Below are 267,742 nucleotides of genomic sequence, written 5' to 3' on the forward strand. Positions count from 1 at the left end.
TTCCAGATTCATTTCTATACTTTGTCAGTTTTAAATCTCTTGCCTGTATTTCAGTCTAAATACTCAAAGGACTCTTGGCCAACATCTGAAAAGTATTAATTCTGTATTAAAATACAACTATTCATTCTACAGGATGTAGGGATAGGGAAAATTAACAAATTTGCCAAAATGTAACTTTATCTTTAAAGTTTCTTAAAGAAATCTTTAAGAAGTTGTTTTGCTAAAAAGTGTTCATTTTGCATACAGTATGTATCGAGACCTTTAGGACACCCTGTATTGCTTTTTTTGTTTGTTTGTTTTTTTGCTGGATTCCTTTTAGGTTGATGCTTGAAGCCTGTGTACGAAGTCAGTATTGTCTTGTTCTATACATATGCATGTAATCTGGAAACTCTCCAGTGTCTGTGAGGGTGAGGTGTGTGTGGTGACATATTTGTGGAGGAGTGATATAACGCAGATGCCTGTATCCTACAACAAATTCTGCACATTTTCAGTATATTATGACCAGCAGTTAAGTTTAAATTGTCATTATGTTGGTAATATCATAATATAATGTATTTTATCATATTATTATCATAATATTATATTATAAAATTATACATTTAGTATTAAAATATTTATTTACGTTTTTCTTATCTTGAATTGTGTATACACTTTTTTTGGCTGACTCTTCATGTTTTTATATAAGTTTTGTGGGGGTGCATGAAAAAAAATTAAGGAGATATTACAGTACAGGCAAAACTGAAAAAAAAAAAACACAGAAATTTTGAGAAAGTCATTGGTTTAATAGTGGGCGGTTCCAAGGGAATTTTTCACTGTTTATTCCCAACATTCAAATGACTTGTATTCATTTGCCAAATACATTGATATAAAAATTAACATTATTGATATTGGGTATTAAAAGATATTTGGCTCCCTTAAATACAATGAAATTTTTTATTTGCTCTTTTGGGGGAAAAATACCAATATATAAAACCAGCACACCATGCTTATTATCCAGCACACCATGTGAAGAAATAAAAACGTTCGGGAGGGAATGTGAGTGATTGTTTTTTTTTTGTTTGTTTTTTTTTTATTGTAAAATGAGCTGTTATTCATTTTGTCACTTTAGTTTTGAAAACTTTTCTGTCTTTTTTTAAATGAATAAACAAATTCACCTGTGCATGTAGGTGTTTCCTCCCAGAGGCCAAGGGGTCCGTATACCTTCTATTCATTGGAATTCCAGTTGTGAAACAGAAAAACATCTTATTTAGTTTGTAAAACAAAATAGAATGTTGAATTGTGCACTAATCTAATATCCATGGTTATAAATGAAGATTATTGTTAAGTGTTTTATTTAAGAAAAAAGAACATTATTATTTGGTGATATATGTTCTTAAATGTGATGTTAAAGAAAGCTGCAGCGGAGTCTGGCAGAAGTACAGAGTGAAACAATGGTCTCTCTTGAACAGCAAATAGCAAAAATACACTAAATGATAGCGATAAAATCAAGAATATTCAGAAATGTCTACTGCATTACCACATTTTAAGATATAAAGTTGGTTCACTGAAACTAGCATCTGCAGATTCCTTCTGAAACACAGCATCATCAGGGAAGTGTCAGAGTTTATGCTAGTGAACACTGCGTGGGAAGCATTTTAAAGATACTACATCACCCTTAGTGTAAAGCACAATGATGTGTAAGGTGTTACGCAAGGGAACAATCTTCTGCGCAAATACACCACAGGCATCACATCTAATTTGTGGTGGATCTGGGTAAAAATGATCATCAACAACATCATCATCTATACTGCTTCCTCCTGTATACAAGTCATCCCCCCAACACAAAAAAAGTGGCAGAAAATAATTATTTTCTGTAAAGAATTCAGTTTGAATGCGATTGGTTTTAGTGCCATAAGTGAGTCTGTGCAGAACAGTGCACTTCTGACAGAGTCTTTTTGCTGCCAATAGGTCAAATTCTGTAGTATACTGGTTAACTCTGTCGCCTTGCACCTCCACGGTCCAGGTTCGTTTTTTACACCTTGGGGTCTGTGTGCTTGGAGTTTGCATGTTCTCCCTGTGCCTGGTGGGTTTCCTCTGGGTTCTCTGGTTTCCTCTCACAGTCCAAAGACATGCAGATTAGGCTTATTTGCATTCCCAAATTGCCTGTAGTGTGTGAAAGTTGAACGGAGGTCCCACCACGACCATGAAATAGGAATAAATCCAGTGGTGATTACCATTGGCCTTCTCAGTCCCTAGTTGGACTACAGAGGTTCCTGGATGGATGGATAGGTTTACTTTTAGTGTTGGTGTACAGTAATTTGATTAACTGTAAAAGGGTTTACTGATTTATTCTGTCCTTACTGTGTGTGTGTGTATAAATGTAGTCACCGGGCATTGATTTAAAACTGGTAGAACAAAAGGACTGGTGTCATTGCTCAGCGTTTTATGATTTGAGTGTGTCACCCTCTTTTAAGTGTTTTCAGACTTTAGTTGCTATTTCTTTTTGGCTTTATTTTTGTTAAATAAATAATTGTACAGATTTTTAAAAAAAGTTTCATGTTGTTTGTCTGAGACCTGCTAAGATCAGATGATTTTTATTATGTTTTTACACAAAAACAGAATTAAATAAAGTGTACGAACATCCATGTACAAGAATGTAAATATTTGATTTTTGACAGCTCTTTTTAATTTTCTTGTTATAAGGTTTTCTGATATTATGTGGACTTTCCCATATTAGACTGGAGATGCAAAAGTTCTGCTAATTTTTTAGTTAATTTATAACATGACAATAATTGGCCAATTCAGCCCAAACCTGAAAAGACATTCTGCATGTAGACAAACTGAAGCAACAAGTCTTCTGCCATCAATAGAAGCAAAATTGAGAATATCGATGAAATAGTTTGCGAGTTGTGGAGATTTGTTTGGAAATAATTGGCACACGTTCAACCGAATTAGACAATGGAAGAAAAATGCAAAAACAATCACAGAAGCTTTCTTCCCTAATCTTTGACAGACCAGCTTCAGTAAGTCTGTGCCCATGTGCTAACTAAATTCTCAATAGTTTTAGTCACGTGTAAGTATTTTGTTAGTTTTAATCTATTTTTAGTCAACAAAAACTAAAAACATTTTTGTCTAATTATAGTCATGCATATTAACAGTCATACAATAACACTTAACTGTTATTGTATTAATAAAATTAATCACACTGTTAGGTCACATTTTTAAATTCAATTAAAATGTTCCAATTCCAAATGACAATTCCACTAAAAAGTCTATTAAACAATTACACTCCAGTAAGCACAAACAGTGTGGTTTTACAAAGACTGTATAGTACTTTGTTTTTCTAGTGCAATTGCAAAAAGTTCACAAGAACAACAAGAGGCTACAGTTCAGATTTCAGATAACAGACTAATTATAAATTAATTAGTGCAACTCCATGTCCTTTTTAAAAACAGCTGAGAATCGCAGATAAATGCTGGATGTACGATGCTCACATTTTAATTGTCCCAGCTTGAGTTAAAGTGGCTTCACACAGCCAACATGCAGTGTCGCACTGTAAGCTTAAATATTCATTTAGCAATCGCAGTCTGCAAAAGCAGTAGTATATCTGATGCGGGGTTTGTATGTTACGTGGCTGCAATCAATAATATTACTACACAAGGTAATAGTTAAATAATACTACACATTTCAGAGTAATCTGTATTAACGCAAGATATGTTCACAATTCGCCTGTTATATGAATCTTAATATAACTTGCTTTCTTATACAGTACTATAAAAGTCTTACGCAGCTTTTTTTTTTTTTAAACAAACTTTGTTATACATGTTTTATGACTTTTTTTAGTCCGTACAAAAACTTTCTGATTTCCAAACATAGTATACCAGGAAAATAACCTTACAGGAAATATCTGTAGGCCAGAAAAGAAAGTACCAGGTTACGTAAAAGAACACTTTTTAACTTTTCACACACACAAAAAGGAAGCTTCAGGGATTTGCATGCATAAACAAAGAAGCAGATGCAAGTAGTATTTTATTAAAAAACACACAAATTGTACCAGAGAATAGACAGTGTTGTCAAGCTAATTATTGATTTTATATAATTACATAATGATTACTGCTTTTTATGGTATTTTTTTAACTCAGGTACGCTACTCAACTTTGTAGTAAATGTGTGCATATCTTATGCAAAAGGAGTGCGATCCAGTACTAGCAAGGTGTATCTAATGAAGTGGCCAGTGAGGAACTACAATTATGATGTAAACTAGTCATTTACTAAAAGTATAATTCAAAGAAAATTTTCACAGACTAAAACTGGGCTACAGTGTACTGTATTACTAGTACCAATAATTATATAATTTAATTTTAGTATTTTATAGTAATTACAGTACAAAATAAAATTTTGGTACCAAAAAGTATTAACATTAGCAAGCATATTACCTTTACAAGGTTATTATAATTACTCCATAAAGATTATTAAATGAATTTTACTTATTTGCATGTTTGGTGTCTCAATGTAGTTTACTTGGGACAAGGAAAGTTTGAAAATGTAAGAAATTAATGTACTTTTTAGTTGAGTAGTAATCAACCTCCCTGTTTATTAATTTAAATAAAAAAAAAAATAAACAAAAAGAACATACTGCCCATGTGCAGAACATTGAATAAACACTAAATACAAGATCATACCAGAAAACCTAAACAGTAGCAAAGATGCAAATTAGAGAAAGCAGAGAAATGAGAAATGTAGTACATTGCTGGAACAGCAAGTCTTCCATGAGAAGCAGGATGTGAATAATGCTCTTTTACATGAACATGTCATCATAGCCTGGTGGTGGCAGATGATCAGGATCTGGCCTGGAATAATGAAATCGAAATTACATTAAAAATAGAATTAAGTTAAGAAACGAAAACTGACTACAATAAATAAATAAATAAACAAATAAATAAAATCGATCATAGCAAAAGAAAAGTTGCTGTAAAACCATTCACAGACACCCCCTTTTATTCATAATTAAATAAACAAAAAACATATCTAATCAGTACACAAATGTTGAAAAAGCAGCTATTTGTTATGGTGGCCTGGAAAAAAGCTTTTAGGTAAAAAAAACATTTCTGGGTCGATTATCAGACCCATATTTGATTACAAACCATTGCCTGTTGAAAGAAGGGCTGGGTGATAATCAATGCTGTATTTGTTTCTTATATTGATTAAAACTGATATTTATCACATTATACAATGCATATTAAAAATTTTAATATTGAGGAAACAAATTTTTTTTTTTCAAAACATAAAACTGTTATATACAGTGGAACCGTGCATTTCAAGTAACTTGGTCTGCGAGTGTTTTGGAAGACAAGCAAAATGTTTTAATGAATTTGAACTTAATAAACAAGCAAGGTCTTGACATACAAGTAGTCTGCTGAGCATCACGTGATCACAACTGAACCAATGGTTCTTCTCCCTCGCGTGCTGTGGGATTGTGGGTAATAGTCTCCCATGCTCAGTCTCAGTGCGCATGTCATTCGTACAGTCAACTTCCTTGTGCGCATGTACTGTTTATTATAGTGTTAATTTAATCAACGAAAATAATGACTAAAAATATTTGCATTTTTTCCTGTCACTAAGACGAGACATCACGGATATCAATGAACAGTGACAGTGACGAAAAAAGATGAGACTGAAATGTGGTTTAAAAAATAAAGACTAATAAAACATCTGTCTTTATTTTCATCAACATTATGTCATGAGCAGCAGTATTTCCCAGGTGTGCGCATTTCACATGTACAGTAGATTGAGCAGTTAGTAGTGTATATGTGTGACTGTTTCATATGCTGTATGTGTATGCCAGTGTTTATGTAAGTGTTAGTGCTAGTTAATTAATAATAATAATCGTATTGCTACAAGGTTATGGGTTCTCTGACTTAAACTAGACTAAAATGTCCAGACTTTTAGTCGACTAAAACTTGATTAAACAAAAATAGGATAAGATTGACTAAATATGATAAAAACTAACAGGGACATTTTTTCCCAGGACTAAGACTAAAATTTAAAATAGCTGACAAAATTAACACAAGTTTATTATTATATTGTGACCACAAGTGGGTCCATGCGCATAAAGTAAAACCAAGTGTTATAAGAAAAGTTCCTTGTTTAAGATGCACATGCGCATGCACACGCACACACACACGCGGAAACAGTGCTCTGTCGGGATTTTTTCCAAAGGTAAAGTGCAGGGTCATTTGTTTTATTTTTAATTTATATTTTGTATTAAGTGTTTTTATATGAATATTTCTGGGTTGTGGAACAAATCACCAGTTTCCATTATTTCTTTTGGTGGAAATTTGCTTTGATACATGGGTGTTTTGATATAAAAGCACACTTCCGGAACGTATCATGCGCACAATCAAAGGTTTAACTGTATTCTAGATTCATTACATGTAAAGTAAAATGTTTCAAACCTTTTTAGTTTATAAAGTAAAAGTAAAACAAATTAACCTGAATGTTGCCTACGAAAAGAATCCTGACAAAGCAGTGTTTCCTAACGGACATTGTGTGACACTGTTGTCCTACAGAGTAGCCCCCACCTCCCTCTTGTCTTATAGTACTTCAGCTTCACGCACGCGTGCACATACAAACACACACACACGCACAAACACACTAACAGAGACACTGCTTTGTCAGGATTCTTTTCGAAGGTAACATTCAGGTTAATTTGTTTTACTTTTACTTTAGGAAAAGTAGCGAGGAACCTTAATGACACTAACTCGAAATTAAAAAATCTTTAATATTTTGAGATACTGGATTTCTAATTTTCACTGTTACATTTACATTTAGGCATTTGGCAGACGCTCTTATCCAGAGTGACTTTAGAGAAGTTAGATCTGGAGTTAGTCTTAGTCAAATTTTTTACACTTGATTTATTTAGAATATACAAAATCTTTAGTTTTTTAATTGAATTATGAAAAAGAAAATTCTTGACAATGTTAAAAATTTTGATGAAATTTGACAATGCTGCCAAATTAAAGAGTATCCAGATAATGAATAATGGCTCAGGAATGACTAACGGAAGTAAATATGTAAGATTTTCAGGGGTAGAAGCTGTAATCTGCACTTAGTTGCTTTATAATGTCCCAACCACTTCTATATAATTGATGTGGTGGTTTCTTCAGCTTTTGAATTTGAGTGGCATAAAGAGAACCATGACCTCAACTCCTGTGAATGCCTTTGAGATAAAATGGAATGCTGACTGTGCCCCCGTGGTGACCTTACTAAAAGGTGGATAAAGAGAGTGTGAAGAGGGAATACATTTTGAATAGGATGTTCAACAAGCATATATATATATATATATATATATATATATATATATATATATATATATATATACTCTGAACAAAAATATAAACGCAACACTTTTGTTTTTGCTCCCATTTTTTATGAGATGATCTCAAAGATCTGAAACATTTTCTACATACACAAAATAACCATATCTTTCAAATATTGTTCACAAATCTGTCAAAATCTGTGATAGTGAGCACTTCTCCTTTGCCGAGATAATCCATCCCACCTCACAGGTGTGCCATATCAAGATGCTGATTAGACAGCATTATTATTGCACAGGTGTGCCTTAGACTGGCCACCTGTAAAAGGCCACTTTGAAAGGTTCAGTTGAATCACACAGCACAATGCCACAGATGTCGCAAGTTTTGAGGGAGCGTGCAATTGGCATGCTGACAGCAGGAATGTCCACCAGAGCTGTTGCTCGTGAATTGAATGTTCATTTCTCTACCATATGCCGTCTCCAAAGGTTTTAGAGGATTTGACAGTACATCCAACCAGCCTCACAACCGCAACAACGTGTAACCACACCAGCCCAGGACCTCCACATTCAGCATGTTCACCTCCATGATCGTCTGAGACCAGCCACTCGGACAGCTGCTGAAACAATCGGAGTGCATAACCAAAGGATTTCTGCACAAACTGTCAGAAACAGTCTCAGGGAAGCTTATCTGCATGCTCGTCGTCCTCATTGGGGTCTCGACTTGACTCCAGTTCTTCATCGTAACGGATTTTGACAGATTTTTTGTGAACAATATTTGAGATATATGGTTATTTTGTTTATGTAGAAAATGTTTCAGATCTTTGAGTTCATCTCATTAAAAATGGGAGCAAAAACAAAAGTGTTGCGTTTATATTTTTGTTCAGTATATATATATATATATATATGATTTAAGGTAAAACTGTACATTTGAAAAATATATTAAACAGAAAATTGTCCAAAATTTTAACACTCCAAAAGGTTTTTCCAAGACCCCACACATATATACACAAGTTTACATGTTGACACACACACAAACACACTAGATTTACCCAGGTCTGTTTCTGCCAACTGGTCCAAAAGGGTCAAAGCGTGCACCAGGGGGCACAGCCCCCGGAGGGAGGACTCCAGGTATGCCACTTGAAGGGTCAAATCCAGAACGAGGGAAGCCTGATCGTAAAGGATCCATAATCATGCCCCCTGATGTCCCACTGTAAACAGGATTTAAGTACAGTTATTTTTTAATTTATTCAGCTTGTTTTGACTTGACCTGAGCAAGCCACAGGACTCAAAGAAGCATTCAAAAGAAAAAGGGTTAGAGAAAAGAGTTGTGAAAAAAAGAGAGAAAAAAGGCAAACTACTCACCCAAAGGGATCAAGGTCAGCCCTCCCTGCAGCAAATGGATTGAGTGGGTCCATCCTGAAAAATGCACAGGACATGCACCTTTTCATTGGATGTTTATAATAAAGAGGATTATACACATACAGTTTTTTTTAAACACCAAAATATTTGTCCATATGCTGTTATCATATGTACTGTATATGATAGCAATGCAATCATGCCAATCATGTCAAGAGCTTAAGTTAATGATCACGTCAAATGTCAAAATTAAGAATAAAAATATTTTGGAGTTAAGGCATGATATTGGTGCCAGACGGGCTGACAAAGGCCCCTGAAAGCTTTCTGAATCATCCGCATAGTTTCAGTCGAGGAATGTTCAAGCTTAACAAAATTTGAAGCAGATTTGTTGCTCTACTGGCTCAATGAGATTCAGGAAAATACACAGAAACAGCTGATGGCTATTCCAACAAAGGGAATATTTTGTACAGTGGAAAAGACAGTTGGAGAAGTGTGTGAGGCCACAAGGTGCCTACTTTGAAGGGGACTGGGGCATCATTGTTCTATGTACAATGTTTCTTTAATAAATGTCTTGGATGTTTTGTGTGTGTGTGTGTGTGTGTGTGTGTATAAAATATCAGTCGGTCTGAAACGTATTCAGCCATGTAATATAAAAAATAGAGACAAAATGGAAATTTCAAAACTATGAAATCGTATGCATAAAAATAAGTAATTAAGTAAAAATTAAAAACATTTTATTGTTATTTTAAGACATGAGGAGTTAGCTGTTCTGAAACAGTTCTTGCAGGAACAGTATGTGCATTTGCAAAAACCATCAAGCACTGTCTGGAGAAGTCGGACCAGATGTGCTTTTCACCTCCATTGAGGAAACAAGGCTAAGTGACTCAACTACTGTAACACAGGAACCGGGGTGCAGAAAAATGGCAGCAAGTGCTCTGGAGCACTTGAGTCAAAATATTTGGCAGGAGCAGGCGGCAGGCTTTTTGCCGAATGGCTGGATTGCGGTACAATAATGAGTGTCTGCAGGCAACAGTGAAGCATGGCGGAGGGTCCTTGTCCTTGTTTGGAGCTGTATTTCTGCATTTAAACTTGAAGATTTGGTCAGGACTAATAATGTTATCAATGCTGAGAAATACAGGGAGAAACTTATCCATCATTCAGTACCACCAGTGAGGTGTCTGATTGGCCTCAAAGAACATATTAAAGAACAAAGAACCCTAGAACAAATCGTTTGGCCCCCACAGAGGGGCCAACCTATCTGCAAAGTTCTCTCAAAAATTTCAAAAAACTGTGTGTCTAGAGAAAATTAATGCTGTTTTGCAGCCAAAGGGTGGGAACACATTTTTTTCTCTACACAGGTCTACAAAGGTAAAACAGATGTTGACTGTTTTGTTAATTTATTAAAAGATAAAGACCGAAATATCCAATATACATAAGTATTCAGACCCTTTGTTATGACACTTGCAATTGAGCACTGGCACATCCTACTCCTCTCAATGGCTTTTAAGCATTTTAAATGCTTCTGCAACTTGACTGGAGTCCATCTTTGCCTAATTTAGTTCATTGGAGATACACTTATTAAGAAAGGCACACACCTGTCCATATAAGGTCTCACAGTAGGTGTAGGTCAGAGTGAAACAAAGTCATGAGAATAAGAGAATTATCTGCAGACTCATGAAACAGGATTATATAAAGACACAGATCTGGGGAAGGATACAAGAAACTTTCTAGAGCATTAAACGCACCCAAGAGCATGAGCTCTTCATCAAGCCTCCATCATTCTCAAATGGAAAAGATAAGGAACAACCAACAGTCTTTTACAGATCTATCCGCCCAGCCAAACTAAGTAATCGGGGATGAAGGGCCTTGGTCAGAGAGGTAACCAAGAAACTAAGGGTGACTATAATTGAGATCCCAAGTTCCTTTGTGGAAATGGGAGAGGCTTCCATCACTGCAGCATCCCACCAATGAGGTATATATGGTACAGTGGCCAGACAGAAGCCATTCCTCACTAAAAAGCACATAACTGCTCGCTGTAAGTTTTCCAAAAAGCAGCTGAAGCACTCGGACAATGACAAACTAAATCCGCTGGTCTGAGATTTAACTATTTAAAATCAGGAAATCACATAAATATCACATAACCAGAATACACTGATTCAGATACCACAGATAGTTTGTTGTTATTTATAATATATTGCTCTAACTGAAATTTAGATCACAATTCTCAAATTACAGTATAACAACTGTTTATTTCTTCAGCTGTTAAATACACATACACGCTTATCACTCACCAGTTTGGTTGGACTCTAGAAGGAGGATCTCTGGGAGGTATGCGCAAGGGATCACAGGCTGGCTGGGGCTGTGTGTCTGTAAATCTCTCCTCCTTTCTTTTCCTTACATGTCCTTCTTCTTTCAATGCAGGCAGCAGTGATGACTTCAGCCTTTTAGCCAAATCTTCTGTGTTCTTGTACACACTAAGCAAGTGGCAAGTTTTAGAGAATACTCATATAACATGCTTAATATTTTCTTATGACTGTTGTAAATTGCTGATTGTGTCTGCATTGCTTTATAAGCTTTATAACATTTATCTTCTGCTTTGGTAAAAATGACTAATCTGCATGTATAATAAAAGCAGAAAAATACAAAAAATATTCATACATGAAACTTGGACATTACTCAATTTCTGAAATAAAATTTTAAGAAACCATTCATGCCTTGGTGTCTACAGCTGCCATCAATGGTGATGATAAGAAAAGTTGTGGGTTTCAGGGTAAATCTTATAATTGTATTAAAAATAAAGAGGTGATGTGTGTCAAACTAGAAAGTCTTTGATTAATGGTGAATAGAACATGGTGGTTAATATATCTTGTGTTACCAACCTTTCAAAGGACTGTAGGTTTGATTCATTTACATAATCACTGACATTTACAGTCAGGTCTGTGACTTTGCCTGTAGCTGAATCCTGTTATAAAAAATACAGAAAATAACATTAAGATAACAATTCTTGATTATACTAGTGCAATATCAAGAATTACAGGCTTTATACAATAAGCCACATTTACCATTAAGTTGAAAATCAAGCTGGAATCAACTGTGATGGCTTTCAAAAGGAGGCTGGACTTGTCATCATTTGATCTGTATCTCAATGTGTACAGTTCCTTGTTTGTGTTCCAGGATGCGGGAAGCAACTCTGATTTCTTCTCTCCATTTTGAGGCTAAAGGATTGAGAGAGACCCATAAAGTCCTATTTTGTATTAAATAAGCTTAAACAAGCAGATTAATCTTCCTGACTCCTAAAATTTCTTACATTTATCAGGCTGTTAATTAATCCAGTAGTAGTCTAAGAGTGACCGATTGTCACTATATATAACCCATATATTGAAATTAGGATTCTGTAACGTTTATGCAAATAACCCGGAGAATAAGTTTCAATTAAAAGAGATTTTAATTTCAAGATGTTTTGGTTGCTTTAATAAAACCAAAATAAAAAAATATATTAATAACAGTACATAATATAGACATTACTTAAATCAAAACATGCTTGATAATGAACATTTGCCAGGTATTTTAAATATAAAATATAGTTGTAAGCTACAAAGAGAAGGCCTAAGAAAAAGCGCACCACACAACCTGTGTGCTTTTTGAGCATGCTAAAACCTCCAAAAAAACCTAGATGCTGGACAAATTATGATGTCACTCAATATAATTCCACTCAGGATGTTATTAGCCAATTTCTTTTTTCTTTTTTTTAAGCATCACACTATGATGTCATTTAATGTCATGTTTCTCATATTGAGCTTGTTAAGGTTACCATTATGACATCATATATTATTATATAACTATAAAATGACATATAACTAACGTTGCCACTTTTTGCAACAGGTTTAAGGTCTCACCACAACTTAATCATTTGATATACAAACTGGACAGGGTGCCAATTTCTTTGCAGGGCACACACACATACACACTCATTCATACACTGCGGGTAATTTGGGAATGCCAATTAGCCTAATGGGCTGTGGGAGGAAACTGGAGTATCCAGGCTCTTAGGCATCCTAATGGCAGCAGATTCAAAGCTGTGTGCTGATTTTCCCGAGTTTTTGAGCAAGCAACTTCTATATGTTGTTGGTCTTTCGGCTGCTCACAGCAAGCGGTCGCCACACCTGGATATCCAGTCAAAGCAACTTCTATATAAAGAAGTCAAAAGCCATGCAAAGCCAGAACCCATAATAGTCTTAATTATACCCAATAAATAACTTGGTCTAATGATTCCTTCCCTTGCATTACATTTATATCCGAAGGAATATGTCAAACGTTTGAACAGTTACATCAGCTGAATAACTAAACTCTGCTGTTGGTATCTGGAACAGCTGAAATGAAACCGAAAGCACACTTTCGTGCTCAAATACAAGTTTCATTAAATACCTGATATACCAGTGATATACTAATTCCTCCACAGCAGTAATTCAGTTGCATTATGTTTATATTTTAGGGAAATCATTACATAAATTGAGTAAAACTTTTGAACAGTTTGAACAGTTGACCTGTAAGGCAGGGATATTAGCTGTATATCTAATGTTTGCTGTAAATAAAACTATCGATTTATAAAGAAATAAGATACAAATAAACGATGTACCCAACTAAGCAATTTCATTTAAACACAATGTGTATCATCGCAGTTGTTAACATATAAAACATTGCTACTAGCTCTGAATCTAAGCAATGTTTACATTGTTGCGACACTTTAATGCTATTAAATTATATTTATATAATGTAACAATTTATTCCCTCACCACATCTCCGGTTCCTAAACATTTATATCCTCTCTTCACAATTTCCCAGTGGATAAAACACACAACTGCATCTTGAGAAGATGTTATAGAGCTCGCGACATAAGAGTACAACACCTCGAGCCCTGCCATGACTGTGTATTTATTTTTGCTACTGGTCCGTTAGAAAAGTGTGTCCGGAATGGAAAGTAACTACAAACCACTCGTTCCGCCCTGTTCGCACTTCGTTAAAGTCAATTTCTTAAGTTAAATTATTTTTGGATTTAATAAACATTACCATTTTATGGCCTTTAAGTTTGTATGTACGGTTTGTATACTTTTAAACCATATGTAAATGATCAGATATAAAGTTTAGATATTATATACTTCATTTATGTTAACATTAATCCTTGATGTTCCCCAATTATGCGGATTTAAATAATGACGTCACCCGCTACGTCATGGCTTGCGGAGGAACAAGTATTGTGATGGTCTGTATTATCAATTTAATGTTTTTTTTACAAACATTTTAAGCTAAACAAATTATCTATAGTTCCATTTTTTTCTATTTTTAAAGGAAACTGAATATATTAAATTGTTATTAATAAATATTTTTTATTGTTATTAATGGGTCTTTGCTGGGCAACTACAAAAACATATGATTCATAATATGTAATTAATAATTAACTATGATTCATAATTAATACCTTAAGCCATATACCAATTATATCTTAGAACATCTTAGAACCTCTATAGTCCAACTATGTCTGTGGTGACTATTCGTTCCCATTTTCACTACCATGATATGACCTCTGGTCAACATTCACACACGCATTCACACACTACGGGCATTTTGGGAACGCCAATTAGCCTAATCTGCATGTCTTTGGACTGTGGGAGGAAACTGGAGTACCCAGAGGAAACCCACCAAGCACAGGGAGAACACACACACAGACCCCAGGTGGGAATTGAACCCAGACCCTGTAGGTGCAAGACAAGGATTTCCTAGACCTCAGTACTAATAATGATAATTTATCCACAATTAATTATGTATTTGAATTACTTTTTATCCATTACCCAAAATTCTGTGACCAGAAGTGAAGGGCAAAAATACAGTATGTCTTGATTCCCAAAACATTTATTTCCTCCTGCTAACATGGACCTACTGCAATTCTAAGCTTTTACAATGATTTTGATTATTATGTACATACTGTATAATTATAAAATATATATATACTTTTTTAAACCTGTTTAATATCATCACAAAATAACACAATTATATCCAGGGATGTTCACAGACATTGGGGATATTCAGGGGCCATCGCTCTAAACTGATAAAGGGAAAGGCCACAATTTTAGTTATCACCCATCAGCAGTGGGTCAAAAGTTTTAAATAAATAAAACTGCATACTGTTATTTAAAGCTTTTATAGTCATTTTAACTATATACAGTTCAGTACACAGTGAAACAAAACAGTGTTCCTCTAGGACAAAGGTGCTACATACAGCATAAGTTAACAAAACTAATTAGCTTATCCGGTTCCATTCCCACCATAGGTCTGTGTGTCTGTGTGCAACATCAGTTTAGATGTTCTCCCCTGTTTTAGTGTGCTCCAGTTTCCTCCCACAATCCAAAAACACATGGAAGTTAGGCTAACTGGCGTTCCTGAATTGCCTACTGTATAGTGTGTGAATGTGTGTGCCATGTCACCCTGTCCATTGTGTACCCTGCCATGTGCCCTAAGTCTCCTGGGATTGGCTCCAGGCTCACCACAACCCTGTATACAGGATAAAGCAGTATAGACAATGAGTGAGTGACACTGGGCTTCCAGTTTGGTTATTTTACTTGCCCTCACTTCAGATTGCTGCGCATATGTTTGTTGTAATGACCTGTGTTTTTCATAGTGGCACTTTTTATTACTGCTTTATATTAATGCCACAATTCCGAAACTTATAAGGCAAACTTGCTATAGGAGGAATAAACATAAATTGATCTGTCAATTCATCTTTGGAGTTTCAGTTTTCATAGTTCATACAGAAGTTAATTTTTTTGGAGTAAGCCATGCTGTGTCAAGCTTCAATTTCTGTTTGTTGAGAATTTTGTTGTTTTTGTGTCTTCTGCATACTCTGTCTAAACACTGTAAACTATCGCATTGATTGGTTCTGTTGATTGACGCATATAACCACATCCACCTCAAGGGAAAAAGCGCTAAATTTTAATTTATGCTGTGACATAATCTGGCAAATACCTGCTCGTAGCTTCTACTCTAAATTCTACTCAACATTTTGATTGCATTTAGATTACATTTATTAAATTCCAGCAAATATATAAGTACTCAAAACATTTCATTAAGTTCTGTCCAGACAGTTTTGGGTTCTGCTGTGAAAAAATCTAGCTGGACAGACAGGCAGAAAGACTAGTTTTGGGTTCTCCCAAGTATAAAGTGTATTAATACAGCAAGTTATGACCAAAGTACAGACAAAAACCATCTTTTATTCATATAGAATAAAAATTAAACAATATCACAATTGAATTGTCCATTAAATTGGCTTAAAACGTTTACCACCAGTTCTCCGGTACATTCTGACTGTTCTTCAAAATTACTAGCCCAAGGATTTATCCTTCATTGCCACACAATACGAGCTATCATTAGGAACCTTAGCCATGTTCAGTGTACAGTAGCTAAATTTAACAAACTAGCTTTACAAACTTACATGCCTAACATAAAGTAATAGGGCCTTGGGATGTTGTTCAAACACAGTTGGAATAGATGAAAACAGAATTCTGTTTTGCGAAAATAAAATAGTGACTCCTGAGATGAGTTGAGCTTGAGTCAGCAATCACCAGCCTGTTTCGTGTCAGAGTATTATGCTGAACTGGTATGATTGGATGCTGTCTTTCTCTCTCTCAATGATCACTCAGGTTTGTCAACAATAGAGTGACTGCTTTACTCCCCAGGAACATCATGTCAGTCTTTCTGTCTGGTTCTCCCTGTCAGTTATGGTGTCATAGTTGGTCCTGCCAGAGTCGCTGCTTGCACTCTGCACTAAATATACATCATGTGACTGTGACCATACCTACCTCTTTCTCTCTCTCTCTCTTTCTTTTTTTCTCTTTGTTAAGCTGAACATAGTGCTTATTAGCTGCCAGTGATCTTTAAGACCTCTCTGACCCATCTTGGTGCACAACTTCTGGTTGGAGTTCTTGTCAACCCCCATGCCACCATTGCCCTTGGCTTACTCAAGGACCACTGTTAAAAGTGCTATATAAATATAAGTCAATTAAATTGAACTTAATTGTATATTGTCTTCTTTTATGTTAATCCATGCAAACACCCATGGGTTATATTTTTATGTAAATCAAGCCCCAACTTATTATAACTGGTTACACACTTCTTAATAAAAATGTATTGAAATGTGATTTGAATGTTGCCAGAGAACAGATGTTTTTTAAAGACAGAACAAATGTTTTCTGAAAGAGAATTCCAGAGAACTAAAAAAACCCTGCAAGGATCCAACTGACATCAGTAACTATCAGCCAGTATCACTTCTGTCTTTTATCTCAAATTCTTGAATCCGCTGTTTACAACCAAGTGTCTCTTTATCTCTCTCAGAACAACTTCAATGATCCCGATCAATCTGTATTTAAAGCAGCGCATTCCACAGAGGCTGCACTTCTCTCCATCACTGAGAAGCTCCATGCTGCTAGATCACCTAAACTGTCACATGTCCTCATCCTCCTCGACCTCTCAGCAGCGTTTGACATGATAAACCACAAGATTAGCTTGTCTATCCTTACAAGCCTTGGAATCTTTTTGCCTCCTACTTAAAAGATCAGTCATATAAGGTGACAAAGAGGATCATTCCAGGTTATCCATCCCCTGTCAGCATCTTTTGATCTCCCTGGACAACACTTAGATCACTCCTTCAATCACTGCCTGGGACCTCGGGGTAACTCTTGACAATCAACTGTCATTTTCCCCTTACATTGCTAACTGTACTTGCTCTCGTTGATTTTTTTTTTTTTATAACATCAGAAAATTACATCCATTTCCCTCCACGCCTTCCATTCGGGTGCTTGTCCAATCCCTTGTTATTTCAAGACTGGACTACTGCATCTAATTCCTGGCAGGTCTGCCTTTGTGCAGCATTTATCCCCTGCAGCTGATCCAGAATGCAGCTACACAGCTTGTTTTCAAGCTGTTTAATCTTCCTTAATTCTCCCACACCACCCCACTTCTTCGCTTAATTCACTGGCTTCCTGTAGCTGCCTGCATCAAATTCAAAACACATATGCTTGACTCAAAACTCAAAACAGCCCAGCACCCACTTACCTCAAATCACTTTTCACACCCCGCACTGCACCACGTTCCCTCTGATCTTTCAGTCCTAGGTGGAGGGATGAACTTCCTTCAGATGTCTCTATAGTCAAGTCATTGGAAAGTGACAACTGAACACCTACCTGTTTTGAAGGTATTTTGGGTTAACTCTCCTCCCACATCTTTTTTATTTAACATTTTTAAATGTATAAATGGTCTCCAATCAGGGTCATTTAGGATTTTTATTTCAGACCATTTTGCTCAATGATCTAGCAATCTTCTTCTTTAGTTTTTTATAGTGTTGAACAGTTCTTTACCTAATTCCAGTAATTTCAGCAATCTCCTCAGTTATGTTTTCTTTGGTTGATGCAGGACAATAATTTGAAATTCCCTACAGGGTAGATCTTCAAGGATACAAGATACATCAAAGTGGTTGCTGCCAACTGAAACTGAACTAATTATTAAATTAAAAGCTCAGAGGTATTTGCAGTTTAATTCATTCCACATGATGATTTATTTTTTCTTTTTTTCTTTTGGCCAGGCAGTGTATGAATATAGCAATTTCATGACTTGCTTACCAACACAGATTAATGCCTAAACCTAAATGCTGTTATTACACTAGGTTAGAAAATGCTTATTAATGATGACTTGCTATATAAATATTCATGTAACAAGGCAAGGCAAAGCAAGTTTATTTGTGTAGCACATTTCATACACAATGATAATTTAAAGTGCTTTACATAAAAGAGAAAAAACTTATCATAAAAAGATATGGAAAATAGTAGCAATAAAACTTTGAAACTTTTATTTAAAAAATGATTTAAAATTTGATTTAAAATAAAAATAAAAACAGTTTGTAGTGGCGCTTTTAAAAAAAACTTAAAATTTCATTTTGAATTAAAATAGAACAGTTGAAAATATAGGAAACATAAAATACAATGCAGTCGGTTCAGACGTAGCACAGTGCTCATTCAATAAATGCACAGCTAAACAGATGAGTTTTAAGTCTAGATTTAAATGTGACCAATGTTTTAGCACATCTGATCTCTTCTGGAAGCTGGTTCCAACTGCGGGCAGCATAATGGCTAAAAGCTGACTCCCCTTGTTTTGTGTAAACACTTGGTATTTCTAACTGACTCGATCCTAACGATCTGAGCGGTCTGTTAGGTTTATATTCAATGAGCTGTATCTGTTATGTATTTGGGTCCTAGGCCATTAAGTTATTTATAAGCAAGTAAAAGTACTTTAAAATCTATCCCAAATGTTACAGGAAGCCAGTGTAAGAACCTGAGGTCATGGTGTGATGTGCCAAATTTTCTGGGTCTAGTCAGACTTCTGGCAGAGGCGTTCTGGATGAGCTGCAGCTGTCTAATGGTCTTCTTGGGAAGGCCGGTGAGGAGACCATTACAATAATCCACCCTTCTGGTGATAAAGGCATGGACAAGTTTCTCCAAGTCTTAATTGGAAACAAAACATTTAATTCTTGCAATGTATTTTGAAGATGATAGTATGCTGATTTAGTTACTGCTTTGTCTTCAGAATCACCCCAAGATTCTTGACTTGATTTTTAGTTGCTTGACCCCTAGAGTGAAGGTATGCATTCACCTTCAGAGCTTCATCTTTGTTTCCAAATGCAATGACCTCAGTTTTTCCTTGTTTAACTGAAATTTTTGTTTGGCACATTCAACTGTTAATTTCATCAATGCATTGGCAGAGGGAGTCAACTGGGCTGTAGTCATTTGGAGATAAGGCTAGATAAATTGTACTAACTAGGGAACGGTACTAATGCATTTGCTATTATTGGGATATGAAACAGAATAAACCTGCTGCAGTGACAGCAGAATGTGGCCCTCTCCTGGTGGCAATGTGTCTGAACTGTCAAATTTATTACCTGCAACTTTCTATTTTGCCAGCATTTGCAATATTAATGTCTGTTAAAAACAATATGAGAAGGTTGTGGCTGGGACCTCAGCTTGGAGAGAAGTTAAACAGTATAAATAAAAATATCTTAAACATATTAATAATGAATTGCGGTTTCATATCAGAAGATTATAAATAACCAAATCCCTGAGGAATAACTTAAAACACGTTGTATTAGTTTTAAACCTCTTCGCCGGAACTTTGGTTTGTTAAAAGTGGTAACACTGCAGACATCAGACATTAGATAGCCATAGGTATTCGGCTGTTTTTACAAGTTGGAATTGCTTTGACGAATTGATAATTGTTCAACTAATAACACAATGCAATGTGGCACATACAAATTCAATACAGCATTTAAAAAAAGCATTTCCTTTTACCCACTAAGTAAAATACATCACACACAGAATAGTTCTCTTGTGCCTTTTCTTGAGCAGTCTGAATGGCTATGACAAGTCTGTAACATCTTAAATAAACATTAAGAGACAGTAGCCTATCTGATGGATCTGTGAATTTATTATGTTAGAAATGTTAATCTATCAAAATATAAATAAAAGAAAGAACGACGAGTTCAATGCGTAAACAAACCTGCTTGACCATGCATAATATTAGGATTTATTAACATTTTATTTTAAATTAATAAATTATTCTATTAAATTAGTAAATTTATTAAATTATTCTATTACCATAGGCGATGCTGTCTACATTAGTGTCTATACACGGTATAGACAGCATTCGAATGAAGTTTATCATGAATAATTGTTAAATAAAACATAAAATAAAATAAGCCCACAAAAAATTATTTTTATTCATCCCACAGTCTTGTAAGTACATTAACTGATCGTCTTTTCCCGTAATATTTGTATATTATTATTAGATCATTACTTGTAATATTTTTCAAAAGCATGCACATTATGATACCAGCAGACAAGCTAATCCAGAACATGTCACTAAAATGCAGTATTTAAACCTCAAAATGAAATACAAAATGAGTAAATATTCAAATACAAAATACTGAGAAAAAAGGTCCACTTTTTAAAAAAAAAAGAACCCCCCCTTGCACTAGGCTGGCTACGGGCCTGGACCCTGAATACAGAATAAAGTGGTATAGACAATGAGCGAGCGAGCGAGCGAGCTAATATCCATTAGTACAAATCAAGACTATTTTTATAATTTTTTTATTTCTTTCTTAAATGTGACAAAACAGAAAGGTACAGTACACAGGAGTCTGGCAGGAGAACAGAGTAAAACAATGTTCTCTCATGAACTGCCTTATCATATTGAAAAATACAGAGGGGATTCTGTAAATTTAGTGTCTGCAGATTGTGTGTAAAACAACATTATCAGAAAAGGACATGTGTCCGACTCTCATTTGGAGATAGCTATCGCCAAGGCAATAAGTTAGTTTAATTATACTTTTTGCATTGTTTAGGTTATGACATTTAATCCCATTTAGGTTTCATAGCAAAATTAGGTTCTGTTGTTCAATCAAATAGGGTCTACTGTACATATAGCAAAAAATCAATGCATGTTACCTTCCATCTGACAGAGTTTATGCTAGTAAACACTGGATGAGAAGTATTTTAAGAATACTACATCACCCTTAGTCTTAAGCACAATGTAAATTAGTTATGCATGGGACACGAATACACCACAGGCATCACATCTAATTTTTAGTGGATGAAAATGATCTTTTCCTTGTAAATGAATTATTGGTTTATTTAAGGAGGCATCCACATAGCAGTCTTTACAGTTTGTGATTAATGAGCAGGAGAAGTAATTAATCTTTGAAAAAGAGCCACTGATTCATCTAGATATAGAGGGAATTGTGTGATCTCGGAAAAACTAAAGTAACACTAAATGGTGCGTACATTTCACAAAGCGCCATGTGGTTTTTGATGAAATTTTGACATTCCTGCAATTACAATACACTGCCAATTTATTGCCATATTATGAAATGGTCAATTGGATATATGAAGGTAGACTAAATGTTTATAGAGCAGCAGTACTTTAATGTGAGATGTGGAACCAAGCCAGAGTGGACCATGGCAGAGAGTTTTATTTGACCCTCCACATACAGTACTTGCGATGCCTCATGACCACATGCATAACTTGGAAAGGGAACCATATCTTCAATCTCAAACAACAGGAGTGAGATTATCAATTAATATAGTCATTCACACCTACTTATTAAAATGTTTTTCTTTAATTTTAATATTTTCTATATTGTAGAACATTACTGGAGACCTGAAAACTATTACTGACACATATAGAGTTATGTGGTTTAGAAAGGTGTTTAAGAACGCTTCATATTATACAGTATATTATAGCTACTCTGAGGACAGCTTTACCCAAACTCGGCAGCCAACAAGTTCTCATCTTATTCGGTAACTAATACAATACTGTTACAATTATTTCAGGTGGCTACATCCTGAAGCTGGTTGAGAGAATGCAAAGCTGTTATCAAAGCAAAATGTGGCTACTTTGATTTAAAGTTTTGCTTTGTTTGCACGTTTGGTTGGTACTGTATGTGTTTTTAAAAAATAAAGGATCTCTCACTCTGTTATGCAACAATCGAGTATATTTTTAGATCAAAAACGTATTCCACAATGTCTTAACCTTTCAGCTAACCCTGCCATTAAAAAAATTCGTGCCTATGTAAAACCCCTGGATATACAGTATATACACACATAAGCAGCTAGAAAATCTATACACACATCAGGAAAAAAAAACTTGTATAAATATTTAAATAAAAAATTTATTGTTATTCGTTATATATTGATATATATGATAATAATTTTAATATCATATAGATCTAATATACTATACTATACATCGTACTGTTTTTCTTTTCCTGAAGTGTACAGTATATACATTTTTTGGCTGAGTCTGTGTACATGAGGGTGTTAGTATTATTTACATTAGTTACATTTCAATAAAATGCATGTGATTAATCTGGAAATGTTAACACATTACTATTCTTTAACACAAATTAATCATATGACCAAGTTTGATCCTATGGCTTCCCATGATAATGACCCTTTAGCACGGATAATAAGATCACTGAGGAAACATCACCAGGTGTGCTAAATGGCAAGTTTCATTATACCGCATATCACTAAGGATTTAGATAGTGCCTTTGAAACCATTCTAAGGAAAAGTAAGAGTACAGTCAGAGGTCACGTCAACTAACAGACTAGTCTATGAAAATCAAGTGCAAGATCATTTTATCGTTTTGGCTGATCTAAAAAATGAATTGATGTTTTGCTACCAGCAGCATTTAAGGTGAAATCTTTTCTTGTTTGTTACTCGGTGCTTGAATTGACATTATAATATCAATCCACATTTGTGTGAATATTCTTTCTCTACACTTGGAGAATAAACCTAGCAGATTGTCATTTCAGCAGTTGTTACAACACTCCTCCTATCGCTAGAGGGAAAGACAAAAATATCCTAACTCCAGTGATTCAGTTCCCCAATACACATGCTAGAACAGATCAGCTGCCTGACAACTTTTGTGTGTACTGGATTGAACTGGACCCTATATAATAGGACCTTACTGATGCAAAGGTCAACGTGGAAGAGTGTAATAAAGTTTCTGAAGCTCTAGATAGCATCATCATGCTACTCAATCCTGAGTGGATAAAGGTTTGTTTAGAGTGTTCAGTTTGAAGTGGAATTATGTAGGACATGGACATGTGGGACCCAACGAGTCAATCCACATCCTATACATGACAGCCAGGATGGACTGCATTAATGTCATCATTTCTCCACTCCGGGACTGTATTAAGAACATACAGTATATACAACGTTGTTTCTCTGATTCCGTGAGCTACTGCAAGCACTTCCGCACAAATCCATGGGACCATTGTGTTGGCAACTACACCAAAACTGCAAAAACTCGCAGTGAATCGCGATAAACAATACTTGTTATTTTTTTATTGTACTTGTACAATACTACTTATTAACATCAATTAACATCAACTGTTAGGCTAAACTGCCTGCCACCTAACACACAGTATGAATGCAGATCAATTCCTGCTTTCTGTTTTACCCAGATGAGGATGGGTTCCCTGTTGAGTCTGGTTCCTCTCAAGGTTTCTTTCTATTGTCATCTCAGGGAGTTTTTCCTTGCCACTGTCGCCCTCCACTTGCTCATCAGGGACAATCTGATCATTTTTATTTATGCACATTCAAATTCCATGCAAACTTAAATAATTCTTTTGATTGTGTAAAGCTGCTTTGGGACAATGGCAATTGTTAAAAGCGCTATACAAATAAAATTGAATTGAATTGTGGCCACCGCACCAAACCATGCCTATCTCAAGTGAGATTAGGATGTAAAACTGCACGCAGCCCCTCAATCACTACAGCAACTTCAACAGCTTGTTCATGCTTCATCAGCAGCTCCAAAAGGCCAACCGTCATCCCTCTGACTCAATCCTCCACAGCTGAGCTCTGGTTAAAGAAAACAGAGCCTTGTAAAGACAAAGATGAATAAATTTTACGGAATATATAGTTATAATAAAAATAAAAGATATTAATAAGGCTATATACCAACAGAGTCTGTAAAAGAATTCCAATGATGGGAAAGAGCTATGTATTGTTTCAGATTTGAAAGGGTTTGATATTTTTAAGGGTTTTACTTTGTCATTCTAAGGAGTAACTACATGTTAGGAGTGATGTTTTAAATCACCTGGGTATTTATTCTATTCAGTTTTCATAGATGAGTTGCACACTATAACACTCTAACACTCTATAACACTTAACTTACCGAGTAATAAAACGCCACTAATCCTACTTCTTGGTTTTTCTTGAAATTCTGGGTGTGCTGGGGTGGAGCAGGGTAATGTTGGGCAAAAATCAAGGCAAAAAACAGGGGAAAAAGAAAGATGCAGTAATGAAAGTTTAGCTCGCTAACTCCTGTAACATAATGCCTATTATAAAATCCTATGGTTGCATCTCAGGGAAGGTAAATTGCTGTCACTGAATTGACGTGTCTTCAAAGTTTTCCCTCTGGGATTAATAAAGTTATTTGAATCTTGAATCTTGAATCTTGAAAGTTTTCAAATACACAATGTTACCTGTTGTCTTCCACTGTAAGACCAGACTGTTGGGCCAACAATAATCTGGTCACTCAAAAGTAGAAGTTTAATGTTGTCAAAATGTTGTGGTGATGTTAATTCGTTGGATGCTTCGACAACATTGCTATTAGGTAGTAGTATTTAAAAGTTAGAATTACTTTAATGAAATTGTGTTGGAACAACATTGACTGCATGCTTACAGAATAACATTGAACAAATGCCCCAACTCAATGCTGTTAAAACCACGTCAAAACACCATAACCACAACCGTTACTATCATTACTATCTCGTTGCATGGATTTCCTGTGTGGTCTGTCTGGGGATGGTTGCACTTTACCATGAAGGCGGTCCTAGCCTCGGCTGATGCAGACAGCTGTTCTCTGAGGACTTTGAGCAGTCGCTGGATAGTACAGTCCACCTTAGCCTCCAATAACAAACTGGACTCCATTTTTTACTTAAAGAAATCAACTGTAATATTGAACTTCCAGCCTCCTAACATGCAGTATGACTTCAGATCAACCCTGCGATCTGTTATCACCCAAATGAGGAAGGGTTCCCTGTTGAGTCTGGTTCCTCTCAAGGTTTCTTCCTATTGCCATCTCAGGGAGTTTTTCCTCGCCACTCTTGGTGTCGGCTTGCTCTTCGTGGACAAACTGACCAATTTAATTCATACACATTCACATTGCATACAACTTTCCATCATTTCTTTTGATTGGATAAAGCTGCTTTGCAACAATGATAATTGTTAAAAGCACGATATACAGTAAATAAATTTAATTTAATTAAATTAGACAAAAAAGCATAAAACAAAACACTAAACATGGGAAATCTCTCCTGTGAAATTGGACGTGATACAGTGTGGATGCTGTGTAAACACTATACCTGTTTGTGTCTATTACAGTACACTGATTTAAGAACTAAAAGAAAATTGCTCCAAATAAAGGTTATAGTTTAGCTGTTTTCTGGTTGTATTTGCAACACTGTTTAGTTTTGGTCATTCTTTTTAGCTTCATTTTATCAAAGTAATTCTTTCTTTTAAAAGCCACGTTGTCAAAATGTCCAAATGCCAACATATTATGTAAAAAATATTTTAGTTATATCGCTGTGAATTTTGTGTGATTTTGCAAACTCCACCACCCACAGTAATGTCACAGTGGATAAATCAGCCTGCAGTTAAATTAAGTATCAATATATGTCATGTTCAATATATGTCATGTTCCTCTTGTTCAACTGTATTCATTTTTGTGTAAAAACATAATAAAAACATATTTATAAAACAAGAATTAAGCCAAAAGTAGTAGTAACCTTCCTAGGCTAGTCTGTTACTGCTTCCACAGGATTTAGGAGGGTAACTTGCAGCCAGGTGCTGCTAATCATCAGCTCTTAGTTAATGGGTTATCAGGAGGCGTGCAGGTTCTAGAAAAGTGGAAGCTTTGGCAGTTTGCTAGTCTAGGGCATTCAAGTCAGACCACAAACCTTTGGAATCAATTAAACTGTACAAAAGCCATTGGCAGCCGCACCACATGATGTGTGGTTGCAAAGGTATGACCTCACCATTACACGTAAGCCCGGAAAACAAATTTCAGTTGCAGACACTCTTTCCAGAACGGCAGAGATGAAAACCACAACAGCTCAAGTTGAACAGCTCATTGTTGGCCTGAGTCAAGAAAAAATGTCCATCTGCTGTCATCGAGATGAGATCTTATAGGTAAATGGCAACTTGCTAAATCATTGTTCCACACTTGCTAAGAGCTGAACTGCTTACATGCATGCATACAGGGATAGACATTTAGGTATGGAAAAGTGCAAGCAGCAAGAAAGGGATGTGTTGTGGTGGCATGGAATGGCAAATAGGTTACTGCATCATCTGCCTTGAATGGTGCAGTTCTATCCCAAAAAGCCAATGATCTTACAACCTTCATGTGGAACAATATTGACTACTGTATATAGTCACAGTTTACTACTACAGTAGATATTTCGAGGAAGAGAAAGTCAACAACCTCATATCCATACCATTCATTCAGACGCTGAAAGCCACGTTTGCCCTACGTTTGGAGTACCCCAGTGACAATGGACCTTGCTATAGTTCACTGAAAAGCTTTTACATGTTTATTGGACTTTGAGCACATCAGGCAACCCCCCTCCCCCAGACCCCTCCCTCCCCAAGATAAAAGATGAAGAAATTATTAATAATAAGAAAAGACGAATAAGATGAAATGGCTCAACAGTATAGCGTAGAGTACAGCAATGTATTAGTTGAACTGTAGGTAAGTTGGCCCTAAATGATCTTGCATCTTCTCCATGATGGAAGGAGGTTGTACAGTTTGTGATTCAAACATTCCAATATTTTAAGAAACTGGATTTTCTTTTTCATGAGGTGTAAACCATAATCATCAAAAGACTGCTGACTTGTCAGTTGTCCACAAGATGAACACTGACACCGACTACAACAAGACTACAGAAGGTCATCCCTGAAAAGGCTGGCTGTTTGTAGAGTACTGTATTGAAGCAGAAAAGTGTGGTAGGTGCTAAAGGAACAGAAATGACCAAAGCCTCAAGAAGATTGCCAAACTAAGCCGATTCAAGAACTTGGGAGACCTTCACAAAGAGTGAACTGATGCTGGAGGATCAAGAGACACCAAGCACAGAGGTCTTCAGGAATTGGGCTACAACTTCTGCATTCCTTGTTTCAAACCTCTTCTGGGCCAGAGACACATCTTACCTGGGCTAAGGAGAAAAAGACTAGGACTATTGCTCAGAAGTCCCTTTTCAGATGCTTTTGACAAGTTGCATTAACGTTATCTTAATGAAGGTCCCAGAGTCTGGAAAAGAGTCCAGTGTAAAGTTTCCACGGACTGGGATGATCTGGGTTGCCATAAGAATCTATGGGGCTTTGTCAAGAGGAATATGAGAAACTCTTGACCGAACAATACAGATGAGCTGAATGCTTTTTTTTAATTCAACCTAGTTTTCCATAATGCCTCAGCAGTGCCACAGGCACATGCTATGCTGCATTGATGCAGTAATTTGTGATAAAAATACCACAACCATATACTGTGCACGGTCTCCGCATCTAAAAAGTTAGTATTCCTTTTTTTAATTCTATTATTTTGTGTATAAACATAATAAAAATAATCTGATTTGACAGTTGAAAAATCAACTGTGAATTTCATCACAGTCCCATTATTTATTTAACAAAAATTAAGCCAAAAAAAAATGATCCCTAATGATTCAATAGCTTGTAGATCGACCTTTAGCAGCAATAATTTGAAGGAAAACGAAAAAGCAATGTTACAACATTTATTTATTACATTTATTACACATTAATAATGAGAGAATTTGACTGGTGCAGAAAGCCTTCTTCAGCAGATTCTAAAGATTCTCAATGGGGTCTGGACTCGGTGGTGGTCCATCTGTGAAAATGATGTCTCATGCTCACTGAACCACTCTTTCATATTTTGAGCTCGATGAATCTTGGCATCGTCATCTTGAAATATGCCATGCCATCAGGGAAAAAAAAATCCACTGATGAAAAAACATAGTCATTCAGTATATTCAGGTAGTCAGCTGACCTCATTTTTAGGAACATAGCATTGCTGAACCTAGACGTGACCAACTAAAGCAATCGAGAGGCTTGGACGGTAGGCACTAGACATGATGAGTGAATCAATTCTGATTCTCTTCTTACCCTGACATCATCACTCTGGAAAAGGGTAAATCTGGACTTATCAGACTACATTAACTTTTTCCAATGCTACACAATACATTTTTTATTCTCTCTTGTAAATATGCGGGTCCTATAAGGGGCAGATTGAAGCCTTTTTTTCCCACTTCGCCTCACTGATAAGTTGTTTTCTTAAAGCTACACAAGGCTGTTTAGTCCAAATTCCTTGAGTTCTCTTCGTATTTTATGTGTTAACTCTTAATCATAGCTGTGAGTTCTAATGATTTTTTTTTTTGTTTTTTACAGTTTGATTTCACTAAGGATTTAAGTGATCTCCCATCTCTATCATTAAGGATGTTTTTTTTTTTACCCAAATTTCATCCTTGATGATGATGATGGTTTACCACTATCCTTTTAGGTTTTATTGCATTGGGTTTAGTTCCAAAACCAATTTTAGTAGTTTCCGCAATCTCCTTAGTTGTTTTCTTTGCTTGATGCAGGACAATAATTCGGCATTTCTGAAACGGGGACCATCTTTGCCATGACTACAGGATATGTATTCTGACATGGTTGTTTATGAAATGAGAAGCTGATCACTGCATCAGTTAAAATCTGCATTCAATAAAATCAGTCTAAGTTGATCTGTTTCTGCTATTGGGTCTTTTTTCTTTCTATGCTCGCCCTGAGCGGCACACCTTCTGATTCTACGGTCTTTCCTAATCGTTATTTCCCTCTACATTGTAAAACAATGCTGAATGCATAGAATATGCAATAATCTAATTTGAACAGTTGATATTGAGCCGTGTCTGCTACTTATGTTCTGTGAAGCCTTTATAAAGGCTCTAATCTCAAGGTGCTGTTAATTGGTGATTTTTGAGGCTGTTAACTTTAAACGAACTTCTCCACAGCAGCAGAGGTAGGTTTTGGTCTTTCTTTCCTGAGAAGGTCTTCATGAGAGCCACTTTCATCATGATGCTTGATGGGTTTTGCAAATACACTTGACATAACTGTTCTTAGAACTATTCCAGAAAGGCTGACCTTGAAAAAAAATCCTTATGATTTTTCTAGAATGTAGAAAATTCTCTCTCTATATATGATTAATCTAGCATATAAACAGGTTATGGACCTCATGGTTTTTTTATTGAACACATTGGATATACTAGTATGAAGTATATTAATTTGCCCTGGAAGATGGGAGAAAACACACCCTCCTAAAGAAGACTGTAGAAATACTGCGACTCTGATATGTTTGAGGTAAATCCGCCACTGCTCACATCCGGGCTACGAACCATGAGCAAAGACGTGGAATGTTAGATTTTTTTTTTCCCCTTAGCCGCCGTAATGATGAAGTAAAAACCACCATGATTGGTGGATTGCGAGGGACAAGAAACATAAAACCGGAGGATTAGCTTTAGCATACAGATGCGAAAAAAACTGCGAATCCAGACAGTGCGAACAGCAGCTGACGGCACAAACGCGGGTTACTTGCTTAAGCCAGATGTAAGTTATTTTAAAATAAAATACAACGCTCAGCATCCACACGACCACTGTAGCTAACAGTGCACAATGGTCTCTTGCAATATTTTGCTCTCATACAAACACAGAGCGGCGCGCCTTGCTTGACAGCTCGACAGCCAATAGAAAGCAGCGCGCGCCAGGCTGCGCTAAGTCTCAGCCAATGGGTAACGTTATAGTACGGGCCCAAACAAGTTAGGCTGTTGGTTCAGGCGACCATCGCTAAACTTCACCAAATAATAGCTGTTTGTGTTTTGGGTGATGCAGTAGCCATTTTAGGTAAGTAGGTCTTTTAAATTCCCACCCTCCCTGAATTTGTGCCATATAGAATTTGTGTTGCAGCAATAGAGGGTTACTCGGGCCGGGCACTAACTCCTGCATCCCTCATGAATGAAGTGCTGAGGTCTTTAATAACGAGAAAGAAATTCTACCGAGTTGTTTTCCACCTCGCCCCCCCACCCCTGTAGTATTTGATGCATTTTTCTAAACTGTCATGGCGTTTTTTTGCGTCCTTGGAAATAAATTCGGGGGCGGAAAGCGGTATGGTGGTCGGAACCGGCGGCTGAAGCTCAGGTAGGCGAGGTCCTGCTCAAAGACGGGGGCTAGTGGAGTTCCAGTGCCGCTTCACACGTGGAACGCCGGTGATATATACGTGGATGTTTAACGGTGCTGTCGCAGTGAGATTCGATTTAGCAGCACAGGCTAACATCGCTAATGTATGTGACACGCGGTGTTTTTTATGCTCACTCTTATTTTTAAATAAACACTAATGCATCTGAATGCCGGTGTTAAAAGTACCATGGAGCTGGCAATTTCAAAACTTGGAGGAATTGCATGTCTAGAAAGTATATATATATAATTACACTGTAGTTACTTACAATGAAATGCCTTTGTAAATGTAGTCGCATCCAGATTGGTCCAGGTAGGCTGTTCAGCTTTGCACCGGTCAGGATCAGGTAGGTTCTCAGGATATACACTGTTAATAAGATTATAAGCACATGTCGTGTTTGCAGTGAAGGTAAACTGGTCTGTCTGGTTAAAGGTTAGAAGTTACAACCAAAACGACTTAAAGTGCTCTCCAGTCTTCTCTTGTGAGTTGATTGGTCTCGCATGTACAGGTTTTTAAATACCAAGTGGTTTGTTCCAATCCTATAACTGTAATAATGTTGGCATTATTCATGACGATCACCTGCATCAAATCGTGCCACTCTGAATAGTTACATGTGGTGCAACCTTAATTCGTATTTTTGTTGTAAAGCTGATCCGGGATAACTACCAAAGTTTACGAACTCCAGCTTGCACTATAAGTATGGATTATACACAGGGGTAAAAAGTACTTTTGCATTCTTGCTGATGTTACTATAACAGCTTTTATACAGTAGCTTCACATCATGTCTTCTGAGCTCCATGTATTTTAGAAAAAAAAAAAAAAGCTTCAATATTTTGATACATGTTTGGAGTTGAAAGAGATTACAAAGTCTTGACATTGTGTACAGCAAAAGATTTGTTTTAACGATTACTGTGCAACATTTAACAGGGTTACATATGGGGGAAAAAAACCTTCCAAAATCCTCATAATTTTGTTTTGCTTAAATTGAACAACGCAGAACAATAATTCAAATGCACTCTTTCACAGGCTCTGTGTTTAGGAAGTAATCTACAGTTATGTACAGTTTAAAGAGTATCCTTCGTTTGTCAGCTTTGTTTGTCTGAGCTGGTGTCTCTTTTTGGAATAAAACAATATCAAGAACCATCGCAAGTTATTCTGCTACACATTTTACTTAGGAGGTTTTGCAGCAAATGTCTGTCTGCTGAAACCCCGCAGTACTGGATAACAGTCAGGTGCAGCGTGTTGGCGGAAGCTCGTGCTCACATTAACTAGCATTAATGAAAGAGCAAAATGTGACACAGACAACCTGGTGTAGAGGCGATTTAGAATGACTTAGCAGCAGTTAATAAGAAGACTGAGTTGTTTAAGATGACACAACGTTAGCAGATTAAAAAGAAATATATCAAAGTGCAGCTGTGACTTAAATGAAGGTATTGGCAGGTAGCTGCTCTTCCCTCTTTCCAGTACCGCATACTGCCGCTAAAACTTTTAGTGTCATGCAGTACCAGACCGTACCAGCCTGCTTTTACTCTTTATTACACATCATCCCTGTCTTAAACACTAGAATTTACTTTTAGTTGATCTCCAATGCCTGAAAATAACTCTGGAAACAAGGTTCCTTTATAGCCGTTATTTTTGAGGGATAATGTGGTGCCAAACGTATTACCGACAAAGCACTGTCAGCATTGTTTATTACTACAACATGCTTTACAAATATAAAATTATTGTTTATTTATATGAAAAATTATGCATTTATAGTTCTGCTAGTACAAATTTTATGTGGATGGAATGAAAGTCTGGTGTAAAGTTGTGTAAAGGAAAAAGGTGGGTAGCAATAATTCCTGCAATGTATCTACATTAGGCTAAAGTTGACTCCTGGTTAAAAATGGATTTACGTGTGTGGATTTACGTGTTTTTTTTTTCTTTTTCTGTCAGACATAGGATGCTAATAAAAGTGTACAATATTTATTTTTGGGGTATCAAAAAAGTTGCATAAATTGGAGACAGATTAATATCTTAATTTTTTTTCATTAACTTTACATTATTTACTGTAGCTGATGCCCCTCACAAACACTGTGCTTAGTTGTCTCCATTTAAATATTGTGATGCTTATTACATTGAGTTATTAAATTATATTAAGCTAAATTATTTATTACAGATTGCAGAAGAAAATGCACAAAAAAGCTTTTTTTTTTTTTTTTTTTTAATAATTGCTCATTTAAGCACTTTGTAAAGATAGCATGTGATTTGGCTGTTAACAGTCAGGGGAAGTTGATTTCCCTTTCCACTTGGGTGCCAGTACAAAGGTAAGTCATGTTTTCCTTGTTACTTGAGGGATGATTGCTCAAATTGAGTCATACCACAGGGTCAAGGGGAACATGGCACCCAGCAGGGTTTGAGAAGAGCCTTCAGGTAGGCTGGGACTGGCGTGGCTTTGGCTTTGTAGGCAAACATTAATTAGTACGTGTACATGCAAAGTTGAGCTATGGTTATAGTTACAGTATGCTTATGGTTTTATATGGTTATAGCTCGAGCCATTTAATTGTCTTAATATACAAGCATGGCTCGTTCGACAATAGGTGGTTTCAGCTCGTTAGTACTGATATGTACTGTAATAGGTCCCGGTTGACCTATTACATCAAAGACCAAAACAATTAACAAAAAGTTAGGAAACTGTTATAATATTGAGCATTAAAAACATGAACAACATTCCAGTGCTGTACTTTTAAAATCAACTTTATTCATACTGTATAGCACAAAGAACTGTCAGGTTAATGAAAACAGATTATTTCATTCTAATTTGGTGTTGCTTTACACACCGCCTTGCCAGTGTTAGTACTAATGCATCTCACAATTAGTACTGCTTTGTTGTTATCGCTCTATAAAGGGTGTGTTAACATCGGCTGTGAAGCTCTTGCAGTGCAAAACGTTTTCTACCCAATAGAAAGTGTGGTACTACTGTACATGTACTCAGGTAATATGTATTTGTGTAATGATGTAGAGTGTGGCCTAACATAATTAAAAAAGCAAAATGAGAAGGAAAAAAAAGAGATTTAACCGACACTAAACGGTCAAAATGTGTTTCAGAGGGATGCAATATTCATGACCACTGGACTATCAAAAATAAAGTTTTTTTTGTCTTTGTTTTGTTTTTGGAAATAGTCGATAGGGTTACAAAAAAAGTATAGAGAGGGAAGGCGCAAATGATCTGCAAAAGACTAAAGTATAGAAGAAGAATTAAATGTAAAACTACCAGAAATCGTTTGTCCTCCTTGCCACTAATATTTAAGAATTGCAACCTGTCTGGAATGTCTAAAGGTATAAGTTGTTTAGTGCTCAGAGGCATGGCCAAGGTAAGGAAGGCTGAAACATGACCAACATTAAACAACACTCACTCAAGTTTTTATGGACAGATGAAATGAAAGTAACTCTTGATGGACCAATTGGATGAGCCCGTGGCCAGATCACAAACAAACACATGGCACCACTTCAAGTCAAGTGGGGCCAGGGGTAGCTCAGTGGTTAAGGCATTGGACTACGGTTCGGAAGATCCCAGGTTTAAACCCCACAACCACCAAGTTGCCACTGTTGGGCCCTTGAGCAAGGCCCTTAACCCTCAACTGCTCAGATGTGTAATGAGATAAAAAAATGTAAGTCGCTCTGGATAAGAGCGTCTGCCAAATGCCTAAATGTAAATGTAAGTCAGACGGCAGCAAGGTGGGAGAGGGTTTGAGCTAGACATTTTTGGGTTGAGGATGGGCTTGGGTTTGTAAAATAAACTTTCTTCAAACAGGGGTTACAGGAAGAATTCTACATCATTTAAGAAGACCATGATTTATATGCAGGATAATGCTCTGTCACATGCATCGAAGTACTCCATTGCTTGGCCGGCCATCAAAAGGGTTCAAAGATGACAACAGAATAATGACCTTGACCCCTCCTCGTCTGACTTAAACCCTGTTGAGAACTGGTGGGTCCTTTATAAACATGAGATTTACAGTGCAGGAAAATAACACTCCTCTTTGAACATCATTTGGGAAACTGACAGACTTCATGGATCAGGGGCTCTCAACCTTAAATATTCAAATCTTTAGATCTGATTCAAAGTCAAAGGAACGACTGGGGATTTTAGATAAAGCAATTGCTTTGTATTTAATTAGCTGATGACTTACAAGCATTATACTGTAAATTCACATTTAAGGAAATCTTAGAGAACAATACATTTAAACCTATTGGGAAAAAATGCCACTGTTTAACTGCAATCAGATGTTTAAACCAAATCAACTCTTAAGCAGCTTATTTAAAATATGTTACAAATTAGTGAAAAAGAAATGGCACAAATTGTTGCTTGTGAACCTAAACAGCTCCAACTGGCAACATTAAAAAAAAATTACAAATAAAAATTTTTAGATTAAAAAAATATTTAAAGAGAAAAATCTTAAAAAGTGTGTTTTTAATGCCTAAATAAACTTTTTAAACAAACTGACTTTGAAGGACAACACAACAAGACACTGTAATATCAAGATGATTTTTAAATAAAAGTTCAATGATCACATGCTTTTTTTTACTTTGCAAAGCACTTATGAGCTTGTGCACTTAAAACAGTAAAATGGTTTCTGTCGTCCTGGTCCAGGAGGACAGAAAGAGTAAAGCTGATTGGCTGGTTCTTCTCGTAAGACTTGTTGTGCATTTGTGTCATTCTGAAAAGTTGGGGTTTTCAGCTTGCTGTGGCGTAGGTGTGCATGGAAAATGCATGAACTTTCTGATGGTGTCGCCCTCTATTGTCAGGACCCTAGCTGTCCGTCTCTATTGAAAATAAGAAAAATTTACTACACAAAAGATACGTGAACAACCCTAAAGACAGTTAAAATAAACAGCAGTTTAGTTTGAGAAATGGTACAGTCTGACTCCAATTAGCTGCCTAAATCTTAGCACAAAAAAACTGTGGTTGTTACGTGACGTAATGTACACTGACAGAATTTGAACGCCTATTAGCTGTTTGCTCACTCGCTAATTTTGAACGGGTAGCTGTTAGCCGAGACTTGGTGTTTAACATCACTCTGGCTGTTAACATTGTCATGACAATATGGAAACTTTTTAATTTTTGCTTTAATCTTAGGAAAGGATCACCGTAACAATCTCTGAATAGACTACAACACTAACAATTTATTGACGAGTATAACATGTTTTATTACAAGGTAGAAAACATACGCTTAATTATATTGTATGGCTGCATTGCTAGATTAAGGTGTGGGCTGGGTCTGGATTGACTTGTAGTGCTGTTCAGATCCAGACCAGAGTCTTTGAAAAGCCCTGCCACACATGGAAGTCTCATGGCAGTTATTGAAAAGAAGGGTATATGGGTCACTTAATATTTTCAACATGACAAAAGTGTTTATTTGTTAATTTTGAGTGAATAAACAAGTGAGTTGGGGAAAAATTTAGTTTTTTCATAAGTTGCATAATTTATGCAACACCCACTTGTGTATTCCCCTGAGAAAGGCAAAATTCACTTTTTTTTTTGTTAAACATTTAGGAGGTTTAAGGTTTATTAACATTTTTGCCTGAGAGATTTGTATTTGTTCAACAATGAAATTAACATTCAGGAATACGACCTCTAGTAATATTGTGTATAGCCATTTACTCTAAAAATACTGATGGTGTCTAAATAGTTTGTTCTGGGGCGTGTGTGCGCAGCGGCGTTAGCGGACATGATCGTTACCATTAAGCACAACGCAACTTGGATTGTGTGCATGCAGATGTATTCATGAGCATGGAGCAGTGAAATGTGCACACAGAGTTCTTCAGATCCGTGAACGCTGAGACATTCACACTTCCTTTGCATTTACTTACAGAGTTTGAGATTTAAGTTTACTTTGGTGATGGAGATAACTTTCTCGCAGTTATGATTCATCACTTTCATCCACTTTTCTGCCCTATTAAACCAGATCTTATTTGCATAAATTTTTTTCCCCAAAAGTTTGTTCTGTACAGTTTTGCAAGTAGATCGCAAGTTAGCCATCTATAGTCCACCTTCACCTGCAAAGATATTTTAATACGATATTTAAAATAAATATATTTACGACATAAATAATTTTCTTGAGAGAAAGCCAGCGAGAGAGAGAGACATTATGCACATAATAATTAGCCCTATGCTAAATGTACTGTTTTTAGTGGTTAAAGCTTTACATTTAATACCTCTGTCTCTCTCAATCAGTCCATTTGATTATTGTGCAGCGCAGTGTCTGAGTTGGTAAAGAACACTTCACTTTAAGTACAGTAAAATGTACTCCTGCCTATAATAGCAATGAGAATAATGTCAGTTTTGTTTAATGCATTTTTTATTGCCCAGGGTGGGTTTAATGTTTGTTAAGGTGTTAAGGTATGTTAAAATGAGTTTAAGTGTCATTCGCAACAAACTTTGCAAATAGTGCGCTCCTACCTCACAGGATGTTGTACTGCCTGGCAATGTATGGGTATTTTAGAGTAACGCTTTTTGCAGTTTCTCTATAATAATACATCGTAACACCTTAAATGCAAGCATATATAAATATAAAACATAATTAGAGGAAGCATCTATTTTGAAATCAGAGAATTGCCACACAAAATAATCACAAAACATTATTGAGTGGGATTTTTTTAGATCTCTGTTCATCATCATGGACGCGGCTTGATGCTAGTTGAAGCTCATTTCCTTAACATGTCTGTGTGTAGTGGCTCTTGAAGCACTGACCCCTGCCTCACTCTACTTCTTGTGAAGCGCTACCAAGTTCTTTAATTGGCTTTGATGAATTTGCTTCAATACAGTTCCATCTATGGCTTACAGATGGTCTCTCACTGTGGTGTCAATCTTCTGAACATCTGTCAAGTCAGCAGTTTTCCCCATGTGTGTGAACTAGACTGAGATATACAGTACATGGAATTTAATTGTATGAATCAGGAATTTACTCAAACTCAATGAAATATTCTAATAATTTGATGTACTGGATTTTTATGATCTGTAAGCGTAATATAATCAAAACAAAGTCTAATTCTCTTTGCATGTAATAAATCTAGAACATATGAGAATTGTTACTTTTTTAAACACTTTTTCAGTGTTTACTTTTTTTACAATATTTTATTTATTTTGAGATGTATTTTTAATTGAAAAAAAGTGCTTTTACATATATTTCACACATAGCTTTAAATTACAGATTGGCTGAAATTAACAGCCACTAAGCACCGCATGTGGGCAGTTTTTCCGCTTGCATGTTATTTAGTCTTTTAAGTCTTTGTTTTGGTGATGTAGCAGCTTCTTTTTCCTTCTTTCTCCTCTGCTGTCCGCATGTCGGAGCTTTGCAGAAGTAGACACATTAGAAACTTTAACATGATGCAAACATGTCATGCCACTGTTTTCTCTTCGGAGATGTCACCTGGCTGCGACTTGTCTGCTGCTTGATAGCATTAGCTTCACCCTTTCTACATGGCTAGCCAGTGTATGCGACAAGGATGTACACAAGGAGTCAGCCAGCCTTCCAAACGAAAGCACACTGTTGCTAAACAGGAGGACAAAGCAGAAATGGAAAACAGAAAGATTTTGTAGAAAATATCATTTTGAAAACGACAGTGGCTGGCTACAGTATGATGCTGAGGCTGTGGTGATGAGATGTTCCGTGTGTCGCCAGTATACCAAAGACAACTAATTCATCATCGGAAATAAAACTGTTAGGCTGGAGAGCATTCGTGACTGTGAGCGCAGCAAGTGTCACATTGTCTGTACGTCTGTGTCCTGGTCTCAGTCTGAGCAACAAGATGTTGGCAGCAGATCCCTAGCTGCTTTGCGACAGTGATCATTGTTAAAAGCGTTATACAAATAAAATTTTATTAAATTTAAGTCCTGTACGTTGCAAGGTGGGGACTTTATGGATTGCATTTGTTTTTCCAGCACATCCTAATGCTCATTAAGAATTGCATGTATTATTGATCATTGTGTTAATTTGGAGACTAAGTCTTTGTCCTTTTTCTAAAATAATTCCTGTACAAATTTTTGCCGTGTAGCAGGGCATATTAGCTTTTATGTGAGCTTAAGCCAAATAAGTCTACCTTTGCACCCCATATGCACCAGTGAGTATTAGACACCCATGATACTGTTGCCAGTTTATAGACTGTCCTTCCTTGGACAAATTTTAGATAGGAAAAAAAGATAGGAGCTAACCACTTCATACTGGGAACACTACACCTGATTGACTGTTTTGGAGATGCTCTGACCATCTACTGTAGCTATCACGATTCTGTCAGTGTTTAATGTAATGGCTGATTAGTGTAATTTCTCAAAAAAAATTGCACAAAACATAGTTATTAAATACCTGAGGTCTGTCAGAAACGCCACACTAAAGCGTTTTCTAGTTAACTTGCTGTGTTACATTATTCAGTTTAATACCCATCTCTTGCTTTCTGTATCACATATAGTTCTGTATGTAAGCCTGCCCTGTTGTCAATACTGGACATTTATACTTATTTTATGTCTTTGCCCCAATTTAACTTCAGTCTGCAGTAAAACGCGGTCAAATGTACCAGCTCTAAACACCTGGTCAGGCAATCATGCTCTTCCTGAAGTATTGCACACTATCTTTTGATGTATTTTAACAGCTCTCCTTTCCACTGCACACTAGAAGTACAGCATCTTTTTTTTTTTAAGATTGGTAGCCTCACAACTTTTCACTGTCCACTTCATCCCAGCATCTCCTATTTATCCAGGCATGCTTGCCCTCATCCAAAGCCTCATTCATTCAATCCCTGTTCACTCTAAGTTTGTTGCCGTGCTTGTCTCTAAAAGCTCAAAAAAACTATTCGGGTTTCTCAAAGCTCACAGGCCCATTCCCCTTAGCTCTTCTTCTCTCCTTTTCTAAAGGATCATAGACACACTCTCTTAAGGACTGCAGATGTTTCTTTTCCTCTGAAGCATCTCTGATGCTGTGTGTTCTGAGGACAGACATCTATTTTTCACTATGCAGTGAATCATAGACACTTACATTCAGTCTTCCTCATGGATGCCCCTCTCCTTCTAATGAATTTTGGTCTCAATTGACTTCTTTCCAGCCCTTCCTATTTCACCCCCTAAAAAAATCTTTCCATATTCATAACAACCCACTGCCAGTCACCCCATCTCTCTTCGCTCAAAGCATGCTGCAGTTCCTGTCAGGAGTGCTTGCAGGTAGGGCTGGACAATAATTCAGTATCAATATATATCGCGATAAAATTTTTTTTAATAACGGTAATATGATTTTTAAACAAATTTCCGATATTTCGATATACATTTGAATATATGAGCCAACGGTTTTTCTCTCTCTTGCGCTGCGAAATTTTTGGTAATCGTCTCCTCTGCTGGGTCTTAGTGCTCGTCTCTTAGTGGTATAATCAAGATCCAAGCATGCGTGTACTGTTTACTATAACACTGTGACCACGTGTGTGTGTAAAACAGGTTTAATTTTGTGTTTGATAGCGTGTTTGTACAGCGTGCGTATAAAGCAAAAGCCTCTAAAGTGTCATAGAGGGTAAAGATCCATTTTCCTCTCCTCTTGTGTTTCGCGACAGAGCGGAGTTTGTGTGTAAGGCAGAGAGAGTGTGTGTCTACAGTATGTGTGTGCGAAGCCGAAAGGAGTTGGGGGTGGGTGGGGGCTGTGTGTGTGTGTGTGTGTGCGCGCTTCGCACACACATAGACACACACTTGCCTTTACCCGAAAGGAGTTGGGGGTGGGTGGGGGCTATAAAGGTGAGTGTGTATTTGTGTGTGTGTGCGTGCGCGCTTCTGCTAATTCTACTAATGAGTCTGAGAGTTTTAATTATTTGATAGTTTGTTTCACATTTTTTGTTTGTAAAGGCTAAATACAAATAAAAAGTGAACTTATTTTTTTGTACTGTTTTTATAAAAAGAAAAAAAAAAAGAAGAAAAAAATATATATATATATATACATATATATATAATTTTTAAAGGAGGAGCATGGAGGTATTATAGACTTTGCAAATTCAGTTTGCAGACATCCATTATGTGTGTCCTCGGCAGTTTTTTCCATGAGGCTTTTTAGTATAGTCCATATCGATATCGGAATTATCTCGTATCTACCACAATTAGGAAATATATCGTGATATAAATTTTTGCCATATCGTCCAGCCCTACTTGCAGGTATTCCTATGTGTTAATGTTCACAGCTCTTCTTATTTCACAGTGCTTGTAGCCCCTCTTGTAAGCCTCTTTTCACCTTGTAACACTTCAGTGGCGCATTAGTTTTGTTTGCTATGTGCATGTGAGTGTAGGGAAAATGGTTCTGGTTATACAGAAAGCAGTGGAATTACAAAATATATACCAATGATATAGGTGCTTCAGTGTAAATGTGGTAATCAGTTTAATTAGATCAACCTTCTTAATAAATTAAAACCTTAGATTAGTTGAGAAAAAGAATAATAAGTGACTGAAGTGACAAGAATAAGGATAAGGAATCCCAGTAACTATGAACTTAATTGTAAAATAAGGACAAAAACGAGTTGCACACAGTCTCCAAAATTAACTTTTTAAATCACCAGCCAAGTTGGCGGGTCGATGACAAAAAGTCCACTGGCCAGTATTTACCAGCCAAAATAATAAATGCAAATTCAGTTCAGACCGTAGCCAGCCTCTTGAAACACATCTTCAAGTCACCGTTTCTCTTAAAACTTTGTTTGCATGTCCTTCTGGTGATTCGTCCTCCTTTTCTGTGGTGGCAGTGTGCTTTTATTTTATAAGGTTGGTGTAGGCAGCTATTTTTAATCTAAAATATCCTGAGCCTGCAGGAAAAGTAGAAAATTACATCACATGTTAATTTGTATATTGATTGCATCATCACACAGTATTTGCATTGAGGCAGGCAGAAGGTGACATGGGTTTCAGCAACCAGGATGAATCTTTTATAGGCATTAACTATGAAAATGAAGATGTGTATTATAGGATGTACTTTATTATTATATACCTGACAGGGCAGTTACATTATATGCAAGAGACATAAGATACACGCTGTTGCATGTTCTATCTGTTTGCGAATTCCTGTCTCTTAAGAACTTACATGCATTCAGACATTGACCGAATAGATGTTTTACACAACAAGACTCTACTTAAAATTTTTTTGACTATATTGATTATAGCTATTGGGTAATGTGCATCACCCTTGCAAACAACATGTCTTTAAGAAAAAGAGTGGCTAAAGTCAGAGAAGAGGCTCATCAGGGACTGGAGACCTTAGAGTCTTCAGGTAGGCTATAAACAATGAGTAAATATAGGCTAATTTTAGTGGAATAAATAACATCTTGGCAGGAACAGATAGTGTTTTTTTTTTCATTCCAAGTTTTACTGTGTTGAGTAACTGTAGTGTAGTTTAGCACTGTCGCCTTGCACCTTCAGGGTCCGGGTTGATTCCCGGCCAGGCTCGATTCCCGTCTCTTTGTGCATGGAGTTTGCATGTTCTCCCCGTGCTTGGTGGGTTTCCTTCAGGTACTCCGGTATCCTCCCACAGTCCAAAGACATGCAGGTTAGGCTAATTGGCATTCCCAAATTGCCCGTAGTGTGTGAGTGTGTGTATGTGTGTGTGCCCTGCGATAGATTTGCACCCTGTCCAGAGTGTACCCTGCCTCGTGCCCTAAGCCTTCTGCGCTAGGCTCCAGGTCCCTGAATACAGGATAAAGTGGTATAGAAGTTGAGTGAATGATTAATTTAAAGCTGCAAATTATTAAAAGTAGCATTATTTTAAAGAAAGGGAATCAGGTTTTACTGCGAATGTAATTCCTTCACTCATATTTGATATGTTTCTTGTCCTTGCATGTGTTCTCACTCTGTACTTACTAACATGGTCAGTCACTGACCTTTATTTATACTGAAGAAAAATAGGATTTTAAATCTGAAGCATTATTTCAATTTACGTTACTGCACTCTGGAACTGATTAATATTTATTCTTTTATTTATTTTATCATCATGTTTATATTCGTCATCCACCATGTGCAAGTGTGGGGGTCGGGCATGTGCAAAACACCTCTCCTTTCTCTCTGTCTTTTTCTCTCTCAAGATTCAAAGGTTGCTTTATTGTCATGGCACATATGGACACTTGTATTCTGAAAGCTTGATTAAAGGCAGAAAATAATTACAGAAATACATAATCTGGAAGTTACGTCATGTCAACCGGACAGATTTTATTGGTGGTTTGAAATGTTTTGCTACTCATTCAAGTAGCTTCTTTTGTGAAAGGTGGATTAGGAATAAGTTTTTGTCTTTGCTGGCTCATAAATAATGGGACAAAAGCCTAACAAGCAGGTGCATGACCAGGTGTGGTCTTTTCCCTCATTACTCCATGACTAATCAAGCAGATTAGACGCCTGGAGGTGGTTCTGAGTGTTCCTTTTACATTTGATAGATAGTTCACTTGAACTCTCAACATGAGGTTCAAAAAGGTGTCTATGCAAGTGAAGGAGGGCATCCTTAAGCAGAAAAAAAATCCCAAAATAAAACCATCAGAGGGACAATAAACACATTGGGAGTGACCAACACAACGGTTTAAGTGTTCTGAAAAAGAGTTAACTGGTAAACTCAGCAACAAGCATGGAAGACCCCAAAAGACAAAAAAGTAGATGGCAGCAGAATTCAGTCCATTGTAAAAGAAGAACAACATTTCAAAATCTAGCCAAGGGAAAAACACTCTTGAGTCTACAGTCAAGAGACTGCTTTATAAAGTAAATACAGACGCTTCACGATGAGGTGCAAACCACTGGTAAAGCTCAAGAACAGAAATACCAGATTTCACTTTACTAAAAGACTTTTCTAATATTTTGGACTAATGAAACCAATATTATTTGTCCCAAAATAATGGGAATAGAAAAGTATGCCGAAAGAAACGAATAGCTTATGATCTAGAGCATACCACATCATCGGTCAAATATGGTGGAGTCATTGTTATGGCATAAGTGTGTGTACATAAGTGTGTGTATGTATGGCTGCTAGTGGAACCAGGTTTCTGGTGTTTATTTATGACCTGACTGCTGATAAATGTAGTAGGTTGAATTATGAATTCCAGATTCAACCAAATGCTGTATAAGATCTTTGACTCAGGGCGCACCACAGGCACGAAGTGAGGTCTTTCAGGAAAAGGGTTATTTTATTAGGAATATAAGGAAAGGTAGGAAATTTAAAGAGGGAGAAAAGGAGAAAAACAGTGAAAACAGTTCTCCATTGGCTGTTCCCTGGCAAGCAGCCAAACGTACAGGCCACACGTCTTTAAATCCATGGGGCACACGATATTGCCCTTTTCTCGTGCCACTCACTCTGCTGACTACTGAGCCCTGAACTGAATTCCATACCTCCTTTGTAAAGAGCCTAGATAGTGTGGGGAACTTAGGTGATAATCCCCTGCCAGTCTAGCCAGATTTAGCGGCCCCACCCCTTTACACCTCTGCCGAAGGGGAGGCCGCTTGCCAAGTGAGTGGCAGTAAGTGAAGAATGAAAAATGATTTTTGAGTGATTTGGGCGCACTGCCGTAACCAGTGAATCTGTGACATTACCCCTCCCTCAGCTCCGAGCTCACAGCTGCCACAAATGACTGCCTCTCCGTGATTAAACGTCAGCGGACCCAAATCATGGTCTCCCCATATCTTTGACTCGGGTCGTGGCATTGACACACAGACACGAGGCGAGTTCTTACGGGAAAAGCGTAGTTTTATTAGGAAAATAAGAAAAGGTGTGGATTTAAGGAGGAAGAAAAGGAAGAAGTTGAGGAAAAGAGTAAGGTTGTGCACATGCAGGAAAAGCAGTGTCCAGCTGGCTAATGGCGAATTAGACTCAGGTGGGATTCAAATGTGATAAAGCCAGTGTGACTGTTGTGCCCTGGTGCTGCGGCAGCGATCCCAACAGGGCAGGGGGCCTTAACGTTGAGGCAGCAGTGTTTTTCCTGAGTCTTGCTTGGTGCAGGGACGGCTTGTGGTTGTCCCTCGACAAATGGCCAAATGGTGGTGTACATTTTTAAAGTCTACGGTGAACATGATATGGCCCTTTTCACATGTCCATATCTTCCATTTGAAGAGCAGGCAGCAGCTCGGGTCCTTAGCTGATGATCTGAACTTTATTTAAGCTGAGGAAAAATAGGAGTTTAAATCTGAAGCATTATTCCAATTCAAGTTTATTGCAATCTGGAACTGATTAATATTTATACTTTTATTTTTTCATCACTGTTTTTATGTCATCCACCATGACCAAGTGTGGGGGTCAGGCATATTCAAAACACCATTGGGCCCCTATGGGTCCCTAGTTATAGTCTAGCAGAGCTACAGTACTTGGATGAGTAGTGAAATAATTCAAGCCAACAAGAAGTAGTCCAGTTAAGATGACTCAACTTCCAGACAACTTCCCTGGCATACGGAAATGAATAGAAAGAAGCAAATATACAAACATGAAAGAATAGTCTTTACAGAAACACTAGTTATGTAAATTACCATACAAGAAAAAGAGAAAATAGAAGATAAAAATTGAGATGGGGTGGTCACTGACTGCTTCTCTTCCCCTGGCAGTTTTGTGTACAGTACTATACAGCTAGTGTGAAGCTCTAGGTGGGGCTCCCCACTAGGTGGGGCAGTTTGTCAAGGCATGAGAGGCAATTAAAAAATTTTTGTGAAGAATTCTGTTTGTATGTGATTTATATTTAGTGCCATTAGTGAGTTTGTGCAGCTCTGTTTTATTTAGAGTGCACTGCTGACAGAGGGCAGCCAGGACTGTCTGTGTCGGTCTCTGAGTCTGTAAGTTCTCCAGGTGTTTCTCAGTTTTGTATCAGTCATCATGCTCAGATAATCTGCCACACTGGGCCAGATAACATTGCATCTTACTCTGAACTCTATTCAGTTTGGGTTTCCGTATAGAATAGTTAATTTTAGTGTTGGTATAATTTGATTAACTCTAATAGGGTTTGCTGATTTATTCTGTCTTTACTATGTCTGTGTGTGGAAGTTATGGGGCAGTGATCCAGGACCAGTTGGATAAAAGTACTGGTGTCGTTTGCTCAGCTCCTGGTAATGAGTTTTACAGTATGATACGAGTGTGTTCTCACCTTTTTTTTTTTTTTCACCCTCTTGTTTCCAGAATTCAGTTGCCGTTTTGTATTCTTTAAGTAATGGATAGCTGCTTAATTCTGCCCTGCATGATGGTTTGTGTTTCTTTTTTTAATCTTTTTTGAAATCTCAAAGTTTAGCTTTATATATTTTTTATTTTAAGTTGCCTGTCAGGATGCAGGTCTGGCAGTACTGCAGCATCAGGTTCATGCTCTGCTGCAGACCCTGTGCAGTGTAGGCAGGACCAGCTTGTCTGCCTATAGCAGGAGTTTAATTTCTGAGTTGTGACAAGCGAGACCAGGTGCTGCATATTGTCAATTTAAAAAAAATAAAAATATTTTGAACAGTGTTTTTTTCAGTGAGAGTGTATAGGGTGGAAATATGGTCAGATCTGTGATGATTTGGTAAAAATCCAACTTGACTCAAGCCATGGCTTCACAAACCTAGTCTGTAGCTGTGTTTACAAGATCTCTAATATTCCACTAATGATGAGAATAAAAGCCTTATTAGAGTTTAAATGCATCCTGTCACCACCTCAGTTGGAACAGATTGGCCCGATCTGGCCAGACCAAAATGATTTATTAATTGGAATAGATGGTTTGATGTACAATCTTTGAAAATCTGTTAAACAGGAACAGTTGTTTTGACAGTTCTCTCTCGCTGGAATAAATATGTTCCTTCTTTGCATGATTGCTTAATGAAGGGGTAATATTAAGGACACAATGAGTTTCCAGGAGGGGACGTGAGAATAACTTTCTCACCAGTCTTTACTTCTGACCTTACTTTAACCACTGACTCCTGGTCCATGGTGGAGGCCAGGCCACTGATTGGCTAACATTTAACACTTAATGAAGCATCTAACAAATTACAGACAAGACAGAATTATTGTAACCAGTTATAACATGAAAGTCATAAAAGGCAAATCTGTTTTGTTTCCAGGAAAATAAGTGTCTTTAACCACTTTGCACATAACAACCAAAGTTATATTCTGATTAAATGCTTTGAGCATTTAAATACTGTACACATCTTATCCCATGGAGAGTCATGTAAATAGTTAAGCTTGAATTTTTAATCTGAAAGATTTTAATTGGATTGAAGAAGTATCGTCAATGGAACCGTAGCTATGAGAGATGAAATGGCCGATCATCTGGCCGGTGACCAGAATCGGACAGTTTTTAACCTAATTGGCCAAGACTGCAGTGTAATGCAGCAGAATAGGTCAAAGGGCAGTAATTATGGCCTTTTTTGGAGTGTCTTCAGGACGTGTGCTGGTCCACTAACCCCTCAGTGAGGTCCAGAAGATTGATTGTCCCGGGTAGTCAAAGCAGACTGCGGTGTGGCATGCAGTCCTTCAAATGGCAGGCATGGAACCAGTCTGACTGTGAGCCATTAGTCTAAGTGTACGTCCAATACATAACTTTAGCTACATTAGCTATTAAATACCTAAATGAACTTAAATGCCCCAACCACTTTTTATTTTTAGCTAAAGCAACTTAAATTTAAATGTATACTCAATATTCAAAACAACAAATAGCAGGTGTTTTTATAGAAACAACGATTAATTACAAGATCAGCAGAACTTTGTGTGTCCAGAAGATGAATTAGCTATGATGCTGCTCTGATTAGCTACCTTGCTGAACTTAGTCTCCTCAGTACCAGGTGGTGCTGGGTGTGACTGCCACATCCTACAGTTCATGTGTAACTTATGAATGTTGTGTATTGGACTGTATGTTAATACTGTAGATGTGCATCTCATACAGTAGATATGTGTCACCCGTGTGTGAAGCATACGCCATGTATATGGATCACTGTCCTTCATCTCTCATCAGTATCATACTTTTCATTTACTGTCACTTCTCCTAAACCCAGGGATTAAAAATCTCTGTCACTACAATAAAATTCCGTCAGTTTTATTGACACTACGATGGAGTTCTGTCAGTTCTTTTCCAAAGAAATGTATAAGTTCACTGATGATCTGAAATGGAAAAAAACATGGTTACTAATTAAACAATAGAATTTTTTTTTACCTTTTACAACCTTCCGAATCTCCCAACTAAGAATAATCCAAAAGAAAAGTTCATTGGAGCAGATTAGAGTTGTGAAGGTTTATAGTTAGTTGAGCCTGAACACATACACACATGCATGTACACACACTAATTCTGTAATCTCTATAGAACTTGGCCTGTGAGGACCATCTTTTTTATAAAATATAATAAACTGAAACATAATCACATAATAACCGAAACAACACGATGCAAAGCATATTTCCAGATTGTTTTATTATTAAAATAAAATAAAATGCAGCTACAGTTTGCAAGCTCGAAAGTTTTATACCTTAGCTTTGGTTAACAGCTTCACAACTGAATTGAACATGAATGATTAAATACAGTAGAGTCCATTTCTTATAGCATTAGATTTTCTTACTTAAAAAAAATGCAGCATTTTAAACAATACAAAATTATTTAAAATACACAAGTTTAACATTTAACTTAAAATTCAGTTAAATAAAAAGCTCTGTTTCTACTTAGCACTTATCGGTCATTCTCCATGATTGTTGTTTCTAAACAAACTTGGCACACAGAATGAAAATATGTGAATTGTAACACCTGTACCACCTGTAGGTTTATAAGGCAACAGTGACGTTTTTCCCTTCTTAGATGCCTTAGATGATCTCAAAACTTAAACTCACCTAACAGTGGGCCCTCATAGTGTTGGGTACCAAAACCTATGTGGCTATATAACTGGTATGTACTAAAAACCGAATCAGAACGCAGATTTCGATGGCTCACTTCATTGCCACCGCACGTGAAATATGATTTTCTGACTGAGAAAATGCATGTGAAAGTGAAAGCTCTAATAAGACCAATCAAACTAATGTTTGTAGTAATGCTAGTGTGCATATTGTTGTCACATTTCAAATTAAAACTTGGGAAATGAGAATTTCAGAAATGTGAGCATCGTCGTGAATGCAGCGTGTGTATGCAGTAATTACTCTTGCTCTAACGGCAGAAGGTAGTATTAGCTCGCTAAGCTAATCGCACTTAAATTAAAAGGTCTGAAAAGGATTCCGACCCGTGTAAAGAGAAAAACACATCAAACTTAATGGGTTTGAAACATTCAAGGACACACGAGATGAAGTTAAAAGCAGAACTTGCATTTAATATCAGCTGGCTGTGTGGTCATTCCCGGCCTCAGTCAGACCAACCCTAGCAAAGTCAAAAGAGGTAAGGTGTTGTGCCAGGTACAGTGGGGCAAAAAAGTATTTAGTCAGCCACCAATTGTGCAAGTTTTCCCACTTAAAAAGATGAGAGGCCTGTAATTTTCACCATACAGTAGGTATACCTCACCTATGAGAGAAAAAATAAGAAAGAAAAATCCAGAAAATCACATTGTAGGATTTTTTAAAAGAATTTATTTGCAAATTACGATGGAAAATAAGTATTTAGTCAATTACAAAATTTCATCTCAATACTTTGCTATGTACCCTTTGTTGGCAATGACAGAAGTCCAATTTTTTTTTTGTGTAAGTCTTTACAAGGTTTTCACACACTGTTGCTGGTATTTTGGCTCATTCCTCCATGCAGATCTCCTCTAGAGCAGTGATGTTTTGGGGCTGTCGCTGGGCAACATGGACTTTTAACTCCCTCCACAGATTTTCTATGGCGTTGAGATCTGGAGACTGGCTAAGCCACTCCTTCGTTGCCTGGGTGGTGTGTTTGGGATCATTGTCATACTGAAAGACCCAGCCACGTTTTATCTTCAATGCCCTTGCTCATCGAAGGAGGTTTTCACTTAAAATCTCACGATACATGGCCCCATTTATTCTTTCCTTTACACGGATCAGTCGTCCTGGTCCCTTTGCAGAAAAACAGCTCCAAAGCATGATGTTTCCACCCCCATGCTTCACAGTACAGTAGGTATGATTTTCTTTGGATGCAATTTAGCATACTTTCTCCTTCAAACACGAAGTTCTATTTTGGTTTCATCTGACCATATGACATTCTCCCAATCTTCTTCTGGATCATTCAAATGCTCTCTAGTGAACTTCAGACGGGCCTGGACATGTACTGGCTTAAGCAGGGTGACACGTCTGGCACTGCAGGATTTGAGTCCCTGGCGACACAGTGTGTTACTGATGGTAGCCTTTGTTACTTTGGTCCCAGCTCTCTGTAGGTCGTTCACTAGTTCCCCCTGTGTGGTTCTGGGAGTTTTGCTCACAGTTCTTGTGATCTGTTTGACCCCACGGGGTGAGATCTTGCGTGAAGCCCCAGATCGAGAGAGATTATTAGCAGTCTTGTATGTCTTACATTTTCTAATAATTGCTCCCACAGTTGATTACTTTACACCAAGCTGCTTACCTATTGCAGATTCAGTCTTCCCAGCCTGGTGCAGGTCTACAGTTTTGTTTCTGGTGTCCTTTGACAGCTCTATGGTCTTGGCCATAGTGGACTTTGGAGTGTGACTATTTGAGGTTGTGGACAGGTGTCTTTTATACTGATAACGAGTTCAAACAGATGACATTAATACAAGTAACGAGTGGAGGACAGAGGGGCCTTTTAAAGAAGTTACTGTGAGAGCCAGAAATCTTGATTGTTTGTAGGTGACCAAATACTTATTTTCCACCATAATTTGCAAATAAATTCTTTGAAAATCCTACAGTGTGATTTTCTGAATTTTTTCCATTATTTTGTGTCTCATAGTTGAGGTATACCTATGGTGAAAATTACAGGCCTCTCTCATCTTTTTAAGTGGGAGAATTTATATATATATATATATATATATATATATATATACAAATATAGTCATATTTCTGCAAAGAATGACTAAAATTTGAAGCTTGTTTGTAGCATACTAAAATAGCAGACTGATAGTGTAGTGGTTAGCACTGGCGCCTTGCACCACCAGGGTCCGGGTTCGATTCCCGTCTCTGGGTGCATGGAGTTTGCATGTTCTTCCCGTGATTGGTGGGTTTTCTCTGGGTACTCTGGTTTCCTCCAAAAGATCCAAAGATTTGCAGATTAGACTAATTGGTTTTCCCCAATTGCTTGTAGTGTGTGAGTATGTGTGTGTGTGCCCTGTGATGGACTGATACCCTGTCCAGGGTGTACCCTGCCTTGTGCCCTAAGCCTCCTGGCATAGGTCCCTGTGACCCTAAATACAGGATAAAGCGGTATAGAAGATGAGTGAGTGGGTTAGGGTAGTATGTAAATTACTTTTTTGTATCTACTTAGATTTATGTATACTTCATATATATATATATATATATATATATATATATATATAATTATTTTACACGTATGTAATTTTTTAAAATAAAAGCTGTTCCTTTAATGTTATCCAGCATTTTTGTGTCAAGTATTGGTTCAGGCACCGATTAGGCACCATTACTCTTTTTAATAGCATCGATTTGTCACCCGTATCCTAGAAAACCCAAATGATACACAACCTTAGGTCATTTTGGGTACAGTATTTGTGTATTAATTTAATGCTTATTAATTATCTACACTTTTTGCATTTTTTGGTGTTGTCTGTACACTTAGTTTACACTTAGTGAAAATGCTGAAAGTAAAAAAGCTTGTCCAAACATCCCGAAGCCATGAGGAGATTTTTAAATTGTGTCTTTTCAGGACATATTTCTTTTTGTATTTCATATCACATTTGTCTGGTTTTAAGATAAAGGCAGTAAATGTGGCTTTTCAACTGGAGAAAAACAAAGAATAAAATGAACTAGAGACAATTTCTGAAGAAATTGTGAAGTGTATATGTCTACAAATGCATTGGGTTTTCTGTGAAAATAGTGCATTTGTACGCCATAGGGTTTGTGAGATGTGGCAATCCACTTCTCCTAGGGGTGTGTGTGAGGGAGATGTGGTGTGGTTTGACCCGGATGGGCAAACTAGAGGGAAATATGTTCCATCTACTCCTGAATCTGAAAAATGGTAATTTTGCAAAAGCTTTTGGTTTGATTCCATAAAAAAGTTTTCGAGGTCCTGGGAGCCGTCCAGATGTTTAACGTTCTTAATAAAAGGTGGGCAATAAGTCAACATGAATCTGCATGAAATTCATTATTATTTCTTGTTATTGCAAATATAAGGAATAAATGAATGACCAGTTACTTAAGTTTTTCAATATTGTTTGTTTCTGAATAACAGAACAAAGCAGCAGAAATATCTGTAAAATTATGTGTATTGCAAGCTCACAACAGGGGTTTTCTCTACACACGGAGCGTGTTTGTATTTGTGTCCAGAAATCATGATTAGTTCTTAACTTTTTTGTATGAATTTTTAGAAAAAAAATTCTGGTCATGAAAACGGCCTTTTTAACGACATTTTTAAACCATCTGAATGTGCTTTGTGGTCTGTGGTGACCAAAGGGTTATCATAGAGATCGCATGCTTGCGTTACTGCTTTCCAAAGCTCGGTTGCAAGTCTGTTGCCCTGACAACGGCCTTGATTCAAGCCCGCTGTGGAAAGCTTGTGATTCATTGATATTAACCCCATACCTATCTGCAAATTTCATGTTTAATACGTGTCCTTTCCTTAAAGAAGAACCTGGGAGAGTGCAGCATATTAATACATATGAAATTAACACCATGTATTTTTGGGGTGTAATACTACTGTAAATAATGTGATCCTGACAAACAAAACGGCAAACAAATTGCTGTGGCCTCTTGGAGATTAGGAATCTGGAAGGCTGCAACTTCTGTAATCAAAGGCCGATGCTCGGAGCTACGCAAGGTTGGTTATGCGTGTCGTTGCATAGCACAAGTGCTATAGCATGAAACTAAAAATCTGACTTCCTTCTTCCTAGGTTAATTTTGCTAAATCTGGAAAACGATCTGAGCAGTCAGTAGCTTCTGTTGCAACCTTGTGGAATAGAGTATGATCACCTCTACAGTTGAGAGTGCACTCTGAGAATGGTTTCTCTCAAGGTTTCTTTCTGCGGTCATCTTAGAGAATTTTTCCTTGCCACTTTCACCCCTGGCTTGCTCATCAAGGACAAACTGAAATAACTATGATTTATACATATTTCCTAACATTTAATTTTTTTTCTGTAAAACTGCTTTACAACAATGACCATTGTTTAAAGTAATATACAAATTGAGTTGATTTGAATGTTTACCGGCGACGCGTGTTGGTGCCGGCCGGGCTAAGCATCGTCATTTGCGTACTTATGTAGAGCACTTGGGGATGCACCTACTTATGGCACTGGTAGAAGATCTGATACCGTACTTGCACCTGTCCAAATCAGCACTCTTCACAAATGTGGTGGAAAAGAGAAGCATCTCAGAATGACCAATGCCTTAAACCTTAGTGGATAAGCTACAATAGTAGAAAACACTGTACAGTTCGACTCGTCTCATGTGAGCCATAAACAAGAATCTGAGGCCATCCTGGGGACGGGATTTGTTTTATTTTTTTCTGGACATTTTTCCAGTTGGGCTGAGCCTGTGTCCATGATGCTGTGTGTCCATGACATTCCCTTTCTGTTTTTATTTACTTGTATTTGATTATTACATTATGATTATAACTTATTTAGCGTGTTTTGTTGTCTTACAGATGTCTGCCACACACATTTTAATGCACAGCTCAGCTACTTCAGCCACAACTGCCTCTGAGCAGAATTCGCAAACCACTTTTTCTATAGGCCACTTTGGCAAGGAGCAGATCCGCATCATTGATGGCCCATCTAACCACTGTGTGGCTCATGCAAAGCTCTCTGGGATGAGGGAAGTAGTTCAAGGGTCTAGCGGCTCCAAGCAGCACCTATCGGTTTCGCCTGTCAATAGCGAGGAGGATGATGGAGGAGGTGGGCCCAGAGTGAGGAAAAAACGCAAAAAAAAAGACAAGAAAAGCATGAGGGACAGAGAGTGCGACATTAGACCAAAGAAAAAGAAAGGACAGAAAGAAGGAAAGGGGCTGCTCCTGAAAAAAACGAAAGCCCTCAAGGAGCTAAAAGAGACAAAGAAGGTGGAGGGGAAGGTCGGAAAAAGAAATGTTCAAGAGTTCAAGTCAAATACACAAGGAAAGGTCGTGACCTCGCCACCAAAGCAGCGTGGGAGGAAGCCAAAGTGAGTTGACGATTAATTATGGCATTAATGTACATTCATTATATATATATATATATGTATATATATATATATATGTATATATATATATGCATATATATATATATATATATATATGGATATGTGCGTGTGTGCCCAATGATGGATTGGCACCCCGTCCAGGTGTACCCCGCCTCATGCCCTAGTTAGGCTCCAGGTCCTGATTAAGTATACGAGTGTGTGTACTTTTATTATTTAGATAAAAAATAAAAAGCACTGAATATGCTTTTATGGGTAAATAATCAACTGCATGGTAATGACATTTTCTTGTCACTTGTCACCATTTATTGTTTAATGTAGTGAAATGTCTGTGAGAAAAGTATCTGTTTTTACGCTACGTACAGCAGCTGTAGTTAAGATCACAGGTTTTTGACCATTTTATGTAAAAAAAAAAAATCTATTTGTGCTGGGTATTTACTTTGTTCTTATGTGAAGCAATTTTTAAATTATAAATAAAACACAGATTTATCTGATTTAACTGTTACATAATTTCAGTCTCTCAGATTCTAGAATATGACGTACTGATTTTGTTTATGATTTGTCAGTTGTTATAAATACGGGTTAATTGGGAATGCATCTAAAAATCTGATAAAAAATGTAAATCTCTAAAATAAAACTCTTTTTAGCTATTATTTTAAAATAACACCTTATGAAAAATAAGTAATTATCCGATTTAATAGAGAAAATGTTGATGAAATGTATACAAATATTTATATAATAAATGTGTGGAGTTCTTTCCAAGTTCTATGTAAACCTTTGGCCTTTTTAGTAAAAAACATTTTTCTATTCACTAGAGAGTGAGTAAAAATTGTTATAAATCGGCTCTACTGATATAAACCTGTAATTTGAATTATCGCTGCCACTATAATCAAAGGTGGACTATTATAGAAAATTAATTAAAAGCTTTACAGTGCTGTATAGTACTAGAATCATAGAGTGGTCAAGTACTTGTGTGCTTTCATTGCCATATTAGAAACATACATTAGAAATGCCCCTATGATATAATACGGTTCAATATATGATATAATGTGTAATATGATATTAAGTGTATGTTAACTTTGTTAGAGATCTTAATAAATTGTAAAAGCTTCATGTTCTTATATGTTTCCTTTGTTGTATAGAGAGCAGAGTGTTGTCCCTGTGGAGAAAAGGAAAAAAGGGAAGCGGAAAAGTGATGCACCGCAGGAGGCAGCTGAAAGTGATGATACAGCCTCACTTTGTACACTTGCTACGGGAGGAGAAGAGAGCACAGATGCCATGGACAGCACTGTAAGTACCCCACGTTTTCTTTGTTATTGGTGCAGTTCATTTCATTTGTGCATTTCATTCAATACTGTTCTATCTTTTAGATATTAATGAAATTAATAATAAAGGCCTAAACTTTATTTATCTTCCCAGTAAAAACTAGACATTTGTAGGGCAGTTAAATCTAGGCCAGTCTGCACTGGGCCGTTGGTGAATCTGTTTTGGCTTGAATTTAGACATTAGCCTCTTTTCACATAGAATCACTGTTTTATAATAAGATCCTTCTTAATATTGCTCTTTCCCTCGCGTGTTTTGTCATTTACACCAAATCCATGAATTTGGCGCTAAGTTGCTTCAGTAAGCACCTGTAAGTGCACTGCTTTTTGCTACCAGCGGGAGAGTGGCATTTGCCACAATAGGATCGACATCTAGTGTGATATGTATCACATGCATCAGAAATACTGCTTATACTCTTGCTTTCAAAACAACAAATACAGGTGAACTAACTGTTCATCTACCAAACATCACTCACCAAATGCAGCTCTCTGTCTTCCCAATTCACTGTCATTTCTCACTGAACAGCCACTAAACCGCGGACAAATTTGACTTCTTGACTCACCGACCAAGTTAGCAGGCCAAAATTTACCATTAACCATTAAACCTTAACCTTTACTTTTGAAAATGACTGTATACAAGGTCTGTCAAGAACATATCCAGTAATTTAATAATTAAAAATAGGGACATTAAAGAATATACAAAAAACTTTGTACAATGCCTCAGTCACCTTCAAAGTTAGGCACCTTGGGACCTCACGCACGTCTCTTCCACTGTTCAAAACACTCTGCGAACCCCTTTGTTGGAATCACTATCAGGTGTCTCACTGTATTTTCCTGAATCTCACTGAAGGTCTGAAATCTCTTTCCTTTTTAAGGTGATTTTAGTTCTGGGAAAAGCCAGAAGTCACAGGGCACAGATCTGGGCTGTAGGGGAGATCAGTCACCTTTGTGTGGATTGCTTGCACCCATTAAGTTGTTCCTGAAAGCCTTCTGAATCATCTGAAAAGTTATATGTTCGAGCTTGACGCCAAATTTACTGCAGGTGTCTGATGCAATGTCTAGCAGCTATGTTTAATGTCCCACTGACTAGTACAGTGAACTTGCTCTTTCAGTGATAACTTTATGTTTTATACACTGGAGAACTGGCTGGGAATCAAACCCGGGCCTTCTGCATGGCATACATGCACATTCCAGTCCACTCTCATTGGCTGCCAGATTGCATCAATTTCACGCAAACCGTTCACGTTATGTTATATTATCAATGGCTGAATACTTCCTAAACAGACCATGTCTGTCTGTGTGTATGATTGTGTGTGTATATATAAAACACACAAACTTTGGTCTTGTTCTTTCACTTGTTCAGAAGAGGAGATCAGGGCGTCAGGTGAAGCGTCGGAAGTACAATGAAGATCTGGATTTTAAGGTTGTGGACGATGACGGTGAAACTATCGCTGTGTTGGGAACAGAGCGAGCTCCTGCTCTCTCCTCGTCTACCCTTGCTTGGCAGGCGGAGGTAACTTCAGTATATCCCACCGTATTATTTTACTTACCAAAATAATGGAGGCGGTTACAACAGCAAAGTGGGGATCATCTTTGGAATGAGATATTTAACAAACTATTTAGCTAAAATAGAATTATATGGAAAAAAGAAACTACACATCACAAAGTCATGCATCATAATCTATATAACCTCAGTGTCACTCAGTGATTTACTCAGTCTCAGTGGTTTAGTTTGTTGCTTGTTGTTTGTCCATTCATGCTTGTCTTCTTCGCCTTAGGAACCCCCTGAAGATGAAGCCAACATTATTGAAAAAATTCTCTCTGTGCGCACAGTTAAGAAGGAGGTGGGGTGGCTATTTGTTTTACTATTTTAATCACAGTTTTTGTGTGGTGTTAGAAGTGTTTGCTAACACCTCCATCTCCTCTTTTATCTGTTATATTTTAGACATTCCCTGGAGAACCAGCTGAGGAGTCAGAGGAGTTTTACGTGAAGTACAGAAATTTGTAAGTCTTGTACCTTAATGCTAAAAGTGGAGAAAAACGTCACACACTTTTAAGATTTTGTGCAACCACCTTTATCTGTTATGGCATACAATGTAGTGGTCTATCCATGTGTGATTATGATTCCTCATGCATCAGATCCCCAGAAATTCTCATTCACAGTTTTAAATTAAATAGATTTTATTTGTACAGCGCTTTTAACAATGGTTATTGTCGCAAAGCAGTTTTACAGAATCAAAAGAAAATTATAGAAATGTGTATGACCCAAAATCAGTACTACAGTTGTACTGTGTGTTAGGCTGCTGGAAGCTCAGTATTACAGAAGAGGTGTTTAAGTTATTGTGGAGTACAATTTGTTATTGGAGGCTCAGGTACAAAACTGTAAAAAAAAAAAAAAAAAAAAATTAGTTTTGAATTATGGAGCGCTAGCAGTCACAAGTGCTCAAAGAGGAGATGTCTGCAACAGCTGAGTCCAGGACCCTCTTCATGGTAAAGTGGAACCGTCCTCAGTCACCACACACCTCCACACAAGGTCTCCACTATTTGAGTCTCAGAATACAGCTTCACCAGTAGAAAGAAAAGAATGCATTGACAGTATAACCTGTTTCATTAACCCTGTGTCATAACCCCCTAATGATGTTGAGATCTATCTTTATCAATGCACAAATAAAGCACAGCTTTTACAGCAGCTTGTGAGAGGTGTGAATCATCAACAGTGTGTAAATAACAGGAATCCCCCACCGTTCTGTAGTAGCTTTAAGTTCAGTTAAAATTTGTAATTCTCAGCCTACAACTAGTAAAAGCTATTCAAAATCAACACTTACAAGGCAATATGAGCAGTGTTTTCCACAGGTGTGAAATATACTTGTCCAACGGAACAGGCCGGTGGAACCTGCCAGCACAAAACTGGTCTACTACATACAACAAACAATAAATACATATGATCTTATTTTCAAAACTACTAGAGTGAGACACAATATTATCTCATTCTAGTAGCAGCAGCATTCTATACTAACTATAACTAAAGAGGACTTAACACACTAAAATTACTTGCCCCACCTTTGTTATTAGCACAGGTGACAGAAGTTTGAAAAAACTACATTAAAGTGTATATATATATATATATATATATATATATCTTCTTTTTGATATTTTTTTGCTCAAAGTAAAACAAGCTCTTCTCCAAAATAATAGAGAAACACTCACCATGGTGTTATGGTGATCTGGTGTTTTGCCATATTTGGTCTTTTAACTGCTATGTATTTATTTGGTTCTTCTATTCATTTGTGGAGCATTTTGAGAACGTTCCGTTAAGTTTTTTTTTTTCCTGTTTTTTTTTTTATAATTCTGGGTGGTTTTCCGTAATGTACTGATACATTGGATGTCAAAGTTCCCAAACTGGGTATGAGGACATATCTCATATCACAAAACTTTGTAGATAAGTAAAGGACTTGACCTTATAGGACTCCAAATTCATGTTTAGTAGGTGCTGTTCATCGTCATCTTCTATCCGGCTTATTGTGTTTGTTGTGGGGGCCTGGAGCCTGTCCTGTAAGATTTGGAGCACAAGGGAGGCGTATACCCTGGAAAGGGAGTCAGTCTAATTTGCGCTTACTCTCTCTCTCTCTCGCTCTCTCTCTCTCTCACACTCACACACACACACACACACACACACACACACACACACACATGCACACACATCCACACACAATTTGGACAATTTGGGAACGCCAATTAACCTAATCTGCATGTCCATCAGCATGTCTGCTGTCTGAGGACACCCAGGAGGTGCTGCAATTTACAAATTTGTAAAACTATTTTTGACACACTCAAGAAATTGAGATTCTAGGTTTTGTTGAGTCCCCTAATGATACCAAGTGTTTTAATATACCGGATTTGTGATTTCTTAAAAGGAAGTCAGTCAGTTAAAAAAAATTTTTTTTTATTTTTTTACTTTGCAAATTATAACCAAAATTCAATTTAAATGGGACCTAAGCTAGTAAATGATACAATTCTTTATTTGGAGAAATATCATACTGTATGCCATTGTGAAATTAAAATTTTTCACAATTTTCTCCTGCTACAAAATTGTCCCAGTCAGTCTGACACAAATTTCCTCAATATTCATCTAAAACGTTTTGTCTATGACCTGCAAACCAATGTGATTAGAGTAAATGAGGGCATATCTGCTCAATAGGTGTCTTATCTAAAATAATATTTCTTGCTGCTTTGTGTTTTTTTTTATTTTGTTGTTAGTTCCTATCTTCACTGTAAATGGGCAACATTGGAGGAGCTGGAAAAGGACCCACGTATTCATCAAAAAATCAAGCGCTTCAGGAACAAACAAGCACAAATGAAGCACATTTTCTCAGAGGTAAAGTTCAATTCTGTCAGTATGTTTGTGTAAATCATAATAATTTAATTTCATTAATTGGATAATTTGCTGCTCTAAATCAGTTACTTACGTTATGTGTGTGGTTATATATTTTTATTATATGGAACATTCTAAAAATAAATCATAAATGCCATAACAATACATACATTTGTGAATGACTAAAGAAATCTTTCGAAAGAATTGTGGTTTCACACATAAATAAAAATAAATCAAAATTTTAATATTTACATTTCGCATGATAATTTAAATTTAATTTTTTTGTTTGTTTGTTTGTTTTTTAAAGATTTTACCCAGTATCAGTAATATCAATTTTAATTTCCCTAGCTGGATGAAGACCTCTTTAATCCAGACTATGTTGAAGTAGATCGTGTTTTGGAGATTGCGATCACTACAGATACAGAAACTGGAGAGGGAAGTATTATTATAGAGGTAATAAAGAGTCGATACAGTCTGTGTGTAAGACTGCTGTTGGAAGACATTGCATGTGTTTCAACAGGAGGTGACGCACTACCTGGTAAAATGGTGTTCTCTGTCCTATGAGGAAAGCACTTGGGAACTCCAGGAGGATGTAGACCCTGTGAAGATTCGTGAGTTTGAAGAGCTCAAGAAAATACCAGAACTCACACCTGTTGTAAGATTTTGCATTAAATTAATATGAACTGAGTTTATGTTCCGAGTACATCATGAAGATGTTTTTTTTTTTTTTCATATATCACATTTTATTTTAACTGAAGGCAGAGTGTGAATTATACAGCTCCTCTAAAGGGTTTGGGATGCACACAGTACTATTTAAAAATAGTCAAGTAGAAATAATAATCTATTTCATATTGATTCATAATTCCTAATAATTATTATCTCATTCAGTGGTCTATGTTATATGGAAATATGAATGAAGCTTTAAAATGAATGGAAAAAAATGACTCTCTTTTTCATTAATTTAAAAGTGAAAGCATATGGCTTAAAGATGTCCAGCTTTTACACAGGACATAAAAAATTAAGTACGGTCAAAGATCTGTAACTGTGGTCCAAAGATCTGCACAAAAGAAAAGAGTACAGAGTTAAAGAGCCTGTTTCACGTTTTCATAAACTGACCAAAAGTACTTTTGGCAGAGGTAGCTACAGTAAGTGAATCTTGCCTGCAATTTAATGTCTCTTTTAAGTCTCGCCATGTTGCATCACTTGTAGCTTAAAAGTTCTGAATTGCTTTTCTGGTTAGTTCACCAATGAGTTTGGCCATCTTGTGCACCTTCAAGACAAACACCATAAAGAACACAAAGAACAGAACACCTTCACAAACAAGACAAACTGTTCATGCTTTTTAAGGCCAGATGACCTTTACAAGGGACCCCAGTCACTGAATAAGGTTGTAACTAGGCAGGCAAGTTGTCAGTCTCATTTGCTTGGGATTTTTCCTGCTCTCTGTCCAGTAATGCTCATATATTTAAACAGGCCAGCCAAGATGCTCTGTGGAACTTTTGCTGTTGACTTTTCACCCTGCATTTTCACTGCAGCTTTAGTGAGACGCTCTGCAGTTCCTTTTAAACATCTTTTATGCTGGTCAAATCACAAAAAAATTTTAGTTTATAAGGTATTTCAACAAACCAGAGTAATTCTTCCTTACACTGTCAGAATGAGATATTATAACTTACTAGAGCTTTCCCTATGTACAAATGATGATAAGCCATCTTATAGTGAAAACCTGGCTATTCTTCATAATCTAAATGTTTAGGTCAGATCTAATGCCGGAGTTTTTATTTTATGTTTAAAACCATTTTTTTACATGGATTTCTCAAGTTCATCTTCTATGTGGACCACAGATTGGTCCAGGTTGGCAGCTTTAGAGCAGCAGAGTGGATTCTTGTGGGCAGCAGTTCCTGCGGCCTTTTTAATACAACTTAACCTAGCTTGAGCCCAAGATACATTCATTCAGACTTCGCCAGCTGTGCCCAATGTAACAATCCCGTCCCTTCACACATGTGCAGAAGGGGAGGAGGGGAGCCCGCCTGGGAAGGGAGCCTTCAGAATGAGTAAGGAGTGAAAACAATTCTCTGCCCACTACTCCATTAATCCATTTATAAGAACAGTGTATTCCACATAATTTTTTGAGACAATAATATACTGTAGTCCCTGTATCTTCGCATAAGCTGAATCCAACAGTGCATCTCGAAAAATTTGAATATCTTTTTTTGGGGGGAGGGGGGAAATTTAATTTAGTCGTGGCTAATTCCTCCCCGTCACTAGGGGGCTCCCACATTAAGGCTACTACTACCATTCAGCCGGGAGGGCCGAAGACTATCAAGTGTTTCCTCCGAACCGCGTGGTGCCAGCCGGCCGCATCTTTTCGAACTGCCTACCGCTAGGGGCGGAGTAACACACTCGGAGCGCAAGCTCACAGACGCTCCTGATTGGCTGTAGAGCCGTGATTAATGGAGCACAACGTACCTCTCATCCCTCCCCTCTGAGAGAGCTCGGCCAATCAGCTCTCTCTAGACGTCCGGCTGTGAGAGGTAACAGCATCACCCGGGGATCGAACCAGCGATTTTTTGGATGATAGGGCAAGCACTTTACCACTGCGCCACTCGGAGACCATATCACATAATAATATCTTTTTTTTATATTTATGTTTGTGCTTATATAAAAGCTTTTTTGGAGTGTGTTAACTGAAAGGCTTCAGACTGCAAACAGTATAGGTATTTGGATACGTCAAGTAGAACAAAAGTTACTTTTTGAAGTACTTATGAAGTTTTTTTTATAAAATCCTGTATTGATATAAATTGTACCACTACCAGAATATGTTAATGAAGTTGCAAAACTTATAAAATGAGCATATTATTATACTTATTGGTCATGGAAAACAACCGAAAACAACCATAGAAACACGTGATTGTGTGTATTGTATGTATTTCTTTGCCTTTATGATCCAGTTTTAAATTTTTCGCTCAGTCTTGTTTGGGATAGTTTGGCTGAATAAAGAATATGTCACTCTATACTGTACAGTCCTGAACCGTATTTATGTTTATCAAAAAAACAGTAAAACAAATATTGGCTAAATGCTCTGAGTTTTAAGGGCTACAGCAACCTAGTCTTAAATAACGCTTCAGCTGTGCCACAGGCTGATCACCTCCATAACCATACAGTAACATGCTGCATTAGGATCTCAGACCAAGTATTGAGTGCATAAAATAATATAATTGTTCGAAATTTTTGTAATGTGAATCTTTCCTTTATTGATTTTAAGCAATACTATTATGATTTGAGATACTGGATATGAGCTGTAAAACAAAAAGGGCTTGAGGATATGATGTGTGAAATATGTGGAAAGGACATCTGTGCTTACAGTATGTAATGCGTCGTATATTATCTGTAGGCAACACTATATTAAAAGTCCCAGATTATCAATTGAGAACAGTCCTACTTTTTTTAATCCTTTAAGGCTATGGTCACTGTCGAGCAAAGTCGGCCAAATCTGATTTATTTATTTATGCAACTTGAATTTGAATGGGCAGATAGGAATTCATGCAATTTTTTGCCTTAGGGCATGCGTAGGGTGCTCGGGGCCATCGTTTAGGGCGATAGCAGTGAGAATTCATAGCAGTACTATGATAGCAGTGCTTATACAGTACTGTAAAAGTGTTCCTGTGTGCATGCAGGTCAGATTAAGGGTTTTAGGAGATTACAGGTCAGATTAGGAGTTACATAGGTGAATGTTATAAATAGCACAAAGCAAAATACTAACTAATCTACAGCAGCCATACAAAAATAATTAAAATGCTAAAAAAAAATAATTATACAAATTTAGATGTGACAGGAGCCACTGCTATGTTGAGTCAGGCAACGAAACTCAAGGTTAAGAAATGGTGTTTACTTTTGATATGTCTGAAATCATATTTAAGGATTTTTCCAGGCAAAAATATAGGAAATTTATTGTAATATTTACAGTTATTGGTAAAAAGCATTTATAAATATTTTGACTCCCAAACTGGTTTTTTAACCTTTTTTAAAATCTAAATTAGGGTAGGTACCCCCCTCGATCACCCTGAAATTCTTACCCTGCCTGAAGGTGTTTTTTTTTTTTTTTTTTTTCAAGATTCAAATGTAATGCAATTATTTCTTATGCTATGCTCTTAAATGCAGTCATTTGAAGAAAAAATATAGGACACCCCATTAACTATTATTTTTCTTATTAGAAAATGTCAACATATTGATTGCTGATCTTGTTTCGATTTGTACCAGTAGATGAAGTATATTGAAGTGCATGTAAACAACAAAAATTCACTTTGTTTTCACTTATTAAGCAAAAGAAATAATTTAAAAAATGCCCTAATAGCTAGTCTTTTCCCCTGTGGCTGAAATAACCTCAATGAGATGTTTCTTGTAGCCATCTACCAGTCTTTGGCATCTACTGTAAGAAATTTTCCTCCACTCCTCAGCTGTGTAATGTTTGATGTGGTTCTTGAATGCAAATTCTGTTTCAAATCACCTCAGAGGATCTCAGCAGGATTCAGCTCTGGGCCATTCCAGAATTTTCCAGTTTTCCATTTGTTTATTTGCAGCCAGTTCTAGGTGATATGTTTTGGGTCATTGTCATGTTGAAAGGTCCAGTTCTGCTTCAGCTTCAAATTTATGACGGATAGTCGCATGTGTTCTTCAAACCAACTCATACAATGTAGAATTCATAGTGGATTTTGTGATGGTAAGTTAGGCCAGGTCCTGATACTGCAAAACGTCTTTAAACCAGGACACTTCTACCTCCCATGCTTTACAGTTGGTATGAGGTTCTTTTGATGAAATCCTATATTTTGTAGCAAAGGTTTTTGCCTTGCACACCTTGCATAATTATTAAAGTCGTGCAGTCTCTTTCTGATTGTGGATGCATGCATTTTGACATGACTGTAGCAAGAGCTTGCTGTAGGCATTTGAGTTTTTGAAAACTTCTTTAGGCATCTTGCGGTCTGCTCTTCGTGTGAATTTGCTTGGCCATGTTGCTAGCTGTCTTAAATGTCTCTACTTGTAAAGTATTTTGATCCAGTTAATTATGGAGGATTAAATACACCTGATAAGCAATTTCAACCTTTTTGTGTTCAAATAAGTATGGGGGTGTCCTAACTTTTTCCTTGGTTGAAATGTGTACTTTTGATCATTTCTTTCTTTTCTTTTTAAATAAGTGATTTTTTTTTGTTAAATGCAGTTCAATACCCTTTATCTAGTGCAAATTAAAACAATCTTAGAAATCAATATGTTGACATTACCTGATAAAGAAATTAAGATTTAATTGGGTACCCTAATTTTTTACATAACTGTATCTCTCAGTAGTTATATACTTTCACTTTTTTGTTTTACTTTAGGAGAGACCTTCACCGGAGAAATGGCAAAAGCTTGAGCAGTCTCGCGAATACAGAAATGGCAACCAACTCAGAGAATACCAGCTAGAAGGCATGAATTGGCTTCTTTTCAATTGGTACAATAGGTAATAATGCACTGACTTCACAAAAATAATTTTGAAAATCTTCTGAAAGTTGAATCAAATGACCTGTCTCTGACCTGCTATGAAAAAGGTTTTTTGTTTTTCAAGATGACTGTTTGTCACTGCATGTTAAAAAGATTGATGTTCAAAATAGAATAAATGCTCTCTCTAAACACATGAAACACTTTATTAGGAATCATTTATTGGTGCTGGGTTGGGCCTTCCTTTGCTCTCAAAAAAGCTCCAAATCTTTATGGCTTGGATTCCATGAGATGTTGGAAACATGTTAACATGTTTGCATCATGTAGTCCAGTTTTCAGGTGTGCAATGCTGCAAATCTCCTGTTCTAACACTTTCCTAAGGTGTTGCACTTGATTCAGATCCGGTGACAGGGCAGAGCATTGATGAACATTGAATTCCTTTTCGTATTTCCAAAAGCAGTAAAAATACGCTGTGAAATTGGTGCCATACCAAGTCATTGGTATTAACAAGTTGAAAGTGTGCCAAGAGAACTTTTTCCTCACCATACAGCCACCTCCATAAGTGTGGTATTTTGACACAAGGCAGGTTTGGTTCATGGATTGAACCAGATTCTGAACCTGCCATCTGTGTGCCAGTACAGAAATTAAGCTTTATCAGATAAGGCCACTGTTCAAGTTTGGTGAGTCTTTTCCCCCTGCAGCCTTACAGTAGCTGTCAGTTCTTAGCTGGCAAAGGTGGAACTGATCGTTAAACTTTAAAGTGTCATAAATGCTTTTCTGCTCACACTATGGTTAGTAACTCCATGATTTCATGCATTGCTCTGCTGCTACTTGATTGGCTGATTAATTAATTCCATAAATGTGTAAGTGTGCAGGTGTTCCTGATAAAGTGTTCATTTAATGTGTATCTTAGACCTAACTCTTTAATACCTATCACAATAAAAATAAAAACAATCTTTCACACTCAAAGTTATATATTCACCTTGTAGTATATTGCAAACTCTACAACAAGCCTACAAATTTGACAGGTTTTCTTGAGTCTTGCCCCATCCTTTCTCTAAAAATAGAAGGACTAGGACTTTTTTAAAACGCTTTGTATACTATAACACAATTAGTACATCTGTTTATCAGCACCCGTTTTTCATTACCATGTAATTTTTATGTGTTACATTGTTATTAGTTTTGAATTTTTTTGGAAAATGTTGCAGCCACAAGATTTTAAATGAATACACATTTTCAACAAGCAATTAAATTCACTTGATAAATCATCAAATAATTTGTTGTAGTGTTTTTAGTGTAGTACAAGGTGAAGAAAGTTTACAGATTTTGGTTTTATTGATATACACACAACTGGACAGGATGGGCTAACCTTCTGGTACCACAGGCATAGATGAGCCTTGGGTGCCCCTGATTCTGTCACCAATTTACTGGTGTTTAGTTCATGATAAATGTTATTCAGTTCACCTTGAAGTGGTAGTGTTATGGCTGATCGGAGTGTGTGTGTGTATATACTATATATATATAAACAATACAAATGTGTGTGTGTGTATATACCATCTTCCTTTTTAGGAAAAATTGCATCCTAGCTGATGAAATGGGTCTTGGCAAAACCATCCAATCCATAACATTCCTCTATGAGATATTCCTTATGGGTTTGAGAGGTCCCTTCCTAATCATCGCGCCTCTCTCCACCATTACGAACTGGGAGAGAGAATTTCGCACATGGACGAAGATCAATGTAATTGTTTATCATGGTAGTCAGATCAGCCGCCAGATGATCCTGCAGTATGAGATGTTTCACAGAGATGAACAGGTAAATCCAATTCAGTTTAATTTTATTTTATGTAATACTTAATACATAATACAATACTTTAAACAGTATAAATTTTTTCAATGCAGCTTTGCAGAAAGCTATATGTAGACATACAACTAAAGTCGGAGGTTTACATACTGTACACCATACGCCAAATACGTTTAAACTTTACAATCTCTGACATTTAATCCAAGTACGCATTCCCTTTCTTAGGTCAGTTAGGATCACTACTCGTTTATAATTATGTGAAATGACAAAACAATAATAGAAAAAAAGCTTTACTTTAGCTTTTCTTTCTTTTATCACATTCCCAGTGTGTAAAAAGTGTATTTGGTAGCATTGCCTTTAAATTGTTTAATTGGTCAAATGATTCGGGTATCCTTCCACAAGCTTCTTACAGTACGTTACTGGAGTTTTAGCCCATTTTTCCTGACAGAACTGGCCTAACTAAACTAGGTTTGTACCTAATTTGGAAGACCCATTTTTTTATCAAGCTTTTACTAACTGGTTGATGTTTTGAGATATCGCTTCAATATATCAATGTACTCTTCCTTTCTCATTATACCATTTATCATGGGAAGTGTTCGCTCTTGCAGAAAATCACCCCCTTAGCCTGTTGCTACCACTCCGCGGTTGTTATGGCAAGCAGTTCAATTCAATTGTTTGATTAGACTTAAGGAGCTTTCACAAGAAAGTCAAACTGCAAACCATAGTCTGATTCAATTTAGTCTTATTTGTATAGCGCTTTTAACAAGTGACATGGTCGCAAAGCAGCTTTACACAATCAAAAAAATTATTGAAGTTTGTATGAAATGTAAAATGTGTATTACTCAAAATTATAAGACTGTCCCTGATGAGCATGCCGAGGACGACGGCGACAGTGGCAAGGAAATACTTCCTGAGATGGCAATAGGAAGAAACCTTAAGAGGAACCAGACTCAACAAGGAACACATCCTCAGTTGGGTGATAATGGATAACAGGAATTGATCTGCAGTTATATTTGTGTTAGGAGGCTGGCAGTTCAAAATAAAAGTTGATGCCTTTAAGTTAAAATGGAGTCTAGTTTTTTGTTAAACCGATACTTTTGTACATGTTTACTCCAGTGTCTTCACAAGGTCCTTTGTTGTTGTTCTGGGATTTATTTGTTTTTTTCATACAAAAATATGTCCATCTCTAGGAGACAGGATTTTTTGCTGAGTGGAATAATGGCTGTGTTATGTCCCCATGGTGTTCAATGCTTATGCAGTACTTTTAGATGAATGTGGTACTTTCTAAAGTGGTAAGCGTATGTGTGTGCCCTGTGATGGATTGGCACCCGGTCCAAGGTGTACACTACCCTGCCTCGTGCCCTAAGCCTCCTGGGATAGGCTCCAGGCCCCCACAACCCTGATACAGGATAAAGCGGTATAGAAGATGAGTGAGTGAGTGAGTAAGGGTACAACATAGTCAAACAGTACTATTTGTGTGTTGAAAGGATATTTAATATAAATATGTGTTCAACGCTACAGTAATTATCTTAAGTTATTTTTTTTAGTTCTTTACCTTCACTAAAGAACTGGTTACACATTGGGAGTATCCAAACCGAAGAAGTGTCAGGATGAATCTAAAAGTCATAGAGGTCAGAACCTGTGACAGCAAAAGACTTGTCAGGATTAGGCATGGAGCTCACAATAGACAGTCCGAGGTCATGTATAGCTCAAGAGAGCAAACTAAAAAAACATTTTAAAATTGAGACTTACCTATTCCAGGTGTCATAAAGAGCCTGTACATTTTAATCCAAGGAGGCAGCGTAGATTATAATAGAACACTAAGAAGGCTAATAAATTATTTAATTTAAAGACTAATAAATGCAATTTAGTTTCTAAATAATCATACATGTCTTACTTGTACCTGCTTGTGGCCCTAATAGGATACATCAGTCTTGCTAGAATTAGACGTATGAGACAGTTATTCAGTATCTAATGTCCTTATAAATGCCCAGAACAGAGCCACATTAAATGGAACATGTGCACAGAGAACCCTTAATTCTTCAAGAGTCTGTCAAATAAGACCTTAGCCAGGAACTTTAATGTACAATAAATGTGCATTTGTGTAATTGAGGAAGTTATTACTTTTTATCTGTCTACCACATTAGGCGTATTTGAAATTAAATCATGTATACAAGCCTAATGGTTGATATTTTTTAGGTATGGGTATTAGCAGGCAAATCATTTAAAACGTTTTGTCATTGTGTTATTCTGATGAATCAGAAGTAATATGACAAACTAACAACCATACACTGATTAGCCATAACATTAAAAAAAACGTGCCTAATATTGTGTACTGTAGGTCATCCTTGTGTAGGCAAAACAGCTCTGACCCATCGAACTTGGAGATTTGACCCCTGAAGATGAGCCGCCGGGTTATCTGGTCTGCGTTTTTACCGAATCATATGCAGCAGTGTGTTCTGACACCTTTCTATCATAGCTAGCATTAAAGAAGAAGCAGTTTTTAGGAATTTGTGCTGCTTAAGCTCTTGTACGGATAGCTTTCACTTCCCATGTGGATCAGTGAACTATGCTGTATGCACTTTTGGTAGGTACTAACCATTGCGTATCGGCAAAATCCCACACATCTTGCAGTTTTGGCTAGCCTGAGTCAAGCTTGTATCCATCTCATTTCCCTTGTCAAAGTCACTCAAATCCTTCATTTGGCCATATTTTTGCTTCCAACACATCATGGCATGTAAAACATTGTTCAGCTTGATTCAGATCAAGTGATTGATCTAGTCAGTACAGAACATTTTATTATTTGCCTAAGAAGGTATCTGTTTAGATCTGTTTAGGTTTCTGTTAGAAGAACAAGGTAGGGATCCAATATGGCATGTAGAGGAGTTGTTTGGTTTAAATTGCAGTTATAAATGAGAAAAAAGGTAATTGCTAAAGATTAACAAAAATGTATTTGTTTGGGTTTTTAATCTCTGTTTGCTACTTTGCAGGGAAATGTAATACCTGGCGGGTTTAAGTTTCATGGTGTAATCACCACGTTTGAGATGATCATGGCTGATTGCCCTGAACTGAAAAAGGTTAATTGGTGCTGTGTGGTGATTGACGAAGCCCATCGACTGAAGAATCGTAACTGTAAACTGTTGGAAGGACTCAAACTCATGAACTTGGTCTGTTTATTTCCATCTTTCCTACATTTTTCTCATTAGTATGTTTAGGGTTAATGTTGTTTGTATATAGTAATCGGTAATGCTAATGATGCTGTTTGATAGGCTGTGTGCCATAACTACTAGCTACAAACTTGCAACCAACTAAAATCATGTTAAGTCAGAAGCATACCAACCTGTTACCCCATAAAAGCCACCTCACAGCCAACCAGAGCAGCCAACTACTTTTGCAGTTAGACTGGATTATAATAAAACAACAATTAACAACCAGCTGGAATTCCATAAGAGGCATATAGCATCACTCTTAGGGAAAACCTGTTGAACATGCTTTTCCTTGTATTTACCGAATACTACAATGTGGCCAAAGTATTTGAGTTTGGTTACATCTGCCACATTGTTATGTGTTAACTTTTTAATTGGCAAAAATAACCGTTTGGCAAATATAACTAAACGTCTGTTCATCATTTTCCCAAAAAAAAAAAAAAGAATTGCCATAATGTACATCCCTAATTTATATCTACATTTTGTTTAGGCTATTTAGCCACTATCTGCTTGTCAACCTCTAGAGCAAAATCCCAAGCATATTTTTGCTAAAATAGCATTCATTGTTTGAAATGATTGAGTGGTCACACAAATACAACGCATTTGAACCCAGATGGCACACACATAGATACAGAGGACCGATGTGTCCACATTGGAGTCAGATAAATGTCACTTGTAATTCTGAATATGAACTGTCATGACATGCGAAGCTGATCTGATAAAAAAAAATTATAGTTGAACAATGTGGCTTGTGATGTGAACATGGCCTTTTTTTAAGTAAAAGTAAGTAATTAATTAAAGGTAAAAAAAAATAGCTGGATAATGTTAATGTATTTCAATTTTATTGAATTTGTTGATTTTTTTTTTCGGCCATGCTTTAAGAAAAAATGCTTTTATGTATTTTACTTAAATAATATATAATTTAATTTTTTTTTAAATATCTTTGTTAAAGAAGTTAAATTTTTTTGTTGTTGTTGTTTTTCTGTCTGATTAAGTAAAAATTTTATTAATTGTGTGTTTATAGAAGCATATTTGCACAATTTTAGGAGGGTCTATTGAACATTAAAAAGAAATGATAAAAAAGAGGATCATAAAAAACTTCCCACATGCATTCTTACACCTTCAAGAAGTTAAGGCTCGTAGAATGCTGACTCATCTTTCTCCTATTTTTTTCTGCTCTCTTCAGGAGCATAAGGTTCTCCTTACAGGTACACCTCTACAAAACTCTGTGGAGGAACTCTTCAGTCTGCTCAACTTCCTGGAGCCGGTGCAGTTTCCCTCAGAGAGCTCATTTCTTGAGGAGTTTGGCGATCTAAAAACTGAAGAGCAGGTTGGGTTTCTCCTCACTCTAGTTCTACATTATGTAGCAGGTTAACTTAGTTACTATTAACCAGCCGAAGATTCTACAGTAATGTGATTACACTAGGATCCTCCTGTATTTGAGACAGTTACATGACAAACATCCACAGAAGAACTTTGGCCACCTCATTGTGTGCGGTTATTAATGCTTGTGCTGCCATCAGCTTTCAAAGTGAAATTGAAACTGGCCAAGGTGAATTCAATTCAGTTTTACATTGTTGCAAAGGAGTTTTACACAATCAAAAGAATTATTGCAGTTTTTATGAAATTTGAAATGTGTATGAACCAAATTGATGAGACCTGATAAGTGAGCCAAGGACGACGGCGACAGTGGCAAGGAAAAACTCGTGATTGCAGTAAGGAAAAACTTTGAGAGGAACCAGACTTAACAGGAAACCCATCCTCATTCGGGTGATGACAGATAGCAGGGATTAATCTGCATCATACTGTGTATTAGGAGGCTGGAAGTTCACTATAACGGGAGATGTGTTTAGGTTAATATAGATTACAGTTTGTTATAGGAGGCTCCAGGAGACTGTAGGAAACTCCAGTCCTGAACTATCAAGTGACTGCAGTCACAAGTCCTCAAAGAACAGCTGTTAGCATCAGCCGAGGCCAGGACCGTCTTTGTGAAAAGTGGAACCGCTCACCACACTTATCCCAAGCAGACCACACGGGGCATTCATGCGATGAGATCTTAAATCAAAAGCGGGACACCACAACGAGTCAGACAGGTTCAGAGGACAGAGGGAGTCTGGATCCCTGGCAGTTTAGGAAAGACATGTATAGCTCGACAGAGAGACAGGGAGAGCGAAAGAGAAAGGAGAAGAGAAGAGAGCAGAAGAGTAGGAGAGATAACAGTTACTGTAGGTATGGTCACAGTCACACAATGTATAAGGTTCATATACAGTATATTTAGTGTAGAGTGCGAGGAGAGACTCCGGCGGGTTTATAACAGCATAACTAAAGGGAGAGCCAGCAGGAAACGCAGACATGAGGGCTTCCTGAGATGTAAAGCAACCAATCACTTCACCATCAACAAACCTGAGTGATCAATGAAAGTTGGGAAGACAGCATCTAAACATACCATGAGTCCCCCAGATCTGCTCCTTTACCTAAGGCAAATGTATTCACAAAAATGCTTGGCTAAATAAATAGGTTTTTAGTTTAGACTTAAACACTGAGACTGTGTCTGAATCTCGAACATTAATTGGAAGACCATTTAACAAGTTTGGGGCTTTGTAAGAAAAAGCCCCGCCCCTTGCTATAGGTTTCATAATACTGAAAAGTAGACTGCATCCTTTGATAAAAGTAGGCGTGGCGGATCGTAAGGCACTAGCAGTTTACTTAAATACTGCGGCACGAGACCATTTAATGCTTTATACGTCAAAAGTAGTATTTTGAAATCGATGCAAAATTTCACAGGGAGCCAATGCAGTGTGGATAAGATAGAGATGATATGCTCGTATCTTCTGGTTCTAGTGAGAACTCTTGCTGTTGCATTCTGGACTAACTGAAGCTTGTTTATGCACCTAGTTGAACAACCAGACAGTAAGGCATTACAATAGTCCAACCTAGAGGTGATAAAAGCATGAACTAGTTTTTCTGCATCATTTAGTGATAATATATTCCTTATTTTGGCAATATTTCTGAGGTGAAAGAATGCTATCCTGGTGATATTATCTACATGTGCTTTAAATGAGAAGGTTAGTGAGGCATTGTAAACTGAATACTTGGTATTGTGTTTAATGTTTCTCATCCCAATGAAAAACATAGCAGTCATATAATAAAAAAAATTGTGTGCACAAACTTTTTTTTACCTTGTTCCAATTTGGAGCCAGTGACTTAAAAAAACTATAATAACTTATAATAACTTTTCAAATACATACATTTATATTATAACTTAAATTTTTTTTTAATTATTTTAAAATGAAGTGTATATCACCTGGCAACTTATAAATAAATCACATGAATGCCACCAGGTTAAAAAGCTTCAAGCAATTTTGAAGCCTATGATGTTAAGACGGCTAAAGGATGATGTGGAAAAGAATTTGGCCCCCAAAGAAGAAACCATCATTGAGGTGGAACTCACCAATATCCAGAAGAAATATTACCGGGCCATATTGGAGAAAAACTTTTCCTTTCTGGCAAAGGGAGCCAACCAACACAATATGCCCAACCTCATTAACACTATGATGGAGCTACGCAAGTGCTGTAATCATCCATATCTCATCACAGGTAAACACACACAGATACGCAGTCACACACTCCTATATAAACTATATAAAAGGTATAGGTACCCTTTATATTCTTTCCACTGTGTATATGTACCCAGTATGTTTTTTTTTTCTTAGGTGCTGAAGAAAAGATTTTGGATAGCTTTAGGAAAAACCACAATCCTGATGCACCAGATTTCCAGCTCCAGGCTATGATCCAGGCTGCAGGGAAATTGGTGCTTATTGACAAGCTGCTGCCCAAACTCATTGCTGGGGGACACAAAGTGTTGGTGTTCTCCCAGATGGTTCGGTGCTTAGATATACTAGAGGACTACCTCATTCAGAGAAGGTGCGTGTGCCAGCAACATGTAGTAGTATGTACAAAATACACCTTTGTTCCATAATTATTTGAACAATGGCAGCATTTTTTTTTAATTCTGTCTTTGTACACCACAATGCATTTGTAGACTCTGAGCTTTAATTCATGTTGTTTCACAAAAATATTGCATTTATGAAACAGCCATCCTACAGCCATTTTTACATAGTCCCTCCATTTCATATGCTCCAAAGTAACCGAGCATGCATTATTTTGAACATAAGGATTATTTTTAATGCTCGGACGCAAATCTTTTGCAGTCAATGACTGCGTGAAATCTCAAGTCCTGGGACATTAGAAAATGCCGTTTCCTCCTTTTACGCACTTAATTAAGCCTGTACCAGGTCCACCTTTACACAGTCATTTTTGCTTTCAGTATTTGTCAGAGAAAGCCATGCGTAATTGAAAAACATTTTATTTTAAGTTTATATTTATATTTAAGTTTTCATAATGTGTTTTTGTTATCTGTAGTGTAAAGTACCAACCCTATTTATGTTGCAGCTGTACAATATGAGTTTGCGGTTATCCCTGTCAGTAGAGATTTGTTTTTGCTCTTTGCCAGTCTGTAGCTTTGTTATCCCAGTGTCTGCTGCTTAAACTTGTGTACTGTTGTCTTTGAAATGTTAAGGTTTGAAGCAACCTGACCCTTACTGTATCTCTGTGCCGGTAAAGCCAGGGATAAATTCTTCCTTTCCTCATTCAAAACTTTTCTTTCAGGCTCTTTTGGCATGATCAATTGTTATTTTCAGTCAACTTTAAGGTACTAATCTTTGAGGTGTTATTATACAACTGGTCACTGATTATCACAGCAGTAGTTTTTATACTTTTCCTCATTAAATAAGATTTTATGTGGGTGATCACCTAATCAGGACTTTATACAATAGAATATGATGTGCTTCTGTTGGAATTCACCTTTTATGGATGTATAATCGTAGAGATGTATACATACATTGTTAATATTAAAAAAGAAATAGTAATATGCCGTCTAAAAATATCAGAATAATTCCTTAGATCAAGCAAAAAAAATTACAGTAGGGAAATTACTAACTTTTGAAAAATATGTTCATTTATGCACTCAATACTTGATCGGCACAAATTACTTTAGCACAAATTACTGCATCAGTGGCTTGTAGGTGATCAGCCTGCGTCACTGCTGAGACAATATTGAAAACAAACTTGTTTTGATGGCAACCTTCTTCTCATCTACAGTATATTGTTGGGTCAGGAGTTTCTTGCCTCTTACTTTTGACACGTCATAGATTCTCTGGGCAGTTGTCTGGCCAGTAAAGCACAGTAGAATCATGGTCAGCAAACCAGTTGGTAATAGTTTTGGCACTGTGGGGAGGTGCTACATTCTGCTGAAAAAGGAAATCGACACGTCCTTAAAGCTTGTCAGCAGGTGGAAGCATGACTTGCACTAAAATCTCATGGTAGATGGACAAAACACAGTGGACCAACACCAGCAGATGACATCACAACTGTGGAAACATAAGACTTGATGTCCAGTCTCCACTCTTTGTTCACACTCTGGGATTGTGATTTCCAAATGAAATGTAAAATATACCTTCATCTAAAAAAATAATTTAAAAAAAGGACTTTGGTCCACGTTTTTTATGATTCACAGCAAGTTCATAAATCGGTTTGTTTGACAATCTTCGTAACGCTGCAGTCAGTACTCTGCGAACAGTCAGCCTTTTAAGGAATAACCTCCTGTGGCTTAACAAACTTGTTGAGGGTTTTGCTTTCCTAAATGTTGTAACAAAGATTGTACATGTTCTTTATACACATAGCATTTTTTAAATTAATATTTCAGTGAATGCTATTTAATAGTTCTAACCAATACGAACTTTTCCTCATAGACACGTTGTACAGTGTGTGCTGCTCACAAATTGTGCATGCTTAGATTTAAAAAGAAAAAGACAGCAAGAAAACAGGCAGCACGTGCCAACCTTAGCATGTTGTCTGCAGCATGCTAGACGGCTAACTCAGGTAAAAGATATTTGTTCTCTTTTTCAATCAGCAAACTGTGTGACAGCAGTCAGTATTTTAGATTCAACAAATATGTTTGTAAGTTAATTAATCTAAAGATAACACAGTGGACCCTTAGCATATTTTCTGCATTTTCTGCTGGATTTAGTGAAGACATAGCACCATGGATCTCCAGAATATTTGTAAAACACACATTAATTAATTAACTAAGATTATACAAACACGGGACTTTTATCTTGTCTGCTGGTGTTAACAAAAACCAAGAACATGAAAGACACACAAACAACAATCAAAATATCAAACCCAAATGTGTATTACACAAAACACAACTATTATTACAAAACACAACTATTTGCAACTTACATACGAAATATGTATGCATACGAAATAATTTGGTGTTTTTGCGAATGAATGTATAGTCCCAGGTCGTGTATAGTGTGTGGGTGTGAGCTTGTGGGGGTGCGGGACTATTGTATCTTGCTATAAATATATTACACCAAATTTGGTGTTTTTTCAAAAGAGAGTCAATAATTTCTACATTATTAAACTGTCTTGCTTTAAATTTAAAGTCTGAAGTTTTTGCCTGAGATTTTCAATTTTCTTATTAACAACAACAACAACAACAAAAATCATCAAAAGTCATTGCTACATGTTATTGGGGTGCCCGTTTCTGTAGCTGGTTGGCATAGCTGACTTATAATTTCTCAAAAAACCCTGTGCCATAGACAGCACATCATTCGCTGTGATCCAATTATAGATCAGTAAATATGTGCAATTTATGCACAGCTGTTTGCAGCCTGTAATTAACCACAATTAATACTAACCCATAACAAGTTGTTATTTCATTCACGGAGTGGATTAAACAAATTGTAGCTTGCATATAGTTATTAGGTGCAATAAAAGTCAGAGCATAGATATTGGCTATTTAGGCTCTGCTATTTTTCATTACTAAAGAGCTGTATAATTTAAGATAAAATGTTGTGTAAGTTTGCTGTTTTCTGCATTTAGCTGTAATGTCCCGCTTATTCACATCTTACATTTCTGATAAATTTTTAAATATAAGATATACACATGGGTCAAAGCTTCCGTAAAACATACACACAATTTCCTGTCATTATATTTATAAATTATGATTTCTAAATGGTAGCATACCTTGTTTATAAACGAGGCTCCTACTGCAGGATCTAAATTTCTATAAAGAGAAAAACTTCGGCAAAGTATTCAGTTCTTAATGCAAACATTCATATTGCTTAATGCATTTTCCCATAGAAAATTATGTAAATGCACCTAATCTGTTCCAGCCACACAAAAGTATTACCAATTTCCAACACTATAATCATACTTTTGCGTATAAAAACAATCAAAACATTTAGAAATGAAATGTAAAATAAGTAAAACATAAATAAATAGACATTAAACCTCATTTAACCTTTTTATTAAAAAAAAGTTAAAATTCATTTTATTGTTCCTCTTGGCACCAGCTGCTTTAAAAAAAGAAACTGAAAGTGGCTTCCTATTTTTTCTTGCTACTGCTAACATTCTTGGGACGCTTGATGCTACTGTATATCTTCACTAAATATTGCACAATGTAAAAACACCAAAAAAAAACTCCTTTGGTCCTCAGTACCAAAAACTTTTTAATAAGGTAACCTGAAAAAACTTAATCACTTCTTTCTTCACCTCACATAATATTAGTGATATTAGGAATTCCATTTTGCTCTTCACGTTCCCCACCCTGCATATTAACACCAATCACTTTCTTTTTTGGCAAAAAAATATATATTACTCCTAGGAGGGAGAATCCAGTGGTAAGGATTTTAAAGGAAGTTTCGAAAAGTTATGTGATCTTGTCTGTGGTTTGTTCTAATACAGGCTAAGATGGAACTTCCTGCTATTTAATTTGTGTTTTATTCATTTGTCATAAAGACATGCCTGTCTTCAAAGCATTCTCCTTTTGTATATAATGAATATATTGCAATAACATTATTAAGGATGCAAAAATAATGTCATACTTTTAATTGTGTAGAGGTTTTTACACCTGCTGTGTGACAAACTATAGTCAAATCACACATGTGAGCCCCATCTCTGGGCATTGTAATAAGCATGATGCATCCTGATGGCTTAGTTGATACTGAAGAGACTTGCTTAGAGGAAAGGAATGTTTGACACTTAAAAACACCATAAGTTGCAGAGAAAAAGAAAGTGGCAGAAAAGTGTGCTATGATGGCAGGAAGCAATTGGTTAAATTGTGTGCTGGTTTTTGGAAAGATTTTTTAAAGAATTTCCACAAAAGTTCTTTCCATAAGACTTTCATTAAGTGTAAAGTAAATTCAGATGGGGTTTTTAATATTAAACCGTACTGTGTTTCAGGTACACATATGAGCGCATTGATGGGAGAGTCAGAGGGAATTTGCGACAAGCGGCTATTGATAGATTTTGTAAGGTGGACTCGGACCGGTTCGTCTTCCTCCTGTGCACAAGAGCAGGAGGGCTGGGCATCAACCTCACTGCTGCAGATACTTGCATCATATTCGACTCTGACTGGAATCCACAGAATGATCTGCAGGTCCCAATTCAGTATATTTATATCATATACAGTATCTACACATGAGGTCAGGAGAAGTTGTACTGTAGGTAGTCTAGAGGTTTTTAACCTTTGTAACAATAGATTGTTTATAAAATGAAATGCTGTAGATATATTGCTGTCTGTAGGCCCAAGATAAGTACTGTACTTCCCTTATTATGTTTAGGAGTAAGGGAGAGGAAAGAGAAATGCACATAAAAATATACCAAGCAGCGAAGAAGAAAGCCAGTGTTTAGAAGTAATGGATGGTGCCACTGAAGTATATAACAGTGGCAATCTTAGGTCATTTCTAAATGTGATTAAAAAGCTAACCTTTGTTCTTAATTTTTTTTCAAACTCGTAGGCCCAAGCTCGCTGTCATCGGATCGGTCAAAGCAAAGCTGTGAAGGTCTATCGTCTTATTACACGCAATTCATATGAGAGGGAGATGTTTGACAAAGCCAGTTTGAAATTGGGTCTGGACAAGGCTGTTCTACAGGATATCAATCGCAAAGGCAGTCTTAATGGGGTGTGTGCTCTACGCTACTACATTCTGTGGAAACCTTAAATCCGTCTCACTGATATTTAACTGCTTCTCAGAAGAGGGAAGGTTATAACAGTAAAGAAGGGGTGATTAAATCTGGAGCAATTTGCTCAGAAAAAATACATAGATGTGATGATCAGGTGTCCACAAATAATGTCTATATGGTGTAGATTGAAAAATAGAATCAACCAAGTTTGTTTATAATGTGAGTTTTAGTTTTTTTTTATGTGGACAATTTGTTTAAGGAGGAAAAATGTTTTAAATACACACATGTGTTTTATAACTTTCTATAAAAAAACGAAGAATTATGAATGTAACTAAAATAGCAGTGTTGCTTTTTTTCTATTATTCTCATTATTATAACGGTCACAGGTACAGCAGCTGTCTAAGATAGAAGTAGAAGATCTCTTGAGGAAAGGTGCATATGGTGCTCTTATGGATGAAGAAGATGAAGGCTCAAAGTTCTGCGAAGAAGATATTGATCAGATTCTGCAACGGCGGACTCAAACCATCACCATACAGTCTGAGGGGAAAGGATCTACATTTGCCAAGGTAAAAACACAAACATTTTAAAATATTTTGTATCTTGCCTTTTAAGAATTTTAGTCATATCTGTCTGAAATACATCTCAAGCTATATTTACATTGCATTTATTGTTTAAGAATCCCTTTGTCTGCCTTTTAAACTCACAGTATGTTTCTCAAAGGCTCAAACATTTCTTAAATGTTTTTATTTCTGACTACTAATGCTCAAACTTTCCCCTTTCCATTTATAATTCATTAGCATTGCTTCAAAAATAACCCCTGGCCTTTTTTTTACACTAGGTCCCTTTTGCACCTTTTTTATATTCTCTGCCCAATTTTTACTTTAACCTTGTTATCTTAGCTTGTACTATATTAAACACATATGAAAATAAACTGTCACGCTCTCAGCGCGCCACGCTGATCAAAGACCGCCCTCGTCTGCTGACATTTCCCTTCTCACGCTGTCATGCTCTCCACCACGCTGGTTTGTTTTCCCACGCTGTCATCTCTCCCTCACACACCCCCGGACCGCCTCCGCCAACACACCGGCTTCTCATCTGGCGCTGATTTCTTCCGGCTTATAAGGAGGCGCGGCGCGTGTTTTTTGCCGCAGTTCTCTTGCGTTCAAGTTCATGATTTCTTTCTCACGTTACCGACCACGCTTTGTCCCCGTTTTTGCCTCTCGCCTCACGCTTAGGATTTATTATCGCACTCGGATTTAACGGCTTTGAACTTTCGCTTTCGTTTTTCGACTACGGCTCTGCTTAGTGTTTGTTTTGGCTCGTCGCCCCCGCTGACGGATTACACGGCTTTGGACTTCCGCTCTCGCCCCTCGACTACGACCCAGATTCGCCCTTCTACTGCTACACTGCTCCTTATCTCTTTGCTCTGCTCGCCCAACGCCTCACAGAACCACCTGCCTCTCTGCACCTGGATCCATCTCTCTGCCTGCTCGTTCTCACTTCGTGACAGAATAATCCAGCCAGTTATGGATCCAGCAGAGTACGACAGGATAAGAGTGGCTCTGGAGAACCAGGGCACTCTGCTCGGGAAGCAGCAGCAAGAGCTCCTCACCACCAGGCAGACTGTCGCCAACATCACCACGGAGATGCAACATCTCCGATTAGACTCAGCACGGTCCACAAGCACTGAAGCCCAGCGCGAACCACGCTTGCCAGCCCCACCCACCTACGCAGGGGAGCCAGGTACATGCAGATCTTTTCTCTCCCAGTGCTCACTGATTTTTGAGCTACAAGCATCCACCTTCTCCTCAGAACGGTCACGGGTGGCTTACGTCATCACCCTCCTTACAGGCAGAGCCCGAGAGTGGGGCACGGCCCTCTGGGAGGTTCGCGATCCATGTTGCAATGACTTTGGTGCCTTCTCCAAGGAGATGAAGATGGTTTTTGACCGTTCTCATATTGGCAGGGAAGCTGGGAGCAGGCTGTTGAGGCTCCGCCAGGGAGCCCGCTCCACTTATGATTACGCCATTGAATTTCGGACCCTCGCTGTCACCAGTGGGTGGAACAACAGGGCCCTATCTGACACCTTCCTCGAAGGTTTGTCAGAGGCAGTCAAGGACCAGCTGGTTTCTCAGGAGCTTCCCACCGACCTCAATGAACTCATGGACCTTGCCGGCCGGGTCGACGCGCGTCTCCGTTCAAGGCAGGCCTCCAGAGGACTACTCTCTGCTCGGAGACCCTCATTTCCCAGAACATCTCAAGAACCTTCTTCTCCACAGGAAGGGCCTATGCAGCTAGATAGGACCCATATCTCCGAGGAGGAAAGACGGCGTCGCCGCCAGGAGGGAGCCTGCTTCTATTGCGGGTCCTCAGGACATGCACTCAAGACCTGCCCATTAAAGAAGAGACGTCCTCTAGTCAGACTGGGAGCACTAGAGGGCGCTCCTCCAGCTAGACTCCCAGAACCTCGCCCCCTACTCCCCGCTACGCTAATCATCGGCGGTAAAGCTCACGGGATTCAGGCGCTCATCGACTCCGGTTCTGACCGTAACCTTATCAGCACCGCTACAGTCAGGAAGCTAGAGATTCCCTGCGCTCCTGTTGAACCTCCACTCTCCGTTCAGGCCCTAGATGGCACTCCCCTACCCGCCATCACACGACGCACCCTCCCACTTACCCTAAGGACCTCGGGTAACCATTTTGAGGAGATCAGTCTGCTGGTCATTGATAGATCCCATGCCGCTGTGGTTCTTGGTTTGCCCTGGCTTGCCCTTCACTGTCCCCAGATTGACTGGACTAAGCAGACCATCACGGGCTGGGGCTCCTCATGTTCCAAGTCTTGTCTTCTCTCTGCTCTTCCTTCTGCTCCAGCTAAGCCGGAAGACCCTCCGGACATCTCAAATGTTCCCGCTGAATACCACGATCTCAAGTTAGTCTTCAACAAGGCTCGGGCTACCTCACTTCCTCCTCACCGACCCTATGACTGTCCTATTGACCTCCTTCCCGGCACCTTCCCTCCAAAGGGTCGCCTCTACTCCGTGACGCGCCAAGAGCAAGGAGCCATGAACGAGTACATCACGGGGGCCCTCGCCGCTGGCATCATCCGCCCGTCCTCCTCACCCGCAGGTGCGGGGTTCTTCTTCGTCAAAAAGAAAGACAGGTCCCTTCGCCCATGCATAGATTACAGAGGGCTCAACGAGATAACCGTCAGGAACCGTCACCCCTTACCACTCATGTCCACAGCCTTCGAGCTTCTCCAGGGAGCCACAATCTTCACTAAGCTAGACCTACGCAATGCATATCATCTCGTCCGTATAAGGGAGGGTGACGAGTGGAAGACCGCCTGCAATACCCCGACCGGGCATTATGAATACTTGGTTGTGCCTTTTGGACTCACCAATGCCCCTGCCGTTTTCCAGAGCCTGATTAACGACGTACTCAGAGACTTTTTGAACCTCCATGTATTCGTCTATCTAGATGACATCCTAATCTTTTCTCACGACCTGGAGGAGCACCGGCGCCACGTTCGCCAAGTATTACAGAGACTTCTCGAAAACAACTTATATGTCAAGGCGGAGAAATGCGAGTTCCACACGACGACTACCACCTTTCTAGGGTTTGTCATCTCCCCCTCGCAGCTGGAGATGGAACCGGCCAAGGTTCAGGCAGTCTCCAACTGGCCAACCCCAGCCTCGCGACGAGACCTCCAACGATTCCTTGGTTTTGCCAATTTCTACCGCCGGTTCATTCGAGGATACAGCTCTGTCGCCGCCCCATTAACCTCTCTGACTTCCTCCAAGACGCCCTTCTGTTGGAGTGAGGAGGCAGAGAGAGCCTTCGCCAAGCTCAAGAGAAGGTTCACCTCAGCTCCCATACTAATCATCCCCGACCCTTCCCGCCAATTCGTAGTGGAGGTGGATGCATCAAACACCGGTGCCGGAGGCGTCCTGTCCCAAAGGTCGCCACAGGATAACAAGCTGCACCCCTGTTCCTTTTTTTCCCATCGCCTATCCCCGGCTGAGAGGAACTACGATGTGGGCGATCGAGAGCTACTAGCCATCAAGCTAGCGCTAGAGGAGTGGAGGCACTGGCTGGAGGAAACCGAGCTCCCGTTTCTAGTATGGACTGATCACAGGAACCTCGAATACCTACATAAGGCCAAGAGGCTTAATGCCCGACAGGCTCGCTGGTCCCTTTTCTTCTCCCGGTTCAACTTTGTCCTGTCCTACCGACCCGGCTCCAAGAACACCAAGCCTGATGCTCTATCACGCCAGTTTTCATTTCCCCATGACCCTACGCCGCCCGACACTATCCTACCCTCGCGTTGTCTGATAGCAGCCGTAGAACTGGACATTGAGGCTACGGTTAAGCAGGCACTGACTCAGGAGCCTGGCCCAAGCAATGTCCCTCCAGATTGTCTCTTCGTTCCCCCTCGTCTACGCTCCCAGGTCCTGGAATGGGGCCATGGCTCCAAGCTGTCCTGTCACCCAGGCTCTGCTCGGACACTCTTTATTCTTCAACAATGCTTCTGGTGGCCCACAATGGGGAGGGACGTTTCCAGCTTTGTGGCAGCCTGCGACATCTGCACCCGCTGCAAACCCAACAACCGCCCACCGGCCGGCCTTCTCAGACCATTACCCATACCTCACCGGCCCTGGTCGCACATCTCGCTGGACTTCGTGACGGGCCTACCCTCCTCTGATGGGAACACATGTATCATGACCATCGTTGACCGTTTTTCTAAATCCGTCCACCTGGTTCCACTCCCCAAGCTTCCCTCCGCCAAGGAGACTGTCGAACAGCTAATCCTTCATGTTTTCCGTCTCCACGGTCTCCCCTCTGACATAGTATCAGATCGTGGCCCTCAGTTCACCTCACGCTTTTGGAGAGCCTTCTGTAAACTCATCGGGGCCACCCCCAGCCTGTCTTCCGGCTTTCATCCCCAGTCCAATGGCCAGACAGAACGCAAGAACCAAGCTATGGAGATCGCCCTCCGGTGTATAACCACCCAGGATGCCACTACCTGGAGCAAGTTCTTACCATGGATCGAGTACGCTCACAACTCTCTGCCGTCCGCCGCCACAGGGCTCTCCCCATTCCAGTGCTGTTTGGGCTACCAACCACCGCTGTTTCCCTCTCAGGAGGAGGAGGTAGAGGTCCCCTCGGCACAACATTTTGTCCGCCGCTGCAAACGGACGTGGTTACGAGCCAGACGATCCCTACTGCAAGCGTCCAGATCGTACAAGAGACAGGCTGACCGCCACCGCTCCAAGACTCCCAGGTATCATGTGGGAGACAGAGTCATGCTCGCCACCAGGGACATCCCCCTAAGGACACTTTCACGCAAGCTCTCTCCACGTTTCATTGGTCCATTCACAATAACCAAGCTAATCAATCCATGCGCTGTCCGATTTTTACTCCCTTCATCCATGCGACGCATTCATCCCACCTTCCACGTGTCCCAGTTTTTGCCTCTCGCCTCACGCTTAGGATTTATTATCGCACTCGGATTTAACGGCTTTGAACTTTCGCTTTCGTTTTTCGACTACGGCTCTGCTTAGTGTTTGTTTTGGCTCGTCGCCCCCGCTGACGGATTACACGGCTTCGGACTTCCGCTCTCGCCCCCCGACTACGATCCAGATTCGCCCCTCTACTGCTACACTGCTCCTTATATCTTTCCTCTGCTCGCCCAACGCCTCACAGAACCACCTGCCTCTCTGCACCTGGATCCATCTCTCCGCCTGCTCGTTCTCACCTCGTGACATAAACAGTATGTGGGCAATAATGTGTGTTGTGACATATGTAGGCAAAGTTAATGATAATAGTAATTATAATGATTAATTATGTAGACTATTGGGTAATTTAATTGACCGCCAGTGACAGGAGTAACATGTTATTATAATATATTACTATTGTTAAACGTTACTCTTTCATTTCTAAATAATAGTAATATATTTTACTTTATTTACTGTAACAGTTGTGTTTTTGTAATTTATCTATCACTTAATCATGTTTGTAAAATAGGATGCACATATTGTTTGTGTAATAACGGAAAATTCTTACTCTTGACATTTTTAAATAAAATATTTAGACTAGGTATAAGTGTCTTATCATTTCTGATATTATGTGCTTTTTTAAAAATGTGCTTTTGAATGGTGTCACGAAAACTCAAGGACGACACCCAAATGCAAAGACACAAACAAATTTTCAGTATTTTCTAAATTTAATTATAAAGAAACAACACTTTGAATACATAAACTGTACAAATTAAAGAAGACTGGCAGATGCAAACAAAACTTTATGAAGAGGCGGACAGGTGATACTTTCTGGAGCAAAGTATAAACAAGTTGACATTGACAAACTGAAACAAAGTAACCAGTTAATCAGTAGGACCGATCAAGGATAGGAAGAGTTGGGAAGAGTTCAGACAGACAGGCAGAATCCATTCTCCTGTAACCAATCCAAGATCATAGTGCACTGAATATATATATATATATATATATATATATATATATCTGTATAAACAGACAAACAGGGTTGCCACCTAGGAGCAAGCTGGTAGCGGGTCAGGATCAAACTTGAGACAAAGACCTGAGGCTTGAAACGTGAGATGAAGGCTTAAGTTCAGCAATAGACAAGGTCTGGTATCCAGAGAGTAGGGTCAGATATCCAGAATGCTCAAACATAGTCAAGTTACCAGTCCTGAGCACAGATGTGCAGATGGCTTTATGCTCAGGCAGGTAGGTCTGATGCATAACAAACAGCAGATGGGAAACAAAACAGGTTTAGGAGAATACCAGAAACCTATTAAGATTCTTCTGCCATGAATTTGAAACAGAACAAAGACTGAACAGGGCAAACTGAAATCAGACAATAGCAAACAATTTGGCGCTTAGATGTGACTGTAAGAGAATCTTAAGACAGAGTTAACGAGGCACGGAGAGAGTGGGAAAGAGAGGGAGAAACCTCCTGATCAGGGCTGCTCTGGTAATTAAGCAAAATGGCGGTCCAGATCGGAAGCCAGGATCAGGACAAAAATGGTACATGAGAACAGTAGCCGCGAGTCCTCTTTCTTTATTTTTACTTTTCTTTCCAATGCATTTTACCTGCCAGTCACTGTTTTTGTATGTTTGTAATTTACAGTGTTTGAATGTTGGGCTCAAGGGAGTTTTCTCCACACTGCATTTTTTCACTAAGTTGATTCTCTTTAAATTTTTGAGAAAGACCATTGTTATACATTGCTCACATTATTCAGGATTACTGCTCATTCTCAGCCATTTTTTAAGTGGGTATTCCCTGCATACTGCTTTTAAGCCCTTGGGTTATATTGCTTTAATGGTCAGCATTGCAAATACAAAACTACTGCTACCCACACAGCAGCGCTTTGACATATGTAAACAGTGTCTGAAGTCTTTAAGAAAACCCACGATTCCAATTGCACAAACAGTCTGAATGTGGTGGTGTGTGCTCATCAATATTACAGTCAACTTTCAAAGCAGCAGGTTAGAGCGTTCTCTCATAAACAGTGATCCGACAGGAACCAACAAATAATAACAGAAGGGATGTTTTTCACCTTCTTGCAGTTTAGTTTATTATGTTAATGGATTTGGAAGTGTGTGGTCCACTGCAACACCTGCTGGACAAAAAAAGTAGTTATTCGTTGTTATACATGTAAGAGTATTGGAAGTGGTGTTTACTAATGTTTAATTTATGGGACTTTGTAAACATGATCAACTGTTTTAATAAATTTGCTCTGAAGTCTTGGCTCAGAATGTGTTATATGTACTTATGTACTTTGTTTCAGGCCAGCTTTGTTTCCTCTGGAAACCGAACTGACATCTCTCTTGATGACCCGAACTTCTGGCAGAAATGGGCAAAAATCGCTGAACTGGAGATTGACTCAAAGGAAGAGAAGGTAAATATGCCAATTACGGCAATTTAATGTATTCTAGTTTTACTATTCTAATAAGCAGTTTTTACTCTCATAACTATGTACTGTTTAAATGCCCCTTGTAAATGTATAGCCATTTAGGGCAGATGCAGAGCAACCTTACTGTGGTTACAAAATTTTTTTTTATTGCTGGTTTATACAGTAATTCACACTCGTTGATGTTAACTAAATGTTGATGTTTCTGAAATAGAAATAATTTAAAACATTTTAACACTACGAACAGGGTGATTATTTTTGTCATTGTTATTTTAACATTACCACTAAAACTCACCTTTTTATAGTCTTAGAATAAATGTATATGCATTTTAGAAAATTTTCCATAAACTTTATACCCAGTTATAATTCATATGTAAATCAAATTTAATCATCTATATAAATAAACGAAAGGTTTTGTACATTCGTCTACAAACAGGGAGTGTATTTGGTTGGCAACGTAAGAAGTGCAACTTATCGTAAACAAGGCTTAAGATAGCCAACCTTACAAAACTGTATTTCTTTGTGTTAGTAAGTTATGCAGAGATTTCTGCTGTACAAATAGATGGGCAAAATATGTATGTGGGCTTCAATCTAAAATTATATCATCACTGATTACATTAAAGCTAATCAGTTTATTTTTAGCTTTAACCTTTTAACTATTTCTAAAAACACACTAACTGTGAATGACAGGTACTTACGCTAATAGTACATATTTTCTAAATAATGAGTATTAGAGTTATTGGGCATAATGTATTAAATCACACAAGCAAGGTGAAATTCCTTCAATGTGTGATCTGCAGTCTAATCTGGTCAATGATTTATTAGGTAATCTGTTGGCCCATGTGTGTCTGCATCTGCAGCACCATGTCAACACACATTAAAAATGTTTTTGTTACACCAGCGCTTAATCATCTACTTGTGTATGTGTTTAGATAATGCAGCTTCTCTTAACATATCCTTAGGAGAGTCTGGTGATTGATACACCTCGTGTGCGGAAACAAACACGACACTACAACTCATTTGAGGACGATGAGCTGATGGAATTCTCAGAGCTGGACAGTGACTCTGAGGAGCGGCCCTGTCGTTCACGACGCCTTGGAGAACGCAGCAAGAGATATCTTCGAGCAGAATGCTTCAGAGTGGAGAAGAACCTACTCATATTTGGGTCAGTCTCTGTCCCACATGGTTACTGCCTTACTTCAGCAAACATTTTCCCAAAAAATTATATCAGAAATATAGCCCTGTACTTATAATGTTAATAAATCTTTGTATCTCTACAAAGCACCTATACATAGAAATAATTAAATACATATTTCTTGCTTAATTTTTTTTTCCAAGTAATGTCAGCTGCTATTTAGCAATGTTAAGTGTTGATGTTGGTTAGCATTGTTGGTGGCACTAATAATTAATGGCAATATTACGCATAATACAAGTCAAATGTTTGGATACACCTCATCCTTCATTGTTTTCCAAATTATGAAAAAACACAGATGAAATTATGTAGTAAAGAAAAAAGTGGTAAACATGTTTGATGACAGATTGTCACATTCATGGCATTCTCTCATCAGATTTGCGAGATAGTCACCTGGAATCGTTTTCAATCCACATGTGTGCCTTAGCAACAGTCAATGTGGTTAAGCCCATCAGTGGTCTTGTGCAGAGGAACGGTGGGTACAGAGTCAATAGCTTTATTAGTGCTGCCACACCTACTGTACAAATCCGTATTTTAGCAAGAAACAATTAAGTAAAGAGAAAAGGCACTCCGTTATTATTTTAACGAAATAAAGGTCAGTCAATCTAGAAAATCTCAAAAACTTTGAATGTATCCCCAATTGCAGTCCCCAAAAACATTAAACACTGTAATGAAACTGGCTCTTATGATATTTTAATTTTTAAATTAAAATTTTTCTTGTCACATATGTCACAGTATGATGTGATAGGCAGTGAAATGCTTATATGACTCTTCATGACCTAAAAATAGAAAGAGTTGCAACACAACAATGAAATGGAACTATTGGGCTAAAGAATAGAATTAAGCTAAAAATTGAAGTGATTGGTCTCTTGTCTGCCTTGCAAAGGGTTTGAGGTTCCCACTCAGTGCCCAAACCCCAGCCATTGCCTATCCGGTCCCAAGCCCAAAGGGCTACGTTAGCAATGGCATACAGCAATCCTGCATAAAACCTTTGCCACATTGTGCGCGGATCTGTTGGTCCACTGTGGCGCCCCCTCGATGGGAGCAGCTCAAAATCTAACAGCACAGAATATATAGATATAAAGAATAGAATATATAAAGTATATACAGTAGTATACAAGTGTAAAAATATGTTGTGTGTGTGTGTATATGACAACAGCAGTATGATTAAACTAGGGAGTATAAAATAAAGTGTCAGCAGCAGTGTAATTGTCCAGGTCATTTTATGTGTATTAAGTTTATTAGAATGACCAGCCTCAGAAATCTCTGATTTCACATTGCTTCCACACTGGTTGGTGGTCAGTTAGACAATATTGCGTAGGTACTGGCTCACAGTTCTTTTAAATATCTTCATTGTGTGTGACAAGAGACAAAAAGTATGGTAGTTGAAATTTGAAAACGGGTACAAGGACACTTGTGGAGACGGCAGGAGATGCTTGGCCAGAGTCCATGACAGCATTGAAGAATTCTATCAGCCTGGGATCACAATGTCATGCAGTTCCTTCAGCTTTCAGAAATGTTTTCATCCAGCTCTGCTATGGTGGTTTGAGTCCAGTAATTAGTTGACTGTCGGGGATGGGTGTGTGGGGGAGTTTAACATTGCCTGCATGTTTTATGGTCTACAGCCTTTCTTGTCCTGACACAAATATAGTTTCCGGTGTCCCGTCTTATTTTGATCTGTGATCTAGCCAAACGATAGATGACCTTATTCGCTTCCTCTGTGTCCAAGCGGTTGTATAGGTCCTGGTAGCCCTTGCCGTGGCAACATTTTTCTTTATTTTCCTTTTGGTGGCCACCTACGACTGTCTTCTGTGCCAGCTATTGCCTTTATGCTGTCTTCTTTTTCTGCACTTTCCTCTTCACTTTGTCAGCCATGTCTGCTCATCAATAGCAAAGCCACTCTGGCTTTGTGACCCCCCCAGGTTGTTTTTGGCCATGGCAATGATTTATAGGCGTTGTGGCCAGAAATACATAAATTAATCTATACACATCTATACACCAAGAAAGTCCAATCCCATGGAGGTCTCACCTCACAACATACAGGATTTAAAGTATCTGCTACTAACCGCTTGGTGCCCAATAACCCAGCATCCCTTTAGAGGTCTAGAGAAGTTCATGTCTTTCCAGGGTCCATGTCTTTCTTGGCTACACAGTTCAAGCAGTTTTTTTTTTCAAGACTTACTGTTGTCAAGACTTATCTTATGGTGCAATAATATTAAACACAATATTTTAGTATTTAAAAAAATTTCTGTATGTTGTTGCATTGTAGGTATGTTAATTATATGACTAAGTACATGCTTACTCAGCTTTACAATAATTTCATCAACTGTATGTATCTGAATAGGGTTATCATTACTTCTATAACAAACTACTAAGTTTGTTATTTTTATTTATTTTTATTAATAAAAAAAATACTGCCCTGAACATACTGAGTTTTAAACTACATTACAGATGGGGTCGGTGGAAGGACATTCTTAATCATGGACGTTTTAAGTGGCACCTTACAGAAAGAGACATGGAAGTCCTCTGCAGGGCACTGCTTGCATACTGTGTCCGTCACTACAGAGGCGATGATAAGATCAAGAGCTTCATCTGGGACTTAATCACACCCACCAAGGATGGGCATAATCAGGCACTCAATAACCACTCAGGTAATAGCCTATATTATAATAGCTTTATTATCCAGTCTGTTAAATTTATTAAATGTAGAGACTTGTGTAAAACAATACGATACAATATGCTGTGTTGTTGTTACCCTGAAATACTTTTTTTGCTATGATAATCTCCTTTGCCGTATTTGACCCATTTGTAAACCGGTTGTTAATAGAAGAGGAGAGTCGCTATTCACAAACCTAAGAAAATTAAGGAGCATAAAATTCTGCATAAAGATGTGGATCAAGAGAAATTACAGTACTTAATGTTTTGCGCGTGTGTATGTTTCTGATTCTGTAAAGCTGCTTAGCGACAATGATTGTTGTTAATAGCACTACATAAATAAAATTGAATCTAATTGAATTGTTTGCACAATTATTAAAGCTTTATGTATTGCTTGTGTTTTTTTTAACATGGTAATTCCCTTAAGTCATTAATGGTGCCTGTTGTACTTGGAGGAGCACTGTAACAATTAGTTTTACTATTGTGTAACTCCTTATAATATAGCATTGCTATATCTGTGCTCAATAAAATAATATCTAAACTTTGAACATTGGCTTCATATCTTGTCATTGGATTTTCATAGAGACTTTATTTCTGTGCAGGACTGTCTGTTCCTGTACCCAGGGGGCGTAAGGGTAAGAAAATGAAGAACCAGTTAAGTCCTCCGGAGCTAAAAAATGCTGACTGGCTTGTCCATTGTAACCCAGAAGTAGTACTTCAGGATGACAGCTACAAGAAACACCTCAAACAGCATTGTAACAAGTGAGACTAAAAAAATGTTTTATGTGTTGTCATTATATTTGAAGTTGTTATAATAATGTTATAAAAGTTTAATATATATGTAAAAAATAATGTGGATACAGACAAAAAAATATCATTGGTAAATAGAAAAAGAAAGGGCATCATATGTAGCATCATATAAAACAAGAAAAATCACTGACATGCAGATTTAGAGATGTGGTCGCCCCAAGTTCTGCAACTCTTGAAACTTTTTTCTTTTCCATTGTGTTTTTTTTCCATGCGACTACTGATATAGCTTCAGTTTTTTTTTGATTTTTTTTTTTTTTGGTCATATTTAATTCTGAAATCTTCTCTGTGTGGATGAATGAAGAAGGAAATGTGGTCTTTGTGCCCATTCATGTTTATTTCCCCAAGAGGGGGGGAGAGTGAGAATCCCAAACGGACAGAACTACTGGTAACGAACTTAGCTAATGGATATACGACAAAGAGCACAGTCTGCTTTTGCGGCAAGGTTTGCAAAAACTCAACAGGTCTAAAAATTCATCAGACCAAGATGGCTGCCTGAAGGGAGGACAAGTAAGGCAACGTACAGGTGTAGTGGCACGCACTAGTAACAAAGTGCTCGTCACTGACCCTAGTAAGACGGAGGAGGGGCCAGGCCCGGAGTCACCCCACAGTGCCCGGAACCTCCAAGCTGCACCAGTCCCCCTGCAGAGCTGAAAACCAGAACACCGTTGGGTGAGGTGGACTGCTGCCAACAGCAAGGAGTGGCCCCAGCTGGACGAGGACATAGATAAGATCATGGAAACAACATCAAAGGGCGACGCAGACCACAAACTCCTCGCTATGTGCACCCTCATAATGACCATAGGTGCAGAGCGGTTTGGGGTGGCAGAACGGTCAACGGGTAGCAAATCAGCAAGACCCAACCGGCGGGAGAACAAGATCAGTCAGCTTAGGCAGGAGCTAAAAACCCTCAAGCGCAAGTTTAGAGTAGCAAAGGAGGAGGAGAAAAGTGTTTTGTCTGAGCTCAGGAAGATCGTGAGAACAAAGCTTGTCACACTCAAACGAGCCGAGTGGCACAGAAAGAAAGGAAAAGAGAGGGCCAAGAAGCGCAAGGCATTCATCAACAACCTGTTCAGCTTCACCAAGCGACTTTTGGGACAGAAGAAGAGTGACAACTTGTCGTGTACTGTAGAAGAGATCAATCACCACCTCAATATCACCTTTGGTGACCCTTTAAGAGAACAAGAACTGGGCCCTTGTGAGGCACTGGTTAAGCCGCCAGAGCCCTCGGTCAAGTTTAACATCTCAGAGCCCACCCTGAAAGAGGTCAAGGAAGCAGTAATGGCAGTCTTATACAAAGTCTACAAGCAGTGCCCCAAGCTCCTCGTACGACTCTGGAGGATCATCAAGGTGATCTGGCGAAGGGGAACGGTCGCTGCCCAATGGGGGTCAGCTCAAGGTGTCTGGATTCCCAAGGAAGAGGAGGCCAGTAACATCATCTCGTTGTTGTTCGTCAAATGAAAGATCTTTTTTAAGATACTGTCCCAACGGCTAATGGAATTCCTGTTGAAAAACGGTTACATCGACACTTCAGTGCAGAAGGTGGGAGTCCCAGGCATACCGGGATGCCTGGCTGGACCTCACAAATGCCTTGGGATCCATTGCTAACAAGCTGGACGAAACCGCACTGAAAAGACGTTATGTGCCAGAGAACATCACCAACCTCATTTTGGATTATTACAACAACTTCCAACTGAGGGTAAGATCGGGATTGTTAACATCTGCCTGGCAACGCCTGGAGAAGGGCATTATAACAGGCTGCACCATCTCAGTGCCACTCTTCTCCTTGGCTATGAACATGATTGTAAATCAGCAGAGGTGGAGTGCAGAGGACCCTTATCAAAATCTGGCACTCATCAACCCCCTATTAGAGCCTTCATGGACGACCTCACAGTGACTACAACCTCTGTTCCAGGCTGTAGACAGTTACTCAAGGGGCTAGAAATACTCGTCTCTTGGGTGAGAATAAGCTTTAAGCCTGTCAAATCCAGGTCTCTGGTCCTAAAGAAAGGCAGAGTGGTTGACCAGTTCCGCTTTACCATAGGAGGGACACCAATTCCATCAGTGATGGAAAAACCTGTCAAGAGCCTGGGCAAGGTTTTCAATAGCTCCCTAAGAGACACAGACGCCCTACAGCAAACCAGGGCTGATCTGACTATATGGCTTGCAGGAATAGACAAGTCGGTGCTACCAGGAAAATTTAAAATCTGGATCTATCAATATTCTTTGGCCCCTACTTGTCTACGAGGTGCCCATGTCCATTGTGGAGACGATGGAACGTACCATCAGCAAGTTCCTCTGGAGGTGGCTTGGGCTCCCTCGATCCCTTAGCAGCATTGCCCTGTATGGCCATTCCACCATTCTGCAGCTTCCCATCAGCGGCCTGTCAAAAGAGTTCAAGATCACATGCGCCAGGGAGTTGATGATGTACCACGACCAAGTCCACCTGGAGGGCTTCTCAACACTGCTCACGATTGGAAACTCCAAGCCGACCTGGGGAGACAGCTCAAGTTCCCAGAATACATCTTGACCACTTCATTGCGCCCAGATAAGGTGCTAACATCTGACACATCAAAGCAAGTGGTCCTGGTTGAGCTTACTGTCCCCTGGGAACACAGATTGGAGGAGGCCCATGAGCGTAAGAGGGCCAAATAAGCCGAGATAGTGGTGGAATGCTGTAACAAAGGCTGGAAAGCTCGCTGCGAGCCAGTGGAGGTTGGGTGCCAGGGCTTCGCGGGTCATTCATAACCAGAAAATGGTTCTGGCCTTGACTGGTGTTGGCAACTGTTTCTCTGGGGACTTGACAGTTCGATAGTTCATGACTGGAACTTCTTACAAGTCTACCTGGGTCTTCAATAACTACCTGGACTCCATATTAACATCAATTAACATCAGCTATTTTAGCTGAACTGCCTCCCACCCTACACACTGTATATATGCAGATCATTTACTGCTTTTTGTTTCACCCAAATGAGGATGGGTTCCCTGTTGAGTCTGGTTCCTCTCAAGGTTTCTTCCTCTTACCATCTCAGGGAGTTTTTCCTTGCCACTGTCGCCCTCGGCTTGCTCACCAGGGACAAACTGACCATTTTGATTCATACAAATTCACATTTCATACAAACCTAAATAATTCTTTTGACTATGTAAAGCTGCTTTGCGGCAATGAAAATTGCTAAAAGCGCTATACAAATAAATTGAATTGAATTGAATTGAATTTATTACCCCGCATGCTTAAACTCCTTGGAGTAAAAGGGCAGCTGTGCAGAAAAAAACATCATAGAGGCTGCTGAGAAAGGCCTCAAGATGGTTATGGATCCGGAGGGGTGATCCGTGGAGTAGTGGGCCACTTGGACACAAGTCGTGGGCTGATCACCCCCTGCTGGGTCGCCCGAGCGAGGGTTCATCACTGATGATGTGTCCAAGTAGCACCTTGTGGTTTATTAAAGAGCTACATAACTCAGCTAAACAGGAAATCATAGACATTATGACATTATGAGACATTATGACCATATGACCAAACATCTCTTGGGTTTTTTTAGTACTTTAATTACTTTAAATATTGTTTAGGAACTTTTGTGGTTTTTATGATGTCATTTTTTTTATTTAAATTTTTTTGTCGCTAGGGGGCTCCCACATTAAGGCTACTACTACCATTCAGCCGGAAGGGGCCGAAGACTATCAGGTCTTTCCTCCGAACTGTGTGACCCCAGCTGACCGCATCTTTTTGAACTGCTTGCTCACGCACCGTTTGGGGCGGAGTAACACACTCGGAGGAAAGCGCTAGCCGCTCCTTCCGCGTGCGCGAGCTCACAGACGCCCTGATTGGCTGTAGAGCCATGATTAATGTGGGCGCACGAATTACCTCTCATCCCTTCCCTCTGTGAGTGCTCGGCCAATCAGCTCTATTTAGGCCTCCGGCTGTAAGAGGTAACAGCATCACCCGGAGATCGAACCTGCAATCTCTGGATGATAGGGCGATTTATCACTGCGCCACTCGGAGGCTATGATGTCATTTTTAAAACATAAAAAAAATTATTATTATTCTTGCTCAGACTTCGTCTGATTATCATGTTATAAACATAAGCATTACAGAGGTATGAAGCTCTAAATGTTTTGACCTTGGATAGAATTTCCTGGAATGCTCACTCCTAGGAGCACTGTTGCCTTGCACCTCCAGTGTCTGGGTTCGATTCCTGGCCAGACTCGATTTCCATCCCTGTGTGCATGGAGTTTGCATGTTCTTCCCTTGCTTGATGTCCTCCCACAGTCCAAAGATATGCAGGTTAGGCTAATTGGCATTCCCAAATTCCCCATAGTGTGTGAATGAGTGTGTGAGTGTACTGTATTTGTGTGTGCTCTGCGATGGATTGGCACCCTGTCCAGGGTGTACCCTGCCTCGTGCCCTAAGTCTCGTGGGATAGGCTCCAGTTCTCTGCGACCCTGAATACAGGATAAAGCAGTATAGAATATGAGTGAGTGAGTTGAGTGCCCACTCCTGGGACAAATTGCAACTTTCTTGAAGGCTCTCCATTTGTCCTTCTTGCTGTGGATTTTTGTCTTTATTTCTTTCTTTCTTCATTTTTTTTTGTGGAGATGGTTTTATATCCCTTCCCAGATTGATGAGCAGCATGGTCATGAGGTCATGGCTGATGGCTTTTTTTTCTTGGCATGATGTAGACGAACACTAAGGTGCTCTAAAAAACAAGTGTGTACCAAGATTATCCTGGGAACACTGAAAGCGAGGCAGGAACCTAACCCAGGATGGGATATAGCATAGTAAGACATAGCAAGACATACCAAAAATTATTATTATTATTACTATAAGCAAGAGCAAACAATTTTGTCTTCATTCAGGACTGACAATAATCCAGTGTGTAGATATATATGTATATGTATGGTTACACTCCAGCCTGGCCACAGATGTAAACTAAAGCTATGTCTGTGTACAGAGTGCTGCTGAGGGTGCGGATGCTCTATTACCTTAAGGCAGAAGTACTTGGCGAGGCTGCCAGTCAGGCTCTAGAGGAAGTCCCAGCAAGGTACTGTCGTTTCCAGCCTACTGTTTTTCCATGTAAAAAAATATGTGCTAAGTATGTGTGTAAACTTTGAAAGCTCCACTCAGAAAGTTTTAGTCAAAGCAATGGCTCATCTACTGGCTTTGATTTTTGTTTGTTTTAATTTTCTTATATTTTTTATTAGTTAAATCATCAGTTGTGTGTGTGTGTGTGTGTGTGTGTGTGTGTTTGGTAGCAAACTAGAGGTGGCCCTTCCAGATGTTGACTACATGGAAATCCCTACTGGATGGTGGGATGCTGAGTCAGATAAGTCTCTGCTTATTGGGGTACATAAACATGGTAGGTTGAACAAGTTAAAGGACAGGATTTAATTAGTACATGTTTTACATATTATGTATTATGTATGAATTTTGTGTCTTTAACTGGTGCATTTCATCGTGTAGGGTATGAACGGTACAATGCCATGCGAGCGGATCCTCAGCTCTGTTTCTTAGAGCGGGTGGGCATGCCAGATGTCGTTGCACTTACAGCAGAACAAGGAGGTGCTGAGGCTGCACCAGATGTACCTGACAGGTTAATTGTGCTGGACAGTAATAGGATGGGTTGTGTTTTAGTCGACTACTTGCTTTTAAAACAATTAGTTATGGCTTAAACATAGGGAACACTAAATTAATTTATATGAAATAATTTTATTTTAGGTTTACTTACTTCATACTTTGTAATTTGTTGTAGCTGCCGAAATATGACTAATTTTATTCATTGCTTTGCAGTCTAAGCAAGAGCGATGATGTAAAAGAAGAAGTAGACAGTAAGCCAGAAGCAGTAGAGGACAAGGATGAAAAAAAGGTGATGATTAATTGTTAATTGAATAATATTTTTAAAAAATCTTAAATGGCATACATGTTGATGTAACATCCATTATGTTTCCTTTAAAGCAGGTGAACTCTTTATCAGAAGACAAAGTGAAACATGACGGTTCTCTTGCAGGTATTTTTTAAGACTTATCTGAAAGGTTTTTGCTGGACGTTTTAACATTTTCAGTAAAAGATACATATCTAAAATTTCAGGGGTTGACTAGTCGACTAATACAATCACTAGTTGATGATAAGGAAATGCACCTAACAGCAATGCAACATTTTAACAGTAAAGAAACCAGATTAACTGTACTTTTTGGGTGTAAAAATATTTTTCATTGTGCAAAACTATGCTGGAGATATTAATTATATTTACATACTTACAGCTTTAATGGAATGTTGTCACTTCCCTATTAATTTTTATGAAGAGTACATGTTTGTGCAAGACTGTTTTTAATCCTGCACTTAGACAGTCCTGAAATAAATTCCTCTAATTTTATTCTTTAAACCTAAAACATATAAATAAAATCCTTGCACTGTGGAAAAAGTGCATTCAATGCAGCAGGTAGTCTGTCATTATCTGGTACCACTCAGCTAGTTTAGAGCCAGCTCACAAAGGCCGATGCACAGTCACTTTTGCTGCAGACACTGGAGCCAAACATGTGCGGCATAGGGTAACATTGATATTATAGGGCATCATTAATATTTAGGTATGTGCTGTTGTCACAGAAGCAATGTGTTTTTGATGTAGTGACTCGTCCAGATGGACTACTTGAGGAGTTAGTGGAGCCAAGTCAGGCATTATGGCCAACAGCATCAGCACTCACAGCAAGATTACGACGTCTCATCACTGCCTATCAGCGCTACACACGGCGTGAGCCATTCCGTCATGAAATTCTCATGCATGAGGGTATTAGGCCTGTTGCCTGGCAACTGGGTGATGAACCACGACGCTGTATAACAAATACTGATCCACTTTTCCTTGAGTGGCAAAGAAGGTAAAATATCAGATTTTTCCTGTTTTTTTATTAACTTTATAGGTGTAAATTATAAAGCAACATATAGCAACAATGATTTACATTACAGGAATGTACCCACACACATTATCAGGTTACATACACTAGACACACTTCCTTACTCTCCAGGTTCCAGAGTCACCATATTTATGTTGTTTATACATCAATCCTTCATAGTCATGTTATTAGGTTGATTGTCTGGCATTTTTCAAAAATAGTGAAAATTATTATTTAAAGGGATACTTGAAAATCTTGCTTTTGTATCCATTATGTTATCTGTAAACAAAGAAACCAATTTAAGTTTACTTTGTTTTAAAGCCATAAGAAACCAAAAACTAATTACTAAGACTTGTGTTGGTTTTAAAAAATTAAACACGATTTTTAGTGAATAATTTGTCACAAAGTTTTATGGTATGTTAATTTAACAGGTGGACACGCCGTGAACAGGCTGATTTCTACCGTACTGTGTCATCATTTGGGGTAGTGTATGACCCAGAAAAAAAGGTATTTGACTGGCGCCAGTTTCGTCAGTTTGCGCGTTTGGAGAGAAAAACAGACGAAAGCTTGGAGAGGTATTTTTGGAGCTTTGTGTCTATGTGTCGTACTGCCTGCAGACTGCCCCCAAGGAAGGATGAAGGTAAAGATGGATGGATAAAGTAATGAAAAATTGGATGGGTTATTCTTGTTAAGTAAACTGTATTTTTTGCCTGTTGTTTTACCATGTAGGTCTGGTTGACCCTGCTCTATGCATAGAACCCATTACTGAAGAAAGAGCTGCTCGTACGTTGTACCGCATTGAGCTCATGCGAAAGGTTCGCGAACAGGTTTTGCATCATCCACTTCTAGATGAGCGACTAAAGCTGTGTCGTCCTAGTCTTTACTTGCCTGTTTGGTGGGAATGTGGCAAACATGACCATGATCTTCTCACTGGTGTAGCCAAGCATGGTCTCAGCCGCACTGACTTCTATATATTAAATGACTCTAATTTGTCTTTTCTGGAGACCTATCGTAATCAGATCCAGAAAGAAAACCATGGAAACATGGTGTCAAGCTTGTCCCATCAACACTGTTGTCTGGGGCACTGCCATTCTCCTCAGCCCACAGAGTATCATCATACCTTACACTCTACACAAATGCAGCACAACATACATCCGCATGGACACCACCAAACCTCAGATGTAGCAGCAGCATCTGAATCAGAAAGCACTTTGGCTATACCAGTAAACTCCAGGGAAAGCTTCTTGGACTGTCCCACAATTAATGACCCTTTGGATCTTGGGTCTTTACAGCATGAAGGCTTGGCCTCTGGCTCCCTTCACAGCAAAACTAGCAAAGAGTCCTTCAGTGGATTTCCATTCAATTCTGCCTCAGCTGGTCAGAGTATGTTAAATTCATATGATGTACACGGAGACATTACTGGAACACAAGGAGACATGACTGACTCAATAGATGGGAAACTTCGAAATGACGTTCTTGTGGGAGAACAGGGGTCCTCAGAAGAGACTGGATTAATGGCCCCTTCTGTGGAACTTGATGAACTTCAGACCCCATGGGGAAGCTCAGATCATACTGAAACCTCTGACATTTTTAATGAAGGTGATCCTATATTGGGGGAACCTTCACTGGAAACAGAATTTCTGGACCCAGCTCAGTCTGAGGATGGACAGGAACGGGAGGACCCACTTACAGGCTGTTTAAGCAGTTCTGTTTCGCAAAGTGACCATGTAGAACCACTAGCACCAAGCTTCATGCTGTTCAAAGATCTGAATGCTGGAGAGACTTCCATGGAACAGCCAGATTTGTCTGCCAGTCCACCTGAATATGTTGCTCCACAACTTTCAGATGTAGGCATTGACCAAGCAGAGTCCATTAGTGAGGAGCTAACAACAAAGCTGAGTGATTCGGAAATTACACATTGTAACCCTTGTTCACAAGATAGAACAGAACATGGAGAATATCAGTTAAAGAAAGAGGAAACATCACATGGTGGACATAGTAATTTAGAAACAGATCAGAAGCTAAACAAAATTCAAGGCAAAACAAACAATGTGTCCACTGTAGAAACTCTGATGGAAAATCAGTTGGAGCCATTGAAGGTAGATTGTAACATGGCAAGTGAGGAGCAACTGAAGGATAATTGTCAAGTGTATTTGAAAGAATCTTGTGAAAAACTCCTAATGGAGCCAGATAAAGTGCCCTTACCAGAACCTTATGATATTCCATGCAAAGGAACCCTGGAGGAACTACTTGAAGAATCTCCCCAAGACCCAAATGAAAAAATATTGGAAAAAGAGGCTTCTGGAAAACCCCTTGAAAATTCGTCAGAACTAACAGAGAATAGCCCAGCCAACCCCACACTCTCCCACGACAATTTGCCTTCTTCATTTCCTTTGTTTCCTACCTTTCCTACCACAGTCCCAGACAATGCTCTGTTCCCAGACCATGAAGCTGACCATGACATAAAACAGGAGTTACTCTTGGGTTCAGTGGAGTCAGAGGTCAAACCCAAACCTGACAGCACCACACTGACCATACCCCTGGAACAGGCTGCTGATGCGGAAGTGAAGGATGAGACAAAGGAAAAGGAAACAAAGACAACAGGTAAAGTACATGAATTTCAAAGATTCATGGGAGCTGTTCTTACTTGGTAATTGATTAAGAAATGCTGAAAATAAATACAGCAAATGCAATCTGGTACACTACAATAGACTTAAAATTTGAAAATTAAGAGGTAATTAAAGTGTAGCTTTTCAGCTTTAATTAGTTTAATTAATTTTAAAAAAATAATTCAATTAAATTACCTGTTTAGGAATTTTTTCATACTGGATATTGTTGCAATGCTTAAAGCTTATCAGTTTGTTGAAGTCCCTAAGAAACTTTGCAAGGAACCAAACCCAAAGGAGAACTCATCCTCATTTGGATGATCCTGGCTAGCTTAATCATACAGTAAATAAAATACCTTATATATGCTATATGGTTTACATGCTATAGGACCACAATTGCAATTCTATAGCAGTAAATGCATTTTAGGTTTTGCATTTTAAGATGAAGTCCAGTCTGTTGAGGTTAATGATGACTATTTAGATATTTTTTTATACAAAACTTTTCATGGCAATTGCAGTGCTAAAACTTTCTAAGCATTTGTCATAAGCCATTATAGGATAACTGTTTGCATCAAATGCAAGTCAAAGCAGTGTTCATGACTTATCCATAGTAGTCACTTATGGTCTCCAACCATAGGAAGGGGGTTTCAATTGTTTTCTAAACTTTTGGTGTTGCTGAGCTTATCAGTCCATTCTTTTCTTTTAAGAATGTATAAAATTGTTGATTTGGCAACTCTTCCTACTGTCTCTCTGATTCCAGCATAATTATGTCATTCTTCTGCTGGATATAGGATATGTTGCACCATGTTGATATTTGGGTAATACTGTGTTAAAGCATCATGTTGTGAAGATCCCTATAATGCAACTACACTCAACAAAAATATAAACGCAACACCTTTGTTTCTGCTCCGATTTTTCATGAGATGGACTTAGAAGATCTAAAATTCATTCCAGATACACAATATTACCATTTCTCTCAAACATTGTTCACAAATCAGTCTAAATGTGTGATAGTGAGCACTTCTGCTTTGCTGAGATAATCCATCCCACCTCACAGGTGTGCCACATCAAGACCTTATAATTCAATTCAATTTTATTTGTATAGCGCTTTTAGCAATTTTCATTGCCGCAAAGCAGCTTTACACAGTCAAAAGAATTATTTAAGTTTGTATAAAATGTAAATTTGTATGAATCAAAATGGTCAGTTTGTCCCTGGTGAGCAAGCCGAGGGCGACAGTGGCAAGGAAAAACTCCCTGAGATGGTAATAGGAAGAAACCTTGAGAGGAACCAGACTCAACAGGGAACCCATCCTCATTTGGGTGAAACAGAAAGCAGTAAATGATCTGCATTTATACAGTGTGTAGGGTGGGAGGCAGTTCAGCTATAATAGCTGATGTTAATTGATGTTAATATGGAGTCCAGGTAGTTATTGAAGACCCAGGTAGACTTGTAAGAAGTTCCAGTCCTGAACTATCGAACTGTCAAGTCCCCAGAGAAGCAGTTGCCAACACCAGTCAAGGCCAGAACCATTTTCTAGGTAGAGAGAATCATCCCCAGACACCAGACGCATCCCAGAGAGACACACGGGGCATCCATGTGACGAGATCTTCAGCCAGAAGCGGGGCACCAGGATGGGTCAGACAGGTCCGGAGGGCAGTGGGAGTCTGGATCACTGGCAGCTCAGGAACGACATGTGTAGCTCGGCAGAGAGAGAGAAAGAGTGAAAGGGGGAGACAGGAGGAGAGAGGAAAGAGAAAGAGGGGGGGAAAGAGAAGAAGAGGAGAGATGGCAGTTAGGTATGGTCACAGTCACACAATGTATAATGTGAATGTATATTAACTGTAGAGTGCAAGCAGAGACTCCGGCAGGACTAACTATGACAGCATAACTAAAAGGGAGAGCCAGAAGGAAACACAAACATGAGGGCTTCCTGACATGTAAAGCAAACAATCACCTCACCGTCAGCAAACCTGAGTGATCAATGAGAGTGAGGAAGACAGCATCCAAATATACCAGTTCACCATAATACTCTACGTCCATGAGTCCCCCAGATTTGCTCCTTTACCTATGGCAAATCTATTTATAAAAATGCTTGGCTAAATAAATAGGTTTTTAGCCTGGACTTAAACACTGAGACTGTGTCTGAGTCCCGAACACTATTTGGAAGACTATTCCATAATTTTGGGGCTTTGTAAGAAAAAGCTCTGCCCCCAGCTGTATTTTTCATAATACGCGGTACTGACAAGCAGCCTGCATCCTTTGATCGAAGTAGGCGTGGCGGATCGTAAGACACTAGCAGTTCGCTCAGGTACTGCGGCGCGAGACCATTTAACGCTTTATATGTCAAGAGTAGTATTTTAAAATCAATGCGAAATTTCACAGGGAGCCAATGGAGTGAAGATAAGATAGGGGTGATGTGCTCATATCTTCTGGTTCTAGTGAGGACTCTCGCTGCTCTGCATTCTGCATTATGTTGCCCAGAGGAAGCATGTAAAGGGAAAAAAGCAGTGGACCTAAAACTGAACCCTGCGGAACACCAAACTCCACTAGAGAACATGCAGAATAATCACCATTTAAGTCTTTATACTGATAACGATGGGTCAGATAGGATCTAAGCCAGGAGAGGGCTGTACCCTTAATTCCTACTACATTTTCTAATCTGTGAAGAAGAATAGCGTGATCAACAGTGTCAGAAGCTGCACTGAGGTCAAGTAATACAAGCATAGTTACACAACCCTGATCAGAGGCCAATAGGATGTCATTTACTACTTTAACGAGTGCTATTTCTGTACTGTGATAAGGCTGATCCTAACTGATACAGTTCATGTATGCCATTTCTATGTAGATATGAGCATAGCTGCTCCGCTACTATCTTTTCCAGAATCTTAGAGATAAAGGGGAGGTTTGATATTGGCCTGTAACTCGACAGCTGACAGGGGTCGAGGTCAGGTTTCTTAATTATTGGTTTAATAACTGCTAATTTAAAAGATTTTGGAACATAACCAATGCTGAGTGAAGAATTAATTATTCTCAACAGGGGTTTTGTTATTGCTGGTACTATCTGTTTAAGAAAATGTGTCGGTACAGGATCTAATATACAGGTTGATGAAATTAAAGAAAAGATGAGTGAAAATTGTTCATTCTCTTCAAGGGGAGTAAAGTATTCTAGGTTCTGATCTGACATGGCTAGATTAACATCTGCACCAATTACATTGTTCGGTTTCAAAACCTCAATTTTATGCCTAATATTTACAATTTTATTATTAAAAAAGTTCATGAAGTCCTCACTATTGCATAATGTGGTTGTGGAGATTTCTGCAGTGGTCTTATTTCTGGCTAATTTGGCTACGGCATTAAATAAGAATTTAGGATTATTTTTGTTACTTTTTATAAGAGTGGAGAGATATGTTGATCTAGCTACACTAAGAGCTTTTCTATAGTTCAGGATGCTCTCCTTCCATGCTATTTAAAATACTAGTAATTTAGTTTGACGCCATTTACGTTCTAATTTCCGAGCGGTCTGTTTTAAAGTGCGCGTGTGATTGTTATACCAGGGAGCAAGTTTCTTATCTCTAATAATTTTCCTTTTAACTGGAGCTACATTATCTAAGGTATAGCGAAATGTCGACTCTAAATATTCAGTCGCCTGATCGAGTTCTGGGGTCAGACGGTGATCTAATCGAAGTTGGGAACTCTGGGAGATTACTGATAAAACTCTGTTTGGTAGTTGATGTGAATGTACGTTTCATATGGTAGCGCGGCGCTGTGCGTACATTATTACTGTGACACACTTGAATTGAGACAAGATAGTGATCTGAGAAAACTTCAGATAGTGGAATTGTGAATAAATTTCTTATACTTAATCCGAATAATATTATTAAATCTAAAGTGTGACCTGCTTTATGAGTGGGTCCTACTACACACTGATTTACTCCTACCGAGTCCAGTATGGACATAAATGCTGTTCTCAGAGGGTCTTCTGGGTTTTCAAAATGAATATTAAAATCTCCAGCAATTAACACTTTGTCTACAGAAACGACTAGGTTTGAGAGGAAATCTGCAAATTCACTAAGAAATTCAGAGTATGGCCCTGGAGGTGTGTAAATGACAATTAGCGGGATCGACTGAGCTGACTTAATATAGTTAAATACACTTATATTACTATAAAGAATTTCAAATGAATTTAATTTGTGTCCGTGTTTTTGTACAATAGTCAAATTATCATTGTGAATAACTGCGACGCCTCCTCCTCTACCAGTTAACCGAGTCTGGTGTATGTAGCTGTATCCAGGAGGACAAGCTTCATTTAGAGCTACATACTCGTCCTGTTTAATCCAGGTTTCTGTTAAACAGAGTATATCAAATTCCTGATCTGTAATAATTTCATTAACTATAACTGCTTTAGATGCGAGAGATCTATTATTAAACAGTCCTAGCTTCAGATCAGAGGTGCCGGCTGAGCATTCAGTCTGATCCAAGTTTGTGGTCTTTATGTTAATTAAATTACTAAAACAGACTTTCTGAGTCTTTCTAAATTAGTTTTTAGCTCAGGGAACAGACACAGTCTCAATATGATGAACTTATACTGCCTTATACTGCCCACAATAAAAGGCCACCCTGGAATGTGCAGTTTTTTGCTTTATTGGGGGTCTGGGGCAGTCTATAATTATATTGCGCCACTTACCGTGAGGCATGGCAGTAAAACCAGAATACCGCATGAGTAACATCTGTATACACACGGTTGCCAGGCAACGCCGCAATCAGTGTGGACACCCAACACCTGGCAGCATGTCCATGTAAGGATCCTGTTAGTATCAGGGCCAGAGAAAGAAAAAGAAAAAACAGAAAAACAAAATATGCTGTTAAGAGACAGAGGCAATCCCCAGCCTCTGCCTGTCTAAGGCTACGTTTACACTGCAGGTCTCGATGCCCAATTCTGATTTGTTGCCTTTATCTGATTTTTTTTTTGACCGTTTGTTTACACGTTCTTTCAACTATGCACTACACACTAGGCAAGATACAGTAGACAAAGGCTTGACGCTCTGCGATATATGCAAAGTCCGCGAAACATCACCATGGTTTTAAAACGGAGGAGAAAAAAACGCCATAATTACAGCCTGCGCATATTTACCAAATACTGATTTTTTAATGGTATAATTCCACACGCGCTTCCACCGGAAAATAACATTACATCATTAAACCGCGAAGAAGTCGCAGTTTTAATGACGTACAGAACACAATGACTCAGGAAATCCGATCTGCCTGGTTACACGACAGTCACATTGGTACATATCTGATTTATATCTGATTTATTTCCACATATGAAGAAGGCCTGAAACCGATCTCGAAATATCGGAATGCATGCGTTTTTTTCCTGTTTACACGGACATAGAACATATCGGATATGTGTCACATATGAGCAAAAAATCGGAATTGGGTCACATTTACCTGACAGTGTAAACGTAGCCTAAGACGCTGGAGAGAGAGAGAGAGAGAGAGAGAGAGAGTGGCACGCATCAGTCCAGCGTGCACGCTCAGTTTAAGTCAATAGTGCAAAGCACAAACAAACTTTTTCGAATAAATCCTTGGTAAGGGCGAATGCCCCGAGAGGATAAAACTTTTTATTTTTTAATTTCCAGAGCTCTGTCTGTTCTCTCGTAGACGGTGGAGCTCTGTTTAATTTGTGTTTTCTTTTGTTTCTTTTTAAGAAAAGATATCTCATGCCATCTCCAAACGGAAAGGTCTTCTTCATGCTTATCAAGCACTCTCACAGCCTTCTGTTTCATTCCTAATCAGGGCTCTTACACATTAAAACATCTTGTGGTGTGGCTCTCAAAACCGCACCACATATGAATGAGAGGCAGTCCTTAGGTTTGTTTTTAGGTTAGTTTGTTTCATGAAGCTCCTCAGAATGCGTGTGCGAATGAAAATAGCTTATTCCTGAATGGGTAATACCACACGGTGGTCAAACCTCTTGAATTAAAGCTGAAAGTGTTGCCTTTACCTCACATAATTTCAACTCAATGTGCTGTACAGAGGCCAAATGGCAAAATGTATATTTGTTCCAAAATTTTAAAATATTTGAATATAATTTTTAAATATAATTTTCCCCTTTTCATTTTTTTATTTGTTTGTGAATCCACAAACTTAGTAATAATAAAATTATTAATAGCAAAAAAGGGGGATGATAACAGTAAACAGTCAGATATTTTATATTATGCATAGTAATTACAGTATTTAAATAGAAAACAGAGCAACATTAAATGATATTTATAAGCTAAATACATGCAGTATTTGTAAATGTATCCCACTTGATTAACTCAAAATTTAGTTTTCTTTTTATTATATGAAAAGGTTTAGAACAATATTTAATGCTGTTTTACTTATTTTTGTGTATGCATCTTCAGCTTTTTTGGGAGATAGTTTTGTTGAGGCACCACAGTTTGATCCATCCATATGTGAGGTGGCAGGCAGTCTTCATGATTCCAAGGAGCCAACCATCGCTCGGTTGCTTCAAGAAAAAACTCATTACTCATTTTCTGAGTGGCCCAAGGTTTGTGTCTTTTGTTTGATTATTTCAAACAATTATTTTTTTTTTGTGTGTGTGTTAATGTTGTAATCACCTCAACACCATATCACATTTCTATTTTTCAGGACAGAGTTATCATCAACCGCATTGATAATATTTGCCAAACCATCCTTAAAGGCAAGTGGCCTTCTCCTAGTCAGCAGTATGAATCTCCCAACTCAGCCATCAACACCTGCATGACCAACAGTGCCCAGCTAAGAGCTGGATTTTTACCAGCAAGAATATCTATACCTCAAGACCATAACTTGAACATTCCACACTCAATGCCCCATATACACAAGGTAATTCATTACAGTTTTGTAATTGTAAAACAAAAGCTTCATAAGGACAGAGTATGCTATTTTGTAAAATTACAACACGTATGTCATTTCTTTTTCACTTTTTCTAGGAACGGTTAGTAACACCTTCGTTTCTTTCTGAACTTAAGCGTTCTAAGTGTGGGTTTGAGTTTAACACAGAGGTGCCTGTCAAACCTATTGATTTTGAGGACAAACTACAGCATGGCATCTCCCACCATGGAGGTACCCTTCTCTTAAATGGGTGGCAAGAAGCTGCCATGGATTTGTCTAAACCCACAGAAATTACATTTGGTAGGGAGGCTGAATCTATGAGACATGTGACCCATGCAGTCCAATCAGCATCTCACAAGATGGCTAACCTGAACTCCATGGAGGGTTTGATGGGATTGGATATAGCTGGTATTCTACAAGCAGGACTTGTACACCCTGTTACGGGGCAGATTGTTAATGGCAGCCTTCGTCGTGATGATTCAATAATGAGGAGGAGGAGAGGTCGAAGGAGAAATGTTGAAGCACTTGACCTTGGATTGAAGGAACAAGACATAAACTCAATTAAAGTAAAGGTAAGGGAGATTGTGATGATGGTTAGGTGGATATATATGTAAAGCAGTGTAGTTTCAGAAGGTAATTAATCAGCCAACTAAATCTTGTGTTTTTTTTTTTAAGGGGCAGCCAGAAACTGTCAACCACCCCATTGTGTCCTCCACCTCTTCTCAGCCTGACTGCCCCGCCCCTTCCCCTTCTGTCACCTCTTCCTCAGAGTCACTGACCACAAATGTTGACAGAGAGGCAGCCAGTAAAGGACTGATGGAGTGCCTCAGACAGAACTCAAGCTACAGAATGGAGCTTCCTGCTTTTGCAACGGTCAGTCAGACTTTTTGAAATTTACAAATTTGCTGGAGTCTTAAAGTGAGGCAACGAGATAAAACATATTGAAAAGAGTTTTATAACTAAACACACTAAGATTGTATGAATCCTACATAACCTGCGTATTTTATAATGCAGTTCAGGTACTGTGCACCAACTGTGGCATTTTTTCAACTTTGTTTTAGGATTTTACTACTAGCAACTTCAAATTTTGCTCTGAAAATTTTCCTACATGCATATTACATATGTCATTATTTTTAAGACAATTTCATTTATCCAATCTTTCATTTCCTTATACTTATCCATGTGGATTCGTGATTGCAACAGGCTTAAAAAGTTGCCCAGATTTCTTTAGCCCCAGTTTCACATTCTCTTTACCTGAGTGATCCCCATCAGTTCACAAGCCAACTGGGAAAGTCTGCCAATATCTGACCGAGGGCATCCTTTCCAGGTGTTATTCAGTGTACACCTAAGCTTTTTGAGATCATCAGCTTTGTACATTTATGGAGAATAAGCCCAGCAACCCTGCAGAAGGTCCTCTGTTATGCCACCTATTTTGGTCACTGCCCACAGCTTATTAACTTGGATGAGGATAGATTGACTGGTACATAGAGAGCTTTGGAAAAAACTGGGATGTTACTTCTAGCCCCACATACTGGACACCTCTCCAACCTTGGCTGCATCCTTAATATGTTGCCAATGAAAAACACAAAAGGAGTGTAAGGGATAGACAGTTAAAGAGCTCTATCCGCAAACTGATTTCCTGCTTCACCACTACATACTGATACCACTGATGCTGCTGACCTGTACTAAAGCGAGCATTCAACCCTTTTCTTGGAAGATAACCATGGCCTCAAGCCCTCGAGGATGATGTTTATTCCAGCCTCATTACACATAGCAAATAAGTTATTTTTGTGCCAAATGCACATTGTCTGAAATAACACAGATGTTACTTCTAGCCCTGCATTTTTCCAGTCACAGAGGCTTTTCCAACATTCCAAAATTTTTGCAATAGTGTCCCAAATAGAAATTCTTTAGAGATCTTGGTCACGCAAATCTGTGATAATATATTCATTCTTGTCCTGAAGAAATCCCAAATCGATTGCGCCAATGACTATGGCCCTGTAACTCTGACATCATCTTTGATGAAGTTCTTAACAGGGTAGGTCAGAGCCTCAATCACCGCTTCACTAGAGTGACACCCTGGGTCTCAAATGCAGTCTATTTATGGTAAAATGCTGTTTGTTCACAATATATTACTGTTCAGCATTTAATACTGTAATTCCCTCCATACTTGCCACAAAGCTGGAGAACCTGGGACTTAGCCCACCCCTGTGGTAATGGATCTTCATTTTTCTGACTGGCAGACCACAAATAGTAAGACAGACATGCCTCACCATCCCTGACCCTCAGTACCAGAGCCCCCAAGGGTTGTATAATGAGCCCCCTGCAGTACTTAATGCACACCTATTGCTGGCTAGCCATGTCCAACTCTGCATTCATCATAAAGTTTACTGATGACACTGTTTTGGTAGGCCTGATCTCTGATAATCATCAGAAGGCCTACCTAGAGATCAAAACTGCCTCTATAGCTGTGTGCTATATGGTCAAAATTCAAATTCTGTAACAGGAAATGTGTTTTAATTAACCTGAAGTCCTGAAGAGGTTTCCAGCTGTTCACTAATGGAGACTAAAATACAACTGTTTGTGGCAGTTTCAGTCTGAAAACTGTGTAAGCTATTACAGTCATACGCAATCACAGAATAACAATCCAAATCACTCTTTATTAATGATAAGTGGGACTGTCAATTATTACATGCATCCCCATGCAGACCACAGGAGGCCATCTTCAGCATTGAGTGGTGCCCAGGAGTAATCAGGCAGGTCTGGAGGGGGGTTGGGTTTGTTATAGGGGAAGGGAAGGAAAGAGAGAGAGAGAGAGCAGTTAGGTATGCTCACAGTCACATATTGGTTAAGGTTAATGTATAGTTTTTGCACAGGAACTAGCTATGACAACAACTAAAAGGGAGAACCAGAATAAAACATAGACATGAGGGCTCCCTAGGAAGTAAATCAACCAGTCATTTTGTCAGCAAATCTGAACTCATGAGAGAGGGGAAGACAGCATCCAAACATTTTCACCATAAAACCCTATGCCCATGAGTCCCCCATATCTGCCCCTACATAAAACATTTCACTAAATACATTTTTAGTCTTTTACTTAAACACTGAGTCTATGTCTGAGTTCCAAACACCTCTTCCTCAAAAGTCACTTAGGAAGTCTATTCACTAAATTTTGGGACTCTGCCTCCTACTGTAGATTTCATTACATGACTTAGCAAAAAGTAGCATGCAGCTTTTGACAAACTAGGGGTAGCAGATCATAGATTACTAGTAATTTACTTAGTCAGCAGGAGTGGCAGGAGAAAATTGAATGGTTACAGGTTCATAGTATTATTCTTAAATGAATAGCATATTTCACTGGGAGCCAATTCAGTGTGGATAAGATAGAGGTGATGTGCTCATATAGTCTGGATCCTGTAAGGACTAACTGGAGCTTGTTTATTCACCTAGTGGAACAGATGGTGAGACGTTAGAATAAACCAACCTAACCTAGAGGTAATAAAAGCATGAACTAGTTTTGCTGCATCATGTAGTGGTATTATATTTCCTACAGTATCTTAGCGATATCTCTGAGGGTAAAAACGACTGTCCTAGGATCTATAATCAGGATCAATAATCACACCAAGATCTTTTACTGGTATGAAACAGAAACTGGTTACTTTAATCATAAACTACATAATTTACTACTATAACTTGTGCTGTCTCTGTGGTGTGATGAGATCTAAATCCTGCCTGACGCATTCTTATTCCTATATGAGTATGAGCATAGCCAGCGTTATTAGCCTATAGTTAGGACGGGGTCAAGGACAGGTTTCTTAAGAAGGTATTTAAAAAATGTCGTGTCTTTTAAAATAAACTACAATAAAAAAATATTACATTTAACACAAAAACAAACACATTTCCACACAGTATCAGTTATTAGACACGCAATATTGTGATTTATCCAAAAAATAGATGTGCACAATTATTATGCAGTGGGGTAATACATTTTTTTAGTTTATAACCCCACAACTTAAAGTAAATAATGATGAAAAAATAACAAATGCTGTAGTTCAACATCAAACCAAAACATTTTTACCCTTGTAAATAGATTTGCCATTGTACCTCCTATTTAATGTGACCGCTCCCAATTTTAGCTGAGGCAACTAAGAGAGATGACCACAGGCAGTTTACACATGTAATCGTCTCTTAGCTCTAAATCTTTCTTAGACAGGCCAATAAGTTTTCAATTGGGTTCATATTTGGTGAGCAAAGGGGCCAAGTCAACTTTTTTCTACCTTTGCCGTCTTTGCTGGCTAGCCATTGTCTTGTGTACTTGGATGCATGGGATGAAGCATTGTCTTACATCAGTATCATAGACCTTTAAATGATTTTTTGGTCACAATCATCCTCGATTCAGAGACGATCTGATAATATACATGTTTCCTCACACTTTTCAAACTCATTTCCATATATTTTGTGTTCTGTAATTCTGTAAAGTTTTGTAATTTGTATTCTGTAAAGTTGCTTTGCAAAAATGATGTTTAGGACACCCCTATTGCATGCTGTTTGAAATACTGAGTGCTGTGCTAGGGTACTAGTTTTGTCTCTCAAAAATAATTTCGTTTAAATGGAGCTGCATTATCTAGAGTATTATGGAACACCGATGCTTAGCATTTAGTCATCTGATTGATTTCTGTGGGTTCAGACAATAATCCAGTCATACTTGATAACAATGGCAAGGTACATATTTTATTACTAAAATGCACTTTAAATGTCATAACTTCATACTGAAAATTGGGGATGGGAATCATGAGAGACCAACAGATACAATATCACAACAACTAGATGCTGATTTGCTTCATATTGCGATTCTGCTAGTATCAACTCTGTTAATAATTTTCTTCTACCACACAAGACACTGTGCTGCCTAAAACAGTAATTATAGCCTAAACCAGGACAGGAATTATCAGCCCCTTAAATTCAACAGGGCCTCAGTGGAGAGAGTGGACAGTTTGCTATCTTGGTATTTATATCACTGAAGACCTGGTCCCATCACATTAACACTGTGGTTAAGAAAGGCCTGCTGTCTTTACCACCTTGGATATCTGAAGGACTGAACTGCCCAACAAGGTGCTAAGGATTTTTTATTTCACTTGTACTCTCGAGAGCACGCTTACAGGAAAGTGTGTGAAATTGTTTCACACTGAACACTAAAGCAAACTTTGAGGTAGATCAACATCTGTAAGATGTCAATAATAACAATACACAGTAAACCTCAAACTCGGTAAACAAAACAAATTATAATAATCATAAATGACCTTTCAAGTAGAGGAACCAACCATCATTATTCACATATACCTGTACATTGCAACGTTACAAATTGTGAGCAAGAAAGACAACTTGGTTCACTCTATCTCTGGATTTAATGCTGCCCAAGTACTGTACATGTGACTGCATAACCCCTATGCTAAAAGTTCTGGTAATGCTGGTGGCTGGGATGCACAGGTATTTTTATTTTTTTTGCAAGCTTGCTCACTCTTGGGAAGTTGCATTCATGTAGCACTACATATAAAGAAACTATATGTGGATGATTATGCAACTATTAATTAACTTTACTCACAGATACTGTAGCTGAGTGTAAGCGGCCAAAACACCGCGACCGAGTCCAGTTGGTGAGTGAAATGGCTCACCATATTCGCCCTGCTATCAGTCGTAATGCTCAATTGGTTGCTTTCATTCAGACCCCATGAGAGCAGAGCATCAGCTAGGTTTTGCTCAATAAATTCACCCGTGGTGTTTCCAGGAAAATGTGCTATTTCCAAGCATTTACTCTTTAGATTCCAGTTGTCATTAAAATGTACACTTAAGCTGATGTACGGGTCACACGTGCGGCTTATTCAGACGGCAGATTGCTCTCCACTGTTTTCCTCCCTATAAAGTGCTGGGATTTTAGTCTTTATGAAATACTAAGTTTAAGTTTTTCTTTGGCAATGTAGTACGCAATCGCGATATCATTTTATATAAACATTATGAAAATATTGGATTTTTCATAAAGCATTGTTGCCGAGTACCTCTCCATAGCACAAACCTAACCCTTGCTTGTGTTTTCCATACTTGGCCAGGACTTTTTTTTTTTCTTTGCATCATTTTTGATTCACAATCTCCTCCCTGCTGCATGGCACTCATTTTCACGTGTGTTATTCTGACATGAGTTGATGACACAACAGGGCGTGGCTGCATAAGCTTATTGACTGTTTTCTTGGTCACTCGTGGCACATTCATTCATCGGCGGATCTGATAGGCTGTTGAGATTAAGGCAAGGCGCACGCTCAATCAGCCAGCCGCATTTTAATAAAACTATAGCGCTTTATACCAAACATTTTTTTCCGTTATCAACAATGGTGTACCTTTAATAAATACAGATACCGTTTTATCGCCCTATTTTATACCTACAACAATATGGCAGGCACAGTGGAAAAGAATTTCAAGTACAGTATGCAGGGCATTGAAAGTTTGCATAACATTAATCTTAGTTTCCTCAAGAAGTATTGGAATGACAAGATGTGTGTATTCGCTATGCACTGGAGACGTTTGTGTTTGCGATTTAAATTTGAATATAAGGCACTGGATCAGGTTTTATTTTCTTATATTTAAAGTTAGATGTGTTAACCTAAAACACATGACCTTTTGAATGGAAATATTTGAAAGTCTGAATTACAGGTGGGTTTTTTTTTTGCACATACAGTATGCGTCCAGTTAAATTGTTTCTTTGAACACTTAACTCTGATTGTCTCCATTTAATTTGAGCACTGGGTTTTGCCTGTGAAGACCAGACATGAGGAAAAATTATCTGCATTGGGCACAGTCAATACAATAATTTGGAATGTCCTAAAAAAGAAATAAATCACTGGTGTACCACCAACCAGATAAACAGGTCCACTAAGTAAAACAACAACATTTAAAAAGAAAACTCAAAACAATAGTTAGGTTTGTGTGCGCGCTTCTGGGACAGTCTTGCTAATCTTTATTCATGATAAAACTCATGATGGTAGTGAAAGAATTAATTCAGAAATATACAGGAATATTCTATCTGCAAACATACAGAGAAATGCATCCAATTGAGATAAGGAGGAACTTCATCATTCGGTCAAGATTTTATAGACTGGCTAAGTCAGTCACACGACCAAACCCAACTGAGCCTAACATTTTACCTCATAAGAGGAATTTTAAGGAAAAAAGAGCTAAAACTCTGATGTTATCTCAAATATCTCTTGATTATAGAATTGGCCTTGGCAGTAAATAATACTGAATATAGTGCATCTAAAAAGAACATTTTGTATTTATTTATTTTTGTTGAAATTCTTTTGGTAATTTAATTTAAAAAGTGAAACTCTAGATCCATTACACATCAATTCTGAAAACATTTAAAAACATATTTCAGGCCTTTTTTTGTTATTGTTTACATTTTCATGATAACAGCTTATGAAAGTAATCAAGTATCTGAATATATATTAATAGTTCCTAAGACAAAGCAACGAGGTATTTACAATATAGAAATATCCAACTTCTAAAAAGTATGTTTATTTATGCACTCAATTCTTGGTTCTTTTATTCCTTAGCTCAGGTAAGAAGCTTTTGACATTGTCTCTGGTTCATTAGTGGCTTGATACCAATTTTCTGAAGATGTTTGTGTGAGGTGACTCTTGATGAACTGACTCCAGCCTCTCATTGTGAAGCTCTCCCAAGTTCTTCAGTCTTTCCAATCTCTTTAAGGCTGTGTTCATCGCTGCTGCTTGTGCACCTTTTTCTTCTTTCCTTTTGCTTTACATCTTTACAAGTATGCTTTGATTTTGCAAACAGCCAGTCCTTTCAGTGGTGACCCTCTGTGGAGGGTGTCGATGATCATCCCACAGACAGCTGTCATGTCAGTAGCCTTCCCCATGATGGTGGTTGCGTGTCCTGAACTAGGCTGTGAGATTTATACTGTATGAATAGTAATTTACTTAAATTATTTAGAGATAATGATTTTTGATTTTCATGAGGTGTAAGCCATAATCATAGAAATTAAAACAAAAAAGGCTTGAAATAAATAAATAAGGCAAAGTGCTAATGTAACATCCACATGAATGGCAGGACCCAAGGTTTCCCAGTAGAATACTACCCAAGGCATCACACTGCCTCCTCTGTCTTGCTCCATCCCATAGTGCATCCTTGTACCATCTGTTCGCCAGGTAAGTGATGCACACCCACCCACCTATGCACATAATGTACAAGAAAATATGAATCAACAGACAAAGCCATCATGTTTTATTGCTCTGTGGTCCAGTTCCGATGTTCTCGTGCCCTGTGTGGACTCTGGACACGAGTCAGCATGGGCACCCTGATCAACAAACTTCTATGCGCTGTGTGTTCTGATGGCTTTTTATCAGAACCAGCATAAAGGTTTTCAGCAATTTGAGCTACAGTAGCTCTTCTGTTAGATCAGTCTACACAGGCTTGCCTTCACTCCTCTTGTGCATCAGTGTACGTCATCTTGGCCGATCATAACTCTGGTGCTGGTTTACTGTTTTGTTTTTTTTTTCGGTTTTTTTTTTCGTTTTTTCTTTCTTGGACCAAGGTAGGACCTGATCACTTTGGACCGGGAACATGATACCGCACAAGAGCTGCAGTTTTGGAAGTGCTATGACTCTATGACTCGACTGTTAAAGTTGCTCAAATCATTAAGCTTGCCCATTTTTTTCTGCTTCCAAACATTAAAACTTTAGTGTTCACTTTAGTGCCTATTCTAATAAAAGATAATCAATGTTATTTACCTGTCAGTGGTCATAATGTTATGTCTGTATCTTTGTATTTTAGAGTTTCACTTTTTGGATTAAATTTCAAAAAAAAGAAAAAAAATCATGGTATTAAGTTTTTTTTAGATGCAGTTACTAATTAATTTTTTTTATTTGGATTTGATTGCCAAAACAACAAAAAACTTTTCCTGTAACTTACGTTGTACTTACGTTTACTGTTACTGCTAATTTCAGTTGTTACATTAAAAACATTTTACACACAGTAACATACAGCTCAGTTTTTGAAGATTATATATAGGTTGAGTTGTTTGGCCAACAAGAAAGCACAGTAATTGAAATCATTCTTTTTCTAATTCCTTCATCATCTGTAACTCTCAGACTGCAAGCTTGTTGCACAGTTTTGCTGAACGTCCAAGGCAGAGGAGGCATCGTTGTAAAGACCCTACCAAGTTGGATGTGAATTCCCTGACTGGGGAGGAAAGAGTCCCAGTAGTGCACAGGAACACAGGTCGCAGAGTAAGAACTGTACAAATATGCCCTTTTCTAATATTTTCCCTAATTGCAATAAACAGTGTGAGATAACACTGATTTTGATGCTTTAATTTCTCCCTTAGCTGGGTGGTGCAATGGCCCCAGCCATTAAGGAGCTCTCTCAGTGGCTAGATGCAAACTTAGAATACTTTGTGGCTCCTGACTGGGCAGATGTGGTAAAGCATTCAGTGAGTCTTGCAGATTGCATTTTGTTATATCTATTTTTCTCTAAATCTCCTTCACATTACTTGATTGGAAAATGTTTGTTTAAATGTTGTGAATAGCCTGGATTTAAAATAGAGCCTGACCAATTAAATTTTATGTGACTGCTAGCTTTCAGAGCTGCTCTTTCTAAGACCATGAAGGAAGGTGCGAGAGGGGTGGGGTGGGGGTAGTGGCTGGGTATGAGGTGTGTTGGGGTGTTTTGTAGCTCTAACATACATATAGTGAGACTACATTTTCTGTCAAAACTTTCCAAAGAGTATCAGATTGTTCTCAGTTTCTGTTATCATAAATATTTATTTCATAACAAGTTCCTGCTGGATTAATTTCAGTATCTAGCTTATGTATGTTCTAAAAAGTAAAAAATATATGTTTTTTTTTTTCTTTGTTTGCTTTAAGGGTTTCCTTCCGGAAGGAAAGTTCACCCGGATTCTCACTGAGCCAGTGAATCGAGATCCTAGCACACGTCGTCGTGGTAGAAGACCCCGAAGTGAGATGCCAAAAGCTCCTGAGCTTCCTGCTGGCATCGGACCACTCTTCATGAATGATGGCCTCATTGGCATGGACATGGTTAACTTACCCAACCTTCGCAATGTCCCTGGCATTCCCATAAGCGGGCTCATGGGCTTCCCTCATGGTCTGGGTACAGCCCTATCGGGAGAAGATGCTAAGAATGGCCTGAGTATGCTACCTATGATGCTACATAGTATGTCAGCAGTGCAACCACCCATGTATGGCACTCATATAAGTGGAATGATAAACCAGTCACTATCTGCTACAGCCTCCACAGTAACCACAGCTCCCAGCTCCTCCAGTACGGCAACAGTGACCTCCATATCCTCTGCCGCTGTGGCCTTAATCCCTAGCCCTGCAGTCCTCTCCAGTACAGCAGCTTCTAAAGAGAGAGCAAGTCCGGAGCCTAGTACTGAGAGACAGAGCACAGATGAGAGAACTCTAGGAGGGAACGAGAAAAAAATGTTACCTGCTTGTCCCAGCCCCACGGTTACTAGCAGTTCTGCGAGCATTACAAGCAGCGGGAGTCATTTGGCCTTCAATCCCTTTTTGATCCCAGGAATGCCTCATGGATTACTGTATCCTCACATGTTCCTGCCACACGGCAGTATTTTGGCACTTCCATCAGCAGCAGATAGCACTGGCATTACTAAGCAGAAGAAAAAGAAAATTAGGGATGAAGGAAGGGTTGAGGAAGACACTGGTTTATTGGCACAGGATGGGGAGATGACGGGGATAAGAGATAAAGAGACACTGGAGTGTAAGCATAAAGAGGGTAGGCTGGAAAAACCTTTCCCAGTTGTGGACACCGGTAATGTTATAAATAACGATGCTAGTGACGCTCCATCTGTGATTAACGCAGCCAAAGCAGTAGAGGAAATAAACAGAGATGTAGAAAAAACAATAGAGTGCAGCATGCCTGTGCCAAAAGAAGAAGGCTTGGATGTAACACAGGATGTACAGTAAACTCTGCTCTCCAGTGAGCAACAGTATCTTTGTGTTGTGATGGTAAAAGTTTGTGTAAAGAAATTTGATTATGAACTTCTTAATGTTTTTAGGTCTGCTACATAATTAAAACATGTAAATTCTCTGACATACTCCTTTCCAAGGGTTTGCTGAAATTACCATAAAGTAATAGCATGCACACACTCACATTTCAGTACCAAAAGAATATCAAATAAACATCACGTCGAATGTGAAGATGTCACTCTTGCATCATGGAAATAGGTCCAGAGGTCATCACCTGACCTATGGCGGTTGTGTATGGCACACTTGGCTCAGTGTTAGAAGTGACAAAGGATGTCATCCAAATGATCCTGCTTGTTCTTTCTTCCTCATTTTTTTCCCCTATTGGACGCAATCCATACACAGTTCCCGGTTTAAAGGGAAAGTAACTGCAGTTGATGACAGGTGTTGTGAAATGACATGACAGTCTTGTCTTTAATTTATGGTGCTTACAGGGTCATAGAAACACACACTCCTTTGCTTACAAAATCATTTGATTAGATTATTCATAGGAATTCTTGTGAACATTTTATGTTTGTTTTCAAATCACACTTTTCTGTAGGTGGATTATTAGCAGAAGTGTTGCTGTTACTCTTACATTTAAGAATATGTATAAAGCTATACATAAAATCAAAGTGCAAAATGGAAAACATTGCATTTATAACAAAGACGAAATTCAGCCATTTGGGAGGCGCGGAGGTGGAATATATTTCCCCCGTTGTCATTTTGAAATAATATCCTTTGGTTCTAACACACCAGAGATTGGACTATGCTGTGAGAATAATTTCAGCTAAGGGCAGAGGATCATGGATTTGACCTGAGTGTCAATTAGGATTTCATGTGTTGATTCCCAGTCAGTCTTTTACCTCTTGTGCAGGTTTGGAGTCATGGGGTGATTTATTGTGTTTGAACATCTCCTTCATATGAACACTATTAATGAACTGAACATTTCATTGTTACTGCTATCATTGCTGTGTTTTGTCCGACATGTCGAGTAAAAGGGCACAGAAAGGATGAGAATCTTTTTCTAGGGGCAGAAGGCCTTGCTTAAGTGCTTTTGTCTGACTTAATACATCTGAAAATAGTGTAGAGTAGTACCTGTCAAGATTTTTTTTAAACATGTAAATTTATATAGCTGTATATTGCTGTTACCTTTGTTTAAAAGCACACTATTTTTATTGTCATTACATCATTGGGAGAACCTGTAAATCAGTGCTAGTACTTCCTGTATCGACCCATATTGTACACTAGTTGGACACCCAAGACTTTCTGTTCACACATTTTTTTCTCCAAATTGCACAGCAGGGTCTTTTTTTCTTTCTTTTTTTTTTATCCCTTATGTTGGGAGTACTTTTCATACCTAACATTCTTTAATTCACCATCTTATTGTTTTTGATGTGAACATTTTGCACGACCCTTATGGTGAATATTTATCTGAAAATGTATTCTGTCTTATGTGTTTTCTTCTGTTTACTGTATAGACATTTGTTTGTGTGGACATGTCTCCTGCAGAGGACAGTTTTTATCCCTGTAAACCTGAACATTATATTTTTTCAGCTATAAGCAGTCTTCTTTTTTGCATTACATTTTTGTTGACTTGTCATTTCCTAGAAAGCTGATTGAACTTTGTTTCCCCTTTTAAAAATCACCAAATATAATTATGCTATTTCATTTGATATTTTATTAGGTATTTCTTTTATTTATCCAGTTTATTGAAAAGACATTTGGCTTATTAAGCATTTTAAATTGGCTTGTGTAACATTTTACTCATGGTATTTGTTTATTCATTTTAAATTGTATATGACAAGCTATGTGTGTTTTGGGAAGGGAAGCACTGTCATTACCCTAAAAGTTTCTGTGGGTGCATCAGTTCTGATTGCTATATTAAAGACTATATCATGGCCACAGAACATTTCTAATTTCTGATTGGCTGGGAGCTGTGCATTTGTTTCTTATATAGGGACATTTCTAAAGTAGATATGCTAAAGTACTTAATCACATTTCTATGTCAACACTACATAAAAACTAACGGAAATCACAACAATCATAAATTGTCTGTATGTAGCTGCAGTGCCCTACAGGCCACAATGTTGAGTAAAGTTTGTGCTTATTGATTTTAAGTCTAATTGTATTATTTGGTTTCCTCAATTATTTATGTTAAACCCTAACATTACTTTCGCAGCATTATTGTGCCCTGATTTTAAATATGGAGGAAATATTTATTTATACAGTCTCCTCTGAAATGATTGGAACAGTGGTGCAAGTTCTGGGTTTTTTTTTGTTGTTTTTTTTCAAAAGACGCATATTAGATGATAGATTAACTTTAATTTTATAATATTTACATCTGGATGTTTTAAATAACTTAATACATGGCACCCTTGATGTCTGAGCACCCAATGTTTTAGTGAGGAAAAAGTATAGGAGCAGATATTTCTAATATAAATTATTATAAATAATGTTATATTATAATAATTGTCATCTTTATTCATTCATAATATAATAATTTTATATTTATTAATTAATTATAATATTCAGAATTATTATACATATCGACTTTATTATCATTATCATTGACTATATTGAAATACTTCAGATATGTATACTGTTAAAACTTTTGTATAAAATTAAACAAATCAGAAATAATTTCATTTGTGGGTCACAGGTACCTGTGGATTTATGTTTTTATGTTATGGTAATACTAAAATAGAAATGGATGCTCAATCAATTCTGACAACTTTCACTTTTCTTCCCCCATTAGAAATCCTTTTTGTGTTGCTAGTGTCTTGTAGATTGTTGTTTTGCTGGATGATAAGGTGACAGAACAAGAATAGGAATTTCTTTTTGCTTTTATTGTTTTAATCACCAAATTTACAGACACAATGTTCCAATATTTTTGACTAAACAGATTAGGCCAGCTCAACATATCTCGATGTAAATATTAGGAAATAAAAGCTGGAATTTTCATCCGTCAACAAATATTTTAAGTGTACTGTATAACCAAAAAAATTATAATAATAATATTTTTTTAATGACCTTGTCGTTCCAGTGCTTTCAGAGGGGCCTGTATGTTGCAGTTTGTGAAACTGATCATATAATCTACTAAAAGTCTGCAGTATTCCACACACTTTATCATACTGTACACTGTAACGGTAAACTAATAAATTCCACTTGCCGGATCAAGTATCTAACATAAAATGGTATTCGAAGTTTACTCCGTTTCCCGAAATCCAAACACATTAAATGATCTCTGTACTTTAGTGACAAAATCCCAGTTTGCTGAACAATGCTTCGACCTTTTGATTATGCTTTCTCATCAGGTCCACCTCTCCCACAAGGTTTTGTTCCCTTAAAACACTTTTGTAAAGCACACAGTCATGTGTTTGCTACAAACCTGGACGAATCTGTTGGTGCCCTTCCATCACACAGAGGAAAAACCCACAATGGCAGTGAAGTAACTGACCAAAGTAATAATCAATAGTAATTTAATGAGACATTGCTGAATGAGTGAAACTGGACTGGACAAATGATTTGGTGTTCCTAGAAAAGATCAACTAAAGTGTGGTTCGTAATTAGCATCACAGGCGTCTACAATCACTTAATGAGGATATTTAATGTAGTAAAGTCGTCACCGTGCCGTTTGGTATCACGGTGTGTATCACACTGAACATGGACCACAGAAAGTCACAGGAGAGAGTTGTCTTAGGAGATTAGAAGGAAAATCATCTACAAACATGGTGAAGGTTATAAGACCATCTGCAGGCAGTGTAATATTTCTGTGACAGTTATAGCCCAGTGTTCACGAGCAGAAATGAAGCATACAGAGAAAAGCAGACTGTACCTGCTGCGAGACATCGAGGAGTCTCGGCCATGTTCAGGGGCCGCTGTGCTGCGACTTGCCTTCTTTGAAGTGATTGCTTTAAAAGGTTGCGCAACAAAATGTTAGGTTAGTCACTACGGGTGCCAATATTTTTGTCCAGGCCATTTTTTTTTCTTTCTCACTGTTGAATCACAATACAAAACCAAAATCACATTTTCATTAGTCGTTAATAATTAAGTGATTACTTTTGTCAGTTCCAAGTTATTTCAGTAATCACTGTTGCTTTACTTTCCGTGATTAAACAAATGAATCTGTTTGTACACGCCTTCTCTGTTTTTTTTTTTTCCAATACATCAGATGAGCAGACTCTATTCCTTAGTTATTTGTATAGATTTTTTTTTCCGTTTGTTTAAATTCACACACAGTTACTGTTTAAATATGCAATATAAAGGTCCGGACTTAAGGACTAGATTTTATGTTAAGGAACACTCAGTAAGTGTTTTAGTTGATTATCGAATAGTTCGATTTGTAGACTTGTTTTGTATGTGTGTGTATGTGTGTTCCAGGATGTACATAATAATACCCATTTGACACAAAGGGTATGATTTCATCTCACCAAATGTGTTCTTCCTTATAACCGTTCATACACACATCGTAACAGATACAGCACTGGACAGCTGCCTGGCGCGTTTGCGTCCCACTCAGTCACTGTTTAGCGGCAGATATTTAATAAAAATGATTGTAACTGACCAAAACAAATTATACAGAATACAAAGTATTATCCTCCATTAATCATCAGTCCTACAGTGGAGCTTTAATTAATCACGCGCTCCTCAGCTGAGGTTCATGTGCCAGTATACAGGTCAGGTCATATGCACACAGGGCTGCCAACAATCGCTCATCACGCCATAAATAAACTAGCAGGTTTCTTGCATCTGAGCCTCATCACTGTACGCGTACTCGACAGTTCGAATTTTAACGATTCAAAGTGTTTTGTTTATTGTTGCATTTGTTGTTTTACTTTGATAAACAGCCTTTATGCATGCTCCGACGTTCTGATCACGAGTAGAACAGAGCACTGCTGATTTGGTTGTAGCCAGTGTTCATGCAAGTTTAAGGCAGTACAAGGCTGCAAAGGGGGAAAAAAATCTCATCTTGATCTTCAAGTCCTCAGTAATTGAGTATGTGTGTGTGTTTTTTTTTTTTTTTTTCGTTTTTGTTTAAATAGCTCCTGTATTCCATTGTGGACCGATCACGATTAAAACTATGGTATGTGATCTTTTCTTGTGCAATAAAAAATGGCTTACAAGAAAATGCATTTAATGTGATTTCATTTCCAGAGTTTCAGTATTCAACAATCAATAAAATCCACTGATATCATTGTGCAGGTCACTTTATTTCTTCATCTGTGCAGCTATTGAGTCCAGCACAATCAGGCTAGTTATTATTACACAATTATGACCAGTATGATTTCCATTATTTAATTATTCAATACACAAAAATTTTGACCATTTCAGATTAAGATCTAAATGATACTCGCATTGTAGTGTTGTCTCTGCCAGTATATGTTGAAGCCCACAGTAAAAAAGATCTCACACCATTCTATGCATTTGTATCCGCCTCTGGGGCCTGGGGCTGTGAGCACACACCCCTGTTCTTCCTATTCAAAGGGTTTTGGTTTGGCCTCAGTATCAGCTGGTGGTCTTAAAATGCATGTTATAGATCATAACTCTTTGCACCATTAATTAACAGTCTGCGTTCTTAATCTAATTAAGATCACATCAGAAGAAAGTTAAGTCGACCTGCTGTAGATACGAGATACAGGTAGAGAGTCTGTAGAAATAGTTTAAAGGTTAAAGCTAAAAATAAGCTGATCAGCTTTAATGTAATTAGTGATATTATTTCAGATTAAAGCACACGTACATGTCTGTCTGTCTTTCTCCTGTATATGGCAGAACTCTCGGAATAACTGGAGTATCTTGCATCTTGTTTGTAAGAGGTGTACTTCTCTTATTAGCTCCACAGTTTTGGAACAAGAAACTGTTGAGTCCAGGAACCAGACTCAACAGGAAATCCCTCCTTGTTTGGGTGATAACGGATAACAGGATTGAAGCAGGAATATCTTTCACTTGGATGGTAAAAGTTGCCCTAAGTAAATACAGATGGAAAAACTAAACTGTGGCACTATTTTTCCTACATTCGACTTGACGCTCTAATAACAAACTGGACTCCATATTAACTTAAAGACATCATCTATTTGTTGAGTCTGGTTCCTCTTGAATGACCATTATTAAAAGTGCTATACAAATAAAATTTAATTCATTATTTGAAAGGGGTGTGATTTTTTATCTATACCCAGTAAAGATACGCACTGTATGTATGTATGTATGTACTGTATAAGTAGTATTTTAATATTATATGCACTAGTTTGTTATCTCAGGTCTATGCACTGAAACATGATACTTGCATGGTGTAGAGATTTCATTTGCAATTACTAGAAGACTTTTCAACCAATAATATTTTATTGGCCTGCATATTTACAAGGCATTCACAAGCAAGAGTCTGAATAACATCAATCCATCACAGCAACATTATCCCCATTTCCCATAATTTGTTTTCCAACAAACAAACAACTTTGTCCTCAGAAGTATAAGCCTTGATTCTCACCCTAAAATTTATTAAGGTCCAAAGATTGAAGACTGTTCCTGAGAATGTTCAAAATTAATTAATTAATAATAGTTAACTCCACTACTAAACAACCAAAACATTTTAAAAATTGTAAACAACAATATACAAAAATATAATGAGTAATCACAGGGACAACAATTAAAGACCATGTAAACACTGACTTTGATCAGGCCAAGGCATGGATAGACTGATATGGCATTATATACCAAAGCGATTTGAGATGTACATTAGAATACAAATTTCTCCACCCCAGTGGAATAACAAAAAAATACTAAAATAAAAAATAAATCGATGTGTAGATACTACACAAAGACAATACACTCCTACATGTTTTTATAGCCCAAAGGACAATACTCATTTACACCAATTATAAACTTAGTTAATTATTTGAGCCACATGTATTTATTTATTTATTTAACTTTTTATGCTTTTCTTTACCCCCAGAGTACTATAAATATTGCTTCAGACACCACAGGGGCAGATAGAATAAAGGGTCTGTATTATACCAATCTGTTTTATTAACTTACTAGTGCATCCCAAAAATTTGAATATTGTGGAAAAGTTTTTTTTTCTCTTAGATTTAATGTAAAAAAGTTTAAGTTGTATATATATATATATATATATATATATGTGGCTTAGTATTTCAAGATAATGAATTTTTAATATTCATGAGCTGTAAGCCGTAATCATTAACAAAAGGCTTGAAATATTTCATGTAATAAATCTAGAAAATTTGTTAATTTTTTAAATTAAATTAAGATTAAAAGTTGATATATACAATATAATTTTTTTGAGATGCATTAGTATTATGCTGCCATTTGAAAATGATTAAAAGTACTTGCAACAATTTAAGATTCTATAATAGCCTGTCAATCATGAGCCACTGGTTCAGCACCCTGGATAGCTCTATGAGTTGCTCTTTGGTTATAAAAGGACATGCTGCATTATAATTGGTCTGTTGGAGTTCATCACTGATAGGGGACACATGCATCATGTGCATCGTTGGTCAGTGATTGGCTCTCTCAGTTACAACATCTTGAAGGCGTTTGAGCAGCACATCCTCACTCTCCTGGCTCAAACGTTTAGTAGGGGACTCTGTCTCATCTCCTTCCATGGTAAAAGCTCTCTTCTTGCTCACACTTCCCTGACGAATCATTCGATTGATGTCACTCAAATCCTGAAGAAAGTCATGGAAACATAATAAGCTACAGTATAATAAGCTAGAAATCTATAAAATGTTTACTTTAGGTTATAGTACTGTTGAATAAACACATATACACTGATTAGCAATGACATTAATATGGTAAACATTAACACAATATTGTGCTGGCCCCATTGTCTGGCTGGGGCTGCTCTGCCGCCTCAGGGCATGACTTCACAAGACCTCCGAGGTGTGCTGTGGTGTCTAGCACTGGGACTTGGCAGCCAAACTGCTGTAGGTTGTGGGTGGGGCCTCCACAGATTGGACATGTTTTTCCGGCACATTCCATGGAAGCCCACTCCTATGGCAGTGGTCCACTAGCCACCAGTGATTTTTTTAGCGATTTGTGCTACATCAGCTTTTCATAGACCTGAGCATAAGCCTAAGGTGCCCATGATACTGTAAGCAGTTTACTGGTTTATAATTGATAATCAATGCTAATCAATTAACCTGGCGGTGGTGTTAAAGTTGTGATCGATCAGCCAATATGGCCCGTCGAGGCAAGGACTTAACTAGACCTCTGAAGATATGCTGTGGTATGTGGCATCAAGCTGTAAGTAAGTCCCTTGGTGTTTTTAAGTCGTTTAAGGCAAAAAAGTTTGTGTGATGGTTCCTCCATGGATCTGACTTGTTTCTCCAGCATGTCCCACAGATGCTCAAGTGGATTGAGTTTGGGAGAAATGCACCTCAAACTTGTGTTTCTCAAACAATTTTTTAACCATTTTGCAGTGTGATAGGGCACATTATCCTGCTGAGAGAGGCCTCTTCCATCAGTTTCCATGAAGAGATGTTCTTGGTCAGTAACAATGTTTATGTAGGTGGTAAAATCGGCATGAATGGCAGGACTCAAGGTTTCCTAGCAGAACATTGCCCAAAGCAGCAATCTAGGCATTCTGACTGGTTTGAGGTGATAAAATTGCAACAGCAACCCAAAAACATTCAAAGAGCATCTTTGAACACCAAACTCATCTAACCTTAAAGCAGATGATCTACTGTAAAGCAGCGGAAGATTATCCCCTTAAGTTGCCAATCCTGTCAGCTAAGAACAAGGGTACAAGGGATATTTTCTCAGCACACGTTGGGTCCCTTAGTACCAACTCAGGAACGATTAAATGCCACAGCCTACCCGAGTATTGTTGATGACGATGACAATACCTTTACGACCACAGGATAACGTGACATGTCACAAAGCTAAATTAATCTTAAACTGGTTTCTTGACAGTGTCAGTTCATGACAGAGAGTTCTCAGCGTTAAGCTTTCTGGCAATTTTTGCTGCATTGGCTTTTCTGTGGGATTGGATTGGATATTGCCCTCAGTCTCTGCAGATATGGATGAGCATAGTCCATGATTCTGTCACCAGTTTATTAGTATATAATTGACAATCAATTTTAATGTGTTAATGTTAGATGGTGTTAATGTTACAGCAAATTTATATATTTTAACATATATTATAACGTATGAACACAAAACAATAACCATGTAAGAAACTTCTAACCTTAGATGGGCTGCCAGTAAACTTGTACGTGTAGGCAGAGCTGGGTTTGAGGCAGGAACCATTTTTATGAGGAGAAAGATAGACGGAGTGTCTCTGAGATATTCGTCGTGGGGAGAGAGGCTGAGCTCGCAGTGAGGGGAATGGAGATAACGGGGGCGCTTCCACCTGTGGTTGTATAAAGCAGAAAGAATAAAATAAGAGCTACTTCTTGTACTTTCTTTTGACTGCTTCTCTGCAGATAAATAATGGAATTTCTATACCACATAAAAATAATGTCAAACTGGGAAAAATTTATTTTAGAGAAAGTGTACGTACACTACTATCAGCTGATGGATGAGCATATTTTAGTGCAAAAGATTGCATTTTCAGAACATAAACAGAATTGTAGAATTGGATGAGGTCACCCCTGTCTTCATCTGATTCGTTGTCAGCCTTAGCTTTGGCACCTTGGTCTGACCTGCCATTGGCTAAATTAAAAAAAATGGATTCAGTAAGTGTTATCTCAGTTATTATTTAGGTCTTTAGGCATCAAAATAAAATCAAAATTTATTGAAAGCAGATCTGCATCAGTACTTTGGTCTGTTGGTGAATCAACCTCCATTTTGTCATCAGTCTGCTGCTCGTGGACTCTTTTCCTCAGGAGCACACTGCGGTATATCTGGACACATGGTGACAAACACACAGTTATTACCCAGTTATCAGTTAAGTGCTTATGAAAATATTTATAACACTTACATGGCTGCTTGCTTGAGGTTGACTCCTATAACATTTCATTATGTCTTGAAAAGTCTGCTCCTCTTTTGAGATCTATGAAAGGAATTAAGAAAGCATTAGCAGTTTCTTTAGAAATTCTTATAAAATCTTGTCAACACAGCTTGTTAAACACTGTTATTTTTAAAATTAAACATTTAAGTTTATAGAGTGACATGGGACTTGGTACTGTTGGGTTTCAGAACATGGCTGTTTATCATATAATTAGTCAATGCATTCACTCAAATCGTTCAGCAATTCTACTACTTGCCTTGGATATAAGGTAGACTGCACAGAGCAAGAGCTGATCCAGATGTCTGTCTTTCATCATATCTGTGAAGTGAACCAAAGACTGCTCAAAGCATGTCCAGATTTTGCCCCTTAACTCTGCAGAGATGTCCAGTTTTAGACATAGATCTCTAAGACGCACACTTGCTAGATGATACACCTTGACAAAAACAAAATAAAGTCGATTACGTATTGGTCACCCTTCGAAAGTAATATTCAGATAACCTTATACATGTTTACAGTACAAAAACAAGGTTCTTAACACAAATCTTTACACCACTGGCAAGTAATACTTGAGATTATACTGGATTGTGTCTTTGTCTACACTTGGATTATAACATACAGACAAACACTGAGACCACATTTTTCCAGAACGAGCACAAGTACTTCAATTTGGATATTTGCCAATATTAAGTACTGATACCAGGACCTGGCGTTGTCTCCAAATACGATGTGAACAGAAATGTCACATTCAAAACATATTAGAATGAGGGCACATGCTATTGCTTTACCACCTATTGAAGTAATATACTGAGTCCTGCCGAGTAAAATCCTCATTAATCCACTGTGCAGTTAAACTGATGAGAGACACAGGGCTAACACTGCTAGTGCAAATATCAGTGGGGATGCTGGAGGCCATATGTCCTGCAGGTGAATGATGTTAGTCAAGCAGCTTTTGTAGTACGTTTTATGTGATATTATTGCATGCAATTGTGCTTACTGGAAAAGCAAGTACATATTACATATCCTATCAATATAATTAACAGTAAATACGTTTTATTGGGTAGGAAACCAGCACCTGCCCCCTCTTTGTGGTACTTCTGTTCTATGGCAACTGCTCACAAACACTGTCGCACTGTCTATATATATACAGGTCCTTCTCAAAAAATTAGCATCTTGTGATAGGGTTCATTATTTTCTGTAATGTACTGATAAACATTAGACATTTATATATTTTAGATTCATTACAGACAACTGTAGTAGTTCAAGCCTTTTATTGTTTTACTATTGATGATTTTGGCATACAGCTCATGAAAACCCAAAATTCCTATCTAAAAAAATTAGCATATTTCTTCCGACCAATAAAAGAAAAGTGTTTTTAATACAAAAAAAAAGGTCAACCTTCAAATAATTATGTTCAGTTATGCACTTAATACTTTTTTTTTTTCTTTTTTTTTTTTAATTTAGTCCTGTCCAATTCTTTTCCCCCGATTTTCTCCCCAATCTAGTCGTGGCCAATTACTCCCCGTCACTAGGAGGCTCCCACACACATCAAGGCTACCACAACCACTCAGTCGGGAGGACGAAAGCTATCCCGTGTTTCCTCCGAACCACGTGACGCGAGCCGACCGCATCTTTTCGAACTGCTCGCTCACGCACCGTTAGGGGCGGAGTAACACACTCGGAGGAAGGCGCTAGCCGCTCCTTCCGTGTGCGCGAGCTCACAGACGCCCCTGATTGGCTGTAGAGCCGTGACTATGTGGGAGCACAAGTACCTCTCATCCCTGCCCCCTGAGAGAGCTCGGCCAATCAGCTTTCTCTGTGCCTCCGGCTGTGAGAGGAAAACAGCATCACCCGGGGTTCGAACCAGCGATCTCCGGATGATAGGGCGAGCGCTTTACCACTGCGCCACTCGGAGGCATATGCACTTAATACTTGGTCGGAAATCCTTTTGCAGAAATGACTGCTTTAATGCGGCGTGGCATGGAGGCAATCAGCCTGTGGCACCACTGCTGAGGTGTTATGGAGGCCCAGGATGCTTCGATAGCGGCCTTAAGCTCATCCAGAGTGTTGAGTCTGGCGTCTCTCAACTTTCTCTTTCCAATATCCCACAGATTCTTTATGGGGTTCAGGTCAGGAGAGTTGGCAGGCCAATTGAGCACAGTAATACCATGGTCAGTAACCCATTTACCAGTGGTTTTGGCACTGTGAGCAGGTGCCAGGTCGTGCTGAAAAATGAAATCTTTATCTCCATAAAGCTTTTCAGCAGATGGAAGCATGAAGTGCTCCAAAATCTCCTGATAGCTAGCTGCATTGACCCTGCCCTTGATAAAAACACAGTGGACCAACACCAGCAGCTGACATGGCACCCCAGACCATCACTAACTGTGGGTACTTGACACTGGACTTCAGGCATTTTGGCATTTCCCTCTCCCCAGTCTTCCTCCAGACTCTGGCATCTTGATTTCCGAATGACATGCAAAATTTGCTTTCATCCGGAAAAAGTACTTTGGACCACTGAGCAACGGTCCAGTGCTGCTTCTCTGTAGCCCAGGTCAGGCGCTTCTTCCGCTGTTTCAAAAGTGGCTTGACCTAGGGGATGCGGCACCTGTAGCCCATTTTCCTGCACACGCCTGTACACGGTGGCTCTGGATGTTTCTACTCCAGACTCAGTCCACTGCTTCCGCCGGTCCCCCAAGGTCTGGAATCGGTCCTTCTCCACAATCTTCCTCAGGGTCTGGTCACCCCTCTTCTCGTTGTGCAGCGTTTTCTGCCACACTTTTTACTTCCCACAGACTTCCCACTGAGGTGCCTTGATACAGCACTCTGGGAACAGCCTATTCGTTCAAAAATTTCTTTTTGTCTCTTACCCTCTTGCTTGAGGGTGTCAATGATGGCCTTCTGGACGGCAGTCAGGTCGGCAGTCTTACTCATGATTGCGGTTTTGAGTAATGAACCAGGCTGGGAGTTTTTAAAAGCTTTAGGAATCTTTTGCAGGTGTTTAGAGTTAATTAGTTGATTCAGATGATTAGGTTAATAGCTCGTTTAGAGAACCTTTTCATGATATGCTAATTTTTTGAAATAGGAATTTTGGGTTTTCATGAGCTGTATGCCAAAATCATCAATATTAAAACAATAAAAGGCTTGAACTACTTCAGTTGTGTGTAATGAATCTAAAATATATGAAAGTCTAATGTTTATCAGTACATTACATAAAATAATGAACTTTATCACAATATGCTAATTTTTTTAGAAGGACCTGTATATATATATATATATATATATATATATATAAACTTGTTGCGCGGCCACATAAGGGGGTTGTTTATATTGGTCACATGAAGTTGGTAAAAAAAAATATAAAACCACCCGGCCGTATTAATGAAGCCACTATGGTTTATTTTGTCCCCCAGAAAGACTGCGTTTTGGTTCCGGGGTTACGCTCTCGCGAGCATGCACAGGTATGGCGCTAAGGAGCCGTATGACGTGTCGGGTCACGTGTTCCGGCTTAAAAGCGGAACTGGCAAAGGACTCAAGGTGGAGAGATGAGGAGAGATGAGAAGACGCTGCATTTAAGAAGAGAGAAAGAGAGATTGTTTGTCATCACAGAGGATTATTGTTCCCTCAATGGATTAATCTTTATTGTACACATTCCATACCCATCTCGTTCCGTTTTCTCGTGCTCCTGGAGTAAACATCTTATACCGGTGAGACCAAGCCATCTCTCCCACCACCATCACACACACAATAATAACTCGGACATTGGACATACATACATGCACTCACACTTACACTTTATTATTTTTGTATATATTTTGTAAAAATTGGTTTTTGGTGCACCCTGGTTGTTTATGTTTTTGTCTCACTTAATACACTTTGGGTTTGTTTTGAACTTGTTATCGCGTGTCTTTCCATGCTCCGCGAAGCTTGTGCAACACCGGAAGTGAGTTTTATTAGCCCTTATTTAGATTCTCGACCCCGTAGTAGTGTAACTAGCTTAAATAACAAAGCCGAACGTTACAAACTTACAGTGGTGAAATCACAAGATAATCTGATTACTGTTCCTATAGTTCCTTTTTATGTTTTTTTTTTTTACCTTAAAGACAATTTCTTTCCCTAAAGTTCCATCTCATCTTCACATCAAAGTTGTCAACATTGACACCCAGTTTAAGGTGATGGGAAGGAGGGGCTGTGTGTAGGGGCTGCAGTAATGAGTTCCTACCTCTGCTGTGAAGAAGAATTTAAATATTTTGCGAGTAGGAGTGGATAACTGCAGTATAACTAAAACCTGATGATGGTATCGGTGCATCCTTAATAATGCAAGTATATGTGAAAGTCCCAAAGACAACAGCGCAATCTAGTATCGGTGACAGAACTGGAATAACAGAGTTGGTATGTGGCTATGAGAGAAATAACTAAACACAAAACATTTTGATTGACTACAACAAAGAAAAGCAAGTGAGGGTAAAAAAAAGTGGCAGCTACAGAGTTTTACTCCATCTTACCTTCCGAAAAAAGAGTGCAAGGGATCCTGTCCGGCGTGGTCTGTTTGTTGACTGTGAATGCATCTCAGGGAATTTGTTCGGGGAGGTGAGCAGAACCTGAGTGGACAGGGGGTTCAACTGGTTCGCTTGTACCTGGATTACTGTGATACCTCCCAGTTCATTCTTCATCACTAAAAAAATATTTTTTTTTCTTTTTTATTCTGTCATTCATACAGATATTTTCCAAGTCATTCATTTTTTTACTTTTTCATTGCATATGGCAGATGATCCATATCTACAGCAATTGAGGTCTGATATAATATTATAAAATATATATATATATATATATATATATATATATATATATATATATATTATAAAATATATATATATATTTAAACTTCTTTAAAAAAAACTCTCAAAATGCTTTTGCACTGTTTTTTTTTGCACAAGATCAAAGTCTCATTAGTATGTTCGAAGAGATGTCTTACTGTACTTTTCAGACATGCACTCACACCCATTAAATAACTGCAGTTCAAAAAGTTGGCTTAATATCTAAATGCCCTCATTCTGCTCTGTGCAAGCTTACTAGGACAGACCTAGTTCACATTTATTAGTCACGGTCAGCAGGGAGCTGGGCTGAAAGGCATGAATACCACTACCACAGGAAAACACATACAATGTATAACGTAGGACGCACATAGGGCTCACCAACAATGATACAGATGTAATGTACTGATGACCCTGTCCGTGCACCATCCCCATCCATATAAATACATTTATAATCAATATTCTTCATGCAATAGATACATTAATGGTTATACATGTTAAAAGAACAGTATAAAACATATTTTTTACATATTTTTGACCATGAAATAGTTTCAATAGTTTAAATTTAAATTCATTATAAATTGGGTGTCTTTCTGTATTTAATAAATAATACCTGGCAAAGGAATATTGAGCTGGTGGCCACTAGTAGTAGCCATGGAGAGGACAGTTGCTGCAGTCATGTTCTGGTTGTTTTCTGTAGAGCTGGTGGGTATTAATTTCACGGGAGTAACAGATATTCGCTTCACTGGGGAGTGAGGTTGAGGGTCATCACCAAACAAACGCCTTTTGGCACTGCCTGCCGCTGGAGAACTGAAGCGATCGTGGAGAGAGATGGGAGATGGAGGAGCATCTAAAACATGAAGAAAAACATCAAATAAAATGGAAATTTCATGATGTAAAATTTTATCATGTCTTGTCAGAATATTGTTTCTTGTAGGACCAGGGCCAACTTACAAAAGGAATTTAAAACAGCACTGCTATGTTGCCTGCAAGAGACTGGGTTAACCAAAACAGTTTGGAAGAAACTATACTTTTAATTATGCATTATAAAATATATAATAATATTATAAAATAATTTGTGGTCCACAGCAACTTCTATAATCAAGTGAATAAATCACCAACACTGCTCAGCCAAAAAAAGGTTACCACCTGAATTTAACAAGGCGAATATTTAAGAGTGTTCCAGTGGATAATCACTCCAGTGATTAACACGTTTTAGCTGCCAACATGTTATTTAACCATAAATCAAGAAGTGGTTTTTCAACTCCTTAACAACCATGTCAAAAGACATATCCTGCAGCCATGGCAAATAGATGTTTCTCTGTTTGAGAAGGGACAAATTATATCCTGCATCATGAAAACAAACAAAGAGATGAAAAATAAATAAAATTGGGTCACAAACTGTAAAACGCATTATTAAAGCCTAGAAGGGTATTGCTGAACCATCATCAAACAGTCAAGGAAGAAATGTGGTTGGAAAAACATCTTGGCCACCACAGAGTCCAACCTTAAACCAATTGAGGATCTTTGGGATGTCCTGGAGAAGCATCATTAATAGAAGATTCTGTTGTGCCATTGCATAAGCTTATTGAAACAATGCCATGGCCCTAATCGTACAGTAGCAAAAGGCAATCCAACAAAAATACTAATATGTGTGACTTTTTTTGGCTGGGCAGTATATAATCTACAAACAAACACCCAACTTCAAGTAACAACATAAAACACATCAGAGTCTAATAAGTGGTCTCTTTTGTCTTTTAAAAAGTACAACAACTTAAAGAAACCAGGTTTGGAGTAACTGATTTCCCGACAATCAGTACACTCTCCTAATTCCAATAGACAATCTTCGTCCTGGACAGAGTTACAAAGTTATATAATCGTTCTTAAATTGCCCAACTTCAATATTTTAAAAAAGGTCTCAAAGTTATTAGAATTTACTTTTATGTTGCCTCAGAGTCCTAAACTTTTGTAAAGTACACTGAAATGATTTAATGTGTGACTTGTAACCCTTTTAGTAGAACCTTTGGGAAAATAACTTAACCCTCTAAGTTATAAGCCAAGAAGAAAAGTAAAGAATGCTTTTACCTTTATGATTCTGTCCTTCTTATGGTAGTAAAAACATATTAAATATTTTTTTAAAATGTATGGGTCCTTTAAATAGGGTAATAGGGCTTATAATAAGGGTATTGAGGGTTAGCCCTCAGGGAGATGCCTCATGGTGGTTATAAAATAGACAAATAAGTTAGACTAAGAGAAGCGCTGCGTTTATCTAAGCTGTAAGAATGTAATCGAATCTTAGGGGGAAAAAAACTAGGGGAGTCACTGGAAATCTTTTAAGTTTTTGATTCTTAGACCTATTTATTTTTTAGATAAAAAAAAAGGGAGACAAATATAATCTTCCTTTCTATTTTCTGCTTAAAAGAACTTCTAAAACATTAAAGCAAGGAAAATTGGCCCATGGTTAAAACTTTGAATGATTTTGAATGAAACCTGTTTTAAATTAAAAGAGCACTGAAGATGTTCAATAATTCAATAACAAAATCTTCAAATAAAATATTCAATATGGAAAGGTTAAATTAAAGTGTAGTACGAGACTTTTTACTTTTGATCTCTGATCTCAAATATCTTATTTTTATAATCACTGAAAGCCAAAATTGTAAATAAATATAAAGTTCGATTAAATGCACTGCCCTAATCAAAAGAGACATTACCTAGACCTTTACCTAAATGAACTGATTCACAAACTACAGATCTACTGGCTGATTGTAAAGGATCACAAAACTAAGGCCTGGCATCGACCAGAGCAGTGTGGCCTGTAGAGTGCGCTTTTTACAGCACTTACTGAACTGACCAACATGGGTGCAGTCGAGTTAAATGAAAGACCCTGATTTTATTAGTAACCTAATATTAAATTTAGGGGGTTGACACAGAATGAGCTAATAACAGTAAATGACTAGGAGGAAGAATTTTCAATGGATGCTTATTTTATATATTTTTTTGTAAACCATTCAGTTACACTGCCTTTGACGAAGAAATACTAAAATAAGACGTTTTTCCCTTTTATGCATTTCCAAGCATGGTACATTGTAAATACTTGCATATAGTACATATGACACCTCTATTCAATCTTTAAAAAATGTAACTTAATTTTTTTAAACTAGCCCTGTTTGTATCCAAGTATACAGCTCACTATATGTACCTTAAGTTGTGCACACTTAATACCTTGTTGTGTTTGGTGCTGGTACTGTACCTTTGCGAGCACTGGAACCCAGGCTAGTGCGGACCTCTCGCAGACGAGGGTGAATGATGGGTGACAGAGCCACCAGAGGAAGGTGGGTGTGGCCCCCACTACTACTGTTGCGGCCCGAATCAAGACTGCTAGGAAAATTTACCTTCAGCAAACACAGGTGTGGGAAAACATAATTAGAGAAGGCGCACACAATCAAAAAGACAGACAAACTTAAATATATCTTAAATAATTAAAGCAAACAAATGACTCCAGATACTAAATGTAATATATAAAAACAATGGATAGTTCAGTCATTCTGATCATTAATACCTCATCTAATAGATGAGCAAATGTATGACTACCATACAATATATTCATTCACATTCTCATAATTTTCCTTTGATTGTGCAAAGCTGCTTTGCAACAATGACCTTTGTTAAAAGCACTAAACAACTAAAAATGAATTGAATATGTATCCTTACCTCTGCTACAGTAGGGACTTTTGAATCAGCATTCTCTAATGCCTCCCACAGCACTGAGTCTTTGGTCCACGCCCTACTTTCCAGCACCTGCTCCTCTATGACGTTCAAGTGCTTCACCATGTCTCTAGAGAGGCCCTCCTCAGACCGAATGAACACCTCTATCACCTACACATATATCCATACAATTCAATATCATTTTAAAATCCTCTGAGGCACAATAACGGCAGTATATTTACACTCAAACAAAGATATCCAAATAACACTGGCTCATACCAATATTAAGATTGTTGTATTGTGGGTAATTACAGAACACTACATAGCCTAAATTACGATTCATATGAAATGCTTAATAATATTAAATTACAGTTATTAATTGTGAAATGTAGCTCTGAGGTTATAAAAAACTGTTCTGAAAGCCTGAAAGCTAAAACATTTAAGAGTCAGTTGGGCCAAGCTTTCAAATCAAACGTCAATCTAAAAAAACAATGCAGCCCTCTATAACGACGTGGGTCGGGCGAGGCCCAGCTCACGTTCTGAACAGCATAAACTGTTCAGAACGTGAACAGATCCGCAGGCTGCTACCACGCAGAGTTCTGCACAGGCAAAGGCGCAGACATTTATGCACGCGGTTGCCAGGCAATGCCGCCATCATGAAATCAGCCTGAATGAGCCGCACCTGGTGGCGTGTTTATATAAGGGTCCTGATACCTTTGAAGTATTTTATAAGTAGTTTAGAGGCCCTTAAGTATTGCTTATTTAATTTCAATTGATGATACTTTTTGACCAGACTGTGTATACCTTAAACAAGCAAAGATTAAATTAATGGGGAGTTAAAAGCCCGGTCAGCTTGATTTCTAAATTCATTATCAAATAAAATGATTATGACAGTAAGTTCTTCCCACGTCTTACCAGTTGGTGATGGCACAGGTCCATCAGGAAGAGGAGTTAGTGGGTTTATTTCTTATTATCATTTATAACAGACAATAGTTTCAAGACCAGAAAATTATTCACAGTGTTCATATTTTTATCCTAACCTCTGACCTTGTAAAAGTAGAATGGTCTAAGATGAAAGGTTTCCAAAATCCAAGGGAAGGTTCTTTGAGAACTGTAAGCAAACAGCACAACCTCCAGACAGCAGGCCAGAAGAGAACAGTGAAACACATCTTGTTCTAACAGCACCTGATGAGGAAAGACATCTTTTGAACAAAACAAAAATACTGAGTCTATAGCCAAGTGTTTGCACAAAACACTTGCAATTGTATGAAATGCTTAGGTATTTAGGAAAGGTTATAACGTTTTGGCAGTAGTAGTGTGTATGTGCATATGTTTAAGGTGTTAAGTATTTTCAGAATTGTTTTTTCAACCGAATCCAAGAAACTATAAACAAAGCAAAAAAAAAACAAAATGGGTTAATCTTTTCATTAAATACTTACTGTCATATCTTTACCCTGGAGTCTCTTTAGCTCTTGAACCATAACATTCTCCAGAATCTTAAAATACAGTATTTCGGCTATCTTCAGACGGTTTTCTGCAAAGTCTACAGGATGGGATGGGATAAAAACGGGATGGGATAAAAACAACGATGACAAAAAATAACAACTGAATGCATAAACACATTATATGCCTTGTTTAACCCTGTAAAGCCCACTGTTGCAGAATTACAACATCACTTTTAACAATTCTAAAAAAAGGCCAGCAATTGTTTTATTTTCCTCAAAACCACATTTACATATTTAATGGGTCCTATTGTTTGTACTCATGATGCTATTGGATGGAAAAAGTGTTTATAGGTCTGGTCATCTTGCCGTGAACTTACTCTACTTGCAAACTTCGCATTGAGCTGATCTCCTGTTTTTGCACGCCTGGATTTGTCAAGATTTAAGTAAGTAAAATCTCTAAAATATTTTTTTCTATGTTTATTACAATGTCTAGAACATATACATATTTAGTTATTTTAGAAAACATTGATAAAATTTGATTTAGAGGTTATTATGTCTATGTTGTAATTCTACAACGTTGGGTCAGAGTGGTAGCCTGTTGCATTGTTTAGGGACAGGTGTGCATGGTCTTGAATGTGAACCTGTTAGTGCTCTGGGGGGATGCATGTGTCCCTTTTAGTATGATAAGTAGACTATAATAGGCCAATTACACAGCATTGTTTGAATGTAGTGGAATTTTGATCAGCATTTGCATTGAAATGGTTATACTTTGATGGATAATACTTAGCTCTCTACCCTTGATACATGGTCTACCACCCTGTCTATTCTTTGTTTATCTGCTACAATAAAAGACCTATATGTGTTATTCACATATTTAATTACATTTTTCCAAACCTTTTCAGTTTCAGAATGCCACCAATACAGAAAGGTCATCTTTTCAGTGTGCAGGATGTGATTGCTGCAGTCCAAAATGGAGAGAGTGATTTTGAAATGGACTTGGATGACACTGACACTGGAATCTCTGGCATGCTCTGTGATTTTGATGTTTACCAAGGGAGTGTAGATGGAAAACGACAAGCGAAATCTGAACTTGGACTGTCAGGTGATGTTGTGATAAAGCTCGCCTCCACACTTCCAAAGGGTCAAAACTACAAGATCTACGCAGACAACTACTTCACCTGTGTCCCACTCGTGGTCAAGCTTCTTGAGCATGGAATTCATTATGTGGGAACAGCGAGGCAGGTACGTCTACCCAACTGCAACCTTGAAGATGAGAAGAGCTTGAAGAAAAAGGGGAGAGGAAGCTTTGATGTCAGAGTGGAGGGGAACCACAACATTTGTGCTGTCAAATGGTATGACAACAGAGCGGTCACACTTGTGTCATCCTTTGCTGGACCAGAACCTGTGCAGAAAATTCAGCGGTGGGACAAAGCCACTAAAACCATCATTGATGTTGAGAGGCCTTACATTGTTGGTACCTACAACAAACACATGGGGGGTGTGGATTTGTTGGACTCATTTGCTGCCAAGTACAAGTTTCCCATGAAATCTCACCGCTGGTACATTTACATCTTCTGGCACACCATCATCCTTGCTGTAATTAACGGCTGGCTCCTTTACAAGCGGGACTGTAAAGCTCTGAAGATGACTAAGAAAGAGATACTGAACAGGCGACAGTTTCAGGCACAACTTGCATCCTCTCTCATCCTGTTGAACACGCACAACACATCACCCAAGAGAGGGCGACCATCTTCAAGGAAGACAGTGGCATCAGGGAGCCCTTTGGATCCTCAGAAGAGACCATCCTCATCAGATGTGAGTCCCCCAGCCAAGAGGTCATCGGACCACCCCCCACTGGATGTACGCAAAGACATGATTGCACATTTCCCAGTAAAGACAAAGAGAGGTCGCTGCAGACACTGCAACAATGGATACACAAACACACTGTGTAGCAAGTGCAATGTTCGTCTGTGCTTCTCAGATGAAAAGAACTGTCTTAGGGATTATCACTGCAAATAAACACATTTATTCAAACCACACTGAATGTGACCAAATAATTATTTCCAAAAATGTTATTAATAAATGCTTATTCATAAAAAATATGATTGTTGTGTGATTATTACTTATGATATATACTGCTATGGGGCTAAATAAGTGAACAACCCTGCAAATAAATGCTTAAATGTTCTGTATACCAGTTCAGGCAAAGTGAGTACAAATACAGACATTCTGCTCACAACTAGGCCCAACGTTGCAATATTACAACAATTCCCTAAAAACTTACTAGAAAATAAAAAATGTGAAAAATCTTTAATTCCTACATCAGAGGCCTCCTAAAACAATATCTGAGAGGTCAAAAAATTTTTTGCTCGTTTTTTTCTATATTTGGGTCTTACAGGGTTAAGTGAAATGGGTGGTGTGTTACATACAGTCATGGAAAAGTACACCCTCCTTGAATTTGATGTTTTTATTTATCAGGGGCAAAAAACAGCTGTGTTTAAAAATTTGACATAACAATACTAAAATGTTTTTGATTAAAAAAAAAAAAAAAAAAATTTTCAACATCAATAAATTTAAATATATAAAAGCCAGAATGCCAATTGACAAATCGAAAGCGTAGGTGAAATAGGGGTATAACTGAATACAGGTCAGCTTTTATTTCACTAGCTAGGTCGAGCTAAAGCTACACTCAAAATAGAAATCTAAAGTTCATGGGTGTTTCTAGTTGAAATCACCAGCACTGAAAGCTGTTTCAAATTTTGGGGAAATATAACTACGTATTGAAATCTGTGTTTTTTTGTTTTTGTTGTTGTTATCTGAGATTATTTGTCTAGCTAAACAGCTTTGTGAACACCACACAGGTGTTATTTATGCCCTGACAAATAAAAACCTGTAATCGAAGGATACATCACCCTTTTCTTATTACTGCATATAACTGGATTTTCACCATTATGAGCTGCCAGCAACAATGAGAACCCCCTTAATATGTTCTTAAATGCATAAACTTTAACACACTACTGGCAATTATACTGTCATGTCTTCTTTGCCTGGGACCATGACTAAGTCTGCAACAGCAACCTGCCACTAACCCAGTTTATTAAACAATTACATATATAACTTAATCTGTTTTAGAATCATGGGCAAAATATCAACAAGTTCATACAAAACAGGTCTTTAAACTAAGATAGTATGCACTCTGTCATATACTATGGAAAGGGAAAAAATGCATGTACACGTGCATACACACATACTAAGGAGCACAGGATTGCAGGAGACAATGTAAACGTCTGAACATTAGGCATTATATATTGTGCCACTTTAGTTAAACTTAATGAATTTGTAAAAGGTTTCTAACCCATATGAGCTCCCTGAAGATCATCTGTTTGCTTGGTGTAGGCCTGTTTAAAAGTCTCTCCTAGCTTCTTTACACGATTTAAAATGGCTTCAGTGGGGTCACGAGAACAAGACCTAAAAGGGAAAAGTGCACACATTAATATAACCAAAAGCAATACAAAAACTCACAACACACATAAGCTTTCTTTCCAGTACTGAGTATGATTGTGCAGTTACTGAAGCTGTGGCTTAATGTTTCAACCCTATGCGAAAATGATTTCTAAAAATAATCTGATTTATTCCAGTAAGTCATATATCTAGTTCTGGGGGACAAGAGGAGGCTTAAATGGGCAAAGGATTACAGAAACAAAACATAAAAAAGAAAAAACAATCACATGATTGTTACGTTCACTATTGTATTCTTAGATTTTAATTTAGTCGCTGGTATTACTACACATGCACTACAACACAACCAGCATTTCATATTTGCTTACATCTATGCTTAAAAATTATATAAAATCCTTTACTAGCTACAACCACAGTGCCATGAAAAAGTACAGTTCTGACTGACAGAGAGGACAATTTTAACAGTGAGACAGAAGCAGTACATTCCCACATCAACAGTGAGCCATTGTTACAAAGCTTTTATAAAATGACACTTACTTGAAGATTTGGAGCAGTGTAGCAGTGGGGGCATTGGAGAGGCCGGACACCATGCTCTGCAGGCGACTCACACTTTGAGTAGCCGAAGACACTGGTGTGATCAGAAGCTCCTTCTCCTTCAGGTATCTACGCCCTGTAAGTGGTGTGGAAGGGGCCAGCGAACGTGTCTGTGCAGAGGAATTAACACAGCCATTAACATACCCTGCACACAGCTAACTTTTTAGCTTGACAATGCTTAAAACTTACATTTTGAAATAAACACAACTGCACGAATATTACAGGATTATGTGAAATTATGTTATCTGACAAGCAAAAATCTGCTTTTTTTTGGCCTTTGCAGTCACTGTCAGTACTGCAGCATCACTTAATAATTCCACATTAAGTCACGGTAGAATCTTTTTTTTTAAGAAGGCTGGGGAACTCGGTGCACAGGGTAGCAACTAGGTGGAGGTGGGGCTTGAACCACCGACAGTAACCAAGAGCCCCGACTGAGTTATGGCAGACCGCACAGGTGATATTACACTGTTATCTACTCTCCTTAATTGTGTTGATATAGTGCATGTTCTTCCTGGCAGTTTTAGGATAGTGGCTCTGGATGATTAAATCATTTAGCATATTTTAAACTGGAAAAACACAGAGCGTAAAAAATAACAATCACATAAGCTTATGTGACAGTAAACAATGATCTGATGACATTTTTTTAAAGGGGTTGTATTTCATACCTTCTCAAAGTGCTGCTGAAGGTTGTTCTCCACCTGCATTCGGGCTGAAACCTGACCAGATGGGGGCTTAGGGGTGACTTTTTGTGGTGTGCCAATCTCCTCGTTTGCATCAGCGCCCAAAAACACCCGCTCATCAAAATCACCCACCGTCAGGACATATTCTTCATATTCACGATTTATGGCTTTGCTAGACAATAACACATGAATATATCTCCATGTTATTTATACTTAAATGCATTAATGTCAGAGATAATCTTCACAATAAAATATTTCATACTGTCAGAGATACTTACAGAAGAGAAGGTTAATGGGGAAAGATGACTTTATGACGGGTATTTCTTGAAGATTGTACTATGTTCCTTCTTCGAAATTAAGATTGGGTTAACTGTTTAACTCGAAGACCTCATTAGTACTGGTTTTGCTCAACAATTAAGAGAAAGTGAACTTTTTTTTATAAACTTATGGTACCACAGACATGTTATGTGGTGTAGGGATGCACCGAAATTTCGGCCGCCAAAAATTTTCGGCCGAAATAGCATTATCGGTTTCGGCCGAAACGTAAGAAAGCGCCGAAAATAAAAGCCGAAATTGTTGCCACGCCTCTCCCATCCTCCCGTCTCGTTCGCGCTGTCATTACGCATCAAACACGGAGTATGTCGGCGGTTTGGAAGCACTTCAAAGTTTCAGGTGAGGACAGCAAAGTTGCAATATGCAACATTTTTTTAATACAAACAAAAAAAAAAAAAATTTTAAACATGTTTTTTAATGAAGCCATTTTCGGTTTCGGTATTGGTTTTCGGCCAAGTTCATCCAAAAATTTCGGTTTCGTTTTCGGCCCAGAATTTTCATTTCGGTGCATCCCTAATGTGATACATGCTAAAGTTCACAAGGTGAAGCTAGAACACATTTCACTAGAATTTAGAATTAGCAAATTAATATAAATATGTGAGTATCTCACACAGACTGTCACAGATTCACATTCACAGGGTGATATTACACACTAGTACACTGAGTAAATTATTACAGTCAGAGTCACAGGTCCATTGCACAGCATCCTCAAGAAATACCAGTCATATAACAAACTTTCCCCTTAACCTTCTCTCCTGTGAGTATCTCTAACTAACATAAGATTTTGAGAACCCCTCATTCTTTCTACTTCGGTAAGTGTATCTTCATTTATGCAATAGGCAATTTTCAGGACTACTTTGAGACAACAGTCTCCGTTAGTCTCGACACGTCTCAAAGGTTACTCTTTCGTTTAACTGTCATCTGCAGGATCTGTTTACAATATTATTGGATAGAAGTCTTCCCTTTTCTGTTGGGTAATTAATTATACTATTTAATAATCAGAGTGTGCCTCATTTCCTTACTGCAGAGGTGATTTGAGTCAACTGTTTTCAACATTGTTATGTTGAACGGAGAAAAAATAAGTCAATGTAAATATCTGCATGGCTTTGACAAGGGATAAAGACTGTGATTGATGGACAACTGGGTCAGAGCATCTCCAAAACAGCAGAATTTGTAAAGTAGTCACTAGTGTAAACTAGTGACTGGGTCACCCAAGGCTCATTGGTGCATGTAAAAAGCAATTCTAATCAATTTGGTCTGAGCTCACATAAGCAAATGTACAAAATGTAGCACAGACTGATGAAGTAAATACTGGTAATAATAGAAAGGTGTCGGAACACACGGTGCATTGCTCTTGCATGGCTGCGTACTCCAAACTGGTCAAAGTTACCATGCTGACCCCCGTCAATCTCTGAAAACATCTACAATGAGCGCATGAGGATTAGAACTTAAAAATAAGGCAATTAAAGAAACTGGCCTGATATGACGAATTTTTTTTTTGTGCATGTAGCAATGTGGACAGGTATTGCTGAGGAAGAAACATCACCGTGATGCAATATGGTAAGAAAGAAAGCCTCTTTCCCAGGTAAGTAGAACACCCCCAGTCAACCACTAAAAGTGGATTTATAAGAGCAGGCCACCTTCTTTCACATGCTCCATGACCCAGTTCTGATGCAAATATGCCTATCGAAGAGAACACGGGTCAGGATAATTATTTTGACTAATTTGAAGCTATGCAGCCTCAACCACCTTCTCTTCAATGTGCCTTGGGTATCCATGACCCTGTCACCAGTTCATCAGATGCCCTTCTTTGGACCACTGCAAATAGAGAAGACTTTACAAAAACGGTCATTTTAAAGGTGCTTGGGCTTGTCAGGCCATCACAATTTGGGCCAGTGTTCCATGTTCTTACTCTTACTCATTGTTCCCGCTTCCAACACATCAACTTCTAATGCCACCTTACTGCTTAATATATCCCACTCCTTGACAGGTGACACTGTATTGCTCTCCACTTCACCCGACAGTGGATTTAATTTTATGACTAAACAGGGTAGAAACAGAGGTTCTGTTTATTCCAAAGGTCCTACACTGGACTTAAACTCTGTTGCTATGTCATCCACACACCACTGCACTTCAGCTTTCTGTTGGTGTCAGGCAGATAGGACACCTTCTGCTATCGACTTACTTTCTGAGACGCTGTCCTGCACTACCTCAGTCAGCCAGTGTTTTTGTACAATTGAGACATATCTACAGTATACTGTACACTTAGCAAAGGTTGCTTGTTTAAAAAAAAAGTTGTATACAGTAAGTCTCCGGCTTAAGAAAGTTCAAGTTACAAATTTACGCAGATACAAACCAATTAAACAGAAAGAATCTGACTTAAGTAAGTTCGACAAAGTGCGTCTTATTCACTTGTGACTTACTAGATATTATTATCCTTTCCATTTGCTTCCATTTTTTTCCCTTGCTCTATTATGACCAGTTTTTATTATAGTGTGTCATCAATAAGGTGTTTAAGACAGGAGAACTACTGCTCACTGGATGTTTTTTCTTTATTGTCCCATTGACCTTTGTGGCCCTTGCTTGTGCAAAGAGAAAAAAAAAATCTTACATGTTGTCTTGGAAGTTTGGAGTGTCCAGCAGCTCAGTAAGTGTGTCTTTATCTCCTTTAAGAATCTGAAGAAAACATGAGAATTCATTATATCTTGGAGACATTTTGACTTAAAGAACTAATAATGCAAAAATGTTTCCCCTCACTTTCTTCTCAAATAGACGTCTGATGTACGGTTTAAAGTAGTGTTCTTTTATCCCTTTTGCCTCAACAACTAGACCATCATGGAGTTCACACAAATGCTCAAGCACACACCGAGCCTCGTCTGAGCTCCTGCAGTCTGTTGGTAAGCCTGAAAAGAACAGGTATGTGTTATTAGATATACATCAATGCAAAGGAATTAAACACAATGTTGTTGTCAACAAAAGCTTTATGTGATATACCAACAAAAAAGCCTCAAAAGAAACAACAGGCCAAAATTGTCTTCTTCCTTTAATTAATAATTTCATTTAGGAGCAATAACAATGAATGATCTGCCGCCCATTAAAGAGAGGCAGTACCGAGGGACAACAAAAAAAAAAAACAGAATCGGAGGAACGTAGTGAACGAGTGAGAATGTAGGGGGAATTTTTTATTTGATACGGTAGACAACTGGGAGCCAGTGGAGATCATACAAGATTGGGGTTATATGAGTATTCTAGCCGCAGAGTTTTGAATATATTGTAATCTGGAGATGGAGCTGGCAGGTAGACCTTTGCCCTTTGACAGGTAAAAGGGCATTACAGAAATCAATGCGTGATGAGACGAATGCATGGATGAAAGTTTCAGCATCTTGGGTACTGATGAAGGGACGCAGTTGGGCAATGCGGCGTAAATGAAAAAAATGCAGATTTAGTAACAGATTTAATGTGAGGCCGAAAGGAGAGTGTGGAGTCAAAGATTACTCCAAAATTTTTGACAGAAGTGGATGTTTTGATGTGAGCCAGCAATCTCACAGGTGAAACTGGTGGAAATGTTGCTGGTGAGTGCAGCTGTTCCAATGAAAATTATTTCAGTTTTACATTTACATTTAGGCATTTGGCAGACACTCTTATCCAGAGCGACTTACAAAAAGTGCTTTAATTAGTTTTGTCCATGTTAAGTTTCAGAAAGTTTGAGTTAAGCCATTCTCTGATGTCCTTCACGCAAGCAGATATTTTGTCAATTTGGGCAGACAAAGTAGGTGTACAGATAGAGTAAAGTTGAATGTCGTCGGCATAAAAGTGATAGTTAAGACCATGACATCGAAGGATCAGACCGAGTGGGATTATGTAAATTGTGAATAATAGTGGGCCAAGAACAGATCCCTGGGGAACACCTCGCTTCAGGGGGATGGTGGGCGATCAAAAATCCTTAACAGAAATATAAAATTGTCTATATAGGAGATAGGAAAAAAAACAAGAAAGAGCAGTACCAGAGATACCCAGACCAGAGAGAAATGCCATAATAGATTTAACAAGGCAACTGTGGCGGACGATAAACCATCAGAATCACATACAACACAAACGAACATCAACTCCTCACACTTTGTAAGCAGGCATCAAGCTCAGCACCACGGCCAGCAGCAAGGTATTTAAAAATGGGGCGGAGTACCTTAATCCTGCCCAACCGGCTTACTATTTTTATTCACTGTCCTGTTGTCAAAACTATAAAAGGAGGCCAGAAGGCCAGTCTGGTAAGTGTGCACCGGGGTAAGTCTCACTACAGCCCGGCTACCGCTTCCGTGACCTCGTCTGCCGCATCTGTCAGCCCAGGTCATCTGCACCGCTCTGACACCCGCTGCTGCAGACTCCAGAAAGACGACTACGCTTCACTCTCTCTTCATTCTTAAAGACCCCACACTTCCACACTCTACACCATAACCCACCTATAAAGCATGTTGTCTCTGTGAAACCTCATGGAGATTTTATACCATGTTGCCATTATAGCATCACATACTTGCTGCAGATTTGTTGACAGCACATCCATGATAAAAATTCCCCATTCCACCAAATCCCAACAATGCACTATTGGATTAAGTTCTGGTGAGTTTGGAGGCCATCACACTAATTGACATCACAAACTCATTGTTATCTTCAAGAAACATCAAGAAATATTTGTGCTATATTATGTTTTGTGACATGGCTTGTCGAACATGGTCAGCAGCAGTGCGCAGGTTCCCTGTGGCATTTTAAAAATGCTAAATTGGTATTAAGGGACCTAAAGTGTCTCAAGAAAACATCCTCACACCACTGCACCCCTATTTTACCACCGCCCGTCAAGCTGTTGATACAAGGCAGGACGGATCCACCCTTTCATGTAACAGGTATGCAAAACCCAACCAGCTGACGCCTCCAAGGTCGGCTGGAGTCATGTGGTTCAGAGGAAACACATCATAGTCTTCGGCCCTCCCGACTGAGTGGTAGTAGAAGCTTAATGTGGTATCCCCCTAGTGACTGGGAGGAATTGGACACGACTAAATTAGGGAGAAAATCAAGAAAAAAATCCCAGACATAAAAAGAACCAGCTGAATGTTGCAGCAGAAATTAACACTAATCAGAACAGACAACATTTTTTTTATAATCTATTGTCCAAGTTTAGTGAGCCTATGTAAACTGTAGCCTTATTTTTCTGTTCTTAGCTGACAATATTCTTCAGCATACATAAGTTGTAACAAGGTGTTATTTGAGTTATTATTCCATCAGCTCAAACCAGTCTGGCAATTCTCCCCTGACCAACAAAACATTGTATCCCAGAGAGCGGCTGCTCACTGGATATTTTCTGTTCTTCAGACTATTATCTGTAAACCCTAATGATGGTTGGGTGGATCAGAAATTTCAGGAATATTCTAAAAAGTCACCATTAAATCACCATTTTTCCTCATTCTGATGCTGGGTTTGAACTTCAGCAGATTGCCTTGTTCATGTCTATACGTCTAAATACATTGAGTTGCTGCAATTAGATGTTTGGTTTAAGACATAATTGAAAAGGTATATCTAATTACGCAGCCAGTGAGAATATAACAATAAGACTTGCTTTGACATTAAAAAATTAGGCCTTTCTGTGTGGCAATTTCAGGCACAAACAAAAAATCTTGAATGGTGCTCGATGCTAATAAATTATCTGGATGCAGTCCAGGAAAAGTATTATGCAATGATATCAGTGCTACAATTATTTTTATATAGAAATCCTATAATTTGCTTTTAATCACAAGAAGGATAAAATGTATTAATAATATTATAACTATGAATCTAATGCCTTGACTACAGCTCGTCCATCTAGTAACCCAGATTTGAATTAATGGAGTATAACTACGTATCCATGAAGATCACCTTTAAAATTTGGATTAATGAGGTCTTTCTTTTTGGCACAGAGTACAGCATTACAATAGACCAGGTCCAGACAGCACAAAAGGAGATGATACGAGTTGACCAGATCATCTCCAATCATACGGAAATTGCCTGTAGTAAGACAAAAAAAAAAACAATGGGTTAAACTATAGCAAAATACTAAACTTGTTTTTAATTATGTTTCTGATAATTCTAAAAAAGCATTTAAATTGAACTGTATTGAATAAACTTTATACAATTGTAATTACTATTTGAGCAGGGTGCAGACCATAAGATAGCTGTTATCTCTGTGATGACCTGTTACGATATGGCCACTTGTATACATGTGACCCTACATGTAGACACCTGATCATCACACCTATATGTAGGCCTTACGCAAATTGTTTCATAATGTCAGAAACACACAACTGAACAGGATGTCCCTGTATTGTGAGTGTTATAGTCAAGTGTCCACAAACATTTGCTCAAACAATGTATTACATGAAAATGCTAAAATCTAACACCTTTTGAATGCAATATTTGCAGAAAAACAAAGGTCTCAATGGTTTAAGACTGGCGTGTAACATAAATACACAAACACACACAAGTATGTAATGCAGAATACTGGGTTCATTCTATGATCACGGATAACAGAAAAACTGTCGACATTATAAAAAAAATTACTTTACTTTTAAAGGCATTTTGGTTCAAATTATAAGATACAAAATTCCCATCGTTCATACTTTTAACTGTATTTCACACGTCTGCCCTCTTATTTACTGTTAAAGAGGAGTTAGGTGCATCATCAACATGTTACCAGCTCAAAACACATACAATCCAGGGGAATGTTTTACGCTGTGTAACCACTTGAGGTTCAGCCTCTAAATTAAGAATTTTGGTGTATTTACAAATTGAAATACAAAATAATTTGCCTTAGGACATTTATTATTAGCAATTAAATGAAAAATGTTCTAGAGGTGCACATACACACATACGTACACACATACATACATGCCACACACCACTCCACAGCAATTTAAGCTAATGCTAACCTTTAGTGTACACAAAGAGGGTCCAACAGAACTTGAAAACATCACTGGTGTGGCAGACAATTTGCCTAAAAGAAAGGAAAAAAGTGGAAAAACATAAGGATTTTTTAAGTCATTCAAATTAAATACGAAAATAGTTCTAAACAAAAACAGAACACAAAATACAAACCGAAGTAATCATGTGATCGCGGAGTATGCCACGTATATATTTTGTATGTGTTTTATGTAGTTTTTTGTTTTCAGATTTAGTTTCCCAGAGGGTAAAACCACGTAAAACCTTAGGTGGCTCATTAGATCCTTTATAAAAAAGCTGTTTGTTCTGGAAAACTGGGTCGAGCATTAGTTAAGTCAAGTGGGCATTTATTTTGTTTTGTTTTGTAGTAGTTTGCATTTGTTGTGTAACGCCTGTTTTAAGTTGGCTCTAGTTTTGTTATGTTCGTTTTGCAGTTGATTTATGGAGCTGTTTTTATTAAAATAAATGTAATAGTTTGTCCAGAGGTTCTGTGTAAGTACTGTTCTGTGTGTTTCCAATTTCTGTGTGTCTCTCACACGTTACCTTATGTATGTTTAGTCACTTGTCCGTTTAGCCACTTGTTTGTGTAGCCACTTAAGTCTTTAGCCGCAAGTAGGTTTTATCCTCTGGTAGATTTAGCCGCTAGTAGGTTTAGCCGCTAGTAAGGATTAGTCATTAATTATGTTCACTGAGCACTGGAAATTAACCAGTGAGAAAGAATATTCACCTATGTTTCCTGCCTCTTGACTGCCGTGGAGGTTCGCCTTGATGATTCTGGAACATGTCCAGAAAAATAGGCTCGAATTTCCGAAAGATTACAGTCGACACTTCAAAATTCCTCTCGAGGCAGCCTATGCGATTTCGGAAATCCTGTGAGAGATTTGACATATCTACCCATTTCTTCATCTTGCTGAAGAACTGAATCAGGCTGTAAATGTAAAACAAGTGAGCACATATAAGCAATCACAAAGCAAATAATAAAGTCACATGATGACACTGCCTAACAACAAACATCTAGAAAACTACGAGACATTAAATTGCATAAAATAGCTACATCATAAATAGACATACAAGTTAATGTCTGTTGTGGCACGATTCTACAGTTTATCCTTAAAAATCAATAATGAAAGTATTGCTATAATTATGCGACTTGTACTCAAACCTGATCAGGCATTAAATGTATGAAATTATTATCTTTAATCGACTAGTGCCAATGATGATCTTTGAATAATAATATAAAACAAATGATCTATTTACCTAAGTTTGGAGGACCGCAATATCCTGGTGAGCGAGACACAATTGCCTTCCACCATGCCACTACCTATAGTGGGAGTCGAGGTTTTTCTACAAGCTGCATACAGAGAACAGGCCAACCAGTGCACCACCTCACCCTAAATGTGTAAAAAACAAAAACATCACTTTAGTAATTTTGGGACATGCTTTTTTGGTACACTATAAATAACCTATGTTTTTAAATCCCTTTTTTTTTTTTTGGTCAGACATTTGCCATTTCCCCAACAAGATGACCCCACTTACTGTACCATAGCTAGAAAACAGAAAGCCAGCCTAGTTGTGTGCAATGCGACAATTTTAGATTGTCAGTGGCTCCGTGTACTGCTATCACAGAAAGATCATGAGTATCATGAAACATTTTATCAGTTGCACTTAAACGCTGAGACATAACATTAACTCATTAAGTACTCCTTTGCACCAGCTGACAAGAACATAAACAAACCAATAACAGACAATATCAGTTAATTCCTCAGCTTATTCTACTTCTTGCTTTGGTAACAACAACCAAGGTGTTAGTGTCGAAAATATTTTGCATAACAAAAATGTGTTATGTGAGCATATGTAAGTAGGGTTGGGTGAAATGGCAAAAAAAGGAACATTTTCTTTTCCATATTAATCAATATCAATATTTAACGAGATATTTAATTTTATATTGCCGCAAGATAGCAAAGTAACCCGATAATGACTAAAGCCTAAAGAAATAGGATGAAATAGTTAAACTTTGAAATAACTTAACAATATGGAATATGCCTTAACAAATAAATACAATATATATTGCTTGTAACTTAATAAACCTAAAAGCTGTCCACAAATTTCTTTGTCATGGTAAAAAAAAAATCAGTAAAGTGTGTGGCATGTGAGAGAACCACTAAAACACATGGAACCCACTGCATTTCAAAACATGAATTGCACTGTACTAATTATCTTGCAGGAAAACTTATCGCGTTAAAAGCGGCTAGTAGTGTCACAAAAATATTGCTTTTGAATTGTGGTTCAACATAAGGATTTTAAAAAACCAACTGTCCAGGACAAAAAAAAATGGTACCCTTAACTTTATATTTTGTTGCACAACCTTTTACAAATCAAGATATTTTTGTAACTCTCAATGAGACTTCTGCTCGGGGTGACAGATATTTCGGCCCACTAATCGTGAGTAGCCTTTTGGCCCACCCTTCAAACCAGCTGTCCCAGGTTTAAAGGGTGCCTTCTTCAGTCTGCGTGTTTCAGCTCTCTCCACAGATGTTTAATAGGACTTAGATCAGTGCTCGCAGAAGGCCACTCCTTACCCTTGTTCTTAGCCATTCTTACTTAGGTGTTTTAGCTGTGTTTTTTAGGTTATTATCCTACTGGGCAGCACATTTCACTCAAGAATGCCTTGATAGACTTGAGATTTTTTTTGTACCCTGGCCAGGTTTAAAACAACCTGTGCCAGATGCGGCAAAGCAGCCTCAGAACATAACCGAGCCTCCTCTATGTTTCACAACAGGTACAGTGTTCTTTTCTCTGTATGCTTAATTTTTGAGTCTGTAAACATAGAGCTAGGGGTGTGACGAGACGCTTTTTCCACGAGATGAGACGAGACACGAGACTGACTTTACGAGAACGAGACGAGACTTTTAGACATTTTTAGACAAAAAATGCATGTCCATTTTGAAATCAACTTTATGAAACAAAACTTCTATTTTGATGAATGATATGCAGTAATAACATGTAAACACTGCAAAATATTTTGCCACAAACTGACAGGCAATTAATTGCACAATAAAATTTAATAGTATAAATAAAAAGAAATAATAAACAACACAAATATCCCTTTAGGTGCAATTAACTTGACTGTGTAAAGCTGCTTTGCGGCAATGAAAATTGCTAAAAGCGCTATACAAATAAAATTGAATTGAATTGAACCATAATTAGTGTAACTAACAAAGTAGTGCTATCTTAAAACTCAAAGTGCAAAACAATTTGCAAATAAAATTTCTTAAGCATGGAAAAAGAGCTAAGACCTAGGTAATGAGGTAAAGACCTATAAAAGGCATGATATGGTCATGTTCTTTTTTAAGAATAAGGAATGGTGTACTTTGGTTCCAATGTGTGGATGAGTCGCCAATCCCAGATTTTCCACCACAGAAAATGGTCTCATATCGGCTGCAATGAAAAAGCCGATGCCTCTTGTTATTGCCGTGGCTCTTGCATTGTATGGTGGAAGTTTAGTTGCAAAGGCATCGTTATGGTTGTTTGCCCTTTCATGCAAACTGAATTGCTTTCTGTTTTCTTCACAGGCGCAGCTTTTAGTAACAAGCTGTGGTTGTTTTCTAAATGTTTTTACATAGTGCTTGTGTTAGCAAAGGTGTACGGTATTAATTGTCTTTGTCTTGTCCGTCATTTTTTCACCATTTCTTCTTTCCACAAGGAATCCAAAATGTTGCGACACCAATGATTTAAATGTCGTAGGCGCATCTTCTATCCTTACTTCTCCCTCACACTCCATTATGCCAATAACGCAAAGGTATCGTCACTTTCTCGCAAGACCAGACGCATAGAGCTGATGCGACTTGCAAAAAAGTTCCAGTTTTGTCTCATCTGTCGAAATGGCATTCTCCCAGAAGCTTTGTGGCTTGTCAATGTGGATTTTGGAAAATTCCAGTGTCTTGTTTTTTTATGATTTGCTTTTAACCCTTTAAATAGGCAGACTGAATGATTACAAGTTTGAAGACACCTGTAGTGCTAATTACAGGACACCTTTTAGTCTAACACGTTCGTATGGGCAAATTATTTGCAATCTTTTCTAGTGGTACCATTATTATGCTAATTATTATTATATTTTTGTTCAAGCCATTTTTAATGCTTCAGTTGAACCACAATTCAAAAGCAATGTCCGAATTTAATCAGTAAATTGTCAGTGATTTCTTTTGTCAATTTCAGGTTAATTCAGCGACGAATGTGGGTTTTTCTTTCTTTAACGGAAGGGTACCAACAAACACCCATGCAGTGGGCGCAACAAATTAACCAGCGGGAGATCAACACTGTTGCCACTATATTGGCATTCATCCACAAAGGTGTGAATAATAGTCGTATGCACATAGCCACAGCTCCTTAATAATTAACAGGTATTGAAATTATATATAATAATACAATGTACATATACATATATATATACACACACATACATACACACATACATACATACATACATACACACACACACACACACACACACACACACACACACACACTACAATAATATCAAAGCATGTATTAACTGGTCACACAACCAGTTAATACATGGTTGCCTCCTTGTCTGCTTTGGATCGATTTAGTGTTTTGGTGAGACTTGGCATAATTTCTGTGTTCTCTCAAGCAGCTGTTTTTATTAATAACCTGTTGCTTTCTCCAAGTTTTCCTGGTTTCCTGACTTATTTGTTTTTGCCACAGATTTCATGCTCTTGCTTCAGTTGATGTTTAAATAAACATATGTCTGCACTTCTTTCCATGAAACTTTACACCAGCAATTTTTATTTATCAATTTAAATAACAGAAAATAAAACTCATGGACCTAAAAGAGTACATTTAGCAGAACTCGCCAAACAAATAAACAATATCCCAGAGCTAAAAGCACAACCATACAGTTAATATGTTGTGTTGAGTTTGCTGACTAAACTGTGAGTAAAAGTCACTTTCACACAGTAAATGCGCTATAAAGCCAACAAGCAGACACCCTGAATATGCTGCCTTTGCTCGTCTTTAATAATTAATACTAAACCTAACAATCTGATGTAATGATGTTTCAGAGTGTGAGTTTAAGAATCATGCTTTTATTCCAGACTCAGACCAGACATGACATGTAATACAACAGCGCTGATGTCTACTGTGACGCTTGACAATTGTGTCAAAAATACCATTGGTTTTAAAACAATATGAAACAATAACATCATTTACTTTCCCCATTATATGGATACTCATTTTTTCCTTTACTCAAAGGAAAAGGAGCCTCACTTTCTATAGAATTTTATTTTTGCTGGCTGTTACGTTTTTTTTTTATATATTTGCTTCTGTACGGTGAGCCGCAAACTGTTTTTAAATCTTGTGGCAGGTTGCACATATCATATGTTTAAAAATATTCTGTGATGGTGGATACTGAATGGGCTGCACTCAAGCTGCAAAAAGTTACAACTCCATTATGGAAAAGGAGAAACTACACTATTTAAAATTTTATTTCTACACACGGAAATGTGCATGAGAAGGTACAATGTTTCTTAATAAAAATTATTTATGCCTTTTATTTTTATGATATTTTCAGTTGAGTGACTTAAAAAAAAAAAGTAAAAACATTTATGCACACGTGTGTGGTTAAAGCTAGACTATATTTCACTTGTCTCAAAGCGCACCAACCTGAACCACCTGTACTGAACAGTACGGTATGAAATTATATACAGTTACACCTCTATTATTAATGATATTCATGTTTTATACCATATATTAACTTTATAAATTATGAAAAACAACTTAAATTCTGGATCGCTTACCATAATACAGTACTGAGTAATGCAATGCTGAAGTCGATAACTGCAAAGTTTTCTGTACCAATGTGAGCGCAACAATAACAGGTAAAAAAAAAAAAAAAAAAGAAAAAGGAGCATAAGAGTAATGTACAGTGTAAACTTTAAGTACTAAAAATTGAGGCTAAAGCAAGTGCTTTGTTTTTCACATGGCAAAACAAGCAAAAAGTTTTGTATATTATATATATTGTTTATATTTCTAAATATCTTTGAGAAACTGAACCGGTGTAAAACACAAACAATAATAATAACAATAACAGTAATAATAAAAGCTGTAATCAGTGTGTGTGTGTGTGTGTGTGTGTGGATGTGTCTACTGTAGTGCAGCACTGTGTTACTGACAAAAACTTTAACTTTAATGCGTTTTAAAGTAATATATATTTTCAACACAGTATTGGTTCTCTGTCCACTTCATACGGAATAATACCAGCATTACCCTGTAAAGTGAGAGAGAACCTCTACAGTACAGCGAGTATCCGGAATAAACACAGTCCGCTCGGTCACATTCCCTGCTGTTTTTCTCGCCGAAACGGTATAAACACTAACCACTATTGAACTATTCCAACTGACACCGTTGTATTTGAGTTAATTAACTGATAATAAACCAGTTATAGAGCGGACTTAGCTAACTATCTCAACCGTCTCACCTCTAAAGTATAGGTGTTCCATATAGAAGTAAAGTTTTGCATCGCCTCTTTCGCCGTCTCTTCATCCATATTTAATTCCAGACAAAGCGTTTCAAAGCTCCTCTCAATCGAACCGCCTTCATCTGATTTCCCAGAGTCGGAATCTGTCTCGTCCCCTCGCATTTTGAGGCTGTTTTTCTCCAAAAAAAAAAAAAAACTCCCTAAAAAAATGTTTACTCGCGAAAAACAAGAACACAGACCCGTCGTCCTCCGGTTGCTGTCGCTTACTTCCGGTGATTCCAAATGGCGCGAAAGCTGTTCGCTCCTAGCCAATAGAAACGCAGGATTTATGCTGCCTTCACGGAGCGCTGTAACTCGTAACTTGCGACTTCTTGTTATAGCGACGTTTCTCACCTCGTTGGACGAGTGAAGTTCTTTCCTCATCGACAGCGTGTTTTATTCCTACATAAAGACAACTGAAAAAAAAGCACAGTTGAAACTACATTTACACAGCCTGAATGCCGTCGAGCGTTCGCGGTCACGTGATCCAGAATCAAAACAGTCGCCATTTTGTATGGCAGTCATGCCTGGCACAAATAATAACACTGATACACGCACACTCGAGGTGATGCGAGGAAAGAACTTCTCTCCCTGGACTTCTCTCACACTGCCAGCACAATAACACCTGTAAACGACCTTGGGAAGCCACATGTGGACAGTGGAAAGCATTAGGCGATTCCCAACCATGCCCATACTGCCAGAATTAGATTAAGATAATCGAATTGGATATCAATTAGTCTTAATTGATAATTACAGATTGATAATTATCTTAATTGATAGTTATAGATTAGCAATTAATTTATATTTAAATACTTATTTATATATGTTATCCCTCCCCTGTGACATCCATGATGAGCTCAGAGCTCCTTGATCTTTTCCTTTTGGGGAACGTGCATGCTGCATTAAATGAGTGTTTCTTTTAGTTTGTATACGATACCTTATTAATGATTGTGTTATATCTTTAAGCCAATTAAGTTTAATAGCTGCATATATATATTTTTTTTGTTACAATAACAGTTAAAAAAACTTGTCAAGGCTACAAAAATAGAGAATGATTTGCGGCTGTGTTATCTGCTTTGTGTTTCCAGAAATTTCCCTACCATTTATTTGAGCTGTATAAAATCTGCTGATATTCAAGATTTTTTAACCCACTCTAAACACCTTTACAGTAGTGGCAGAAGCAAAATCATGGAGAGAAAGGGATGCAGTAATTGAAAAAAAAAAATTAACCCACATCAGTGGTGGACAGAAACAACATCTGGCCAGCTGATGCACTGATAGAGGAATAAAAGATCAACCAAAAATTCAACCACATGTACGAAAAAAAACCATATTTAAAATAAACAAAAGCCATATACCAGAATCACTACAAAGAGAGACAGTATAACAGATTGTATTTCATAAAATCTTTATCTAGATATGTTACAAAGTACAGTGAGTCAAAGTGAGTCATCTGTCCTCATCCTCCTGGACCTGTCAGCTGCATTTGACACGGTGAACCACAAGATTCTATTATCTATTCTTAGAAGCCTTGGAATTTGTGGAACAGCGTGACAATGGTTTGCTTCTTACCTAAAAGATAGGTCATATGAGGTAACATGGAAGGGATCTACATCTGCCCCACGTAGACTCTCTACTGGTGTCCCGCAGGGCTCAGTACTTGGTCCTCTTCTGTTCTCCCTCAATACCCGGTCTCTTGGTAAGGTCATATCATTGCATGGATTTTCATACCACTGTTATGCAGACGACACCCAACTCGTCGTCCCAACCCACTCTCGTTTCCTCCCTCTGACACTCAGGTTTCCACCCGGATCTCAGCATGTCTGGCAGACATCTCATTCTGGATGGCTGCTCATCAGCTGAAGCTCAATCTGAGTAAAACCGAACTGTTGTTTATCCCTTGTGACTCATCCCCAGGTCAAGACCTTGTGATATCCCTGGACAACAACCAAATCACTCCTTCAGCCACCGCCCGCAATCTTGGGGTAACCGTGGACAACCATTTGTCATTTTCGCCACACATCGCTAACCTTACTCGCTCTTGTCGATTTCTTCTTTACAATATCAGAAGAATTCGCCCCTTTTCTTTCTTCACAGGCTACTCAGGTGCTTGTTCAGTCCCTTGTTATTTCAAGACTGGACTACTGCAACTTACTCCTGGCAGGCCTGCCTCTGTCCACGATTCGTCCTCTGCACCTGATTCAGAATGCAGCAGCACGTCTTGTTTTTAACCTTCCCAAGTTCTCCCACACCACCCCACTCCTCCGCTCCCTGCACTGGCTTCCTGTAGCTGCCCGCATCAAATTCAAAACACTGATGCTTGCCTACAAAGCTAAAAATGGCCCAGCACCCACTCACCTCTCTGCGCTAATTACACCACGCACTGCACCACGTTCCCTCCGATCCTTCAGCACTGCTCGCCTAATCCCACCATCTCTCAGGGATCGAGGGCGGCATTCATCCAGGCTCTTTTCTGTTCTGGCACCTAGTTGGTGGAATGAACTTCCTCTAGATGTCCGTACATCAGAGACTTTGACCATCTTTAAACGACGACTCAAGATGCATCTGTTTCTCCAGAACTTGGACTATAAAAAAAACAAACAAAAAAAAACCACTCTTCCCAGTTGTGTTGGACTAATGGCACTTAGTTATTAACCTAGTTAACCCAGTGTAAGTATGTATCCAATGATGTTAACACTAAAGCACTTTTTGTAAGTCGCTCTGGATAAGAGCGTCTGCCAAATGCCTAAATGTAAATGTAAATGTCAAAGAACAAAGTAGAACAACAATTGACACAAAACAGGGACAAATAAATATGCACACCAACCCCCAATAATAATAATAATAATAATAATAATAATAATAATAATAATGAAGTTAATATAAAATCGGACTCATGCCAAGACATTTATTAAAAATGGTTTGTACAGTGGAATGTGCGCTTTCCCAAAAAGGCTAAATATCGTCACAGAGCCAAATGGAATAAAGAAATGTGTTTTTGTGACTGACATTTACAATTTAGTGCTCTTGACAAAATTGTCGTTTTACCCTGATTTTATTGATGACACCTTTTCTCTACGTCAACTGTTGTTGGTACCTTAACTTCAACTGAGAATGTCAAAGTGAGCCAACAGAGGGCCTCAGTGTATCATGCCAATCAAAGGTAAACCTTCAGCAAGTAGTTCACTCAAGTGGAAGCAAAGGAATTTAGATTCCTAAATGAAAATGGTAAAATGCTCAAATGAAAAACTGTACATAAGTAACTGTACATAAGCATTAGGAGCAAGATGTTTTTAAAATATTAAATGTCTAAAAGTACATTTGGTTTGGTATCTCTGGCTGCTATGTAAATGACACTATTAGATTTTTTTTTTTAGATTTTAGATTTAACTTTATTGTCATTACACATGTACAAGTACAAGGCAACACGATTTATTTGATGCACTTGAGCCCCACTGCGTATTCTGTCCCGATTGGATTCTAGTTAAAACACGTCCCTGGAGACTGGAGACTATAGGGTATCCCCTAAATAAATATTTAATGACTTAGCTATATCTCATAGACAATAATCTTTCTTTCTCAAGTCAAGTACAAACTGATGAGTTTCTAAGGAAAGCTGTTTTTGTTCGGCCATTTTTATTCCAATTTTTCTCCTTATAGTGAGCCAAATGTATTCATATTATTGTGTTACTAGACCAGAATTTTCCTTTAACACCTGGGACGGTGTGCCTAATCAATTTAAGACCATCCACACTTGCATTTCTGGAAAAAAAAAATCTTCAGTCTTCAGAAAGTCTTCAGTATAAAAAGTCTTCAGGGCTTTCTCTGTGCTCTTAAAGAATGTTGAGTTTCACCAGAATTCTCAGGTGGAATAAAGCAGTTAGTAGTGATTAATGAATGGATAATGACAAAAAGCATCAAAGACATTTTTTTAGTCCAAAAAGAAAAATAAAATATTTGCCTATTTTTTTTGCCTGTGCCTATTTTGCAAACTGTACACTCTACTCAGTGCTATTCAAATATAAAATGCACTTTTTGCAACTAATATCCTAATGCCAAGTTGCGTACATCAACAGAATGCTCGGACTGGTATGAGACCAGTACCACACCAAATATGCACCATACGGTTTTCCGGACACCATGCGGCTGTCCTAATGGCATGTAATGTGAGAAAGAATGTAATGCTAATAACCAAGTAACAGACAAAAAAAGACGACAAAATTAGCCAAGATTGCTACATTTTTTACTCACCAAAGACACCATAGACTAGATGAGAAAGTTGTACATTAGGAGTAGCACTTTTATAAACTCTCAGTATATGAAAGTTTATTTAGAAAATAACATTGGAAGTTGTTTTCATTTGGCATTGGCTTTTGAGGTTTGGCTTTAAAATTATGTTGGGTTGCTTTTGACAGATTTGGCAACCCTGAGACTAACAAAAAACAAGTGTTCACTGAACACATATTTAAAACATAAAAATATGTTTAACCCGGTCTAAATAGGATCATTATTTTATTATTTAAAGAGGTATTTGGCTTATATAAACAAATAAACAAAACAAAAAATCAATGTAGAGTGCACCAATTGCAACTGTCTTGACCGATTTATATTTCCGTCGGAGGGGGATGGGAGGAAAGAACTGTCGATCTGAGTTTGCCAACAACCATTATTGGTTAGTGTCAGTAGAGTACAAATAAGACGCCAAAATATGCCACCCCTAACCCCAAGAGCTCAGCCATCCTGCTCATTTACTGCTCCAATTTTATATATACATGTTAAAAATCATAAGGGATAGCAGGTAGCCCAAAATGTTACTTTTATATGCGCATCAATTCTACAGTGATCCAAAAATTTATGTTCTTATTTCATGTGAAAAAAGGTATTCGATAAAAATTAAATAAGGTAAGCCAAATACATCTTTAACAAGATTTGCAGTGGAACAACTATAGCTTAAACAGGAAAAATAGTACCACAGTCTCTCACAGAAAACAAACATAAATACAGTTTTAGTACATTGTTATTTTAAAGTGTTTGTCAGAGCAGCACTAAACTTGGCCTACAGACTATTACCTGTAATTTTAAAATATCTGGCAAAAACCTAAAACATCAAAATTTGATGCTTGTCTAGATGTGCACATTTTAAATACAGTATCACAAGTGAGAAGATAAATTGCTACCTTGCCATCTACTGGTGAAAATGTGAAATATCAAATACTGAACATTAGATTATACTAGATTAAAAGCCAGACAATTTCCCCTGACGCACACACATACTGTGTACGACACATTGGGTTAACGCTGTTTCTCTGGAAACTAATGAGATAGAGTATAAATCTAACAGCACTCCATTTGAGCAACCTTTGCCTGAACAGATAGTTAAATTCACAGCTATGACAATAGAAATCTAGACCTAAAACTCCTAGTTTTTTTTTTGAAACAGTAAAACAGTCCCCCCCCCCACACACACACATGTCCTCACTGTCCCATCAAAGGTCCATTAACATGCGTGCTTTGAGCTGTTTGATTTTGAGGGAGTAGTATTCCTCCTGTAGCTGTAACACACGTTCTTGACGGCGAAGAACAGATATCTCTAAAGTCTTTTTTTCTGCAGAGGGTGACAGTGGGCATATAGGACTGACTGGAACATTATCTTCACTATTGTTGGTTGTGTTATTCAGAGGCAATTCAATGTTTATAAAAGGTGTAACTGTAGTTGGAACATATTTCACTTCCATTTGTTCCTCCTCCTCTTCTTGACAGCTTGTACTGTCTTCTTCAGCCCTAAAGAAAAATAAAGGAAATTCATGTAACAGTTTATTGGAATCGTAACTGTAAAATCCATAAGTTTAATGGTCCTACATGCTAGTCTAATTGAGGCAGTTATCATCCTTATTTGTAAATAGATAAAAGGTTTTTATGCATGCAGAAAATAAACATAAAAATAATAAAACTTGTTGCAAAAAGTTACACACAAACAACTACAGCAACATCATGTCACCAACAGATGTCTGTTAGCACATGACATGTTTATGGTCATGACAACACAATGACAAAAACACTGAACAAGTATGGTATGGTGGCAGGGGACGTGGTTAAGCTCTGCACTGTGATGGGAGCGAGGGGCAGGTGAGTCGGAAGGAACACACACCTTAGATTTGCAAAACCCAGGTGGAGTCTCAGCAGTCCAAAATATTGTGTGCATGATGCACACAATATTTAGTGTAACCCAACTACAGTGGATCGCCATAAACACCTTATACCAGGACCTGAAAAATTAGCTAATCTCCACTTTATTCCACTTTATCTCTACCTTTTATGCTGGACTGTCATGTAACAGCACAATGATCCCACAATTGATATCTGAATGAGTAAGAGACAAAAATGAAGGAGTTGAAATGACCAAGTCAAAGTTTAGATCCCGGGCCAATGGAGATGCTGTAAAAATAAGTCAAAATATCTGCAAAATGATATGAGAGACTGATAAACATTAACTTCAAGTTTTAGGCAGTAGTGTCCTTTGTGGAGGTGCCCCTCCATGATTTCTGTTTTGAGAACCAGCACAATGAGAACATCTTTAACCAAGTTAGAGCTATTGGTGGTCAATAGCTCCAGCCTTATGTTGCACTTAACACACCCACCTATTTAGATTAAGAAGAGATCACAATAAGTAATGAATTATATCTAAACTAGAATGTCATTCATCTACAAAGTAGTGGCCAATTTGTTTGGCAGCATCTGTCAGGCACCTGTAGGCACCTAGACCAAGATAAGACATACCATACTCTCTGGCCCATTTCTATTGGCCAGGGTTTTGAGAATGCCATTGGATAAATCCACTAGACACTGCAAGTTCCACTGTATTATTACACTTAATGACTTATTTTTAATGTCACTAACTGGACCTCTCTGAATTATTAGGGATTCTACACCATGTATTCTACATAAATATATATGCGGTAGTGTTTGCCATCTTACAAACAGATAGCATGATTCATAAATTCATTTATGATGATGATTGGAAATGGGATATGTGGCTTGAGAAACAGCTATTTCCAGTATGAGGTCCCACAAGCCCACACAGGGTTTACCTTGTTTGAATTACTGTATGGACACAAGCCCCCCTTCTTTTTTTCCCTTAGCAGAGTTACCCGTCTCTGTACTGAACTCTGTGTTACCTGAAATCTGTGTCCTTTTTCTGTAGTTTGAGGATTTCCAGCACTAGTTTGGTCACTGGATTGATATGTTCTGCAAAGAAAAAAAGAAAAAAAAATCAACCAGAACATCTACTTGGTGTAGTCATAAAAGTTAAGACATTTAATAAGCAGTTCTTTAAATTACATCTTTATTTGTCACAGCTATACAAAATATGACATGCAGTGAAATACTTTAAAAAATAGAGAAATGTATGCTAGAAAATACAATTTAGAATTTACAACGAAGTCCACTATCAGCTTTTCAGGGAATTATTCGGAACAGAACTTGTATACTAGCAGAAAGGAAATTTTAATTAATACAAATTGTCCTTATACAAACTGATGCTGACATAGAGAACAGCAAAAAGAGTCAATCAGGAATAGGCCATCAGAATGTAACCCACAGGTTCTGATTTTAAAATACTCAGATGGACCTATAAAGCAGTAAATCATCTTGTGCCATGGTACCTGAGTGAAATGTTTGGGTTTTATGATCTGACATGCCTACTTTAAGCAAAAAGTACAGCCTCTTTGTTGGTACAGTGAAACCTCGGATTGCAAGGAACGCAAGTGTTCTGCAAGACGAGCAAAGATAATAAATCTTGACTTGAAAAAAGAACAAGTCTTGATTTACGAGTACTGAGTATCATGTATTACGCATGCGCTTCTTGTTTTGACGCAGGGCGTCACATGATTACAGCTGAGCCAATGTTTTTTCTTGCTCTTGTCCTGCGGAATTGTGGGTAATCGGTACTCCTGCTGGGTCTTAGTGCGCGTCTCTTAATGGTATAATCAACATCCGTGCACACGTGTACTGTTTACTATAACACTGTGACCACGTGTTTGCATAAAACATATTTTATTTTGTGTCTGTACAGCGCGGGTGTAAAGCAAAAGCAAGTCTCATTACAGAGATTAAAAATCCATTTTCTTTCTCTCTGCTCAAGGCTCAGCCTGCTCTTTGTGTCTTTGTGCGCGTCAAGGTTCCACTATACTTTGTATTAACAACACTACAGCAGGAGAAGAGTATTTCCTTATAAAGCCCCAAAGTTATGAAATAGCCTTCCAATTAATGTTTGAGACACAGGAGAGAAATAATACAGTATATAAGGAAATAATCCCCTGCTACACTAATGCACTTAACCCCAGATTTCACTAGTGCTTGAATGCCATCAAGGTAGAACGTTTTCTCAGTATTCCAGAGCCATGATCTGACTTTTTTTGTATTTTGCACAATAAAAAGTACTAGTTGCACTTAAAACACCCACACATGTCCATTTTCTGAGGCTGAGGATGGTTACAACATTGGCCAATCTGTTGCTCATACAAATAAAAACATTTTTCTACCTGTAGGTGACTTTTGGGATACCAAGGCCTCTCTTGCTTTAGCTTGCTCTATGAACCAGTGTCTCTCACACTCCTTTCCTGTACGAGTAACATCAGGGTAAGCAGTGGAGATTTCCTCTGCAATCTCGTCCCATGCCCATCGTCGGTTGGTAGCTGTCTCACGGCAAGAATGCCTCCCCGTCAGCAAACCTTCTCTCCTGGCTTTCACTAGCTGCACCAAGAGCAGCTTTTGCTCCGTAGACCAGTTAGGCTTCCTGGGCCTCATCAGTACTTCCTGTGGTAACGATATATAGATTATGATTATGAGCAAAAGACAAGCAGTTTGTGAACAAAATAACCAAAACACATTATGGTTACCTTTAACATGTACATGTGATTGTCATAGTTTTGATTAGCCAAATAATTTAATGTGCTTCTGATAATTATAGTACTGATGTCTTATCCACTATGAATATGACTGAATGTACATTAAAATTAAAGCATTTTTCTAAATTGCCCATGTTAAAGTTTTAAACATTTATTATCATGTTATATTAGTTGTATTAAGCCTTTTAAATTGCTCTTATTCCACTGATGTACTTCAAACAGCTGCAAGTTAGTAATTTTGGCCCCCAATTTATTTTTTTAAATGGGGCTTAAATAATTTTGATTGCAACAGTATATATAAAAATATATGCAAATTTAGATTACAAAGATTGTATAGTCTGCAAAACTCATTTTTGAGACAATCTGCACAATTTTGGGGTCAAACTGCTTTTCAATATTTATCAAAATTATACACTTGTACATTTAACATTTGTACATAATCTCGCTGCTTAATGTCTCTAATCAATTCTAAAGAGGTGGAGTTTATTCCACTTGACTTTTTGCATCAATTTGAAATAAACTTAAACCAGAATTACAGGACAATATTATGAAGCCATGTACCAAAAATGCTCATGATCATGCATGAAGGGTAAAATCAAATATAGTAACTGTTTCTAAAAAATATTATGTATGTTTAAGCTAAAACTTTGAATATCGCATCTCCAAGCTAACTGCCAAATGGATGTTTAAATGCTGATCCAGTTACTTAAACACAACCATCCCCGAGCAAACATTTTACAAAACTTTCAACCATTTTTTCAAAACTTAAATGTATGGTGCCTATAAGAATATATTATATATATATATATATATACTATTATTTAACCTGGCCTCTCAAATGTTTAGTAAACTTATTCATATGCAAAACAGTATTTAGAACTTGCAATTTGGGTGACAGAGGCTAATTTATTTATACAGTTATAAAACAGTGTTATGTTATTAAATTTGGTCACACAATACCTCACATCCTACTTAACCAAATTAATTGACACATGCCCACTTAAAGAGATGTTAAAATTAATTTACCTTTTGGCTTATCGACCACAAACACAAAAACATTTGATTTAAAACATTAGCAATGTTTCCAAATCTAAAACATTCAACATTAAACCACTGACAGATGAAGTGAGTAACACTGATTATCTGGGATGTATTAGGAAGCAAGCCAGTTCTCAAAGTTGTCTAGAAAACATGTAAGAGCCTTACAGACTTCACGTCTAAATTGTGATGGCTTGAGGATTGGGTCAGAGCATCTCTAAAATGCCAGGTCTTGTAGGGAGTTCCCATTATACAGTGGCTATCTTTGACCAAATGTGGTCCAAGAAAGTACAGCAATGGAGGAAATCGAGTAATGGAAGAAGGTGGCCTGGTCTGAGAAACCCTGCTTTCTTTAACATCACTTGTGAAGGCAATGTGCCAAATGTGGGGAAGAGAGATGGCCCCAGGATGCAATATGAGATTTTTTCCTTGTCAAACCAGTCAAAAGTAAAGCTGTGTCAGTTGCATAAGGTGTTTAATAAACATGTTCTAGTGTATTTTAAATTTAAGGTTAATACCCTTGACCCTGGAGATTACAGTGCTACAAGGCCACAGTGCTAACCGCTATGCCACAACGCAAAATGTATAACAAAATGGGTAAAAAAAAACTACCAGATGTATCACTAAGTGTACAATAAACTCAAAAATATGTTCTGCCATCTGTAAAAATTATTTTGTTAAAAAAAACTTCTGCACTGTTAAGAACCTGCCAAAAATATTGACCCACCATCAGAGATGCCATAGTTCATCCACTTTTCATATAAAGCAAGACATCATTTGCTGCTGTAATTACATAACCATAATATAACTGTTATTTATCTTTTAAAAAATGAGTAAAATGTTGAAGGGTATAGGATCTTTTTTTATTATTATTTAAGAAAAAACAATTTATTCAAACATGAACTGCTTATTTAGCCTGGAAGTGCTAAGTGCAAACTTACTTTCACTCACAAGTTTTCATGTTATTCGCACACTATGACATCATAGTGGCCGAAGGAGTCTATTGTTCTTCTAAGGAATTTTTTAGGGCCCAAGCATCATAGTGTATGAAATCATCAAACATTTAGGGATTTTGGGAGGTTTAAATTTATTATACTTACTATAACTATTATTTGAGCCACAAGCACTATGACATCAGTCCTATGTGGTCAGTGTGTATGAGGACCCTCTTGTTCTCCTAAGAAATCTTTTTTCCCAGTATTTTCGGGGTCTTGCTTTAGGTCTTTGCTCAAAAAGTCATGGAAATTGACAGACAGGTTGAAATCTGCTACCATTAGATGCCTGAGAGCCACGGATGTTTGCTGCATAGATCATACACACGTGGACGTATAAATACGAAATCCGGTAACCATTTAAGGCTCATTGAGCTAACCAACTTTTGCATTGCATGTCATGGGCTCTACCTAACAAGAACTTGGTTATTTTGGGTCATATGCAAAATATTCACACATATTTCCCATGGAATTTATAAGAATGCCATACGACCCTCTTAAGGTTTTGACCTATTGTCATTTCATTTTCATTTAGTTTTTTGATGCCACGATCGCCCTTATCTTGCTCATCAGGGAAAATCTGATCATTTTTATTTATACATATTTTCTCACACATTTCATACTCACATTCCTAATTTTCTTTTGATTATGTAAAGCTGCTTCACGAGCACATGATTCATGATTCACCTTATCCTTCTTCAAATGATCGATATCCAGCTGCAGCTTTTCTTCTCGGAGCAAAAAAACTTCCTTCTGCAGTTCAATCACATCTTCCCAAGGAGGTTCCTTCAATTTCCTGCAACACAAGTTAGGTGATTTTAGTAAACATAGTGCATGCTACTCTATCAAAATTTTACTGGAAACGTAACAAGTGCTGACTTGCCTTCGTCTTTAAAATGAAATTCTTTCAGTATTACCAAAGACGAAGCCACAGTCCAAAGGCAGACTCTCTTCCCAATATGAGTAAACAACTCTTGATTGTGGTAAATACCATTTTTAAGCATCTTCCATTGACAGTAAAAAAGTCATTAAGCCAACTTTGTGGCATCTGACGGCTGTTGCAAAGTAGCTTCCCAACCACCATGAAACATACACGATAGCTGCAAATGTGTATGCTTTATTCAAGTGAAGTGCTAGATAATGAAAGAAAGCAGGATAGCCTAAATAGACTAAGGTAGATAGATTTTTACAATGTTATTATTAAGGATTCATTGGCTTCTTTAGTGTTGCTTGAGCAGACCAACAACAACGAGTGTTGCTTGAGATATATAAGTATTTGACAGGGTTAACACACAGTATCATAACAAGCCATGAAGGCACGGTCCAAAAATTTACTTCTCAACCCAAATTAACTTCTTTTTAGGTAGAAGAGAATTACTCCTGGCAATTCTCCCAAACAAACCATACTTCAGTCTTCTTCTAATAAAGCTGTCAAGTACTTTAACATTTAGCATGCACAGAAATTGAGATGTAGCTCTTGAATCCTTTTGTATTTCTCTAAGCAATGCACAGTATCTCGAATGAGCTGGGACGGAAACTCATGGGAAGGGTGGCAACTTGAATTTCTTTCCCTTATAAATAATCTTACACTTAGAACAATGAACTCTAAATTGTTTTATAACCCTTTCCAGACTGTTGTGCAGCTACAATTACTTCTCTAAGAATATAACTGCTTATATCTTTCCTTCTTGGCATTGTGTTAACACACCACTGAATGCCCAGACCAGAAAACTGCCAAAACTTTTGTTTTTAGAAATTAGCAGCATCTGGCTACAACTTAAAATCTCTTAAATCCTACGGAAGCAGCAAGTATTGCCCACATGCTTATGCTTTTTGGCTTCATTTTTGTTAAATAAGTAATGGCATGATGAAAACATATAATTTTTTGTTTTGTTTCATATACTGTTCATACATACACAATACCAGTAAAAGGTTTGGACACACCCTCTTCCTCAGTGTTTTTTCTTTATTTTTTGTTATTTTCAACATTGTACATTAATAATGAGGACATCCAAACTATGAAAGAACATGTATGGAATTATGGAGTAAACAGAAAAGTGTTAAACAACCCAGAATATATTTTTTATTGAAATACATTCAGCTTTGATTCACAAGTTACCTGAAGTATATTTCATTTCTAGGTGTGTCTTGTCAATGTTGTGTCAATTGCCCCATTATGGCTACTACAACTATTGTACAAATCCATATTCTGTACAGTAATGAAACACTCAGATAAGTAAAGATAAAATACAGTCCATCATTACTTAAAGAAATGAAGGTCAGTCAATCCGAAAGATTTCAAGAACTTCAAATGTATCCTAGAGCCGGATGATATGTCCTATAAATTTAATCTATTTTAAAACACTTATTTATCTTTAAAAAAAAAAAGAAGAAAACAGTAGAGGATATAGGATCTTTTTTTATTATTATTATTCAAGCAAAAACAATTCAGCCAAACTAAACTGCTTATTTGGGCTAAAAATGCAAACTTACTTCTAAGTTTTTATGTTATTTTAGAAAAGCAGTAATCAGTACAACCACATCTATATCTCTTTTTGGGATTAAAAGAATACAAACTTTGACCAGTTTTACAAGTTCTGGTTATTCCAGCAAAATAAACAAATATAAAAAAAATATAAGGGATTGGTAAAGTGCAAGCTGCGGACTTAAATTACTTTTTGTAAAATAAATACTTCAAAAAAATAATAAAGAAAATAGAATTTACAGATCAACAACAACAACACAGATCTACAGATGCTGCCATACGAAAGTGAAATTTTTTTACGTTTCAACGGCGACATAAGTCATAAATTCGAATTAATCGGTAATAACGATTAATCGCACAGCTCTAATGTATCCCCAACTGCAGAAATTAAAACCATCAAACACTATGAAACTGGCTCTCCTAGGTACCGTCTCAGGAAACGGATCCAAAAAGCTTTGCTGCAGAGAATAAGTTTATTAGAATGACCAGCCTTAGAAACCGCCAATTTACAGCACCTCAGGTTAGACCAAGTTCAGAGGAGATGAAAGTCAGGCCTTCATGGTGGCACTGTGCAAAGAAACTAATACCATGGGAGAACAAGTAGGAAAAGGCTTGCTTGGGCTAAGAAACACAAGGAACAGACTTTAGGTCAGGGGAAATATGTCTTTTGGTGATGAACCCAAATTTACGTTTTTCTGCTGTGCCATTGTTGGCTTTATAAAGGGTGAAGGGATGGTTCCTGAATGTTTTGTCCCCACTGGGAAGCAAGGAGCAGGAAGTGTGATGTGGGGAAGCTGTTCTGGTAACATTGTTGGGGGGAGGGGGTCTACCTCATGAGGCTGACAGAGAATGGAAAGAATGTGCAAAGCTGTCATCAAAGCAAAAGATGGCTACATTAATGATTTACACATATTCTGGGTTACTTATCACATTTTTGCTGACTACATAATTCTATATTTGTTCTGTCAATTTCAATTTCTCCATTATTAATAAAATACAATATATAATAAATCCAATCCAATACTAGCAAAGTGTACCTAATGAAGTTGAGATGAACAGTTTTGATAATTTTTTAGCTGCTGACAGAATTTCTCCCAAATTCAAAATATAAATATTGTTATTTAGAGTGTATATTTAAAGGAAATGAAAGACATCAAAATAACCCAAGATCATGCAGTATTTGCAGAGCTTTAATAACTTAAATAAAAACAAAATGCAAATAATTTGTAAACAAATACTGTTAATGCTTTGGCTAAATAACAATAAAATAAGAAATTAGTATTTGGTGGAATAACCCCAATTTGCAATTACAGATTTCATGTGTTTTGGCATGCTCTCCACCAGTTTTTCACATTGCTGTTGGCTAACTTTATACCATTCTTTTTGCAAAAAAAGCAAACAGCTCATATATATATATATATATAAATATATATTATGCTGCTTCAGTGTTTTGGCATATACATACAAGGGGATGATGACTGGCGTCTACTATTACGCTAGATGATGCTGCAGACTTTTACAGACGGTGAGGAATGCCTGACACGCTCATGCTATGACCAACGTTGATGATGACACTCCCTACTGGTAAAAATCATCCCCTGCTCGCCATTACATTTTTTTTTTTTAATGAAATTTTGGTTTTATAAAAAGATAAGCACTGAAACAGTCACAAGAACAAATGATTAACCTGGCCACCCTCAGTTCTCTGATATGAACACCTAGTACACATGTAGGATTAACTGAAGACCATGAGATTCTAAACAAGTGTACAAGATATCAAAGGGAGAACCTCAGTGCTCTTATGTTTACTGGAGAATTAAATATCGTGTGGTGGCTTAATTACAATTAAAAAGCATTTCTCCAAAAACAACAAGAAAAATTAGCTTTAATTTATTGTAATTGTACAACATGTCAATAGGTTTAATTATCACTTAAATCATAATTGACAGTACACAGAATACAACTGCTACATACACTATAATAATACTAATACCAGAACTACTGCTATAGATTTCTTTTTATTTAACACAGGTTTTAGTAGCTGGTAGCACTTGGGCAATAAAAAAAATAATTCCATAAAAGTTTTTCTTTTTTAAATTACACGTTATGGTAAATTTTACAGTTATTAACAACCTCGAGTGTTTTCTTGGCCAATATTATCACCAGGATTAACGTGTTAAACCTGTTAGGATTAACTCCTAGCAAGCTAAAATTAATACTAGCAGGCTAGCTTTAAAGTAGCACGGCTTCGTCGCTAGGTTTGTGGTAACAGTATTTTTCCTAACAATTGCCACTTACCCCGTATCTATGTTAATACAGTTTAATTCCGACGCCAGAAAGAAATATGATGAAATTGTATTTATCAGGTTGCTTATTTTTCCAACGGGAACAGACGGGAAGTGAAGCTTTACTTTATTTTTTGGCACTTGTAGTCTGTAGTAAGTTTCTCTTCGATAATGAATAAGTATAGTGCCCTGATATAGAGACTCCATTTCCCATGGTGCACTGGAGGAAAAGGTGGGCAGCCGTTCCTCTCGGGTGAAAATGGCGGCTCCCTTAACACTAGTCTTGATTTTAGCAGTGACAATAAGAGCAGTATTATTCCGTTCTAGTTTAGCTACACTGATCGCCGACAGGGTTGAAGTCGCGTCTCCTCTAAATTCGTGGAAAAGGGGTATGTCGTGTTATCAGCAAATGTTTATTCATTTACACGACGAGTCTTTTGAACAGCACATCTTAGCAGAAATGTCAGCGAGTCGCTGTAAATTAGCCGGCGATCTTAGTTTATAAAATACATACATAATTAACGCGTGTGTATGTTGTTGTTGTTTTTGTTGTTGCAGTTGTCGAGGGTCTTGCCCTGTTGGATCTGGGGGTCTCGCCATATTCGGGAGATGTATTTCATGAAGTGAGTATATAGTCTTATATAGACATGTGTGTGCATCCCTGTCAAATCACGCGACACCACTTGTTCTTGGACCGATATGCTTTAGACATGTACTGATAAGAAGTAGTGTGACTCGTATCATTTTAAATCTGTTCACTTAAGTGACGGGTCGCTTATAACTTTCTCGTACAGTAGCTAATAAATACACCTGCCATCAGTGAGCTGTAGCGCCCAAGCGCGCCTCGTAAACAGCGCCCCTAGTGGCCAGTTCTTTCAAAGATTCACAGATCCATAATGAGAGCACTGCAAGTTTCACTCTCTCCCTCCCACAGAGGGTTGACCTCAGTAATAGGATAAATTGGCTGTAAATCCAATAGTTTGTAAGTAGTTAGTTTGCAAAATAAGGGTTTGATTAGTAGATTACACAAATGATTATATTATATTACATTACAAATGTTAACGTGTTATTGAGGTTCACACATTTTAAAATCGTTGGCACTAATTTTCGAAAATATGTTATGTCCATCATGCAAATTATTACAAATTGAGGCGATCTACACTGTCTAGGTTTTGTGGGGATAACTCGATGTTAAACCTGTCCCATACTTAATAATAAATTTTGTTTGGATGATGAGTTTTTTAAAAAAAAAGATCATTACATTTAAATAAGGACTCTGTGAAAGAAATCACACACACACACACACACACACACACACACTATAGATGCTTTCAAATAGCAAAATCAAAGCGGAAATATTTCACTGTTGTTACACCTCAGGGTTCTGTGTAAAAGGGTCAGAGGTGAAATCGGGGGTCGTTGTTGTTGCACCTTTAAGCCAGAAAAAAATGTAGTGACTGGGCCTAGATGAGATCTTGTAAAAGGAAGATCCCCCATCACAGAATGGGGGTCTGACATTATGAGGCGTGTGATGTGTGCAATCCGTGGCTTTAGCTGAGACTAAGACTGACCAGCAGTGCCAGTCCTTTTATTTCTGTATCGCAGTAAAATGATGTAAGTGTTTCAGAGTGCAATTCACCGCATTGGGCCTATTTTAGCATTATAAGGAGTAATAAAATGTAAAAATAACCTTTTCCTGAAATATCCCGCTTAATGTTTGGTTGCAAAAATTCAGTTTCATCTATGAATGGTTAGAGCTAAGATTGCCAACTCCATGAAACTGAAATATGGGGAGGGAGAGGGGGTGGAGGTTACAAATGGTTTAATGTGTTCATTCACAAGAAATTTAACTTTGACATCCCTTGTATATTATTTTTTTATTCTAGTGTATATGTAACTGACTACACCACAAGTTCTCTTCTGTATTTTCATCGTTGCTGTAGTTTTTGCTCTGGTGCTTTGGCACCTCAACTTCCCCCTCAGGCTGCTAATGTTAAGACACAAATCATTGGATATAAAATTATATCTAATGTTATGTAAGCTAGCAAACATACATTACTGTAAGTGCTATAAACATTATACTCGCCTATTTACTACATATAGTACACAATTTTGTCCTCATAAACATATAACAGCTGCATACCTTTTATCTTTTGCCTGTTTATCCTTTGTATTTTTTTTTCCTAAACTGGGCACCTAATGGCACTGACCTTATCTTATTTTTACATTTAATTTATTCCTTTAAGCATCAGGACATTTATGCACTGAAGAGTCGAGACTAAACCATTTCATCTTGGTGGTGTGTGGTTATATATCATTCTGATATAATAACAGCAGAATAAAATATGGAAATATACAGTACATATACATAGTATTTAGAATAAACTGCAGTTTATTTATTAGCATTTAATAGTGTAGTTTGATCAATTTTACTAATTGCATTGCTGTATAAAGTTGGGTTTGTACAAATGTTATCATTTTCATCTTAATTGTTTTTTTTTTTATTATTCATTTATTTCTTTTCTGCCACCAAGGGGTTGTGAGTCACAACTAATGAGCAGAGCATTCTCTGTTCTGTTGTTTAGCAGAGAGCAAGACAGACTGGCTTCCATATTTTACAGAATGGCTGGCAACACTAGCCAGAGCATGACCGTCTGTGGCATAAGAACAAACTTCCCCTTATAAAGGCGCGACACAAAGAAAGCAGGTTTTTCAGCATTGTTGGGTTTTTAAGTCAAGTTTATTGAATGCACTTTTTAAAAAAACAGGGAAAAGTTAAAAAAGTGGTTCACAACGTTAAACACAAATTATTAAAACAGTCGTCCATAATACAAAGACAAAAAAGAATAATAATTATATATACATATATAGATGGATATTGTCTCAACCAGGTGTGAAAGCCATTGAAAAAGGCTGGGAAATGGGGGAAATAAGCAGCGAATTTGAAAGACAGCGACCTCAGAGCAGACTCTGATGCGATTGGTGAGACGTGTACAGTAGTGGCAGTGGTAACTCCGCAGGTTAGGAGTCAAACGTCGGCGGTTTAAGCCCCAGCTCCTTCATGGCTAGCCCTTGCTCTCTGGTACCCAACTTCCTAAGCTGGTATATGCTAGAAAATAGATTTTTTTACTGATCGTAATGTATATGTGACAAATAAAGACCTTAACATAATAAAATAAATGCTGGCAAAAACCACTCTACACTCACACAGGATTCACCTGCCCTTGTGGTGCTGAAAGCAGTAGACGTGTAGTATTTCTGGTACATGCAATATTACACTATTAATTTTATGAGGATTAAATTTTATTCAGTTATACTGTACCAAAAAAGGTTGCACACACTGTATAATGCGTTAGACCACCTTTAGCTTTGATTGTGGCCAGCATTCACCATGGTATGTTCAGGACAACTTTATGTAATGAACCAGTCTGTACAGTCCTCTCCAGGACATCCCAAAGACATCATTGTGTGTCCTTCCAGGTTTTAATAATGCATTGTTCCTAACCCAGTTACAGTCATTTCAGAAGTCTCCTCCGTTGTTTTGATTGCTTGATACAGGCCATGAATTTGATCCTTCTAAAGCAACCAGTTCAGGAAGAATTCTGCACTGTGTTGCGCCTCCACGTTTTGTATTAAAGGAACGGAAGTGGAATTGAGGGTCATTGTTGACGGGTCTTAAATCCAGGAACAGAGGCAGTGACAGGCAAGATGAGATCATCCTCCCCCCACTGCGTTTTTGTGATGTGAGATCACTGTCAGGAGTACATCAGAGTACATCAGACATTCCCGAATGCAACTGGCAGCACATTCTAGCATTAGGGGAGCATTAGGGGAGCGTTAGGGGAGCGTTAGGGGAGCGTTAGGGGAGCGTTAGGAGAGCATTAGGAGAGCATTAGGGGAGCAGAGTAAAATGTAAAAATAACCTTTTTCCTGGCACATCCCACTATTGTTGGAAGCTGAAAGTTGAATAACTGCAGTAGTTATCACATCATTGTCTCTTAAAAGTTTACTTGTTTAAATTCAAACTGTGACTTTTTATTTTTTATGCCCAGGCAATGTATGTACTTATTATTATTTTTTTAAATGTATGCTCAAAATAAAAAAAGTTGCTTTCACACTTTTATAACATTAAACATTGATTTATATTCGATTAATAGACTACTTTTTGTATTTTTTAAAAAAACACCACTTGGCAAATTTTAAAGATCTAATTTAACAATAAGGGTAAAGACTGCATTTGGTGTCATTGTTCCGCCTAAGACACTGAGTAGAGTTCATAACTAAGCTACTGTATAATAAGCTACTGTATAATTTCCTTTATGTTTCATCTTACTGTTAAGAGCAGGAAAGTGCTTCTACCACATTCTGAGTTCCCTACTCTACAAGTAAATGACAGTTTTTTTCTCCTTCTTTCAGACACCCCTTATCATATACCTCTTTCATTTTGTGGTGGACTATGCAGAGATTGTATTTATGGTAAGTATGTAGCTTAATGTTATTACCTGATTTTTATAATATATCGTGCAAAAAATAGGGTAGAAACGGATCACTAGGGTAAATCTAAGATAATCTAAACTATTTAATGAAAATCTGAGTATTTTGGAACCACAAATGAATTCAGGTCTGCAGTGAAGCTCCAAAACCTGGTCCTGGAAGCCTGTGTAGTGTAGTGTTTTTTTTTCCTGCACTTATAATTTGCTTCTCAGCTCAGGACGGGCTCTTGATTAGCTATCACACAGCCTGGTCCCCAAAAAATCTGCACAGTTTAATATTGTATTATTTTAGCTTTAGTTTTATGGTGCACAATGTGGTGGCCGGAGTGATTCCTCATGCTCGCAGAGCCATTCTTTCACAATTTGAATCCTGACCAATTGAGGCACCCCCCAGATCATAGCACTGCCTCCAGAGGATTGTACAGTGCAAGATGGGTGCATCACTTCATGAGCTTTGCTGCTTATCCCTTCTAGTCTAGATACTGTGCTTAATCCCCTGTCTACAACGTTGCACTAACAAGTTAGAAATCCTGGTGTGTTTCTGATCACTGGAGCTACAGTAGACCTGGAGATAGTTATACATGATTTTAGCTCTTCCCTGCTTCACTGCTATGACTCCCTGTACATGGGGTTGCCTTGTTCCACCCTTGCTAGTCTGCACATAGTTCAAACACAGCAGTCAGACATTTAACGAAAGAAAGAAAAGACAACGCTTCCTTCCTGTTTTTATATGCTATGTACTGCAGGTTATATTAATGTTCTACCGGACAGCACTTCGGGTGCACTGCTGTTGGAAATGTTCGATGCAAATAATGTGATTTGACTTGACGTAACCTACCCTGACACGCCCATCACCCTGGAATAGGGTAAATCTGGACTCATCGACCACGAGACGTTTTCCCATCGTTCCAAAGTCCAGTGTTTATGCTCGCTAGCAAATTGAGGCTCTTTTTTTTCTTATGGTTTTCTCATGGCTGTTTGGTGTGAATACTGTTTAATCCCAAAGCTATGATTTCTACTGTCATTCTGTTAATAATGCAGCTTATCCGGATAGTAGTTATCCGTATCCGGGTAGTAGTTATATATTATAAGAAGATATTAAAATTATTCTGTGTGCAAAGAAATCATGATGTTACTGTTGTCGAAATGATCTGTGGTTATTTAGGTTTTGTCATATTTTTGTTAACAGATAGCAGATGCAATCACAGCAGTTGCCCTCTATATGTCTATCACAAGCTACAACAAAAATGTGGTGAGTAGGAGGAAAAATTGTTTGGATATATGGTTCATTCCATATCAGTTCATACACAGCAGGGTGGCTGCACCATGGTGTGTGTATATATTGTATATGTTTGTACAAATGGAGTAATATCTAATAAAAATCGAAACGTCTATGCATATTTACAAAAAAAATAAGCACGGATTGGGAGATAAGAAGCATAAAGTATTATGAAAAATGGTGTTACATGATCCTATCTAAAAAAAATCACCCTTTCACCCAGATGAGACACTTTTTTTGGACCAATACCATGTTATGGTCGAATGCTTATTGGCAAATGTTTAAAGCAACTTTTCTCCAGTTTGTGTGAACTAAGATTAGGTACAATATTTTGTATACCTTTGTAGTTGTTTATGTATGACAGAATTTGAAGCCTTTTTTCCAGCTTACTAAATGGGGCTTTGCAACTTATTCAACCCCAGGAGCTCTTCAGTCAGCTCCACTGCAAATGTGGTGGAAGCACCAGAGATGGAGCAGCACTGCAAAGAGTGTTTGAATAAAAATCTTTGGACGTTCTATTTTCTATTGTTATAGTTCAGAAAACAGAAGTTTGCTTTGGATGCAGACAAGTATCCACACGACTGTCTGGAGCTCATGCGTTCACCAAAAGAGATGTTCTACATTCCTCTCAAAGTGGCCATGTTGTGAGTGTTCACCTTTTATTATTCATTTCTATTTGATATACCAGACTGGAGAAAAAGGATCCAGGTAACTCAGTTTGTGCCTAACAGTTTTCAAAATTATTTGCTTTATTGAAATTTCTTGTGCATCCAGTTACCTGCTGAATCCCTTCAGTATCCTGTCCTGTGTGGCAAAGTCTACCTGTTGTCTAAACAATGCCGTAATTGCACTCTTCATTCTCTGCACACTAAAAGGTAAATGGATTTCATCTGCATGCATCACATTTTAAGACGGGTATCTCTTAGCAAAATACTGTACATTTAATGGTTATAGCAATGGTTTTATAGACGAAGAAGCGTCAATAGGCTAGCTTCTGTGTAATTAACTAACATTGATTAGCTCTTTTTCTTAAGTTTTGTTTACAGTATGAACAATTTGACAGAAAAAAAGTAATAAATGCCATTTTCAGACTTTTTATTTAATTAGAAAATTATTTCATTATTTATATTTTTTCATTATTTCATATTTAATTATTACACGTCCTCTCTTTATAAGCTTTGAACTTCCATGTTTTAGGCAAATCACAACACACAGTGGCTGGATCCATTTGAGAAAAGCTAAACGCATCCCTTCCTTCTGTCCCTTGATCAGTAAAGCGAAACTACTTTCTGTACTTAGGTTTTCTTTCGGCTACAGAGTGAATTAAATGTGTTCAGTGGGGTTTTGGAAAATGTTGAAAGAGATTTAGCCCCTGTTACTGCCATTGCAGTTTCCACAGCATAAGTGAACTATACAGTAGGTGTGTGTCGCTTAATGCCTGCGATACGTCCCGTCATATAGGACACGATGAATTGCAAACTGACAGTTTTTGTTTCTCATGATCTTCAACAATCTTTATAAATTAAAGTTAGGTTTTTAAAAGATTTTGTGTACAACAGAACTCACAGCTTTACGGTAGTGAATCACTACTAATCTGTTAGTTTACTTATTAGTTTACGATATTTTCAAAATTAAAACTTGACCAACATGCATAAACATGACTAAACTGCATACTTTATTAACCACAGTCACAACGACAGACTGATTTATCTGTTGTAACAACTAAATAATAAATCAGTAAGAGTTTTCAGAGTTCAAAGGTTTTTTTAAGCTTTTTGAAAAATCACTCAGAATTCATATTTGTATATCCAAAACTATTTTGACATACTATTTTAGCATTTGTGCTTTTTAACACCCCTGTTACTTAAAGAAAGCATGCGCAAAATATTCTCTATCAGTTTGCAATACTACTCGCTTCATTTGAAAAAACACATTTTTCTCCAAACTGCAAAAATGGAACGGGCTCATTTTGCTGTCAAAGCGTTCACATGTTGATGAATGTGTCTGAAAAAGCAATTTTTTTTGAGACAGAAGTGGAAGTTATTCTGTGTATAGATTTTCGCACTTAACCGTGTCTAGAAAGATGGAAAAAAACTAAGAATGAAAGTTCACTTGGTGTCTGTGGGTGGAAGCGCCTTGTGTATGAGAGGTCAGAGGAAAATGGCCGGAGTGGTTCAGACTGCCAGGAAGGGGAACGAACATTATAATTAATTAAATGTTGTTTTACAACCTAGCCAAGTATGGATGCTGCACAGCATGGTTCAAGAAGCAAACGTTCTAAGCAAAGAAATCCTTAGTCTTCATTTTTTTTTAAGCTTCCATGCGATACATAACTAAACCTCGAATGATGGACTAGGTTGGCTAATCCTTTTATTATTATTATTCTGCGTTGTGTTTGGGGACTGCCATCACATTGCTCTCACTGATTGGGACAGAGGTTGCTGCTGGATTTCACCAACGTTTCGGTGCATGCGAATATAAACCCGTATTTACATGATGCACATAGCGGATTATCTTTTTAGAACTGCAACCAAAACATAATTCATCAAACGTAATAAATAGTCGTGCGCTTCAACTTTTGTCCAGCACAATGTCTGGGTAAGACTGACAAGCTATCTTGCAAGGCACAGACAGTGCAACTGTCCAGCTAGGTTAGCAACTGTGAGGGATGCCACTTAACATCTGTCACTGTAGACATTAAACTGGACAATACTGCTTTACTGGACTGCTGTTCCGACAGGTCACTCTGATAAAGTTTCTTCTTTTTTTCCATTGTTCAAAAGTTAATTACATTTAATCCTCTCAATATTTGTCCACTGATTGCCGTTTGATATGATAGGGACGGGCTTGATTATTTTTCAGGGACTTGCACAATGTGACTGACTTATTGAGCGTACAGAAAGGGGCAGCAATGCCAAGAAGGACATGGTAACTCAATTAATCTCTCTTTAGAACTCTAATGAGCAAAAAGCAACTTGAACCATGCACAGAACCCTGCTCAGATCAGTGTAAACCATAGAGACTGTTTTAACACCCAGGAGTTTAGCAGTTTATTAAATACTCAATCGAGTTCATCTGGAACCAAAACCATATGAGAAAATGTTATTTTTCATTTTGATGTTTGATTTAATCCTTTAAGCTCCTGTTCGTTGTGCTCCTGATACATGATTGACTGATTTAAATAACTACATTATTGAGCAGCTTTATAGATGCAGTTTGGACGAGGACATCATTTTCATGCTTTTCCCACTGCAATGGATTTAAGACTGAATCGAAGTTTATACTTTCAGCTCTAATCCAGCTGATCAGTGTGTATTGTTTTACATTACAACAAAGTACGGTATTAAAATGTAATGCATGCCAGTCAGCCCTTTACTCTTAGGGCACCCAGTCCACAGTTTTGTATTAAATCTATTAAGCAAAATCTGATTTGAATGGTTTTCACCCTGTACACCTTTTCTGTATGTTTTAGGAAGTGCCTTATTAAGTGCAATCTTCTTATCCTTGGCAACCTATCAGAGCATCTATCCTCTCACATTGTTTGCTCCTGCTCTTCTTTTCCTGCTACAGGTGATGCATCATGATATTTTCACTACAGAAATACCAGATTAGTTTTTGTATCTCAACATAAAAGCACTGAAATAAGCTACAGACAACCAACAACCGAAAAACTGTAAATTCAAAATATGTCTGACCCATTCTCCCCCCACCCCCTATTTTTCTCTTTGACAGAGGTTATATATTCCAGTCAACCCATGCAGGAGTAGTTTTTGGTTTTTCACACTCCAGTACGCCTTCATGTTTGTGGGAAGTCTGATTGTAATTGTCTGCCTGTCTTTCTTTTTACTTGGATCTTGGGACTTCATTCCTTCAGTCTACGGATTCATGTCAGTATAAAAGTGGGAGGATTTCCTTTCCCCTCCATCTTCTTATCTATATTATAGTATTATTTACTTTTTATATTTAATATAAAGACTTTTTTGGCTAATGGTTTAAATGTAGGCATTTTTCTTCTGAATTTATATTTGGGTTATTCCTATGCTGGAGTTCATATCTCAGCATATGTTGCATAAAACCTTGTTTGTTTCTGTATCCCGCAGCCTCTCCGTACCGGATCTTACTCCAAATATCGGCCTCTTCTGGTACTTCTTTGCTGAGATGTTTGAACATTTTCGTTTCTTCTTCATCTGCGTCTTCCAGATTAACATCTTTGTGTATACCATCCCTCTTTCTATCAAACTCAAGTAAGACTACAGATTCTTTGGTTATATTGTAAGTAGTCATACAGGTGGATGATTTTAGTAGTGGATTCAGTCTGGGAGCAACGGTGAAGTAAAATATTTTCCTTTTCTCACACAGGGACCATCCAGTATTTCTCATCTTCATGCAGATCGCCATCATCTCTATCTTTAAATCATACCCCACTGTAGGAGACATAGCACTCTATATGGCCTTTCTGCCTGCCTGGAGCTATCTGTACAGATGTAAGTAGCTGTGTTATTCTAATGTGGCTAAATCCCCCTAAAACAATGTGCAAGGTCTAATTCTTAGTAATGCCAGATTTTATTTAATCTCAATTTTGTCATCTTTACAAAGCTTTATGGTTGAACAGTTGGTTCAGGAAGAGAGTCACATGGAGACCCTTAGGAATTGGCATCAATTAATTTAGGCATTTCCACCATTGTAAGATAATTATTATTATTTTTTTCAGTTTTGAGGAACATCTTCCTCTTTTCCTGCATTCTGTTGGCGTGCTCCGTCCTCTTCCCTGTTCTCTGGCATCTCTGGATCTACGCTGGCAGTGCTAACTCAAACTTCTACTATGCCATCACACTACTCTTTAACGTTGGACAGGTAAGCAGGTTTTATGCGTCATTTACTTAACATGTATCAAAACTAATGATTTTAGATATTAGACATGCAACCAACGGTAACAAATATCTCTCTCTATATATAACCTGAAAAATAAATAACAGAGTTGCCCAAAACTTAAATACTGTTTGATACAACCCCTAGAAAAATTCTGGGTTCATTGCATTTGGATGTTTTTTTTTTTACTTTGTAATAAATTAACAAATGACGGATATGACATTTTTTTTAAATAGGTCATCATTCACACTTTGTTAAATGTACCTCAGAAAAATTACTTGCTTTAAAGTTGTTTCATCTTAAATTTATTCTCTACTAATACGGTAAGATGAATTTTTTAAACGTATCTACTTTGACCACCCTGAGACCCCCTGCACCCGATCCTCCCTTCCAGACTCTGACTTCTTTTCCTTGCCACAGACATGTTTTTTTTTTCCCCCTCACTTTCATTATCTATATGCCCTCTGTCTTCTAAACACTTGAAGATTTATTGCCCTACACCTTGGATCAAAGAATTAAGAACAGCAGTGAGAACATGGAAGAAGTCACTTGTCACTAATGTTGTCACGATACCAAAATATTTGTTTTGATACGTTTGTGAATTTCCAAGCTTTCTGAGAACTCTTACAGCAGAAGCCTAATTGGTTTGTGAGATACTTCACCTAGGAACATTTTGCTGAAACCCATTTTATATGCATCATAAATCAGGGACAGGTCTCGACATTAGCACTTGGCTGCATTCAGGGGCAACTTGTCTCTGCACTAATAAGGGCAAGTGTTTTCCCTCCCCAGGGCTGATATGTGACCAGTTCATATGTTACATGTGGTGATGCAAATTTCCCATTTTGGTGTAATTATTTCATTTGCCCATTTCCTGAGTCTCCAGCGCAGTCGCATTAGCTGCCCTAGATGCGGTAGCACGTCTTTAGCCAGTAGCCCACTTTTTACCAGAGTCCTTGGTACATAACTCAGGAACCACTTCTGCCCCAGATCTGGTAGCATTGAACTTGATTTCAATCTTAAATGTAATTACATTTCCATTGGTATTGTTTTGGTTGCCTGGATGTCAGTTCAGGTCACATCGACAATGAGACCACCTTCTTGTTTTAAAATAACAATACCCTTTTCAATGTATAAATATTTATGAATATGTATAGTCCTAGTACAGTCATGTGCCAAATTAAGTAACCCAAAATAGTTTTTCCCAAAAAATGGTGCTGAGTATTACAGCCAAACAGCTCCTCTTTGGTCCATCTGTCCATAGGACTTCAGTCCAAAAGTTTTGTGGTTTGGACTTTAACATTAAAACTTTGATCAGTGAGGCCTGTAGGGTCTGGGACGTAGCTCTTTGTGTGTGCGCGTGTGCATGTGTGTGTGTGAGCATTGCATGGCCTGACCTTGGGGTGAATGTGCTGAAACATCTACTTCTGGGAAGATTGCCAACTGTCTTGAATGCTCTCCACTTGTGAATAACATCTCTTACTGTAGAATGTTGAACTCCCAAGTTGTTTGAAAATGGTTTTATAACCCATTCCAGACTAATGTGCAGCAAGAACTGCTTCTTACCGACCACTGCTTATGTCTTTCCCTCTTGACATTGTGATAACATACCTGAATGCTCCAGATCAGCAAACTGCCAAAACTTTTTTATAGAGGTTTGTACACCTGCTGATGATCAGTTACTCAAGGACTGAGGATTAGCAGCAACTGGCAGGAACTTACCCTCTTAAATCCTGTGGAAGCAGTCAGGGGGTAGTTAGTATTACCCACATTTGCTTTCATTTTGGTTTCATTTTTGTTAAATAAAGTATTGCATTGTGAAAAAGTTCTATCTTGTTGTTCGTCTGAGGTTATTTAAGCCCAATACTGAGACCCACTAAGATTAAATGATTTTTGTTCCCACACAAAAAAAAAGGTCCTAACTTTTAAACAAGACTGCATGTCCTTACTGACAATATGTTCATTTTTGCCTGCAAATATTCCTGAGTTCCCAATAACTGCACAATTTGTGCTTTGTCCCTCCCTGCAGGCATAGTAATTACCTGTTCTTCACAGAAAAAGACATAATTTGATTTCCATGCAATGTTTATACACTATAATAAATGTGTAATTATTTGTGTGTGTGTGTGTTTTAGATCCTACTCATATCAGACTACTTCTATGCTTACTTGCGACGGGAACATCACCTGAGCCAGGGGCTGTACCTGCAGAGAAAGGATGGCAGCGAGGCCACACTGGTGTTGAAATGAGCTCGAAAAAAGCAGCCTGCTTACCTGGTTACCTCTTCTCTTCCTCTATCCTTTCCTGGACAGATTTTTAACCATTTTTTCCCCTCAACCCAGCTTTCATTTCAAAAGATAAAAATTTTGTTTAGCATTAATCTGGAAAGTCACTTCAATTATCATGTCGCAATGAAAATAATAATGAAATTGTATACTACAGTGAGTGGCCTACCATTTTTATTTTTTATTTCTTTTTATTGTTCAAGAGGTGCAGTTGACCAAATGAGCCATGGAATTCATTAAACATCTTAAATATCTAGTGCTTGATGTTTAGGTTAACTTAAATCCGCATCATGAAATCAGATAAAGGGCTATTTACTAATGCATCATTCCAACCGATTCAGTGCAGTGGAACCACTAGTCACATGTTCCTAAGGTGAAACGATCATACAAGTTGTTTTAAGTTATTTAAGAAATTAAACTTGCAACAAATGCATCAATAGTGAGTTATGCATCTCCACCTATTTATTTTTACAAAACTTGTGTTATAGTTTTTGTTGAAGCATTTGGTCATTGATTTTGACTTGTCTGAGGATATCTTTTTCTAAATGTAAAAGTCGAACAAATACTGCCTCTCCATTCAGTGTTTTCTCTGAAGCGATGCTTCTAGGACTGATGATGATGATGATGATGATGATGATAATGCAGCAGGATTTTTCTCAAGATTTATCTACAATGATTAACAGAACATATGCTGTAATATTTGTCTCTACATTTTGTGTACTGTTTCAGTTGTTATGGGTTGTTTTAAGGGGAAGTTGGACTTCTGTGGGAGGCAGAAGGAGAGTTACATGAAAACACACCATGCAAATAAAGAATAGTTCCTAAATATTTGGATTTTTCCAGTCTATGGCTGTAATAGGAGGCCTTTTCTAATGACTAGGGTTGAAAATATGAGTAATTGTTCATAATGTATTTGGGAAGTATTTTCAAACGTTTTTAACTTTTTGAAATCAAAAACTTAAATTCCCCACATTTTTATAAAGAAAATTTTGAAGGTCTTTGTCATTCTGCCAATGTCTGTATGCTGTGTGTCAGTAGGATGGGATAATATAAAGTGTGTTTATGTTTCAGTTTGAAGCAATTTAAATAATAGATAAAAAAACACCATTTAAATAAGCAAATATTTGAGATTTTAATTGTACTTTCTGATCTTTAATTCAGTACAATGTGTTCAGAAAGTCTCTCCTCACCGACCACGTAGAGTTGTAGTAGTGCATTGACGCACTTTTTTTAACCCTAACTTATGCAGTGAGTAGCTTCTCATTTCTTAAACATTCATATCAGGTGATGTATCCCATAGTTGTCAAAAAGATCAAGGGACGAGGTATTGGCATAATTAAGCAAAGAAAACAACAAAGGAAATTGCTGAAATTACTGCAGTCAGGTTAAAAACTGTTCAAAGCATTATTAATACCTGGAAGCATAGTGGACGTTTCTTTGCAGATGAAATGTGGTTGGAACGTTTAAAAGTTATAAACGACCATCGTCAGTTCTCTGAGACATTTTGACTTCCTCAGACTTGAAATATATTATGTATTCACTCAATATTGGGTTAAATTTTCTCCTGACAATCTAAGCTTTCGAATGAAATGTAAAATAGAGTATGTTCATAGGATTGAGTTTCTAGGAATGACTAGGAAATGTGGCAATCTCTCCACTGACATGCACACTGAGTGATTTTAAGGGTAACCTGTTGGTTCTACAATTTTATACTACATCCTAGCGAAATACCCATCAGGTTCTATTATGTTGTCACTAATTTTCTATTGCGAACATCATTATATGCTCACCAGTTCCGATGAGATCAAACCGAATATGTCTGGTGCTTACTATGTTGACATTGGATTTAGTATTTATGCTAAATTTTCTGAACTCTAAGACTTGCCGATTATGTGCTGCATGTGTGCCATTTACATGGTAAACATCAGAAGAACGCCATATGAACATAATGTGGTCTTCTACAACATAGCATGGTCTTGTCATGGTCATAGTATAAGATTGACGAGATTGTTGTGAAAACTCTATTGACATTGCAACAAGGCAGTGACATCCCAATGACAACTCGGTCAAATTTTTTTTCTCAAATGCTTGTAGTACATTAGTAAAGTCCCTAAGAGGTGTTTATTACTCTGTTCTTATTAAGTTATTCCAGTGTCCTGCTTTGATCCTGTTCTCACCAGGATTTTTTAAACATGTTCAAAAAAAGCATAGCAGCTCTCTGTCAACGGGGACAATACTATGTCCTTATCAGTTTCTACTGCGCTTCTGCCAAGTTGTACAAGTTCTTACTGTATTCACCCAATTTTTTATGGATTTAGTGAAAATGCATCTCGGTGTAACAGAGGGGAAGTTACCTTGCATGTTGTTGCATACGAGCAGCCAATGTATACAGAGATCCTTAAATGGCTATGATAATGAATGTAAGAGCATTTCCACACAAGAGGTTGCTTCACTTGGTCAGGGCTAGAATCAGCAACATTGTTAGGTAATAAAATTAGTTTAGCTAACTACCCTTTTTTTTCTTCCCGTTGATTGCACATATAGCTCAAATTGTGAAAGAGTGGCTCTGGGAGTGGATGAATTATTTTCACACATGAATTGGCCGACATTGAAAGTTTTAGGGATCTGCTAGAGAGGATTTTATGAAGTGGTTTGACTCTTCCATAATGAGTATAAGATCTTGTGCAAAATATCACGTAACTGTGGATAAAAAATAAAGCAAGCCATCTAGCCATCACAATTTATCCCTGTTTCCTAAACATCAACTTCAGGGACAAAATGTTCACTTGCTGTCTAATACATCCCACAAACTTTGTAACGAGATACTGTGTCTAGACGACTGGGTCAGCGCAACTCCAAAACTTCAGTTCTTGTGGGAAATTCCTGGGCTGCAGCGGACAGGAACTACCAAAAGTGGTCCAAGGAAGGAAAACCAGTGAACTGGAAACTGGGTGATGGGTGGTCACGGCTCACTAATGCGCCTGGGGAGTAAAGGCTGACCCTTGTAGGCTGATCCACTAAAATAGCTACTGTATTTCCCACACATTTCCCACAAATGTTTTAAAGGGTTAATGCTGGTATACCTAGAAAGGTGTCAGGGCACACAGCACATCGTAGTTTTGGTCTTAAAAGAAGTACCTACTGAATATTAGGCAGGTGGTCATAATGCTACAACTAATCAGTGTATATATTCCTGTGACTGATGACCATCTGAGGGTAAATTCTTACCCTATGGCCAGTGTTTCTGGGATAAACTGCAATCTCATAGAGATGAATGATTTAATGTGCTTGTTTGTTTTCATATCCATATGTAACAAGAATAGCAAGAAGAATAAAACACGATAAATACATATGTACCCTAAAGAATTTGGCCAAACTATGACATTGTATTTAACTGCATATACTTGAATATTTTACAGCTTCTTGGGAATTTATCTCTATTCATTCTGTAGAACATTTATAAGTCAGGCACTGATCTTGAATGAGAAGGCCTGGCTCACAATCTCCATTCCAGTTCATCCCAAAGGTGCTCGATGAAGTTGAGGTCAGGACTCTGTGTATTGGTATGCTGAAGCATTAAGATTTCCCTTCACTGGGGATAAAATAAATAAATAATTAATTGGCCAAATATTTTTGTCCATGAAGTGTACATACATACTAGCAAATTGTGAAAGATGATTAAATATTGGCCTATTAAAATTGCTTTATACTTTTTTCTATACCCTCGTGAGACCTGAATGTAACTTCTTCCAAGTTTATTGTCTTGCTCTGGTATCATCCTCATATGAGGACTGTTGGGTATAATTATTTTGCCAAACTACTTCTTGGTTGAAGACATTAATTAAATGTGGGGAATTTAATTAAATTTTAAATACTTAGCATGGGAGAGTTAGTGGGATTGATGGCTGCAGTGGTGGCTCAGTGGGTTACGGCTCTGAGTTACTGATCGGAAGGTCTGCGGTTTGAGTCTCAGCTCTGCCAGGTTGCTGTTTTTGGGCTCTTGAGCAAGGCCTTTAACCATGTCCACTCCATTCTGGCCTACTAACAAGACGCCGGGATATGCAAATTTTACTGTGCAGTAATGTACATGTGGTGGTAGATGTATATGTAGAAGGTGTAAAAGGTGAAGTTTGCATGTTCTCCCCGTGCTTTGTGGGTTTCCTCCGGGTATCCCGGTTTCCTCCCAAAGAACAAAGACATGCAGGTTAGGCTAATTGCTGTTCCCAAATTGCCCCTAGCGTGTGTGTACTGTATGTGTGTGTGCCCTGCGGTGGACTAGCACCCTGTCCAGGGCGTAGCCCACCTTATGCCCTAAGTCTTCTGGGATAGGCTCCAGGTCCCCCTGAATACAGGATAAAGTGGTGTAGAAGATGAGTGAGTGAGTTCACGATATATTAACATGTCCATCTGCGTATTTTCTGAATGTTTTCCCTGTGTCACTACTAAAAGCAGGGTCCTTTACATTTACATTTAGGCATTTGGCAGACGCTCTTATCCAGAGCGACTTACAAAAAGTGCTTTAATGTTTACAACATTGGATACATACTTACACTGGGTTAACTAGGTTAATAACTAAGTACCATTAGTCCAACACATCTGAGTTTTTTTTTTTTTTTTTGGGGGGGGGGGGGGGGGGGGGTTAGTCCAAATACTGGAGAAACAGATGCGTCTTGAGTCGTCGTTTAAAGATAGTCAAAGTCTCTGATGTACGGACATCTAGAGGAAGTTCATTCCACCACCTAGGTGCCAGAACAGAAAAGAGCCTGGATGAATGCCGCCCTCGATCCCTGAGAGATGGTGGGATGAGGCGAGCAGTGCTGGAGGATCGGAGGGAACGTGGTGCAGTTCGTGGTGTAATTAGCGCAGAGAGGTAAGTGGGTGCTGGGCCATTTTTAGCTTTGTAGGCAAGCATCAGTGTTTTGAATTTGATGCGGGCAGCTACAGGAAGCCAGTGCAGGGAGCGGAGGAGTGGGGTGGTGTGGGAGAACTTGGGAAGGTTAAAAACGAGTCGTGCTGCTGCATTCTGGATCAGTTGCAGAGGACGAATCGTGGACAAAGGCAGGCCTGCCAGGAGCGAGTTGCAGTAGTCCAGTCTTGAAATAACGAGGGACTGAACAAGCACCTGAGTAGCCTGTGAAGAAAGAAATGGAACGCACTGTCCTTTGCGTTGTCTTTCCCGATTGGTCAGAACTCAACAAGCTGAGCCAATCAGCGTCGAGTGATAGACAGTGCTCTTACATCAACCAGGACCGGACCAATCACAGCTCAGATCGTCAATTTTTCATGTCAGCCATTGGTCTGGGCTAACTGGGACACAGCGAGATATTAAAACATTCATTGTTAGCGGTTAAAGCTGTCCCTGCAGATGGCGACACCCAATGGTACAGCGTAACGTTTTAGTAGCGACGTTATCCTAACTAATTTATTTATCTATTAGTAGGTTAATCTCGAGTTTTCTGTCCAGCATTAAGCGGCGTGTGACCGGTAAGTGTGCTGTGTCAGTTCATTCTGTTTCATTCTGATCATGTTAGCTTAGCATGTCCTCAGACCGGTGGCTAAAAGCATATCAATTCCGCTCCAGCGAGTATGCTTTAATCGCTAGTGAAATGTAATAATAACATGTATATAATTTCGGGGTATTTTGCATACAGGAGCGTGCACCGAGCGCCCGCTGTAACATGTACGATGTCAGACGGTTAGCAGGCGGCGGGTGTAACACGAATGAGTCTGTAAAGCTAGCGCGTGATGCCGCTTCTCACGTGCTAAACTGTGCGTTAACGTTCAATAACCTTTAATAGTCAGGTTAAAAACGGCCAGTTCTTATTAGTTCTTTGGTACATTGTGTGTGGTGTTATTAATATATTACCTACCGACATTACTTTTGCTACTTAGAGTGGATTTTTTCGTTACAGAATGACCCCCAGAATTTTCCAGAAACTACCGGCGTACGCGTTGACTTGACACAGAAGAATAAATCAGCACATAGAGTCAGTGTAACCAGATTAGGGTAAATGAGGCGGGACGATTTTTGCTTTTTAAAAAATGGTATCTAGTTTATAACCTTTGATCATGTCACCACAAAATAACACTTCAAACTGTTCCAAAATAACATGCACAAAAAGAGCCAGTGATTGTGAGAAAGGCAGCACGGTGACTTAGTGGTTAGCACTGTCGCCTTGGACCTCCAGGATCCAGAGAGCCTACCACTGTCTTTATGAAATGGGAATAAATACAGTAGTAATCATCATGGACCTTTACAGTCCCCAGTTGTACTACAGAGGTTCTTGTATGGATGGTGAGTGGATGTGAAAAAGTAATCATCAAGAAGCGCATTTAAAATGAAGAGGAAATAAGTGGTGATCAGTGTTTGGTCACAAACCCAACACATTACAAAACAACATAAAAAAGTCCTATTGGTCAGGTGCGGCGATGTAAGAATTATTGAATTCAGTTTATCAGAGTTCTTTTTGTTTGATAAGGGGTTTACAAAGTCACAAAATCTATCAGATTTCATAAAGTTGCATATTTGCATGAATGTTGTAATTTTACAAAAGAAAATAGTAGAAAATAGTAGATTGACCCAGGTTCAAAACAATGTAGATTGTCATTTCTTATAGAAAGAAGTCATCCTTTGTCATGGCCCCACAAAACAAACTGAACAAGCTAAATGATTATTGTGCAATGTAATCAGTCTGCTTATTTATTTATTGGGTCAGTTTAATTAGCTAAGTTGGTGGGTAAGTTTTTGAATCAGAATTGATTAGTACATCTTAAGTAGGTAAACCTGTAAATGTTAAGCTGTGTAAAATCTCTTTTAAAAATAATGTATATTTTATATAAAACACAAACCACCTCTATCCTCTGCAAAATACTTATAAAATACAACGCAACACTGAAAGAATCTTTTATCTTATCTATCTGCTGCAGACGTCTGCCGTAACGTCCTCACGTACTGGTTCTGAGGTAGCCATTTTGGAGAATATGTTGATCAATGGTTAAACACGTGCTTAAAACATTCCTTTCTATTGTCGAATTTAAGATTTTCATCAAGCTTTTTACCAATTCAGGCCACACTTACAGGAAAAAGAAATTGACAGATTCAACTGGTTTAACTGTTTTCCATGTAATGACAAACAATACTTTGATGTTCTGGGTGAGACTTTTCAACAGAGATGCAATATAATGCGTTTAGATTAAAATGACAAGCAAGTGTTACCATAGGAAACAGCAGACAGTTGTACTTCATTATTTGCATGAATGTACAAAAGCATTATTAAGTTAAAAAGAAATTATTTTCAGATGTGTATAACTGACTAAATAATGTAATGTGTACAAGTTGTTTTGAGAATTTCAGTTCTGATTTGAGAATTGAATCAATTAAGTAAGATAAGATATTTGGGCTTCTGCAACAGCACAGAATAACAGTCAAAGCTAATACATACATAAAACATGCTGGGGGGGCTATTTAGATATCATTTAATATGAATAGTAATGAATTATTGATTATAATATGGGGATTGCTTATTAGTATTATGTTCTTGTTGATAGGAATGCATGGCGTGAGTAATGTCTGTGTTGGTGTTCTGTATAGAAGAATTTTGTTGAAGTTCCTTAACCAGCATTCCAGGGAAGACTAGGGTATAGGGCAAACTGGTTAAAGTATGCTGTGGAACGAAATGCAGCAACTGACCCATTTTGGTTAACTTTGGGTGGCTAGCCAGCTAACCTACATCTCATTTAGCACGGAACTGGAAAAGTTTCAAAAAGTTTGTTTGGAGTAATGTAGGGGTAATGTATCAAGGAAATTTTCAGTTAGCATATAGATCTTTGTTAGTGGACTTATTGAAGTACTTGCTAGGGAATTGGTAGTAGCGCTATCACTTTAAATTTTCTGCACTGTCATGCTTACACTGTCCACTGCGTTATGCAACGCCCCTTTTAGGAGAAGGATATAACCAGAGGTAGAGGCTCTCTGTTTCTTTAACTCTGCTTCACTGGACTGCTTTACATTTTGTTCTGTGTTCACTTGCAAGTGATTTTGCACACATTGTAAGATCTGTATTTACTGTCTGATCACTACATCTATTACACTTGCTTTTGCAGCACCATCTTTTTTTCTTGACTGCAAAGTATGACATATAAACGGAATAAAGAGTATAAAGAGATTTTACAAATGTTTTCTGCAACTGACTTTTTTATTATTCTGGGCTTATACAGCTGAGTACCTTTGCCATGGATCTACAAAATAAAGACTCTGGTGATGTCCTGTCTGTGGTCATTATAGGTAAGTGAGTAATGAGTAATTAATAAAAAATAAAAAAAACTTTCATTTGTAAGTTTGCTGTGAAGTAGGATGAGAGGAATGAATTGATGAATTTATACTTGAATTATTATTTTAAATTCTTTAAAATTTTAAGTTAAGCGTGCTTTATGTAAGTAAAGCAATCTTTTATTACACAAAGTAAGAATAAAGAGCATTGAAAAAGAAGTGTTTTTTTTTTTTTTTCCTCACCAGGAAATGGACCTTCAGGAATTTGCCTGTCATACTTGCTATCGGGACACACCCCCTATTTTTCTCCAGAGGCCTTTCACCCCAATCCAATCCTGCACAGAAAACTTAAAGAGAATGTTCATCTGCCATTGTTTGAACAGGTAAGGTTAAACCTGCATATCTTGTATTTATTTATTTATTATTATTATTTTTTTAAATAAATAATTGCTTTCTTAAGTACTTTGAAGATAGTCCAGTAAAGTGGATTTGATTATGGTGTATATTTGCTCTGGCATTTAACAATCATGTACCGTACTGCAGGGGGCCTGGAGCCTTTTGCAAACGAGACAGGGTTCATTTCATTACCACAAAATGTTGATGGTCCCAGACCTGACTAATTAAACCCATCGCAGATCATAACGCTGCTTTCAGAGGCGCATACTGTGGATGTCTGTATAGAATGATAGAAAGCTAGATCCAAGCGACTATAGTCCTGGTTAATTAATATTGAGGAATTTAGCTTTATTCCCTTACAGCATGTTTTTTAATGCTTGATAGTGTTTATAAATTCATTCAGTGATGGGGAAAGGATGGAAGATAAGAGGGTAGATTAAACAAAATGTAACCATAATTTCATGACAATTTAAAGCTCATTATATTAATTTTTAAGCAAGTTAATATGACTTGTGTCGTAAATGTTCCTGCTGCCATTTCCTTCTTTGTCTGTTTCTCATTGATGCAACATTGTATTTTGGTGTCTGTAGTTTTAAATGAACTGCCCCCAAATACCCCGTTGCAAAAATTGATTTTTCTAGCTAGTCAGAATACAGACACCAACCCACTCAAGTTTTAGTTATAAGGCATTTGCCGCCCATTTTGAGGATTTTAGAATCTGCCTTTTAAACAAGCAAAACAAGCAAGAAAAATGTTTTTAGTAGCAGATGAGCTACTGTGTGTATATTTAAGATTTTTTTTCTTGATGACATCCTCAATGTTAAGTGATTTTAAGTTTAGACACAACTAGTAGCTGAAGAAGACTACATTAGCTGTATTATGTAGGTCCTAGGAAACAGACTCACTGAAGTCATAACTCAAAAACAACCCCATATTAAATTTTGTATCACAGAACGGGATACAATCGAGGACATCATTGCAAAATAACACTCACTGGATTTGTTGCTACTAAAAGCCCATGAATAAGCCCAATAACTTCTAAAAATCTTAACAGGATCTGAAGCTGAGTCTGTCTCACTTCTGGGACTGATATGCTGGAACTCTCGAAGGTCTAATTCTGAACACCTGTGCTGTCCCTTTGGTGTTTTGTGCAAATGAAAAGGTGACTTCTGGGCGGAGCTGGGCTACAAAACATAGGAGTGCCTTACCACCTCTTTTGCGTTAATGTAACAGAGAAGCTCACCGAACCTTTAAGTTTTAAAGGTATTGAAAAAAGCTAACGTATAAAAAACCTTGGAGTTATAACCGCTTATGATTCCCATCCCTATTTTCCATGGTCATCCCGTTATTGTCTTGCAGGATAACATGCCATGTCATGAAGCTAATATCTCAACCTGGTTTCTTAAACATGACAATGAGGTCAATGTTCTCAAATAGCCTTCACAGTCACCAGGTCTCAATCCATCAGAGCACCTTTAGCATGTTGGAGGAACAGAAGATTCGCATTATGGATCTGAATTTATTAATAATAGTAAATAGTTTATTAATAATTAAATTTATTTAATTAAATAAATTTATTTAAAGTGACCTCCACCAGTGAATAAATTCTGTTTATGAAATATTTACATAGATGTTTAATGAGCGTAAAGGGGAGCACATTAAGCTTAATTGGAGCAGCTGTAAATGATGAAATTTAAACAAGATTTTGCAACATACATAATTAATCATTTATTAATTTGTACATGCTTTACCATAACAAAACTTTTTCTTGTTGATGTAACCATTAAGCTTAAAACCTAAAACTACTGGCCATTAATAAACTTTCAGTTTATATTATGGATTTTAAAATATGAGCCAGTAAAGCCTGTGGTATGTTAATTTAACAGAATTATATAAAACTTGGTTTTGTAGCACCTGTTCTATGCCTCTAAAACAGACATTTGATTTAACTGCAACAATTTCCCACATTTAATTCCAAGTTATACTATGCAAAATTTTAAACATGGTCACTTTTTTAATCATTTTGCAGTATTAAAAGATTAGGTACTGATTAAGTAGTGATACTTAATAAAGGCTAATAAAATTAATTAATAATTTATAAAAATGTGCAAAGCTGTTTCAGACAGCTTTCAAAACACATGGGTATCCAGATCACTGGGTGCAATTGTCTGATAGGCTTAAACTTACAGGAGGTATGCAGTAACGCAAACTGCATACCTCAGTTGTTGGACATAAAGTAGGATAATATAGGCTATTATTTTAAATAATATTAAATATTACAAATCTGAAGAGCAGGCGTTTAATGAAAATCTATGTAAGCATGTACATGGGAGGGAGGGAGGATGATGCATTCTTATGTTTTTCGCATGTACACCCTATAGACTGAACAAAAAATCAGTCCAGCTCCGAATATTATAGTTTAACAATTTTGATCAAAACTTTTCTATGTGACATAAGCTTCAATGAATGTAAAATGAGTTTCACTTTTTAAATTACATTTTAAAATAAATTAGTAATTAACTTAATAATTAAAAATAATAAAACTATTATTAAAACAATATAAAAAAAATTTGAGAGACACTGTGTCAATTTTTTATTTGTGCATTTTTCTTTTTTTTTAGGATCTAGAGTACCTGTGTGAAGGCCTGGAAGGCAGATCATCAAATCCCTTGGCTGTACTCTTTGATTCATTACTCCTACCAGACAGTGACTTCGGATTGGACTGTGCCTCACCATTGCAATGGCGGTATGAGCCAGAAAGGGCTATTAACCACCTTGTGCTTGGAAAAGGACCACCTGGAGGGGCATGGCATGTAAGTGATTACAGGAAAAGCTGCCTACCACTAGAGTGAGGTTTAACTTTTTTGCATTCTTTACAATGGGAAATGGATTACAGGTGTTGCTGGAATCTTGGGCATGGACAGCACCTAAGAGCTGGAAATAATATGGAGCTCACATGACTACATAAGAACCCATGGGAATAGGTGTCACAAACCCTTTAAATGTTGTGGAAAGTTATTAGTTTTATCCTTGATCTGGTGCAGTCATGTGACACTCTGTGAATTTCCAAAATGTGGGTGTATCTCTGTAGCCCATGTGACACATCAAGCTAAAAAAATCTTTTTTTTTTTTTTGCTAAAAGTTTAATCCTATTTAAAAATTCTAATGAATTAATAACATCCCCTATTTTATATTTAACATGTTCTGAAGAATAAACACAATGCAATAATTAACATGTAAAAATATTAATAATTATGTGACTGTATGCTTTGTAATTTCATTTTCCTTTATCTTTAACCATTGTGTCACCAACTAAAGCAAATGCACTGAAAAGCTGTTCAGTGTTTTTATGGCCAGCTATTTCTGCGTTTAAAATGTTAGTCATGTGCTTTGCATGCGGTGTATCTTATGCTATGACTGCTTCTGTTGTTCCTACAGGCCATGGAGGGATCCATGTTAACACTAAGCCTTGCCAACTGGATGGAGCTTCCTGGCCTCAACTTGAAGGATTGGATGAGAGAGAAACGCAGGTATGAAGTTGACTTCAGGATCTGTAAAAATAGAAAAGGATTTTTTGATCACTGCTTGAAGAGAACTTTCAGCTTTCAGTAAATTTGTATGAAATGAGTAGGAGGAACTATACTACCTTGACTTAATTCAGAAGTGGGAATTTGGAGCTTGGGATTACAGTGGAACCTTGGATTTTGAGTACCGTGTTCTGCGCATGTTTTGCAAGACGAGCAAAAATGGTAAATAAATTTTAACTCTGTAAAAAAGTCAGTCTCAGTACATGTGCATCACTCATATAGTCAACATCCATGTGCACATATATTGTTGGCATAAGTGTGACCACGTGTGTACGCATAAAGCATCCTCTCTCTGGTCTCAATTATAGCCACGATTCTTTTCGAAGGTAAAGTGCAGGTTAATTTGTTTTATTTTTATATTTCGTATTATTTATTTTTATATGAATATTTTCGGGCTGTGGAGCAAATCATGTGGTTCCATTGTTTCTTATAGGTGAGTTTATGATATACAAGTACTTATATATACAATTATGCTCGCAATCCAAGGTTCAACTGTGTGTTGTTTTCCCATATCGGCGCATTTGAGCTACAAAGAAAGGGAGAAACAAACACTTTTGATTTAACACACTGATATGGCTGTATGTTGACTAATCTAAAGTAAGGGTGTCCAAAGTCAGGGACCAGGGTGAAATGTCGACCACGGACAGATGTTACCAGGCCTATAAATTCTACGTTAGAATATGATCTATATGGCCAAAAAGGTTGAAGATGGCTTCACTTGATTTAGGGAATGTATTTATGGAATTTGGAATGCAAAAATGTAGCCTGGTCAGATGAATCTCAACCTGATGGGAACAGAATCTGGTGGCAACACCATGAATTCCGTTCTGCCTTTTGTCAACGGTTAACAGCTTGATTTCTATTTCATTTGTTATTCTACATTGTTACTCCTAAAATTTTTATTAATTATAAGCATGCTGATATGCTGAGACTAAATTAGCACCTTAATTAATTTATTTTGTTTTAAGGAATGTTCGAAATGACCGCGCCACATCAGCAGATATCGCCTCCTACTACCAGCACTATGTAAAAACAATGGGCCTAAGTAACAACTTTGCCCATGGCACCACAGTCACCTCAGTGCAGCGTGCCCCTTTTGGCTCAGGTCAGTCTGTCTGGCACATCAAGGGCATACAGAGGTTGGACAACGGAGATGCAGTGCCTTTTTTCGTGCAGGCAGAGAATATAGTGCTTGCCACAGGCACCAGTGATTCCCCAGCCCACCTTGGAGTCGAAGGAGAATCATTACCCTTTGTGTTCCACAGCTTCAGAGAGTTTGAGACGGTCATCTCAAGTGGACGCCTGTGCAAATCTTCAGATCCCGTACTGGTGGTTGGAGCTGGACTGACAGCAGCCGATGCCGTTTTATGCACTCACCACCTCAATGTGCCAGTGTATCACACATTCCGCCGAGGCGTTATGGACCCAGCACTAATTTTTAACCAGCTGCCCCGTCTCCTCTACCCGGAGTACCACAAAGTGCACCAGATGATGAGCCAGCAGCAGTACCAGCCAAGCCATTCGTTACCCAATTTACTCTCCCAGCATGTGGCATCAACGGACAATGACCACACTAATTCGTCCTCCTACCCAGGATATATGAGCTTCCCAAAACACCGTGTTGTGTCTTTTAATCCCAATGGCAAGTGTGTGCTGGAAGCAGAGGACGGGCACCACGTGGTGCTACAGGTTTCATTGGCACTGGTTTTGATCGGCTCACAACCTAATCTTTCATTTTTGCCTGAAGATGGACGGCAGCTGGGGTTAGAGCCGGGACAGCCAATCAGCTGTCGGCGCAACCCCATTAAGGTAGAGACATATACCTGTGAAAGTGTGCGGGAGGTGGGACTGTATGCTCTGGGGCCTCTTGTAGGTGAAAACTTTGTGCGCTTCCTCAAGGGTGGTGCACTGGGTACTGCATGCCATCTAATGCAAAAGAGTAAAGAGAAATCAATGACTGTTTTATAAAAGCCAGGCTGTAGAAGTGTGGGGAAAAATATTATCCAATCCATTGCCAAGGACAGTCCAATGGTTTATTTCTGTGTTTACCTGCCTAAAACAGAGGCAAATGGTTAACACTTTTTTTGAGATTATTTTGTTGGTGAATATTGGGCCTTATTTACCATTCTTGTGTGTAATTGTTTGCCTTAGCCTGAAAAATCAATCTGATCTAGAAAAAGTAGGTTTTCTTTAAACATATGTGCTAATGGTGATCCATGTCAAGCACGGCTAATTTTTGCAAATAGTGATGCCCGCAAAGCTTAAATGCTAATATAATTAGTAAAAAAATAAGTATTTCGAGGCCATGTCCACACAGAGTTTTTCTTCGTTGTTTTTTTTTTAAATAATTCTGTCCAAATGACACTAAGCAACGTTAAGTCACTAGTTTACTATATGCAAGTCCACCATTGCACAAAATAACCTCATAAACAAAGCTGATGTCAAATCAAGGAAACGAGCACACAGACATTGACATCATCGGCACACAAGGTGAAGTTACAACAAGCCAAAATATGTTTCCCCTATTTCGTTTTCAGTGGTCAGAATCTGACCACTGAAAACGAGTTTTGGAAAATCTTCACTTCGGATGGAGTTTTCCAAAAGCTTTGTTTTCAACGACCAAAACTGTTTGTATTTGGACAACAGGCCAAAACTGCAGATAAAATTCTTTAAAAAAAATATATATATATATATATATATATATATATATATATATCCAGCTACATGTGGACAAGGCCTGACTCATGCCAGAGACATTTATACAGCACCTTAAAAATCAAGAAACAAATATAGAAAAGGTTTAATTTGATTTGAAATAATGAAGTTAAAAATAGGGAAAATTTCTGCTGTTAGCCAGAAATCCTTCACATGTGAATGTGCCCACCCAAATGCAGTCTTGGAAAACCATCATGGTATAGAAAGTTAATGTTGTCAAGAAGCATATCAAGACACATTAGTTGGCTCACTTATCAGTCCCTTGCACAGCATCAAGTGATAATATACCGTGGCATTTTTAATTAATTGAATACTTTTTTTTTTTTTTTTTTTTTTTTTTTACAGTTCTTAATAACTCTTGGCTTATATATTGTAACAAAAATTTGATAATATACAAAGTAAATATCATTAATTATTTAATAATAAATATGTATGAGTACAGATCGATAAATGAGGCCCAATGAGCAGCTAGACCAAATTGACTGAAATGTCCTTGCTGTAGAATGTGGTTTATTTATATGAAGAGGTTGCAGGAATAAGCAAAGAGGGGGGGAAAAGGCAGGTTGCAGTTTTTATTATTATTTTCTTCAATTATGTTAACTTAACCATGCTAACATAAGCCTACAGAAAGCCAGAAGATGGATTGTTGTCTGTTTTGACTGTTTGTTGATCCCGGTCTGTTTCACTTTAGATTCAGTCTGTGTAAATTACTGCAGCATAAGTAATATTCTGACATGGCCCACAAGAGAAAGCATCTTTGAGGATGAAAAGAAATAAGATGATTGCACATTCTGCATGTTTGCAAGAAAACATGAACTTAATTGAAGAAATGATGGATGTCATGAAGATAAATTGAACGCTCATATGTATGTTTGCATTTAAACGGTCTAATATGTTAAGAGGTAATTGATACAACAGTTAGTTTCTTGATTGCAGCCAGTACACACTGATCGATGTGCTAGATTTTGTGGCACTGCATTTGTCTGTAGATTAAGCTGCTATACTCCCAGGAAATCCGGGTTGTCATGGTTTTTATTTAGTTTCTTTTAAGAAATCTGCCAGTGAAGTTGGGAACATTTCATAGTTTTTTCATAGATGTTGTACTTATGAAGGCTTTTCCATGCAAAATGTATATTCTCTTGCTATGGAACTTATAAGTCATTTTAAAGACTCTTTAAAGATGACAATGCTTCACATGAAGAAAATTAAAATTTGCCAAGCAAATTAGGTTTTGTATCAGTCATGGTACTTTATTTCATTTATTGGTTTAATGAAATGTTAAGTATGTCTGTAGAGTGTCTAACCTGAAGATGTCATGCAATCTCTGTTGGTTTGCTTGTCGTATACATGACTCAGGCTACATAGTTTCCTAATTTGATGAATGAATTTAAATATTAAGTAAAAAACCTGTAACATTTTCATAGAATCTGACCAACTTGCAATCAATGCTAGCCTCCCTTAACAAAGCATTAGCAAAGGAAACTGGCAAATTTATTTAAATATACTCAGTTAATATTACTTAATTAGCAAAAATCATCTCACCATACTTTTCAGGATAAATGGCATTCATGCCTTCTAGGAAGGTAAAGAATATGCCTTATTTTTTGTGAGTATTTGCTTAAACTAAAAGACTGAATCTTTATATTGAAGTGTGCCAAGGGCTTTAAATAATAAAGCTTCACGTACAGACAGCTGTAGTGTTTCTATATTGTGTAACATGTAGGTCGCAGCAGATGACATAATGGCACAAGAGTATTTCCTACTGCTCTTCTACTTAATTGAATCATTAGACTGAAATGTGACTAAAATCTCTGAGAATCTATTCTACTGTCATTTGTCATTTGCTGTTTTAGTAGAGACATTTCTAAAACAAAATGGTAAAATTAAGTTTTGAAAACGTAATAAACGTAAATAAATTAGCAAAATACAAGAATTGATGCATTTTACACCTATTTTTTTATTATTTTATTTTCTTGAGTGTTTTGCAAAGTTGATTTTCTACAGGATGGCCTAAAGGTCTGGATCTATAGGCATTTTTTTTTTTTTTCATACCAAACATAGCTTCAAAACTAAGAGTTACATACTTTTCTCTGGTGAGCCATGGCTTAGCAGTAGCTCATTTTTATACAGCATTATCCACAATTCATGGCACCCCTTGGTTCTTAGGATTCTAATGAATAAATATTTGGCTTGAACAATATAGAACCACAATGCAAAAAAAAAAGAAAAATACCATCTTTAAATGAAGTACTAGTATACCGTGGAAAAAAAATCCACTTTAAGAAATATTTATTTTTACATGAAATCATGTGTGCCACAATTGTTGGCAGCCCTGATGTTAATATTTCATACAACCTCCTTTTGCCAACAAGACAGCACTTAATCTCCTTCTATAACATTTCACAATGGGACTTGGATGGGCATGGGAGGAGCTTAAAGTGTTGAGGAGCTTTGTGTCTGCTGAACCATTTTCATGTTTGTCACATATTTTGGGTCGTTATCCTGGTGAAAGACCCAATGACGACCCATCTTCAGCTTTATGACACAGGCCATCAGGTTTTGATTTTGAAATACCAGGACATTTTAAAGGTTTATGATGCTATGCACCCTAACAAGGTTCCCAGGGCCTTTGGAAAAGTAACGGGCCCCACAGTATTACAGATCCTCCACCGTACTTAATGGTAAGCGTGATGTGCTTTTCCACGTGCTCATCTTGTGTTTTACGCCTGACCCAGACAGTGTTTGTTGTGAAAACGCTCCAAGACCCAGTACCGCTTAGCAAACTCCAGACGTCTCTTTTTCATAGTAGATGAAGTTTTTTTTTTTTTTCCTTACATGCCTTCCAAATAGCTTGTTGGCATATACACGTCCAGCCTTGTTTGTCACTAGTCTAGTTGTTTTAAACTTCCTTAATGATTTCCTCTGTAGATTTGGGCAGGTTTAGGCGAGTGGCTATTTCCTTGTAGCCATCATGTGACTTATGAAGGTCGACACCCATCTGCCTTAATTGAATAGGGTGTTCTCTTGTCTTTCCCATGTTGAAGATGGATAAGAAAATTAGGCCTCTGCCACGTCATATTTATGCCACAGGGAAACGGAGAAGAGGATTTTTATTAAAAAAAAAATTAAAACCTTTTTTTTTTGTCATAGATTTTTATTTATTTTAATTCACTTGAGTAAAAGGTTAGATTTTTTTTCTCCAATTTTTAATGAGAGATTATGCTTCTGCAATAAAAATAATAAATTTATAAGAAGCCTGAGAACACATATTAACCAGGGGTGCCAATAATTGTGGAGGGTGTTGAAAGACCCTGAAATGGCAGATTTATGTAAAATTAGTAGTGAAATTAAGGGCAGTTTGTGGAATGAAAAATGCATTCTGAGGTGTATTTCAGCAGGAACATTAACGGACACAAGCTTTTTTTTGCCTATGCATCCAGAATTCTAGGTAATCCTGTATATCTGTAATGATCAATGCATGTAAAATATAATGTTATATATTGCACTAAGTTCTGTGTTATTTAATAGTAACTGGCCTTCAAGAGTTTAAATCTAAAAGGCTTCTTGATTACAAAAATATTTAGCATTTTCAATTTTCTTAATTTAATATTGTTTTTATTTTTGCACTTGATTTGGAAAAAAAAGATTGTCCAGAAAGGCCCACATGGGTAGGGTTCTACTTAATACTACACAAAGTTAAATAAACATTGAGATGTGCCTGTACTACTTCTTAAGCACAAGTGGACCAGTTACATTCAAGTAATGTCTCCTTGTTACTCCTATCTCCTATCTACTGTGAACATCCAGCTTGTGTAACATAATTCCATCACCCAAAAAAGGTGCACATTAGTAATGTTTCATTAAATAATACACATAGGGTTGGACAATTTGGTGCTTTCTGTTGATCTTGTGGATGCCTTATGCAATAAGCAAATGCAGTATATTTAAAAAAAAAAAAAAAAGACCTTATCTGCATGACGGGAGGAAAGCTGGAAATGCTTTTGTGTAAATTTATTTTCAATTAAGGCAAAGCTGCTTTTCATAAAGAAAAATTAACATTTTTAAGTACTGTATTTTATACTTTTAATTAAAACCATTCCAAATAAGACTTTTAGTGCACTTACTGACATCACAAAATCCTTATTTTTGGTATAAATGTCAATACAGTACTTTCTATCATGACATAAATCTGGTATTTCTTTGAATGTTTTTAATGTTTATTATGTAAAGGTTGTGTAGTTAATAAAAAGCTGAGATCAACAGCTTGTTGTATAACTTATGTTGTATAGCTTGTTGTATAACTTGTTATACATTATGTATGTATTTCTATATAAGTAAATAAAGGATTGCATGTTTTTCAAATATCATGGTCGTGTCCTCCCTAGATATCATTGTTTCAGTTGTTAAATACCATATAGCCAGGGAAGCAAGCTTATCAAATTAAGGACACAATGTGTAAAGACGTGTTCATGGTATGTAAATTGCATTTAGTAATGATGGCATTAGATACACTGAAACCAGGTGACTGTAGAGTGACTTGGATCCAAAGGTAAACTGCATAAAATTTCCTGGCCTGGATTAAAACTGTACATGTCAGTAGCATCACCAACAATACCAAAAGGGTATTAGTGAAGGCATCACCAAAAATCCAATGTTCCAAGAAGATTTTGAGAGCAGAAATATATAGGCCACAAGATGCAAACCATTTTTAAGCAGTAACAAGCGGGGGAACAAATTAAATCTACAAAATAAGTACAGAGAAGTGCCAGGAAAGAAAGGTTCTGCTTTTGGCCCGAAACGTACAAGCTTACTGATTAAGCATGATGGAGGTAGTGTCGTGGATTGGGCTTGCATGGCTAATTCTGAAAAAAGATGACTAATTGATCTTTTGATGATGATAGCAGCAAAAATTAATTGGAGGGAACAGCAAAGGACTTCAAGTGAGAAAGTGGAATGTTTTACATTAGCCAGGCATGTCACCATACCTTTAACACAACTAAGCCTGCAACTAACCTTTACAAGAAACAGCGTGGTGATGTGAGTGGGATGCTGGCTCGATGCGATTGTTGTGAACAAAGGAAATGCAGTCAAATTTATTGTATATTCATCTCTTAATTTCAAATCCAAACAACTTAAGTGTTTTTTTTTTATCTGGGCTAGTTAATTCAAAGGGTTTAAAGACTGTGCTTTGAGTTTACTATTGTTTAGACAAATTAGAGCTTTGAGTCATGACTGAGAGACCATTTGCTAGCTATGGTATCAAATATCCATAATTTTACTCAATATACCTGGGGTACCGTACCATCTGAGACTAGGAGCGGTGAAGTTAAGACTGGATTGTCATGTACAACCTTATCATCCATCAACTTTACTTCTTACATATTTATTTTAAGAAAGACTATTTAGGGAGATATTGTCAACTGAACATTATTATTATTATTATCACCCACAAATAAGAGCTGTAACCTGGATTATAATTTAATATAATATAATGATATATATTAATGATAAAATTTCCCTTTCGAATGGGTGAGGAATAAATGAGCCAGCAGAGGGCCTCAGAGACATTGGATTTTACTATGAAGTTTGATATGAATATGGCACAGGCATTTAGAATGAATAATTGTCAGCATGATCTTTGTAAGGATCCTTGTTTACTTAGTAAGTGTCCTTGTTTACTTAGTTCTCACATGATGTTTTTAAACTTGATTGTGTTTTTCTCCTATTATTTTTTCCTTTTTTGGCCTTGGGTTGATGTTTATATATTAGTTTAATATGGGTGTTTTGCCATTTATGTTTGGATTCCGTTGCCCAGGCTGACTGACTGACATGTGCACGCACAAGAAATTCTCTTTATAAATCTTCTTGTGAACCCCTTGCCGTGTCTTCTGATTCCTTAGTCATCTCATGATCTGGGTCCGATCCAGAAGATTTTATTATAACTTACAACAATATCTGGACCTTGGAATGAAAACTGCTAAATCTAAGTCAGCTAACCTCTCTGCATGTTTACAAACAGAGCCTGAATGTGAGACAGAACTAACGCTATCTGTGTTACGGCCCAACCTAGACCATAGAAAAGAAAAGAAAAAAATGGGGTGAGACCAATAGTGAATTTGCTTAGTGTTTATTTACAAAAAAGGTGAAATCAAATCCTCAAAAGTGGCCAAAAGCTTAGAAGGCGACAGAAGATAAACAAACAGAAGAAAGCCACAACAATAAACAACAATTCCCTTTAGCTTATTCCGAAGGGAAATACTTAATGCTGCAAGAAACAAGAAACAGAAATATAACACTACCCTTTGACTGAATGCAGTCAAAAACAAGCAAATGGTCATACACGGAAGAGTCTATCAAATACCAATGAACATCAAAGGGGAAACCAGATCGTTGTCAAGAAAACACAGCAAGGGGTCATACACTATAATTTTCACAACAATCACAATATAAGCAGTAAGCAAAAGCACAGTCTGTAGCATTGTAGTCTGAAGGACCTTAATAGTCCTCTGGGTCTTCTGGTTACCCAATCATCAGACAGGAGGCGGGAACAACAAGGGTAGGACAGGTCAGAAACCTACAGATTGGAGGAATTAACTGCAGTGGGCACAAAAAGCAAAAAAAATAGTTTATATATATAAAGTGAACATCTTGTTCACAACTATAATCAAGCCACTACATTTACAGACCCTTTCTTATGCCTAATTTAGGTTAAAACCTTGCATGATTAAACACCATCACATGAGACCTTGGTTGCTGTTTGACATGCGATGCAAAAACACTAGGGGGTTATGATCAGTAAAAACAGTAATGGGGTCAGTGCTGAAACCAATGTAAACTTAGTACTGTAGTTCAACTGATGATGATTAAACTTATGAGAAAAGTACATTAGCTGACAGGATGATCTATACCATCTGCATCTTCCTGAATCAACACAGCACCAGGCCCTGTACCACTGGCATCCACCTCAAGTTTAAAACGCCTTGAAAAAGCAAAAGAGGTCTCCCCACCAGCCCTCTGGAGAGGATGCCTGAGGACATAGCACCGTCTCGACACTTTGTGAACGTGTGGCACTAGGTACCTGTAGGCCTTGCTCTTAGATGCAAACCTCTGATTTTTTTTTGTGGCCTGGAAAGATCGCAGGACCCAGCCCACCTCTTTGAAACAACAAAATAATGAATTCCAAAGGAGAAACCACCTGAAATCACTTGCTCAGAGTCATTATCTTCTCCCGGAGCAGCGCCACAGCATTGTCCGAAACAACAGACTCATTGCTCACAGACAATGTATTCAAAATCTGCACAGGTAAACTGATTTCGAGCCATGTCCTAATACATGAAGCTAGCAAACTCTACAGAACAAGCTATTCCCAGCGAGGAGAAGAGTGTAAGAACTGAGAGTCCTACAGGTTTGCCTGCCTGAATAAGCATGAATGAAGGTGTCTTCAGCCAGAACACGAGAGGGTGTGATATCCCATACAGTATCTGTTGTACCAAGTGACCCGACTGAAAAATCTATTATATAAGAAATTTAATAAGTGACAAAGCAAACAAAAAACTAAATCACAATAGAGAGGGTCAGGTAACAGTTTTCTGCTACTCATAAACACCCCTTCATCACGTGTTGTTGTCTTTGTTTGTTTAGTGAATCCAAATTGTTTAAGTAGGCAGGGTTGTTTCTTTTTCGATATTCAGACTATTTGCATTAAAATATTGAATAAACTGTTTGTTTTTTTAATTAACGGATATATTCCATTTAAATACTGCTCCGTCTCTGAGATGAGGAGTTCTGGTGGCTACATAAACCTGGATTTCCACAACAGGAATAGACATCGATATGACAGATATTACAAAAATGGCATTTAATGAGTAAAGAGTGAAATAGTTACACTATTTATTATACATTATACATTAACCTACGGAAAAAATATATAACACAGAAGTCCAGAATTTTAGAGCATGTCTTGAAAATGGCTGGAATGCTTGAATGGTTAATGCTGCACCCCATGAACCGAAGCTGAATCTTGAATGTTTCAGGTGTCAGATGTCAAACTCAATGCCATGGTGTACGGGGGCCAAATGCCCAAAGTAATAATAATAATTTTAAAATAATAATAATAATAATTAAATAATTATTTTTTAAAAAGTTGTTTTAAAATTGTATAGATCTGACTGAGGGTTTGAATTCAATTCATATATAAAATGTATACACACTTCAACAGATGTTATCTACTGTATGTTTATTTTTATTTTATTTTAATTGAACTATGGCAGCATATATGTGTGTAGTATTATGTTTCCTCTAAAGATGTCAGTAGTCGCATCATTGATGCTATCATGTGACCATCCGACCAGTGCAAAAGAAAATGGCGGAGAATGTAGTGTACCATAAAAGGATGTGCACTACTCATCCACTAAATACACTAAAGGAAGGGAGAGGCGAACTACTGTCTGAGCAGCACTGTTCACAGAGCTGATTTGCATGATACTTCTATTTCTAATTCTAGAAAAACATCTGCATTGGCTTAAGAAGAAATTAAAACATCACGCAGAGCAATCCCTGTGTCTGGATGCTAATGGTGATCACACTGAGCACATAATGTGATTGCCTAATTTAAACATGACTTACAGCTACCCTCACTCACTCATCATTTATATCACCTTAACCTGTATACAGCATCACAAGGTGCCTGGAGCCTATACTGGGAATATTAGGGCATGAGGCTGGGATCCAATCCATCGCAGGGCACACATAGACACACACAACGGCAGTTAGCCGAACATGCTTGCCTTGCAGGAAACCAGAGTACCCGGAGGGAAGCCACGAAACAAGGGGAGAACATGCAAACTCCATGCACACAGACCCCGTGGCAGAAATCGAACCTGGACCCTGGGGGTGCAAAGCGACAGTGCTAACCACTACACCACTGTGGTGGCACATACAGCTGGCTTTTGATGTTTATAGAAATTTTTTAATACAATTATATTTCTACAATATTGTATTGTAACTGTGTGCCAGTGTGGAAAACTATGGGTAAGGGTGACAATAATATGTGCCTGGGTGAAAAGGAAATACAGAGACTGCAACCAGACACTAGGGGGCATCAGTGACATTCTGGGTTTACTTTTTAGTTTAGTTTTTTTCTTTTCATTAAGATGCTGTTTACCTTAATACAATTTATAATTTAGTCTGAATTTTATTTAATACTGTTCTTAGGCAAGATCTTATAGTTTTCTTTTGTCTTTATTTCAGTTCTCTCCTCTTACTCCATCCTTCTTCACTCTATGATATTTATTAATTTATTCCTAAAAGTTTTCATTTTATTTATTTTTTCATGTTCATGTCTTGTTAGTAGCAGGTCTTGTGTTGTGGATCAGTGCTATCTTAATACTTTTTAGGTACTTTAAATTGTGATTTATTATTCCTAAAAATTAGGGAGTTTGTATTTAAATGGATTACTGTATTAAATGTAGCCTATGTATTTTGTTACAGTGGCTTTAATGTAGACTAACAGTTAATGAATTTGTTTGCATTTAATAAAAATCTGAGTATTTTGCCTTAGCCATAGCTGGGAGCAAAGGGAGTAAAATTGTTCATTCTTTTTTAATAAGACAGCCATATGCTCTCTTCCCTGTCAGTCACGGCTCACTTGTACTAAAGATGGTAGAATGTGTTTTCCTCCAAGTGTGTTATGGTGCTTTGTGATGCAGCATAAGCAGCAATTTAAAAAGAGCAGTTGCCAGGCTTCACTTGTCTCAGAGGAAGCCTGTGTTAGCCCTCACCCTGTTTGGATTGTAGCTGTCATATGACATAGGAGTGCTAGTTGGTGGGTAGGAAATTGCCAGGTAACCACATTAACATAATTTTTACTCTTTTGTGGACAACTGATGGATGGCTGCAGATTTCTAAATGTGGGGCATACTTCTCTTTACATTTCATTTTTAGCTCATTGTGCACAAGGAACATTATAAGTATAAAATAATACCATTATGGCGATATGCGATATGCTATGTGGTATATTTATTCTGTGTTCGCCATAACACAGTTCACTGGCTAAGCACAAAGACAGCAAGATGAACCCTTCTGGCATCATAGTAAGTGAATCTAGGTCATGTCTTCAGTCCAGTCTCCAAAAGGCAATGCAGTGGCATTTGTTCCTCAGGGCTAACATACGGACTACTTCCCACAGTTTCCCAGATACATACACAAATGCAATTTTAAAAAGATTATATATCTTATATATATATATATATATATATATATATATATATATATATATATATATTATATATATATTAGACTATATAAAGAGTCAGCCAAAAATTTTTTTACACACTTCGCATATGATAATATTATTAATAGTACTGTATATTAATATAATATACTGTACATCATACTATTTTCTCAAGTGTGTATACATTTTTTTGGCAGACTCTTTTTTATAAATTTGTGTATGTAATGTGATTGGTATGTATGTACAGTATGTATGTATATTTTGGTCAGATCTTTAAATACAGCTAGGCTAAAAGAATCCTTTGTCTGCTCTTCAAAACTCCACATGTATTCCATGCTACCATATAATTATTTTGACAGCCCATCATATGTGATTAAATAAAACTATTTAGAGATCAATTTATTTCACATTTGATTCACTAAAACTGTCATGATTAGGCGATAATTGTGAATGTACCTGTGACTGTATATTAATACCAGTGCCTTTTTGTTCTTGTATACATCTATTGTATGCAGATATACTGCCTGGACAACAAATATTTCACCATTTAAAAAAGAGCAAATTATTCTTCCGTGTTAAACATCAAATATAACAACTATTTTGAAATAACTGGAATATTGTTAACAACTCTCCAATACATGTAAAAACCTGGAGGAACATTGCCTAACATTCATGTGATGGTGCTTTGTCCACATTCAGAGAAAAGTTGTTGGCATTGGTCTCTTAGGTTCTGCACCTTCTTTCTATATGCTCAGTAGCTGTTCTTGCTGAGGAGACCCAGCACATTTCACTAACAAACTTGATGAGGTGGTTCAAGCTGTGTGTTGCTACACAGTTGTGAGTCATCAAAGTGAACAGCAGTGTTTTGAGCACACAGCCCTGGAGAGCTCTAGTGTTAAGTGTGGTGGGGCTCAGACAAAATCAACCGTTTGATACACTCATAGTTGGGAGGGGTCTGTTCTCAGTTTGTTCACACACTTGCAATATCAAGTTATAGATTTTTGTGCCAACTGGTCAAAGCCTGTGCTGACTGGTGCAGACTAGGATGAAATAAATCATATGCAAAATCCTGTCTAAAGTCATGTAGTGTATCTTCAGCCTTAAAAGTAGCAGTGTACTGTATGATGATTTGACAACACTGGCTAAAAGATGAAGCACACACAGGCAAATATACAATTCATCCATCTATGCATCTATCCATCTATTGTCTATACTCTATATCCTGTGTATGATTGCAGGGGATTGATCCTATCCCCAATACAGTCTGGATGCGGGTACCAACCCATCACCCAAGCACACACACTCAAACAACCAATCAATCATAAACAACAGGCAATTTGAGACCACCATTTAACTTAGACTGCATGTCTTTGGCCTGTGTAAAGAAACAAAGAAATTCTCAACACTCACACAACAATCTCAGATTATTATCATTTGGTTTGTGATTTGCAGTGTAATTGCAAAAGTATTTTTGTACATACAGTATTTACAGAGTCAAAAACGTTCAAATGCATGTGAAAAAAAGCTTTTTTGATTACATTTGATTATATAAATTATATTAACAAACACAGACTGGAGAATATGGGAGTGAACAAAAATAATTTAATTTAAAAGGAGAAATCTCGATAAAACCGTGCTGTATTTTAAATACAATGCAAGAAGACATGAGAAGGATAGGAACAGAGCGATAAGAAGTGATCTGCATTGTCACAGCATGTGAATACAGATGGCTGGGGACACTGTGTTCAGCCCCACTTTTGAATAAGTGCAATTTACAGACGATTTGCAATCACCGACATTGTGTTGATGTCTCTCTCTCTCTCTCTCTCTCTACAAATCGCTGCTTAGTATTCCATCATGCCCTGGTCATGTGACCACAGGAAAGCAGACCACGATTCTATTTTGCATCTCTCATTAGATGCATGTTATTTTCTTTGTGGAAGATAAAATATTTCTGTAATTGTTCTGGCCATTGGAGTGTCAGTAAGAAACAAAGAAAACTTAACACACATGCTCAAAAAAACCCTGCACATATTTACAAGACACTCAAGGCACGTGCAGGAGAACCACTCCAACGTGGACAGGCTGCAGAGGGGGCTGGAGAAATGGAAGTCAGGCTCAACATTTTACTCGATGTGTTTAACTTCACACATCGATTTCGTGCATCAGTTTGTCTGCTTTTTAATTAGTGTAGAAGTGCTGCCAGGTAAGGTGTTTGCTCTTAAAACACATGCATTTTAATAAGACTGCAGGTTGTTTTCAGCAATTACTATATGTCTTCCATGACACAATTTTGTCATATATAATCACTTAAAACATATCTGGGGAAAGTTTTTTTTAATGCATCATAGAAATGTCATTTTATTAGATTTTTAAGAATTATAGGGGCTAGAACCCAAAGTTGACTAAAATACGATTTAATTGCATAACTTTATCGTATCAAACCTTTATTTTTTTCTGATCATAAGACTTAATAGTCCGCATCACGAGGGACACCAAGCATTTTGATTCATACACTTTTTTCACATTATACACATTTCCATAATTTTCTTTTGATTATGTAAAGCTGCTTGGCAACTATTACAGTTGTTAAAGGCGCTATATAAATAAAATAAAACTGAATTGTTGCTAAAAGTTAGGCTCTACTGGAACACAGACGGCTCTACTCCTTATTCAGATTACTTCGTTATGTTTTTCTTGAGTCTGTTGCGTGTCTTTAATGTGCTAATGTGCTCAGCGCACAATTTCTGACATTACCACTCTGCTTTTAAACCTGTTTTTTTTTTTTGCATTACACAAAATACTAATAATAATCATAATCATAACCATTTGAACTCATATTTCAAATATGCAATCGTTTATTAACTTATTCGGCTATTTAACATCACGACAATACACAGCCATTTCATCAGGAACACCTGTACACATGCGCATTGCGGTTCATTTCATGCATCCAGTCAGCCAATCATGTGGCGGCAGCACAGCGCAGAAATGTACAAGTCAAGAGGTTGTGAGGTCACACCACACGTCAGAAGGGGGAAAGTGCGTTCTCTGTGACGTCACCCACGGGCTGGAATATTTTCAGGTCTACTTAGCTCGGTCATCTCTCTTTCCTGCTCTGTTCAGTAATTTTTGACTTTGGTCCAGTCATGTTAACACACATCGGTCCTGATTTCTGCGAGGAGTACGAGGTGCACCCCAGCTTGTACACGGGGTTAAATGCATTGTAACCACGTGGTGTATTAGAAAATAAAAGCAGTTTTTCTCGTCATTATATAATATAATTGAAGGGTTCTTGTTTAAAGGTGAATGTGATATTTCCAAGGGCACAGCTGATCCACCCTGGACGCGAGTCTCAGGGGTGTAGCGACGCCCATGGCCCTCAGGACAGTGGCCTGGATCACCGAACGCACTTTCATTCATACGCATCGTGAGTGCGTCTTGCGGCTGCATCGTGTTCCGTTTTGCGCTTTGTCTGCTGACCTGCGTATATCTGGTGCGAGGCGTTACAGAAGGATTAGGCGGGGGAAGGGCAGTGCTGTTTATCTTGGGCAGGACAGCGCTTAGGGTTTGTACAGTTCTCAGAGCGGCGAACAAGGTGAAAGTCAGATAGGCAGGTGTGAGACAGATAGAAAAAAAATCATGAATAGAAATCAGGATCTATCCATTATTTTCCCCCCCGCCCCCACTCTTTCATCAAGTCTCCCCGTATCTATCTCGCAGTGCCTGTGAAACGCTTTCGTTTATCTGTAGAATCCAGACCTAATGTTACCTAGCAACATGGCATGGATCATTAAGTTGCCCATTTCCTTCATCCTATTGTGTGTGTGTGTGTGTGTGTGTGTGTGCGCGCGCGTTTGTGTGTGTGTGTGTGTGTGTGTTGGGGAGTGTGTGTCATTGCGCGTGCCAGGCACATTTCTACAATGAACCGTAGACGGATAATTAGCATTTAAATTAACAATGTACACAGGCTAGCAAAATGCTACATTCAGTCCTTCAGCATGACAGCATGGACAGTACAGTACAAGAAGGGATCAAAGCCTGTCAAGATCAAGTTTAAGGATATTTAAATGAACCACAAGGAATATGTTCTTTTTTTTATTTATTCTTAAGTTTATGCATTTTTTTTACAATAAATAGTTACATTTCTATTATGTCTAAGTATGTTTATTAATGTTTAAGTACATTAAAAAATGAATGATACACCAATAAATTAATTATAACAAATGTATTTTAAAACTATGGTCACAGTGCATCTAAAAAAATAAATCATCAAAAGTTTTTTTTTTTTGTTTAATTTAAAAAGTGAAATCACATACTCTAGATTCATTACGAGTGATGTGAAATAGTATAGTATAAGTCTTTTTTTGGTTTGAATTTTTTTATCCGATTTGTTTAAATTAATATTTTTATGAAATTAAGAAAATCAGTATCTTAAAATATTAAATGATTTTGTAAGAAATCAAAAATGGCTTTATGATACAGAATTTCTGAAAATTTACTTACTCAGTACTTGGTCAGAGCAATATATCTCATCTTCCTCTTGACAATAACCCATAGATTCTCTATGCGGTTCAGGTCATCCGAGTTGGCTGGTCAGTCAAGCACAATAATATCATGGTCAGCAAACCAGTTAGTGGTACTGTAGTTTTGCCACTGTGGGCAGTCCTGCTGGAAATCAGCATCTGCATAAAGCTTATCAACAGACAGAAAGCCCTAAAAGAGCCCTAAACTCTCATGATAGAGGGCTGCAATGACTTTCGATTTGATAAAACACATTGGACCCTAGAACAATGTGAACACTAAAAGATCGCCTATTACCCCAAATCAACACCAGTTGTAAAAACTTCAGAGTCCAGACCTTGATTTCCAAATGAAATGCAAAAAAGATTACCTTTTTTTTTTACTAGTTACTTAGCCAAGGTAAGACACTTCTGATGTTGTCTCTGGTTCAAGAGTGGCTTGATACTAGGAATTCCCATTTCTTAAAGATGTCTGTGCATGGTGACTCTTGATGCACTGACTTCAACCTCACTCCACTCCTTGTAAAGCTCTCTCTCAAGTTCTTGAATTGGCTTTGCTTGACAATTGTCTTAAAGCTGGTGTCACCACTATTGCTTGAGTACCTTTTCCTACCAATCTTTTCCTTTCCAGTGAATATGCCATGGATATGCTTTAAAACATCACTCTGCAAATAGCCACCAATTCAGCGATGACCTTCATGTACTGAACTAGACAAGAGATACACACATTGGTGGCCGGTCAATAAGGGGTGCTGGAGCGCCGCCCCATTAAAGTTAATGCCAGCATTAAAGCATAATTATTTATTTTAATAATGAAATAAAGTCATTTAGTCACAATATTCCGCTGTATTTCTTAATATAATTTATTTCCAAAAAAAAAAATCTAAACTGTATTACGTTCATTTGTGTTCGTGTATGCAGGGCGCCAGACAAATGAGTGTCTATGTAGGCCTGTAAATTTCTATAAAAGCATGTGATTTGAGGCTGAGCTCTAATTGGATTTTTTAGGGCGCAGCACTGTGCGCACTGAACTCTCCCACTTATGTTCTTAGTGAATAAATATTGTTTTTAAATATTTGGGCTTATGTGATTGGACCATTTTTAACGATTATTAAAAAAGAAGAAGATGATTACACTGGAAGTTAAGAAAGAAATCATTAAGAAGTACGAACAAAATATGAGAGTGGCCGACTTCGCAAGGTTTTATAACAAGTCTTCGTCAATAATTTGCTCAATATTAAAGCAAAAAAATAAAAAACGGAAATAAAAAAAATAATAAAAGAAATAAACAAGAAATAATGGGACTAAATGCACCAAAAAGAGTCACCCAAATATCAAAGCAGCGGCCACGTCTCTGAGATTATGTAGAAACGTTGTTTTTTTGTGTAAATAAACGATAAGCAGCTCGCTGGTGAAACCGTGACTTATCTGCGAAAAGTCAAAGACCCTGTACGCCAACCTCATAAACAAACTGGCAGGTGCGTAGACAGAAAATAATTCATTTTTATTTGCTCATCATCAGCATTTATTTTAATGATTATCTGCAGATGTGTAGACCTCTGTAAAATCAAAACATTTTGTTGGTCTAAAGCATTCAGATGTGTGTTAACATAATGCTAAAAGGGAAAGATTTCCAAATAATTTGGAGTTCAACACTCTACAGTGAGAAAGATTATTTACAAGTGGAAAGCATTCCAGCCAGTTGGCATTCTTCTCAGGAGTGGACATTCCAGCACATTTACCCCAAGGTTAGACTGAGCATGTTAAATGTTAAAGTCTGTGACAGCAAAATTAGAGGAAGACTGAACAAACATGGTTTGTTTGGAAGGGTGCCAGGAGAAAGCCTTCTCTGTAACAAGAACACTGAGGCCTGACTGAGGTTCACAAAACTGCATCTGAACATTGTTCTTTCACTTTTAAGCTGTAGACATTCGGCTCGAGTTCTTACTGTATTCAAAGCTTGCATACATCCTCTTTCTCACAGTTAAATCATTACTCTCGGCCATGGCCATTAGGGAGGTGCAAGACCTCTTGTGCTTCAACCATCAGACCTCTTACAAAGCAAATGAGAAGGGTCTTTGTATGGACATGAGGCTACCCCAAACGTCTTTATCTTTACCAGTCATAAAGTGGCTAAGTACACCATTGCCCTCTGTATACTAGAAGGCAGTTATTGTGGCATTCAAGAATGGCATTCAAGGTCTCTCAGACCTGAACAAGGATTGGCTGACCTCAAGCAATGCAAAGATGAACTGGAAAGCTGGTGAAAAAAGACCTGGTGAGAGATAAAGGGAACAATATTCTTCAGCGAACGATAAACGTCATCTTGAGACAGGTCCTGTATTAAAATATAGTGGAACCTTGGATTACGAGCATAATTCGTTCCGGAAGTGGGCTTGTATTTCAAAACACTCATAAACCAAATCAAACAAATAAACAAATAATAAAACAAATTAACCTGCACTTTACCTTAAAAAAAGTAAAAATAAATCCTGACAAATAAGTGTATCCGTTTGTACGTGCAAGAGCTGTGTATATGTGTGTGTGGCTATGTTTGTGTGTGTGAAGCTAAAATAAGGAGCCCCTGTCCCACTCCCCCTTCTCATCTTACACAGTTACCCTTCCTCCACTCTTTTCACACACAAAAGTATATCATTCAATCACTGGTGGATACTCTTGTCCCTTGGTAAAAATCTCCAAATCTCCCTGGTCAACCTTGAGTCACTTGAGTTCACGTATTCATTTATCCTGTGCTTGTTCCAATTGTTCTAGGCTTTCGGTGGCTAAACTATCATAGACATAGACTGGTCCACTGGGTTGGTGCTTGAGTAGGGTCAAACCTGCCATACCTCATGCATTTTCCCACACCTTTGCCTTCACCTCCTGAGTGTCTATTTGTGGTGAGTTCCTCACCACTACTAAGACTATTCCATTGAGCTGCTTCCAGACACTACTCTCTGGAGAGTGGACTCTTTTCTTTTTTTAGGCCTGAGAGCAAATCAATGGAGTAATATTTCAGAGAATTTTTCGCTGTCAGAATCATCATGTTTTAATCACCTTGACAGGTGCAGAATTCTTGACAAAAATTTAGGTCTTTCCCTTGCGTCCCTTGTTTCTCTAAAGATTTGACTTGGCTGCAGTTGCTCAATAGTTCAAGACTGGAATTTCCTGCAAGTCTACCTGAGTCTCCAATAACTACCTGGATTTCATATTAACATCAACTAAAATCAACTGTTATGCTGAACTGGCTGCCACCTAACACACTGTATAAATGCAGATCATTTACTGCTTTCTGTTTCACCCAGATGAGGATGGGTTCCCTGTTGAGTCTGGTTCCTCTCAAGGTTTCTTCCTATTACCATCTCAGGGAGTTTTTCCTTGCCACTGTCGCCCTCGGCTTGCTCACCAGGGACAATCTGATCATTCTGATTCATACACATTCACATTCCATACAAACTTAAATGATTCTTTTGATTATGTAAAATCAATCTTTGTGACAATGACAATTGTTAAAAGCGCTATACAAATAAAATTGAATTGAATTGAAAAATTGCATAGATTACCAGGGCCTCAATAGCAGTTACAAACAACCACCCTCTTTGACTGATACAGTAGACAAAACAATGCCTTCCTCAGCTAAAATTATTATTTCTTTTTATTGCACTCTTAACACCCAAAGCAGCTTTTTATACATATGTATTCATAATTTGTTTATTGTACACTCAAAAAAATAACTTGTTGAATGAACGTAATTAAATTATGGAAAGAATTTCCACCTAATTTAATGGCTCTCTTTCAACATTAAGTAATTTTGTTGGCCCAACTTAATGTTCTTAGGTTCAGTCAAATTAATTTTATTAGGTTCATTTAACTTATTTACTACAGCTGCGTCCAACATAATTTAATACTGTTAACATAAATAAATAGCGTTGGTACAACACATTTTTAAGTTGTAAATTAAGTTGATCCAACTTAAGTAAATAAATTTCAAGCCCTGGTCAACAGAATTCTGTGAAGGAAGGAAGCATAAGACAAACGGGATAAAACAGATTTTTATTTTACACCAGCAGCAAATTACAAATGAAGTCTAAATTTGAAAAGATGTACAAAATATAAAACACCACAAATAAGTATTAATCATAGAACAATTTTTTAACACCAACAGAAAGTTTTGTACTTTATAACTGTCCGTTATGACTTTTAAATATGACCGTTAGAGACGGTTGGTCAGGAAACTCCTGAAGTCAGATGCAGACAGGACACTTTCACTCACAAACTCCTGTGAAAAAATACAGAGATAGATTCAATTAAAATTCATGATACTTAATTTATCAAATGACCAATATTTATACTTTCTTCCTCTCGCTTCACAACTCATGAGAACAGACCGAAACCAGAACCGAACCGCAGATTAAGCACGCGCATATAACCGTCGGTATTTTTAGTGTGATTAAAAATACAAGAAATAGCTTAAACCAAAATAACGTGACTAAACAGCAGGTGACATTTATGTTCAGTATTTCGTTTCTATATAGAAACATGGGAATTAATTCCTGCTCACCTTTTCCACACGCGCGCCAAACGTTTGTCTTCTCAACACGCTGTGTTCTCTTCTCGCGATGTCTTATCGCGATATTTCCGGTTTTGCTATTTCCGGTTTTCATAGTGACAAGATCTCTTTGGTTTATCTCAACATGATTAAATCTAATACATGTTAAGTTGTTGAATTTCATGTAAATACAACATAATTTATTCATGTTCATCTTGGAAACATGAAATTATTATGTACAAAACACATATTACATTTTAGTACATGTAACAGGTAGCCATGTTCATTTTTTTGAGTGTATTTATATAATTCTACACCACTAGTTCATTATATGTCACATGAAATATTTCAACTATTTTTGGTTTCAATTTTTGACAGCCTTCAGAACAGCCTTAATTCATCATGGCATAAGTTCAATAAGATGCTGGAAACATTCCTTAGAGATTCTGGCCCATTTAGACATGATAGCATCATGCGGTTGCTGCAGATTTGTTTGCTGTACATCCATGATGCCAATCTTTTAGGTCATCACATCCCAAAGATGTTCTATTAAATTAAGATTTGTGGAGTCCACCTGAGTGCAGTGATCTATAATTAATATTCAAGAAACCAGTACGAGATCATTGTTATTATTATTTTTGCTTTGTGACATGGCATGACATTAGCCCATGTGATTTGTAGCCAACATTTCCGATTCTTAGCTGCTTTTCAAGGTTTGACGTGTTGGGCATACAGACATGCTCTTTGGCATACCTCAGGTGTTACAAGACAAGACGTTTTTCACCCAGAGAACTGCTGCTTACTGCATATTTTTCTCTTTTTATAACCATTTCCTGTAAACCCTTTTAGATGGTTGTGTGTAAAGATCTTATCAAGTATCTTATTGATAAGCAAGTTATCAATATCTGGTATAGCACGATAATATATGAAGGAATATGAATATTTTAGAAACTCTATATAATTTAAGAAATATCATATTATGCACAGAATAAAAGTTATAGTGCTTTTGAAGCTTCAAATTAAGCGTAATTTATTTCAATTGCTCCAGGCTTCTATTTTTTATGCTGTTATTCTTTCTAACAATTTTTTCTGACAATTTCTATTTTTTAAGCCCCTTTTTACTGCCCATTTACTGTAACCATGGCAACAATCTTGGACTACAGCCCAGAAAAAGCTTCTGTAATGCTTTCCTAAAAATTCTCTCTATTCACCCTTTTAAGCCACCCCATTTTCACCAAAGCCAACACTGACCAAACTGAAGCATTTTCCTTAATGGTTTATAATATTGACTGCTAAAACCAAGTTTTCAAAAAAATATGTACATTTTTTTAAAGCTACTTTTTCATAACTGCAGGACAGTCTACTATGTTCTGCACGTTTTTCTCAATTTCAGCTTCTTACTTGTTTGGCCAAATCGACTTTTCACACTATTACACTTTTGCACTTTATATTCCAAATAATACTCAAGTTAGAAATATTAAGCATGGATACATTTTTTTTGCATAAATTTATGTGCAGACATATTGATGCATGACTGAATGCAATGAATTTATGTATTTTGTATCCATGTGCAGCTCTCTTGTGTTAGGATACAATGGGGGATGGGTAAATACAGTATCCCTCTGGCATAATGGGGACCGACTCATGCACTCAAGCACACACACACACACACACACACACACACACTATGCACTCACATTGTGTGGGCACAAATAGCTGCTCACTAATCAGCATTAACCAGCTATTCCTATCTCCTATTTTATTTGTCAGACTGCCAGTCTGTCTTTCTTTATATTCTAAACCAATCCTTTACTGCCTGAATTCAAATTTTCAGGCCCTTCCCATTCCTAATTCTCATTTGGTGACAAACAACTAACAGCTATATTGACTGTAAGAAAACTTATGCCTTTGTCTTCACTAGAAATAATTTATGTATTCTTAAAATTTAAAACAAAATAATGTAATGATTATTTTTCTTGTTCTCTCCTATTTTGGTATTATTATCTAAATATCATCATACAGTATCTATGTATAACATTGTTTCATTTCACTGTGAACTATATCAGATGTACTGTATATGATTGAAAATATAATAAAAGCCATTTGACTTGATTTGTAATTATTTTCCATACATGATAGCTGTCCAGCCAATAGCTGATACCAATTCTTGTTATTTACACACTGTGTAAACTTGTTCAGCTTTTGGATACATATTTAATCTGAGGACCCTGCTGTAGGTACTCTGGCTCATATTGGCTAGACAAAAACTAAGAACAGGAAAAGGTCATTTATATGGCAAATAAAAGGCTATAGCAAATAAAAGTGATATTAAGATCAAACATGCCCATTCAGATTAAGAGACTAATTATAATTTGAATCAAAGACTAGATTAAAACAACATTCAAATATTATTAGGTGGAAGAGGTTTGGTAAATACCTAAAATGTTAGGACCGATTTGGAACATTCCCATAAGCTAATTGCGGACTCATATTAAACTAGGAATCATGAGTCTTCTCCTTTACAAATACCAGCTGGAGAAAAGAAAAAAAGAAAAGAAAGATAGGAAATGAATGAATGCAAGGAAAAAGCTATTAATGGTGTTCCCTTTTACACTTTTATTGAGTTGCAGCTGTAGCTGCTGATAAGAATGGGAGTGTTAGTGGATGATTGTCTATTATAAAGTGCAGGGGATATAGGTTTCTAGGTTAGATAACATGAGAGAGAGAGAGAGAGAGAGAGAGAGAGGTGGGGTGGAGGTGGAGAGGGGTAATGGGCAGTGAGACTACAGGGGGTACACCCTTTAGAGCAGAATGTGAAAAACATGCTATTCGCTGCACCCCCTCTCTTCTGTGTGAGTGTGCACGTGTGTGTGTGTGTGTGTGTGTGTGTGTGTGTGCTTCTGATTTGCTCACATTGAGGGATACAAAAGACTGAAAAATACTGGTCATTACAGCCAGGGAAATACTTGCTTCCAAATTACCCCATATGCCCCTTAATCACACAGAAAAAAAAAAAAACAGAAGAAAAAGAAAATGAAAAGAAAGAAGAAAATAAAGAAAAGAAAAGAATTACAGAGATGCGCAAGTTCTGGAACCAAGACTAATGTCGACCAAAGTAATGGACAGACATTTAGGTCAATTTATTTGTATAGCATTTTAAACAATAGAAATTGTTGAAAAGCAGAAAATGTTGGATACAAATTTGTGAAATGCAAGGTAAATAAAAAGTATAGCTTATAACTATCAGTTTGTTCCTGATGAGAAAAATAGGTTGACGGTTGCAAGGAAAAACTCCCTGAGATGACATTAGGATGAAAGCTGGTCAAAACCAGACACAAAATGGAACTCATTCTCATTTGGGTAATATCAGATGGTATGACTATAAATCAATCCCTGCTATATCTGTGTGCTATGAGGATGAAAATTCATTTATATAACAGAAAGGTGTTCAAGTTGATATAAAGTACACTTTTGGTGATAGAGACCCAGGTACAGGACCCAGGTGGGGCAAATTCAGTTCAATTGAGCAGCTGCGTTAACAAACCATCACAGAAAACTGCCTGCAACAGCCCAGTCCAAGATCATAGATGTCCTCAGTCACGCACATTCCCAAGCAGATCACACAGGGCCATCAGCAGCGAGCCAGAGGCCTCCATGAGACAAGAACTCCAACCAGAAGAGGGTCACCAGGATGTGTCAGACACGTCCCGAGGGTAGATGGGGTCAGGATCACTGGTAACATTGGAGTGCCATGTGTAGCTTGACAGAAAGAGTGATGGAGAGAGGAAAAAAAAACAGGTAGGGCTATTCACAGTCTCTCTATATATAAGGTCATGTTTATTTGGACTTCGGCAGGACTGACTATTACAGCATACAGTTTATGTCGGAAGTTTACAGACATACACTAAGGGTGAAGCCATTAAAACTAATGTTTGTAACTACTTTACCAGAATTCATGTTAACAAACTATAGGTTTGTCAATATGTTTAAATCCACTTGCATGAAACAAGAAAATTTTACCACAATTGTGTACAAATAGGGTGAATTATAATCTATCACAATTCCAGTGGTCAAAAGTTTACATATACTCAGCAGACTGTGCTAAACACACAGTATGCTAAACAGCTTGGAAAATTTCACAAATTATGTCATGGTTTTAGAAGCTAATTGACATAAGTTGAGTCAAGTGGTCTTCTACCAGTCGGTGTATTTAAAGCCTACCTTCAAACTCAACGCCTCTTTGTTTGGCATCAGGGGGGAAAAAAAATCAGCAAAGACCTCAGAAAAAAATAGTTGATCTCCACAAGTTTATCCTAGAAAACTATTTCCAAATGCCTGAAATCTACAGTACTATATTCATCTGTACCAGCAAGCGTATGATAGTATAAACACAATGGGACCATGCAGCGCAGCGGTAAAGTTCTCGCCATATCATCCAGAGATCACTTGTTCGATTCCTGGTGTAATGCTGCAATGCTGTAATGGAGCTATGCTACAGGTTGCAGCTATACATGGGAACCCGGAGTTCAGATGGAACAAAATTTTAACTCTTTGGCCATAAATATTATCAGTGTCTGAAGGAAAAAAAACAGAGGCTTTTAAGCCATAGAACATCAACCTAGGTAGAAGCATGGGGATAACAGCATCATGTTGTGGGTGTGCTTTTCTCTAGGAGCATCTGGTAAATTAAAAAAAAATTGCAGATGGCTTCATAAAGAATATATTAAAGCAACATCCCAAGACATCAGCCAGGAAATTCAAACCTGGTTACATTTTTTTTTCTTCCAAACGGAGAATGACCAGATTGACTGATTTAATAAGTTTTCAGCTTAGACACATTGACAAACTTGTTTCACTGTGACAAACAAGACAAACTTGTTTCACTGTGTACTAACTGTACATGGTTGAAGTGACAATAAAGCCTACTTGAACTTGAACTTGAACTAGACTTAAACTGTGTCTTAATTGGATGGCTATTCTATAACTTTGGGGCTTTATAAGAAAAAGCTTTGCCCTGCTGTAGTTTTCATTAAACAAGGTACCATCAAGCAGCCTACACATTTGACGTAATTGACGTATAGTCATGGTGGATCATAACAAACTAGAGGGTTCACATGATCACTTAGTGTTTTATAGTAGCAATAGTAGTATTTTAAAATTAATGAGTAACTTTATTAAAAGCTAATAGATTAAAATGTTCTATTAAGGACTCTGGCTGCTGCATTCTGAACTAACTGGAGCTTGTTTATGTACCTAGTGGAATATCGAGACGGAAAGTCATCACAGTAATCCAACCTAGAGGTAACAAACTATGTTTCTGCATCATGTAGTGACATTATACTTCTTTTATAGGCAACATTTCTAAGATAAAATAATGTTATGCTAGTAATAGTACAGTATCTACATGAGCTTTAAAAGTAGACTGGAATCAATAATTACCAAGTTCTTTGGAAAGTAGAAACCTTCCACTTCCGCTAGGCTGGAATGGCTGCTTCTGGAACAAGTTCTTACCTTTACTGATGAAGTGACGAATGATGTTAGTAGCAGAATGAATTCAGAAGTCTACTGAAACATTCAGTCTGACAATCTGCAGAAAAATGCATCCAGTATAATTGCAGATTACTCACTGAATCATGCAGCCTTGACCCAAAGACAATGACTCGAAACACATTGTGTACTATGTGTATGCAGTAAAGGAGTTCATATAGGGAAAAAAGGGTTTTAGACTCGCCAAGACAGTCACCAACCTTCACCCAACTGAGCATGGATTTCACCTTTTAAATGAGAGACATGATGTAGAAGCTCCACAAAACAAACAACAACTACAAGAGGCTGCATCTTATTCTGATCTCAGAGCCTAGGTTACTGGCATTAGTTGATATATTTTTTGGGGGTTTGTACATTCCCTAACCCTGCCTTGCTTTGTGACCATAATCATGCTTTATATATTATACTTCAATGCCAGCGAACTTCTCACAATACCAGTGTTTGACATAGGGTGTTTTTATACTAAGCTCCTTTCAGCACTCATATTTTTAGTGATTGGTCAGCATTTTTTGCACATCTAATTAACTTAATTCAGATCACTTAACTTAACTTAATAAACCAAACTGATCTAAAAGAGACAGTCACAGTTTGATTTTCTTCAAGGCCTTGCTGCAATTTTATGTTATGTATTGTAAAAACGCCAGGTTTACTTAGTTTTTTGCTATTGTACATAAAGATCATGCCATATTGGTGCAGGCAAGACTGGCCATTAACAAGTGCAAGTAGATCTGTTTTCTACTTATAAAAACAATTTTGTGAACAAAGTTTGCTGTGACATTGTATGCAGAATAGATGGGCTGGAATTAGTATAGAATAGAGTTTGACCCAGTAGTTAGACTTTAATTGCTTTGCATGGCGCGAGAGAGGATGTGTGTATCAGCATTAGGCTACATAACCTAAAATGCTTCCACTGTCAAAAATAATTAAGTGCCATAATGCATGGACGCCATTAATGGATATTTTTTTCTTCCCTGGAGGGACAGGTATATTCAAGGAGGCCAATGCCAAGATTTATGTAGCTAAAATTGTAAAAGAGCAAGCATTAGGATTTATTTTACACATAAAATTCTTGTCTGTCTGTTTTGTGGCAATGATCTTGCTTAAAGTCCACGATTTGTTTGCCAGCTTTAAAAATAATTCAAACCACCAACTGCCACCCTCTGCCAGCAGACAGAATACGTCCTGCTCACATGGATGCAGCAGGTAGGAGAGTTCCTAATTACCCAAAAACTGTCATTGGCTTAAAGGTTCTTCCTAGCAACCTTGGCAGATTTTAAACTTTACCCAACATATTTTTCCACACATCTCCTGCAAAGATTCAGTTTTTTTTTATTAGCAAAAACAGTGACTATTAGATCTGGTCTGAGATTTTTTATTTTCCCATAGTGCTTTGATGTTTGAAGCAGTTTGAAGTTGCCTCTCTCTCTGAATTACATCTTTTCTCATTCACTTAAATTGAATGTATGAGCCAAGTGCTTCAAATTATTTCTTAAGCTACCAGATAAATTACTCTTTTTTATTAAAACCCTGAACCCCAAACTGGATGTGTTTCATGCTTTAGATTTGTTGAATCCTTTGTGTACATACAAACAACAACTTTCTTCAGTTACACAGTGTACTCATTCAGTCATTTTTAGAACTGGATATAATTAAGTCAAGTCATCCAAACTTAAATTCAATTAACACAAAATTCTTCACACATAAAGTGCAAACAGAACGAACCAAACAGAACCTAAGGACAAATAAACAGAGTGATATGGGTTGGTTTCAGTGGATCCCAATAATAAAAGAACAGCAGGGAGAGGGTTAATTCTGTTTCATAAGCCTATAGCCTATAATATGTAAATTTAAGTAAATAACCAGTGGGTGCACTTTTCCTTTACTAGGGGTCCCAGTATATGCATGGTCAGGAGTGTATATAAATTTGCACACATTCTTACATTTAGTACAAAAGGTTTATAAATCAAATTATATATGTAGAATCAGGCTTGTTTCTAAAAAGAAAAAAAAAAAAAAAACTTTTCCCAGTTGTGTTTGAATAATGGCACATCCATTCCATTTCACATGAGTTCTACATGAGGTCCCATTCTGTACTGCTGACATGTCAAAGAAATAGCCTGGCTATAGCCTTAGGCGTGCTGTCTTCAAGAAGTGACCATACACACACACATGTATACACCAGGGCGCTCATACACACACACACACACAATAATTCTTATTGATGGCTTTTAGTGTTTACACATATCCCGAGGTTGGCTCTAGGGCTCTGCACCAGTTCTTCTGGGATTGAAAACTAAAGTGAGCCCCTGAGAACAATTTATGTTAATGTTTTAAAACTACATCATTTATATATCGATTACCTGTGTGATTCTTAAAATAATCTAAAATATATTTATTATAATTATTTAGAAATTAGGAATTATTGCATAGTTACAGATAAACCAGGTACCAACATTGTGTTTTAATGAGGTACAGTATGTGGTCACTATCAGCTACTTGAACACCATCAGTGTGCCTTGGCATAGATTCCAAAAATTTGGAGCTGTATAGTGCACTTTTCCAGCATGCCCTATGGATGAAGGCCTTCTGGAAGAAACCCCATTATGATAGAAATGTTTCATAAAATAAAGGTAATTTAGTCAGTATGACTTAAAACCATGTTTGCAAAATGACTACTACACTACATAAAATAGCCCATTTTCTTGTAGATTTGTCACCCATGTGTATTTGCTGATGTCATAATCACACTATTTTTTGTACTCCTATAAAACAGTGATAAAACATAAGATATGTCACATTGATCAAATTAACATTAATCTAATAATATTACATTGCAGGACACCAGATTAGAAGCAAGGTATTTTTTATAGCAAAAAAAAAAAGAAAAGAAAAGAAAAAAAAGCTGGAAAGGCAGTGTCAGTCACTAACTGACCCAGATTACTAGCTGTTGTGTTATAAGAAGCAGTTATGGGAAAAACGTGATGATTATGTACATTGCCATTCTGGAAAAAAACACAATTCTACTTCAGTACCTAGACAGTGTCTTGCAATTTGCCACAAAAATCAATGACGTTCACACAGTGAAGCTTTGAATGATCTGGCAGGTGGTATGATTTAAGAAGGTGTTGTGCTTTTAGATAGTAATGGTTATTGATTGATGGATTCTTTACATTTCATCCAAGCTTAAAGGTTCACACAGTTTATAGCTACAAGTAAAACCTAAAACCTAAAATCTCTGTGCCTAGAACACATCACACCATGGAGTGAAAACCCTTCAGTCACTGTGCATGGGCAAAACAGGAAATTTGAATTTCAATGAGTCATTCATGGAGCACTCCAATTAGACAATATATGCAAATAAAATCAGACTGTTGTAAATGTGGGCAATAATGCCGATTCCAAAATAAAATGGATTACACTATCACAGTGTTTTTTCTTGGCTTGGTAAGTCCTTGTTAAACAAAAAACTTTCAGGACCTATTTTGAGTTGCAGTACAGGTGGACAAATATACAAATAAAAAAATTAAAATTTTGTTAGAGCAGTTTTGTACAGCAATTATTAAGACTATACTAATCAAAAGATGTGCTTATTTTCTTATATACTATCAGGTACATCACCCCTTACATGCTCGTATTTTACAATTACCTGGAGATCATGAACTGCTAGGTAACAAACTAAAACCTGTCATGATTGGTTATTGACTATTTCAAAATACCTTGTTTTAATTTTAAGTCTTTACTGAGCATCTGAAGATTTACTTTGGATTTCTTAAATAATAAAAATAAATAGATAGACATTAAAATGTTATATATGCTTTTAATCCTAAAATAAAATGTTGACATTCCATAAAAAAATAATGTTAAATATTATCATAATGGGAGCAAACGGCAACCTGGTTATAAGTAGATATTCTTTTGAATGTGTTTGAGTTTATTCTTCTTGTAAGTTGTAGCTGTAATATGTGTAAAATGGAAACAGATTGCTATGTTCATTGTGTAGGCCTCAGGCTTCAGGTCCCCAAAGACTCGCCCTGTTTGCCGTGTGTTCAAAAAGGGCTAACAGGCAATTACAATGTTAATGTGATCGCAGAGAGGGGTGGAGTGAGTGAGTTTGCTGAAGAAGGGGGAGGGGTGAGACAGAATCTGGACAAACCACGGCACAAGTAGAGCTAAATATAGGTCTGAAGTAAAGCATGAGAAATATTAAAATGAATGAAAAAAAATACAAATAAAATATGTGTGTGTGTGTGTGTGTGTGTGTGATGTTTTCCGATCATATTTTAACATGAACTATTGATATTCATTATTGACTTATTTGTTGTATGATTTAAGTAAAAACTTAAATCAGTTTTATGAATTTTCAATTTATAGCTGTCATGGAACCATGTGTTTACTGAGTTATGATGGCGTGGAAAGACCAGCATGAACAGGGTTAATATAAGCTGCATTTCTCCTGGGAACTCATAATAGCTCATTAAACAATCCCATTAGGACTAATGAAAAGGCTTTTAAGTGGTCACCACAAAACCACCTGGATTTCACTCTCCTGGGTTTTTAAGTGTTTTTATAGTGTGTGTGTGTGTGTGTGTGTGTGTGTGTGTGTGTATGTGTCTATATCAAAGCACAATTTTACATAAGGGAATCTAAAAGCAATGTTTTATTTCATTGTCTTTCACTACAGCATTTGTTCAGTGTTTAAACAACTGGTTATTATTATAACAGCAAATATTAAGCAATAATGTATAAATTAGTAAATAAATATTTTAAAATTTCTTTCTTTATGTTGATCTACTATTTTATAATAAAAAAAATTGCATGGAAAAGCATCATGAATCTTCCAAGGAAATTGTGTTCCTGCTTAGGTTTCCAGATGTTTTAGATTTTTTTCAGTAAGCTTTATAATGTAGATGTTTGATTTTTTGTAATGCAAATCATAATGGATTCAAAGAGCACCCAATGTGCACTGGCTAATTGAAAAGTACCTTAGCCCCCAGAAACATGAGTCTTTTTAGATTCACTCTAATTGAAGCATATTATGTGTTATTTTCTGCTTTACTGCACTGGCAGGGGGGGAGAAAGGCTTTAGTGCCTGGCAGTATTTTTAATGATGCGTCACAGGTACAAATGAAAATAACAAAACCAGAAACAAAGTCAAATGTTTTACTAAAGCATATAAAGTATAACCATATTTTACTAAAGTAAATACAACCAAAACTGTCTCCCTATAGTTCATTAAATGCTAATAATACCTTTACAAAAGTGTTTTACACAACCAAGCCAGCGGTCATGTGTTAATCTTTTGTTGTCTATATTTTCTTTGTTCAAGTTCTGCCACTAAGAGTTTCTATTCATACTTAAGTCAGCACACTTCCATGCAAGGATACTTGGATTTTAATAAAAATGTGTCTTGTTTTTGCCTGAATATCATATGGTGTGTTAAACCTTTTCACACTCTACCCTGTCCATGCATCATGAGTGTCAGTAAATAACCCTTAATATAGAGAAAAGGGGGCAACAATGGGTATCTTCGATGCAGCTCAGTCAACTGTGTAATGGAAAAAACAGAGCAATGACTACAGACATAATGGTTGTGATGGGGGTGGGCTGTGCCATGGACTCTCACTTATTAGGATTTTAACTGCTGTTGTAGCTCTATACTTGATTCATTGATTTGGCTAAAGGATAAAAGAAGATTGTAAAGGATTACTGATTGAATATACAGTGACAATTGGCACTAGTGTGGGATCCAGGATCAAGTAAACTATTAGATCATTGCAGATTCCATTCAGTCAGCTTAGCAGAGCCACACAGAATACTCTTGGGATCAGTCTCTGGGGAAGAACTGCAGTCATGTGTTTTGTTTTGTGTTGTAAAATAGGTTAAAATCAGTGCTGTGTGGGAGAGATAAAATATGTGCGGAAAGGGCTCATGGGACCAACACCCTGACCCTGTAATGTCCTTCATAATCTCCTTTTCAGGTTAATATACTGACTTACGTTAGTTAAAAGAATTGATGTACTCATGTAGAATCTCAAGCTTGAGATTTTCATTCTCTGTCTCTCTCTCTCTTGTACACACACACACACACTGACTTGAAAATTGCAAAATATATATGTTATTAATAATGAAAGCAAGACCATTTCCATATGCACAGAATGTGATGGGAACTTAAAGGATAAAGACTAAACAGCTGTGTGGGCAAAGGAACACCACTTGTTATTGAGAATAATAAAAAAAGAAGTCTTCAATGTTCTAGGGAGCATACACATTGGCACAATAGACAAAGGCCATGTGGTCTAATGAGTTCAGAATAGTCCTAATCAAGGGCAATGGACACGTCAGGGTCAAAAGACAAAAGCATGAAGGGATATGCCTATCATACATCGTGGGTTCAGGCCACTGGAGCCAGTGTTGTGATCTTGGTTGCTTTATTTGGTCAGGTTTAGGCTCAGCAACGTTATGTGGCAATACAATTTAATTTAACGCATCTCCTGTTATACTGAACTTCCAGTCTCACATAGTACAGTATTATGCAGATCAATTCCTGCTTTATGTTTCGCCCAAATGAGGATGGGTTCCCTGTTGAGTCTGGTTCCTTTCAAGGTTTCTTCCTATTACCATCTCGGGGAGTTTTTCCTTGCCACTGTTGCCCTCGACTTGCTCACCAGGAACTATCTGACCATTTTGATTCATACACATTCACATTCCATACAAACTTAAATAATTATTTTGATTGTGTAAAGCTGCTTTGCAACAATGTCAATTGTTAAATGCTCTATACAAATGAAATTTAATTGAATTGAATTAAATTAAAACGAAGGCAGCTGAAGACCTGAATGTACTAAATAATCATGGCATCACCTCAATAGAAATGTTCTTCTCAGATGGCACAGGCATATTCTAGGACTCAAATTGTGAAAAAGTGGTTTTAGAATATGTCAGACCTCTGAAAGCATTTGCACCCGGCCATCTACATTATCTAAAAGAAAACGTAATTCATCAGACCAGGCCACCTCCTTCCATTGCTCTGTGGTCCAGTACTGATGCTCCCATGCCCATTGTGTTTGCTTTTAAAAAACTATAATGCACTTTGTGTACTGTGTGTACTGAGACCTTACTATTTGGAACAACTTTCGCAACAGTAGCTTTAATAGTACTACATGGGCCAGCCTTTGCATCAGTGAGCCTTGGCCACCCATGACCCCATGACCAGTTCACCAGTTTTCCTTTATTGGAACACATTTTGTAGGTTCTCACCACTGTAGACCAGTAACATTCCACACCATCACAAACTGCAATTGCCCATTTCATTCTGCTTCAAGATGTTGGCAACAGATCAATTGGGTGTTTTCGGGCCTCCATGGATTGGACTTGTGTGTCCAGAACATTAAATAAAAACCAATGTTTAGCAAATTTCATGATAATTTATGGAATCTCATGGAATTTTTTAAAAATCCAAAGTTGGAAGAACCTCATTGTTCAACATATTCAGGTAGCCAGCTGACTTTAGCGTTTTTAATGACGATTCAGTTTAAGCCCTTTTGAAAGGATGATTTTTTTTCCTTTGGCCAACCAGTGTATGTACAGTACATTCACTAGCATAACCAGGAGGTTGTCTGGTGGACCAATGGACAACGCTGATTGCTCTTAAAGCTGGGATGGAAGGTTGTAGCTTTAAAAAAAATAAACATTATTTAGCCCGTATTACAATTAAGAGATTGAAAATGCTAGAGTGACAAATGTTGTTCTAAAGTCGTATTTTTAAAAATTTGTGTTGGTCATTCCTTCATCCCAATGTCATCTAACCAGTGCTGGTCCAACATCGTTTTAGAAAAGTCATTTTATTTTTTTAAAACAATCGAATGTCAATTACAGTTGTCACATCTTGGTGACATCTAAAACTTCCTAACTGTTTTTGATCGACTTAAGAGACGTATGTATTTTCCACTTCTTTGCTGCACGATTTCCCACAAATGAAAACAATCTGAACCAAAATACAATCCAGAGTTGGAGTAAGATCAGGTTGCCTAATATGCAGCCTTTTATATAAATAAAGATCATAAGGGATAAAAAATATATTAATTAAAGAATTTTCTCTTAACACGAACTTTAGGCAATCCCCTCCAAAAACAAATAATAATAATAATAATAATAATAATAATCGCCGTAGTAGGATATTAGTAGTAGTAATAAATAAAGCCGCTATAGAGACCAAAGCGCAAAGGAGCAGGTGCTCGAGCCCTATCCCCGCAAATTATAACCATGACAACCAACCACAGACTACATCATCACCCCCCCCCCCCCCCCCCCCCGCTGCGTCCCGCCCCTTTTACGCGTGTGATGTTTATTCCTAGACACACGACCTACGCCGATGCTCATTTTGCCGTTAGTCTTTTTGACAACTTAGCTTAAAAACTACAAAGCAGGGAGCGTGAAACGAAAACAAATCTTGGGAACCAAAATAGGCTGTTAGAAATCTAAATAACAAGATACAAATTTCCTTTTATTAATACTACTTCTACTAAAGAAAGAAGAAAAAAAATAGAAGATAATAATAACAATAATTATTATTAAACGCTGCTGTGATTGCTCTCCCTCATTCCCATTCCAAGCAGTGAGCAAGCACAGGCCGAACTGAAACGACAGGCATCAAATAATAAGAAAGGTTTAAAGGTAATGTCGATGTAACTGCTGGAGATAAGTAAACACGAAAGCTATTTTTAGTTACCGTATAACATGTTTTTTAAACATTACCTAACGAAAAATATAGAGCATTTCTTTTTCACAGTATTTGTTTCGGCGTGTATCATCGTTAGGTCGCAGTCAAGTTGATGATGGAAAAAATGGGAAATTATCCAGAAGCATTGAAAAGATAAGATAATCTTAACTGTCCCATGGTACCATTTAATGTGATCTGGCAGTGATTTTATGAAAATCTGCGCATAATTAGCCTAATTCATAATTTTCTTGTTATACGTCGATATTAACAATTCTACACATTTGGTCCTGATAAAACAGGTATATTTAATGTTTAATTTATTTATAAACTCACTATTTGTGAAAGTAGTATTCAAATAACAATATATAGATTTCGCTTTCACCCCAAAATAAATAAATAAGTAGATAAATAAAATTACGTTCCCAGAACTATTTAACATTCATTAAAGAATTGCCTCGAAAATTGTTTGAACCATTCCATCTAGCTATACATTTTTTTTTGCGCTTTTTTGACATTGAATAATTTGTCAAAAAAGAATTTTTCCATGCAATTGGAAATTAATCCCATGCATTTTTTTTGTGTTTGTTTGTTATCCAGTTAAAATGTGACTTTAATAACGCTTATATAGTAAATGATATGGTCTATTTTATATAAACAGTAATGGTAAACACTCAGAATTTAATGTCAAAATAATAATTATAATCATGACTACATATGCTCCTGTATTTTATCACAGAACATTGCTGGGGGAGAATGTAGCTAATATTTCTTAAATATCTTAGAATTTTTATAGGCTAGTGAACAGAAGAGGTTTGTATTCAAATATAGGAGAAATTGTCTTGTGTATTTACAATTAGATTAAATATGACTTATTTTAGTGCCTTAAAAAGATTTGTGGTTGTAGGTTACTGATCTTAAATGTACAATGTAGAAAATACATCAGTTAAATTTATTGTAATGTACAGCTATTTTTTCAAAACCTGCAAAAATCTAAGCCATGTTAAATTCTTGTTTTGCACATAAAATGAAAATAATTGAAATAACCGAGACTGTGAGTTATTAAAGCAAATACTGAAAATACTGTTGATTAATTACTATTATCATTATATGTCGGTGTGCAGGTATGCAGTTGACACAATCTGATTCTGTTTATAAAGGCTTATACATAAAGTTATGCAAGACAGCAGTCATTGGATATTAAAATAAGGTATATTGTGTATTATAAGAAGAGGGTGGATGTTGGGATCCTGTAAGCACCTCCTCCAGAAATGCACCAAATCTCTTTTTTTTTCTGTGGCGGGGTGGCTGCGCGCGCCCGAGTCTGGAGACGTGCGCTTGATTTTTTTTTTTTTTTCGCATTGGCAAACTGGCGTTGACATGTGCCTCCTCCTACTCACCACCCTCAGGTTCTCCCGTGCTGCAGTGACATCATTAGCGGTCACGAAAGAACAGTGCCAGCGACTGACAACAGAAAATCCAGCGATTTGGGTCTTTTTACGCACGGTCTGAACAGAAAGTCGTGTTTACATGCGCGCATTCCCAGAAACAAAACGAGAGAAGGATAATACCAGGATGCAGAACCTAAACGTCGACCTCTAAAGGTGACATGATCCACCGGATTATCAAAGGCACCTCGCACTTTTTCAGTGGAACCACAAGGTAACACCTAAACCGACTAATACGAATTTTTCGCGTTCCCTGGATGCGCAGACCAAAAAACTTTTCCCATAACTAAAAGTAATATATTTTAAAATATACGCAAGTGTCTGTGATACTGCTCCAGCGTTTACAAGAATATGGCTACATTAATTCGAAGCAAGATTTCCAACAAGCTGTCCAACGCAGCTTCGACGGTTACTAATAAATCCCAGGCGAAGGTAAGTGGTCTCTTCGCCAAAATGGGTTTCCAGGCTGCCACTGATGAAGAGGCGCTGGGATTCGCAGCCTGTGATGATCTTGACTATGACCACAGGCAAGGATTGCAGATGGACATCCTAAAAAATGAGGAAATAGGGGAAGAGGTCGGTGGCGATAACGTGGGAGATGGAACTATGGACGGGGACAGTCATTATCAGAGAGATGGCACAGGTCCCCCACCCTCTGGGGCAAAAGATGGCGGTGTCTGTAGTGAATTTGGGTCTTCAGATAAGCCGAAAATCACTGCTTGGGAGGCAGGATGGAACGTCACTAATGCCATTCAGGTAAGCCTTATAAGGTAGGCTATTCCAGTTTTAGGGCTTTCTTACCGATGTTTGAATTTTGTATTGAATCTGCGATCACTGGAGCTAAATGTAAAAATAATTGCCAAGTGGATACATAGATTGAGACGTTGTACAAAGTCGTGTCAGAACGTTATCTTATTGTAATTTAGGAAGTCAGATTTTTTTTTATTTTTTATTTGCCATGTCCTTAATGTAGGCTACATGAAAAATCACCTTAATGCATTGCGCACTGGGTTTTCGGTTATGCATAAATAATTGTTGGATATATTAATATAAATGTACGGTAAATAAGTATCCTAGTGAGGGTATCGCCATTTATTTGTTAAACATGGGCACAGACAGTCTGTAGATTTAATCCCCTGTAGACCAAACGTCCTCTGTGCCCTTCAGTGTCTTTATGATCTCTCTTGACGACGTAATTGGTATTGTGCAAACGCACGCTCTGCTACAGGCTGATAGATCAGACACGCGCGTTCACGTGCATGACTTCGAGCATTCCCCTTCAAAGAAAACGACCTCGATCATTTGTGTCATCAATATTAACCAGCAACCCAGTGCTCAGTATCATGCAAACTAAATATCATATTTTCCTCGCTACTTTAATTGCAATGACATTTAACCATTCGTCTTTTCACAGGGAATGTTCGTACTTGGCTTACCATACGCCATCCTCCACGGCGGATATCTCGGACTCTTTCTTATCATTTTTGCGGCAGTTGTATGCTGTTACACAGGGAAAATCCTTATCGCTTGCCTCTATGAAGAAAACGAAGACGGACAACTCGTGAGAGTGAGAGACTCGTATGTTGACATTGCCAATGCTTGCTGCGCGCCCAGATTTCCGGCACTAGGAGGTCACATTGTGAATGTAGCCCAGATAATTGAGCTCGTCATGACATGCATTTTATACGTTGTAGTGAGCGGTAACCTATTATATAACAGCTTTCCGACCCTTCCCGTCTCCCAGAGATCATGGGCTATCATCGCCACCGCCGCGCTTCTGCCTTGCGCTTTTCTCAAAAACCTAAAAGCCGTCTCCAAGTTCAGCCTGCTTTGCACTCTCGCTCACTTCGTGATCAACGTCATTGTGATAGCCTATTGCCTGTCTAGAGCACGGGACTGGGCCTGGGATAAGGTGAAGTTCTACATAGACGTGAAAAAATTCCCCATATCGATTGGTATCATTGTCTTTAGCTATACATCACAGATCTTCTTGCCATCGTTGGAGGGCAACATGCAGAAACCCAGCGAGTTCCACTGCATGATGAACTGGACTCACATTGCCGCATGCATTCTCAAAGGCCTGTTTGCTCTAGTGGCGTATCTGACGTGGGCAGACGAAACCAAAGAAGTTATCACAGACAACTTGCCTTCTGGAATCAGGGCCGTTGTCAACATTTTCCTGGTGTCTAAGGCCCTGCTGTCATATCCACTCCCGTTTTTTGCTGCTGTTGAAGTGCTGGAGAAGACTTTTTTTCAGGAAGGACGGCGCGCGTTTTTCCCAGACTGTTACGGGGGCGACGGACGCCTTAAATCTTGGGGTCTATCACTGCGGTGTGGCCTTGTGGTGTTTACCATGTTGATGGCCATCTACGTGCCGCACTTCGCACTACTCATGGGTTTAACGGGCAGCTTGACGGGAGCAGGCTTGTGTTTTCTCCTCCCTAGCCTCTTTCACCTCAGGCTACTTTGGAGGAAGTTGTTTTGGCACCAAGTTTTTTTCGATGTCGCAATATTTGTTATTGGCGGTATATGCAGTATTTCTGGTTTTATTCATTCAATGGAAGGTCTCATTGAAGCGTTCAAATACAACATACACGATTAGTTGCAAGAAACACGATCGGTGACGTGTTAGAGGAGGCACCCAACATCTAAACCAACTAATGTTTCGTAAATGTAATGTCCTCAGTTTGCACCTATGTTCAAGCGACATCAAGCAAAACCAATAAATCTAAAACATAGACACTGATATATATATATATATATATATATATATATATATATATATATATACACAGTATATAAAATGTGTGTGTGCGTGTGTATGTGTGTGTGTATGTGCGCATGCGTGCGTATGCGTGTAAGATATAATGAAGATGCATTAACATATTTTTTCTGTAGGTCGGTCGTAATTGTATGGAATATATTGAAATGAAATTATATAATTTTACAACGCACAGCATTTCGAAAGACTTTAAGATTATGTCTACGTTACAGATCCATAAACTCGACTTAAAAGTATTTATTATTATTATTATTATTAATAATAATAATAATAATAATAATAATAATAATAATAATATTATTATTATTATCGAAGAGTAATTAAAAAAGTTATATGATAAAGATTCCACCTGGACATAATTATAATAATTGTAACGAATAAATAAAAAAATAAAAACGATAAATAGGGCTGCGTATGTACAAGACTATAGCTATGCATTGTAAATGTATAAGGTTTCATGCAGCATTTAATACACTGAGAAATCGTATAAAAGCAGCAATGTTCTTCCGCACCACAAAACGTACACGCTCGGATGGAAAGGAACTATGGTGCACAACATGCACACTACAAAACTGCTAACATAAAACAAAGAAGGAATGAGGTAAGGATTGAAGGAAGAAGATCATTTCAATTCGTATAAAATGCTGGTGAGCGGCTGCAAAGCCTATAATTTAATGAATTGCTTTCCCTGTCAATCGGACCGTGTGGTAGGCCTATTTTGGCTAAAACTAACCTTTTCAGTGGTATTGAATGAGACTGAAAGTAATTCGTGTACGAATCTATATTATAAAGAATAGACTTGCGTGTGACATTTTTTCAGTTTGTCAGATCTAATGGTTGCTGTGAAAATGTAATAAAACCGTATGTGTACTGTTATTGTGGTTCACCTTACGAAGATGGAATGTACTTAACAAAGTCGTTATAATATGTCGTGATCAATGAAAAAAAATAAACAGGATTACATATTATACAACTGTGCCTGTTTTTCTGTAAAAGCGAAAGAACACAATATACAATTACATACAACCCATCTTTACGAAAACGAGCAAAGCACTATCAGATGATATTATTTCTTTTAATTAGGTTTCAAAGATTTGACTGTATCTGGAGTATGCGGAAATATAGTTTTATTATACTGGTGGACCAATTGCTTATTCTGTACGAATTCGTGCTGTGCATTCCGCAGTGCGCAACAGCTTTCAGTGCACGCCGCAGGAGCCTGCAGTGCGCTTCACTCTTTATGTAGATTGTGTCGGATTCGTAATCTAAAGAAATCGTGGGGCAACAGCAATGTTTCTGTTTAAGTACTGAGTTTGCATCGTTGCATAAACACACGAATTAACAAACTCTCTTATACAAATGTGTATTATGTAATTACGTATATGTACTCTGGTTAGGGGTAATTATGTGGCGTTTTCCCGAACTAGAATGCATTAAATGGGAATCTTAGTCTCGTATAATGAGGAAGGAATGGGCGTGTTAAATTCGGTTGCTATTTTTTCCGACATTGGTACGAGTGATGGGCCACAGTGGAAAAAATCAGAAAGAACAAAGCGTGCAAAAATAAGAAAAAAAATATAGGCGACATGTTCGTATATTATATTATATTATATTATATTTACGAACGACATTATAACCAAAAATATGAAAGCAAGGCTTCAATGGTAAGCCACCCAACCACTTTTTAAAAATACTTTCTCTAATATATAGATCGAATCCCGATCTTCCCTTTAACATACCATTCTGCCATTTTAGAGATTTTAAAAGCTTTGAATCTGAGTGCTGTGTACCCCGAATACTACTGGCCCATGATAAAATATTTTCGTGTTCTCCTGAAGAATACTCTCTTTAAGAGCATTGGGATATTTAATGCAAAAGCAGAGATTATATTAGGACCACACATAATCAACATTAAAAAACGACAAACAAACAAGCCAAAAAAAAAAAAAAAAACGCGTAGAAGGCTAAAGCGCCATCTAGTGGTGATGAGACCACTAGTGGTGAACAAGAGTAGGTTCATTCACAATATTTTTGTATTTTTGTGCTATTTTTCTAATTGCACTGGTTTATGGCATATGCACTAACCTGCTAATTACACTGGTGAGACTTCATGCACAAAAAAAAAAAAAAAACATCTTCCGGGCCACCAGCAGCACCACAGAGCGAGTAATCTTTGAGTCTTCAGGAAGCATATTTCATATTTCAGTGATAATTTTTTATGTAGGAATTATAGTGTGTAAAAATAGTGACGGTGATGTGTTGCTCTGAAAAAAATGATATGTTTTATTTAATCATTTTGTTAATTGTCACCCAATTTCATACATTTCAAGCATGCTTTATATCCTAGGAATCCCACATGTACTGTATGTTACCTCCTGGTCCTCCCTTTTAGTTATGCAGTCATAGCTTCTTTGAGTCCCTAAATACACTTTGCACACTGTGTATATTTCCCTTAACTATTGAGGACAAGAGCATACAGTTAATTTGCATACACATTGTCCAAATATATTTAAACTCAGTTAAATTATAATTCCTGACAATTAATCCTAGTAAAGATTCTGTCTTAGTTCATTTAGGATCACTGCTTTATTTTAAGCATGTGAAATATCAGAATAATAGTAGAAAGAAACTATATTTCAGCATTTACTTCTTTCATTACATTTTTAGTGGATCAGAAGTTTTCATACACTTATTATATTTGGTAGCATGTCTCTAAATGGTTTAATTTGGGTGAACATTCCAAAATTTTAAAAATGATCTGCTAGAATTTTAGATTAGATGAAAACAATCATCTGTTTAGTTGTTTTACAGCAGTGGCTTTTTCCTTGTTGAGGAGTTTCAGGTTGTGTCGATATAGCACCCACTCATTTTAGTGTAAATACAAATACTTTTGTACCCCTTTCTCCAGTGTCTTCATGAGATCATTTGCTGTTGTTCTAAAATTAATTTGTACATTTTGTTCCAAATTATGCATCTCCTTCCTGAGCAGATGATGGTGGTGTGGTCCCATGGTATTTATACATGCGTTGTTTTGTTTATATATGATCATGGTACCTTCAGGCATTTGGAAATTGCTTCCAAGCATGAATCAGACTTGTGAAGGTCCATTTTTCTCTTCTGAGGTGTTGTTGATTTTTTTTCTCACAATGTCAAACAAAGAGGTTTAGAGTTTCAGAGGTTCAGACTGAGTTTGAAGGTAGGCCTTTAACTCCTATAATTGACTTAAATCATGTAAATTAGCCAGTCAGAAGCTTTGATACCAATTTTCTGGAATTTAGCAAATTAAAGGCACATTGAAGCGTACAGGTGAAACTTGAAAAATTTAAATATTGTGCAAAAGTTAAATCATTTCAGTAATGCAACTTAAAAGGTGAAACTAATATATGAGATAGACTCATTACATGCAAAGCAAGATAGATTAAGCTGTCATTTGTCATAATTGAGATGATTATGGCATACATCTCAGAAAATTAGAATATTAAATGCAATCAGTAAAACACGGATTATATATAGAACATACCGGACCTCAAGGTATAAGTATGCATATGTACTCAGTACTTGGTTTGGGCCCCTTTTGCAGCAATTACTGCCTCAATGCCACGTGGCATGGAAGCTATCAGCCAGTGGCAGGATCCGTCTGTGTGTGGTGGCTCTTGATGCACTGAGGCCATGATGCACTGTCATGGCCTTAGTCCATCCCTTGTGAAAGTCCCCAACACTTTTGAATGGCCTTTTCCTGACAATCCTCCCCAGGCTGCGCTCATCCTTGATGCTTGTGCACCATTTTCTTCCACACTTTTCCCTCCCACATAACTTTCGTGCTTTGAGCACTTTGGGAACATCCAACCTCTTTTGAAATTACCTTTTAAGGCTTTCCCTCCTTATGGAGGATGTCAATTATGGGTTTCTGCACAACTGTCAAGTCAGCAGTCTTTCCCATGATAGTGCTTCCTACTGAACCAGACTGAGAGACCATTTAAAGGCTCAGGAACCCTTTGCAGGTGTTATGGCTTAATTAGCTGATTTGATCCTAGAATATTGAACCTTTTCACAATATTCTAATTTTCTGCGATTTAGGGTTTTCATGAACTGTAAGCCATAATCATCTCAATTATGACAAATTATGGCTTGATCTCTCTTGCTTTGCATGTGATATGTCTATCTCATAAATTAGTTTCACCTTTTAAGTTGCACTACTGAAATAAATGAACTTTTGAGCTATAAATTATAATAAATTGTATTTGCTTCACGAAAAAATACTCATAATTCCATTACTTTATGTACTGTAACTTAGAATGGGGGTTCCCTTTTAAATCTGATTCCTGTCATGGTTTCTTCCTTATGTTGTCTTAGGGAGTTTTTCTTTGCCACCATTGCACCTATGTTGCTCATTGGGTTAACTCTATTAAATTAAACTCTATTCATTTTATTTGTTACAATGCTCTTTATGGAGGATGTCAATGATGGGTTTCTGCACAACTGTCAGGTCAGCAGTCTTTCCCAGATTGTGATTGAAAGCTCTATAAAAATAAGATAAAATTTAATTTGTATTAGGACTATAAGATAGCCAAGATCAACAGTTCTGCAACCCTGCTGTTTTTGTTAGGATTTATCCTATTACTATCCTTTTTATTAATTTTTTAGAACTTTCTTTTACACTACTACACTACTAATATACTTACTACTACTACTTATAATAATAGTAATAATAATAACACCAATATTATTATCATCTTATAATAACACCAATATTATTATCATTATTATTATTATTATTATATTATTATCCCTTTTTTAAAATATGTCAAATATATTATCTTAAACAAAAACCTGGGGTGGCGATGACACAGGGTGCTTGGGCCCATCATTAATATATTTTTATTTATTTATTTATTTATTTTTCTTTCCCACCCTTTTGGGATTTTTGGGTGTCTCGTGCTAAAAAGCTATAAACCTAACAGTTCATTGGGTCACTTTGCAAACTTTACAGCCAAGTAGGGCGCCTTGGCCTGGGGACAGCACCACAAGGGGCATAAAATTTAAGCCCCCAAATCTCCCAGACAGTTGAACTCACGACCACCAACCTTTGCAGGCAGGTAGAACATGTGGGACTAAAAAGAACTCCATTTTCACTGTCTTAAAGAAGTCTGTATAAAAGTCTTAGATGTCAGACCACCAAACTTTGGATATGGGTAGAGCTTTTAAGCCTGGAGACAATTGTTCTATCCCAGTGCCTCTCTAGTGCACTCAAGGAGCAAAACCATTTAAACATCTATAACCTTCAGATAGCCATGACCACCAAATTTTAAAGCCAAGATAATGGCCAGAGAGAATGTTGCTGTGTTGCTTGTGTCCATCAAGTACTCCCAAGGGGCCAAATTTAAACCTAAAGAAAACTTTACCGCTGTTTTTGCAAATATGTCCAGGAAAAGCTGTGCTTCATCTTTCAGCACATCTCCAGGAATTGTATCTATGAATGATGATGATGATGATGATGATGATTGTTATTGTTATTGTTATTGTTGTTATTATTATTATTATTATTATTATTATTATTATTATTATTATTATTATTATTATTATTATTATATTTTGTGTTTGCATAACTTCAACAAAAAAATAATGAAGAGATTGGGCTAAAAATCATTCCAATCATTTAAGGAATGAGGCTAATGGTTTTCCTCTAAATTCATTCATTATGGAAAGTAAAACTGTGGGAGAAGTGAATTACCAAAAATTACCTTTGTGTTTACATTGCTCTCACACACTACATTTTGCACTCACCCCCAAAAACTATATATCAAAAAGGAGTCATTGTTTTTTGCCTGCTTCCAACAATAAATGGAGAAGATTGGTCAAACCATTTGGAAGCAATCAAACATTGTTTTCCATTATCCAGTGCCAATTTTGAATACATTAGACATAATAAGTTGCTACCATTGCTACCCTGTATGAGCCAATTTTTGTATTATTGCAAGGCCTACTGCAAGCATACAAAGTACAGTAAGGTTAAAAGATGCACTAAAATGTTATGTTAAGATTGTAAGAAAAAATGACATTGTTATTGGTGTGAAACACAAACACACAAACACATGAGAGTTCATAAGCATTAGCATTTCTGCTTATTTGACAATTTATGAACTAACCAAGGTTGAGGCAGAGCCAGCTCCTGCCAATATGGAGGCAAAAAGAGAGCTAACATTTGAGCTTAAAACCACTCTTCGGAAAACCTATAGGTGATGTCACAAAGGGTTTGTCCAGTTCTTTTCACACAGCTAAGGGGTTTTACCAAGTACACCCCTTCATAAAAATGGTATGCCCTGATGGTAATGGCTTTTATCAGTAGGATAATGCTCCCTGCCACAGTGCAAGAAATGTTCAAGAATGGTTTAAGGAGTTGATTTGGCACTGCCAAGCCATTATTGAAGACCAAGTTGCTTTGGCTCATGTATTACCCATCTTCCACTAGACTATAACCCATAGACACTTACTGTTCAGGTAAGGCAAGTTAGCTGGCAAATCAAGCACAGTACCATAGAGAGCAAAACTGCTCAGTTCAGAGGGAATGGTGTAAGGAACAAGTGATTAATGGTTTATGATTTTGCAAAAAGAGGGCAATAAAAAATCATCCATCAGTGCACCTTGCTGCAGAACTTGCATGAGACATGGCAATATATAAGTAGTTAATGAAATAATTTGCTTGTTAAATTTAATTAATTGGATGATTTCATTTGTTAATTTGATGAGTTAATAAGAATAATTGTACTGTTATTGTAATATTAGTTTTTACTAATAATTTGTAAGTAACCCAAATATTTTTAAGCAATAATTTGTAAATGTTACATACTTTAGGCTATTCATCTGCTTACTATTAGTCTTTTTAGGAATTCTTGCGTTCATCATAAAAATTAGGGTGAACATTGATAAAGTGGGACAGTTATGGAAATCGCATGTTCTTTGTCAGTTTTTACTTTAATCTTCCAGCTATATCTACTTGGCCCAATGGACTTAACTAAGCAAATAGTTAATAACTGCAGTACTTAATATGGTTTAGCTGGCACCAAGTTATTTAACCCTAACTGATGCATTGAGTAGCTTCTTATTTCTTAAACAACCATGTCAGAAGACATATCCTGTGGTCGTGGCAAAAAATTACTCTGTTTCAGATGGGTCAAATTATTGTCCTGCAGCTAAATAGATTGCTAGAGCTGCTGACAAATTTCAAGTCAAATCAAGTTTTGAAATGTGCAGTACTTTTTAATTTGCTGTCCCACCTAACCAATAACACCTTGTCCCACTTTACACATATTGAATTGGTCAATATAACAATATTTAACTATTTGACTCTTAGTAACAGATAACAATAGTTTTCATATGTATTACAAACCCAAAATCAAGCTTTACCTTTTTATATTATCATACTTTTTCCACCCATCCTGGAAGTTGACTGGACCACACCCACAGTGATGACATCATACATACACAGCTCTAATTATTTAAACTTTTACATAGCACAGTGTAATTAATCAAACTGAAAGGAAGACAAGGTAAATCAAGACCAGAAAGAAGGTGGCTGTATTGCAACGTGGTGGATGTCAACCGCTGGTGAACAACAAGAAGACAAGATATATGATCTATATTTTTATTTCAGAGGTGTGAAATTTTCACAGTTTCAAGGGTCACGCACACAGTAAATGAGCTGGGCCGGTCATCATTTGTGTAAGATGTGTAGTGTGTGTGTAAGATGTGTAATGTGTGTGTAGTACTGTATGTGAGTGTATTTGTGTAGAATGTGCGTGTGTATGTGTGCATGTGTGTGAAGTGCGTGTGTATGTAGTATGTGTGTGTATATGTGTAGTCTGTGCGTAATGTTTGTGTTTGTGTGTTGGATGTGTAGTGTGTGTGTAGTATGTGTGTAGTGTAGTGTATGTAATGTGTGTCCATTATGTGTGTTTGAAATAAATCAAAATATCTGACCTGTTGAGTTGACCCCATGACATGCATAGTGGAAACTGTTTAGCTCAATGAGATCTTGAAGTGTACCGAGATTGACATGTATGTACAGTAAATGTGTATGAGCTAAATCTCCTGTGAGCCATGTTCAGGGCCCAGACCCGCAGACATCCTAATGGCAGCAGATTCCAACCTGTGTGCTGATTTTCATGAGTTTTTGACCCCCCAAAAAGGGCCTGGATGATTGAAAAAAAGAGAAAAGTCATCAGCACTATTAAAACTGCATTATCAGAGCGATAGCATGGGCGCTAAAAAGAAACATAATAAGCCTAATAACAGTTAATTATAACTGATTAAAACACGGTGGTGTAATGGTAAGCACTGTCGCCTTGCACCGCCAGGGTCAGAGTTCCGTTCCTGGCCAGGTTCGATTCCCGTCTCTGTGTGTGGAGTGTGCATGTTCCCCCTGTGCTTGGTGAGTTTTCTCTGGGTACTCCGATTTCCTCTCACAGTCCAATGATTGTGTGTAAGTGTGTCTGTGTGTGTTTTTGTGCCCTGTGATGGATTGGCACTCTATCCAGGGTGTACATACCCCGCCTCGTGCCCCTTGTCTCCTGGGACACCCCCTTGTCACCCCCGAATACAGGATAAAGCGGTGTAGACGGTGAGTGAGTAAAACATGCGAGTTTGAATTTTGCGCCATAAATGGACGACATACATGACACGTAACAGTAACCGCGAGTCACGCGCAGCACCCCCAGTCCACTAGGTGGCGATATACCGAACTGATCGGTGCATTAAGCCTAAGAAAAGGAGAGGAGCATTTGCCGGGTCAATTCGTCATAGGCGAGCACGAGACACGATGAAGATCTGGGCGTCGGAACACATTTTCAAGTTAGTACTGAATTTGTTTCTAAATGACGATAAAATTGTTTGTCATAGAGTGTTCTTATGTAGTGCCTAGCAGATGTTATTCAGATTAAGGTTTGAGTTTGTTATAGCTTTTTGGCTAGCTTGGCTAACTCCAACTTTTCGACCTTGGTTTCATGTGACCATTGATTCTAGAAGCCGGCTGCCACTAGCTAGAAATAATCCTAATTAGGAATATATGTAACTGTTTTTAATGTATTTAAACCCAGTTGCCATAATTGGTTGTTTATTTTGTTAACTTTTTTGCTTTGGTTAGCTTGCTCTAGACATTCAAAGCTGTTCACTTACACCAATTATTTGGAGGTATTTTATGTACTTTATTTATCTTTCACTATTATGTATGTCAGTCACAGTATCTGCGTTAAGTAGATTGTATTAAACAGTTGTTTTGGCGCGATAAACGAATGGTTTTTAGCGTTCTATTATCTAAACAGACATTGTGGGTTTTCTGTCGCAAATCACGCCTTTAAAGCTGTATTTCATCATGATGACATAAAGTGTACAGATTAAAGCTGGACACTGAGTTCTTGGTGATAATTGGCAGGTCACCTTCCAGCACACAGCGCATACTGTACATTCAGTCTCTCTCCGTCAGATTGCGTCATCAGCTGTAACCTTTCCCCTGCTGAAGCCTGAGGCGCCGCTCGCGCGCGGTCAGCGGCTGCACTGGCAGCTCACGAGCTCGGAAAGACACGTGTGGAGCCTCTGGAACTCTCTGTCACGTGTCTCATTAAACGTAAAATTAACGTAGAACTTAATAGAAAAAAACCCTTTAAAGATTAGACCCAATCTTTCTGAAGTATGTTTTTAGAAACCATTTATTTGTACATTTATGTTGTACAGTGATTCTAGCCATATATTTTGCAAAGATGCCTGTAGATTCACATATGAAGTAATTTAATATCAAGAATCCCTTTTTTTTGGATGTAATTATCATTGTGTTTACACACACGCACACAACGGATACTATCCACCCTTGAGATATATCCGTCCTTTCTGTGACAGTTACTTAAAGGGTCGGGTTGCGAGCTCGACGCCCGCCTGTCATTCCACACTACAGGGGCAATTTGGGAACACCAGTTAGCCTAACCTGCATGTCTTTGTACTGTGGGAGGAAACTGGAGTACCCACAGAAAACCCACCAAGCCCAGGGGGACACACTTCCCCCTTGTGATAAAGGCCATAAGGCTGGAATTGAATCCAGAACATGGAGGTGCAGGACGTCTTGCACCTCCACCACTCTAACCACTACACCACCTAAATATATATTAAAAATATTGTGAAGCACCTAAAATATTGTTGATCTTGATCAGACATGCACATTGAAACATGAAAAATATATGAATAAAAATTTATTACTACACATCAAAGTCATGTTTGAATTATGCAGTCACATTAGGTGCTCATAGTGGTCACCATTAGCATCCAGACACTTTTGGTTCTAGCTACTGTATATGGAATTACATTGACTAGAGTATACACAGGGTTTGCTCCGCATTATCCTTCTTATTTCTTTTTTTTTTTTTGCCACCACATTCTTTAGTGTTTCCCACAGATAGAAATCTCCTCGTGTTAAGTCCAGGGAACACACTACTGCCATAATTCAGTACAAAGTTTGTTGTGTGTTTATGATACATTGTAAGTTTTTGGTAAAGAAACATAAAAATTGACCTTTACACTGTACTTATGTGTTAACACACATTTGCGTCATTGAGTCCTGGAGAGGTAGCTCGTGGTAGACGTGGCACACAGAGCTGTGAAGTTTTCCCATGATGTGATAATGCTTTCTGATTGGTTTTCGTGGAGTCGCGTCTGATTACATGCAACGTATTGATAAGAGATTATGATGTCTGTTAATTTAATATTATCAGAGTAGTGCTTTACATGTGGATTGTGAACAAAAAGTATGCCGTTTTACGATACCATTTTCTATATTGTATCTGAAACTTTCTGATTTGCTGTAGTCTGTTAAGAAACAGGTGAAAATAAAAATTTTTTGCAACTTAACAGAGATCAAACTGGCACCTTCTCTATTGGTTCCTAGGTAACAGTAATAAATTAAGAAAAAATGGTAATAAATAGCATGTGGGCTTTTGGACAACTACTTCATCATTAGTATTCCTATTAGCATACGGTAAATGTCACGAAGTTTGTTAGGTAGTTTTAAATTAAGTACATAATGTATACTGTTGAATTTATTGTTGTCAAAGATTTTATTGTTGAATCTTACCCTACTTGGTATACTTCTGTGCAGCATTTAAGCTGTTTTTAGAGTCTCTGTGTAACAGTGAGAATTAAGGCATCAGGTTTAATTTATAGTATATGCTAATTAGAATTGTACATGCCAATTACACACACACAGAGCGGAAATACAATTTGGTTGCACGGGTGGAGTGAGTGGAAATAAAAACTGAGCACTACACACACAATTTTACACTCAGGTTTTTGCCATGAAAATGTCATACTACTCCAACTCCGGCAAGACTTTGTTTCACTTCATCAGACTAGACATGTGATTGAGTTGTATGACTAAAAAAGTTTACACTGATGCCCTGATGTACTTGCAGATAATCACTAATGCTAACTTACAAACAGATGTGCTCTGACTAACAGGACATGAATGTGAGGTCAACATTTCGTTATGTGCTGTGTCCATTTGCTAAATCAACTCCGTGTTGTTTTGAGTCTAAAAACAATAACTCTAATATACCAACAATATAACAGCAAAGTATCAAAACATTTTATATGATACCAGCCCTGGGTAAATCAATTGCAACACTGTAGGGTCAGTAGGGAGCGCTTCCCACAGTACGACATGTATGTGAACCAAAGACTGAACTGATTTCCTCCTGTGGCTGTATGGCTTTATATTTGGGCCCATTCTTAAGCAAAAGAATATTGTTTTTATGCACACACACAATTACGTTTTCACTCAGTTAAACTCTAATACACATAATGAATTGTATTTTCACAGACTCAGGCTCTCCTTCACTCTCACACAGGTTGCCAGCGCACACAGACAAAATCCCCCTTTGCTGTGCTAAAAATCTGCCCACTCTGGTAAAAACCAGGCCAAATAATATCTGTACTAGAACTCTAGCCCATTTATTTATGCACATGCTTTGTTTTATTAAAATTAGCTATTTCTGCACAGATGCTTTGTGCAGACCCACACAGTAAAATCCGTTTTAGTATTTCCACCTGTGTGTGCGCGCGCGTGTATAATAACTCTGGTTGTTTTTGTTTTTTTTAAGCATTCAATTGATTGCTCTACCAAGCCTCAAGCTTTTTACTTTTATTCAGGCCTGCTCTAAGCTGTAAGCACAAAGATGGAGGCACACAATTCCACAGCATGCCTTTCTATTCTGTAGCAGTACAGTTTTCCCTCAGTGAAACAAAGGCGCTAGTGCTAAAACATGTTCTAGCATGACAGTTCCTCTGTACACAAGGGCAAGGTCCATGAAGGCAGGATGTGGCAATGTTGGAGTGGAAGAATTTGAGTAAGCCCTAACCTCAACCCCATCGACAACCTTTAGGATAAATTAGAACACTGAGTTATTATAAGAGCAAAGAAAGATTAAATCTGGAATGGTATGTTTCAAAAAGCACATATGGATTTCATGGTCAGGTGGCTTTCCCACATTTACTGTATGTATATCAGCATCATGTCATTTTCTTTAAAAATGAATTTTGTTGTAATATATTCTCTACAGCCACCCATGGGAGACAGTGACCAATGCTGCTATGCAGAAATACCCCAACCCCATGAACCCTAGTGTATTTGGAGTAGATGTGTTAGATCGACGAGTGGACCAGCAAGGCCGGCTTCATAGTAAACGCCTCCTCAGCACAGAATGGGGCCTTCCGTCTATAGTCAATTCAGTAAGAGCATCCTCTCAACTTTACACATGTTTCTCGTTGCTGATGAGTGTATAATTGTTTATGGTAATGCATGTGTTATACAGTATTATTACATTAAAAACTTTGATCGCATTATCTAGTGCAAAACCTAAATAACTTTCAATTCTGTTCCAACAGTAGTGTGATGCTTAGAGCTCTTGTTTATGTTCACACAGTGCATTGTTGGTTATGGCTGTAGAAGTCATACACAAGGGAATGCACTAGGGCTACAATATAATCCAGTTAAATTCATTAGTGGCTGTTACTTCTAATTCTTTGCACTGGTTTTACCTTATTTGTTACCTTATTTACCTTACTTGTTTGACCTTGTAATCTGTGCAAACTTTTTAAAGATTTTTTTATTCTGTATAAGAATGATAGTGGTTATTTTAATTTAATAAAAGAATCCCATCTTCTTTTGATAGATCAGTATTCATACAATTAAATTGTTTATATATTATTTACTTTTTTTTTTTTTTTGTCTTTCCACAGATCATTGGTAATGCGCGTGCGTGTACATATGTTCAAGAACATTCACTTGTGGACCCCAAAGAGAAGACTTTCGAGCTTCGGTCTTCAAATGTAAGAACTGAATGTTTTACACTTACCAGAGGCTAACAGGAAGAGAAACAGTTTTCTACTCATATACATTTATTATTATTTAAACTTAATTTAACCCACAGTTATGTAAATTTACAAAGATGCAGAGATGGCAGCTAAAATGTGCAAAAGTTTTTAAACAAGCAGACTTTTTTTTAACCACAGTAATTTTTTTTTGTAAAGACATGCAGATATGAATACTTTCTCTGTATGTTTGCATTCACAGATCACGTTTACGAATATGGTATCTGTAGACGAAAGGCTTGTCTACAAACCACACCCAGAAGACCCCTTAAAGTAAGACCTGGCTATTTGGTGTATAACAAATCACAGAATTCAGCTTTCTTAGTTTTGTGCATGCTTCTTCTATTTGCAAGAGTGTAAGAAAGCCTCGATGCAACCTTTACGCTTCCAACTGTTAAATGAACATGATGACTGATGTTGAAAATGCATGCACAGCCAATAGAACTGTCCACAAGCTCACATGCGTGTCTCAAAACTCATGACATCAGAATTTTTTTTTTCCTAAATAAAAAGGACTATAATGTTTACAATTCTCAGCCAATTTCTATCACTCTTTTACAATTTGAGTCTTGGAATATGTTCATTTTGGTAGCACCTCTAACAAGTGAGTGTCTTATGTCCATACAGCCATCAATTCCGAAAGGTTCTTGTCATATTGTGTGTGTGAAAATGAACTTAAGCAATCTTATAAGCACTTTTATTATTTTTAGATGTTTTCTTTACCCTTTAGTTTATTTTTTCTAGTGTATGTTCAAGGTTCCAGGAGCTCTCGACTTCTAAAGTCAAAATGGGCAAGTCCAATTATAATGAACCAAAATCTACCAGTCGTGTGCACAAGAAACTTACTTTATTAGCATTATCTGATAATGATGACTGAATACTGAGTCCAACTGCTATGACTAGACCTGAGAAAAGGGTTCCCTCACTCTCTGTATGAGGGTCTGTCATATTACTGCATGTCATTGATCCTTATTTGGTCACCAAATCTTTCAGTATATAAGATAAAAACTTGTCCTGACAATTTTAGTTGCTAACTGGAGCCCTGATGTTCACTGTTAACTTTGTCTTGAACCTAAACTATTGAGCAAAGCTTTCTTCAAAACATATTGTCTTAAAATTTGCATGTTGTGACGAACTTACCACATACAATATGTTGTATGTGACCATACATATGAGTTTTAAACCACCAGCCTTTACAGTGATGCTATTTAATCTGATTACAGGACTGTACTGACCCAGGAGGCCATCATCTCAGTCAAGGGAGTCAGTTTGAGCAGCTATCTAGAAGGACTTATGGCAAAAACGATCTCAACCAATGCAGGAAAGGTTGGGATAATTTGCTTGTATCCTCTTCTCTTTTGCTAGCTTTCATCTTGTGATTGTATGTAAAGTTTTTTTTGCTTGGTGCCTGTGGGACTTTTGGAAAATTAAGACTTACCGGTATTTCTTGTTTTCTAAGTATTAAGTATTTTGTTAGAATTTGGGTCTGTGAAAAATAAATTCAGCTGTAAAAATAAATAAATAAATAAGGCAATTGCAACTACTGTATTTGCTTTAGTCATATAGATTGTGTCTCTTACTGCTTGCAAGAAGAGAAATGTTTTTAAATATAGCTGTATGCTTTTACTGGACCAAATTAACCTACAGTTATTTATCAATCTGCTTGGATACTGTTCTTTTCATATACACATTATCTGAGCTCAAACTAATTAACTTTTTATTACTAAAGATTAAATTAGATAAAGTGCTGTGCATATGTTTTACTATTTCTTCCAAGAGTAGTAGTTAAGTTATGATGTGTTTCTACCTCACTGCAGGGCCGTGAAGCAATGGAGTGGGTAATCAGGCGTCTAAATGCAGAGATTGAGGAGCTAGCCATTACAGCAAGAGGCTCGATACGGAAACCCATGGCTGCAGCAGTCACAGAAAAATGAACTTATGTCTCTGCGTTCCTTACCATCTTTCTTTGCCAAATACTTCAGTATATCTTTTTCATTCTAGTCTACATTCTTTGCTCTCCTTTGCATTTGTGGAACAGAGTTTTCCACATCTATCTTGTACAACTGACTCTATATTAGAGGTTAGCTGGACACGTAAAAACTCTTATTGATCCTGTCAGTCTGTTAGCACTGAAGAACAAGAAAGATGTGGTTTTGACTGTTGTCTATAACTCGTTTATAACTCTAAAGTGTGATCAGAGCAAGCAGTCCTTACTGCGTGTTTATATTTATGTGTAGATGTATAGATAGATAGCATTTTATTAATTCTTTTATATATTTCCACCATAAAAATGCCAACTTTATGTGATGGCTGTTAGCTTTAATTCATTATAGTAAAGTTGGCATTTTTGTGCACATGTACTCTTCAGGTAATAATAGAGTTGTGATAAAACATATCTGCCTTATTTATGCATAGGTCTAAGGTCAAATTATTATTATATATTTTTAACATCTATCTCCAAGAAAAAGTGAAGTCAGTCAAATGTACTTTCATCATGGGAGCGTAGAATTTAGAGAGTAAGCAAGTAAAGGAATGGGAGGTAGGGAAATGAATTGCGATAGTGAGACTTCACTGTTTCTTTTATTACGCTCACATTTTTATTTAATTTATTTTTTTGCACAAGATTTTGAATTCTGCTGTGACCTCAAATTTCTTAGGATTTATTTTAAATCACAGAAATATACAGCACCGTTCTTGCTGTTCGGTTCTTATGCCACTCGGCATACCAGCATTGTCTCATGTCCTCCCTTTCACCAGCGCTCGCTGAGAAACAAAGCTCTTGTTAAATCACCTATGGGTACACGCTCATCCCCTCCATTCATGCTGCACTCCACCGTGCTCCTACCGCCACAACGCACTATGCTGCTTTGTGCAAGCATAGCATTTTACACACATTTGAATACCTTAAGTTATTATACAATTGAGGGAACAAAGTTCTTTGGATAATTTGACATATAGACACCTTTTTTTTTTTTTTTTTAAATTGGAAATGTAAAAGATTTTTACACTGTAAAAGTAGATGTGTGCAGCTGCACTTACTGGATATTGGCTCAATGCTGAAATATTAAACATGAATCCAACTTAGATGCAACTGCCTCGAGGCAAATACTGCCTTTTTTCCAAGGATCTTATGAAATACTCTAAAATGTATTTTTTTTTTTAATCTTAGTGTTAAAAAGGGCCTGATTAAGGCAACATATGCTATCAGGCCTAAAGTTTGTGGATGTGTGACCATCATACACAAAACTGTCGTTGATTTTTAAAACCTTTTGGAAAAAAAGATTTCTAACATCTGGCACATAATTAAAAAGGAAACTTGTGTTTAATGGTCAGATGTCTAACTTGTGGCTTGTGACTTGTGCCATTATGCATCCTAGGCATTGTAAAACTGTTGATCTAATCTGGAAAAGACCACACTAATCAGTATAGCCAGGTAATGTTTAATTCATTGGCTTTCTATAGTTTATTAAATGTAAATGTAAATGTGGAAGTTGTAATGAGTATTTTAGTTAAAATGCTATGTAAGATGTTCTGGTAGAATAGAGCTGGATGGACCAATTATTTATTTGCAAGTAGAGAGGTGGCTCCTAAAGTACTTTTTTTCCCTTGAGGCTAAGTAATAAGGTATTGTCATATACTGTGAGAAGTATTAATTTGCATGTATGTGTCTGTAACAAAAATGCAGTTATGGAGGATAAAATACATTATATTTATTTATTTATTTTATGTCCGAGGGTGTTTGATATTGCATACAATGGTTGGTACAGAAACATTACATGACTCTTTTTTGGTGTTTAGATTTTATTTTGTGAGTAAAAAGGTAATTGTACTGATTTTTTCATCTTGGACAAGAAAAGCTCTTCTAGGAACATGCAAAGTGGGACACATGTTTTATGGCATTTAATCAATTGACTCTTGATTACTTCTTATTTACCTGATATGTAAAGTAATGATTATTTTTAAAGGCAGTTCTTGTAAAGCCCCTGTGTTGTCTGGTGTTTTTCATACTACACTTTTAGACTGACTGCATGTGTCTATGACCCAGTGAACTAATTTCAGAATTTATTTATTCTTGTAGACGTCAAAGGAAGTCTGTAAGTCATTTGTGATGAGGACATTCTCCATCATGATGCAAGCTTTATAGACCTCCTGGGTGTAATCTTTGCAGTCCAAGAAACTGTTATTTTTTTTAAATTTACTAACACCACTACAATTTGGAAATTGATCATTTATGGGGTTCTGCAACTTCTCTAAAAATGGCATTTGCTAAAGTGCTCTAGTTTCTTTATTTAGGTCTGAGCATCTCTATTATTTTAATTATTTCTCTCTTATTAAGATTTGATTGTTTTCACTTAATGTATGTAAAAAAAAAGGCTTTGAAAAATGAATAACCTTTTTTACTTGCCAATTGTTAGCTTTGATTCTGTATAACTACATAATCAGGTCTAACAAAAATCTTACATAAAAATGCTTAACATCTAAAGTTCTTGCCAGATATTGACACTCCCTCATAGTTTAGGCTTTGATTCTTTTCTCTCTCTTTATTTCAATTATATCGGTAATTATCAGTCAAAGAGTGAAACAGTCATATTATAAAAGTGCTAATAAATTTGAAGCATACATATGAGATAATTGTAATATACATGTAATCAATTAAATAGCAATACTCAATTTATAAACACAAAATAAGTTAAGAAACAGAAAAGGAAGTAAAAGGCCACCCATCTGATTGCCACAGCCAGCAGTCAGTGTGTATTTAGTGTTTGTTCACTTCTCCATCCTACTCAGTCCCTAGGCTCCCTCTCAGTTTGACACCTTTTGGAGTTATCTTGACAAAATGTGCTAGAAAGTGACATTTCTGGTTTCAGATATGGTAGACATGGTCAGTGACAAGTCATTGAGATTCTAGAGGCAGGGCATTGTGCCATACAGTACATCACCTCGATAAGGAAGTTAAGCAAACTCTGAGGAAATTTCTAAATATCTGCCCAGCCAACCACTTTTCCTTTAAGTAATTTCCCTCTGGGATTAATAAAGTTCTTTGAATCTTGAATCTTCTATCGTGGTTGTTGTTAACAATGTCCCACTGCCTCCCCGCTGTATTGCTTCTTTGGGTCACCTCTGTGATTAAGGTCTATACTCTCCTTTCTGATGGTTATTGATTTTTTAGTAATATACCATTAAATTCAAATTTTATTTACATTTCATTTGTTACCTACACAACCCTACACAGTACGATCTGCAGTGAAAGGCTTATATCTACAACAAAATGAAATTCAAACTGGAAATAAGTTTACAAAATAAAAGAGAATTAAAATAAAAACAAATATACAAAGTGAATGTTTAAAGTGTGAACAGTTTTAAAAATGTAGGAGTATAAGAAGATGACAGCAGCAGTGTGTTATATTTTATGGGCTAAAGTGAGGGAAAATGATTTTATTCTCATGTGCAATAAAGACGTGTGCAACATCATAACTTTCTTTGTTAATCAGAATCAAGAAAATGTGTCATGCAATTTTTACAAATCTCATGCCATCAATTTCTTCTAGTTCCTTCTAATGTTCTAATGTGGCTCCAGTTCCTCATTTAATTCCTCAGGAAGGGTTGGTATATTTAAATTATCCAATAATATATGATGAACTTATAAACTAAATGTAATCTTGAACTTGAACATGTTTTCTTATTTCCTCGCTATTATTGTTTATATAATTAATATTCGTTTTATTATTATTATTATTATTTTCCGATTGTTTAATCTGTCATGCTAGATATTTCCCAGACATTTCCCCTTAATCATGCAATGATTGAATAAGACCCAGAGTACTGGAGGCTACCATGTCTGCAGATAAAATATTATATTCAGCCCTCAATAGCAACAATTATCTTTCTGGTGAGGACATTTTGTTTTTCTAAATTTGTTTTCTTATTTAGAAAGATAAAAGTTAACATAATGATCAGAAGTTCTCTATATTGTCACATAAGTGATGCTGCATGTACATTCTCATTCCACCTGATTAGAGGTACTCACACGCTGGGTTGGTAAAGAATTTTTCTCTTCAACTTGGATGCCTTTCTTAACAGCATTTTAGGTTTACAATTTTAAAAAATCATTGTGAAGTTCTCAGTGAAGCTTTAGCTTCTCTCCTCAGTCCAAGGTAATGTGCTCTTTCCAGCATTAATAGGCACAGCAGGGGAGCCAAGTTTCCAAAAACAAGCACACGTCAGTATCTCTGGCTCCTTCCAGGATATTCACCACCAGACTCACATTATTTAATCGAGAACTTGTCTCCATGTCAACAACATTTTCTTCCAAAGTGTTTTTTTTACTCTCAAGACCTTGAACCATTGCTCGTAATCTGGATTGTTTGTCTTTTACTGATGACAAATACACCTCACCATGTGTCATTCTCCATGCTAATGCTCGCCTCCTCGCTAGTTTTTAGTCCTGTGCTTTGTGCCTCTGTGACTGTAAGGCTATTTTTCCTGATCCCTACAAAGAACCATAGACTGGTGAAGGGGTTCATGTAAGGGGCAAATACCGCTGTCTTAAAAGGGTGTTAGGTGTTAAGAATCTACACAGATCACCTGCCTGAGTACCACCATTGCCTAGCAAACAGCATTGTGCTTATTGAACCTGTGTAAGTGGCTGCACCATCATCTGAAAGTATAAATCTTTAACAATTGTCATAGTGGCAAAGCAGCTTTGCAGAATCCAAAATTAGTGAAGTAAGTTTGAAAAGTGTGAGAAACTAGGTATAAATTATAATTCATTTCAATTTTCAATTAAATTTTGTTTCTATAGTGCTTTAACAATTTATATTGTCGACAAGCAGCTTTACACAGTTAAAAGAATTGTTTACGTTTTTATGAAATGTGTATGAATCAAAATGATGAGAGTGTCCCTGATGAGCAAGCTGAGGGTGACAAGGGGGTTGAGGGTGGCAAGGAAAAACATCTTGAGATGGTAATAGGATGAAACCTGGAGAGGAACCAGACAGAACAAACCCGCATTTGGGTGATAATGGATAACAGGGATTGATCTGTATCATACTGGTGGCTGGAGGTTCAGTATAATGGGAGATGTGTTTAGGTTAATATAGATTCCAGCTTGTTATAGGAGGCTCTGGGAGACTGTAGGAAACTTCAGTCCTGAACTATCAAGTGACTGCAGTCAGGAGTTCTTAGAGAACAGCTGTTAGCATCAGCCGAGGCCAGGACCATCTTTGTGGAAAGTGGAACCGCTCACCACACTTATCCCAAGCAGACCACACGGGGCATTCATGTGATGAGATCTTAAATCAGAAGCGGGACACCAGGACGAGTCAGACAGGTCCAGAGGGCAGAGGGAGTCTGGATCACTGGTAGCTTAGGAATGATATGTGTAGAGAGAGAGAGAGAGAGAGAGAGAGAGACAAGGAGAGGGAAAGAGAGAGAGGAGAAGAGGAGAGAGCAGAAGAGTAGGCTTTAAGAACAGCATTTATATCCATACTGGACTCAGTAGGAGTAAATCAGTGTGTAGTAGGACCCACTCATAAAGCAGGTCACACTTTAGATTTAATAATATTATTCGGATTAAGTATAAGAAATTTATTCACAATTCCACTATCTAAAGTTATATCAGATTACTATCTTGTTTCAGTTAAAGTGTGTCAAACGTACATTTACATCAACTACCACACAGAGCTTTACCAGTAATCTCCCAGAGTTCCCAACTTTGATTGGATCACCGTCTGACCCCACAGAACTCGATCAGGCGACTGAATATTTTCGACATTTCGCTATACCTTAGATAATGTAGCTCTAGTTAAAAGAAAAATTATTAGGGATAAGAAACTTGCTCCCTGGTATAATGATCACACATGTACTTTAAAACAGACTGCTCGGAAATTAGAACATAAATGGCGTCAAACTAAATTGTTAGTATTTTAAATAGCATGGAAGAAGAGCATCCTGAACTATAGAAAAGCTTTTAGTGTAGCTACAGTAGATCAACATATCTCTCCACTCTTATAGAAAATAACAAAAATAATCCTAGATTTTTATGTAATGCTGTAGCCAAATTAACCAGAAATAAGACCACTGCAGTAATCTCCACAACAACATTGTGCAATAGTGAGGACTTTTTTTATAATAAAATTGTAAATACCAGGCATAAAATTGAGGCTTTGAAACCAGACAATGTAATTGATACAGATGGTAAACTAGCCATGTCAGATCAGAACCTAGAATACTTTACTCCCCTTGAAGAGAATGAGCTAATTTAAATAATCTCTTCTGCAAATTCATAGACTTTTATATTAGATCCTGTACCGACACATTTATTAAACAGATAGTACCAGCAATAACAGAACCCCTGTTGAGAATAATTAATTCTTCACTCAGCATTGGGTATGTTCCAAAATCTTTTAAATTAGCAGTTATTAAACCAATTATTTAGAAACCTGACCTTGACCTCTGTCAGCTGTCCAATTACAGGCCAATATCAAACCTCTCGTTCATTTCTAAGATTCTGGAAAAGATAGTAGCGGAGCAGCTATGCTCATATCTACATAGAAATAGCATACATGAACTGTATCAGTCAGGATTTAGGCCTCATCACAGCACAGAGACAGCACTCAAAATAGTAAATGACCTCCTATTGGCCTCTGATCAGGGTTGTGTAACTATGCTTGTATTACTCGACCTCAGTGCAGCTTTTGACACCATTGATCTTCTTCACAGATTAGAAAATGTAGTAGGAATTAAGGGAACAGCCCTCTCCTGGCTCAGATCCTACTTGACCGATCTTTATCAGTATGTAGACTTAAATGGGGATTATTCTGCATGTTCTCTAGTGGAGTTTGGTGTTCCCCAGGGTTCAGTTTTAGGTCCACTGCTTTTTTCCCTTTACATGATTCCTTTGGGCAAAATAATACGTAAGCATGCTATTAGTTTTCATTGTTATGCTGATGACACACAGTTATATGTCTCAGCAAAACCAGAGGAGAAAAAACAGCTTACTATAGTCGGGTAATGTGTGCAGGACATAAGAAATTGAATGCTAATTAACTTCCTTCTGCTTAATCCTGATAAGACAAAAGTTTTATTTATAGGACCGCATACAGCTAGAAGTAAGATTTCAGATCACACTGTAACTTTAAATGGCCTTTCTGTTCCATCAAATGCAACAGTAAAAGACCTCAGTGTGATTATAGACTTCAGCTGGTCCAGAATGCAGCAGCAAGAGTCCTCACTAGAACCAGAAGATACGTGGACATCACACTAAAATTATCTTCACTCCATTGGCTTCCTGTGAAATTTCAAATAGATTTTAAAATACTACTCTTGACATATTAAGCATTAAATGGCCTCGCGACGCAGTATCTGAGTGAACTGCTAGTGTCTTACGATCCGCCACGCCTACTTCGATCAAAAGATGCAGGCTGCTTGTCAGTACCCCTTATTATGAAAACTACAGCTGGGGGCAGAGCGTTTTTCTTACAAAGCCCCATAGTTATGGAATAGCCTTCCAAATAGTGTTCAGGACTCAGACACAGTCTCAGTGTTTAAGTCTAGGCTAAAAACTTTTTTATTTAATCAAGCATTTTTATAAATATATTTGTCTTGGGTAAAGGAGCAGATCTGGGGAACTTATGGGCGTAGAGTATTAGGTGAACTGGTATGTTTAGATGCTGTCCTCCCCACTCTCATTGATCACTCAGGTTTGCTGACGGTGAGGTGATTGGTTGCTTTACATCTCAGGGAGCCCTCATGTTTGTGTTTCCTCCTGGCTCTCCCCTTTTGGTTATGCTGTTATAGTTAATCCTGCCGGAGTCTCTGCTTGCACTCTACAGTTAATATCAATCACATTATACATTACAGGCTATATTATAAATCAAATTCAAATTTTTATTTGTCACATACACAGTCATACACAGTACGATATGCAGTGAAATGCTTAGACAACTGCTCGTGACCTAAAAATAGAAGACTGAATAGTAATAGGAAATAAATATGAAAATTAAAATAAAGGGTAAATAAAACTAGGAAAGAATAAAATAAAATATAAAAATTAAAGTAAAAAAAAATAAATAACTGTTCAACAAAAATACACAATATAGAAAATATTTGAAGAATGTATGAAGAAATATAGAACAATAAAAGCAGCTGAAATATTATATATTATATATAATTATATTATATAGTGTCTGGGGACGGTTTCACTCTATCATGAGGACGGTTCTGGCCTCAACTGGTGTTGACCCGCTTTTCTCTGAGGACTTGACTTGGCTGCAGTTGCTCGATAGTTCAGGACTGGAATTTCCTACAAGCCTACCTTAATCTTCAATAACTACCTGGACTCCATATTAACATCAATTAACATCAGCTATTATAGCTGAACTGCCTGCCACCTAACACACTGTATGAATGCAGATCTGCTTTCTGTTTCACCCAAAAGAGGATGGGTTCCCTGTTGAGTCTGGTTCCTCTCAAGGTTTCTTCCTATTACCATCTCAGGGAGTTTTTTCTTGCCACCATCGCCCTCGACTTGCTCACCAGGGACTATCTGACCATTTTGATTCATACACATTCACATTCCATACAAACTTAAATAATTATTTTGATTGTGTAAAGCTGCTCTGCGACAATGACAATTGTTTAAAGCGCTATACAAATAAAATTGAATTGAATTGACTTTATGATCTGCTTGAAATTGAATTGAATACAGTTTAACTTGATGTCGATGAGGATGGTCTTGAACTGGGCTGATACAGGTAGTGTTTCTTGATAGTTTGCGCTTGCATGGCCTCAGTGGTTTAGGCCTACTTACTCAGGTAATATTTCACTGCCACAATAACTCCCTGGCCTGGCCATCAAAGACAAACTAATTAATTATAAGTAGTTATAATTTATACTATTAACCATATACTTTCTTATATTTTTTTAGATGTTAAAGTGTGTGAATAGTGAGTGGATTGAAGAGAACTACGTTTTCAGTGTGTCACACCACTGGATGATCATTACCTCTTGAGCAAGAACCCAAGAGCACAACACATACGTGACCGAAGGTGAGAACCGTTGTAGCTTGCATGGCCGACCCTGTACATCCCCGTTATAACCCTTATTTGCACCTCCATCAACATTAGATCTTTTACTGCTAATTACTTTCATTTACTGAAACACTCAAATTAAGGCTGACTGACTGACTGCACTTGAAGGTTTTACTTCTACTCTTCGCATTTATCTGAATTCCTAATGTTATTTTTTTAATGGTATTAACTGTGTTTATCCACTAGGCGGCCCCAAACATGCATAATAAAACACTCAACTAGCAGATGGTCTACAAATATTCTACACAAAATTATTTTTTCCATTAATATATAAATATATGGTGATTTTCCACTGTGAGAGACAGAATCTAAATAGAAAAATCCAGAAATTACATTGTATGATTTTTTTATAATTTATTTGTGAATTACTGTGTCAAATAGGTATCTGATTACTTGCTTATGCCAGATTTCTGACCCTCAAAGACCTGTTATTTTGCTTTTAAATAGTGATAAAATCTGATTTTAAATAAGTGATCAAATACTTATTGACCTCACTGTATATAAAGGATAATAATTGGGCACAGTATGATGACTTTTATGGGTCAATGGTGTCATCAACAGAAATATGCAGTCGTGCAAATACAAGATTTAAAAAATTTTATCATCAATTTATTAAAATATAAAAAACTAAAACAAAAACGAATATAATAACTAAATATAAAGCTATGTTTGAATTCTCTAACAAGTGAAGAAAAGAAAACAAACCTGATGTACAAAATTAAATCCGAATAAAATGAACAAGGTAGAAATTTCACTATATAATATATAAAATACTTTTTAAATTATATAAAGAAAATACGAATTTTAAAAGTGAACAACACTATTGTCTAAAACCCTGATAACATTTGCTGTGATTGTTTTCTTAATTTTGAGTTACAGTATCAATTTAAAGCATTATTTTAATCATTATAACTAAATAATACACACTAGGTCAATTTATTGTAAACAAATACATATTAATTTACCATTTGCACAGAAACTTACAAAGAAAATGATCTGTTGAGGTATTCTCTATACCTGAACCAGGACTTACAGTAGAGATATCTCCCGCTGCTGTGTGGAACCATTACAGTCATAAATAAAATGCAGTGTAGATAAAACAAGCTTAATCACACAAGTATATTTAAACAGGAGACCTTTAGTAGCTATGAGTGTAACACTACAGGATGCACACAAAACTAGTAAAAAAGAAGGCAGTGGAAAATTGTCACATTCTTGTACAGTATATTCATTTTATATATTCATTCATTTTAAATATTCATTCATTATATATACCGCCTTATTCTGTACATGGGTACAGGAGGGCCTGGAGCATGGGATTTTGGGCACAAGGCAGAGTACTCCCTAAACAGGTTGCCAATCTATTACATGTCATGCACACACCCCACACACACAAACACACACAATGGGCAATTAGCCTATTCTCCATGTCTTAGGACTGTGAGGGGAAATCAGAATACCTGGAGAAAAACCTCCAAGCACGAGGAGAACATGCAAACACCATGCACACAGAGGCACCATATAACATATATCACCTCTGAATGACTACTTTTGGTTTCTGATCAGAGACCATTACACTAGGCATAGCTGAAACAAGTGTAATAACAACCAGACATTGACCAGGTTGACGAAAGAACATCAGGTATATCAGGCTGTGAAGAAAACCCCATAAACAAAAGGCAGGGCATCACCAACAACCTGAAATAGGCAGGGGTGAAGATATCATGAAACACCATTCAAGGAAGACTTTGAAAGCAGAAAAAGTGAGGTCATAGTAAAATATTCAAGTGACTCATCAGCAGTTGCAAAAAAAAAAGAAAAAAAAAGAAAAAAAAGAAGTTTTGAATTCACAAAAAAAAAAAAAAATGCAGTGGTGAGCCACAAAAGGCCCGGAACCAGGATTAACCTTTACCAAAACTATGGAAAGATCAATTACACTGATAATTATTATTAACAAATTACATTATCAATAACCTGGTGACATTTAATCTAATTATTGATTATTAAGCTTTATTGCTCCAATTTAAAGCGTAATTGAAAAATGAAGCTAATTGAATCTTTAAATGTATTATTAAAACCATTTAGTTTGTTCATATTGTATCTCTTCTGTAAAGGTGTAAATTACCCACATTAAGCTTAGCCTTAAGATGCTTCATGTACTAATGATCATCAGTACATGGACTGGATGAGATCAATCATACACGTTACATCTGGCGAATACTTTTTCAGTTCTTCTTAGTATTTTTTTTTTCTTCCGGTTTTTTACACAGCCTTAGTTTGAAGACCTTTTGCTGATCAAAAACGACCCGCTCCTGACCCAGACGTTCAGAAAGCAGTAATGGGGGAAAAAAACAGCTCTTGGCATATGATAGCTCAAAATGAAGAACCGCCCCTCCCCCTTACCACTCCCGCCTCTCTTTTAAAAGGTTCCCCTGGCAGCATGTGACTCTATTACAGCATGGGAGGAAAAAGGGCACAGTGTACAGCGAACATTTACAATCAGACCCACAGAGTTTGTATTTAAAGAAGAACTGAAACATTTCTTGAGGCAGTTCTACGTACTGATCGCCTGGGCTGTAAGTACAAAATCAACCTTTTTTTGTCATGAATTTGCAATGTAGATAGTTTAGTAACAGTTACGCTTCACCAAGTTAAACAGTTTGTATGTCCAATGTCATGTCTCATACCGTCAATCACACATTAAAATGCATTTGAGATGGCAGGTGAGGAGAAAGGATATGAATGACTGGGTGGTAGTGGGATATAATAATGTGTATGTGAGAAAGAGGCCCATTCATGCCACACCTGGCTCTGCATCAGCTCTCTGAGAGTGGTCCCTCCTTGAACACAGGATGGATGCCATGCAGTGGAGCGATTATGAACATGTATTGCATGCCATGTCGTATTGATGAAATTTCTTACCAGGTTTTATGACAGTCACATGAGGAAAATTTGGAAGGGCTGAAAACAGCTGGTGTATATGGAGAAAGTAAAAGGGGGAAAGGAAGACTAAGTTAAACCAGAGGAAGATCCTTCCTCTACTTATGGGCTTTTTTAATTTACGTCTTGGTCTCAACTTAAACTTCATTCAGTTTTAACTTCTTCTCCTAATCAATTTTAGTTTATTCCTCATTACATTGCAAATTCTGCCTCTGTCGTATTATGTCTGTGTTAATTTAAACGTAATAAGGTTTAAAAGAGGTAGAACAACCTAATGTTTAATCTGTAATCAAGCGATTCCATAACAAGGTGATATTGAATAAGTTTTATAATTATAATGTTATTTGAATATATTTTCCTGTAAACACCTCCTTACAGTTAACATTTCAATAGCAACTAAATCAATATTTGAACACTTTTGTTCCTATTAAAGAAGTTAATTTAAATTGATTGATTATTTTACTAATAAAAATGTTATCCAACTTTTGCATGTCTGCATCTAAGATGTGATGCCATTGCATGCTGTCCTTGTCCCTCATGAAATGGTGACTATCTTGACAGCCCTGGCAGTTACGTGTGAGAACGCAAGGGAGATAAAGAAGGACAGAGGGAGGGAGTAAATGAGGCAAGCCATATGGGTGAAGGGTAAAGTTTGAGCTTATGAACAAAATATATTAGTTAGTCAAGTAGGTCAATCTGTGTATAGTGAAATATGGAACGATAAGATTCATATTATATGATTTTATAGACTGCCAATAACCCATGCAATCTAGATTTTTGTTCACACAACTTCAAAGAATTTTTTTTTAACTAAGACAAGCACTAACTATTTCCAACATTTGAACTGTTAGCACAATCTAATTTGGTCTTTATTACTAGCCGTCACGTACATGTGCATCTGTGTTGGGAGATGATCATTAAGTGAAGACTTTACGATCATATCTCTGATACATTTCTAATTCATCTCAGACACATACATTTAGCATGCTTTACAGTAATCTCTAATTTCGATAGCTTTGAGTTCAGTGGCATCTTACTAGTAACTGGGCCAATTTGTAGAGCCTGAGTCTAGAGCGAGGAAATAGGTCAGTTAGGAAAGAGAAAGAGGCAAAAGTGTGAATAACAAAAAAGTAAAACAACAGAAAGAAATTGCTTACACTTTGTGTTCATGGTAAGAATCCCCATGTACGATATAAGGTTTAGCCAGGCCTGTCTGTGATAGTCCAAAATGTATGTCAAGCGAACAATCTTATATTGTCTACTGCAGTGCCAGTATCAGTATAAATATATGATGAGTATAATATAATATGGTTTTGATCCAGGGAGTACACAAGCATTTTAGGGCCACTGTTTAGAGGAAAAAAGTTATTTATAGGAAAAAAAAAACATTTTGTGGAAAGATTTAATACTTTGAGAAAGAAATCATAAAATATACCAACGTTCCCTATCAATACAATACAAATAAAGGATGTGTTCATTTATAAATAAACACTTAATCTTTTACATATCTACACCAGAAA

General features: G+C 37.5%; 8 protein-coding genes across 15 annotated transcripts; 5 read left to right on the top strand and 3 right to left on the bottom strand.

Moving 5' to 3' along the window:
* Positions 1 to 3,990: 3,990 nt before the first annotated feature.
* On the bottom strand, positions 3,991 to 13,598 carry LOC128527137 (proteasome inhibitor PI31 subunit-like). The gene is made up of 7 exons (XM_053499455.1): positions 13,444 to 13,598; positions 11,713 to 11,865; positions 11,530 to 11,612; positions 10,942 to 11,124; positions 8,657 to 8,710; positions 8,344 to 8,502; positions 3,991 to 4,829 (listed from the first exon to the last, which is right to left on the bottom strand). Exons 1-7 carry the CDS (start codon positions 13,570 to 13,572, stop codon positions 4,778 to 4,780), a joined length of 813 nt encoding a protein of 270 aa, XP_053355430.1. The 5' UTR covers positions 13,573 to 13,598; the 3' UTR covers positions 3,991 to 4,777.
* A 16,159-nt stretch (positions 13,599 to 29,757) lies between these two features.
* On the top strand, positions 29,758 to 121,018 carry chd6 (chromodomain helicase DNA binding protein 6). Of its 5 annotated transcripts, none has more exons than XM_053498096.1 (37): positions 29,758 to 29,902; positions 53,178 to 53,689; positions 54,847 to 54,994; positions 56,390 to 56,539; positions 56,805 to 56,870; positions 56,972 to 57,030; positions 59,284 to 59,401; positions 59,747 to 59,831; positions 59,917 to 60,053; positions 64,768 to 64,889; positions 66,437 to 66,680; positions 69,659 to 69,835; positions 71,061 to 71,204; positions 73,216 to 73,471; positions 73,588 to 73,798; positions 78,185 to 78,380; positions 78,742 to 78,906; positions 79,294 to 79,473; positions 86,712 to 86,822; positions 87,797 to 87,999; positions 90,478 to 90,677; positions 91,284 to 91,443; positions 96,438 to 96,527; positions 96,739 to 96,842; positions 96,947 to 97,076; positions 97,274 to 97,349; positions 97,439 to 97,490; positions 98,109 to 98,355; positions 98,802 to 99,010; positions 99,100 to 100,974; positions 107,385 to 107,530; positions 107,632 to 107,847; positions 107,955 to 108,428; positions 108,532 to 108,729; positions 117,012 to 117,149; positions 117,248 to 117,352; positions 117,786 to 121,018. In XM_053498096.1, the coding sequence occupies exons 1-37, from the start codon at positions 29,825 to 29,827 to the stop codon at positions 118,863 to 118,865; spliced, it is 8,862 nt and encodes a 2,953-aa protein (XP_053354071.1). In that variant the 5' UTR covers positions 29,758 to 29,824; the 3' UTR covers positions 118,866 to 121,018. The 5 variants fall into 5 exon arrangements, with proteins under 5 accessions (XP_053354071.1, XP_053354072.1, XP_053354075.1 ...); XM_053498097.1 differs by having other exon boundaries at positions 97,442 to 97,490; XM_053498098.1 differs by lacking the exon at positions 29,758 to 29,902 and adding an exon at positions 30,035 to 30,196.
* A 5,014-nt stretch (positions 121,019 to 126,032) lies between these two features.
* On the bottom strand, positions 126,033 to 157,618 carry rbl1 (retinoblastoma-like 1 (p107)). The gene is made up of 22 exons (XM_053498101.1): positions 157,352 to 157,618; positions 152,113 to 152,246; positions 151,583 to 151,783; positions 150,846 to 150,910; positions 149,797 to 149,925; positions 146,653 to 146,798; positions 146,507 to 146,571; positions 143,548 to 143,734; positions 142,826 to 142,992; positions 142,185 to 142,297; positions 138,824 to 138,927; positions 138,432 to 138,569; positions 137,391 to 137,555; positions 136,930 to 137,071; positions 134,293 to 134,529; positions 133,371 to 133,540; positions 129,128 to 129,304; positions 128,842 to 128,913; positions 128,680 to 128,764; positions 128,422 to 128,573; positions 128,107 to 128,271; positions 126,033 to 126,586 (listed from the first exon to the last, which is right to left on the bottom strand). Exons 1-22 carry the CDS (start codon positions 157,511 to 157,513, stop codon positions 126,416 to 126,418), a joined length of 3,147 nt encoding a protein of 1,048 aa, XP_053354076.1. The 5' UTR covers positions 157,514 to 157,618; the 3' UTR covers positions 126,033 to 126,415.
* Positions 157,619 to 161,890: 4,272 nt separating this feature from the next.
* si:dkey-6e2.2 (uncharacterized) lies at positions 161,891 to 173,226 on the bottom strand. The gene is made up of 5 exons (XM_053498109.1): positions 173,110 to 173,226; positions 169,014 to 169,122; positions 165,931 to 166,204; positions 164,566 to 164,635; positions 161,891 to 163,171 (listed from the first exon to the last, which is right to left on the bottom strand). Exons 3-5 carry the CDS (start codon positions 166,193 to 166,195, stop codon positions 162,877 to 162,879), a joined length of 630 nt encoding a protein of 209 aa, XP_053354084.1. The 5' UTR covers positions 166,196 to 166,204; positions 169,014 to 169,122; positions 173,110 to 173,226; the 3' UTR covers positions 161,891 to 162,876.
* Positions 173,227 to 173,336: 110 nt separating this feature from the next.
* pigu (phosphatidylinositol glycan anchor biosynthesis, class U) lies at positions 173,337 to 186,848 on the top strand. Its single transcript, XM_053498108.1, has 12 exons — positions 173,337 to 173,485; positions 173,655 to 173,719; positions 177,513 to 177,572; positions 178,779 to 178,841; positions 179,403 to 179,512; positions 179,643 to 179,743; positions 182,341 to 182,438; positions 182,601 to 182,755; positions 182,969 to 183,112; positions 183,228 to 183,352; positions 183,580 to 183,722; positions 185,873 to 186,848. Exons 1-12 carry the CDS (start codon positions 173,356 to 173,358, stop codon positions 185,984 to 185,986), a joined length of 1,308 nt encoding a protein of 435 aa, XP_053354083.1. The 5' UTR covers positions 173,337 to 173,355; the 3' UTR covers positions 185,987 to 186,848.
* Positions 186,849 to 191,332: 4,484 nt separating this feature from the next.
* osgn1 (oxidative stress induced growth inhibitor 1) lies at positions 191,333 to 200,434 on the top strand. 4 transcript variants are annotated; one of them, XM_053498105.1, is made up of 6 exons: positions 191,333 to 191,506; positions 194,240 to 194,306; positions 194,538 to 194,674; positions 197,309 to 197,500; positions 198,126 to 198,217; positions 199,243 to 200,434. In XM_053498105.1, the coding sequence occupies exons 2-6, from the start codon at positions 194,255 to 194,257 to the stop codon at positions 200,240 to 200,242; spliced, it is 1,473 nt and encodes a 490-aa protein (XP_053354080.1). In that variant the 5' UTR covers positions 191,333 to 191,506; positions 194,240 to 194,254; the 3' UTR covers positions 200,243 to 200,434. The 4 variants fall into 4 exon arrangements, with proteins under 4 accessions (XP_053354080.1, XP_053354079.1, XP_053354081.1 ...); XM_053498104.1 differs by lacking the exon at positions 191,333 to 191,506 and adding an exon at positions 193,938 to 194,151; XM_053498106.1 differs by lacking the exon at positions 191,333 to 191,506 and adding an exon at positions 193,938 to 194,071.
* A 35,482-nt stretch (positions 200,435 to 235,916) lies between these two features.
* On the top strand, positions 235,917 to 239,017 carry slc32a1 (solute carrier family 32 member 1). The gene is made up of 2 exons (XM_053498102.1): positions 235,917 to 236,759; positions 237,418 to 239,017. The coding sequence occupies exons 1-2, from the start codon at positions 236,355 to 236,357 to the stop codon at positions 238,603 to 238,605; spliced, it is 1,593 nt and encodes a 530-aa protein (XP_053354077.1). The 5' UTR covers positions 235,917 to 236,354; the 3' UTR covers positions 238,606 to 239,017.
* Positions 239,018 to 247,561: 8,544 nt separating this feature from the next.
* prelid3b (PRELI domain containing 3) lies at positions 247,562 to 256,171 on the top strand. The gene is made up of 6 exons (XM_053498110.1): positions 247,562 to 247,632; positions 251,382 to 251,550; positions 252,061 to 252,150; positions 252,395 to 252,465; positions 253,416 to 253,518; positions 254,010 to 256,171. The coding sequence occupies exons 1-6, from the start codon at positions 247,601 to 247,603 to the stop codon at positions 254,124 to 254,126; spliced, it is 582 nt and encodes a 193-aa protein (XP_053354085.1). The 5' UTR covers positions 247,562 to 247,600; the 3' UTR covers positions 254,127 to 256,171.
* Positions 256,172 to 267,742: the final 11,571 nt, after the last annotated feature.

Source organism: Clarias gariepinus, chromosome 6, assembly GCF_024256425.1.
Source record: "Clarias gariepinus isolate MV-2021 ecotype Netherlands chromosome 6, CGAR_prim_01v2, whole genome shotgun sequence".
Taxonomy (NCBI): domain Eukaryota; kingdom Metazoa; phylum Chordata; class Actinopteri; order Siluriformes; family Clariidae; genus Clarias; species Clarias gariepinus.

Coding starts and splice junctions, on each gene's coding strand:
- LOC128527137 (XM_053499455.1), bottom strand. CDS start 13,572: ATGGCAGGGCTCGAGGTGTTGTACTCTTATGTCGCGAGCTCTATAACA. Junction 11,613..11,712: donor GCTTGATTTTCAACTTAATG/GTAAATGTGGCT, acceptor TTTTTATAACAG/GATTCAGCTACAGGCAAAGT. Junction 8,503..8,656: donor GCTGACCTTGATCCCTTTGG/GTGAGTAGTTTG, acceptor TCCTGTTTACAG/TGGGACATCAGGGGGCATGA.
- chd6 (XM_053498096.1), top strand. CDS start 29,825: ATGCGAAAAAAACTGCGAATCCAGACAGTGCGAACAGCAGCTGACGGC. Junction 53,690..54,846: donor CAGCGTGGGAGGAAGCCAAA/GTGAGTTGACGA, acceptor TTTGTTGTATAG/AGAGCAGAGTGTTGTCCCTG. Junction 108,429..108,531: donor TAAACTCAATTAAAGTAAAG/GTAAGGGAGATT, acceptor TTTTTTTTTAAG/GGGCAGCCAGAAACTGTCAA.
- osgn1 (XM_053498105.1), top strand. CDS start 194,255: ATGGATCTACAAAATAAAGACTCTGGTGATGTCCTGTCTGTGGTCATT. Junction 194,675..197,308: donor ATCTGCCATTGTTTGAACAG/GTAAGGTTAAAC, acceptor CTTTTTTTTTAG/GATCTAGAGTACCTGTGTGA. Junction 197,501..198,125: donor CACCTGGAGGGGCATGGCAT/GTAAGTGATTAC, acceptor TTGTTCCTACAG/GCCATGGAGGGATCCATGTT.
- slc32a1 (XM_053498102.1), top strand. CDS start 236,355: ATGGCTACATTAATTCGAAGCAAGATTTCCAACAAGCTGTCCAACGCA. Junction 236,760..237,417: donor ACGTCACTAATGCCATTCAG/GTAAGCCTTATA, acceptor GTCTTTTCACAG/GGAATGTTCGTACTTGGCTT.
- pigu (XM_053498108.1), top strand. CDS start 173,356: ATGGCGGCTCCCTTAACACTAGTCTTGATTTTAGCAGTGACAATAAGA. Junction 179,513..179,642: donor CCTCTCAAAGTGGCCATGTT/GTGAGTGTTCAC, acceptor TTGTGCATCCAG/TTACCTGCTGAATCCCTTCA. Junction 183,113..183,227: donor CCTCTTTCTATCAAACTCAA/GTAAGACTACAG, acceptor TTTCTCACACAG/GGACCATCCAGTATTTCTCA.
- si:dkey-6e2.2 (XM_053498109.1), bottom strand. CDS start 166,195: ATGAGGCCCAGGAAGCCTAACTGGTCTACGGAGCAAAAGCTGCTCTTG. Junction 164,636..165,930: donor ATCCCAAAAGTCACCTACAG/GTAGAAAAATGT, acceptor TTTTCTTTGCAG/AACATATCAATCCAGTGACC. Junction 163,172..164,565: donor AAAAAGGACACAGATTTCAG/GTAACACAGAGT, acceptor ATTTTTCTTTAG/GGCTGAAGAAGACAGTACAA.
- rbl1 (XM_053498101.1), bottom strand. CDS start 157,513: ATGCGAGGGGACGAGACAGATTCCGACTCTGGGAAATCAGATGAAGGC. Junction 151,784..152,112: donor TTGCGGTCCTCCAAACTTAG/GTAAATAGATCA, acceptor TTACATTTACAG/CCTGATTCAGTTCTTCAGCA. Junction 137,556..138,431: donor GACCATTCTACTTTTACAAG/GTCAGAGGTTAG, acceptor ATATATGTGTAG/GTGATAGAGGTGTTCATTCG.
- prelid3b (XM_053498110.1), top strand. CDS start 247,601: ATGAAGATCTGGGCGTCGGAACACATTTTCAA. Junction 251,551..252,060: donor TTCCGTCTATAGTCAATTCA/GTAAGAGCATCC, acceptor GTCTTTCCACAG/ATCATTGGTAATGCGCGTGC. Junction 252,151..252,394: donor TCGAGCTTCGGTCTTCAAAT/GTAAGAACTGAA, acceptor TTGCATTCACAG/ATCACGTTTACGAATATGGT.